Source organism: Cyanistes caeruleus, chromosome 1, assembly GCF_971803275.1.
Source record: "Cyanistes caeruleus chromosome 1, bCyaCae1.hap1.1, whole genome shotgun sequence".
NCBI lineage: Eukaryota > Metazoa > Chordata > Aves > Passeriformes > Paridae > Cyanistes > Cyanistes caeruleus.
The window spans coordinates 61,167,827-61,408,468 of NC_141701.1; the positions used below are offsets into that span (position 1 = coordinate 61,167,827).

General features: G+C 37.5%; 5 protein-coding genes across 29 annotated transcripts in view; 3 read left to right on the plus strand and 2 right to left on the minus strand.

The window, feature by feature from the left end:
- The window catches only part of AHRR (aryl hydrocarbon receptor repressor), an 82,724-nt gene extending 69,885 nt beyond the window's left edge, over positions 1-12,839 (plus strand). For 5 of the 7 annotated variants that reach the window (XM_086895436.1, XM_086895419.1, XM_086895431.1 and 2 more), the window contains 6 exons: positions 652-781; positions 2,228-2,361; positions 3,671-3,870; positions 5,550-5,668; positions 6,626-6,767; positions 9,292-11,560. In XM_086895436.1, coding sequence (XP_086751562.1) covers positions 652-781; positions 2,228-2,361; positions 3,671-3,870; positions 5,550-5,668; positions 6,626-6,767; positions 9,292-10,411 — 1,845 coding nt within the window. In that variant the 3' untranslated portion in view covers positions 10,412-11,560. Of the gene's footprint in view, positions 1-651; positions 782-2,227; positions 2,362-3,670; positions 3,871-5,549; positions 5,669-6,625; positions 6,768-8,066; positions 8,151-9,291 lie in introns of all 7 variants that reach the window. The other 2 variants (XM_086895424.1, XM_086895460.1) reach the window with 2 other exon arrangements.
- A 5,936-nt stretch (positions 12,840-18,775) lies between these two features.
- Positions 18,776-47,082, plus strand: LOC111925296 (uncharacterized). 5 transcript variants are annotated; one of them, XM_086895596.1, is made up of 16 exons: positions 18,780-18,813; positions 19,035-19,110; positions 20,087-20,155; positions 25,198-25,231; positions 32,012-32,062; positions 33,925-34,002; positions 36,828-36,964; positions 37,526-37,645; positions 38,174-38,204; positions 39,962-39,983; positions 40,518-40,542; positions 41,398-41,436; positions 42,519-42,620; positions 43,675-43,780; positions 44,188-45,048; positions 45,885-47,082. In XM_086895596.1, the coding sequence occupies exons 2-16, from the start codon at positions 19,036-19,038 to the stop codon at positions 45,938-45,940; spliced, it is 1,806 nt and encodes a 601-aa protein (XP_086751722.1). In that variant the 5' UTR covers positions 18,780-18,813; position 19,035; the 3' UTR covers positions 45,941-47,082. The 5 variants fall into 5 exon arrangements, with proteins under 5 accessions (XP_086751737.1, XP_086751742.1, XP_086751722.1 ...); XM_086895586.1 differs by having other exon boundaries at positions 18,785-18,954; XM_086895611.1 differs by lacking the exon at positions 25,198-25,231 and having other exon boundaries at positions 18,776-18,954.
- A 2,540-nt stretch (positions 47,083-49,622) lies between these two features.
- PDCD6 (programmed cell death 6) lies at positions 49,623-59,274 on the minus strand. Of its 2 annotated transcripts, none has more exons than XM_023921725.2 (6): positions 59,122-59,274; positions 56,169-56,230; positions 53,057-53,101; positions 51,899-52,051; positions 51,104-51,213; positions 49,623-50,160 (listed from the first exon to the last, which is right to left on the minus strand). In XM_023921725.2, the coding sequence occupies exons 1-6, from the start codon at positions 59,205-59,207 to the stop codon at positions 50,062-50,064; spliced, it is 555 nt and encodes a 184-aa protein (XP_023777493.2). In that variant the 5' UTR covers positions 59,208-59,274; the 3' UTR covers positions 49,623-50,061. The 2 variants fall into 2 exon arrangements, with proteins under 2 accessions (XP_023777493.2, XP_023777491.2); XM_023921723.2 differs by having other exon boundaries at positions 51,893-52,051.
- A 1,140-nt stretch (positions 59,275-60,414) lies between these two features.
- On the minus strand, positions 60,415-87,283 carry EXOC3 (exocyst complex component 3). Of its 14 annotated transcripts, none has more exons than XM_086895580.1 (16): positions 85,770-85,824; positions 85,292-85,389; positions 84,327-84,588; positions 83,693-83,751; positions 83,320-83,504; positions 79,414-79,633; positions 77,015-77,696; positions 72,470-72,587; positions 69,927-70,052; positions 68,293-68,393; positions 67,684-67,794; positions 66,428-66,578; positions 65,579-65,701; positions 63,115-63,276; positions 61,819-61,946; positions 60,415-61,382 (listed from the first exon to the last, which is right to left on the minus strand). In XM_086895580.1, the coding sequence occupies exons 5-16, from the start codon at positions 83,461-83,463 to the stop codon at positions 61,211-61,213; spliced, it is 2,238 nt and encodes a 745-aa protein (XP_086751706.1). In that variant the 5' UTR covers positions 83,464-83,504; positions 83,693-83,751; positions 84,327-84,588; positions 85,292-85,389; positions 85,770-85,824; the 3' UTR covers positions 60,415-61,210. The 14 variants fall into 14 exon arrangements, with proteins under 14 accessions (XP_086751706.1, XP_086751690.1, XP_086751682.1 ...); XM_086895564.1 differs by having other exon boundaries at positions 85,292-85,393; positions 85,733-85,799; XM_086895556.1 differs by lacking the exon at positions 84,327-84,588 and having other exon boundaries at positions 85,292-85,393; positions 85,733-85,849.
- Positions 87,284-87,295: 12 nt separating this feature from the next.
- On the plus strand, positions 87,296-239,510 carry LOC111925299 (dynein axonemal heavy chain 5-like). The gene is made up of 77 exons (XM_023921726.2): positions 87,296-87,597; positions 87,719-87,905; positions 90,637-90,737; positions 92,196-92,384; positions 92,491-92,565; positions 94,935-95,021; positions 96,156-96,227; positions 96,791-96,892; positions 97,805-97,991; positions 98,741-98,906; positions 99,022-99,115; positions 100,253-100,351; positions 101,665-101,846; positions 103,684-103,797; positions 104,469-104,670; positions 106,083-106,178; positions 106,899-107,069; positions 107,162-107,251; positions 107,724-107,879; positions 108,829-108,968; positions 110,629-110,780; positions 112,337-112,544; positions 113,227-113,314; positions 113,433-113,556; positions 113,681-113,844; positions 114,957-115,049; positions 116,187-116,390; positions 118,110-118,190; positions 118,274-118,678; positions 118,827-118,945; positions 120,605-120,741; positions 121,795-121,957; positions 124,425-124,536; positions 124,854-124,982; positions 126,386-126,585; positions 126,688-126,841; positions 129,191-129,457; positions 129,655-129,783; positions 130,184-130,399; positions 132,165-132,311; positions 134,042-134,214; positions 137,117-137,295; positions 144,393-144,580; positions 145,786-145,980; positions 151,666-151,800; positions 152,801-152,990; positions 155,419-155,636; positions 156,531-156,842; positions 161,883-161,972; positions 162,057-162,293; positions 162,800-162,967; positions 166,842-167,048; positions 168,288-168,617; positions 169,965-170,171; positions 170,259-170,501; positions 171,178-171,332; positions 173,001-173,665; positions 174,862-175,142; positions 175,512-175,727; positions 178,297-178,464; positions 185,324-185,542; positions 188,061-188,237; positions 191,597-191,791; positions 193,024-193,179; positions 193,450-193,632; positions 199,623-199,793; positions 200,224-200,602; positions 201,717-201,988; positions 203,840-204,004; positions 207,729-207,996; positions 209,917-210,038; positions 211,202-211,549; positions 216,017-216,205; positions 223,640-223,772; positions 232,157-232,365; positions 237,230-237,451; positions 238,780-239,510. Exons 2-77 carry the CDS (start codon positions 87,743-87,745, stop codon positions 238,996-238,998), a joined length of 13,962 nt encoding a protein of 4,653 aa, XP_023777494.2. The 5' UTR covers positions 87,296-87,597; positions 87,719-87,742; the 3' UTR covers positions 238,999-239,510.
- The last annotated feature ends 1,132 nt before the right edge of the window (positions 239,511-240,642 follow it).

The window sequence follows — 240,642 nt, forward strand, 5'->3', positions numbered from 1 at the left end:
TGAGAAGAGTCAGGCTTTGTCTTCTCTTTCCCTGCTCATTTAGTTGATGTAGACAGCAGTATGTTGTTTTCCCTTCTGAAGGCTGAACCCTGTCCTTCTCTCCTGGATGTACTCCAGCCCTATTAAGGGTCTTGGTAGCACTCTCCTGGGCTCATTTTGATATGCTAATCTCTTTCTTTTCATGGGGTACCCAAAAATAAGAGAGAAATTTGCCTTTGCTGAATTTCCTGAGGTTCCTGTCAGCCTATTTTTATAGCCCACCAAGAAGCTGCCTTGCCCTCCCCAGCCAGTACCTTCTGCAAACCTGCTGAGCATGCATTCTCTCCCATGATTCCTCAGTCAAGAAATTAAAGACGGTTTGTCCCAGCATAAATCCCTGGGGGATGCCACTAGTCATCACTTTCCAGTTGGATTTCTATTACTCATATTTGCATATGTACAAAAGAGTTAAGAATAGAAAGAATCATATTAGGATGTGAGAGGGAAAAAGCAGATGTTGAGAAGTAGGGGCCTCTAAAACAACTTTCCTCAGTCAAACTGCTCTGAAGGTGTCCTACACCTGCCATAATTTTAAGCAAAGTATCAATCTAAAGATAAGTGGCTGCCCCCCTACAGTCAGTAATTAACCATTCCTTGTTGTAATTATTTCAGACTGATGTAATGCACCAAAACATATATGATTACATTCATGTGGATGACCGCCAGGATTTTTGTAGACAACTGCACTGGGCCATGAATCCTCCCCAGATGTTGTCTGGACAGCAACTACAGTCAGAAACAGGTGGGATTGTGTATGTTGATTGGAAACATAGGCACCACTGTACAGAGGTAGAATTGCACTCCACCTATGCCTGTGTCAGTACTATGTCAAGTCAATTCTTCACTGAAAAGATGCATAGTGGCCATTTATTTATGTTGAGACATAAATAAAGAGATGATATTTCTTCCTGATCCTGGGCATTTATAAGTTAGGGTGTGCCACTGGTTCTGCAAAGTTGTTTCCTTTACTTTTCTCTGATGTGCATATATGAATTCTTACACACTCAGAATGAGCAGCATCAGTTCTTCATACTGCTAAACTTTTGTTGGCAACAGATCAGGACATCAGTGGTCCTCTCACTGATGCAAAAGGTTTCTGTACAGAACCACTGCGGCAGCATCACTCTCTGCCATTTGTTTTCCCATGCAAAATGATGTAGACAGGAGCCTTCTGAAGATCAAGTAGGTTTAGCAATGCATTTTTTCCTCTGGGGCTGTACTTCTTTAGGCTGGGAGTTGGATGCCTGCGCTCAAGGTTTCTCCTACACGAGGTATTAAGCTGAAATCACACCTTCAGAACTTACAATCAGATTGAGATTGTTAACCTCGTAAAGAATTACCGATTCCAGCAAAACGTATGCATTTCACCAGAAGGTGAGGTAGCAACCGAGGAAATAAATTAGGAAGTATAGTCACCGGATGAGCAGGGAGAAGCTTGCAAGAAATCCTTCAGCAACCTCTGCAAAGTCCTCAGGAACATAGTCATGAAACTTTGGTGGAATTTCTTGTATCTCCTGTAAAACATTTTCTGTGTTTTACAAGAGTCTTATAAATATATGAGGAGCTTTGCAAGATTTTGTAGGAAGTATGCAGGAAACAAGCAAAACAACGTGCACTAATATTACAAACTATGAAATTCACAAATATTTGGATTTTTTGTCCTAAAGTATATTGTGGAGAATTTCAGGTCTCGAGTTCATAGTTTTGCAAAAATACTTGTGTCCTTTGGGAAATATTTCAAAAACTGTGCCCTTATACAAAAAAATCAAGGAGATACAACAGCTGAACGTTAGCTAAGCATCTACTGTCCATTTTTTTGTTCCGATTTTTTTTTTCCCTAGGATTAGCATTTTTCCTTATTTTGTTCTCCTGTCTAATGCATTTTCTGTGACCTCTGATCTCAAACCCAGCAACATCTGTTACCCTGTTTTGCGTCATAAAAAATCACAAAAACTCAGGAAATAAAGTCCAAATTTCTGAAGAAACTCACTCAAATGCCATTGCAGAGCTTTTATTTTACTTTTAGTAGAGCATGTGCAGATGTATCCATACATGACACCGTTGAATATTCGCCCATCCATAAAGCAATTTTTAGCAATTTCCGTAACAGCTTCCTCAGCTGGCTACAGAACATTTTCATTATTTCTTAGTGTGATCTGATATATGTTGCCTCCACTGTTGTTCCTAGGAGAAGAATATATTCTCAGTAAATTGTTCAAAGCACAAGAGAATGACAGCATGACAACAGATTATTCTTCCTTTCTAACTCGCTGTTTCATCTGTCGAGTTCGCTGCTTGTTGGACAGTACTTCTGGATTCCTTGTAAGTACAACTTTGCTTAGATGTAGGTGTGTAGGTGTGACACATATGAAAAATTCTTCAATGTAAGTATTGTGGAAATCCATGGACAGGATACACTTTTATTTTGTTGTGTATTAAAAAGAAACACAGAAAGATAATTACTAATATGTGTAAAGAGTGATGGGAGAAAAGAAGGTTGTAATATCTGAAACTGAAAGATTTAAAAAATGCTTATGTCTTAAGCTCTTTTCGACAATATCTGTCCTCAATTTGTACTGGGCTAAACACAAGGGTGATGAGTCTGAATTTCAACAATTAACATTTAAGCCCAAAGTATTTGCTTTAAGAAGAAGGAAAAATCAGGATATTTTTTTTTTCTTTTGTAAAGAATCCTTTAATAATAAAACCCAGAATTGGAAAGTCTCTTGCATGCTCCATACTAGGAGTGGTTCATTTCTAGAAATCACTTCTTCTTCCTTTCCTTAGTAAAGACCAATGCTGTTTCTACTTAGGGGAAACTCCAGCACGTGCAAAGAAAATTAAATGATCAGCACAAGACTGGGAAATGCAAGATCTGTCTCAGATGCTCATTTGCTGGAAGGCTATGGGTCTTAACAGCCATCATTTCTGCATCCCTGCTTTAATCTTGTAGCTCTGGAAAATGCCTAACTCAAACGGGCTGATTTTACATTGGGCATCTTTTGGTAGTTAATTTTTTCACTGAGAGGCAGCAGCTTGCTGTTAACTCGATCCCTGCCTTCTGACTATGGAGATTTGAGGCAGGGACGGATGGCTCCTTCCAAGCTATGCACTCTGTATCCAGCTATCTTGGGCCCATCTTTTCCCTCAGCACTTGTCTTCACAGTCTTTGGGTTGTGTCAGTCGATATACTTTCTAGAGAAAGTGCAGAGTAAGAGAAAAGAAACTAAGAAACCATCTTGCTGGACAGAACAGAGCATGGAAAAAATGATGGTTCCAGCTTCAGTGGGGGTACAGAGGAAACAACCCTTTGCACCCCTGTGCACAGCCTGCTTTGGTGAACAGAAAGAGCTCCTACTTCTATGTTACACAAGAGAGAAAAAAAAACTCAACCAGCCTCAAAAGTCTCATCTTACTGTTGATAGTACCTCCACCCACCCTGTCTCTGAAATGGCATGGTTCAAATTATATGAAGAAAATGAAATTCCTAGTTTTAATTTCTGATTCGAAACTGGGTTTGGTGTTAAATAACAGAGTCCATAGATTGTATTAGAATTTTAAATGTTTATACACTAAATGCTTAAGTTGTTGGTGTTTTGTTGTTTTTGTTTTTTGTTTTTTTTTATACCAGACAATGCAGTTCCAAGGCAAACTAAAGTTCCTCTTTGGACAAAGAAAGAAGTCCTCATCAGGAACAGTATTGCCACCTCAGCTGTCCTTATTCTGCATAGTGGTACCACTTCTGCTCCCTTCTGTGACAGAGATGAAGATGAAAAGCCTGCTTGTGAAAGCAAAACACAAAGCTGATGATGCAGCAGCAGTGAACACAAAGTATTTACAAATTAGTCTTTTGGCATTTAGTGAAGATTATGAGCTATTAAGCATGTAAAAACCACAAATTATGCTAAATATCTCTGTTTTAAAACTCAGTCTTAGAAAAGTGACTAATTTATCTGGATTTAACTATTGAATACAAAATAAATATAATACAATTACTATGACATAATAGAATGCAAGATAATGCAATACATTGTACTTTATACATAATACATGTTAAGTATTATATTTCAATGTATAAAATTTTATATTAGAAATGAAACATTAGGATATTTTTCTAACCTTCAGAAGTTACCAATGCAGTAAGCCAGTCTACTTTCTGCAAAAGTGGAAGAGAAAAAGTGTTTTTACTGCGAGTTTTCTAATTACAGTATCTTCTGCTGAAACATTTATTTCCACTTTGACATTTTGGTAGCCAGCAAAGGAAAAGGAAAACTTCAGAAAGCTCAGTATGTGTGTGTGTGTGTGTGTGTGTGTGAGGAAGGGCTGTTCACAAAGAGTCTAATGAGTTGTACTCGGTGTTCGCATTTATCTTTCAACAGCAGTTTTATGAACACGTAGGTTTACAATTGCACTAAATGGCTTGGGGGTGATCATTTGGTAGCAATCACAGAAGATCAGGACAGATTGTGTTCAGACTCATCTCCTTCCTAACACCTATTTTTGTTACTCTTATATGGCAGAATTTGTTGATATTTGGGGCTAGGATCATATTTTCCCTTATTTGCTTAAATATAACCTTACAGAAATGAATTCTATTGTGAAGGGAAATGCTCGTCAGTATGATTGACAGTATCATAATTTGTCTTTTAATTAGACTATGCTTGTGTATGGGTGTATTCACTATCCAGATGTATAATGTGGTTCTAGCACATGCATCCTTTTGAGAAGAACTAAACTGCTGGAAGTCCGATATAATGGACTATGCAGGCCTTTGGAAGAGAGTTGGAAACTCAGTTCTACTTGCTAGTTTTTCCAGTGGCCCAGGTGAAATTAACCGATGATCAGAATTGAACTCCTAATAGAGATGCTTTACTACCTGACTAGACATTGGCCAAGGACTTGTCCAGAATGAAGCAACCATTTATCTTCCGTGTTTCCTTTGGTTCAGGCCTGAAGTGTGGTAGCCAAGGATGGTGGGCAGACTTACATAGTCTTTTTTTTTTTTTGGATGGTCTTAATGCCGGGAAGCATATGTTACAGAAATTCATCCTTTTAAAGCTGTGATTCAAGCATTTTCAACTAAAGATTGGAAGAAATACATTCAAATCATATGTTGCTTATTGCAAATTGAAGTCATGCTAACTCTTAAATGCAGTGCTGGTCACCGTGACGTATGTACCTCGAACGTAGCTTGAATAGGGAGAGCAGAATATACACAGCATTTGTTTCAATTCCAGATGAAATTTCTTTTTCCAGATATAGTAAATCATGAGCACAAATATTCCTAAACATAGCTATTCCTCTTAATTGAATACAGAACTCCAGTCACATACTAGTTGGAGCAAGGAAATGATGCAGGGAAAAGATAATTATTTAGCGCTAGTTACATATTTAAACTGAACGCCTTTGCTAACGGTCACCAGCTTGAAGATCATATCTTTTAGAGTTTGTGATTCTAATGTGCTGTCATTCACTGACAGGGAGTTTTTCACATTTTCTGCCCTCTGCAGCTCCAGTTCAAAAGGCAGTTCAGCATTTTGTGAAGCAACAGAATTATATGGAAGAAACAATCACCATGAAGGTGCTGCCTTCAGTAACGCATTACAGATTGCTGAAAACCAAATCAAAGGTACTGCTAAGTACTTCTGGATTATATACAGTTTGTAATAAAAGAATCTTGTATTTTATTTTCTCCTGAGAGGTTATTTAGGTTTTGGGCCCAATGCTCTTTCTTCTTCTTCTCCTCCTTAACACCTCTTCTTTTGAAAAATACAAAAAAATTGTCCACCTCAAAAGATAATTCTGAATCAGTCTGTGATTTCAGAGTGGGCAGAAATTTTACAGAGAAACAAACAATCATGGTAAATAGTAAGCAGTAAATAAATGGTAGTAAAAGAATACTCAACATATGCTTGCCTAAAAGTGGCAGCACTGAATTTAATAAGTCTATGTGAAAATCTTAATAATTCATAACAATATCTATCTCTCTTTGAGGAAAACTGGATGATATGTTACAAATGTTAGTTTTCCCCAAAGATGAGAAAACAGAGGAAAATTAGAATGCATTGTCTTCAAAACTCATGATGTGCCCACAACTTTGACTCATGATTTTCCAATGTTTGGCTGTGGAAAAATTATGACAGTCTAGGTTCTATTTCAGATTTTACAATGGATACAATTTTGATGGTAAGTTTATCCCACTGGGCGACTTCTTCTTGAGTGGACTTGCACTCTCCTTCTGTCATATCTGCTGGAAATCTTTAATGTCTCTAATATCATTCCTCTCTTATAGCTCAGTTTTTCATGAACAGTTTTTTTTTGGGTCTAGTACTACTACTATTGAGAGGAAAATATTAGAAGGAATGAGTAATACTGAAAAATCCTCGGTTGCAGTTTAAGTGCCTTACCAGGCCTCTCAAATTCTAGTTTTAAGATGTAATTCGCTTAATTTTGTGACATATTTTAGCTTTTACTTTCCTATGCTGATGCTTCTAGGGCAACAAAGAAATCTGTGAACATTCACAGTTCAAGTAACAAAAAATTATTACTGCTTGTATTAACATCTATTTTCTTTTAAATTATATAGCAAAGAATAATGGAGAAAATGGCATTTCTCTAGTCAAAGTACAAACAAATGAAGATCACTGGGTCTGGGTTCAAGCTAACACTCAACTTCTGTATCGAAGTGGTTGCTCAGAATATGTCCTTGCCCAACAGCAAATGTTAAAGTAAGTATATTTTCCAGTACCAAAAAGAAAAAAAAAAATAGGAAAAAAAATAATGTATTCTTTTTTTATTAAATCTTTCAAAGGGCTGTAGTGATCTAAGAGAAGAGCTGAATGAGAAAAATTTAGTTTACTTATGATATGGTAATCTCTTTCTGTTTTGGAACATATGAAATGGCTGTTGCAGTCCTAAACAATATTTATTTTTTGTCTTCAGCCTTTTTGTCTTCTGAAGTTGAGTATACATATACACTAACACAGAATGAAAATACTTGATCATTAATATTTTACTTTCTTGCACAAAAAATATATATTTTGTGTTTTGTTTTACATTGCAGCTGAAAATCTAGTGCCCTAGTTTTTCTGCTTATCAGCATTTGACTATGTTAAGCCTTTTTTTTCCCCTTCATGTAAGTCAGTTGAGCTCATGTTTTTAGTTGTGCATGTGCAACAAAATCTAAAGAAGGGTACTCATATTCATTGTATGCTTCTAGATAGATACATCTAATTGCTTGTAGGCTCAGTCATGGTGTGTAAACTAATCTCACAGATTTGCATTCAGAGAGGACTTCTTGGATGAATTTTACCCTTTCGTCTCAAATGGGCTTTTCATCCCTCCCCCATGGGAGTGTTTGTTCCAGTTCCTGTGGGCCTTGTTGAAGTATCTCTTCAAACTGGTCTGAGGGAAGAGAGTTGACTCAGTGAGCAAAGGCCAGGAGTTTTACATAGCCACCATCTGGCCCAGTGTTAAAAATGTGGCTGTTATCCCAGATTTTTTCCTTTAGAATGCCTTGCAGGTGGAAGATATAACTGAAATAGTCTTTGCACCTCTAGATTAGATATTCCTTGCAGGCTGTGTATCACCCAAGATCCACATGAATAGCAGGGGAGCTCCCACCTGAGGATGCTGGAACTTTTTACCTTTACTGGGATGGCACAGACATCATCTTGTGTCAAGGAATGAATTTCTATTAAGAAGCAAGTTAAAAGGGGCTTTTTCTTTCATTAGTTTCTCTGCTTCCAAATTGCTTTTGTGCAATTAAGCATGTTTATTTGGTTACATTTTTGCTTTCTGAGTGATTAAAATCCTTTATTCATGCTTGATAGTTTCCACAGACTGAAGTATTACAGAAGTTGGCCTTGGTGATTATATTCAGTTCTGTCTTAGTCTGCAATATGTTATATTTGCTACAACTTTTTTTTGTTGTTGTTGTTAAAATGTATTCTGTATTCCAGGAAACATAGATTCTTTTGCAGAATTTCCACTGGATACTATTTCACTGTAAAATTCTTCATTTGCAGGTTTAACTTGTTTTGGCTATTGCTTTTTGTCCAGTCCTGTGCTTCTCAATTTGACCATTTTCTAAGAAGCATGTTCTGCAGCAAGCTTGTATCAGACCATTTGCATCTTAATACTGTTAATAATAAGAATATTTAGCAATGGACTAAAAATATTTAATGCCTTGTAAAGAAAAAAAAAAGAGAGAAAATATTCTTCTCTCATGGTGTACATTTTTAGTGTGATGTTCTCTCTTTGTAACAACATGGACTCCCTCTACTGGAAAATCCTTTCCTTGCACATTGATTCAATACCCAAGGAAAAAGTTCTATTGTGAACTAAGAAAAAGTTCTTCTAAACCCCTTATTAGCTCTTCAGCTTCTCATATGCAGTTCCCTATTGAGGTGTCTGCTTCTTGTTTGGAGAAGGATGAGGTGGTTTCATAGCGCTTTGACCCTGCAGAGTTGGGAATCAGCACATTAGTGGATTCAAGACCTAAATCTCTGGATTTGGACCCCAGTTCTGAGAACATCTGCTTTGGGCATGGAAGTGCTCAGGCAACACTCTCTGCCAGTGTTCTTCTTTAATGTTGAGTTAAAGCTGGAGGTAATGGAAAATTAATTCACTGGCCATCTTAGAAAACAAAAGGCAACATAAATTAAGTTAGACATATAGAACAAACCTACACCAAATATGAACATCTGTGACTATTTGGTTATTTAATTTGGGCATTTTATTTCCTCTCAGCTGTGTTCTTGAAATATAAGACCCCCACAGTTCTCCCTCAAGTCATTCTGATCAGAAAGCTCTTATGTGTCCAAATAACTCCTTGCTAACAAAATATATCTCATTTAAGATATTACTTGTATTTTATCTCTAGAATTTTCTACACACAAAGATTATTTAGAAACATTTTAAGGGAAGAACAAAAGTGTAAGGGAATTACTGTATTGTATTACAATATTTAGGTTTTTATTGAACTGTGTACCTGAAATAGAAGAGCAATGCATGACAGAATTCAAATAAAGCAATGCCTCAGCAAGTTAGCTGTGCACACACATTGACACCCAAACGCAGGGACACTCTTTTGCTCTCTCAAATGCAAAGATTATGTGCATAAGAGTGCAAGAGTCCCATATTGAGGACAATTTATGACTTGTAATGCATGTTGAGCCACTCTGTATCCCAGAAAACAAGGATTTAGAAACCTCTGATTGACTGACTTCTTTTTTCTGCTGTTCTTGAAAGGGAAGAAGATGAACAGCTGAAGATACTAAATGGTTTTGCCAGTTTGAAAGGAAATCTGGAGGGGCTTTCCTATAACAGTGCCATTGAAACTCTGGGCCAGTGGAAGCATCTTAACAGGGCAGCAGTGAAGAATGAACAAGATAATGTAAAAGTGAAGTTTGAGCCTCATACTAATGGTGAGTGTTTCATGCAAGAGGAACCTCTCAGTTCCAACACATCAGTTTTAGGCATTCAAAACAACTGCACCACAAACAGTAGCTGGACTTTAAGAAACTCAAGTTCTTGTTCTATGAGCCAGAGACTGAACACGTGCCCAAACAGGAGAGCTGGATCATTCTACAACAGAGACCAAAATTTCTTAAATTTGGCATCAACTTGTCCTTCCCACTGGGGGAGTGCAGAAAATGGCCAGTCTTACTCGGGGCTCCAACAGCGCTGTGCAGAGAACTATGCAACAGACCATCTGAAGCTGCAGAGACCATTAATATCCTCAGAGTCTCTCTATGACACAGCCATTCCCTTGGAGATGCCTATCAAAACAGAATATGACTCTGATTCTGAAAACATTGCCGATAACTACCTGCTTTCGCAGAGCCGAGCCTGGCTGGATGAGAGCGGCTCGGTGAGAAAGCAGGTCTCCAGCTATCCCAACAGAATGCACCTCAAAACAGAACCGGACCTCTGCGAGCCAGCCTTGCCCTGCCAGAAGTCAAGGCACTGCCTTTATACACCCCATAATTGGCAATGCATCATAGCAAACCATCCCAACAACCTGAACTTGAACAGAGCTTGCAAGGGTTCACGGAACAAGGAGGTGGCCCCATTTTGCCCTCAGAACTCCTCCGTGTGTTTGGAAAACATGCCTGACCTGCCACACACAGCTTGCTACAGCCACTTCTACAGCCCCAGCCCAGGGGAGGAGAAAGAGCAGGTTAATGAGGGGTTCAAAATGCCATGTGAATTTAAAAATCCCTGCTTGGTTCAAGCAATCAAACGTGAGCCCCTTGATTCTCCACCATTGTCCAACAGTGGACAGAACACAGTACATGCGAGCTTCCCTGAAAATACATTAGCAGGTCCTGTGCCTCGTAAAACCACTGAATGTACATTTTTGCAATAGATTTTATAACTTTTGAAATATTTATAATTTTAAAAGCAAGAAGTTGTAGATTCTCTTCCAGCTGAGTTAAATGACTTGCTAAAATCAAAAGCCAGTGTAAAGATTTTGAGTGTGTGTGTGTGTGTGTGTGTGTGTGTGTGTGCGCGCGCACCTGTGTGTGAAAAGAAACAAGACACAGGTACACACATCCTATCCCCCGCTACTGCCCTTCTCTTAGTGATCTTTGGAAAGAAGAAAGAAATATAAAACCTCAGGCACAGAAAAATAATCATTACTTGCTGCACAGGTATACCTGATAATTTTTCTTTATCACCTTTCCTCTCTTCTGCAGTTCATTAGTAAGGTCTAGCAATTTCTGTTTCCTTTGTTCTGTTTGTTTTTCTCAAGTTGATGTGATGCCTCTGTGCAAATCAAAAATGTTTATGGTCTTCAGTGTGGCCAGTTTACCACAGGAGTTTTTGCTTTATAATTTTTTTTCTGCTCTTATAAGAAGGATCAGCTATTCCTTCATCCCAGCATTAAATTAATGGCTGTAGGAAAGAGCTTCCCAACACAACTTCTTAATTTAAAAGGACCACATTAGTAAAAACAACGACTTGCATAAATACATTAGAAATTATTTCACTTCAAACTGAAGTTACTCCTAATTTTCTTGATAATATTATTGGTTTAGAATCCGTATTTTTCATTTTCATTGCCATCAGCCTTTCACATTGCTGCTGAAAGACTGAACAATGGGATGTAATCTACTTCTATAAATAAGTTACATAATGCTGTTAAGTATATGTGAGAACAAAGTATTTCTCTGATTATTTTCTTTGCTGTTACTTGTAATATCAACAAAGGAAATGCACTTTTTTACTTGATAGTATTTCTTTGACTGATAGCAGCTTGTTAGATATTGTCACCTTACATCAAAACCAAATCCCACACTAAGATTATTTTCAAAAACATCCTAGTTTCGATCCCAAAATAAACTCTTAATCTCACTGAGAGGTGGATGTATACCTTTCAAAAGCACTTCAGTGCACTTTAGTGCTTTTGAAAACAGAGTATATACTTTTCTCTAAACCCAGACAGTTATGTGTTTCCATAACAAAAAAAAAAAATAAAAAATAAAGTTATATTTTGGGTTTTGTTATTGTTGTAGTTTGACTTCTGCACTAACTTTTGTTTTAAAATTGCACTATTTCAACTTTATATCAACTTCACCTATATAACAACCACATCATTTAAAAACAAAGCTTAGATGTATGTATATGTGCTTTTTGAAAGAAGCCCTGTAATGAATGTTTTCTTTTTCAAAATGTTATAAATAATTATAATGTATTCCTTTATCTATTAGTCACAAAGGGCATGGCTTTTGATGCCAGATGAGTGGCATAAAATTCTCCCAAATGCTTTAAATATGTGGGATAAGTGAAGTTTTCAGGTAGTGCAATGGTTCTGCACCTGGGAGGCTGCTCATCTCCAAGAAGATGGACCATCTTTTCTGACAGAATTTACTGCCTGTATTTTAGAGTTGGCAGGTGTAAAGATGCGCATTCTCTGCATGCCAGTTAAGTGCTTATGAAGTGTGGTATGAAATGCTGCACACTGGACAGTAAAGAGGAGCAACAACATCTTACTGTATCTCAGGTTAAATCTCTCATTATCCAGTTGACCATATCCAAGCCATGAGAATGTTTCATTTTCTGTGTCTGAGGTAAATCAGCTCCCTGTTGGCCATGTGCTGCCTCTTATTTGAGACAATCTTGATATCCTTACTTTAATACTCCTGCCAGTGGTTGCAATGCAATATCAGAACCCGTTCTGAAGTGAGACCGCAGTGTGGAATTCACACTGCTCTCCAGTACACCGCTGTCCACATCATATAAATTCAAGCCAAGCTGCAAAAATACTTGTGGGCAAGCAAACTTGTTCCTTGTGCAGAGTAAGGCTGCCATAAATCAGTGTTGCTGCACAACCTCTGCCTCATTGCTTCCCTATCTACATAATTACAAGCAGCAGTTCTTTAGACTCTCCCAGAGTTGCTGTCATAGTCCTTTGCTCAGCACATAGCAGTGGCTCTGCTTATGTGCTGGTGCCAGACACTCTGCCATGTGTCTCAGAGCTGCTGTTGGGTTGTGCTATGAATCCTGTAATATTCTCCAGTCCAGCTCCTTGTGCAGCTGCCCGGCAGAAATGAGGTGATGGGGAGACAGGGTAGTGTGGGCACCAATGGCTGGGGGCAAGTGGAGGACACGTCTGCATGACCTCTGAAAAGCTGCTTGTTTAATTCCACACTTGGAATCACTGCCACACCCCTCTGAATGAGAGTACCTGGGCTCTGTTTTACACTGCCTTGCACTTCGTCACATCATTTGAATTGATGAAATGTGACTGTAAAACACTGTCATCTTCATCTGGACATGCTGCTGCCATTTTGTACAAAGGGAGTGGTCGCACCATGCGCAACTGTGTAGAGGACTATGCCACCAAAAGCCTTGTTTGTGCTTAGAAATATCACCTGCTGTGACTTACAGTGGGAGAACTATACCAGCCAGGTTTCTCTCTTCAGTGCAGAAGCAATTTATACTAACAAAAGGAATTCTCTAAAGTTCTCCCTGTTACAAAATCCATTATTTTTTGTTGACGTAGCTCTATCTGCTCTCAGGCTTTCCTGGCACATATCAGTTAGAATTATTTTTCTCATGTTTCCAACAAACCCAGACATATTTTACACATCTGGATCAATATTATAGAGATAGGTGAAGCTTCTGCATGTAAGGGAATGTAATCTAAGATGTGAGATGTAATGGGCTTCTAGGTGGATGGTTGAATGTGTGACTCAAAAGTGAGATGTCACCTTCTGACTCCCTGCTGTGTAAATGCAGTCAAGTTTGTTTCCTTACTATTCCATAAAGTCTGAAGCCAAGAGAAACACACTTATCCTGCACATCACATTTGATTTTGGCCCACTTAATTCGTGGCTGAATTCTTATTTCAGTCTCACATGAAAACATGTGGTATCAGTAGAATTTCTCCTAGTCTAAATTATCACACATGCAGTAGAGCAATCTCTCAAGAACAGGGCTTACGAAGAGATCAGCAGTTTATCCTCTTTTTGGACAATTGCTAACCATTGTTGGAAGCAAACAAAGACCACTACCTTCTAAGTACTTGGAAAGAACAGAGGAAATAAATGCTTAAAATAATCCCTTGCCATTTGCGTTATAAAGCACGGATCTGCCTTCATCCTCTCCCCATGATATGTGCCCTGGATTGAGCTGGGACTGAAATCTGACAATGCATTGTACCCTGCTAAATTACCACTGATTTAATCTTATAAAACTTTTTTTGTGTGCAGACATTAATGACCCCCTGGCACTGACCAGTAAATAGGATGGAAGACAGAGCAGTTCTTTCAAATGGTTACATTTTCTTAGTGGTTGTTGCTGCTTTGGTATTATCCTAAAAGCTAGCACTGAGAAGTAGGGTTTAAGATATTTTCAATTGCTGGTGTTTGTTTAGCTTTTAGCCTTAATGAACTGGTATTTGTATCCCTTCAGCACAACCCTAAAGTCTATTTTAGAAGCCTCACAATGCATTTATTGTAGCAACAATAAAAAATTATTCTTGTAGAAGAAATGCCTAGTCAAATGGTTGCCTAATAGGAACTTGGAGCATTCAGGCTGAAAGAAATGCCTGACTGATAATAGCATTTGAACTTCCTCAGCCATAAACTCTCCAGAGGTTGAGACATGGAGAATGGACTCATGAATTCCCTGATCTTTGATGAGGGTATATTTTGGTATGGAAGATGAGCAGCTCTAAAAGCTGTGAGAAGGTGCCTCCCCCTGGGATGTCACTTGATCCACAGAGAGCAGAGACTATTATCAGAGCTAAAGCCGCTGATCAAGGTCTTTACTGAGAATGTGACCTGATTTCAGCTGCCAGTGGACAGCTGTTGAACACCATACAAATGCTAGTCCAACACTGTTGAAAGCTACTACTTTTACTGAGGAACAACATGATTTGAGCTAGGAGTAAGCTCAAACAGCAAAAAGAGTGGATTTTCCTGTACTTATGTAGTGACTGAAACTGGGGCAGACCTCCACTGTAGGTAACGTTATAAATAATTTGCATTGACTTTAAAGTCTTTGGATAACAAAGACTTCCTCTTTCAGAATTTTCTTTCAAAAATTCTGAGTGAGGGCAGCACTATGTGAGTGATAAGCTTGTTTCAGTTGTCCTCAGTTCAGAGATTTAACAAGGGAAATGAAAGATCAAGGGACTGTACCTAAATTCACTGTAGGAAAGACTAATTTTCTACTCTTTGATTGTAACATGGTAATGCAAAGTCTGTGGTTTACCCTCCCTTCATTGGAACAGTCATGTATTCTTAAAGTTCTTACATCTGAATCTGCTCTGGATGGTATAGGGAAGTCTGACATTTGAGCATCAGTCAGTTCTGTAAGACTTTAGGTGCTTATCCTCTGATCATTTGAGATCGACGGGGCATGTGCAATTCTTTCCGGAAATTCCTAGTACTTAAAATACTTAAGAGGCAACAAGCCTGAGGCAAGGAATATTATGAGGGATAAGACCAGCTTCTGCTGCCTAGAAGCTTTTCTTAACTCATGTTGAAGCCATACTGGAACTTAAATAGGACAGCCTCACTCATTGTAGTTATTTCAGGAAACCCATTATATTGTCTTGAAAAGATGTTACATTTTAATTAAATTTAATAGTTAAAAGGCATCATTCCCCCTACCCATGTACATATATTGCCTTAGGTAGTGGTAAAAAGATTAACATATTTCATTTAAGTGTCACTTAACCAAGAAAACCAACCTCAGAGTATCAGGGCTATAGATGTGTTCTATTTTTCTTGTCTTCTGTATCTGCTAATATCTTCTCTGTTTCTCTACTCCCTTAGGGTGTAAACATTGAAAACTGAAATACTTTTCTAATCATACTGAGACAAAAATCCTAAACCTAAACTAGACTGTAGAAAGTTTCTCACTAGAACAGGAGTTTCTTTCCTTGGAGTTTCTTCTTTTAGGTCTTGCCAGGTCCTGTGAGAAATTGTGTCACAACTGAAACAGGTGTCTGTAACATGTAGAGAGCAAGAGATTGTGCAGGTGGCCATGCTCGGGATGTAATCACAAGGCTTTTATCCAGCTGAAGGAGATTCATACAAGAAGGCTGCACTGGGTAGCTTACACTCTACATTTCATAGGCACTACAATCCTGACAAACAGATCTTTGTCATGGTTCAGTGACATCTGGCATGTTCTTGTCACTGTGATTACACTTCCCTACCATGGTATCAGAAATGCCTCTGAACAAAGTCATCAGTGACAGGCTGAAATATATTCTGAACACACATAGTACTTTTAAAAAAAAACAACCCAAATGTCTGGAGATGCTTGTGCCTAGGCAAAGATGTCCTTTGAGTGGAACTTGGGAAGTAAAGTAAAAAAAAATAAAAATTGTTAAGGCAAATTTTGGGGCGAGAAAAGATATATTGCCATCAAAGTGTAATTATTCTGTGACTACAGCATTAATTCTTCATCCCCTGTTAAAAATTCTGTGACCTGAAATCACCTTTTTTTTTTTTTTTTTGTAGAAATGGTTTTGTAACTTCTGGGTTAAAAATAATTTACTGAAAACAAGAATTGAGTCATTCCAATGCTAAGATACATTTCTCAATCAGACTGAAAACATCATTCTAGGAGGCATGAAGTGCTCCTGTTCCTTTCCTGGGGCTAGTTTTCCAAACTCTGGCAAATTCGGTATGTGCATTAACTCTCTTGCTGCTGGTAATTGCTCTAACTATGCAGTCCAAAGTTTTTCAAGATTTCCTTGATGCAACAGGGCTCCGGGGACAGCTCCAGTTTCATATTTGTATTGGTAGAATTATGGTAAATAAAGATGTGGCAGGAGGCAATAGAAAGAACATCAGCTGCTTGGCTGGTACTATTAATTGTATTTCAGCAATTAAAAGGCTATGTAAAAAAAAAAAAAATCAGGTGAAGTTCTGGCCTAGACCATCTAATTTTGCACCACAGGAGGGTGTGAGATCTCCCTTCTGAACCTCTTTTTTTCCCCTCCTTTTTTTTTTTTTAAAGGTTTTGGACGATGTATATTTTCCCTGTGCTAATTTAAAATATGAAATAAGGAGAGGCAAGCATCAAATATTGTATTTTTTTTTGTCTTTCTAAAAAGAGCTTAAAAAAGGCAAAAGTTATCTCAGTTCTCAATAATAGTATTCAGTTTTGTTTCTATTCTCACCATAGCTAAGAAGATTCTTCCTCTTCATGGTCAACAAACTTCCCTCTTCTGAAAGGGTTCTTCCTCACACCCTCTCCTCCTTGAGCTTAACAAAACCAAAGAACACTTTCTTCCTTAAAGGCAATTCCCTTTTCCTTCTCTAGCTTTTCCACCTTTTTGATTGCATAGGATTGTACATTTTGGTCTCCATCCTTTCTGTTTTCTCTGTCTGTAGCTTTATTTCCACTTTAGGCATACTTCAAAAGTTTTGACAAAAGAACAGTGTTAGGCAGAAGTGCAATCCCTCACATCCTCCCTCCTCTTTAATATGATGGAGGTACTCACTAATAGCAGCTGTACCCCTAAACCAGAAAAAAGGTCTGCTGGTGAAACATCCTCTTTTCAGGAGTCTGTACTGCCAAGAAACTCCCAGCTAAGTGCTGCAAAGTGTGTATACAATGCCGAATCCTTTTTTCTTTAGACAAAAATCCTTTTTCTTTAGATCTTTCTTTAGGTGTCTCTTTCAAAAAAATCAAGGAACTAATTTTCTCCTTTTTGCTTTCTTTTTTTTTTGACATGGGTTTATTCTTTCACTGTGAAATTGCAATTTAATTTGCAATTTTATTTTTTTTTTAATTAAGAAGGGTATGGAAGCATTACATGGCATGTACAGTGCAGTGTTTTCAATTAGTCCATTTCAGATTTTGAGATTAGAACCACAAATAATGATCAAGCATTTTAATGTGACTCCATGTAAAAGACTGACTGTTACAGAAATGTCCAGGTACCAATAACACCATCACCAAAGGCGTATCATCTGCCACCACACTCCACTTACAATCCTGCATTAAAAGTGCCATTTCTGCTTCTCCTGAAGAAACACAGTGGAGGACAAGACTAGCTCTTAGCAATCTGTTCTAGTGGAAGGTGTCCCTGCCCATGGCAGGGGGATTGCAACTGGATAACCTTTAAGATCCCTTCCAACCCAAACCATTCTATGGTTCTATGATAAACAAATAGGCGCACGGAGTTCTACCAACAGTTTTGGTAGAACTGGTATCTGGTAGTGTGTATTTGGTAGTATCTGGCACTCCATGATTCCCCAAAACTTTTTTTTGGGGAGGGTGTATTTCTACCGCTGTTTGAAAATGTTCTACATGATGCAGGTAATGCCTGCACTGGGGCATGTGACTGAGGCACGAAAGCTGCCCATCTGGTGAGATGAAACAACAGACAGGTGCAGCTCCAGCCCCAGGGAAAGCAACCCAGGGAATCCTGTGGGATCACCTTTGGTAATGTGTAACCCAACCAGCAGCACTGGCTGTGCTGCTGCGTGCATAGCAGTATCATAGGTGTCACGGTATATCACTAATATACCTGTAAAAGATATTGTGGCTGAATCAAACCAGGCAGTGATCTGTGGATTTGATGTTGTTTAAAACCGGCACATTTTTCTGTTGTGTTTTGTACTGTCTCCTCAGCCTGCTTTTAGAAAGAACTTTCAAGCATACTTCTTAAATTATATTTTACATTTATTACCAGGCAGAAGCATAAAGCTGAGACATTTTCAAATAAAACGTTTGCATTTAAATTAAAGCTGCTGCTGCTGCTGCTGCGTGTGTTCTTGCCCTTTCCCCGTACTGGGCCCAGCACCCCCTGGCCTCAACTGGGAGGGAGCTGAGATACAACCTCAACCAGTATCCCCTCTGGACATGTTCCAGCATCTGTCCTCCCTGTCCCCTTCCCCATATTTGCTCTGGATTGGTCCCAGTACCCATCCCCAGCCTGAGCTGCTCCCAGTATCCATCCTAAACAGGTCCAGGCACCCACCCTGGTCTGAACTGGTTACAGTATCCTCTCTTGGCCTCAACTGTTCCCAGCATGCTCTCCTTGACCTCCTCCCGGGGTTCCTCCAGACCCGGCCACTATCCATCCTGGCCCGCTCCCGGGCTCTTCCCTCGGCCCGGGGGAACCAGGCCGGGCCCGGGGGCGTGGCCTCAGCCAATGGGCGTGGCCTGCTGCCGGAAGAGCGGAGCGATTCTGGCTTCCCATTGGCCGAAGCGAGCGGCTGTCCGCCAATGGCCGCCGCCTTGGGGGCGCGGCTGTGGCAGCGCCGGAAGTGACGAATGCTGTGGGGGGGCGAGGTGGGCGCGAGCTCCCGGATGGTCTGCGGCTGCGCCGGCGGCGGAAGATGTGGATTGAGCCATAGAATAAAACAATAGCGCTTAAATAGCAAAATAATAACCCGGCTCGTCCGCCTGAGGCGTGGCCCCCGCTCCCCCCAGGTCTCTGTAAAGCACCGTGTGAGCAAGAGTTGGTTTTATTTTTGTTTTTATTTTTCAATTTTTCTTTCCCGGCCGTGCAGGATGAACGTCGCGCCTGAGGAAGTTAAGGCAGAAAATGGCAAAGCGGAGCCTGGGGAAAAACATTTTTACTGCGAAGTGAGTGTGTGTCTTCGGTGGGTTTTCAGGCGGGGCAGGCAGCGGAAGGCGTGCGGGGACTGGGGAGCTGAGCCAGGCGTGCCGGGCAGAGCTGGGAGCGAGGGGGGCTGTGATGTGGGGAGTGATGTCCCTGGAAGAGCTGCTGCTCTCCGGATTCGGTGAATTCAGGTTGTTCTCGAGCAGTCACGGGTGCGGTGAATGGTTCTTGATTGCAGCCTTTCCAGTCTCTGCTGAGTATTTCTGATCGGCGGTCGCAAAGGCTCATTTATCTCTAAAAGCTGCAACTCCGTGTCAGAAGGCGTTAAATTTGCCATTCCTGTAGTGGTTTTGTAGCACTGAATGTTTTTCTGGCTTATTCAAGTTCCTGCTACAGCGTATCTTGTTATATATATATATATAATAAGACATATATATGTCTTATATATATATATATATATTAATATTTGTACGTCTGTATTGGCTTCTGTTAATTATTGCAATGGTATCTGCGTGTCTGTGGATCTTGATGAAATGCATGTGTCTTCCTCCATTGTTTTTCTGATCCCTTTAACGCAGGTTTGAATGAACAATGAACGGAGTTGCAGATATTTTAGAGCGTAATTTTGCCTCGGTTCCTTTCTAGTCACTGCACGATCGTCCCTTTCTGCTGACTTTCCAGCTTGGAGAACTTGAGAAAACTAAGAATTCAGAAAGTGCTGGTAGCACAGAAGGGGGAGGCTCTTAAAAACTTCTTACCACCTGATTTATTTAAACATGTGTTTAAGTATTGTTTGAACAGGTCTGCATACTATTTCTGGACATTTTAGTGGTAAGCTGTTCTCCTAAAAGTCATGCAAACTGTACTGTTTGAGCCAAAGAGGACCTTGAGAATTACACGATTACACTGTAGGAACAGATGTTTTTCACATTTATGATTCACCAGCGGCAGAATATTTGTAGCATAACTGAAGATGTGCCTTCAATTTTTCTCTTTCAGGTTTGTAAAATTTCCTGTATGTGTGCTATAAGTCTTCAGTCACACTATCGTGGTTCAAAGCACAGAAAGGTAAACTTTTTCCATATTAAATGTATATGCAGATTTAATCATAAATCCGGGACTCTTGCAAATTCACTACTTGATTTCACACGGCTTCAAGTGCTTATCTGACTTATTGGTAGATTTGTAACAATAATTTGCTTGAAATATCCCAAGAAAAAGATGAGGTGAGAATCTCACAACTCTGCTTTGTGCACCATGTAACTTGAAACATCAGCTGTACCTAAAAGTAAATGTGTGCTAATTGTGAAATTAACATTTGAATTACACAGGGGCCACAGGTGGTGAAAGAATTCAGCTTTCTGTTTTTGGATACAGTTGGTAAAAGTACTGTTCTGTCTTCCAGGTCTACATAACTCACCTGTACTTTGAATAAAATGAGCTTTACTTCGATAGTAACTCCAGTTCTGATTTCCCGAAGGAGTCATGTAGACTAAACTATCAAGTCTGACACTTGATAGTTCAGTTTGAAGCATCTTAATAACAGCTCCCTGTTTTAAGCACAAAACAAGCAAAGGCATTAAATAATTAGGCACTGTTCCGTGAGGGTATATTTAGAGATGAGGCTTTTACAAATGCTGTGTGACTGATCCTTTGGCTGTTGCTTGGCTGATGATTGTTTAAAATTCCACCACATCCTCAGTCTGTAAAGGTGAGACATAACTCAGTTGTCTGTACTCCTTTGGTGCCATCAGATTGTATTGTTGTGGCACTGAAGAGCCTGCTCTGATGTTTTCTTAATGACATTTTATTCTTCCTGGAACATTAGAGATAATAACAAACTGCCTTTCTCAAGTGTTGGTGTGCCCTCTTCTTTTTTTTTTTTTTTTTGAAAATGAGGGGCATCTCCCCACCTCTTTGCTACTGAGACATTAATAGTATTGTGTTACCTGTTTGCTGATCACTTTAATAGTATTGATTCTTATTTGAGTCAGTGGCTCTACTTTCTCCAGCCCCCTTTTTTCCCCTCACAAGATTGAGTCTTCTTGTTCCCTGTTGATCGAGTAGAAGTGTACAGTTGTATTTTTCATGTCCTGCCAAACGTTCCTGCTGATGCAAAGAATTGCTTTGCTTTTGTGGTTTCTTTTTTTTGTTTTTTAGCTAACTTTCTTAGCAATCTAAGTATTGCTGGCTTTCCCTTAAAAAGTAGGAAACCCAGCATATATTTTATTAGAAAATCTACATATAGTTTTCCTTCTGTTTCATGTTTGGATGTATGCTGGGACAAGTTTAATTTTTTTTTGTCTTGGCAGATAAATCTGTCAAAGTTGCTTGTGTTAGGGAAGTCTTTGAGCTGATAGCAAGCAAGAGTAGGACAGGTTGAAGACAGGATTTTTGTTACGTGTGAAATCTGGTGTGTGGAGTTGTGGTCAGTCACACAGAAGCACTGCTGTAGGAATAACTCTCCAAGCTCACATTATCATTCTTTTCAGTAATCTTCTGTTTCTTTAAATTATGAAATCTATTGTGTGCTTTGGTGGAAAAAGATGAGAACTCATAGATTGATTTCAGGGTTTTGTACCACTAGGTTTGGAATAACTATAAAAGTCCTGAGCCTGTGTTTATTTTTAATGCAGGGTAGATGTAGATAGTGAATAGCTTTCAGTTGTTCCTTACTGGAGGAGTTTCTGTTCAAAATAATACCAAAGGATGTCCTGACAACATAACAAAATGGAGAGAAGGGAGTAGTTCTTTTCCTAAACCACAGTACTTGCCTGACCAATCTATTAGCCATTTTTTATGACTTCAGTCAGATTGCCTTTTTCCTAACAGTTGCGCATTTGTTTTTAAAATGGCATTGTTAAAGATACTCTGTGCTTGTCTGCCACTAGAAGTTATTTCAAAAATGCAGGAAGAAGTCCTTCATCAGAAGGACAGTCATTAAGAGAACTTGAAGAAACAAATGGAAACACATGCTACATATATAAAATTATTCTCATTTCATTGGCCTGTTTCCCATAGCTATTCAAAGTAAATTTTTTTTTTTTTTTTTTTTTTAATAGCTGCAGTAGTAAAGCTTGGCTGTCTGACAGATTTTTAGGAATACTTCAGTTGAATTTCAGTGTACATGGCTATTATATCTCCTTTTTTTCTGTTTTTCCACCTGGGTAGTTTGGTTCTTCTGGATTTCAAAAAGGTACATAAGATATTTATCTAGGTAGTTTCTGCATAATTATTTCTAGTGCTGTTAGTTCATAAGACCAAACCCTTGTTAAAAAGGTGCTGATGACCAAAAGATTGTGTGGCTGGGATGATCACAGTACAATGCTGTGTCTGTCTTGTGCATTGAATGCTGTGTCACCTGTGTATGGTTGCACAATGATGGGGTTTTGTGGCTTCATTGCAGAACAGGTATTAATGTGAAGGGGAGTTACAAAAAGCAAATTAGCCAAAGTATTCATAGATGTGTGTATAATTCATGGCTCTTAAAATTGGAGTTGGCTGGTATTGGGTACTCTGAAAAACAGGTGAATTTTAGTTTTAGCCATTATGATAAAATGTTTAGAAAACAACATTTATATAAGTTTACTAGTCCTTTTAATTTAAACAGGCCTGTGAGAGTAGTAGAGGATATAATGCATGAAAGATGTGTTTGTTTGGCCCTTTTGGTTTTTTTTCCACAGCTGAGGAAAAAAAAAATCTAGGTTTTTTTGGGACAATGGTCCCCAAATAAAATACACCTGCTGTGTATATACCTGAAATATGATGGTATGTGATATAATTTATTCTGGTTTTGTAAATATGTAATTCTGTAATTTTGTAAATATGTAATTTTATAGCTCAGTTTGCTAGAAAGGAAATCCTAGAGTGGCACATCTCTTTTCATATATTTTGATCAGCCTTTGCAGGTATGCTATCAGCAGAAGAGCTTTGCCTATTTTGTGAACTGTGGAACACAGATGAAGACTGTCCTGGTTCTATCAAAGATTCACTTTTCCTTGCCCTCCCTCCAAATCTGGAGTTAGATAGGTAGAAATGCCTGCCATGTCTCAAAAGGAGAAAAACTTGTTTTCAATACTCTACAGGCTCATTAGAAGCAAGAAGTGTTCAAATCTGTGAAGAGAGCTATTAGTCTTTGTCTTCACCATTTCAGTGTTCTTATTTCTTCTGCCTCTTACCCCGATTGCTGTGCATCACAACCTGTGGTTGAAATATCTGATGTGTAGACAACTTTCTGTCCTTTTTCGTGGCAGTAAAATCAGCCATTGCTGTTTAAATATTTCAGTCAGACATAATTGTGTTGATACTTGGAATCTAACATAACTAGTTACAGGAACATTACCTTGCTGTTGGATTGTTTATATTTGGTCTCAAAAAGCATGCTGTTGCGTTCTGCAGCATATCTTCATGATCCAGAGAAACTTAAATAGTGGAATTTTCCTTTTGAGGGGAAAAAACCAAACAGAAGACAAACAAAACCCCAAAACTTGATTTGCTTATTATGAGCTTGAAGAATTAAATTAAGTAGAATTTCCATGCATATCCTTGTACATCTGATATATTTCAAGATTGTGTATGCTTATGAAAAATTATGTTATGTTCTTGTAATACTTAACTATGCACTATGCACTAACTGTTCTGTTCGATAATCTGTGAACTTGAATTGTGTGGACAATTACTTTATACAGTAGTTCGTACAGATTACAATGTGCACGGAAGGTTTGAACTCTTAAAACCAGTAGTTTTTGAGTTTTGGCTTCTAAAAGTTAGACACTTTGCCAAAAGTTACTCTAACTTTTCACAGGCTTAGCTCAAAAACAGCTGTTGCAATCCCTGAACCAGAACAGAGAATAACTTTCTTACCTAATGTGTGAGAATCTTAATTCTTGATCTAGTAGCAGGGAACATAAGTAAAATGGAACTTTTAGCTTCAGGTGTGAAACTGCATTTCTAATATTAACAAAGGCAGTAACCCAGGTGCAAAGTTGATTGTCTGAATATAGTTAGGAAGAAATTCTCTTTGAGCAGCAGCTCACAGTTGCTAAGTTTTCTGCGCTTGTCTGAAGATCTTGGTATTAGCAGCTGTTTGTTGTAAGACTGGAGAACGAGTAACAAAAGCACTTGGAGCAGCATAACTGCAAGGAACACTGTGTCTGTATTTCTAAGCTTATGAAATCCTGCTGCATTTATACAAAACCATCCACAGCCAGTGGCAATACCAGGACCAAAGTAACTTCCCTTATATTGTAAATGCCATGGAAGTATAGCTACTTGGCTTCTTGACAATTAACTATTGTGTCAGTCTTGCTTCCTATTGAATTTTCACACCTATGTCCAGCATCTCTTTCATGCCACTGAATATTGAAAATACAGCACTTAACTCCATGGACTGCTCTGGACAGACAGCTGCTGTAGTGGTAGAATGATGAAACTTATTGTTCCATTCTTGTAAATGACAAGTTTGTGTTTACTTGACAGAAAATTCTCAAAATGAGTCAGGATTGCTTTGGCTATTAAGTGGGAGTTTAAGTTCTTCTTTTCTTTAGTTTCTGCCAAAAAGCCATCATCTGTTCTGAATTCAGCCAATGAAAGACACTCTTCCTGTTCTTCATGCTATGAATGACCTTTCCTGAGATTCAGCTAGACTTAAGGTTTAACCAAATCCACTCAAAATTGTGGGTGAGCTGGTTTTAGGTAGTTTTTCCCTTTGGGGTGAGATTTTTTTTCCCCTTATTTTTGTTATTTTTTCCTTATTTATTTTGTTGGAACTACACCTTCTGAAAACTTAGGAGCAGTAATCATACTTTAGGTTTTCCTTCAGATGTTTTGTTTCAAGCCATAATCATTTCTTGAAACTATATTAAATAACAGGGCTTTCTTGAAAGTAAGCTTGTGTTAACTGTAAGTACAGTTTTGTCAGTACTTCCAGCTTTTGCAGAAAATTATAAAGGCTCTAATTTTTCCTATTTGACAAAGGAAACTTTGGCCTGTAATGCAATTAATCTGCAAAGGCTTCTCTGGAAGTGCTGGGTTTTTCCTTTGAATGATGCAGCACATTAATTTCTTTTTCTTATTTTATTTTGGGATGACTTGCATCTTCATAATTAAAGCAAGAGAAAGCCCTGAGACGCAAGAATTTCTATAGTAAGTATAATACTTTTTTCTTCCAGCCTCCTAGGATAGATATTGCTTGGGGGTTTACTGTTTTGTTGCTTTTCTAATAGTTCAGGTACTTTCATTTTCTGATTTATATGTCTGTAACTGTGTTTCTCTTTATATGCTGAACATTCTTTTGAGATATCTGTCTAGTGAAATGCTGAGCAAAGAATTGTTTTAGAGTATGAAACCTTAGTTATGCCTTTTCACATACAAATATTTATATATCTGTCTAGTGGCTCGATGTATAGTCAGTGTTTTAGTTTCTCACCTTCCCAGGCTAAACTGTCTCCCACTTGTCTGTCAGCTTGATGCACTGACTGCTGAGCTTCAGGCGGAATGCTGAGAAGCTAAATCAGCAGGCTAACACAGCACTGTTGCAGATGCAGCTCTACCAGTGCTGAAGCGGCTTGGCTGCATGACAGGAATGTTCTGCCTCTCTTTATTGCAGTGGACTTGGAGGAACAAAGATGTACACAAGGTGAATTTGGTTCTTGGGGTGTCTTTTCCCCCAGAAACTGAGAATGTGAATCCAGACTGTCATATGTCAATGAAAGTAAGAGTTGTGGTGAAACATTGAAAATGTGGTGTATACCTATGTCACAGTGGAAATGAAAAGCTTGTTGTAGAGCTTCCTATGACATACAGAAAGCAGAGGCATGAGCAGATGTGGGAATACTGATAAAAATCAATGAGATTATTAAAAACCAAAATGATTATACAGTCAGTCACACAAGAAACAAGCCTTTCACTTCTACTTTATCTTCTTAGCCTGTTCTCCCAGGAAGCAAGGCTTACATCCCACCTTTATCATCTGTTCCCCAGTGTCTTTTGAACCTCTCAGCCTTTTTGAACCAAGTTGATCAAAAGTGCCTGAAAATACATATGCACAGGCAAGAGTGACAGTGTCAGTCCTGTACTGAGGGTAGTACTGCAGGCTGAGCTCACCGCTTTCTGGACCCTAAAGAATCAACACACAAGAGAGGCCTGGGAAAACACTGGTTAGAGGCCCTTTTCTACGACACTGGGCTTCATTAGCTGCTCTCAAGGTTTTCTGCTGCTCAGGGAGTTAGTGCAAGACACATTATTCAAATGTGAGAGAAGAGTTACAAGTTTTTGCCTCGGCAGCCATGACTGCTACATTGTAATGAAGCTCTGACAGAATTTGAAGAGTTGCAAAAACTTTCAAGTCTCCTCAAAGTCCAATGGATTCAAGCGCTGCAGAATTGTATTTATACCTCAGCATCAAGAACAGATTTGTGTGGCTCTGGTCAAGGGCTTTTACTGGAAGACACTTTCTACAGATTCCTTTGAATTTCATGTCAGAAATGATTGTTAAAAGTAATACTCATTCAATGAAGAGATCTTTAAATCTGGTTTTGGAGGAATAATGTATGGTATGCATGTGTGACTTGCATAAGAAGACAGAAGTTGTGGCAGCAAGACTGTGAAAAGAGTGGTGCAGTGCAGGAGCCTGTTGTGAAGACCGAAGGCTTTAGAAAACAGTGCTGTATGTACTACAGTCTTCGTGTTCCATGGAGAATAAAGACTTATTCCATAGGTTAAGAATGTATGCATGCTACAAACAATATCTTTGGAAATGTCATGACTTGGAATCTTTCAACTGGGATGTATCCTGCAGAACAAGAAGTCAAAATATCGGATTATTAAAGTGAAGAATCTAGAAGCTTTGGTAAGCAAGTTACCTGTAACTTCTGGAAGAGTGCCAACATCACAGGGTACCACATGTCAGAAGCATTGCAAGATGTGCTTTTATTCAGAAAGTTCTCTGCCTCGGCAATAATTTTGAAGCAATCAGAAACTTAGTTCCAATAAAAAATTATTAATACTATTGTTGTCTCCTTTATTCTACTCTATCTTTTGCATTCTGCTTCACTGAAGATCAAGAACCTTCACTGAAGATTCTACAAGGCACTGGTAGGGTTTACTTGTCCAAAAAGGCTGAAATTTGGCCTGATTAAATTTATTTGTATGTTTCAGTTGTGCTGCTTTGGGTTTTTTTACAAGTAGAAAAACTTTTTCTTAAGTAGCTTTTCAGAGGTTAGGAAGTGTAATGTAGAATTATGTAGTCAAAATGTACGTAGAAATTCTTGAACTCTCCGCAGGGCTTATTACCAATTATATAAATAATTCTCCTTCAAGTTCCAGCAGATCCAGTCAATTCATTGTGCTCTGTCACTGATACAAAAGAATAAATTATGAATTTGTCTAGCCTTTATTTTTTCTTTTTAAGTAGCTGATTTTGGTTTTTTACTGTTTGTAAACCTATGAAAGAAGCATGAAAAAAATCACTAAATTCAGTAGTAAAGTTTTGTGACTGAACATGGAAAGTACGTATATTCTTAAATTAGAGGCACTGTGTAAAGTATGAATCTAATTTTATTTCAGTATATAGATTGAGATGATTTTGTTATTGTTGCTGGATCTGCAAGCTTGTTCTAATGTTCATGCTATCAAATGTTCCAGTGAGATTGAAATGTGACAGTGTGTTCACAGAGCTGGAGTTCAAAGAACCAGGAAGAAAATATTGTGAAAGTGAAGGATGAGCTTTCTTGGAAATAATTTGGTAGGATACCTGACAAGTATCTGAAATGTACATTGTCTAAAAATGAACAGGTACTTCAGAGGATGAGGCTGGACATATTCAGAATGTTTTACATCAACATCTGCATTTCTTCCTTGCTGCAGAATTAAAAAAAAACTAAAGTCAGTAGGGAGAACCACCTCCCTTGTAAACCAAACACCTGCCATTTATAAACCAAAATTTAAAAAGACGCTGTTTGGGCTCTGAGTGTTTCTAATTGGGATATGCCGTGTATCCTTTCTGAACCCATCAAAAGTTAGTTGCTGATCCAGAAGTGGTGAGTGCATGTAACCTGTGTGACTGTACAATCATGTTGGCTTTGTTAAGTTAGTTAAGTGAGGAAATGCAGCTGATTGCAGATGTTTGTTTTTTGGATGAGTTCCACATCCTGTAAGAAAGGCATCTTTCTTCATCACATTACCATGTGAGTTTCCATATGGCAAAACTGTCCCCAAGCTATTTTTGTGGTAATGACAGAGTTGGATGGGTTTTTTTCCCCTCTTCAGCAGTTCAGAGGAAAGCAACATAATGGAAGATGCGGAAATAGAAGATGCCAAAATTCTAAGACTTTACTAAGAGTTTAAGTCAAAACACACCTGAGTACCTAAATTTCAGTTGTATGATTCTGTTGTACAGTGATATAATTGGACAGATGGAATACTTCTTTCAGCTCTTTTTTAAGGCAGTTGCCCACGTGTTCATAAGGAGCAGAGTGCAATGAACATTGCTTTTTTATTTTTCTTCTTGGGGTCTATTGGCCAAAATAGAAAAGTTTTGAAAGCTTTTTGCTTTGAGTGAGAGGCATTAAATGATGAGGCAATGCCAATGTGCACATAGGCAAACATTTACTCGGCAGTAGCAAAATACAGTGGTTTACTATTCTTAGTAAACTCATGCCTCAGGCAAGAGGCATAATACAGAGTATGAGCCCTATTAAAGCCCTTGATGGGCTGCCTTGCTTTATTGCTGAAATGAATATGGCAGATAGGAGTGGATTAATGCCATTTTTTTTGTACAGCCTGTGGAATTTTTCTTGCATTACAGTATGATGCAGAGGTAGCTTGTTCTGCTCTTACGGCAATACAAATGAAAAGTGTAAAAAGGGATGTATGTTCTTAGCTGCTGGATCTATCTATCTGCATCTGTATCCTTCAAATTAAACCTGTAAATGGCACAATGAGTAAAGAAAGCTTCATTATGGTTGTTCTGTAAAACATGGAGTCAAGGAGAGGAACCCAGTGTGAAAATAAACTGCAGTTATTAAACAACACTGATGACAAGTTCCTCCTCCAGTGAAGGCACAAATGTTGTGGATTCTGCCTTGTGTTCATCAATGATAACCTTACCAGTATCCTGATCAGCATTTCAGCTTAATATTTTAGGAAACTGTTATGTTTTAACATGTCCCTCTATGCTTAGTGTCCATTAAACATGGATAAGGATGTGTTTTTGGGTGCCTAACTACTGCTAAGTCTTCAAAGGAAAAGCCTGGACGTTCTATTCTGACTTACAGACTAGAAGAGAAAATTTTTCAGAAGACATAATAAGAGAAGTATAGGATGGAACACTCTTTCAACAACCTTAATGCTCTTCTCTTGGGGAGTTCTTCGACATGGTGGAATCTGGCGTCTTTGTGTTCTTCCCTTTTGTACTCAAAAGGGAATCTGTGGCATTGAGCTTGGGACATCCTTGTTGATGCTGAGTAGCTGAACTGACAGTTTTGTTTTGAAATTCCCTTTTGTTTTGAAACAGGGCTGTTACATTTCTGGCAGTCATTAGGAATGTTTGTGCATTACAAATCCATATACAGATGTTTCTTTGTTCTCTACCTTTTATATGTTCAGCACTCCGTAATTGAATATTGAAAAGAAGGGTTTTTTGGGAAGTAGTTGGGTTTTTTTATTTGTTTGTTCATGTACATAGTTAGTATTTGGAAAATAGCTCTTACTGAATAAAATAATTAGGTGGAAGAGATTTCCTGAGACTGATTTGGTGATTTCCTGATTGAAGCAGGACTACAGCCAGTGCTGGATCATCACTAGATTGCTGAATCCTTGAACATCTTCACAGACTGAGGCTGTGCTACCTGTGTTTAATTGGTCTGTAGTTGCTTCTCTGCTTGAAGAGGAATTTTTTCCTAATATCTAATCTTTGCACCTGAAGCAACTATTTCTGGCTCCTACTTTTTAATACTTTTGTCACATCCCGCAAGGCTGGATATTTTGTAGCTGCTGTTCAGGTATCCATGCTATTATATCTCCTCTTAGTCCCCTTTAGACAGTGCAGCTCCCAAACCTGTGCTCATAAGTTATTTGCCTTGGGTTGTTTGTTGTGCTAGCCATTTTGCTGGGCTCCCTCTGCTTTCTCTACATCCTCCTTGAACTGAACAAGGATGATAGTATTTTTCCTTGCAAGTCCTGGATAATGGGGGATAAGATATTCTGCAGTGAGATGCCTCAACTATCTCAGTGTTCCCAAGGTCCCGCTCAGCTGAAGCTGTGACATTGGTTGTATCCCCTAAATTACTGTTGCCTGTGAATTTTCTGAGGGTATTTTATGAATATATGAATGCCAGCATTAGTAACCTGGTTGGAGGTGCATCATTGTGGGCCCTGGAATTTGCTCTTCGGGGGATTCTGTTGCTTACTGAACACCAGGAGGCTGCTTTGTTGATTGTTTCCCTTTGAGCCTGGCAAACCAGGTGATTTTCAGCTCATTCAGTCTGGTATGTTTTAGAGAAAATCCTATTTTGGTTTGGTTTTGAGATGCTTAAGAAATATATTATTCATAACATTACAAAGCCATGTGGCTGGTAAGCGTGAATTAAATGTTAGCCTGGAAACCTGCTGTTGCTGAATGGGGGAGAGTCTTCAAGATCAAAACTGCTTTGTTCAACTTCTGTGGGCAGCAATGATCTTTACTTAATGCTTTTTCTAATAAAAAAACCCATTCAGTCTCCCTTTTCTGATAACATCAACTACAACTTGATTTTTAGCTTGACTATATTTGTAATCTCTAACCATGTTAAGGTAGAATATGCTGTGAACTGCTTCTGGTGCAATTCTCTGTAAAATCACTTTGTTCCTAGAAGTAAACTAAATAAAGCACTTTTTCTCATACACCTGTTTGTATCATATAGCATTTGGCTGTGTTGTCTGCACATGCTGGACCTGGAATCTTAACTTGAGCTTCTGACACCAATTGAACAGTTCTGAAATTAAGTAATTGTTGCAGAATGCCTGGGAATCTTCTTGCTACCAGATAATTTGAAGCTTTTAACTGAAAAAGATGCATGACTTTTTTTAAGAAATCAAGGGAGATATCCTTTCCCATACTCCTTCCTTATGTTAATATTGCAGAGTTGTTTCCAAGATGTTTGTAGACTTGATTTGATTTACAGCTCTGACACTTACCTCTTAACTCCCTGTCTTATACAGAAAGAGGAAAAAAAAATAATGCACCATATTGTGTTTGCTGTGACTCTAGAAACCTTTTTCACTTCTAAATTAGGAATTATGTGTGCAAATAATTAATAATTTAACTTTCACTTTTTCCATCAAATGAGTATTAGTATATCAGTTTATTTTAATCTTGAATGCTGTCACTTACAAAATATTGACAAGATCATTAAAGCATGGTGGTTTGTGTGTGTCTATGGATTTGAGGTAGAGAGGGGCAAGGGAGAAATTCTAGCAGGAGTGTAAGTGCACATCTTAATGTTCACTTTGAAGCTGTGAGTGATTAGGAATAGATACAGACCCCTATGTAAAAGATGATGTAGTTTAATGACTATATTAATTGTGTCTGGGATTGTGTTTAGGCTCTGAATATTTAGACCAGAAGCTTTTGTTGAGAGATTTATTGTCAAGCATGATACTGAATAATTAAAATAAGTATCCAGTATGAAAAGCACTTAAAAATCAAGTAAGAATTTAATATTCTGGGTTTCTGTAACATCTGTGTGTTTGGTATTTTGTGTTGATGGGGAAGTGAAAAGGGAGATAGTTTTTTTTTTTAACTTCATTGCTCTATCAAGATGGAAAACTTAGCCTGTATTAAACTGGAAAATGAAGATAACTGTTAAATTTTGTAATATGTTGCAATGATCTATTAATTACTAAAAGCAAATGAGAAGTAATCTGACTGTCAAACTTTTATTCTAGGTTCTTCTGCTCTTATCCAAGTTCCGATGAAGTATCGAGTGCTCAGACGAGGTATCTGAATATAAATGATACCTTTTTCAGATGTAACCTTGAAATCACTGGTTTTATTTCAGTGGTGACTGAAGCAGGTGTTTTGATTATGGTCTAGAAAGAAGCAATGCAAGCTGCCAGACATTTGAACCATTACTTTTCTTTTGTGCACTGGTTAATTTATGTAATAAAAGATCTTAGGAGGATATGAAGGTACAAGTTTTTTTACAGAAAGACTTTAAAACTTGAGATGTAGTTGCTGTCTTCATGATTATCTCTTAATATCATAGTGAACCTAGCTAGCATTTTTTTAATTGGTGAAGTTTTCAATAAAAAAAAATTGCAGCATGCTCAACACACAGTGAAAGTATGACAAACCAAAAGCATATAAACCAAGAGCAGCATGGCTTGTTTGCTATTAAGATGCTACTAAGACAAGAGTATTTAGCTGTGTGTTAGGAAACAAGAAGAAAGTGGCTCTTAACTTTTTTCTGTGTGCATCTTTCCGAAAGATTACGTGCCTTTGTCTGTCAGCTTGGAAGTAACCAGCTCACACTGAGCTGCTGCACAGGCACACAAATGCACACACTTAAGTGTTGATAAGTCTGTCTGTGGAGATGAATTACGTGGCACCAACTTGTTACCTGTTAACTCTGTCACATGCTACTGCTGCATGTCATTTCAGGCAATAAAAATCCCCAACAAAAATATAGAAGGATTTTAAGAGGACTGTGAACTTTTGGTTGGAATGGGACACGTTGTTGTGGTAGGAGGTGTCCCACGAGGTATTTTGTAGCACTGTTAAATTGCAAGAGGTTTTTCATGTAAATGGTGCAACTTAGTGAAGTTTATCCTTGTGTGCAGTTATGGAGTTCAACTTGATGGCAGCACAGGCATATTTCTAATGGAATGAATATTTAAGAATGAATAATGAATTCCCTTTTCTTGTGAAGTTGTGGTTGGGGTTTCTTTAGCCATAACCTGACATCCTAGTGTGAAAGAATACAGTAACAGTTCAGTGTTTGTAGTATTTCTACTTCTTTGCTTCAGTTTGAAGAAACTAGCAGTGTTAATTACTCTTATGTAATTAATTGGTCAGTTTTATGTAATTAGGTAGATAAATTCTAGTTCTTCACTTTTTTTTTGCAGATTAAATAAATGTATTTTAACACTTCAGCATGGTCTTTTATAATGTCCAACATTTGAATATACTTAGTGCCTCTTTGAGATTGTTTTGCAGGTATATTTATCTGAACTGTACTGGTGTTCTAAGCTGAGCAGGAATGCTTTAGAATTGTTTTAGGCAGAGCAAAAAACAGGCTATTAAAACTCAGTGAGGAGCAAGATAGAGCCCTGATTGAAACACTGCTAGTTCAGACTCAGGAATATACCGAATGTGTCTATGCAGCCTTTGGGTATTTGCTGTATTAGTGAAGATTGTGCTCTTTGTTAGCCTTAAGGCAGTATAATTTTTGAACTTCAAACAAGCAGTCCCAGAATGCTGTATGAATATTAGGGTTTTAAGGGGAGGAGAGGAGGTTGGCAGCTTTTCTTTTTTTCATGAGACCTGACACAGTCTGGGACATGAATGTGAACTTGATATCTTTCCTCAGTAAACTGAATTGTGTCAGAAGTCTTGTTTTGCTTATTTGGTTCTTTCCTTGAAGACATTAAATCCTTGTGTATAAAATTGTTATGGAAGACAAAGTGTTGGACTTTTTCTCTGGGGGACTGAGGTCTTGCCTGTTTTCCTTTTGCATATCAGAGTGGGAATGAATTTTGTCACCACTAAAGTCTCTCACTAGAAACTCCTTTTAGATCATAGACATTGTCTAAACTATGTAATGTGTAATATTTCTTTATGTGTGTATTGTTCACTTCAGTGAAGAGAAAATTCACAGGGTATGTGACCTATCTGAAGGATTTTATGAATGATCCCAGAAGAGAAGAACCTCTAATTGGTATGTTTTTTTGTCTTATAAATTGTATGCTTTTGAATTTGTTACCAAATGGCTTTCTTTTGAAATAAAAGGTGGAATTTTAGTTACTGTTTAATTTTCTGTAAATGTATTTAATAAATTACCTATCTCATACAATTTAAATTTTAGTTTATTATAAAGGGGTATTATAAATATAAATTATAAATGGGTATTATAAAGGCCTCCTTAACTGTTAACTTGTTCTGGAAGGAGCCATCTAAGTAAAGAAGCTTTTTCCAGATCACAGAATAGTTGAGGTTGGAAGGGGCCTATGCTGATTTTAATTCCTGCTCAAGTCATAGAGGAAGTTGTTTGGGACCAAGTCTAGATGGCTTTTGAATATCTCCAAGGTGAAAAACTAGTCTCTCAGGGAAATCTGTTCCAGTGCTCAGTCACCCTCTCAGCCAGAGTGTGTTTCCTATTGTTCAGTCAGTATCTTCTGCTTCAGTTGTGCCATTGCCTCTTGTCCTGCCACTAGGCACCACTGAAAACAGATCCCTCTTTGCACCCTCACCTCAAATATTTATACACAGTGATGAGATCCCCTCTGGGCCTTCTCCTCTTCAGGCTGAACAGTTCCAGCTTTCTCAGCTTTTCTCATGGGAGAGATGCTCTAGTACCTTTGTCATTTTCATGGCCATGTCTCTTGTACTGGGCATTCCAGAATTTGACACAGCACTCTAGGAATGGCCCTACTGGTGCTGACTGGAGCCTGCTGTCAGCATTCCTCCTCGTGCAGCCCAGGATACCATCAGCCTTTGATGGCCCATCTTCAGCTTGGTGTCCACTAGGTCTTTTCCTGCCAATGTGCTTCCTGGCTAGCCAGCCCCTAGCATGGTCTGGTGCCTGGGCTTGTTCTTCTCTGGATGCAGGACTTGGCACTTCCCCTTGCTGATCTGCCTGAGTTTCCTGTCAGCCCAGCTCCAGCCACTCAGGGTCTCTGTATGGCAGCACAACCCTGCAGTCTATCAGGCATCCCCTCCCAGTTATATGTCATCATCAGCCTTGCTGAGGTTATGCTCTGCATCATCATCCAGATCATTAATGAAGGTTTTGAGCAGGACAGAACCCAGTACTGACCCCTGGGGTGCACTGCTGCCTTCTGGCCTCCAACTGGACTTTATGTCACTGGTGACTTGTCATCAGCTGTGGTTCTTTGTGGCTTTCCATCTGGTGGGATATACAGATGTTTCTATTTAGTGAGATATTTTTCCTCACTGTCTTTGGCTATCCTTGAAGTAGTGAGATTAATGCTTGCTTTCTAACTGCTAGATTAGGCAACCCTTAGGAGAGAAGCAAGGCTGCTTGTCAGTGACCTTAGTATTCCAAGTGTGTCATGATGGCCTAGTTTCTCTGATGAAAGCCTAAATAGCAAGTTTCCTAGTATTAGCAGAAAATTTCTCTGTTTAGTGCATTGTCTTGTAGTTTCTCCACATAGTAAATTGCTAGGCTTTTTTTATATTAATACTTTACTATAAGCATTTGTAATAGAAAACACTTCAGTTGCAAGAACACTTACAGTTCATTTGGTGATAGTTTATTTTCAGAGTTAAGATTTAGCAGTATGATACTGTAGCAGGTCTGAGATGGAGTTGAATTTCTTCATAGCAGCCTGTATGTTTTGGAATTGTGACAAGCAGTTTTGATCACACCCTAGTGCTTTTTCCTGTTGCTGGGCAGTGCACCTGCATCCAGACTGTTTTGTTACTCTGGGTTCTCAAACCTTGAGTAAGCTGGGGGTGGGCAAGAAACTGGGAGGTGGTACATCCAGGGCAGCTGACCCAAACTGGCACAAAAGATATTCTGTACCACGTAATGTTATGCTCAGTAATCCCAGCTGTGGTAAAGAAAGAAAAAATGGGGGGAACCAGGGTTTGACTTCCAAGGTGGCTGTTCAGGGACTGTGGGTGGGCATTGGTCTGCTTGTGGGGAAGTGATCTATGGGTTTTTGCATGTTGGTTGGTTTGGGGTTTTTTTACCCCTCTTTCCTTAACTTGTTAAACTGTCTTTAAGTCCGTGAGTTTTGTTTCTTTTGTTCTTCCTGTGTTCTCCCCACCCTGCTGAGGGGTGTGCATGTGACTGAGCAAGCAGCTGTGTGGTTCTTGGCCGCTGGCTGGGATCAACCCATCACAAATACAGAGTACTGGAAATTATGACATAAGGAAAACATCTGCAGGATTTGCCCATTTGTTTTAAACTGCCTTTAAATTTATTATATTCAAACTTTTCAGAATAAAACTTTTCATGCTAGGTTAAGAAACCTCAAATTTGAAGATTTCTGAGTACTTTTAAGGGATTGTCTCAGTAATTTCTAGGAAAAATGAAGAAAAATCCAATTTTCATTCTTGTAATTCTTAAGGGTTTATGGAACATTTTCAGACTATGAAAGATTCGGTTTTGTGAAATGATTAATGTCTTTCCTTTTACTTGGATACTGTCCAAATTATGTTTGACTAAGTGTTTTAGATGCAGTTTTTAAATCTAGACATTTGTAGGCATCTCATTCTCATTTTCTTTCTTAGTTTCTTGAAAAAATATCCCAGACAGGAGTAAAGGTGCATGAAATATATTTGGTGGGCTTGGAAATCTGCCATAGATGGTGTATGTCCTTTCAGAATAAGACATTAGAAAGAGATAAATTGAGCTGATGTGAGTAGTAAGTCCAAAGAAGCATTGAAGTGATCCTGAAGGAGTGCCAAATTCTAAAAATTGATTAATTTCGAATTTAATGAGCAGCATTAGAAAGAATGCATTTGTTTTGGTAGTCTGTAGTAAAATAGAGATATTTGTAACTCTTGCTTTTACAGGTTTAGAACACGTGGTTGAAATCCGATTTGAAGGAAGAAGAGAGCCACGTTATGAGTGCAGGCTGTGTGGATGTAATACAGAAGTGGCACCTATGATAGAACATCTTAGTGGATATAAACACAGAAGAGAATACATTGTGAGTAATTTCAGTGCATTTTGATCACAGTTTCTTTATGATACTCCACTTTTATTTTTTTTCCCCTAAATAATTAGATCGTTTGAAGTTTAAACTCTTATATGATAAATTTTCAACACTTTTATATTGACTCTCCCTGGGTCAGACCAGCATGAAGAACTCTGATGCTGTGAGCTATTGAGGCAGTACAGTCCAGGGCTGCCTGTCTATTTCAGCCCCAAAGTCTGTTCCTAAGTGTTTAGATTACTTTTAGGATGAGGTTCCAGAAACAATGTGATTCTTTTTTATTCTCCAACATGTCTATAGCATTGCTGGATTTGGTACAGAGGGTGTTGTTTCCTTTTGGTAGCAAGCTTTGAATGGTATCCATTTTTTATTTTGAAGACTCCTTTAGTAATTCTAAAATTTGATTAGATATGTTGCAGAAAAGAAATTAACTGATAATATTCAAATCAATGTTTATGAGTCTTCTGGAAGCTTGTCCAGAAGGTGAAATGTGTAAATTTTCTAATATTGTGATAAACTTTGATATTAACCTTTTCAAGCTGGTTTTATTTACAGTCTAAAGAATTTCCAGATAAAATGAGGAGAAAGCCATCAGATGCAAAAGAATGCAAAGTCTCATTTCTCAAACGGATAGCAGGAGAGCTAGAGAAAAGCGAAGGATTAAAAATGTATAAGGTAATTGGAAGTAAAGTATCTGTTAATGTGTCTTTTATCAGTTCATTTATATTTGATAGAATAAATTTTAAAAGTACTGCTGTCAAACCTTGTTAAATTTATGTGCATTTCTAGGAAGTGTAGTAGTGAGTTGAACTAAGGCTTACCTTTAGATTGCCCTGAAAAATCTGGGGAAAAGAACAGTAGTATTGAAATTGATCTGAAAAAAGTCAAAGCTTTATATTTTTAAGGTTTTAGGTGTTTTAAATTGAAAATTGTTCAGTCTGAATTCAGTGATTCAGAAATTTTATTACTTTAACTTCAATAATTTTTAATTTTTGCAAGTTAAATTTTCTCAAATGTAAGCAAATTTTCTCTCAAATTTCATTTATATTTACAGGAGTTTTTATCTGTATGTGAGGAATTCAATTTAACTACATTGGCATAAATTAAAGTACTTGTTCTTTTCTTAAAGGCAGTTGCATTAGAGACTGTCATTATGAAATTTTAGTTAGAAGCATTCTGATATGAAACTTTTTCTATTTTTAGATTGAAGGTTACACAAGACCAGCTACCTCATGTAAGTCTGAATTTCTTGAATGTAGTAGATTTGATATAATTGATGTTTGGCTTAATTTGACTTAGTGAACTCAAAGGGTTTGACTGATATAAAACATTTAACTTGTAGTACCACAAAACGTTTTCAGAGATTTTTTGTGATTTTAAAGCAATGAAAGGAGGAAATTACCAGATTTCTTAGGTGTTTTTTAACTTCTTGGTTCCGGAGGTATTTATGATAACTGCAGTAATTTGCTCATCAAGGAAAGTAAAAAAGTGTGGAAAAATGGTGCTAGATGTCTTTCTCAGAATAAGCTGATAAAGTGTCCTCCAACTCATTCCTGCTATCAAAAGACTTACATGCTGAATCACTGGTGAAAGTGGAAGTTTACCAATCTTTAACAAATCCATTGGAACAAACGATGGAAACGAAACCCACAAACATAAACCCAGCATCCTCCCTTGTACAGTATGGCTGAGTTCTTTGTTACTGTAGGTGTGCTGTAGATTCTTAATGATGCCAGTCTGGAGGAATGCCTCCTTGTCAGCCTGAATCCTTGCTTCTTTTTGTTTTTTGTTTTTTTTTGTTTTTTTTTTTTTTGATTGCTCATTGGTGGCCTCTGTGGCTTGTACTTTTTTTGAATGTTGGTCTGCAAAACAAGGTGGCAGTGAATCTTTTTGATCTCAGTGTGTTTTATTAAGAAGAGGGAATGTGACCTGGTAATTAGCTCAGTAATTCTCAGTTCAGAGTAAACTGACATAAGTCAAGTCAGTAGGTTTCTGTACAAGTGGAAGACGTGGTCAAATGTCAATCTGGAACATGAAAAGGAGTGATCCCACCCAGTCCTACAGGATATGAAACTCTAGAAATATGGACAAGAGGGAAACTACCTGCAAAAGCATTGTGCCTTTCAATGTAGAGGTTTTGCTCAGGTTAGGTAATGTCAACATCAAGTGAATTCTTCCCTTCTCCCCCCTTCTCCCCCCTTCTCCCCCCTTCTCCCCCCTTCTCCCCCCTTCTCCCCCCTTCTCCCCCCTTCTCCCCCCTTCTCCCCCCTTCTCCCCCCTTCTCCCCCCTTCTCCCCCCTTCTCCCCCCTTCTCCCCCCTTCTCCCCCCTTCTCCCCCCTTCTCCCCCCTTCTCCCCCCTTCTCCCCCCTTCTCCCCCCTTCTCCCCCCTTCTCCCCCCTTCTCCCCCCTTCTCCCCCCTTCTCCCCCCTTCTCCCCCCTTCTCCCCCCTTCTCCCCCCTTCTCCCCCCTTCTCCCCCCTTCTCCCCCCTTCTCCCCCCTTCTCCCCCCTTCTCCCCCCTTCTCCCCCCTTCTCCCCCCTTCTCCTTATACACTGATAGAGATGAGATGATCAGACATTCCAACCCCCATAACTTCTTATTGGAAACTTAGCCATTGTATTTGCAGCTTTTGTGTTCACTGGTATTTACTCAGAAAAAACCCACATGCAGACCTTGAAACTTTTTTTAATGGAGGAGACAGGCCTACCTCAGTTTATTCCATACAGTCTTGTGTTGGATTCAGCTGCCTGAACACAGGTGCTGCAGGGTACCCTGCAAAGCCTTTAGGGCACAGGTCTCCCACAGACTTATCATCAAGGGTGCCTGTTGGTTTCTAAGATGGCAGTGTGTGCCATCTGCTGCTAAATCCTGCCCTTAATGGAAACGGCAGACACTTCATGGCCATTAACTGTTCTGTTTGTGTAATGTGTCTGTTGCAGTAATACAGTGCAAACCTTGTGATGTTGCTAATAAATCTTTTTTATTTTCTAGCCCCATCGAAGAAGAAAGCAAGGTGAGAGTACTACTCACACAGGAGGATCAAAATCTATTTTTCTGTTGAAAACATGACATATGAGAAAATATTTTTTATTGTCTGTCCACTGTACTTATGCCTCTTCTGTAAATTGTTCCTTTTTGTCTGTGAGGAAATAGTAGCTATGGCTTTTTAAATACTGCACTCAAAAAGTAATTGCAATTGAAATTTCAAGCTGTTTCCTTTCTATGTGGAATATCATTGGCTGAATAAGTTTTATAAAAAGGTGTTTATGTAGGAAGAAAAAACCCCAATTTATCATTATTTTAGTCATCTCCTTTAGCTAATTTGTAAATAAGTTCATCTGTACCACTGGCCTCTTTGAGAGTCAGTCAGAATAAGGACCTTTACAGCATATTTAAAACACTGTTATTTCTTAGAGAAAGATATCCAGTATTGTTAAGTGATATAAATTTGGAAACTGAATTATTTTGGTTCTAGATACTATGAGTAAACCTAATGTTCAGTAATTTTTAGAATGCATCTTAATGCTGCTAATTTCTTTTTTTTAAGGTGGGAAGATGATTATAAGCATGAGGTATGTAGAGGCAGTAACTCCACACAAGTGTTCACATACCCACAAGTGTCTCATGTAGCCGTTTCTTTATGCTCGTTTTTCATTTTTCTGGAAAATGCTTACTCTTTGGCTTCATTTACTATTTTATTAATATTGTTGCAGAAGAAATTGAGCTAATGAGTCAGAGTTTTGTGTTTGGCACAGCAGAGGGGAAAAGAATACAATACATTCACCTTAGCTCTCATAAATCCTATTCAAAGCCACTGAGAGTCTCAGAGACAGTGTATCCAGGCCGGGTCTCCCAGCCTGTGCTGCAGTCTCCTCTTCCCTGTTTTGTCCCTCTTCAGATCAAGACTATTCTATACAGAAAGTTTGGTTTAAATATTAAGATAAATCTAAAGATTCACAATCCTTTTTTTTAACTCAAAGGTGGAATTAAAAATGATCACTGAAGCATCTGTCCTGATTAGCTCTAGAGACAAACACTATGAAGTGCCTTGTTTTTATCTTAGTGGTAGAGTTGGTTGTGTAGGCCTTGGGCTGGTCAGGTACTATGCTAAATGCAGCTGAACACTTTAAACATGTTTTTAAAACATGATTTTGCTCGTGAGTGAGGAAAGGCTGGGAAAGATAGCTCCTGTAGGTGTTCTTCCTGGTATTGGCAGTAATGCAGTTGTGTTTGTGTAGCTGCTACCAAACTGATACTGAGGATCTAAGGTTATATGTTTATGGCTCTGACCTAAAATTACATCTTTTCTTCGTGTTGACTTCTTGTTGAATATAAGATTAAAATGTCTGTTCTGTACAAGATATTGCAACAACTGCTGTAAAATTCAGTCCTTTAAATTTTTTTCCCCCTATTCTACAATCCCACAGAATGATCCTATTCGGAAACAGAAAGCTCTGGAGTTCTTGGTATGTATGTAAAATAATTGTGATGAGAGTTGTGAGGTTTCACCGATATGATGCAATGATTATTGTGAAGGAGCCTCTTATTACTGATCAAGCCCATTTCACTGGAACATTAATTTCTATTTTAGTGGACTCTGCCCTGAAAAGTTAGTGCAGCTGTAGCTCAGCTCAGAACAATTGGCTGGATTAAATGTGAGCTCTCAGGAGCCACCCTGACAAGCAGTTTTAATTAGCAGCACTGATGGTGCTCAAGTACTGCTGGCTGCCCATATCTAATGGGATTGTTGATAATGCTGAGCAAGAGGAGCCAGTCTGGTCTGGCTGCTAGAGAGAGCACAGCTGCTGGCCTTGGAGTGATTGGGGAAGTTTTGTCAGTTCTGTTGCTGTTGTCAGTGGCATAGTAAGCCTCAGTTTGTCTTTTGGGTTTATGAAAATACCTGACCATTTGTGTTCACCATTTTACATAAGTCATGTTCTGTACCTAAGGCAATTAGAAAATTCCTTTTGAGTTCAAATTGTGTTTATACGCCCAGATCAGAAGTAGAATGTTTTGAGATGTGTGCTTCATGTCTTCCACACTGTAGTTACTTGTGACTTCAGAAGGAGAGAGAGAGAAAAAGCAAGTCCAAGGATAATTAGCAAGCTACAAAAAAGCTTTGTAGTTAATTGACTTTTATCTACAGGAATCACAGCTATTCCTTACAAAAGACTGCCTATATTCTTTTAACTTATTCTAATCACTTATAAATTTATTTACTTAGTAATCAGCCTGAAGCTTATTTTTATTCAATTTTCTACACAGAAAATACAAATTTTAGGACTTGTGCCCTTCTCCAAAGGGCAACAAAATGTTTATGGACTGACAGTACAGGAGAGAATTCCAGGTTTACATTTTACCTTTTATCAGGCCATAATTCTGTTCCAAATTTTATTTTTTTATATTTTTGTATACATTTATCATATATGCCATATGTTGACCAATAGTATAAATTTGGTTATACCAAAACAAAAGTATAACTTTGATCTGTTTGTGTATATGACTCTTCAGCATCCTAATAACCAATTCTAACCATGTTTTTCGACAGGAGACTTTTCGCATCACCTCAGACTCAGAAGCAACCCTTGTTGTTCACATTACACAGGAACTCATGGAGGCTTTGAGGGCCTTTTGTGAAAAGAGAGCAGCAGTAAGTAACTTGATCTTGTTCAAAGTTATTTTACCATTGGGAGGAAAGGAGTGGTTAAACTGCCAGCCTCTAACAGTTCAGGCATGGGTCAAAACCCCCAGTTAAATGTATTTCAATTTTAGTTTTTAACAATTTCTAAGTAACAAAGCTGTTAATTACTCTCTTAGTATTCCATCATCATGTGTCTGTTTTGGCTTTTCTGTGTATGTCTGTTCTGTCCTGGGCACCACTTTGCTTCTCCACGACAGGTTGTCATCCTTTTTGTGTTGGTCCCCTGCTTAATAGCTTTTGTTCCAAGAACAATGAGGCTTTAAGTGCCACCCAAATGTGCCACTTCTTCCTTTCATGGGCCTGTGGGTAGGTCTCTCTCATAATTTGTAGCTTTGCTCTCAGTTGAGCGTTTTAATCTGTTAAAACTAGGGCAAGATGTCCTTGACTATCTGTTGTTCCTTACAAACCTCCATAGCTTCTTTGCAAAGAGGTTGACTACCTGTGGAAAAAGGAGTCCAAGGAAGGACCAGAATCTGAAAAAATGAATCATTACTCTGGCAGCTGGTTCACAAAATTCAGGATGTGGATTTTTTTTCTGAGAACTGTTTCAGACTGTTTTTTTCAATTGTATATTCTATGTTAGGTGAGCTACAGTAACTCTCTGTGCAAATGCTGCCACTAACACCAGTTAAATATTGTTTCTGTAGCTTTCTCAGCTGGGCCTTCCATTCTGCATTCCCCAGATGGAGGCAGGATTTGCATATGCACCAGTTTTATATTTTAGCCAGGTAATGATAAGAGAGATGAAGCAATCAATTTGAAACAGGAGACATTTTCTTCACCAGACACCTCCTTCTATTCTCCAGACACATACCTCTTCCAAATAACACTTTGGAAAATTGTGGTATGATGTTGTAACAACACACCCCTCATATGGACTTTGCTATCACCTAATATTGTACCTTGCTAACTTTCTATGGGAAATTTGTTGCTTTTTAGAATTTGTGAAGTTCTTAAATCCTTGCATTCGCAAACAGACATTCTGACCTTTTGCTTTACCTAGGATAATTACACCAACAGCGTAGGCCCACTGATGTCAGTACCTCAAGATGAATTTCCAGAAAGGGAAAACATCTCAGAACACTATAGGCCAGATGGAGAATACAAAGGTAATTTAGAAATTTGTTCTATTAGTTTGTTTACTCTGGAGACTGCACAGATTATGAAAATTTATTTTTATGGCTAGCCATAGTGGTTCTTAGCTGGTGTACTGTGTGTCCTCTGAGTCAGTTCAGGATATCATTTTCTGAAGCTTTAATGACTTAACTGTCTGAAAACATTCCTTTCTCACCCTGAACAGTGTTATAGCAGTTAAAGTTATGGAAATTCAAGCAATAACCCTTCGTGATCCATTTACTGTTAGAATTTTTGGGTGAAAAGATGCCAAACTCAGGTAAGACATAAAGGCACTAAAGGGGAAAAGAACAGAAGGATGCATCATAAAATCTCAAAGTAGTTGTATTTGCAGTTGGTATTTTAATATTTCACTAACTTTTAATGCCCTTTATTTATTCAGGAAGTTCTGACTGGAATCAAGGTTTTTTGTCTCAGTATGAAGAGTGTTCTGAAGATTTTTCTTTTGCTCCTGCTCACTCAAACAGTTACCAAGCATATGATGGATCATACTCTTGTCATCTGAGATCCGAAGACTTTGCAATGATGCCTCCACTCAGGGACTCTCCTGCTGTTGAGCCTGATAATCCTGTCAGTGGTATCAGTGAATGGCTGAGACAGCTCAGAAACTCTGTGTCGGTTGCTGGAGCCTCTTCATACACAGCCGGCCCAGTGAAGGAGTATTCAGCAGAATACATATCCAGTGATGTGCAAGGAAGTGAGCTCCTTGATAACAGACTCTCCTTTGGCAGGGAAAATACAAAATGGAGGGATCAACAAGATTCAAGGCATTTAAGTGACCAAGAATTACCCTATCCCAATTCTTCTGCCTCATATCCTTCATCTGCAAGATACTCTACAAACTATGCTTCACAAAACTATTCCTGTTACACGAACAGTGAGTCTGTGAATACTTGTACGTCTTTGGCAAATTCTGGTGTTTCAGAAAGAGGTGGCTCCAGGTGGCACCAGGACACTAGGTGGAATGAGTGGAAGCAGGAATCTAGGTGGAAGCAGGAATCTAGGTGTCAAGAATTCAGGTATCAGAAATCAGGCTACCACAGAGACTGGAGTTCACATCAGGACTCGTTTTGTGGAAGTGGTTCGTACCAAGATCACCAGCAGTTCCGAAACTCAGAAGAGATATTTGATGGAGTTGATGCTGGTCTTGCTCCCAACACTGTGAACAGACTACTAGGAAAGGATGTACCTACAATGACCAGGATGCTCAAACAGTTGGCTCCGTATTATCCAGCACTTCAAAGTAAGATTGTGATTAGTTTGCATCATGTGAAATGAGTCACATCAGCATGGTTACTTTAACATTAGCAGAGATTGCAGATTACAGGAATAGGATGAAAGCTGTTCAGGGGAGTTGAGCTCATTTTGCTCACGTCTGTATCAGCTGAAGAAAGGCATTGTTGCCTCTCTGAGGACACTGTGCCTCCTGGCAACTAGATGGAGCAGTGAGTGGGAGGAGATTCTGATAGCGCAGAAATTTCCTGAAGTGAAAAGTTTGTCCTAGGCCATCTTTTTAACTAGCAGTTTGTATCATGAGTTGTACAGGTTTGCAATGATGGGAGGGGAATGTGTTGGCATAAATTAAAAAATTTTGGAATGCATGCAGAACCAAACCTGGATGGCATTATAAGAGATAATCCAAATGAATCAAAATCCATTGGGACAACAGGAGAAATGTTATCAAAGAGCTGGTTCATTATGTGTCAATTTCTTTTTTCCAGTTACTGTAGAAATAGTCATTAATGTTGAGAATAGTGATATAATATTCAAAATGAGAGTTTCTCCTTTGGAAGTAGATTATGAGAGGGATTTAAAGAGAAGTGGGAGTATGCTACTGCATAGCTGTCATTGGGCATGAGTTTGGACAAATGCAAACTATACATCTGGTACTAGAATTAGTTAATGAATTAGGTAGCTACTTAATAGTAAAACTTCCATTCATATTTACTTATATGAATAAAGTAAAACTTTAAAAAAACTTTTTAAAAGAAAAAGTAAAACTTTTCACATTCTGTATGCTGTATTATGGAAATAATATGAGATAGAACTAACTCTAAATATCTTTATCTCCCTTTCCAGAAATAAATATTCAGACATTCGTCAATGTGCTAATAGAGACTAGAGAGAAAGATTAAGGAGCAACAACAGCTGAACTGGAAACAGATGAAGAGATTTGAGAATTTCCATCACCTGGCTTTCAGGAAAGACACTGTATTTTACTCTCTGTTTGACTGGCTTGAGAAAGGTAAAGGGGAGGTAGGGTTTAAGTTTTTAACATGTAAAATATAGCTGGGACAGGAACTTGCACATAATGGGTGAACATACTATTTTGTTTAGGCTTTTTGTAAAGTATTTGTTATATCTTAGTATATTACAGAAAAAAAATTTTGTTATTTTTTGAAGATACATTAAAATTACTCTGTCAGCAAAAAGCTAATAATCCTTTTAATACCCTTCTCAATTCAGAAGAGAAGAGAAGGTTTACTTTTCTGTTACCTACTTAGGAAGCACATTCATTGAAAATACAGGTTTACTTTTCTTCACACAAATGTAAGGCCAGTTCCATTAATTTGAGGCTTTATAAATAGTGTATTTTTAGAAATTGATACACTATATTTCTGTTTAGACAGAGAAAGGAAAATGTCACAGCAAAGGTATTCTCTGTCTTAATGTGATGTTATATGGGGAACATGTAATCTATACTAGAGGACTGGTATGTAATGGGGCATATTAGTTTCATTTTTGTAGAGGAAGAAATGGTGTGAAATATATGCAGATTTTTTTAATCATGTTGTTCAAAATGAAATAATTATAAATTGTCTTAAAAACTCATTTGGTGGATGGACCTAAAATAAAAATTCTTGATTCTTTCTACTAGCAAAAGCATATTAAGAAATAGAATCCATAAGGCAATCAGGTAAAACAACAGAAAAAAATAAATAAACAAAATGTCATACTAACTGAGTAATACTTACCAGTTCGTGATGTGTATCAGAGCCACATGCTCATGAGCGCCTGGCTTTAGATATCTGCTTTATGTAATTAAAACCAGCTTACATGGAGCTGAAGAAAGGAAGTAAAGTGAGACAGTTTACTCCTGAGTGTCTGTTTTCCTTTTCACTGCTGCATTGTGGACTATCATTTTTCTTCTCACCCATGCCAGAACTGTGTCTCTGTGCATTAAATACTTGTGCTGAAACAGAGTTAGTCTTCATGAGCTGTCATAAAAAATTTTGGATCTTGTTATGTAAATTTTAATAAAAACTCAACAAAACAATTTATTATTGAGCTTGTAAACTCAATTCCCTAATATTTTCCTTCTGTCATTATTTTGTTTCTGCATCTGAATAGATCCACTTTCCTTTTACACTCCTGTTCACTGTATCCTTCAGTGCTCATACTTACTGAAGTGTTGGAGTGGTCTATAGTGTCACACACCTTGTAGTTGTGCCGTATACTTCTATCCTCTGAATTACATAGTCAACCTTCTTGCTTAAAAGGGAAAATTGTTTTTTCTACCACAGGTGTCTGACAGAGTTTTGATGTAAAAGTCCGTAGGCTTGATCAGTTATTATTTAAAATTTACCAGATTAATATTTAAAAAGTTATTTACACAAATGTTACTACCATAGTTTTTTCTCACAGAAAGTGTAGTGCAACTAAAATTTTGAAACTGTATAAAAAAATGTTGCTAGAAAATGTTACTGCTGCAACTCTGTCAATTCAAGCTAAAACCTTTTCATTTGAGGTTGCTGCAGAGAACTCTTTTTCCCATTTGTCACTCTCTTCTGGATTTTACTGCCATCACTGTATACCCTAGTGGCATACAGCAGCTGGATGACCTCCACCCAACTTAGATGCTCTTTCCACCTACATGTTCTGTTCTTTTTTCTTCTGAGCAAGTTATTGTCCCTCCTTTGTTGTTGTGCAGAGTCCTGCATTAGGGAAACAGTTCTTGCATTTTGAAATGGAGTTGGAGTAGTTATCCAATTAAGTAGTTATCAAATTAAGCATTGATTTACTAAAGCTTTCCGGAACTGAGTGCTGAGTACTTCTTAATCCCAAGAAAACCCTTTGCCCTATCTTGCTCCTATGTCGTATGTAATTGGAGCAGAACTCTGTCTAGACTCCAACCTTCTTCAAGAAACAACTTCACAAAGTAGGTCTTGATAGCCTACAGAGCAGCACTGGATACTTGGCACCTATCAGCACCAAAGCAGCTACATCACAGGCTTTGGCATGGAGGCAATAGTTTTCAGAATGCAACTGAGCCCTTGGAGCAAATTTCCAATTTCCTTAAAAAGCCAGTGACAAAAATCCAGACAGGAACATGTCTTGGATTCGGGATAAATGGTCTACTTTTAGCCAGTTTCTTGGTCTGTGGTGTACCTGCTTTGACAATTTAGAAGTATGTTTCCCACTGGGACAAGAGTTGTTCCAAACCAGAGCCACCTTGATGATTCTCTGCATCAGTTATGCTCCTTTAGGAAGTGCTGAAGCCAGCTGTTCTGCACCAAGGACAGTGAAATACAACAGGGCCAACTGGACATGGAGACATCCTTCAGGGGAGACAACATGGGAAGTTTCTCAGATTCCAGCTTTTTAGTTTGTACCTTGGACTTGCTAATACTCCGCAAAATGCTTCCCAGAATTACTGGATTTTATGTGGGTGTATGATCCAAAGGGACAGATTCCTCAGTGTGAAAAAAAACAGGGCAGCTCTTTTGAGCTCAGAAATTTGGGGTTCTTCTGGTTTGTTTCTGGAGAGGACATATATAGTTATTATCTCAGCCTTTTAGGGAGGGAAGGTTCAAAGAGTAACTTGTGGAAATCTTTTTCCCTTGTTTTCTTCAACGTAAGTTAACTTTCATAGCTGTTGAATGAGGTGGCTTCCGACAGTGGGTGTTATTCCTGATCTCCCTCCTCACCCAAGATCAGTTCCTTGCCTTTTGGGTGATGACACCCAAAGTGCTTTGGGAGCACTCCTTGTCTCATGCTATGGGGGCCATTGGTTTTTCCCCACGTATTTTACACCAAAAGAGCAGTCAGAGTGTTGCTGAGCTGTCACAAAGGGTCCGATTATCACTTGACAAATAGTAGCAGTTTTTCTGCATGACAGATATTCGATAACAGTCGCATAGTTGCCACTTTGCAGCCTTTACCCTGCCTTTACCCTGACACCAGACACCCTACTGTGGGTGAGATGCAGAATCACAGAACAATCTAATTTGGAAAGAGTCCACAAGGATCACCAAGTCAGCTCTTCAGAGAATGGACCATACAGGGATTGAAGGTGTGACCTTGTTGTTATTTGTACCATTCTCTGACCATCTGAGCCAATCTCAGGGTCATCTGGAAGTAACTCTTTTTTTTGGTTGCTTCAGAGTTATTGCAAGAGATGGCATGTAACAGGAATCAGTCATTGTCTTGCTTGAATTTTTCTACTCTCTCTCATTTGCTGTAAATGGTGAGATGTAAAGTTATGAGAATGTCTGACTGTCACTTCAAGGCCACTTCAAATAATTGCTCCAGCACAAAAAGGAAGACTTCCGATGTTAAATGAGACAAGTAAGCAAAGGGAGTTGTATCCAGAGTTCATTTTTGTGGGAACTTATCAAGGGAGATGCAGTAAGACCTTCTTCACAGGTGTGAAGAAGTTGTATTTGAAGCCATCCCATGGATATCCTGAAAAAAGGAGGCAGCTAGAAAATGAAATTTAAAAAGGCCACCCAACTGGAGAGATCCCTGAATCGTAGAAGAGAAGAATACAGAAATAAAATCACCATCCCCATTAAGCTGTACAAAAGTGATATAGACTGAAAGTTGACCTAGTATTTTTACTTAATTTTAAATTCTGTATTAAAAATTAATACATTAAACTCTTATAAAAGTAAGGCACATGCAAAACATGTTGTGCAACTTCTGGCTTTCAACTGATATAAACTAACAAGCATTATTTTAATTTGGCATTTCTAAAGAGTCATTTTTCCCATGCATGATATGTGTAAGAGGTAATGTTTAACATTATACCAGTTAAATCTAGATTCTGTGCTACAGTAAGCAGAGATGGTCATATCATACAATAATACAAAATAAAAACCAACTCAAGTACAGATTCTGATGGTGATTACCAACATACAAAATTTAAGAATGTGATGTTACATCCATTATAATACATCAGTTATCTTGTTCAGTAGAGGATGATTTGCCAACTCCAGTCTGTGTAATGCCAGTATGCGATTCCTGGTTATCGGTGTCATACGATGCTGAAGACCATGGAAAGATACTGCTCGTAGGACACCTGAATCCAGCCATCCTGATCAGTATCATACCTTCGGAACACATCTGTCAGCCTCTGCAGAGGAGAGAAAAAAATAATGGACATTTTTGTACTGGGGGAAGGTTCAGACTGCCACATAGTCCCCTTGGTACCTGGGCTTCTACAGCTTTATGAACCCTTTCTATTCATTCCCCCCTGTAGCCATTTTACAGTCTAATACACAAAGACAGCTCACTGCAATAATGATGCAATACCTGAGGCTACCTAGGCACTTCTTTATAGACCAGAGAGCTTTTTATAACTGTCTTTAAAGCAGGGGGAACAACAATGCAACATCCGAGTCATGTGGAAAGAGAATCCAGTGCATACCTTGTGCATATCTCATGTTCTAGGCAAATATGCTTTGTGTGGCATTGCTATCTGAGCTGTCTCTGTATAACCCAAGAGATGCCAGGCAATACAGACAAAGGACCCAGCACGGTTTCGTTAACATCAGCTGAGTGATATACTCCATTTCAAAGCCCTTTTTAGCAGAGTTCAAGACTGTAACTAATTATAATTATCTTATATCAAATACAATAAAAAAGAATACAAAGGTGACTGATGAGTCTAACAGAGATGCTACTTTTACAGGGAACTGCCTGCCATTCCATGTTCCCTCTCTCTTGCTCTCTGTGTTACTGAAAGGTTGGGAGGTTTTTTCCTGTACTTCTACCATTTTCCCTGCAGGAATAGCTCTGAAGTCTGTATTAAACTAACAGACATTGTAAAACATTGATACTATTTTACACTTTTTTATCCCTCACTCATTATATCAAATTTACTGGAGATGCAAAGGAATTACTAATGAAGACCAATACATGAAGATGTTTCTAGCACTTGTCATATATTTAGTTCAAATGACCTGTTATAAATAAAAGCAAGTTCTAGATCCACTGTTAAGGTGAGAACCAGAAAAGCTTCAGAAAAGATATTTTTTTAATTAATTTTAGACATCAAAGTACATCTCCTTTCTTACCTGTAGAACAACACAGCACTGAATAAAATCATCAAAAGCAACTTGTCCTCTTCCTTGTCTGTCAAATTTCCGAATAAGGATATCGTAGAATTGATCAGACAGTCGGTAACCTTGGAAGAAGAGAAATACTTTAAAAGGTTTCAATTACTGCAGTCCTTCTATAAAAAGAACAAGGTTGTTTAGCAGGCATGTGTAACAAAACCAGAAAACAGGAGTTACAATGATTTTTTTCCTTAAACGTCTCTATTAAACTAAAATGCATGCAGTAAAACCCATGCTTTATAATAATTATATACAGAGTCACAGTAAATATAATGACAGATTAAGGTGACTGTTTGAATGAGGGAATAGTTTAGGGCTGCAGCTCAAGTCCTTACAAGTGAAGTGACTGAATGAAAGTTCCTTAGCCATCAGAATGCTCTCACAGCACAGACAGCTGGCCTTGTTTTGAAAAGTGGCAAGTTCTATCAAGTAACCTTTAAGTTCAGACTTTGCCTGAAGCATTGGTAATGCTCTCAGAGTGTGTCACAGAGGAGACTGGAACTGGATGTGTCAGGAAATGCGTGGAATGTTTTCCTTTTTCACTGTTTAAGGAAAGAACTTTAAAAAACATGTGCCTATGACAAGGACATTGTTAAAAGGTACCTTGTACCTAAAAGGAGAGCTGCCCTTCACCTGCCTCATTTTCAGTCACATTTGTCAGAGCAGTACAGTTCTGCAACAGCACCACTACACAGCTCATTCTATGACATAACCCAGTCATAAAAACTGTAATTACTAATGAATTACCAAAACCTGTTAGTGCTTGCTTTAGTTCATTTTTGTCAATCATTCCGGAATTGTCTCTGTCATACGTTCGAAAGACATTCTGCCAGTCTGTGACGTATTTCCAAACTCCTGTGAATTCATTGAAGTTCACACCCCCTTTGTTTTCTCTGTCAAACATGCCTGAAATAAAAAGTAAGAAACACATATAAAACTCCTCAGCAAGATCTACCAGGACCTTAAGTAGATAGCAAGAGTGCTCTGTGGAAGGTACTGAAGAGAGAAAATAAACTGCTAAAATGCAAGTGGTAATTTGTAAAGTTCTTTGAAGAACTTTAAAGAAAAAGCAAGCAGTCGTCCACTGAAGGAAAAAACAATAAAGCAAGATAAAAGTACCAGAATAAATCACAGAATGTTTATTTTTAATAAATAAAATTTAATTTTCAGTTTTAATTTAAATTCGCTTTTAATTTTCAGTTCTAAAATACTGTGGGCTTGATTGATCATCCAGTGATAAATCAAAATGGACAGAGGGGTGAACTGTTCCTTTCTAAGGACACATTAAAAAGTCTTACATAATTTCCAAGAGTGCTGGGATGTTCATCTGCATTTGACTTACTGATACTGTTCTCTTTATACAATGTCACCCAGTGATGGAGCTCAGACTGCTGCTGAACACTTATTTAAAACAAAGCAAACAATGTAGTCCTTGGATTTATGAACTATGTGATAGAAAAGATTTGATTTGTGATTAAATCTTCATCCTTCTACCACCATCACCTTCCACATTACCGGCAATTAGTTTAGACACTAACAGAATTCAAGCATTGTAAAGCTTCTGTTTGGTATTTTTGGAGTAAAACATAAGCTTAAATTCAAGACAGGAAAAACTACTTCCCAAGACAATTCATGTCATATCTTTTCAGAAAATTTAAAGTAACAAATCTTCTCATACATAAGTTACATTTATTATCTAATCAATTATGCAGTAACATTTTCTTAGGCTACTTTGACAAGTGCACATGTGTATATGCAAAGGGCATTTCTCTCTTAATCAAAAGGGAAAATAATTTTACTACTGCTGAGCACTCAGAGGGAAAATAAAACCAGTGTAGCAATTGAGAGCATTCTCAATCATCTGAACAGATCACAAAACAGTATCTTAGGACTATGTCACACCACACTCACCAAGAATTGACCTGACTGTTGCTGGATTAAATGGAGTCCATGTGCCTGAAACAGAAAGAATTACTTAGCTGAGAATTAAGAATTCCTCAATGTTTTAAAAAAAGGCAACAAACCAAACAAACAAATCAGTTAAGAACATTGAATTCAGAGCTATGTGACATGGAGCTGGCATATTAAAAAATAAGGCTGCTTGGAAGTAAGGAAGTCTCACCATTCAGAGATGACTTCAAATCAGTGCTTTACAAATACTGCACAGAAACCAGCACTTTTAAGGCTGCAAAAAAACGTAACAAACCTTGGAAGATCAAAGAAGGACATTTTCATCCCAGGCTGTCAGGAAGTATTGGATAAAAGGCAAGATCTAAACTGAAGTACCTCTTTTCTACTGACAGGAGCAAAAGTGTTCTAAATTGTAACTCAATCAAGGCCTCATATCTGTTCCTCAGTAAAAAAACATCTGCTCATTTCCTTTTTACAGGACTACTCCAGGGCATTTAGCTTCAGACAGAAGTAAAAAGAAAGGGTTCCCAACATTGCATAACCATACATTGCAGTTTAGAGTTGTTTAGTACAAATCCCAACTCCACTGCTAAAACAATTAAGTGTTAGTTTGAGTTAGTATTTTTAGACCAAAAAATGTTGCTGCTTGAAAGGGCCTGAGCAGTAATTATCTGGAGAGGAGCTCTGTACTTCTCTGAGTATTCAGAGGCTTGTCATTATGAAATAGTTTTCACTTGGTTGAGAGCATTCCCAAATGCTAGGAAGGACTAAGCTTTAAACAAAGATGAATCCTGTGCCTTATCTAGAGTTTCACCATCGATTCTCCAGAGCCTGTGAAGGAACCAGGAGGACGAAGCAGCACGTAATTAACCGGCTGCGGTTGCCTGCACGGACCCAGGGAGTCAGTGAGCCGAGGGCACTGCAGAGGCGCTCCCAGGGATGTGTGTGTCAGCTGACCACAAATCCCAGCAGAAGGGCTGAGCTGGGATCTGGCACCTTGGCTTTGCAGGGTCACCGGCAGTGGTGTAACTCTACAGGGAGAGCCCTGCACTGTAGGCAGGCCCTGTGGCTATTTGCACATAAAGAGAAACGTAAGCAGAGGAAGAGGAGAGGACAAATGGCTCTGAAAATGCTGAAGCAGTATTTTAGACAGAGAATATCAGTACCTTAGAGCTGTGTGCCTCTTCAAAAAAATAGTGGATTTAATAAGGCACCAGTATTTAACACTGAACAGAACAAGAGGAAAATGCAAAAACACAGTCTTTAACTTATTTCATCTTGAAATATTCAAGTGACTCACACAGCCATCACAGAGTGAAATCTGAGCAACTCCAGAGGTGAAGAACTGCATTGACTTCAACCTATTCCAATAAACAGTGAAGACTGTCCCTGTCTCTCCTCTCCTGACTCTAGTATTAACTTCCCACAGCAGCACAGAAGAAAACAAGAAGGAAATGAAGGATTTTATTGTGCAAACAGACAAAATGATGATGAGCCCCTCCCAGGTAAGCACACTCTTTTCCGCATAAACAGGTTGAAAATGTCAAATTGTTAAAAACCACACTGAACTTCAAATGTCAATAAGCATGATGCAGACTTTTAAAATGTTTTAGAAATAAACATATAACATTATTTTAGCCCATGTTAAATTGCAGGACAGCCATGCACAATCACCCACTCAAGGATGTATTTTTAAAATAATATAGTGAATTGTTAGTGACTTTGGTGTACAAGGTCTAGAATCTCTTGGAATGCAAGGAGCTTACAGTTCTGTAAATATTTTGTCTAACACTTGGTAGGCATTCTTCATAACTGCAAAGCACTGAAACTGCTAATCTACACTGTAAATAAGGAAAGAAAGGAGCTCAGATAGTCATCACTGCCTAGTACCCTTAAATTCAATCATATGAGGAGATATTTAAAATAAGTAAAATAAAAAATGGCAGGTTCATATAAGAAATTATTTAAAATATATAAAATTTAAAACAGCAGGTACAATTTAAAATTACAGTTTCTCACAGTTCTAAACAGCACTGTAATCTAAACGAAAATGATGACTTAATTTAACTTACTTTTTGCTGAAGATTTTATTCAAAATTTTGATTATGGATCAGGTCTGGCAGCCACAACACATTGCTTTTAATTTATAAGATACATTATTAAACAAATCTTCTAGTAAATCCACTTCAGTTACAAGACTGCAGTTTTACTGAATAGAACTTTATACATTTATTTCAAATTAGGCAATTACTGACAAAAATGGGCCCTTCAGCCTGTGTGTGCTGCAGTTCACAACATCAGTTTTAGCCCTTCTCAGTCACAAAGCACAGGAGGGATAAAGGAATAAACTCTGGGACAAGGGGAACTTGGTGTGGACTCAAAGGCAGACAAACAGCCTGAATATGCCCTTTTTCAGATTTCCAAACAGAAAAAAACCCCACAGAGTACAACCCTACCCATCCTGAGTCATGGTAGAAAAGTAAAAATAGGCTATAGAAAAATGATTCATTTTTTTTTTTAAATTTTGTTTCCCTGAGTTATTTAACAATACCCTAGTTATTCTTTGAGTATTACAACAAGGAACTGACAGACTGCTAGAAAGTTTTAATACTAGATCTAGGGTGCATCCTTCTACTCTGTTAGGAAAAACCCCAAACATACTTTACTTCCTGCACCATACTGTATGAAGAATAAATGATTCACAATGAAAAGGCTGGTAAACGGATTGGCCCAGGTCATACACTGATACTGGTTAAAAAAAAAAAGGCTTCAGTAGTGATGAGCAAAGAATATATGAATCACTGGTTATGATTTCTAGGAAGCAGAGCTGGGAGAAAAATAAAGGAATGTGCACGCCCTCATTCTTCAGAATACAGACCACTAATAGTTACAATAGATACTTAGTTTAAAACAAACAAACAAAAAATCACAAAGATTGTTATTTTTTTCCTTTCCCAGCCTTTTGCTGTAGATTAAATAGAAATTAGTGAGTGGTAGGAACACTTCCCACTCCCTTCCATACAAAGAATGATGGCTCAAGTAATCACACTCTCACAACAAATTTATCATGAAGTTCACAATGAACTATCTCGCTGCTCCTTTACAGACTTACCATTGGATAATGCCTGTTGAAGTTCATTATCAGATATTATTCCACTCCTGTCTTTATCAACTCTGGGAAAAAAAGAGAAACAACAACACAAAATAAGGTAGTAAGCTTTATATGGCTGAAACTAATAGGTTCCACTTACTGAAGACTTCAACATTCTGGTTCTTACTCACCAGATGATATTACTATTTTCCTGAAAAATCTCTGGAACATGACAAAAGCTCCAAAGAAAACTGCAAGACTTGCTTATGAGTGAAGAGACACACAGAAACACACACTGACAATTGAACAGTTTTGGGTATGCTCTGCACAAGAAAGTATTTTTATTTATTTCTGTTTAAGAGAACTGCAGAGCACACATGCTGGTTATATCCCCAGAATCCCTAATGCCACAGTAGTAAGCTATTTGTTTCGCAAACTGGAGCAACAGGTTTGTCACCCAGACTCCCTCACGTGTTGTCTGTGGAGAGAAAGTCACTAATGTGACCAAAGTACCAAAAGACTCAATTGAATGTGGGGCCTTGACCCTGCAAAGGGGTTCAAAGGGGAAAAAGCACAGGCAGTTTCCAGCTTCCATTGAGCCTTCACAGTCCACTGTCTTAATGATTCAAGTTCTATACCAAAATTAATGAATTAAATAATTTCTGTACAAATAAAGAATGATCATGCCTTTAGAAGGGTGTCTGAAAGTGGTGGGGACTTCCCTCCATTTCATACAAGGACGTTTCCATTTCACTGTTTTCATTTCCCCTCATTTATTACAACTCCAAAGCAGAGTTCATCCCTGTTCACAGAAGCTGATTTCCTTTAGTTCTTGCTGCCTTTTTCTAAACACTTCCAGTTCATTCTGTTGCTTCCTTCCTCATCTCCAAGAATTATGTAACCTGCATGCAATACTAAAACTGCAGGCATAAATTGCAAAGATTTCAATTACAAATAGATATTTCCCCTTTTTAATCTCAGTTTCTTGTCTTAGTACTTGCAAATAGTACTTAGTAAATGTGAACATTTTTTACCTTTTATGAGCTGCTACCAAGTGCTAAGCTGATATTTGCAGGAAAATGCATTATGACCTACTTATCTTGCTCCTGAGCATCATCAGTCAGCACATTCCTTTTATAAACAAAATTATGCAAAATTAGAATGGGTTTTCTTCATGGACAACAGATTCCTACTCTGGATTCTACCTGACATATAGGGATCACCTGTCATACAGGGATCATGATCTGGCCATGACAAGCTGACACAGCCCAGTCATTCAGGACTGTAAGGTGCTCCTGCAAACTTTCACAGGCCTCAGTTACTGCAGGAATCAGCAAATCTCTCCTGACCATTCACCCTCTTTTCACAGAATCACAGAACCACAGGATGGTATGGGTTGAAAGGGACCTTAAAGATCATCAAGTTCCAACCCCTCAGCTGTGGGCAGGGACACCTTCAATTACACCAGATGGCTCAGAGTTTCATCCAGCCTGGCCTTAAACACTTCCAGGGATGGGGCAGCCAGAGCTTCTCTGGGCAATCTGTTCCAGTGCCTCACCACGCCCACAGTATAAAACTTCTTCCCACCATCCAATCTAAACTTACTCTCTTTTTCCCAGCTGCTTCCAAACAGATTACATAAAGATCCCAGGAGAGCTCCATCTGTCAGTGTGGCGTATGACCACACACACACACCCTTCAGTCAGTTTTCCATCCACTGAAGAAGGCTTCCATTCATTCCACATTTATGGAATTTCTTCAAGGGCCTTTTGATAGTGTCAGGAGGATTTGTGAAAAGCATATAAATTATATGAATTGCTCCAATTCTAGCCATTATATCCATATCCAATCCTTACCAAACACAGTCCAGGATTTACATAGCAGTCTGCCAGAAAAAATATTTTCAACAAAACCCATGCAACTCTCCTAACTACATTATTTAATTTATTTTTTTTTTTTCTGATTTTCCTGGTGCAGAAGTCAGCTTGTTGATCTGTTTCTTTCTGAGCCCTTTAAAAAGAGAAATGGCTTCATGCATGCCTCTGCCGAGTCCTGACGAAGTTTTTACAGTAGGCTGGGTAGGTAAGCTGCTGCATTCCTGAGTCACTCCGTAAATATCAGCCAGTTTTAGAAACTTAGTACTGTTTGTCTACTGCTTAACCTCTTCTTGCTGCTGCTTGTGTCAGAGGATCTGTCTTGACTCATCTCCCATAAAAATGGACCCAACGTAGGCACCTCCCCAGTTTCCTCAACGTGACATAATTGGGAAATCTCCTCTGGCTTCTTCACTGATAGGATCTTGCCAGTCTGTTTAGCACAAGCTTGCTAACTCCCTTGCAGGTCCCTCTGCTCCAGGTGAACTCAAGAGAATACTTCACGGAATCATTCAGATCGGAAAAGGCCTCTGAGCTCATCAGGTCCAACCTATGACCCAACACCACCGAGTCAACCAGCCCATGGCACTGAGTGCCACGTCCCGTCTTCCCTTCAACACCTCCAGGGACGCTGACTCCACCACCTCCCTGGGCAGCCCATTCCGATGTCCAATCACCCCCGCTGAGAAGAAATTCTTCCCGATATCCAACCTAAACGTCCCCTGGTGCAGCTGTGTCTCCTCGTTGTCTTTAAGAGTCTTCCTTTAACATTTATCAGTTTCCTTTTTACAAGCCTGCCCTGTAGCGCTACACTGACCCTCCAGACTTCACTGTCCTTTCCGCAGTCTCAGGTTAAAAATTACTCCAGCGCTTTCAAGGTTACCTTCTGGCTCCCATCAATCCCCTTTACCCCCTTTATAAAATACAGCCACGTTTATTCCTCCTCAACCCTTTACCACAGATTCCTCCCACGGGGAAACCACCGCGATGTTTACAGCGCTGCCCGGCGCCCCGGCAGCCAAACCCCGCGGTGCCCGGACTGCCGCGGCAGCCGACCCGCTTCCGGCACTCCCCGTTCCCGCTGCGGCCCTCGGGCTCACCTCTGGAACACGTTCCACAGGAAGGAGGGGTCGGGCAGGGGGGCGCCGCCGCCGCCGTTGGGCCGGTGCTGGTACCCCGCCGCCATGGCCCCCGCGCGCGCCTGCCCCGCGCGCCTGCCCCGCGCGCCACCGCCGCCGGCCGCCCCTGACGCAGCGCGCCCGTGACGTCACGGCCGGGCGGGGGCGCGCGCCCCGCCCCGCCCCGCCCCGCCGCGCGGAGGGGAATCCCGAGCGGAGCCGAATCCCGAGCAGAGGGGAATCCCGAGCGGAGCCGAATCCCGAGCGGAGCCGAATCCCGAGCAGAGGGGAATCCCGAGCGGAGCCGAATCCCGAGCGGAGCCGGCGCGCGGCCGCCCCGTTCCCGCGGCGCGGGGCGGGAACAACTCCGGCCGCGGCCGCCGGGGGGCACCGAGGCGGGGCTGCGGCACGGCCTTAGCGCGGCGCGCAGGGCGGGGGGATCCGCGCCCGGGGAGTGGCGGCCGCACCCCGCCACGAGCCGCCAACCTCCGACACGAAGGTTCCGGCAAGGGCAGGAGCCGTTCCCGTGACCGATACCTGCCGATCCACTCGGGAGCTGGCGTGTGCCGGAGGGGAAAGAGCCTAAGTTTAACATCCAAGAGATGCCTCTGCACCACAGCTGAGAGGAAGAAGGGATATACAAAGGGAAACAAAAGCCCTCTGAATGGATTACCTTACACAAAGTGAGGATTAAAAAACACAGGGAAAGAAAGTTAGGGACGGGATGGAATTAGAGTACAAAACAAATTAGTATCACCTCATTAATCTTTAACTGAATTCTTTACTGAGGGTTTAACACAGTCCTCTGAAAAACAATTTTCCCTCCCTGTACCCACAGGTTTTAGGCAGAGTTTACGGTTCCATGGGACCCAAGGACCTCCTGTGCTAAAATCCCTGAAGCACAGAGACAGCAAGATAATGCTCTACTGAACCATCTCGGGATACACTGTCCCTGTCACTGCAGAAAGTCTCAGATCTATGCTTTATCCAAACTGCTGACCCTGTACATACCACTTCTGGGGTACAGAGGAGCTGGGGACACGGCTGGAATGGCACAAGGCCTGGGTGGCCACAGGCATTATGTACACAAACTCCAGAATGTTAAAATTAAAACAATGTAGGCTCATGTCTTCTTTGTACCTCTGACAGCTCTGGTCAGATACTAAGAGATAATGCCTTAAATTATATCCTTCATCAAGGCATTTTGAATCCATAATTGTCTAGGAGTTATTTTATAATTAATCTGAAAATACTGTGGAAATAAAACCCAGTATCTTGTGTTCTCAGAAAACTATTAAATCCAGTTTTTATTCACACTTAAAACAACAACAAAAAAGATTTACATGCTCTGTAAATCTACAAGGATGCAAAGAATCATAGCTGAATATAGCAATGGTTTAACATTTTATTGAACTGGTGTGCTTTATGTGCTGTTTTTAGTGAATCAGTGAAAAAAAAAATGGTACCTTATGTCTTTATTTATTTATTCAACCTATAATCAAATTGCACTGTAGCAATTTCATTCAGTCCTTTAAGTCAGGAAACTGATTTCATAATTAACTTTTCTGCAATAAACTATTTTACACCAAAGTAAGTACATACACAAAATATAATGTGAAAGTGGATTGACATTAACACTGAATGCAGTGCCATATAAAGACAGTTCTAAAGCTGTCTGCTTAGGTATTGTAAGTGATGCATGTTAGTATATCCAGCACTAATACAGCTCTGCATGTTTTGGAATAAATATCTTTATATAGCATTGCAGTGCACTGTGCAAACATATTCCACAAGAAAAATGTATTTCCTGACAGCAAAACCAGCTGTGACAAACAGGTCAGTAAAAAAAACCCCATGCCATTAAAAGCTTCGTTCTTCAAACATGACCTTTGATCCTTCTTCTTTCAGAAATCTTGCACTTCCTCATGTCCAAGTCTTTAGAAAGAAATATGCCTAGCAAGTGTCAATGTATATTGAACTTCACTCAAAATAGCACTGCCAAATTTGCCCACAAATATTTCAAACCTGTTGATCCCAGAGCAGTAATGACACACAGACACAGAGTTGTCAATTATTTAAGAAGTTTTGGCACAGTGAGAGTAGGAACTGTAATTTCTTTAAAAATTGGCACATAGTTTGGATTCGGTTGGCTTGGACCTTGATCCAAAGTTTCAATGATAGTCTGCTTCATATCTCTGCTGGCATCACCTCTCACTGTCAGCAAAGCTGCAATGTGGTCATCCCTGCCAAGGGAAAAGGGTAAAACTGGCATTAGGAGGCTTTGCACAAGTAAGATTTTGTCAAAACCAGCATTTAATTGGCAATCCTTTCACTCAGTTTCAGCAGATCTCTACTCACTCAGAACCGGTTTTTCCTCCTCAATATAAAGCACTGTTTTGGCTGCTTTTAGGACTCTAAAACCTATTTTATCCTCCCAACACACAGAACTGAAGTATTTTAATTACTCTTCTGCAGTACTTAAAGTAGTTGTTACCCCCAGTCCAGCTCACACACATTGTTCATTAACATTATTTTCTACAAGAAAGTGGTTACATTCTAAAATATGAAAAATATCAAAGATCTTCACACCGTTTTAAATTTCAAAATTTCCCAAAACCCAAGGAAATTATGATGTTATCTATATATATATACATCAAATCTGAGGGCAAAGAGAAATACCTGATATCTGGGTATTTACTGACTAAAGTTGAAACTTCCAGATAGAGCAGTGAAGGATCAGTCAGCTTGATAACCTCTGCAATGGCTTCAATGATGTCACAGAGTCCTTCAGTGTCCTCTCCAGAGCCCTGCAAAAGGAAACAAAAAATATGAAAAATGCCCCTAACCAATAGCAATACCCCTCAAATCTACAAATAATCCTTTAATTAATATCTTGTCGGACAATGCCCTTGAATTTCCCAAAAGGCTGAATTTTCAGACATTAAAAAAGGTAAAATATTTGTGAATTGTCACCATAATCCTTTTCTCTCCATATTCTCCATTCAGAGACCTACTCTGAGAATATTGGTGAAGGAAGTAATGTCCTACAAATAATATTTATTTATCCACATGGTGATACATTCTTGTCTTCAACTTTGGGTAATTACAAGCATAAATATTACTAATAACTGACATGAAAGCCAGATCTCCTCTGAAACATTTCTTCAAAAGTGGCCCTCTATTAGATTCCTTCAAACCATCTGGCCAGCAAAGCAGCTTTCAGCAGCTGATTGATTGAACCGTGTCTATTTAAACTCTGGACTATTTTAGTATCAAAGTCATCTTGTCAAGGTCCTCTGGTTCTACCAATCAGGTATGGTTTGTTTCCTTTATTCCACAATCTCTTCCATCAACTTCCCCATTTTTTCAGGCTTTATCTTTCTGTGCATTCTTTTTTGAATTTTGTAATCTGTTGGCTCTAAGAGCATTCTGTTCCTTATGCAGTTAAAACTTCTAGGCCTGTCTTGTTCATTGATTTTAGCCTTTTTTAGCCTGTCTTTTCTATTTCTACTGGACTTTAAATGGAGTCAGCATACTTGTCTTATTGATTCAAATGAACACACTGCATGCTCCTTAGGTAATAAGAAATGGCATGTGTTTGATGCCAGATCAGCCTTTCTTCTTCTGTCCAGGAAAAGCAAAGACAGCTTTTTAATTTTTTTTTTTTAACTGCTTTTTTTCTTTCACTTACTACTATGAATTCAGGGTACCTATCTTTCTGAGGCCATTCAAATATTCAGCTGCAGAGAGCTGTATAAACACAAAGCAGAAGAAACTGGTGCTCAGGAATTTTAGCAGCTGGACTGTGTGTTCAGAAACTCCATCTGTGCCCTCAGCTGGCATCTTTGATATTCCCAAGTCACTCAACATCTTGGAGACATGGAGTTTTATCTCTAGCCATTTTCCCCAAGCAATAAACATGTATGGTTATTGTAAATTACCAGGTTAACAACACTACCCAAAGCAAATACTTACAGCTGCAAGCTTCTTAAACAAAAATCTGAACTGTTCTGCTTCTTTGATCATTCTTTCTGCACCCTCTTTTCTCTCTTCTGCATTCTTGAAAGATATACGTTTTAGCATGATTGCTCTGATGTATTCCACAACTACTCGCCGATGGGCCTCAAGGGTCATCGTCTGAAAGAAATGGAAAAGGTGGTGGATTATGCCAGTGATACCTGCAGATGTAGCCATTATTTTTAGGCTTTGAATAGTGTGTATTTGTACTTAAACACCAATATACAATTTTTGCTAATACAGATTGAGTGGTTTTAGATTTTCACAGTGCTAACAGAAATGAAAATCTCTCCTTCCTTAATGATGAGCCAATCACAAGATGCAACAAATCCAAGGTATCTTTAATAACTTCCCTGAGTTTTTTGAGGAGCACCAAAGAACAATCACTTTCTCAGATCTTCCTTGACTGATTTGCTGATCTGCACTTGTCTTTTTATGGGAAATATCTACTGCTACATCTGGTAATGAAGCATCTGGTATTGGTACAAAAGTAATGCTGAGGTTTGGAAATAAAGAACAAAACTAAAACCCCAAAACCTTTACATGTTTATTTTTCAACAGGAATGTGAGCAAGAGTCCTTAAATCCCGCAAGTCCTCAGGTGTTTTTTCTTGCCCTTAAGCATGGTGGCAATGTTACTTACAATTAAGAAAAAGCTGGTTTAACAGGTAGTCACAAACTTTTTATCATGTTCTATTAGTAGTATGATCGAACTTAGTTTCAAGTTGTTCTTGAAACATGTTCTTCAGTCAAAATGTGAAAGAAGGTTTCAGGAAAGAGAGAAAAGGGGGAAAAAATAAAAAAGGGAGAAACCAACAGATTGCAAATTACTGGAAATCACAACCCTCATCCCGAACATGGAAAATACCATTTCACATTCTGCTTTTAAGAGTCTGCAGAAATACCAGAGTTAGGTGGTTGCTCAGGGACAGCTTTTCTTGTGTTGGTGGAGTTGATGCCAATTACACAAAGAAAAATGAACCTCACAGAACAGGCTGTTGGGGGCTGACATGTATGACCCATCCCGCTGGAAAGGAACTGAGGAACAGCTCTACTACAGCTAAGAACACTCCACAAGAGCCAACAGTGCTACGGTAGAGCATTCAATTTACACAGGAGGAAAACAGCAAAGCAGAATGCCTTAGATTCAGATTTCCTCTGTTTCAGAACTGTGTCCTTCCCATTGGTATACAGTCTTCTTGGAGGTAGCTTTTAAAAACTGTACTTTCAAAACAGGGTTATCCAAGAATATTTTAGAACCTGAAAAAATCCCATCACAAATCAGGGAAACAAAAGCATGGTCCAGCATCTGCTTGGCATCTTTCATGAGAAATGTTTTTGTGCTGGGAAACAGTGGAAAAAAAGATATGTTGATTGCCAAAGAATCAGCTTGTAAGCTTCTTCCCCACAAGGTGGCAATAAACGCTACAGGATATGTGATTGCAGAGGTTGGTATTAACACCTCAAAACTCATGCCAAGCACTCATACCTCACCATAACAAACTAAATCTGGAAAAGTATTCCATGGATACAGACTAATTCTAGGACTGACCTAACTTATTTTGTGCACTTTTTCTGGACTGAAAATACATATACTTACATAATAAGGCCTCTAAGATCTGCAAATACTGAAGGCTAAGAGGTCATCAGAGAAACTTTGAGCAGTTCCTTTTATCACTTTGAGAATTAATGTAAGAAAGAATAAGTGTATGATTTGGAGACTATCTTTTAAGCTCTTCTAAGAGCTTCTTCAAAGACCTCACCTAAATACTGATCTTATTAGCTTCTATTAAGTTCTTAAGTGTTTGACAATCATTTAATGTTGTCTTTTTACATGAACCTGCCTTTAATGTTCCACATTATTGTACTTGTTTCTATCAATAGAGAAATCCAGATATCCTTTGACAGACCACAGGGTGAAAAAAATCTAACCTAGCACACTGACTGCTGTAAGAGCACTTTAAACATAGCTACAAATTTGTTTACCCTTATGGCACCAAGTTCGCTGTGCCTCATTGTATATATTAAAACTAGGAATTACTTGATGTGCATTTATAAAAAAAACGTAATGTCAGACCAGCAAAATTAGTTTTAGAAGAGCTAATTTTATCTGACTACAAACTTCTAGGGAGAGGTAGAAAAGTACAAACTGGTAAAAATATCTAGTAACATGCCAAGAAGTTTCCTGAACTAAATACTGCAACTTAGATCTGTCTTTGACAATATTATATGTCTGTGAACAAAAAAAATCCCGTAGATTCAGACTTCTGCAGTATGATGATAAATATTTGTTTCCTTTCCAGTAATGAATCAATTGCAATTTCTGCATTTCAGTTCTGAATTCCATATGGTGTTCAGAAATTCCAAATCAACATGATGCACAGAGTACATTAGCAAAATATCACTGAGTGTTTTGCACCTACCTTTTTGTAAGGCTTTTTAATTTTTGCAAAGTCGTTGAAATAATCCTCTACAGTGACACAGATAGTCCCCACTGCATTAGACCCCATCAGCCACTTTTTTGTCATCAGCTCATTCAGATGTGGCTGAGAAGGTAACAAACAAGAGATCAGATCAGGTTTTTGACAGTTTCATCAGATCAGTGCAGTTACTGAAAAATGGATGACAATTTTAAGTGTTGTCAATTTCTAAACTATGCTTCTCCCACATCCTTTCTCATGTGAGCCACTCAAGGTATTTATATTTGTTCAAAATTGTATTACAAATCTAACAAGTCCCAGAGCACCTCTCTTCACCATTTACCGCTGTTTCTCTAACTGCCCTGTTTCCCTCCACACTACACCCAATTTCTTTGTAATAGTAATTTTTCCCCTGAGGGATTCTGTACAAGAAGCTGGATTTCCTAAACATGGAAATCTACCAGACAGAAAGGGCCCACTGTTAGAATCAATTAAATATATTAATTACAGGTAAACTGTACCTGCAATGACAACTTAATACCAGCAGCAGTTTCACAAACAATTCTTACAACTCAACAACATAAGACTAAGTACATCTGCTAGAAAATATTCATTGTATATAAAGTACCTGTCTTAAGTCATCCCATGAAACCTAATTCAGCAACCTTCCAGTCTCCCACATGCAAACTACACCAGTGAAGAACAACACTAATGCTTACTGACACTTTGCTAGCCCATTTATAAAAAACACATGTTTTATATATTTAGCAATCAAAAGGCTCCACAACTACTTCATTCTGATTTTTTTTTCTAAGTAATACTTCTGTGTTTTTTGAGGAAAGAAGTTCCAACCTCTAAATCCATGAAGACTTCATCTAGCAGGCTAGAGCAGCCTTCTTTAGCAATGATGTCTAAAGTTGCATCCATGTTTGCATGACTGATTGACAATGTGTCTTCCATGTCATTTTTCAAGTATTTTCTCTTCAGACTGATGATAGACTCTCTGTGACAAAAAAAAAAAAAAAGGGTTCTTTCATCATCCATGAGATGTACAATTGCACAACTATTAAATTTTTGGAGTACAAACACAGAAGAAGCCTCAGCAGGCAGTTATTTTTGCAAGGGGAAACAATGCCTGCTGCTTTCTTTGTAAGCCATAATTTACTCTCCAGCATGATTGTGGAGTGGTCAGTGTAGACTACTTGTGTGTAGGTAGCAAATTGCTGATGATGTGTAGACGTGTGAATGGCAGCAGTTACGGATTAACAGGAAGTTGGATTGTTCATCACTGAAACATGAGCCAAGTTCTGATACTCTTCACAGAAAGTCTCCTGTGGATGATAACTCTGAAACAGAGAGCTTGTGAAACTGCAGGCCGTATAGCTTCTCAGTCTTGCCTGAGAAGCTGGCCTGGGAAATTCATGGGAGGATTCAAAACAATCCTCAAAGACAGAAAACAGCCTTGCAGGTGTTGTTGTCTGTCCCTTGTTTTCTTTGCAGGAGAAAGTCAGGGGGTAGTGTGCCCCACTGACCAATGATGGTGATGTAGTGGTTTGCTAACCAGTAAGAGTTTCCTTTCTGTACTTTCCACGTATCAGTCTATAAAACAGAGCTGAATTAATAAACTAAGAGACATTCTCCTAACCGACTCCATGAGAGTCTGTGTCGCTCAATCCCAGCCGTTCCTAATAGAGCAACAGTCTCCTTTTACTTTTCTCCAGTTCAGTTCACCTTGATCACATTGCTTGAAGGTGATCTGTGAGAGATCCAGTGTAAGAGAAGGCCAGACCCAGAAAAACTAATTGAAATGACCTTTTCAAATTCTGGAAGCTGAAGATTAATTTTCCTTTGGCAATGAAATTCTTGAAATAACAAGTAATTTTTCAGTGGTGAGGAGCAATGGCTTTGCTAGCCAAAGGTGAAAGCAATCACAATACCTGCCTCTTAAAACAGTGCCTTTAAACCTGTTGCCTTTGTTTAGTCAGCTAAACTATCTTAACTGAAACCCTCTTTGTATACAGAAGAGAAGTTTCTGGGAAGAGGTAGTAGTACAACTGAAATATCAATAGCTATTTTTCTCACAATACTGCAAAAACATGCACACTTACTTGAAGGTTTGACAGTTGTTGATGACTGCAATCATGTACTGAACATAGCACTGAGGATACTGACGATTTTTAAGATGATCTTCTTTATATAGTTGTGCTTCATCTTTGTACCTGTAACACATACAAGGAATGGCTTTAAACAGACACAAATCTGTGAGAACTCAAATACACCCATAGGACCAAATGCTCCATAAGGGTCTGTCAGGTATTTAGAAGTATTTTATAAAGAGTGTGTTTCTCATGTAATGTTTAGTCTTTCTGTTCTGGGCAGAATTCAGCCAAGGAGGTGTTTTCATGCTTCCTTTTGAGAAAAAGATATAGAACTTGAGATACAAAAGAAAGTGTAACTGACTCAAAAAATTAAGAGCATTTTGTAGACAGAAACTGAAAGTGCCACTCACCAGCACAGAGGAACTTCTGCAGTGAAATTGGGGAAGGAAAAAAAAGGAAGAAAAGGACAGGGGAAAAAAAAGCTTGGTTGGCATGAATGTGATAGGAGAAAAACAAAGCAATAAAGAAACATCCAAACAAAAACCCAAATACTGGAACTGTAGGAACAAAGAGAGACTGAGGTAGGATAAAGCATTTGCATTTTAAACATTATGTTACCTGGTTAGAAATGAATTCATTTGCTGAAGACATAGAATGAGTACCTTTGTTTTCAATTCTTCATTTATCTGAGCAGCCACCTGAAGATTCTGCTCAAACATCTAAGACAAAAATAGTTTAATTATAAAGAGAGGCCTTTATCAGTGGTAACACAAAGACAGAATTCCTATCTTGGAGTCTTGGAGACGGTCATTAACACCAGCTCTGCATATGCTTTTTTGTTGGCTTTGTTGGTTTTTTTTCCAGACAAGCCCAACAACTAAACCAAAAGCTACTATTTCCTTAAGTGTGATGTAGTACTGACAACCATTAATAAGCATTAATGCATGCTGCATTGTTCTCCTGATGCTGAAAACAGTTGCACTTTTCCTTCAGCAAAACAGTACTTAATCTCTTTAATTCAGTAGATCTTTGGCTTTACAGTGTACTAAAGTACTAGGGTCAGCTCCTGCAGTTATTAATGAATAACACTACAACTCAATTCCTTTGCTTCTTCCATATATGAAAGTAGTGAGCTCACATTAGTGAAATAAAGGATCCTCTAAACTTCAGAAACACAGGCAAGTACAAGATCTAGGTGACTTATGTTTCAGAGAGGGGAAGCTAGAAAGGAAGAATACAAAGTCAGGTGCAAACATGAGCTATTTCTATGCTAAGATGATTTTGAAAATTTCACTGCTACATGCATCTTAGCACTGCAGTCCTTCCCAGCACCTCACTACAGCCAATAATCAGCCACCAGTTTCTTTGACATCACACATTTCTGAAAATGATTAGATGAAGTAAACCTTGGCACAAATACAAATGTGAAAGAATGTAGCAAAAATCCTGATATAAGGTAGAAAAAAACAAAGTGGGAAACAAATGCAGGAAGAAGAGATAATCTATTTTTCATTGAAGGTACCTAACACAATATTTGTAAAGAAAAATTGGAAAGTGAGCATAATAAGCTGACATTTTTTTGGTTGATAAAGATCACTTTCAAAACTTCCCACTACCGACAACAGGGTGGTGCAGGTTTGGGCATTTTTGTGGCCTTTTAAAAATATCTTAGAAGCAGCCTTATCTTTTCTGGTTTTAATTTGGACAGGCATTCATGTCAGCTGAAGTAGTGTTCAAAACAGCAATAGTTTCAGCATTCAACAGAAGTTTTTTTATTCTAGTATTAATGTGTTTGTATAATGAATAATTTATAGTAACAAATACACGCCTGACTACCTCAGCACCATATTAACAAACATGCCTAATTCAGCACTGTATTAACAAAAAACTGTTCTATTAAGTCACAAACATCTCATCTGGCAGGCTTATACTACAGCTTTACATCAAGAGACCTAAGTAAAAGCAGCTCACTAAATACAGATATCATTAATCAGATATCAACTAAACAGGCTGGGAAAAATATGTTTCTAATCTACACATATAAAAGAACTAAGTCCTTAAACATTAAAATAAAAAAGATACAAGCCTTCAAAGAAACAACCCCTCCAACTAACAGTTCTACAGGGAAAAATCCACTATACTTCAAAAGGCATAGAAACAATTATACTGTAGGAAGTTTGGCTTCCCTCTCCATTCCCCAAATCCATGTATTGTTTCTGGAGATTTTCTGGAACAACCAAGTTGTCTTATACCTGAAAAACAATAGCTGGGAGTGTAGTCTGATAGTACCCATCTTGATCTGCTTCTGGTTCAGTTTCTTTTATCCAGTCTTTTTTATCTGTCTCCAGTGCTTTTCGCAGCCAGCCAATGATGTTAGACTTCATTAAATAAAGCAACCAAAAGAAAGAAAACATTTAATTTAACACCACGAAACCGCTTTCGACAGTATCTAGAGTAGCAGTCATTTCCATAATGAAGAGTGGCATAGTAACAGATAATGCTGACCACTCTTGCCATTCCTACAGGAATATAGGTAACAGACAAATTAAAATTTGCATTGACAAAAACAAAGGTTAGTACTGGAACACAAGAGGTGTGGTTTGAAGCTTAGGCACATTTTGGAAGGAGAGTGTTCCTAACACAAAGGGCAGGTCAGTTTGTCAGATTCAACATGTTTACTAATTTTGGATGAACCTTTTAAGGCTCAGGCTTTATGTTTCAAACTGAATTTTCCACAGCTAAAAATACTAGGGTAATACTTAATGTAGGAAAAATAGCACAAATCTGCCTGTACTTCCTTTTATACCTAGGTTTTAGGAAGCTGGTGCTCATTACTGCTGGGGACAAAACCCCAGGATTAGATTAAGTGGGGTGTGCTCCTTGGAACTCAGGTGCTGCAGAGCACAGTGATAGATACAATGGCTGGCTCTCCTCCCATCTGCCCAGCACATTGTACTGCACACAGACATTAAGAACAACTGGGTTTAGAAGAAGATTAAGCCAGTTTTCTGCACGACACATACCACAGACCTATTCACAAGAGTAAATACTAGCATGTTTGCCAAATATATAATTGGATTCCTTGATTTCTACCTCTTTTCTGCTTTGTTCACATTTCCTTAAAACCTGTAGTAATATAAATGTTCGTACCTCTTTCCAACACGTTACAGTGTATTACTGTGCCAGACCATGCAAAATTATACAACACCCGTAGGCACAAACAGAAAGGTCATAAAAGTCCATATAGCACCCTCTTCAATTGTATGAAATGAGGCTCTACCTTTCTTCCTCATAAGCATGGAATTGCTCCAATGAGATATGACTTGCATGACTTAATCTTTTAAGCCAGCAGCCCAGGGACTTTTTTCACCCTAAGATCAGCATTTATAAGGACTTTTTTTCAAGCTTAGGTGATTGGAAAAATAATTTGCTAAAAATTTGTTAAAATATATTAGCATTTTATTTCTCATGACGTTTTTGTTGATGTAAACATCAGTATTCAAGTTGATAGTCCAAATTACTTGTACTTAGCCATACAGAACTAGTTACGTTGTGTTTAAAAACACTTTTAAGCAATATCAAAAGAAATAAAGTAGAAGTGAAAAATAGCCAGTTTCAGTATTTTGCCCATTAAACGAAAAATACAGCCAAAAATTAAAACCAGCAAAAAGAAATCCACTCTGTTTAACAAAGTAGCAACTTTGCTTTATTTATATTCTATAAATAAAATAAAGCAACATTCTATATATAATATTTTTCAGAAGATAAGGAAAAAAATATTCTAGAAAACCAATATAGGTATATTTTTTCATGCTAGGTGAATTCATTAAAATTAATTCAAAGGCATTTCCTGAGTCAAGGAAAAAGTAGCTTGAGAAAACAAACCCACATGCATTTTGTCCTAAAGGTAAGTGCAGAAAAACAAAGTTGCATAAAAATCCCAATAAAACTAATGGGAAGCAGAGCCTCTTCTGATAACTTCCTTGAGTCATTACAAGATTGGTTCATATTAGTGTGATGAGTATAAAGTCCAAGTAGTTGCTGTTGCTGAAGCAACAATGTTTTAGTAGCTGACACATCCAAAGGAGCACAAAAATTTCCCTCCTCTGCTTGGCAGAGCTCCTAAAGTTAGGAGGAGTAGGAATTAATTAAAAAATTTAAGAACAGCAAGTCCAGAGTTACAACTACCCAAATATCCACTCTTGGTGACAATTAGTGGATCTTACAATCACATAATGCTTGCTTTGCCATGACGTTGACCAGTTTCTAGTGACTCTTAGGATAACAAAGAAGCAGTGCCTTTATATTTAAGATACACTTGAAATGGCATTCACAAAAGGAAATCATGTTCATGCAGTTAACAGGCATGAAAGGAAAAAGGCTGTTAAAAGAATCAAACTGGCAAACATGAACATCCTGATTACCTTGAAAAGATCACATCTGTATCAAATGTTGATGTAGTTACTATGGGGACCAAGCAGCCTATAGTGTCTTTTTAAGTGCTAACTTACTAGCACCATGGATTTAGGCATATAAAGACTGGTATTCCTTCCTTTCTAATAAATTATTATTAATAGTCTGTAAGGCAAAACTTCTCCTTGAAATGTCATGATTTACATATATAAAATCATCTGATTATGACTTTACGGAGAAACACATAGGATATGAAAATTTTTATAAAAGTGATGGTGTTGGATTCATTTTTGTGACAGCTTTCTTTGAAGGAGGAGCAGCACTGAGGTACTAATTCAGCTATAAACTTATCTGAGTGTGCCTTTGCACTGTTATTACTCACAGTGAGTGTTGACATATACTTGCTGAGAAGCTGGTCTACCACATTTTGTGAAATCAGAACATCCAGAGAATTTACATCCACTTCAGGAGACAGTTCTGAGTTTCCCATCATCTCTGTACTGAATTAAAAAAGAAAAAAAAAAAAAGGAATAAAACATTGCAGATTTAAAAAAAAAATGACATAAAAAGTTAAAAACTAAAAAATTATGCAACTTCTTCTGTATGTTCACTGTAAAGGGCAGTTTTCCAATACCTACACATTTCAAAAAGTTTTTAATAGCAACTGGAACAATAAATGCATTTACAAGAAATGCGAATAAAACTATATGAATGAAAGAACAGAATGTAAAAGCTGCAGCCCAGGATATAATAAAAAGTATTACAGATATTTAAATATACAACCTTTCCATGCATTCCTTACTTTTTTGTACAAGAATTAATGATTACCTGAAATGAAATAAAAGCCAACTGGTTCAGCCTGTGAGGTCTTTGTAGGGGACATTTTTATATAACTTTCAAATTTCAGAGGTGATGACAGACAATTTACACATTTTGAATTTTAGAACAGTAAAGATCAGTGACAAGTATGAATTACTGTCCCCAGATCATCAAAAGAGCTTCTGTTTAGGTACTTGTATCACATCCATGTAAAAATTAAAATATATTAAAAGAAAAGCTACCTATGTTTCCTGTCTTGGTAAAGAATATAGATAATCTATGAGGAAGAAGCATCTTTCAAGACAAATCAAAGGTGCACTTCATAAGTACTGTATAAGAGCAATTTCTTGCAAAAGAAAAGTTCTTGTTTTTATAGGATTTGAAAGAAATTAGAGCAAAATATTTTAACAAGGATTATATAAAATTAATACTTTACAGTGATATTTTGCATCTATGTAAGATCATACAGAGAGTGGCTTGTGTAATCAAAAAATCCCCAAAGCTATGCCAAAGCACAACACAGCAAGAACTCTTAATATTTCATGCTCAAAGAAAATCAATAAGTCAAACCCACACTCTTCAGAGAGTGCTTTATTAACAGCTGATGGAAATATATTCAATCATAGTAACATAAATTGTTTCACATTCCATTTGTAGTGTGCTTTTCAGAAGCAAACCACTAATTCTGTATTTGCAAAGGCTACTATAAAAACAAATGGCAACTTAAATTCCTAAGCAAGTGTCCAGTTCTGCAAATAGAAGTTCTTCTCTGGGTACATGCAGGGAGTCAGCACATGTTGGTTCCACTTCCTGGAAAAAATAAATCTCAAAGCACTGAAAAAAACCACTATAGCCACCAACTTAAAATACCAAAATTCTTGTATTTGAAACTATAAAATCTATTGTGACTGAACATCCTACACTAATAGCATCTTCCTGGCTTGTAAGAAAATAGATTGAAATTATTTTAAGTGGCTCAATCTACGTAGAAACCTGAATTCTATTCTGTTGCTGTTTACAGAAAGAACAGAGGTAATAGCAGGACCTGCTCTAGGTTGATTTAGAGGAAATGTGAGAAGCTGTTTATGACACTATGCCATGTTAGACAATATTTCTAGCCTCATTATACATCATCATCCCTGTTCACAAGGCCTCAGAGACATTAACCTTTTCCCAAAGCACATCACCTGATACCCCAAAACAAAGACCAAAAGCTTCTACCTCTGACTCACAACACAAAAATTCTTCCTATACACAATTTCTTTTTCCCTGATTGTCACAATCAAAGTGCCTAAGGGAAAAGAAGTGACAGACAACCCTCTTCCAAGTGGCACAAGACTCCTAACTGCAAAAAGGAGTTTATTATAAAGTTGAAATTTCAAACATAATTGTATTATTTGGAAAGCAGCATTTTAGAAAGCTTCTGTTCTGCCTCCAGTCCTGCTCTGTCTGGTAAAAAGAGATACTGGCTCCAGAGACTGCATCCAGCTATATGTATAGTATTATACCTTCTGCTCCTTAAAGTGAACATTGTTGACACCGTCCATAGCAATCCTAGTGAACTCCTAGCAGTTTTACCAACACTTGATCAGTATCTTATAAAATCATGCTATGAATATGATCATCAGGATCTTATTTATAAGACTTATAACTTTCCTAAAACACAGATTAGATTCCTGGTCCCAACCCAGCACAGATTTAATAAAAACAGTATGTTTGCAAAACTCTCATTGACAAACATGAAAGAGAAACCCACCTAGCACAGTAAACTCCCACACAAATATTAAAGGCTATTATTCCACATATAGCATCACTTTATTTCTGAGCTGTGAGCTGAGCATTATTCTAAACACAGCTTCTGTGTAGACATGCTCTGATAAAGAAATCCCCACGATTCTTTTATACTTCCTGTGTTGCAAAATACTGAAAAAAGTTGTGCATCACCTTAGCAATTCATCACATGGAAAAAAACCTCAATGATTCTTTTCAGTCATTATTCTCTCAGTTGGTTTTGAAGTGTACCTGCAATATGCAAATACAATAGGAAATGATATTTTCCCTCTATTATACACAGTTCTCATGATGCCAGGTGGTCCATTCTCCTTCCTAGTTTATAATAAACATACCCATATGGAGAATTGTTTATTGAATTGTTAAAAGATGTCCAGCAACTGTGATTTTATAAGCTCTGCAAATAACCCTGTTGAGAACTTTACTTTCTCACTCAGAAACCTGAGCTGATTTCTTCTCCCACTATGCACTACCAACACACAATGGATAATTCTTATAGAATCACAGAAGATAGTTTGGGTTGGACCTTACAGACCTCCTAGTTCCAACCTGCCTGCCACAGGCAGGGATGTCACCCCCTAGACCAGGCTGCTCAGGACCCCATCCAAGCTGGCCTTGAACACTTCCAAGGATGGGGCATCCACAACTTCTCTGGGCAAACTGTTCCAGTAATTATCATCCTATTTATAATATTTTATTGTAATATACAGGCATACAATTCCTGTACTGCCCTCTTGGGCTTTTTTTTTAGAGAAGACAGAAAGTCAAAGCCTTAATTTTTTCCTTCAAGGTACTTCCTCTAATTTCCATCCCACTTGTTATGCAGATACACAGGGAGAAGAGCATTCTCAGGTATCCTGTTTGCCTCCTCAGCCACCAGGTGTTATGAGCCACATGACTTGCTTCTGCAAGATTTGTTTGCTTTGTAAATAGAGGTAACACCGGCTATGGTCCCTCCTTTTGCCCTTCCAATGATGGAACACACAGATTTACAGCTTTAGCTCTGGATTGTCTAACTCAGTAACAATCTACTCTGCCTTCTGGGAGAAGGTAGAAGGGCAATTTTAAGACCAAGAATTGCCTTACTGGAACATATGCCCCAGGACACAAATGAAAAGCCTGGGAGCAGGGTTTCTGCCAAGCTCATGCATGAGAAGGACTCGCATATCTCTGATTTTCATTCATGTAGAATTATTCTTCTGGCCTTCAAAAGAAGAAAAGGCCAATTAACTCTGCTGCTTATTATTAGTGGCTGCATCTCTCTTATACCCTGAATGGGTATCTAAGTGTGCACAAGTGGGTGCTCCAGATTCTTCCTTGCAGGAAAGAAATACCAGGAGCACTTTGCAGTGTAGAGTAAGTCACAGACTTTGCAGTCACTGAGTGCTGAACACAACCCTTAAAGCTGTTTATGAGAATTGTCCAAAACAGTATTCTCTCCTACCTATGTTTTATGGTCCTATACTCTAATCCCACCAAGTGTCTAACCTTGTCGCATTAGTGATATTGAACAATTGAACACATCAAAAGTACACACAGCACAGAACCTGGGTCAATGCCAGCTATTCAGAACAGGATTACAGTCATGAGCCACAGAAAGGCTAGCAGCACTTTTTCCCAAACAAATCAGTTGCTCTAGTAACTACACACCAGCCAAAAACTAAACAGTTGTCATTTGATCTGTTTCTACCTGGAAGATGAAAAAAAAAAAGCAACAAACCATCCACAGTGTTTATATTATCCCAACAAATCAGAAAAGTCAAAAGAAATAAGTGAAATACTATCACAGAAAACAACCTGTAAGCAGAAATTCTTCTAAATAAACAAATCATCACACAGTTTTTGAGAGAAAACCTAAAGGAAGTTACCACATTCTTTCCATTTAACAGTAATGAGGCAACTGAAGCAGCCCCACCCCCTCTAGAACAGAACAATAGAAAGTTAATAATCATACAGATCTTCCGGGGCTGTGACCACAACAAACACTTTGTTTCGCTCACAAGCTCTCAGTCTCCCATTCTTCCCAATACTTCACCGAACTGGTACACAAATACAAGGTGACTGTAGCTTCATGCAGGTCTTTAACTCCATTACAATTTTAAGCAACTGAAAATTACATATTATAAAATGCAAGTTTTTTAAGAAGTGATTTCCAGGAAGCAAAACATGTAATGAATAGTAAAGAATTTGCTAGTTTGATATTATCCCTTTTCTGTTTTATTTTTTTTGTATGTTAATAGCCATGCAGATACTAACACAAACTGTTTTGCATGTTTCCTCTCACTCACTGCTAACAGAAAAGATAAGGGGGCCTTACCTAGTATACGTATTCAAAACCCAAGTCAGAAGGCTAACGATCTCATTTGCTTCCAGATCCTCTGCAGCAAGTTCTTGCATTCGGGTGGCCAAAGCTTGATGGTACATGTTTAGCAACCTGTTGAAAATGTCATAATGTGGGGGAAAGCATTGGTCCAGCAGGGTCTTGGCCACGAGCAGGTCATCAAGGACATATTTGCGGATGATTTCGAGATGCCGCACAAGCCACATTTTGTCAGATTCTCTGGTGTCTGCCTGAGTGCCTTCAATCCGCGTGCTCACAGTTCTCTCCAAAATATTGAACATTTTTTCTTTCCACTTCTTTGGTCTGCCAGGAGGTATGAACCCAGTCTGTTTTTTCCTGTCTAACATGCGCCTGTCAATTTTCTCCTCCCTCTCAATTATCCTCACAACAGAGACAAGCAAGGTTGGATCTCGACGGACTGTGACAAGGGATCTTTGAACCACCATCCAAAGCTGCTTTGCCAATTCCTCAGACAGTTTCTGCATATCCCCGAAGTATGTGTGGATGAGGTTCATGTCATGTGTGTTTTTGCTGTCCATGCGATACTGCTCATACATCAGGTTGTCACGAGAACACTCCAAATCCATCAGTTTCCGGTGAGCCTGCAGAAGCTCCCCTCGCTCAATCAGGTCGTGGGTCTCCCTGACTATCTCTGGAACTGAAAAGAAGGAGGAAAATCTACATAGAGTACAACACTGCTATCAAAATACAAACAATTAATACAAGACAATGAAAGTACTAAAAAAAAACCTGGAGAACGGCTGTAGGAATTTTTAAATATTTTGAAGAAAATTTACTTTGAAGTATTCAAAAATTGTTAGTAAATATTATGTATCTTTATAAATTATTAACTATAATGCTCCATTTTGATCAGTGGCTAAAGAAAGATCATAGTGCCAACACAATTTTCTCTCTCCCTCCTGATGCCAAAAAAGAGATACATGAACGCTGGAAAGTCTACTATGAAGCAACCTGCGGTGCTGGCCTTAAACATTACATAAAAGACTTTTAACTTGCCTGACTAAAAGTCACTCACTTCGTTGAATCTGAGGCTGAAAAACCAAACAAATGCCAAATTTTAAGTCCTTCTTGAGCAGTTTTTGCCTGTTAAAGGCACAAATGAAGGATAGGGATAATTACCTATGCTGCTAAAAGATTAAGAAAATTTTTTTTGTCTTTATTATTTTTCAGTATTTGAGGAATCCTACAGAAGCAGATTAGGATCCTGTGAGAGAACTGAAAAATCTCCTCAGAAAAATTTGTCGCTGCAAAAAAGACAGCTAGTGATAAAACTGTCAGCCCACAAAAAGTTCTAATGATTGTGTGTAACTGTCTTTCAATCATGATAAAAACCACTTTGTTCATAAAATATTTGATCATCTCTGAGCAAAACAACTATACTGTTTAACAGCTCCAGAGGGAGATGCTTCATGCTAAAAACCCCTCAGAAAGCCTCAAAGGTTTATTGTCTCAGTTGCATTCATCTGTGTAAAACAAAAGAACACCCCCAAAACAACTCCACACTGGAACATGCATAATATTTAATTGCTAGACACTGCATGTAAACACTTCTCTTTTTTTTTCAGTTACACACTGCAACTGATACTTTAGAGGTTAGGTACACACAGAGAGTAAATTAATCAACCTGGTATGGCTGGGAAGCAATTTTGCTTTATAGGTACACTTTGTATATTAGTATCAGAAGATAAAAGGAGAGAAAATACTGTTTAAATAAAATCAAATTAGTCTGATACCTATTACAGGGGTAAGATACTTAAAACTATAATTAGAGAAGTCCTGGCAAAGAATTCACCATGATTCAAGATGGCATGCACTGTGAATTCCATCACAGCTACACAAAATGACACAGGTAATCACATTATCTTTACAGTATCCATTTTATTACATTAATCTGATTTCATTTTGCAAACCCTCACAGATATACAGTGGTGCAAAATGGTTTTTGCCTCTTAAAATAATTTTCTACCTTTTGTACCCAACAGGCTCACTGTAGGTGTCCAGCTCAGGTGGCAACACACCAGAACTTTACAAATACTTTTTCTGTATTTGTTGCTTCCATATTTCACTCTTTTATACTAAACATATTATCCCAGCTACTGATCGCTTGCAAGAAACTTCTTTGTGAGCTGTGTGTGATGGCCAGACTAGAAGTTCCTACAGCACATTTTAGTCCTTATCTATATTAAATGGTTACCAGTTACTTCCCTGTATGTGATGTGTAGGTCATTCTTCCTTAATTCTTTGTTACCATTGAAGTTTAAAGATCTCAGCATTACTTGACAACCTTTCAGCTGTTAGTACCATATTAAAGTGTTTTCAGTATGTGATGGATTATATAAAGAACAGTAGATTACCTGAAAATATATTCTTAAGATTTTCTACAGCAGCTGCCAGTTGACTGTGTTGTACTACAGCATCCTTAACATCCTTGAGGTTTTCTATAGTGTTGATGCTCTGTCTCCAGTCCTTATTGACATCTATCAAAGACTGCTGAATGTCCTTCACATCATTCAGTGCATTGTGCAGTTGGCTTAAACCTGTTCGTACTCCATCTAACTGTGACTGTATTGCTGCCTTACAAACAAAAAGACAAAGAAAGAACCCGTATTAATCTACATTAGTTTTATATTTTCAACATTTCTCAATGTTTACTTTTCATTTCAGTATCTAACATTTTCAGCAGAAAAAAAGAGAAAAGCAAATATTACAATTTACTAGAAGTGCACAAGCCTGTGTGTGCAAAACGTTGTGTGTGCCCACATACCATTTTTTTTTGATGTTCTGAAGCTGTATCTAGTTTTGAAAGACCTAGATCCAATTAGTCCACCCACAAACTAACATAGGAGCTTAGGGAGATGGATTGTAAACTTTATAAATCTATATTAAACCAGGATCAAAGGAATGAGGCTTCTTTGCATTTCCTTCATAAAATAATTTCAAAGGGGGATATCAAAGAAAGTTGATGTTTCATCAAAATGCTTGGTATGTACAGATTTTCAAAGCATTTTACTAAAACAATTACAAACTTTTACTCACAACAGAAAATGTTCTAAAAAAGCCCAAATTTAATTCTAAAACATTCTTAAAAAAACCCCAAAAGCTCCCGAAGGCAAAAAACAAACCCCTAAAGCAATTCAGTCAAAACAAACAACAAAACCCCAAATGTAAGACAATTTTCACGCTGTGAAACATCAATATTTTCACGCTGTGAAACAATACAATTTTTTTGCAAGATTATTTTGGCATAAAGAATATCATTCAGGTGTCCAGACACCGTACAGAAAATGCATTGTAGTGCACATCTGAGTAAAAGAAATCAGATCACATCCACAGCACATTTTTTAGATACGTCGTTTTAAAAAGACACGATGAAGGTAAAATCAGGGGAGTGGAAAATGCAACTAGAAACAACAGGCTTCAAAAGACAAGCAAGTCATCAGTGAAAACTCAACTGCGACAACTAGTAAAGAAAATGAGGCACTAATCGTTTTGTTAAGCTCAGAACACATTTTTTGCCAGACTTTTAAGGCCCAAAAGCTTGGCCAGTTGTGGAACTTTTTGTTGGATACTAGAAGCCAAAGAGGAAATCCTGGTAACTGCAAATATTTACTGTGTTTTAAATGTACTGGAAAAGTCCCAGAAAATTGTAGTGATTTTTAAACTAAGATTGTCTATGTACTTTCAAATTATAACATGCTGATTTTATTGATAAAAATGTATTTTCCTGGCAAACACAGCACAATTAAGCAGTAGTAAGGCATTTTTATACTGTTTCTATGTATAGAACTGCTGCACTAACACATTTTTCCTCTACAGGAACTGAGATAATTAGGATACTCAAACACAGTCTTCTGTATGCTGACCATAAATTATTTTAAAAATCACATCTCACTAGATGTTCAATACTTCTGCTTTGATAATTTCTTCTGAGGCAGTTCTTCCAAGTATTAAATATTCAAACTTTTGCCTACTTATCTTTTGCAGAAATTTGATAGTGTTAAACTGAAACAGTCAGGGATTTCAGTGTCTTTCAGACACAAATGGACAAGGAAAATTCCAAAACCAGACATCCATCCATGTTCAGTTTGTCTTCAAATAGTTAGCTGGAGCCAGGGGATGGGGTGATCGGGCAGGGAACAAAGCATGTTCCAGCCTATCCCAGCATTGTACACTTTGCTTAGATCATCACTGTATTAAAGAAACAAAAAAAACCCTAAGCAATCCTGGGAAAAGGGCTCAAAACTTTTCTTTTCACGTCTTTTCAAGAGAGAGCTTTTAACATGAAGCCAGAATCCTGGCTTCATGGTCTCCCCATGGCTCAAATCCATGACTGCACAGCAGCTAAGAATCATAAGGTGGATGATTCATTCAAGTTTGTTTTCTGAAACACCCACAACCTAGAACCTTCCCTTTATACAGTGTTTCTTCACAAAGAAGTTCTTCCATTGATTAAGAACACAAACAAAAATGGCTGCCAATGATTATAATTTTACAGGCTTTGGAAGAGATTTCAAGCAGCTCTTCTACATTCTGGACTACAGAACTCAAAAACACGAGTCTACAATGCTGTCTGGTGCTCTTCCACATATCCTTTCAGAGTTCTGGTACCAAACCCCAAAAATACTGCAAAAATAGTGCCACCAGTCTCATACACAAAACTGATGAGTTTGATATATTTCAAAGCAGTTTTTCCCCTAAGAATTTATGTTACACAGGGAGAAATGCAGTGAGGGATATAAGAAATAAACATGACTAAATATATGTGAGAGGATTCAGAGAGGATATTTAGATTCTCCTGAAGAAAGTGATGATGGCAGCATATCCAGTCAAAAAGTAGCACCTAACATGTTCAGACTGAAAGATTTTCCATGTGTCCATTCACTCAGATGAAGCAAAAATCAATTCAGTCTGAGAAGTCAACAACTCCTCTGGCTGATGATCCTGATTGTCTCCCCATCTTCCACACCACACAGATACAGTTTAAGTCCACAGCAAAAGTACCTCCTACATCCTCTCTGTGCTCCCATCCATTAGAGTAATTCTCATGGGAAAATCAGCACTGCTATCTATCCATTGCATCACTAACCAGCCCCTTTTTCGGGAACGCATCCTCAGTGGATTAAGTGGTATTGAACTTCTTTTTGGACAGGTATTTCAGATCACCTACAGATGACTGACTTAACTTAAGGCACACAATAGGGAAAACTGCTATAAAATGGGTTTAGGCATTTACTTACAAAGTTTAGTCATGACTGTCTATAGAACCAGTCAGGCAAATGACTGTGCTCATATATTATAAATAGATCACAGTAACTAAACAGCTGATCTGTTATTAATAGGCTCTATATGCTTCCTGACTTAAATCTGAAAAGCCCAGTCCAAGTCATCAGAAAAATTTCTGTTCCTATGCTACAAAAATCAACATGCAATTTGTTATATATAAATAGCACATTATATATAAATACCAAATTTTTTCACTGTGAGAGAAAACTGGTTTTCTTCTACTGCATACAGCCTCCTACAAAGGAGGGGCCATTAAAGAGCTGTAAGATAAACTAAGTGGAACGTAAGATTAGATACAGTGTATACCAGCCATTTTGACCTGAGAAAATGTTTCCCAAAACACTTTTCTAAGATTCCACTCCACCTGCTTAATACAGTGTTCTAAAATGACCAGTGAAGGTAGAAAACACAGAACAGTAAAGTACAGACGGTAAACACAGGATGACCATACTCCTATTTCAGGCTAAGTCCTGCGTGTGAATGTGCACACACTCACATGTTCACATGCAAAGGAGGAGCAAAATCATGGGGTCACTTCCACAAGAGACACGAATATGACGTATTTTACCTATCTTCCCTAAACCCATGTAAAAGTCAGAGGGGTAACTGATCCTTTTTCAGATGCAATCATCATTTTTTTTTAACAATTTCAGTATTCAATCACTAAGACAAAGGTTTGTGGCTGACAGACTACACAGCAGGGTAGCTGTCCATGAATAAACTGCAGAAGGTACAGGATCTAAGAATACTTGACATGCTTGAATAAAACATTAGCAAGATGTCCAACATTAGTTTGCATTACTTTCAGGACACAGATTTTCTGGTTTGGACACAAAGCAAAAACTGAAGTCCCTGGTTTAAAACTATCCAACTGGCTGAAATACAGATTAAAAAAAAAAAACAAACAGAATTAAAAGAAAAGAAAGAAAGTACACTCATGCTACACCACAGACACTCAGGTTTATCCAGCTTTGTACCTTGAGTCGAGCTTCTACTGAAGCCTTCTTACGAGCTTCCCTTCTGCGATACTGTTCCACTTTATCCAGCTGATCAGGACGCTGAAGCATTCCTGCTACTCTCTGAACAGCCGTTGCGACTGCTTCCCTATCCGTTTCCTCCATGGTTGATTAGGACCTCAGAATGCCTTCATTACTTAACAGGACTGAAAAGAAATAAAACATTTTTTAAAAACAACTTTTTTCATTTGATGGCTATGAGACCTTCCAAAGTTAACAACTGGAGAATTAATTTTGGCAATAAAAGCAGTGACACTTGACAGAAGTATCATCAAACTGCACTCTGAAGAGATTCTACTGGAATTCTACAAGAACTTAATTTAAAGGCACTTACCTCAGTCGTATTTGTTCCCCTGAAATGTTTTTGGTTGCTGTTTTTGCATTTACCTTGCTCTAAGTTTGAATTAAAAACAAAATCAAAACAAAACACCACAAAAAAAATCTACCACCATAAAACCAGCAAATCTTTATTTTTTTAGGGAGGAGATTCTGTTTAATCCAAAGGTAGGCTGGCCTATCAAAAGGCTAATAAGACAAGCATAGAAAGTCCAAGCAAAAGTCCTAACTCATCCTGAACCACAATTTGGTGGAGTTGAGAGAACCATGGTCTTTCTGCAACCAAATTTGCTACCAAAATTGGGAAGAAACATAGTAGTGGAAGCACCAAACCCAGAGACTTAACTAGAGGGCACGTCCATTTAGGCTTCTGATGAATCATTTTTTTTATTTCCTACTCTTGTTTTCAGCTCTTCTCACAGTATCAGTCCAGTCCATGAGGGGTGTAGGGAAAAATTATTCACGTATTTCATCTCAGACTCCCACAGAATTTCTAGTGAAGCCAAGACATGCAGGCAAACAAGTATGGGGAAAAGGTAACATCTGCTGTCCATCAAGGCAGACCTGTTCTCTCAAACTTCATTAACTACTAATAGAAAATAGGGAGGATCCCATCACCAGAGATGCAATACCATGGTGTCCGCAGACCTCTGAGGAATGTATCTGGAGCTCCTCGTAGCTTCCAAATTATTTCCAATATTTTATGTCTTTAGTCTTGCAACCAAACAGAACATTTTGGGTTCTGCTGCCACAGCTAGAGATTATACTCTCTCATACTCATATTATTCCTTGAAATTAGGTATCTATATTCAGAGAAGTCTACATTCATAAATCCAGCATATCACTTAATCTCAGCAGAACAGCGATCTAAAGAACTGTGCCAAGTGCACAGCACTGAAAGAACAAAAGCAAGAAAACTCATGGGACAAGAGAAAATTTGATAAATGAAGGAAATAACCCACACACACACACCCAAAAAACCCTAAGAAACAGCCAAAGCAAAGAAAATTGCTCACCACCCCTCACAGGCAAACACTCCAGCCAACCTCTGAATAATCAATACCCTGGAAACAAACCCCATATATTTTATTGCTAAGTATGATGTACACTAGGCAATTTCCCTTTGGCCAGTTTGGGTCAGAGATCTCCACTCAATCTCTCAATCTCTGCCCACCTCCAGCCTAGTTAAGGGGAGTAGAGGGCAGATTAGGAAAAAGAGAAAGCCTTCACACTGTACAAACTCCCTGCAGCCATAGCCAAACACTGTGGTGTGAGCAGCACTCTTTCTGCCACAAACCTAAAACACAGACTGTACAGACTATTATAAAGGAAGTTAATTACATCCCAGCCAGATTCTGTAGTGCATAAGCGAAATTCCTAATTTTAGAACTTCTTATGGCTAAAAAATATTCCGGGCAAGGTTTGCCAGTGAGCCATTCTGTAAGAGTCTAAGTTTATGTCTCAAGTTCCGTATCTCTAGTACCTTCAAGAATTACATGCGTAAGTATGAACTTATTCCAGAGTTATTTCTACGGTGTAAACTCCTTTATTTCTTTACTACTGGCCTGGTTAACTCAAACAATGTTTGATTTCTTACTCTTCATCTAAGCATACAACATCTATTTCCATCACTTGTGTTTTAGAATGAATACTCCAGTTTTGTTTGGCTCAATCAATTTCCAAGTTATAAGGGCTCTACCTAAAATTAAAAAAAAAAAGAAAAAAAAGAAGACACTTTTAAATACGAATTTATTACAGAAAGGATATTCAGCTGCAGAGCTTTATCCTCAATTACTGCCCTTATTAAAAACTGTGAACACATCCTGCAGAATTACAACACCTTTAGCTCACACAGCCACTACCCAAGCACATCAAGCAGACCTCGTCAGCAGAATCAGAAGCCAGCACACCGTAACTAACAGGTCGAGGCAGACAGGCTCTTGTAGAACCACCCAAAAGGAACAGTAAACTTTAGGAAGCCATGTAAACTTCTAACAGAACCTGTGAACCAAAGCTACATACATACAAAACTACATACTACAGCGCAAAACAGAGGCAGAAGTGAACAAAACTACGTCCCTAGACGACTCAGGAAGGCTCCAGCTGCAATCGCACCCTTATCCTCGGGACCAACGCTCCAGAGGCGAGCCACCGCGGGCGACAGGCTCCCAGGGGAGGCCCCTGCCCCTCTGCAGAGGAGCTCCTGGGCCACAGGAACGCAGCGAGCGCTCCGAACAGAGCTCGGGGAAGCAGCAGCGGCAGCCCCGGCCAGCAGCCCCAGACTCGCCCGGCTCCTCCCTAGCAGAGGTGGCTCAGCTCGAATCATTCGCACCGACGCAGGTGCCCGTCCGTGCCGGGCAAAGGCCGGAGCCCTGCTCGCGGGCACGCTGAACTCCTTCGCCCTCCGCCACGGCCCCGGGGCAGGACGAGCCCTCAGCACCCCCTTCGGCCCCGCCATCCCGAGAGCTCCCCGGATCGCCCCGGCCCATCCCGCCCCCCACCCCCTCTGCTTCCCACTGCCAGACCGGGGCACGACAGCCCGCTACAGGGGCCGGTGCGGCGGCGCTCACCGGCGGGGACAGGGCGGGGAGCGGCGGCGAGCGCAGCCGCCACTTACCGGGGCCGCGGCCGCCCCTGCTCGGGAAGGCGCTGACAGCCCCCGGTGCGCCGGCGCACGCCCGGCCGCGCACGCGCACCACACTGCCGGCAGCGCCGCCTCCTCCCCCTCCTCTTCCTTTTTTTAAAATATATATATATATATATATATATTTTTAACAGTTTTTCCGTTAAGGGGCGCAGTGTGTGCTACCGGGGCCTGGTTCAAAGTCGCTGAAATCGGTTAAAAAAAAAAAAAAATAACTTCAAGACTCCTGTGAGATGTTAAAGCTTTAAAGCTTTGGGTGGGAGTGGTCGCCTACTGCAGTGGGTGTCGTCTGGGAAAAAAAAAAAAAAAAAAAGAAATAAAAAGGAAGCACGCGGAGTGATTTTTTCACGGGATGGGCAGTGAAGCGTTGGAACGGGCTGCCAAAGGGAGGTGGTGGAGTCACCGTCCCTGGAGGTGTTCAGGAAATGACTGGATGTGGCTCCGTGCCATGGTCTGCTTGACACGGTGGGGTTGGGTCAACCTGGTTGGACTCGATGACCTCAGAGGTCTTTTCCAGCCTAGCTGGTTCTGTAATGAAAATGGATAAGCTGGATAAGCTGCAGATCACATCATGGCTTCAGGTCCGTGTGGAAGCTGTTTCTCGCGGCAGAGGAGAAGGGAAACTCCTCACAGCCCGCGGTGTCGGCTGTCTCCTCACGCCGTGCCCAGACCCCAGGGCGCTGCCGTGCCCGCGGGGGATGTGTCGGGGGCCTGGTGTGGCCCTCGGGGTGCAGCTCTCACCACGGCCTCCCCTGGCTCAGCACCTCACAGTCGCCGAGGCTCAGGAAAGCTGCGTGCTTAGGGTTTACTTTATACGTGAAAGAAAACTACGGTGCTTTTTAAAAGACAGGTAATTAAGAAATTAGCACCGGGTTGCTGTACCCAGTGGGAAATGGGGACAGGCGAGGCGCCCCGCGGGGGCTGGGCCGCTCGCTGGGTTTGTGTAGGGGTTGCTATAGCAGCGGCCGGCCGTGCCCGGGGGAGACCGCAGGGGTGAAAACCTGCTCGGGATTCAGCAGTGCCGCAGCCGGCGCTCGGTGCCCAGCGCTTCGCAGCGGGACCTGCGCCTGCAGGAGCTTCGGAAGGAGCTTAACCTGTCCCCCTGGGCGTGAGTTCCCAACTGCGGCGGTCTGGCTGGATGGAAAGTATTGTTATGCAATTAGAAATAAAGTTTTGGTAACAGGCACCTTTAAAGAAGCTTTTATCATTTCGAAAACTGCTTAGATCTTCTATTTTAAAATCACCGACTGAAAGCACAGGTACTTTTCCCCCCTTTCCTTTCTAGTCTGTCAGACTGATGCTGTAACAGGGATAAAAATACTGAAGGTGTCTTTATTACAATATTACACTGTGTAGTCTTTTCCTGTATTGTTGATTTAGGTTGATTGCTGTGTGCTGGTGTAAATGGAGGAGACTCTGGGAGGTGAAACCGAGTTAGGGGGACCAGATGAGCCCAGTTCCTCTCATGGTCACTCTGCACAGGAGGAATCAGAGCAACTGAGAGCAACACAACTTTCTTCTAAACCTCAGATTGATCTCTCTCCACCTCTCATTGCTATAAAAAAAGGTAAGGGAAAAAAATATTAAGTACTTCATGTCAGTTTTTTATGGGAAAAAAAATACAAGAACAAAATGAGAAACCAATTATTAAGTAGAGTGTTTAAGTTTACATATACTGGGTAAGTATGTGCTATTCTGAATCTGCCAGTGTAAGAACTGTGTGTGCTGAATGTGCCGTTTTCAGCTTTATAAATAAATAGGTACACATAAATAAACACATATATGTACACACACACACACACACACACACACACACACATATATATGTATGTATTTACAGGGTCATCCACAGTACAACTCTGATACCATAGCAGATTTCCTAATGTTGAATCATAGTAGGAATTAAAATGAGTAGTGCTCCATAATATAGTATACTTTACAGTATGACACATAATATGGTATCATTTTGCTGGAATATTTTAACAGTGGTAATAGATCAAATTAGTTCAAAAGTCACTGAACATAGTCATCTCCCTCTGTGCCTGTGGGTGCATCCCTTACTGATGTCCACTTTGCTTATGCATTCACTGACCTTGTAGAAGAAGATCACTTTAGAGAGTACTGAATAAATAGATATTCATGGCAACTGGAAAGAGGGGTGTGAGGCCATGAAGAAAGCTAATGCCACTTGTACTTTCAAGAAGGGCAAAAAAGAGAACTAAAGGCTAGTTGCATCACCTTAGTCCCTCGGAAGGTGGTGGATCAGCTAATCCCAGATACCATTTCCAGACATTCGAAGGACAAGAAGATGACTGGAAGTAGTCAGCATGCATTCAGCAAGGGAAGAAATGTGTTATCAACCTAATTTCTTTTTGCAAGGAAATGATTGGTGAGATTGATTTGCAATGAAGGGTGAGGTGAGAAAAGGTGAAGCCTTTTCTTCAGTAAGGCTTTTGACATATTCCTGTTGAGAATTTTTATTGTTCCCCTTGAGGTGGGTTAAACACATATTTGTTCTGAAATATATATAAGAAAATAATGAACAATGCATTGGACAGTCTTAAAACCATAACTGATTCTACTGGAAGTCTGCAAAGATGCTTCTTGAAGCAATTCCTTATATACACTTGCACCACCACCAGTCCTGTGAGCATCAACATGGAGCACCTCAGGTCAGCCTTGGGTCCACCCCCAGCACCAGCTCTGCTGCCCAAAGGTAGATTCTGAGCCAGGCATTCCTGGATGGCTACAAGACAAGCTGTGGCTGTTTCTTACCACCAAGGGAAACTATACTTCCTTAAAAGGGATTGTTCTGCCTCTGGTATTCCTGCTTCCAGACAGCTTAACTTGTTCTGCAGTTGGACCCTCTTTCTCTCTGTGCCATATTGTTCCTGGGTTACAAAGTACCGCTGATGAGCAGTTACAATTTAAATTCTCCCTTTGCTCCTGTGAGATCCTCATAGTGGAGCTGTTGAAGTATGGGCTGTCTGAGCAGAAAGTGAGATGGATTGAAAACATTGAACAGACAAGCCCAGAGGATGGTAATCAGCAGCACAAAGTTTGGCTGGAGCCCAGAAGGTAGCAGTGTACTTCGGGGATCAGCATGGGATCCAGTCCTTTTCAACATCTTCATTAATGATCTGGATGATGGGGCAGAGGGTAGCCTTAGCAAGGTTGCTAATAACACACAAAAGGGAGGGTTAGCCAATGCACCAGAGGGTTCTGCTGCCATCCAGAGGAACCTTGAGAGGCTGGAGAAAATTCCTGCACCTTGGGATGAACAAGTTCATGCAACAAAACTAGCTGAAACAGCTGGAAAACAGATTGGCAGGAAAGAATCTGAGATTCACAGTGGACAGGAAATTGAACATGTTCCGAGAATGGCTCTTGTGGCAAAGGAGGCTGATGATACTGTGGAGTCAATAAGGAGTATTGCCAGCAGGTTAAGTGATCCATCTTCTCCGTCCAGCACTGGTGAGGCCTCACCTGAAGTAGGGTGTCCAGTTTTAGCCTTCCTACTACAAGAGAGACATGAATATACTGGAAAGAGTCCAGTGAAGGGCCATGAAAATGATGGAAGCAGTAGAGCACCTCTCCTATGAAGAAAGGATAAGAGCTATGTCTGAGTGGGTTCTTCTCTGTGCATGTGAATGCCTGAAGGGAGGGTGTAAAGAAGAAGGACTCAAGCTTTTCTCCATGGTCTCCATGGTGTCCATTGATGGGACCAGAGGCAATGGTGGAAAATGAAACACAGGAGGTTCTCTCTGAACATCAGGAAACACTGTGAAGGTGACCAAGCACTTTGCAGATTGCCCAGGGAAGTTACCAAGTCTCCATCCTTGGAAATACTCAAAAGCCATATGGAAACAGTCCTGGACAACTGGCTCTAAGTAACCCTGCTTGAGCAGTATCCCTTCCAATATCAACCATTCTATGACTCTGTATATACATATTAATCAGGCAAAAAGAGATACAATTTTATAGAAAATTTATATGGAAATCCAGGCTATTAGGATTCTAATTTTGGTCACAATCTTATTATTTATATAAAATAGATTTAACAGTAATTCATGGAAGTTTGGTTTGGAGCTGCTCATAAGCATTACTGCATGCTGCACTGGGGATCCTATTTGCTGCCAATGATGGGATGTAAATGTCATTTTTTGAGAAATAAAATGGTCTCTTTTTCCCCAGTGTGAGAAGATGTTAGCTAGCAAATATGAAGACACAGCACTGCAGGTCTTGCAAATGCATTTGATGCACTTGAATAATTAGAACTTGTAATTGCTTTTAACTAGAGACAGAAAGCAAATATCATAGACATGGAGAGAGCCTGAAGACAAGGGGCACCGAGCTAGGATCTGCTGTCACAGGATCATCTTTGACTACTGTTCTTCCGGCAAGTGTTTTTGTTCTAAAGCACGTAGTCTTTTGTTCACTAAGTATTCTTCTATACAGATTTTTCTTTAAGTCTACACTGACAAAAGCTTGTCTAATGCTGAAGCAAGCTTAATTCCTTCAGTCTCAGTTAATTGCAAGGAAAAGAACAGTGAACCACTCAAAAGTGTCTACAGTGTTAAGGCACTGACTTTCTGTGCTCACTATGGGTGTTGCTGGGATTTTGGGTTCTTTGATGTATTTTTTTTGTCATCTGGTTAATACCCATTCTTTGCCATGTTAAAAATTAATGTTGTTTAAGAACACTTGAATAAGGACATACTGTATTAGGGAAGGCCTATGCAAAATAACAGATCCAGTTGTTGACATGGAAACCAGAGATGATAAAAGACTGACATAGATGAGTTGGGAATCACAATACCTGATGAATCACAATCAGCTTTTAGAGATATCAGAAGGGTACTGACCAACAACTACAGGTATTCAGACATGGTCACTGTCTCCTGGTCTCTAAGAGGTGCAGGTAGAGACAAGAGTGGATGGAAAACATCCGTTCAGAGTCTGGGGTAAGACCAAATGGTAAGAAGCGAAGGCAGAAGTTGGCCAGCCTTTTTGTTTTTTAATCTAAGAGTGGGATTGATTAATTAAAATTCCAATTAATGTAGAGTACTGGGAAGTGATGTAAGTTACCTTTTTTTCTGTCTGGTAAAACTGTAAGGTACAGAGACACTTCAGACACTTCCAAACCCCAGACACTCATGTCAGTGGGAGCTATGTATAGAGGGAAATGATCAGTATGGTTACTTATTTACACAAATCTTTAGTTTTCCATATAGCTTCTGAAGATTTTCTGTTGACTTAAAAATATTAGTCACCATATCTATTTTCAGTCTTGCTCACACTGATAGGAAGATTTTGAAAAATACTTTTTTTTACATAAATCCTCTTTATAATTGTGCTGCTACCTTTATATGATCTGTATATTAATCATCAATTTTATATTTATTCCTGTGGTAACTGATTTAATAGTGGTTTGGTTTATTTATTTCCTTTAGGGTAATAACTTGATACTATATATTAAAATGCTGGCAGTATAGATATCAATCCTTAATCTGGAATATGGACATGCAGAATTTTGGAACCTGGATTCCCAAAGCTGAGATTTGAATTAGAGCTGTTATAGTGCTAAATTTGTATTGTGACCTTAGTATGGATCCACATTTGGTTCTGAGATCTTGGAGTTTCAGATATATAGTTTTCACAGCAGCTTTATACTGAGAAATAATTCTGGCCTAGCAAGTTAATTATTACTGTTCTTTTCCCTGTACATTCCTTACATGTAATTTTTTTATGTTCCTGCTTGAAGTAGTTTATGAAACCAGCTTAAAGATCAACAATACAAAATACAAACCTTAAGTGAGGAAAAATAATCTCTCTATAACAAACTTCTATTTTGTAGTCTGCTGTTAAGAAAAGTATAGTGCTTTCCAGTGAAAGCAGAAAAGAATTAGCCAAGCAAGCCAAAGTAACCAAAGAGGAGAGAAGAGCTCAGATTGACGGAAGGCACAGGTATTTGATATCAAGATTAGCAGATGGGATAGACTTGAGTGAGCAGCAAGTGGAGGAGACTATTATTTCTGATGACAAGGTAAATATTAATTAAATTGTTATTACAAGAAATATTTCCAAAATTTTCAGTGTTTTGAAACTATCTCAGAATTAACTACAATTGTTTTTTTGTTTATTTTTTTTAGTTTGAACTAATAGGACAATTCTTTGCCCCTAGTGGGCTTAAAAAGCTGATCTTCTTTTACCAAGATGTATTGCAGGTACGTTTCCATTACTGCTTCTGCAAAAGCAAATTTGCTTTTAAAAAATAATAAATCACATAACTGTTGCAAAATTTAAAAAATCTTAATGGATTTTTTTTTCTTTTTTTTTTTTGCTATTTATGGCCGTGTGGAAAGAACTTGGACCTCACTGTTTAAATGCTTCCATCTTGGTTTACATGAAAATTGGAGGATGCTTTGTGGCATAGTTTGATGCTGTTCTTGTTTTCACAAAAGAAAACTTAAAAATGGCCAAGTAGAGTAAAAATTCAGATTTCAAAAGTCATAGAGATAATTGAGACAAAGTGTTAATGATATTTAGACTTTAAAATACTAGATTAGCTAGCATAAGTATTATAGGAATGGGGGAGCTGTCTGTGTAAGAATCAGTTTATTTTCTTTTGGTTTGAACTGCACCAACTCCACTATGGACAAAGCACTCATTCAAGAGGGTAAAAATGGTACAATTTCTTTCTAAATTAAGGTGGCATTATATTCAGGTCTGTCCCATTCTGCAGAAAATAAGTTTTGAAAACTGTGACTAGAAATAAAGCAATTGTGGTCCCCAAGTTATATTTTTCTCCCTTTAAGTTTTGTGAAGGAAAAGCCTTTGCATAAAGAGCGAAATAATTTGTTCCGCTTCCACTGAATGTGTGATATCAGAAGGTGTCAAGTGGCCTTCACATTGTCTTACACAACTCTTGTGGGCTTCCAGAACTGCAGAAGTCCTTCATAAGTCCTTTCAAATTATGCCAGTGAGGAGCCATGGTAGGGAGAGCTAATTCACCCTGTGGTGGTATTTCGGGCTTGTTGAGGAGAAAAACTGATTGATAATTCTTGATCATCAGTTAAATGCAGAATGAATTACAGAATCATTATAGCCTAGATAAATTAAAAGAACTTTTGAGTGGTACTGGAATTGCTTAGAGACTTTGCAAAGCACAGAATGAGCTCTGCTGTCAAAACAGTTTAATCAATTTTTCATTTCAGTGAGACTAGGCATGCACATTTCTGGGATAAATGTCTTGTTCTCTGACTTAAATCAAGATGAAACAAAGAATCTTGACCTTGTTTTCCTTAACTGACAAATCAGAAATAAATGCGCAGCCTGGGCTAAATGAAACATTTCATTGCTGCATCTAATTGTGTTTTATTTTGACCCCTTTAACCGTAAAAAAATAATTTATGAAAGTTCTGTTTCAGAAGCAGCATAGCATAAAAATATTTCTGACGGAAAGTATGAATGCCATTTCTAGCATTTTCCACCACATTCTTATGAGTGAAGAGATCTCATTAATTTGACTGTTCTGCCAACAATTTGATATCAAGCACACTGGAGAATTGGAGTTTAATTAAGAGCAATATTAGATGTGCTTGCCCTGTTGCTCTTGGAGACAAAAGACTGAGCAGGGCAAACTATTGGCCTGACTAGTAGTCATGTCCATACCAGGATTTATCAAATCTGCTCCTTCTCATCCCTTCATCTCTCTTTTTCGCCGTCTTAGGTGCATGATGTTCACTTGAAACCACGTGTGGGGGTCAGCAGATGCTGATTTGGGGTGGAAGTGAGGAGCCACTCCTGTGTATCACACATCACCTATTTAGTCTAGCAAGAGCTGAACACTTGACTTTCTAGGAAGAAGGCTCTCCTCAGCTTTAAAGAGAAATGTACCTGCAAGCTTCTCCCACATTATTTTCTGTTACATTTTTCCAAGTTTCAACAGATTATTTTACAAAATACATGACACATAATTAGAGGGAAGGAGGTCTTTATTAGGTTTAAGCTTTTTTGTTGCTTCAAAGAGAAGAGGTTAAATACATCTCAGTGGAGAGGAGCCAGTGTCAGCAAAGCTTCCCACAGAGGAAGTTTTTCTGTGATGTCTGGTAAAAGCAGTGGGCAGAGAACTAAATTTCTTTGCATTGTTGGTAGGATCTAGATGATGGCATTGCTTGCGATTCCCATTCACAGTTTCATTATGACTTTGCAGACCAAGCATATGATTCTTTGTGTGAGATATTCAGTTTGTTTTAATAGAGGAAGTTTCACACGGAAACACTTCAGATTTAATTTAGTTATCTCTTCTGACTTTCACCCCTTCTTGTTTGATGTTTTTTTGTTTTCTGGCAGGGTTTTTTTACTTTTTTTTTTTACTTTATTTTTTTATTTCTGAAAGAATGGGGCTGTGAAACTGTTTACTGGGATTCGGGCAAAACTTATTCTCCAGAAAATGCAAACCTCGTGATTTCTATCTGGGAATTAAAAACTGAATCAAAATAAACTTAGGTATAATTCACATATTCAAATGGATGAAGTATTTGTATGATATAATTTTATTTTATTAACCTCTTATTTATAATTTAATTGCTAGCAAAAGTCGAGTGCATCATTGAGGCCAGATGGGTCAACAAACAATTTGCCTCAGAAGAAGTTATTTATTACCATGGGTTCTACTGAGGTATGGTTGAAAAAGTTCATTAGATGACATTTAAAAAGTAAAATATTGAAAAGACATAACAGTTCTGCAGTATCATACAATTTTTCATAGTTCTTGGATAGATATTTAAATACTTAGTCTCTGTTCTCATAATTCAGGGTCTCACAGCATTTCTTGAGCTGAGGTTGGCCTTCATCAGTAAAGAAGTAGTGATTTCACTATCTAAGGGGAGAGCAGGACAAATAAATCCTTGTTAAAAATTGCAGATCCTAACATTTTTATAATGACTGCATGTTAAGTATCTTCCAGGGCTTGTGCACTTCTAGTTTAAAAGTGCAGTTCTTCAGTGGTTTTCTATGCCCTTTCATATAGTAATAGTGCACATTACTCAAAAGAATACCTTTAATAAGTCCTTTCTTGCATTCAAACTTTTATAATAACTTCTTTCCTGTAATATCTAAGCATTAGTCAACAACATATTCAGAGTTGTCATTAGGATTTTTGATTAAATTTTGTTTTTTCAATCTCTTTTGGGGGAAATTGACTCTTCATATACAATGGTCTTTGAATAAGGCCTGGTGATGCTTTGGTTTTCCTTTTTGTCGTTATTGCTGTTGTTTCTTGTCAGGCCCAAAGAGCTTATGTTAACATTGTAATGCCAGAAATGTAATGCCAGAAAGGACATAGCAGAAGAATTCTTCCTTGCTTTCAAGGGAAGAGTGAGGTTCATTCCTCTGCCAATTGGGCCAACTAGAATGGCTTTTCAAATTTGCCGAAGTTGAGTTATTATTAGGCTTGTTATTAGGTTTAATGGATAAATAGATAAATAAGCATAGTTTACGTACAATAATAGGAAATAGCCTAGCTCACAAGCTCTCCCTGAATTGCATTTTCTTAGTAGAGGTGCAACACTGAATCAGTCTGTCCAAAAGGGCATAATTGACATTCTTGTGTCAGACAGGAAAAAAACCAGTATTTGTTTTGAGAAGGACAGGTTTTCAAATATCCTGCAAACAGTTTCGCTATCTTTTTGAGTAATTGATTTTTTACAGTTTTGTTTTCAGCACATTTTTAGGGTAGGTACATTTTAAAGTAAATTACTATTACTGTATACATGTATTCTTTTTAATTGTATGCATTTGGTCCTATTTACAGGACTTTACAGGAACTTGTGCATTTTTCCTAAGAACATCAGATGAAGTTATAACTGCATCAAATGTCTCTCAGGTCAGAGCAAAATCATGCAGTATTCACAGGTTCATATTTTTTCAGACCTTTAATCGTGCAACTGGAGTCAGAAAAAAATAGGGAATGCTTTCATGAAAATGTCTAGTTGTATGATAGACATAATTTCTTTTTCATAAGAGTAAGTATTTGTAATAAAGTAAAATTCTAATGATTTATAAATTAGCTACTGCAGTATTATTAAACCCCAAGATTTTAATTATATAAAAATCATTAATTATTCATTAAGATATAAATTTTAATGACAATAGGGAATAGAGGCCTAAACCGGAAGATTTTAAATAATGAGCCTAAATTATTGAAATGCTGCACTTAAACTGTATCTTCTAAACTTTTAAAATAAAGATAATTCTTGAAACCAACATAAGGTTTTCCAGCCTCTCATAGCTTGTTGTATTTAAAAATGTACTGTAACAGCCTTTTCTGACTTTCAGAGATATTTCTGTTACATAGTTATGGACTGTGAATGTATTTAAATTTCACTCAAATAGTGTAATGCTGCAGAAGTCAACATGCATGGAGCTAATTTTTGTTTCTTCCCAAAGGAGGTGAATTTTGGCATGTTTGATTGTACTAATGGCAATATCCTTTGGGGACTGGAATTCTTCTTGTCCCAGATCATGATACCAGCACTTAAATCCCAACAGGTAATCAAGCAATCCATCTATTTTTCTCAAGAACATGTGGAAGTAAGGCATGTTGCTGCTGCAGTTCTGTTTGTACATCTGTTGGACCTAGAACAGTGGATATAAGAAAATAAAAGTCTAATATAAGCCTTTATGAGACTCATGCAATTTGTATGTAGACAAATGTTTGAAATTCATGTAGCTGTGTTAATTTTCAAGCAATAGTGCCAGCTTTAATTAATATGACAAAGGAGAATATAACACAGCAACCATGCCAAGGTAAAGCTGTGATGACTTTATGAAAAATAGATTAAACCTGGATTCAAAGAAGTGTCAAGTCCTTATGGCAACACAAGGGGTCAGTCCATGCCTTTATTCTGGAGCATGAACAGCAAGAACAGTGTTATATCCAGAATATCCAGCTTCTTTGAGTTGTCCTTATTCTGTGGTTCTCGTAAAGCACCACAGTTTGTTCAGTTACCTCTGGAAACACACATTCAGAGGTGGCAAATAAAAAGAAGTTCACCCTCATACTCAGCAGACAGTGGTGTGTGCTGTTACCATACACTACCATACACATTTTCTGTCCCCAGGAGCAGAAATGGAGATTAGAGTCTGTTTTCTCTGTTCAGAAGGAGAAAAATAACACTAAATAAAATACAATCCAGTGTAAAATCAGCAACAGCTGACTTCAGAGTCAAGTCAGAGACTTTCATTTCTTAGAGCCTCTTGCTTGATTGTCTCTTCTTGTCTAACAGAATAATTAAATCAATGCACACTTTAAAGTATTGATGAGTATATTTTAAAGGGCATGTTGATAAATCTTTATATACTGCCATGAATTAAAAATACTTTTCTAATGAAAAATGCCTTTTGTGGTCAAAAAACAAAAGGAAGTGTGACCCTCACTTTTTTGGTTTTTGCATAAATCAGAACTGGGGAGCTGTGAAAGAAGGCTTGAAGAACAGCCAGATACAAGAGTTTTTGTATGCAGTGGATAAATTTGTGAGTACTTTGTCATCAAATAGACAGAATATAGAAGATAAAATTCAGCTCACAAAAGTGGATATTGATATTTATGTCAGAAACTTACAGAACCCATCTGATTACATAACTGCAGGTGAGTAATTCCTACACTAGAGCAAATGCAATGGTGCTGTTTATAAAAGAAACACTACTAATGTTATGTCATTAATAAATGTTGCTAATGTTATGTTGTTAGTAAAAATCTACTTTGAAGAATTAATTAATCTTCCCTGAGCTGTATACATTTTTCTGCTTACTTTTGCCAGGTTTGTGATTGTTTAATTATAAGACCATCAATCATTTGCCCATACTTTAGTTCATAGATCTTAAAGAATTAGATAGTTACTTGATATATTATGCAAGCAGCAGTCTGGATCCCTCCTAGTTTACTGGCCAAGTAGCTGCTGAGTGAATCAATATACTAGTGTGTGTACTATTCACTTCCTTTGATACTGGGAAAATTCTATCCAATGTTGTCTGACTAAGTGAATAAAAACACCTGTATTTCTAAAAAAAAAATATTCACATATGTGTTTTTATAAGAAAAAGAGTAGTTATGTCTCTTTCAACAATAGCTTTCTACCATTTCTTATGAACTTGCTGTATTTCTAAATGCTTCCATTGTAAAGGATATGCAGTAGTAACAGAGTAGGTACACACAAGAATTATATGTGTGCATCTTGCTCTTACAGCCTTAATCTTTTCCTGCTGGTCAGTGATTCAAGTATACAGAGTTTATTTACTGTCAGATTGTGCTTGGCAAGAACACTTTGCTTCTGTAGTTTAAATTTCTGTATTTTTTTCTTGGTGCTCATACGACTGTCCAATTCTATGGTTTTGAAGGCACTAACACAGAGGTCACTGAGAAACTTGAAGAAGTGGTCATGATTTGGACCAAGCAGATTAGACAGGTTTTAGTGGAGAGTGAACAAATTAGAAGAGAAGCTGATGATGTTGGTCCATCTGCAGAGCTGGAACACTGGAAGTCAAGAATGTCATCATTTAACAGGTGAAATCCCTGTATTATTTCTCACAGAATCTTAAAAAAAAAAAGATTTTTTAAAAATAAGTGTTAACTTTTATTCCAGAGAGAGAGAGTATTAAATATATTTCTTTCTTCAAAGCCTTTTAGACGAGATCAAGAGTTCAAGAGTAAAGAAAATTATAAGCATTCTTCAGGCAGCAAGATCAAAGACCTTAAAACAGTGGAAGGAACTGGTAATTACTACTTGTAATTAGAATTGTAAATTATTACAGTACTGTATTTGTAATATATACAGAACTGAACATAATGCTAAAAATAAAAATAACTTTGAGCGTTTTTGCTGGCTTTATGCTGTGGTTTGTTATCCATTTGTTGGCATGCATAGCATCAATGATTCTGAAATTAAATAGAAAACCTGAAAAGAAGTAAATGCTTTTGTAATGTGTCTTTTATTAACATTACAGGTGGATAGCTTGTATGAAAGTAAAGCAGTGCAGCAATACAACATTTTTCTGTCTCTGACAAGCTGAACCCTGTGCAGACCAACTGTAGTAGTCTGAAAGTCCATCATACTGCTTTTAGAATTGTTGAGAGAGGACTTCTGGTGGCATGACTGCTGCTTCATACAAGTGGATAGCTTATCAGGCAGAACTGTGGGCAAGCCAGAAAATAAGCTGTAGATCATATACAGTAAATGAGACCCTCACCCACCCCCACCCCAAGAATGTAGGTCTTCTATTGCTTAAAAATGTATTCTACTGCTTTAAGAATAGACCAGGAAGAGTTTTTGATTTTGTGATTACCATATTTGCAAACTTTTATGATAAATGGAATTTGGATAAAAGTGTCTGTACAGAGCCAGTACAAGCCAAGGATGATGAATTAGATTTCTTTCTTCCTATGAACTAGCCCCCTAAGTAGTGGATAGTTTTACCTGACACGAACATGAGGATATACAGATATTAGTTGTGAATTCATTGTCCCTTAGAAATGTTTGTTAAACAATGCTGGGAAGATTCCTGAAGTAACATTTCAGGGATCTTGTCTAAGTTCTGTAGAATGGGTCCAGTGCTGAAACCATTCTAAAATCTAAGTTGGAACCACAAAGAGGAAAAAGTTTTGTAGGTATAAATAAGGACTTGCTTTAAATAACATTCAAAATGTTGCTGACCTTGAAAGGTTTTATCAATTTTTGCATGTAAAAGCAGTTATTTCTTTTGTGAAAAATAAATAGCATATTTGAAAGCGCTTCTGTGGGAATGTGTTTGCCAGATTTAATCATAGCCTTGTGTGCTGTAGAAGAGAAAGAGCCTGTTCAGAGAATTTTCACAGTAATAATTCTATTCCTTTCTTTTTTCTCATCCCTTCAGGATGGTAGTATAACAATTGCTGCCAATGAAGCTAAAGACAATGTGAGGTATTTGTATGCACTGGATAAATTTTTTGGTCCACTTGCCAGTGCTTCACCTGTAAGTACTTTAAAGGCATTTAATGTGAAATTCAGAAAAGAAAGGGAGGGTTTCTGTTACTGTAAAAAAGCTATTTTTCCTTTTAATATTTAACTCTTTTACTTAATTATTAGTGGACAGCTTAACTCCTTAGGCATTAGTGAATTGAGCTTACTGATTTTGAATTAACCAGACGTAATAATACTTTTTTTTTTTAAGTAGTTATCATTTCATAAGATAATTAAGGGATATGAAAAAACTAAGCATTAGATTGTGTTTTTCTTAACTCCATAATGAGCTGAATTGCCTTTGTGAGTTTGGGTCTCAATGGCAGCTCTTCTGTCTGCATGCTTTATTTAGGAATTACTTGTGATTGTTTTATTGCAAAAGTCATAAAATGATCTTAAACCTTGGGTTGAGCTGAAATTGGTCAGCTTCCACTTATTTTATAGTTTAAAGCTGTTTCTCTTGTACATAGCACTGTCATCCTGGTTGATAAAACTTATTTTCATAACCATATGGGTCTCATTTTTTTAAGTGAGAACATGAATTTTAACTATACAGACACTAGACAAAATTGTCTAAGCTTCCATAGTTCAGAACATTTACACATAATCCAGTTGGTAACAATTTCTAAATAATATTTTCAAAGCTTGATCTCTTTTGAATACATTCTGCTGTTTTACACCGCACTTCTTTTGCAAATATTCACTGTTCTGCCATATTGGACTTGACTTTTAGATACCATACCATTTTTTACCTTTTTCTAGACCAGTCTCATGTTCTGAGTTCTCAGTGTATCTGGCTTGCATGGACTTCTCTGGAGTATTTCTGTGGGACAGAAAACTATAGGTCAGCATCCAGTAAACGTGAAATTATTGTTGCCTTGTCTCTCCCTTCTGGATTTCTCTTCTGTACAGATCAAGGCAAAATGAGCAAAGGCCAACTTTCTTGTTGTCCTTCCTACAGAAATCCAACATTTTTCCAGGAGAGTATGACCTATTTTCCTCAAGTAGTATGTTCCTCTGCAAAGCAGATTACAGCACCTTCCTATACTGGAGGCCATGGCCAAGCAGAGTAGAGTCTCTGGTTTTCCTGTGGAAGATCCCAATTTGTAAAAGATCTATTCATTTATTCATTGCCCTTTTTCCGTGCTTTTTGTCTTGGTCAAGACAATTCCCCACAAGTGAATTGGATGGTCCATTTTGTAATGACAAAACCACAAAAAGATGTTTGTCCACTGACAAACATATTCCCAGAGCTGTCACACTTTTTATTGTGTTAAACTTCAGGAAATTCAGATTTCTGTCTTTCCCATTTTTTTGTTGTTATAGGTAACAGTGATGGAACACATCCCCAGTTTAATGAACACTGTCTGTATGATCTACTGTACATCACCATACTTCAACACATCAGAGCGTATGACATCCCTGTTTCTTAAAATCACCAACCAAATTATTAAGACATGCAAGACTTATCTATGTGAAGGTGTTTCAAAAATCTGGGACCTGGACAGGTGATAGAATTTAAATAATTTTATTTTCTGTTGTTGACATTAGAAGTAAAATTACAGATTAATTGTCAAGAATATTAATAGATAAATTGAAGTAGCCCTTTGTCCTCCTGCTAATCACTGATACCTATATTTATTAATTTAATTTAATTTAATTTGATTAATTTAATTACTATTTAATTTGGTAACTACTAATTCTATATAGAATTAAGTACTCTGCAAATTTACTGTCTATTTTGAAAAATCCTGTTATTGGAAACTGTGTAATATATACTAGTATACAACACTTGATATACTGTCCACAATATTTTTTACACCAAAACACACTTAAGAAATTGGGAGGTGAAATACTTCATAGAACAGCTCCAAGGACAGACTGGCAAAGTTCCATCCAAGATTTATATTTTGCCGTTACTGGACATGAAAGTCAGTTTGAGGAAGGGAACAAGATAGATATATATATATATATATATATATATATATATTGACAAAAATCACAGCTCAATTGTATTGTGTGGCATTCCAAGGAAGGGATGAGTTAGCTGCTCTACAGCTACTTGTCCAAGTGCTACACTGAGCATAAATGGAAGCACAGAGGTGTTTGTATGAGACTTATTGTACATTGAGTGGTGAATGCTGATGTCACCAGCAGAACAAGTGTATCTGAAGGACGGCAAGTGCAGGTAACACAGGAATAACACATACTACAAGAGCAGGTCAATTATTTTCATGAAAAAAAAAGGGGGAACCACAGAGAGAAGTTAAGATGAACATGACATCTGAAGTTGTCAACTAGAAAATTAATAATTGGAATAGTCTCTTGGAATAGTGTAACTGAAGTAAGATTAAGGATATTGACATGAAAAGGAAAAGGTGTTACAAGCTTCATCAAAGCAGATAGTCAGGATGTCTCTGCTTATATTATAGCCAAGTCAAAGTGACGCTGATGTAACAGGCTACAAGACGTACATCTAACTATTTTGATTCCTCCTGTATTTTGGTGTAGATAAAGGGAATTTTTCAGAAGTTAGTACCATAGTCAATTAAGTACTGATTATGCTTATTATAAGTAATTAATGTAAATAAAAGAATACTTTTTTTTTTTTTTAAAATTCTAGCTGAATTTATTTCTGAGACATTCTTCTCATTTACTTAATCTGCTATTCCTGCAGAAATTTGTCCCAGTTAATGGTTTTGGCCTATAAATTCCACTATCATTTTAATTCCCAGTAATCTTTCGGAAGATGAAAGACATAACCAAAGTGGAGGAACAGCTCTGGGCAAATGGCTTATGGCTTGTTTCCATGCCTCATCCATGTATCTCATGTGGTACCTCAGGGTTAACGAACAACTGTGTGTAAGATGTAGCTATCTATGGCCTTAGGAACTAAATTCTTCCTGGCATATCTTTTTAAAGAAACAATAGTCTTCTCATCCTTATTTTAGTATGGAAAAATACTTCTCCAGTCTTGTCCACTTAGAAAAAATATAAAGAAACAAAGGAAAGCCTATCATCAATACTTGGTACAGAAGATGAGAAACAGCCAAGCTGTTATCATTTGGTAGTCAGCATTATCCTGGTATACATCCTTTGTGGACTGCCACGCAAGTTTCGGATTGATGACAACAAAACCCAAGATAAAAATATCCAGTCTAGATAACAGATCGAAGTAAAAAACTTTTGACTCAAGAACGTCATATTTTTAGTATTTTTCATGTGGTGCATAATTTTGTGTTCTTGTTTTGCAAAGTTGCATATTTGACAAAAATATTTTATTTTTATTTATACTCTTTTGAAGACCTTGGGATGATTCTCTGTCTTCTGTGTTTTCTTCCTCAGGCAAGAATTGCTAAAGAGGATACAACAGTGCATTTTCCTCAAAGAAAAGTACCAAGCATCCTTTCAGAAAATTAGGGAGGAGCTAAAGGAAAGTGACAGGCAGTTTGATATCAGGTAAATAATTTACTCCAATATTGAATCATAATTATGAGTACAATTTATAAATGAGATGAAATTATATCTGCTGGCTAAATATTCAATTAAAATGAAGTCTTTTTTATAACCAGGAGATGAACTTGCAGAGTGGATTTTTATTTTTATTCAGGAGTCAAACAAGTTTTTCCCAGTCACTTGTTGATTCAGCAAGTCCAGTAGGACTTCAGAGGAATTTAGGCATTTATTAACTGAATACAAATATACATGTATGGTATGAGCTCCTAAAAAATTTGAATCATGAATATAAGTGAAAACACTCTCAGGGAATTCAGTCAGCTTTTAGCTGGGTTCTCTATCACAATACCAAGGAGAGTTTTACCTGTACTGGCACTTAAATCATGAGGCATTTGTTGGTATTGTGCATTCACATTTTCTTTTCCTGCAATTATTTTATTTGAAAGAGTTACTCCTGTGAAATGTGGTAAAGGCTTTTAATTGAAACGTGTAAGGATTAAGCATATTGTGGTTCATATATGTGAGTTTAAAATTTTTTTGTTGATATGTAATCATAACAATATGATTTTTTTGGGTGTGAAACTTAATAGCAGCTCTGGTAGAATATGTGTGTTAAATAAAAATCTGTTGCAAAGAAATTTTCATAGAAATCCGTCTGTTGTTTTTATTGTTAGTGAAAACTACATATTTGGAAAATTTGAGACCTTCTGTAAACGTTTGGAGAAAATTGCAGATATGAGCAATACAATGGAAAGCCTTTTAGAGCTCCAGCGTATAAAAATAGAAGGCATTGATGAGATCACTACTCAATACCAGAGCATTGCTACAAATACAAAATCCAAACAGTATGATGTTCTGGACTACAGGAAAAAAGAGGTACTTCCATTCAGCACTTTTGTGACACTGCTAATTCTGTGCTTTTCATTGGAATTATATAAAGAATGTTGATTATAAAAATGCATATATTATTTTGCAGTAACGACACTACCAATACTCTCATATCTTTAAATACAATTTAAAGTGTTAGGGTAATTTTTTTTTTACGTCAAATGTTTTTATAACTTTTTGTAAACTGGGTTTTGTGTGATAGGTAATGCTACAAACTAATTTTCCTAAGCCTGATTGTTTTGAGATGCATATATTTTGAGCTGCAGAGTGAGAACTAATTTAGGTATGTTAACACACCAAATACAGTTTGCTTGATTATAAGTGTTACTCAGTATTATTAAAAATAATAGCAATGGCAGTATTACAGCAAAGTTAGTAAAGGCACATAATTGCACATTTTGGATTGAGAGGGGAAATGATATTGCTCTCAGTACTGAACAGAATGATAAAAGCTAAAGTGGCTTTTCAAATGCTTTTCAAATGTCATGTTTTAATCCTGTCCATGCTGGAAATGAGCTGCTTTTCCTGACCTATAGTCTGCTTGTTTTGCAGAGCTGGTGGCCTTGCAATAGAAGTCCTAGTAGTATTGACTCACTCTCCTGCCTTCCTGAACTAAAGCTTACCACTGTCATTAACTTTCCCTTAAACATTTAACTCGGGAGCACTTCTGACTTTCTTCTGACTTTGATGGCTTATGTTTCTCTAATACTTCCTGTGTGTTTCTGTAATGCCTGCTGCGTGGCTCCTTTCTGAAAGAGGGCATTTACTGGTCACTGGAATTTGGAGGGGTTAAAATTACTTTTTTATTATTTTTTATTTATTATTTTGTACTGTCTTCCCAAGCTTGTGCACTGCTCTCTGTGAGAGAAGTTGACATTGAACTCCTTTTGTCAGGCCCTCAGTATTTTGAACTCTTAAGAAAAAATTGTTACAGACAAATACCCAAATTACTTGTAGGAGCTGCCAAATTTAGTAGCAGCCTCCATTAGTCCACAAAGTGCTCTGAAGAGCCTGCCAGTTTGCTCACCTTGGATGGGTTTCATACCTGGACGGTGAGCTGAGCACTCTCCTTTGTCAGGGCTACAAGTAGCGGGTGAATATGCTTTGTTCTTCCTGATGAGGTTATGAGTTTTCCTCAGCCTGTCTGTGTTCCTTTGCACTCCCTGGTGTTCATGAAGATGAGGCTTTAAACTTTTAACCTAGCCCTGCTTGTGTTTTGTTTGCTTTGCTTAGAGTGTAAATGCCTTTGCTGCTGGAGTTGTTCCTATTCTTTTTAATGCAGTGCTGAACGCACACACCGGGTAGACAAAACAGATTCCCAAAAAGCTTCACAGAAAGGATTTTTTAAATAAAACAAAAGCAGCATTATAGATGATTTTTTTCTTTTGCTTTTATTCTAGTTTGAAAAAGATTACCTTGAATTTAAGAATCAAATTGCAGTATTGTATGAATCTATCCAGGAATTTGTGGATTCCTGGTTTGAGAAGACCCTAACTGTAAGTAAGGCTACAAATGCAAACCCCTGCTCCTGCTGCTCAGAAGGGCCGAGCACCCATAGCTCCTACTAAACTCCTTCATTGCTGCCAGTGCCTTGTGCTGTGCTGGTGGCTGCCTGAGTAATGTTGGAAGACATCAAACCTATTACAAATGTTCTAAAAGTTGCTTGCAGAAGTGCTGTAAAGGAATGTTCATTCTTACTTGGTCCCAAGTGTATGTTCCATCTTTCCATACTAATGTTACAGCTCTGTATTTTGAAGTTTATTTTCTTTCTTCATCTTGATGCTTCCTGTTGCATTTCTAAGTTATTTCTGTTTCACTGGCAGAAGTAATGAATAAACATCTGCCATCTGTTTCCTTAATGTCAATATTGTTAATGGCTCAGGCCCTGAACAGATATGAAACGTTAATGAAGTGTGAGGTAAAGGTTGTAGGTGTTCTACCACAACTGTTTACTGAAAAAAAGCAGTAAGGATTTGAGAGTCAGAAAAACCCCAAGCTGTAGTGATAACAGTTTCTTGGTTTATACAGGGGTATGTCCTGTGTGGGACAAAATATAGAAATAAAATTCACAAACTTGTTGGGATGTTTTTTTCTGTAATTTTTAGAAAATGGATAAATTTGACAAATTTGCGTATTCTAAATTAATAGAATACTTTATGGACAATGCTTTTCTGAGCTGTTATCTTCTGAAGTAAATGCTCCATCTTCCTTTTTAGACTGAACAGATGCTGGAATTTCTGATAAAGCTTGAACAAATAGGAGAAAATATTGATTTAAATGAGAAGTATACCATTGTTCTTCAACAGTACAGCCAAGACTTAGAGTTTATTCAAAAACTCTATCAGAAGGAAAAGGAAAATCCACCTTTACCACGTAATATACCACCAGTAAGAATGAAGTAAATGAGAGAAAAAAATTACTTTATTTCTTGACTGTTTTTAAGATGACAAAATATAACTTCATATCTTCTGTGTTTTAGGTAGCAGGGAAGATTATGTGGGCTCAGCAGTTATTCAGAAAAATTGACCATCCAATGGTGTTCCTTAAAAAGAAAACCACACTTTTGAAGGTTGGAAATTAGCAAAGGAGGATTTATCCTAAGCTGTTAAGGATGTTATTAACAGACAGAAAATTTACTTGTATACTTCTACACTCACTATTCTATTTATTAAATCTTTTTTATTGTATCTTGGCTTGTAGCCAAACTTATTCAACAGTGGGATCATTTGTATACCTTTCTAAGTGGGCCATTAGTGCCTTGTATATGTCATAATATAAACTGTTCTATGAACAAGAGTGAGAGGTAAAATCAGGAAAAGAGTTATGCTGCTTAGAGAAGTTGAATACTACTTAATAATTTAATTCCTAAATATATTGCTATGTTTCTGAGTCTTATCTTGTCTCTAAAACAGCATAATTTAGAGATTTCTTTAGTTTTCCTGTGGTGGAGAAGAAAAGCCTAGTGGAGAGCCTTTCTACTGTGTTAGACTCATGGAATTGTTTAAGTGGTGCTTTTTTGTGTTTTCCCCCCTAAATTGCAGACAATGGAAATGAAAAAAGTTATCAAGAACTACAATAAAATGGCTGCAGTTCTTTTGGAATTTGAGCTTATTTATTATAGAGCCTGGTGCAGGTTTGCTTACCAGGCGAGGAATGCTCTGTGTGCTTCCTTACTTGTCAGGCACCCAGAAACCAAGGTAAATATGATTCATTCTTTGTATGAATGTTACATGATTTAGTATTACACATGCTACTTTAATCACATCATGGATAGAAAAGAAAGCATAAAAGTAACCTTAACCTAAATAGGGTTAAAAAATGAGCTACTTGAGTTGAAATATTTTCCTTTTTGTGTATATTTATGATACGTCTCATAATGTTTCTTCCTCATAAGGCTTCTGTCTTATTCAGGGTATAAAAAGGACAGTATCCAGCAAATACATATCTACTACTGACTTATCTACATTCTTTAGATATTGTTTCCTAGTTCATTTTCTATGTTAACCTAAATTTTAGTCAAGGAAGAAATGTTTTCTAGGTCATGATCTTTTCTGCAGTGATCAATATCACTGTGTTGAATATATGGCAATAATTCATTAATTTGCTTTCAAAACTGATTGTTGAGGCAGAAAATTTTACCGTTCTTACTTCTCAGATTTTTTTTCTGCTGTAGTACAGAGAAATTATGTTTAACATGTGGCATTCTCTGTACTAATAAATTCCATAATGAACAACTATTAACATAGTTTTCAAATTTATGTTGCATCTTGAAAATATTTACTGCCTCCAAAAGTATAGAGATTAACCTTCACAATATCTCTCCCTAGTTACTGATGGAGAAGCTGAGATAAAAGGCAAATTAACTTCCAGAGAATGTAGCTGAAGAGCTAGAATTAAACTAGGGAAGTCATGGGAGCCAAGTGGTTAGGGCACAGTGAAGGAGTCACAGTGTAAGCTATTGGTTGATTAATACTTTGGGAAACCTATACATTTCTAGAGGAGGTTGAAGAAGAAGCATGGGTAAATATTTTAAAAATCCTTTCCAGTCCATCTACATCTCTTTAAATGATCCAGTTATATCACACTGCAGGTAAATACCAAACTAGTGACTTATTTTCTATTTCTTTTTTTCTCTGCTACCTGAAGGAATTATTTGTAAACTTAGACCCAATGGTCCTGGAAGTATTTTATGAGTCAAAATACCTGAGAAAAATGCATTTTGAAGTCCCAGATGTTGTCCTTGGCTTGTGTGCAGATGAAGAACAGATTAAAAGACATCAAAGGGAGTGAGTGAACACTTTTTGGATTTGTTTCTCATCTGCAAATGGGAATCCCTACCTTTGAGTCTGTTGCATATATTGCTTTTGATTTATTATAATTTTTCTTTCTGATGGAGTTTAATTGAATTTTAATTGCTTTCCCCTGCATTTCCATATTAACATGCAGTTGTTCCTATTTACATGCATATCTTGTTACTTGGAAATGCCTACATGTTTTTGTTTTGTTACTTCAACAGCTGCTCTCTAAGTGGAGCTCCTAGGTACTGCTATTATTATTGTTAGAGTGCATCTGTGCACTCTAATATAACAATTACATGCCAAAATATTACACTTAGCATCAGAAGATTTTTTTTTTTCTTAGAAAAATAAGCTGGAATTTATCACTTGATTACTGCACAACCCAAACATGTGTAAAGGGAATACATTGCCTAAGTTATGACTTGGTCTCTCAGGTTGAATATTTAAATTTATTTTTGTTGATTTAAAATAATTTATTTCTGTTTCTCGTAATAGTTCAAATCTTTGCTGCAAGAATTCTTTCATTTCACCAGGGATGCTGGTTGTTAATTCTAGAACTCTCCAAACAGGGATGTTCAATCTGAAAAAGCAATGCTTTGTGAGGAGCGTTCTTCATTTCTTAATTAGAATTGGACAAAAAGGGATGAAATTAAAGAGTTTAATAAATACTTCAACCCCTTCTCTCTTTTTCTGTTGTTGAAATTTTCAGTGTTTCAGTCTTACAACACAGCATTTTTCATTGATTTTGTGTGGAGTGTTTAAGGACAACTGACCTAAAATTTTTAATGTGCAAGGCAAACTCTGTGCTAAAAACCTCCAAAATACAACAGCCCCAAATTTTGCCATCCAACAGGAAAAAAAAAGTACAGAAAATACTTACATGAAAAAAAAAGAAAGTCAAACTTTCTTTCTATTCTAAAAAAACATTAATATTGACTCCCCAGGTAGAGAAGAAATATTAAGGGGGTGTAGATTTTTGATTAACAACATTTAGAAAACAGTTCTGGGTATATTGTGAATGGGTTATCTCAGTTTATTGTTTTTTAACAATGATGTATAAAGTTGTGATTTTAATCTGGTGCAGAACACAGCGATTGCTGTTTTTGCAGCATTTCTTGTAAGGAACCCATTATCTGACCTTTGAATTATATTTTCTTCTAATTCTTGTTTATGCAATTTCTTTGTGTAGCTCCATTTTCATGGAACTATACTGGTAAACCTTACTATAAGGTAAACCTTATTTCAGAATTTGGACCCTTTTTCTTTGGGATTGGGGGTTCTAAGTGGTTTGTATGTAGCTTTTCTTATAAGCACTGTAATTTCATGCCATGACTTGTGAGATGAGAAGATGGAGACAAAATCCCATGTTTTCAATTTCCTGTTTCCTTTTTTTTTTTTTTTAATTGTGAATAATTTTTCTTGCAGAAAAATTCTGTCAATTGATCACAGTCACTTTGCTGCAGGTACTTAGTTCTTCAGTCTGGTTCTGCTGCTGGAAAGGACAGAGGCCTGTCTGGAGTTAGGAAGAGCTGGGAAGGGTTCTTATTGTTAAGATGGGATCGGAACTTGCAAACGTTTTTAACAGAAAATGTGTCCAAAATTCACATAGATGAATTAAGCACATTATAAGCATAATCATATCTATCAGACTACAGAACCTGTTGATCAGCTACAAGGAACATCTGAATAGGATCCCTGTTGTGCTGAAACCGCTGATGAAGCCATTGATAGGACAAGTTGAGGATGCCCTTACCCCGGGCCTGATGCAGCTGTCGTGGACTTCTTTGAACATCAATAAATGTAGGTAATAGTAGAAGAAGTGGTGAGTACTTCATACTGTTAGATGCCTGCATTTATTTTTGCTTCTCTGTGAAAAAAATGTTTGTGGGCTGACCACTTTAGGTGGATAATTTTAGCCCAACTGCTACAAGAATGTGAGACAAGGAAAAAGCTATGGATGTCTTAATAATATCTTTTCTATTAAAAAAAAAATCTTCATAACTTGTGCTGAACATCCTAAAAGTGACATGTCTGGAATCAAAGCTGCAGATTTCTATTCAAATCCTAATTTTTTTTCCAAAACACATTTTTTATTAGACATTGAGATTTTCCACACTACCGGTAAGACACAACTGTAACCCTATCAAATGCAGCATGAAATAGATTAACTGCTGTAAAATGTCATTGAAATGGGCATATAGAAAACCATCACCAAGACTATCATGTTGCAGCTTCTTGAGAAGACAATAACTCATGCTTGTAAATAAGTTTTTCAGTTGAGATTGATTGATGTTAGGCTTTCTCTTTTCTTCTTCAAAAGAAAAAGCAGCAATATAAACAGGAACAGGTACGGTCTAAATCTGAAAGTGATATCTAAGGGAACTCCATCCAGAAATATGGGGGTCCATAGTCACCTTCTAGACTAAAACTCAGGAGACACAGCAGAAAAATAGATTTAGGACTACTGAATTTATATATAAAAAAAAAAATATATATATATATATATATATATATATATATAAGGAATTTTTTGGATAGCTTTTCTGTTTTAGACAATAAAAAGACAAGTTCCACCATTAACTTCCTAGTCGTAATAAATAACGTTTCTTACTTAAAACATCGGCACTTGGAAAGCCCTGGCACGCTGCTGTGCCTTAGATATCGTAGTGATTTCTTTCTACATACAGTAGAAATATACACATATATTTATATATATAAAAGTTGATGGTAATAATAGTGGCAAAGGACATCAGGTGCTGTATTTCTTTCTATTTTGCAATGGAAGTATGAAAGGGGAAGAATTTTTCTAGTCTATTCAGAAAGAGCAGGAACAGTAGATTTTACCTTTAGTTTAATAAACACATTTGTTAAAACAATAAGTTTATCGGTTTCCAAAGTAAATTAGGTGATATACATGAAAGAAGAAATCTAATAGTTTAACAAGGCTGTAGTCTTGGCTGGGAGAATTTGACACATTTAATTTTTAAGTTAATTACAATGGTAAAGTACTGCATTTTGCTGTGTATGTATGTAGGAGGGCATTTATATCCTTTCTGTTTTCTGTTCTATTTTGTTGATCCTTTTCATTACAATGTTATTACCAAAAAGAAGAGACATTTTGAAGGATATTGTTCTGTTTATTATGAAATGGTTTAATCTAAAGATTGAAAAGTACAGCAAGTCCATCATGTTTCAGGCCTTCCTTTCATATTTCATTGCCATTAAATCTTCATTTCATTATAAAAGCTGGGGGGAGACAGGGGTGAGAAGTGGGAAGGGGTGGAAAGAAGGGGAGATGAGACTTAAGAGATCTGTGTTTTGGATTGATTTGTTTTCATTTTGTTATCCTTCTTTAGTTATTCAGAACGTTTATAGTACTCTGAGGGAGTTGGACTATGTGGTCAAAGCAGCGTCTGACACCCTGGAATGTAGAATTGAAAGAATTCTGAAAGACATGTCAAACACTGCTCTGATAGTTTTGCCAGAAGATGAACCTACAGATGTGACTTCTTTCTTGGAACAAATAGAAAAGCTTTCTATCTCTGCTGCTTCTAAACTGTCTCAGTAGGTTTCTTAATTGCACGAAGTTGAAAGTCATTTTTGGGAGGGTTTATGTGTAGCGCCTTTACTTTTAAAATGTTATTGTAACAGAGTACTAGTCTAGAGCAAAGTGATAGTCTTAAGATGCAGGGAGAAACTCTCACAGCAGTTGTGAGATAGCATAGTATTTGGCATTTAGCATTTATTTAGCATTTCTTACATTTTTTCCTATAACATTCTTATAAGTAGCAAGAAAAATGAAGATGGATAGGACTTGAAATCTCATTCACATGTTAATTGCTTAACATTTAATTGTTAATTAAATTATTTATTAACATTTAATTGTTAATAAAAACAAACTTCTTTTGTTTTTATTTTAATCATTCTGATTTCACAGATTATCTTACTGCCCCGTCATGATCAACCTATTTTATCACCTATAGTTGGAAGAAACCCTTTTTTTAAAACAAAATTATTATGAAGTCCAGTTGAATCGGATATAATAGGATCTGAAAAATGGGTTTCTTTTTAGTCAGCATGTTTTAAAATCTCTGCATGCCCAAGGAATAGGAACAAACAGCAAAACATTGAAAGGGAATTTCCCTTCACACAAGTGCAGTGGTACAGGGGGTGTGTGTCTGGGAAATAACAAAGGGTATTCCTTATGTTTGATTACCCATGGGTGACTGTAAGGTTGTTTTTGTAGGCAGAGCCAACAAGTGGAATGCTCTGTGTATGAACTTATAGATGTTCTTAAGCACAGTCTGAAAGCAGATGCTGGAAGAACTCTGGAGGTAAGATCTCTACAATAATTACATTATGACCTTCTACAACCTAGTCAGATACTTGATATTTCATTTATATGCTGAATAATATGATTATTTTCCTAAGAATTTCCCTTTCACTCTTCAGGATTCCTTTGCCTGTACACATCTTGACATAAAGCAGAAAACACGCTGCCAAGAATGTCTGTCCTGTAGCTGCTATAACCTGATGGGACAGCTTTGTCAGAAGAATACTGACTCTTTGATCAGATGTGAGTTTGATTTTTTCAGATATATTTAATTTTTAAAATAAAACCTTAAGATTTCTGTTCCCCCCCCCTCCCAGCTTATTGTGGTAAAAAATAATATTCACGCTTAAATATTACATTTATTTAGGCATGAAGATTTCTTTAGAATCCTTAAGACATCGACTACATGTTATTGACTCCAGGTATCAGACAACTAAGTCTGTACAGGCACACAGGGTTCCTTTGTTCAGAGCTGAAATTCAACTGGCTATTCCAAATATTGTTTTGAGACCAAGTCTTAAAGATATTCAGGTAACAAAACTATTGCACATCTCAGTCATTTATGATAAAACATTTATAAATGCATTGTTTTAAATCAATTTATGCAAGTCTGGTATAAGAACTAAAAGGAAGGGGAAGAAAAGGTCATTTGAGTTCATGATGACAGTGGGTGCTAAGGATGCAAAACAGGTACAACAGGTCTGTTGCACATCCTGTTAGAAGGGATGTTTTTTCTCAAAGCTCAGTAACTCAGTAATTCACAAACCTCTACTGAGAGGCAAACATTTCAAAATGAGTGAAAAAGTAAAAATGAATGCCATCAATACAGCCTGGTTGACTTCCCAGTCTCTTTAAACTTTTTCAGAATTTAAAATCTGTTTCAAGTATAATTCATAAATTGGCATTCAGCAGTAGAGAAATGAAAAGAAAAATATTACCAGCCTGAAGCCCTAAACTGTGAAAAAATTTAAACACTCTTTTAAACTTACACTAGTTCAGCAAAATTCTTACACACATATTTGCAATATCCTGTGATGTCTGAAATTAGAGTATTAGTTGTTTATGGTGTTGATTTCTGGACTTTTCATTTAGCATGGCAACCATCAAAATCAGTAGCTGAGTTATTTCTCAAGTTTCGTGTGCAGCCTTCATGGTTTTGTCAGTGAGAAATCAGGCCACAAAGTGTGATTTTAAAATGCCATATATAGAAGAAGTAATCTGCTAATTTCTGTAGCTGCCTTATAGATTATAGAGCATATCATCACAAATTCAGACAAATGTATTCAAGCATTTTGATGTGAATGTGATAACTATTATTAATAACACATAACTATGTTTGTAACAGTTTAAAGGGAAACAGGACTGTAACTAAGTTATAATCCCCAGTGATTCATGATTACTGTTCATAAAGGTCTCTTATGTTTTTGTTTGAAAACCACATAAACTTGGAAGGACTGTGATAAGACTTGATGGAGTACTCTTTCCCCTTTCCAAATGTGTTTTGGTGATCCTATGTCACGCTTATTAGAATATTTCATTTAAAAACAGAGGTATAATTTTTCAACTTTGGTATTGTTTGGATGATCATCCGCTGCACATATAATATCTCTGTGAGCTCAAGGTGAATGTTTTGCTTTTTTCAGAGTGCTGTAAACAAAGCAGTACATATCATACTGTCAGTAGCCAAAGATATTCCCCTGTGGAAATTTGCTTACTTACATTATAAACAGCAGCAGGTGGGTATTTTATTTTGATTATTTTAAAAAAAATTGTTAACATTTCTTAAGATTATGTTCTGTACCAATACTTTGACTTGTTTCCTGGTTGATCTTCCTGTTAAGTCAATGCCTAGTTTTTAATCTCTATGGCAAGTAATAGAACATAACAGTAACAGTTCATAAATCCTATGTTTGATAGTTTCTAATATTAAAATCAAAAGTTGCTTTAAAAAAATATTTCAAATATTCTGTTCAAGTATGATGATGACAGTGTAGAACCAGCATTATCTGTAAATTCTACCAGCTGAATATAAATAATTTTCACTCTTCCCAGGCAAAAAATCTTTAAGTTAAACTGCAAGCCTTCATATGACACCTATCATACTACAGTTAATACAGCACAAATACTTTAACTGGCATCAAAATTAGCACTAAAACCTTGGGAAGGCCTGAGGTTCAGATAGAAACAGAAATTTGTTGAAGTACAAGAATGCGTAGTACTGGCAATCATATGGCCTTAATTGTCTCCTCTGGGAACAAAATATAGATGTCTGTAGATCTGTGCTGAGAAGTGTCTTTAAAAAAAATATTTTCTTTTATTGATATGACATGAAAGATAGATGAGGTCATTTTAGTAAAAAAAATCCACATTCAAGTCCTGAAAATAAATAATAATCAATATTAAAAAAAATTAAAAAAGAGCTAGGAGAGAGTGGACTGAACTCTGTTTTGTTAAGCAGAATGTTAGCTTATTTTCAAACAGACAGCCTTGCACTGCCTTCAGGACTTTCTATGGCCAAGAATGAGAATAGATTGTAATTCTACACCAAAGAAGGCAGAAGGACCTTAGCAGCTATGTTGGAGGAGAAAACAGCTATACTTGTACATGGTACACATTTGACTGTTGTAATTCCGAGAGGATTAATACAGAGCTCTGCATGGCAATCTTTTATAAAATCAGCTTTAACACTAGAACTATGTAAAAATGCAAGCTGAGAACAGGGAGTCTCCCTGTGAACATTTCTCTGCACTTTCTGTTTGTTCCTAGAAATAGTTTTGATCTGAACATCATTGCTCATTCTGTAATTCAAAAAGAAGAACAAAACCCCAAACAAACTAGTGGACATATTTTTTTTCTTGTTTAATTTATACCAGGTTGAACAAGCTCTTGCTTTAGAGTTAGGTGATGAGAGCAAACTCACCAGGATGGTGGCACTGAAACCTTTAGACAAACAGATCATCGAACATAAGGATGTAAACAAAGTGGTGATCCAACTAAATACAATTATTTTGTCTCTTAAAACTGAAGCACTGGTTCTTCTGAAGACCTTTTCTGAATTTTCGGACATCTGGAACAAGGTTAATTACATGCTTAATATAATATGTTGATGTGTTGTAAAATCTAAATATGTTAAAAAAAAAGAAATATTTGTTGTATAAGGAATCTGTGCTCAGTAGGAAGCATTGGTTTCATGGTAGAATCCATACACTCATAATTCCTCTGTCTGCTCTTGTGTTGACCAGAACTTGCAAATCTTTACCAATTAAAGCATCTAAGAAAGAAAGCAGAAGAACACAAAAAGAATTTTGGGGCATAAACAAGCTTGTGCTTTCATATGCTTATAAATCTTTCTCACAGCATCTTGTTTGCATGTGTTATGAAAAAGAATAGTTGAACAGAATCTCTTAGAAATTAGAGACAGCAAAATTATTCCTGAATATTAAATGGACTAGTTCTCAGTCAACCACTGCTGAGAGATACTTTACTTTATCTTCACAAACAAAGGAGATGACCTGTATCTAGGAAATCTTTCAGCAAAAAAGGTTTGAAAGCCGAAGTGAATCTACCCTGATGGAGTTTTCCTCATTAGGGAGTGGGTCCAGTAACATAAATGGTATAGCTCTGTGGAGTGTTTTGTCAGGAGATTCACCACAATGTAAAACCTTGAGTACATTCTGAGTAGTAAAATTCAGCTTTGGAAATGGACAACTACTGGTCTTATCTATCAAAGGTGCTTTAGTCTTCTTTAACTTCCCATTCCTAAATCAACCCTTAAGTGACTCTTCTGTCCAGGCTGAGAGCATTTTCAGCTCTTCATGGCTTCTGAGGTTCCAAAGCTTAATGCTAAGTTTGGGTGAGCCAAGCACATATTGGTAAACATGTAGTTTCACCCAGACAAGACACAGTCAGATTGGGTGAACAATGTTTCTTTCTTACTAAAATCTTCTAAAACAGTCAATTAACCTACTCCTTAAAATTCCTTAGGAGCCAGCGTTGTTCCCCCCACCTTTATAATCTCTGTTGGACCATTGGGAACCATCACTGGTAACTCATTATTGGCCAGAGAGGTGCAAATTGTCAGGGATCTCATAGTGCAGACTGCAGGGGAATGTCGCTGAGATGGGTGAAGATCATCTGTTTGTAATTGAACTGAGAACCTTGCACATTTGTTGAGCTGGTGACACTGATTTCTCACCTCTGCAGAGACAGGCTTACCTTATGAAAAGGAAGGATACTCAGTACTCTATTGCTTATAAACAACCTTCAGCAAGCTAAATGCCCTCTCTCCCTTTAGATCCATCCTCCCCTGCCAGACCATTTTATTCAAATGGCCAGGAGGCCATCTGCACCTATAAACTGCAGTCTAAAGGTGCTGTTTCAGGCAGAGTGAAGATGACTGAGTGCAATTCCTCACATTTAAATACCTGTTAGAGAATGTGAACTGCTTTTTTGGGGTTGCAGACAGAAGGAAGACTAGGATGGAAAGATTTCCATCAAAATTTTAGCAGCTACGTTGTAAATTTTGTAGTAACATTTGGATGGATAAATGATATCCTGACTCGTGTCAGTTTTTGAGTTACAGATTTCAAGTCCTTTGAAGAGTATTATACAAAAAGTAAGAGTCAGGAAAAGCAGTTGAAGTAAAAGAATTTGTACTTATAAATAATGCTTATATCATAAGTTCTTTTAGAGAGGGAACCTTTTGTGTTTCTACAATATATCAGGCAGCTGGGCAACCTTTAGGTTATTATAATACCAATGCTAAATAGCAATTAAAATAAACTTCTTTTAAGTAGGATCCAGAAGAAAAAGTAAAGGAATTTATCGATAATAAACCAACAATGGCTGAATTCCAATCTCAAATCAGATACTTTTCCGTAAGTATTTTATTTTTAATAAAAATGAACTGTTCAGAAAAAATTTAGTGACATTAAATACTAAACATATGTATTTGTCTTAGCAATTGGAAATGAAAATCAGAGAACTGCCCAATCATTGTGCACTGCAGTCAGTGGAAGTTGCAACAGAGTCACTGAAAATAGCTTTAATTCAGGAATGCCGCTCAAGACAAAGAACATTTGGATTAGCTTTAAATAAAAGGTCTGCCACAGATGTGGGTGAAATTTATTCCTTCATTGAAAATGTTAGCAAGAGGTTAAGCAGACCTATCCATGACTTAGAAGATGTACGGGAAGCAATGGAAGCACTGAAGGAGATCCGAGAGAATGAAATTAAAATTGACGTGGCAGTTGGACATATAGAAGAATCTTATTCTGTTCTTCATAAATACAATCTGCTCTTTCAAGATGAAAATACAGAAAGAGGTGATGGATTGAGCTATGTCTGGAAGAACCTAAACACACAGGTATTTTAGTTATATTATTTCTCAAATCATTAGTATCAGCTCTCTTAATGTTAATGAAATGACAGAATAAACCTATTTACCTAATTAATTTTTTGTTTCCTGCATTCATTCTTTTATGCCTGTTTTTTTTCTCTTTGTCTGCATATAGGCACGACAGGTTGAGGACTTGCTACTGAAGGTACAGCCAGAGATGAAAACAGATTTACTGAGAGGTGTTCAAAAATTCCAAATTGATACTGCAGGATTTTATAAAGAATATGCTGAAAAGTAGGTGACCTGTGATGCAATAAAATTATACTTTGTTAGTGATTGTTTGAAAATGGTGTATCTAAAGGGCATCACAAAATAAACACAGCACAGCATCGCTCTACAAATTACACCTGGAAAAACACCTAATTTCAGATTAATATAAGGTGGGTGAACAGTCTTACCATAAAAGATTCCTTCCTGTAATTTCAGTGCTGGAGTCAGTGATATTCCATAAGAATTAATTGGTTGGGGGAAAAAAAAATAAATTCTCAATCCAGATCAAGATGTAAAGTTTGTTTTTGCATCTCAACAAAGCACTTTGGGAGATATTTAACAGTAAGTGTTAAAGCAGTGTTTTGGATGTGACTGGAGATACCAGTTCTAGGTATTTCTAAATTCACCATCTTATTCAGCCTTTTAAACTTACTTTATCACTTTTGAAGATGTAAATTGTGGGATATTTGTGGTTCATTGGACACTCCTACAGCAAAAACAAGGAAAGAAAGCCAGGATTTGGCTTGCTGTGATTCATTATGGCTCTAGGACAGTACCTGACCTTTGAGGGCTTCCCTCATCCTTTGGTGACAGAGGACTCCCACACAAGCCCTGCTGGGTGACCTCAGCATGACTGACACCCCATACTGTGGGATCTGCTCTTAACTTGAGGCTTCACTGCTTGGTCCCTGACTGCAGCTCCAGCTCTGCCACAGCTGTGCCTGTGCCTGGCATGGGCCCTGCTGAGCTGAACATGGGTCCCAAGGCACAGACTCGCTCCTGAGGCTGACCTCAGAGCAGCCTGGTTCCCACTGGCCTGTGTCTCATCCTGGTTACCTTCCCTAGACCTGCCCCGAACCCAGATTTACTGGCTTACCTTCCCTGCTTGACCTTGGTCCTGTCTAATTATTGTCGACTTCTCTAAGGACCTGGGCTATCATTTGAACCTGATTGCCACCCTGAGGGCCCTGGTGTTCCTGCTCAGGTTCTGTGGGATCATGCCTTGGCTGCCTTTGTGTTCCCACTTTCATCTCCTGGTCCCGTTTCCTTTGCCAAGCAGCCAGCCTGCTGCTTTCTGCCCATCTGCCTGAATTTCTTTCTAGAAATAACCATGGCACAACAGAAGATGACAGGCTTCCCATCCCAAAATATTATGATGTGGCCAAGAAGTGGTCCCAGATGTGAGATCTGGGAATTGCACCCAGTCCTACTGCTGAGATGTGCTCATTAGGCAAAATGGTATTTTTTTCTCATATTTTTCTGACTACTTAATTATGGTTCTAGTGCCAACTAGACAGTTTTCACTCCTGATTTATGTATTTGCATCTTTCCCTTTTTAAAATATAAATGAAAATAATTATTAAAATTTGTTTTACTGAAGAAGCAGGAAATAACAAAGATAAAACATTTGCAGATCTTTACTGTTTGTAAGATGTATGGTAACACAGATGAATTTTTTTATTAGAAAAGAAATTGGGTTTTCTTTCAGGGACTATTGAATATGTAATCTTGGTACACTGAATATGTGCTACATTTTCTCTTTTAGTGTCTTGTAAAAATTTACAGAAAAAAATGTTAAAAAATATTACATAATGTTCAGTAAGTGTGGTTTGGGTTCTGTTGTGCTTCTTTGTGAGACCTGTATGGTTGGGAATTTCCCTGAATTTGTTTTGGCTTTTACAGGGGCCCCAGCGAGGACAATATTCCTCCCCATGAAGCAAGTAACAGATTACAGATCTTTCAAGCCAAATTTGATGAACTGTGGAGGAAGTATCTCTCTCTTTCTGGTGGGGAAGAATTATTTGGTCTTCCCATCACAGGTAGTTTCTCAGGGGATAAGGATACCTGCTTCTAAGCTATTAATTTTTTCTTGTGATTCCTGCTAAATGCATGTAAATTTAGAAAAATTGCAGAAAAATTCCTTGCAGAAAAATTCTTTGCAGTAAATTATTATAGTCTTTCCTATGAAAAGCAGCTGGGGGAAACTGGCTCTTGGTGTGCACATACATTAACATCAGGTGGAGAAATACTGCACTGCTCTCAGGGTCCAGATGCTCTGCTCTCCTACTTTTTCTGTTCATAGCTAAGCACATTTCCTGCCAGTGTTCTGCCCCATACAAATTTGGGAAACATGTTGCCAAAGTACTCAAATTGTCCCTGCTCCAGTTGCATAATGAATTCCCTTGGGCTGTGCAACTGATCTGTAATGTCCTTATGTCTCCTAGTCAGACACAGTTCCTTTGGAATTCTGTGGTGTGAATTACAGCAGAATGTATGATAAGCACTTTAATTTGTGCATGCTAAATTGAGTACATTTTCCTGTCTGAGGACATATGTAAATCCAAAATCTAAATATATTTTACTAGGAATTCCAAAAGATATGCAAGAATGTAAATAAAATGTTTCTGCTAAGGGTGTCCATTTAAAATGTTTTATTGTCTAATATATTCTATACATTTAATTTGAAAGCACATCCATCATCCTCAAACTCTGCTTCTTAAGTAAATAGTGTAAATTGGACATAGGGAGATATTTTAGTTCTTGTCTAAAATTATATTGTGTTTCACTGCCATTTCATCCACTTTTTCAACACTGTCTTCCTCAATTATAAGATTACACCTACTGCTACACAAGAATATTGGTTTAAAAAATCAGTGATCTAAGCAATTACTGTGCATCAAAATCTGTTGCTCTTACATAATGTAAGTGGAAAAGTTTGTCTTCCTAGACACTATCTAGAAAACAGCAAGTCAGATTTGATTAATTTATTAAATAGCATTATTAGATATGCATTGATTCTTATGTTCATAAATACATTTGATGTGAATACCTAATTAACACTCATGAATTTTCAATTTTAAAATTTGAAACAGAGTATCCTGAACTTCACAAAATTAAACGTGAACTTTCATTGCTTCAGAAACTTTACAGTCTTTATGATACAGTTACTTCTAGTATCGAGAGATACAATGAAATGCTTTGGAATGGTTTAAATATTGAAAAAATTAACAGTGAACTTCTGGACTTTCAAAGCAAGTAAGTTGGTTTTTTTTGGTGAAGTACATGCAATTTTTATTTCTAGCTCTTCATTTTAATTAGCTTGTGGAAATTGCTGCGAGGGACTGAAGGATGTTGGTCCATCTCATGCTCAGTGTTGGGCACAACTGCACTGTGGTGCAATATGCAGCTGGTTTGTGAGTCACTTGAGGCTTGTTGGTGTATATTGACATGGTAGGCTGTAGCTTATTGAATAAACAAGGTGCACAAACCTGTGTCAAGATAGTTGTAAGTATAACTAACTTTCAAAGCTGATCTTATGCGGTACCTTTTCAGTGATTTAGTTTACAGTTAATTAATTGTTAGTCCATGATATTAGATCAAATTTTGAACCTACTGTTTACTTCTGCACATTTGTCTAAATTCTAACTGGTATTTCAAGAATGGTAGATAGCCATGCTAAATTCTGAGGAGTTATTTATGAAATTTGAAGCAATAATGTTTTCCACAAGAAACTGGCTGAACTGACTTTTACTCATTAATTTGAAAAAACCTAACCCAACCTCCTTTTTAAAATTAATAAAAGTGAATATATTGAAACATATATACTTCTGCATTTGGACAACGTAAATCTTCATCTCCTTTCAGAAGAATTCTGAAATCTGCATCATAATATGTTCTGCAGTAAATTGTATTTTACAGGCTGCAGGACTTTTGCAGAAAGTCTTCCTTCTGCAGAACCCTGAAGGAAGCCATTGCACAGCAATAGTTTTCATTTATGTGTTTCTCTTTGAACTTCATGTGTGAAATTTTTGTTTTTCCTCTCAAGTGCTGAGCTATATTTGGAGCAGTGTGACTACCGATAGGCAGTATATGGGTTTTTTTGTAATAAAAGTCCAGCCCAGTACTATCCTTCTTTTGGAAGTTTCCTACCATCATTGTATCAAGCTATTCTCTCTGAAGGCAGAGAAATTGAAACAACATACAGGAGATACTCACAGAAATAGCTAAGATGGTATGCTGTGTTTTGAAAAAAGCAGGAATGCTGGAAGTACAATTACTGCTTTACACTAATTGTAAAGATATGCATAGTTCTTTAATGTAATTTTGTTTTGCTACCTTTTGAAAATAATAATATAATAGAAAACTTATAATCATGAAAAGTAAAGTAAGAAAACCCCCAATTCATCCAATTCAAAGCTGCAGGTAAAAAATTATCCAATTAGAAAGAGATAAGAAGGATAAATATTTAGAGAGCATTATAGAAGTTTATAATAACAGCTGGAGAGAAGTTTCCTTTTATATTTTACTGTAATACAATGGAAAGAGAATGTTCAGTTAATCCAGGACAGAAATGTAAACCTGATCAATGGAGTAGTTATTTAACATAATGTGCAGCTTATGGAACTTGCTTCTAGAAGATATTATTGAGATGAAGACAAAGGAAAAAGTTGCTCGAATTTTTTTAAAAAATAGCCAGTTTTCATTGCCAAGCTAAGATATCCCATTTCTAATAGCCATCCTCAGACAAGTTTATTAGATGTCACTTGCTAATCCTCAGGACAGAAGTAGCCACAAACTGCCCCTTAGAGCCTTCTTGATACAAGGCAGAGTATAAATTTTCCATTCTGCAATGCCTTTCTCCAGCATATTTAATGCTATCTACTGTTGGATTCAAGATGAAAGACTATTGCAGTTATTGTAGTGCCATGACAGTATGCATATGTTCATCTCCCTCTTTCCAGCAAGCAGTGAAGAATTTGCACATGTTCCGTCATTGTGTGACAGATCTGTCTGGTTTTGAACTGTGAAAAATGGAGAAATTTTTTGTAGGAATTTATCATTATGGACAGGTTTTATGCAGCTTTCAGTTTCTGGAATTGAGCTGTAAGAGAACTGCTTCAGTCTTTGGTCCATAGTTTTGGCAAATGAAAATTGGCATGACTGGTTTAGAAGTGAGAGGAGCTGTGACAATTCACAGTACAAGAGCTTCTTCATTTGAAATTTGATTAATCTTAAATTGTGCATAAATTTTGCTTTGAATGCCTTTCATACAAACCAGATATGACTTAAGACTGGTTTGACTGAAACAAGTACTTTTCTCTTTGCAAGCAGATTAGTTTTAGTTTAGGATATACTTTATTTTGCTGGGGAAATATATGTTGTTTAATCCTTTTGCCTCTTTACAATATCAGGTGCATTTTCAAATTTTACTAAAACAATGACACTGCAGGAACTTAATTTCAGGTATGGGTTTGAACATGAAATTAACTTCCTTTAATTCAAACTGAAATAGAAACCAAACCATTCTAGTATAATTTGTGTTTAGCACTGTTTCATGCCTGCAGTCACGAATGACCAGCTATATATAATATTGACAGCTTGCAACTGGATTTTTATTTGCAGTCTACTGGTCAGCTCATTGAAAAATGACAATATATAGTACTATTAAGTGGTGGATGGTGATTAAGAATTAAATATTTCTTCTTTTTGTGCTTTTTTAAAGAATCCGAAAATTACCGAAAGCATTGAAGGAATGGCAAGCTTTTCAAGACCTAAAAAAAAAAATTGATGACTTCACTGAGAGCTGTCCTTTGCTTGAAATGATGAAAAACAAAGTATGTTCAGCATAATAATTTGGAGATAAGAGTCACTTGAGAAACTCTATTGAAGGCCATGTTACAAGATGCTTTCCATATTTCTTTTTTATAGATAAAAGTAGCTGTATTTATAGCAAACAATCTAGTTAGGCTTAGCTATAGAAAAATAAAACAAAAGACTTTGTAATGTGATTAGAATAACTATTAATGCTTTCAGTGGAATGGAAATCAAGACTCTCCTATTTATTTAATAGGTGCATTGCAAAAGTATGTGATCATTCTAGACCTAAAATTAATACAAATTTTAAAAACCCCATTCCTATGGACTTTTCTAGGCAATGTTGTCAAGACACTGGGAAAAAATTGCACAAGTAACTGGGCATCACTTTGATGTTGACTCTGAAAATTTCACTTTAAAAAATGTAATGGATGCCCCTTTATTAAAACATAAAGAAGATATTGAGGTATATGTACTTTTCTGTTTTGTTTTGTTTGGTTGGGTTGGGTTTTTTGGGGTTTTTTGTAATTTTTAACTTGTGATCAAATGCTTTTGAAATCCTGTTTCTATTCAGATTTGTAACATTAAAAAAAAATTGGTTTAGTTTCGGTTGGAGAATTCCTTTGAAAAAGTGAAGTTTGGTAGTTCTTATTGGCACTGATGGTTAGTTTATTTCCCTTTTATTCTGGAAAAGATTTGAAAAACATAGATGTTTTCAAATAGTTTATAGAACTAATCCTTCCATAGGATGACTTCTGTTGTTTTAAGAGTAGTATGATTCTTCTGTTCTTCTGATTTAGGGTCTGCCTATTTATATTTTTTTTTTTTTCTTACCTTTAAATGTCTAATCAGAGAGAAAGAAACAGTAAGACTGATCCTGTTAAGTGTTAAAAATCCTTGGAACACAGTGGAAGTGGAGGAGGATATGGGATTTAAGAAGAGTGAAGTTTTGTATTTCAAAAGTGACCCTTCACAAGAGCACAGATAGCTGAGCAGGCATATGGAGTGTGCACAAGCTTCAAAGCCACTGTCTCCTCTGTTTGGGGGACAGAAGTTACCTAGCAAGTGTCTTCATGCTTATTGCCTTTTACAAGAACAAAGCATAGCTAAAGCTAAAGAAGTAAAACTCCAACAGTTTCTAATTTCAGTTTCATGGTCACTTAGCTAAATCTATATGATTTCCAAAGTAGTGACCTGTTTTGTTTTGTTCCAAAAATGAGCATTTTTAAGCGAAAGCCATTAAATCAAACCTCTGCTGTAGCAATTTCCTGGACAAGGAAGGTTCTCTTTCCTTGTGAAAGGTTCAGAGTTCCAGCCTGACACTTCAGGAAACACTTTATACCTGTGATAGAATCTGATGCACTGCTGAACCAGAATTTGGGATCCAGTCTGAGTGTTCTATCTTTTTATCTCTGATGAAATAACCAGCTTTATGACAGTCCTGTCCTCACCATCTTCAAGAAGTAGCACACAGTTAAGTTGTCAATCTAGAACGTTCTTGGAATATTTATTGGTTTTGATTGGCAGTGTTTATTTTCTTTAAACCCCTCTGTCAGTTTATTTGATTTCAAATATTAATACATACAGAGAGGCAAATACTTTCTGCAGATTCACTGACTCAGTGAATTTTGTGTGTGTAAGATGATAGTAGCAGTGAGGATGGTGTATAGCCCATTAAATGTACCTGCTACAAGTATTAGAATATAATCTTGTTTTAAACATGATAACTTTGAGGTGTTTCAATGAATATTTTCATTAGCCTGAGTTTACGCTGAGATCTGGATCAAGCCAATACATTTTAATAGTCTTTATAAATGTGCTTTATAATAGCCTTAGATGAATGTAATTTACTATTTTAATTTTACACAGGATATCTGCATCAGTGCTGTCAAAGAAAAGGATATTGAAGCAAAATTGAAGCATATAATCAGTGAATGGAGTACTTATGCTTTCAGTTTCAGCCAATTCAAAACTCGTGGAGAACTTCTTCTGAAAGGATCAGATATATCAGAGAAAATAGCTTTGGTGGAAGATAGCCTCATGATGCTGGGGTCACTGATGAGTAACCGGTACAAATCTTAATAAATGTACATACTGCATAAATCTAACCAACCCCCTGAGTAAACAATTATCATCTTAGGTTCTTCTTCCCTTAACTCATGTTCATGCAGGTATAATGCACCTTTTAAGTCCACTATACAACAATGGGTTCAAAAGCTGACCAATACTGCAGAGATAATTGAAAATTGGATTACTGTACAGAACCTCTGGATTTACCTTGAAGCTGTGTTTGTTGGTGGAGACATTGCAAAACAACTACCTCAGGTATATTGATGTATGATAATAATGTGTTGTACCAGGAGATTAGCCACATCATAGAGTTTATTTGCCAGTGCATATAACATATATATATATATATATAAGTTATATATATATATATATATATATATGTAAGTTATATATATATATGTAAGTTTTATATATATAAGTTATAAGATTTGTGGGCTGTGCATAGGCAGTTCAGGAGAAGCTTTGCCAAACTAGGATCTGTCTGTGTAAAAATTCCTTAGAACTTGGTGAAACCTACAGGAATACAATTGTTTGCAATTCAAGCTTGCATGCTCCTGTCAGTGTGCAGTATTAGTGAATTAGTACAGGGCTTAGAACTACTTAATGGCACAAAACTGATTTATCACTTCTGCCATATGTACAAATATCCCTTGCTTCCTGTGTGCACATGTTTATAGGCTGTAAGCTGTAATAACAGAATGACAGATTCCATATATGAATTCTGTACTTGCTAGGACTCAGATTAATGAAGTCCCACAGAGACATGCTGCCAGGCTTGGGAGCTGTACATGTGCTAATCTGTGTGGAACATTGCAACCTCTTCAAAAGGCAGATGACCTTCCAAGGCAGTAGCTGCATAAGATATAAGGAATGATCCGAACAAGAGAGAAATAGCAGGAAAAAAAATCATCCTTTTTGTTGTGTCTCCTAATGAGTGGTTTTCACACAGTTCTAACAGACCACAGTTGAATCATGCTGGATCAAATGGTGTAACTAAACAAAACTGGTATTATTGGGAAATTATTAGATATTAATTTATTTCAGAATACATATTTAATAATTAAAGGATTACAATATCCCAGATTAAGATTAATTTTTATAAGCTAAAGCAAGCTTTTTAAATTGTTGTTTAGATAAGAATTTTTCTTTTTTTTCCATGAGATATATTTAAGTTGTTAGTGCTTATCAGAGAATCAATAAGCACCTTGTGCAGATGAGCAAATGCTGCTAAAGCTACTTCTTCCAAGGATGATAGATACATGAGCCAATATTCTGAAAAAAAAACAAATGCAGTGGCTGTCTTTGATGAAGGAGGAGAAGGAACAGCTTGGTGAAGGAGTAATGAGGAGTAGGCTTAATTGCAATTTCTGGATGAACATTGCAACAAGTAACTGTTTGCATCTGGAAATTAAGGACATGAATAATGTTCAGTCAACATTAATTTATTAGAAGCAAAACATGTTGAACAAATTAAATTTATTTTTAGGGTGGGCAAGAAGTTTTGTGGGTAGAGGAAAAACAGTAGTTGCCATATATTTTGATAGGTTTTTGCCATTGTCTCTGATAGTACTACCAGAAAATGCATTTTAGCTTGCTGGTGTGCAAAATGCAGAAGAGTGGAATGCATAAACATCAATAACCAAACAATAACTAAAATATTGTATCTGGTTTTGGCCAAAGAAACACACTGACAAATTTGAGAGAGCATAGAAGAGGGTGGTAAGAATGAGGAACTATCCAGGAAGGATGAGGCACAAGAAAAGATTCAACAAACCAGACTTGTTTGACTTGAAGAACAAAGTGAAGCAAAGAAGTGATAAGTTTTTTATTTTAATGTATATTTTTATTCAAGGGCTGTTCTCAACAGGAAGGAATAAACCTTGTTATCTGATGTAGCTTAGATAAGAGAAAAGAGTCACCAGTAGCAAAAATTGCCTGGAGAGGCTTCTAAATCTCCATCATTGAGCATCACTAAACACAAGACAGATAAATATTTTTGGTATGATCCTGCCTTGTGACAGACAAATTGCTGTGGATCTTCTTTTAAGGTCTCTTCTAGCTCTCAGATAATTTATGATTTCATTTGTTGTAGGTGAAGAAAGAGTTTTTAATATCAGTATATCTAGTGTATAAAAATATTTATTTATCAGTTTCCAGTCTGAGAATTTGTCTCCCTTCACCTACGACACTTATAATGTACAGACTGTGTCTATACACAGCTTCAGACTGTGTATACTGGTTTTGTTCATGAAGTGTTGCTACTAACAGCTTACATAACATTGTGTATTGCTGTTAGGAAGGCTGTAATGTCTGAGAATGCTGCTTTTTGAGTTTTCTCATCTGTGTTGGAATCCTTTTATGTCGAAAATTTTGGTGCTCAACATGAAGTAAGACATTTCCAGAGCTGTCCCATTGTACTCTTTCTTTTGCAATTTGAACTCTGGTCAATAGTAAGCATGCCTATAAATATTCATACATTATTCCTCCAAAGAAGACTTAAACAGAAAGGGAAATATTAAACTGTTACCTTGTCTGATAGAATTGTTTAATTTTTAGAATATGACAAACATGAGGAAAATCTAATGCATTTATCATGTACTTCAGGAAGCTAGAAGATTTCAGAACATTGATAAGTCATGGCAGAGAATTATGCAGAGAGCCCATGAAACATCAGACATTGTGCAGTGTTGTGTTGGAGATGAGACTTTGGCACAGCTGCTACCACATTTGCTGGAACAGTTGGAAATCTGTCAGAAATCACTGACTGGCTATTTGGAAAAAAAGCGGTTAATATTTCCGAGATTTTTTTTTGTTTCTGATCCTGCTCTTCTGGAAATCCTTGGCCAAGCATCTGATTCCCATACTATTCAGGTACAAGCAATAAAGCAATAGTATTCTTTTAGTCAATATTACTAGTGAAGACCGTGGTGGATTTTTTTTGTTTATTTGAGAGAATTTCTTTCACTTATGGAAAGATTTACAGTGTATTCTAATACAGAACTTAAAGACGGAGTAAGAATGCTAGATCTGTTTATGAAGGTTTTTTTTTTTTCCTGATTCTGTTGTAGGCACATTTATTAAGTTTGTTTGACAATGTTAATCGAGTGGGATTTCATGAAAAAAACTACGACCAGATTTTATTGTTTGAATCTCAAGAAGGAGAACAGGTCAATATTATCGAACCAGTTTTAGCTCAGGTAATGAAAGTATATATTGCAGTTTTTCATGACTTGATTTAAAGTAGATTTATGTTTTTGAGGCAGACAGTATTGCAGCATGCTATTATTTGACTAGCTGAATGAAAACCTCCCAATGTGAACAGCAAGAGCAAAGAGTAGAAGGGACAGGACATTTGTGTCAGTTTGTAACGATTGCTTTACCTGTTTTCTCAGCAGTACTGCTGTGAAGTGCCAAATCCATCACATGTCTCTAGCAGGGCATTGGAGCAGAAAGAGGAAAGGAATATTTTAAAAATTAGAGAATAACAAATACAGAAATGGGAGTAGGAAGAACTGGGAAAAAAGTCACGTAGAGCTCTTGCTCCGTGTGAATTATTCATGAACTAATTCTCTAAAAGTACTTTCTTGTTTATTTCAGGGCAATGTGGAATTCTGGTTAGGTCAGCTGCTGAATGGGATTAGGAAAACAATCCACACCATCATTAGACAGGCATCAATGGCCATTAACGATTCAGAATTTAAGATGTATGACTTTCAGGCAATGTTTCCTGCACAAATAGGACTTCTGGGAATTCAAATTATCTGGACCAGAGATGCAGAGAAGGCACTGAACAGTACCAAAACAGACAAAAAGGTAGTATTTAATGAATCTTTGGGGATTTATTAAAAGCATTGTTTGTAACAGTACATATTGTCAAAAGTTAAAAGTAACATGTAGGAAAAAGCACAAAGTACCAGTAAATTACCCAGAATAGCAAATAAACTAACAGGAAAACAGAACAATAAAAATGTGTTAAGGAGTCACACCTCCTCATTATGCCCCAGCATGCGCTTTAGAATTGTTCCTAATCCTGCGATTTTCTGTGTTGTTTTGTTAGGGCAATCATCTTGGGAAGGGACAGTTTCTTAGTTTGGTAATATGGGGAATCTCATCTTGTTACTTTCACAAAATCAAATTTGGAAAGAAATAAAAAAACCTGAACTTTGGGGAAGTAACTGCTTTGTGGACATTGGTGTACTCTATCCAAATGTATAACATCCTTCAGTTGATGAACTATTTCTTTAGGGAAGGGGAAGAATTGAATCTGTTTCAGGAGGTGTTGGTTTACTCTCAAGCACGTAGAGAAGATGCTGTTAACAACCAAAGTGTTATTCCTAACAGTGAATCTATGAAAGAAGAAAGAGAGGATGTGAATTAAAGGGCTGCAAACTGCAAATAATCAGGAATATACATATATATATACAGGAATATATATAATATATATATAATATATATATATAAAATCAGGAATATATATATATATAATCAGGAATATACAGATAGATATATATAGATAGATATATATTCCAGATAGAACAAAGAATGTGTAACAACATCCTACTATAAAAGTAAATGCAGGACAAAGTCATGCTGTACTTTGGTACTGTATGAAAGTAAGGGCTTAGACTGTTTTAGACTTTGGAGAAAACCATGTGCCGCTACATTTTCTTCATTGTTCAAAGTTTAAAAAGGGCATAAACCTGCCTTTAAACCTAGTGGACTAAACCTAGTCCACTCTAGTTCATAGAAAAACTAGGTACAAAATTTCTTTTGCATTAACAAGAAAACAACTTTTGTGGTTTTTTGGGCTGAATTGCATGTGTGTGTCTGGGGGATGTGGAGGTTATTTAATTCTCTGTTAGTTTTAACAATGTTTTTAGCATTTCTTTCTCATCAAACTGTGTGAATTTTAGGCTCTGCATGTATTTACAGAAAGCTAGTGTGATTGTTCTGTCACACATTTGGAATAGTGGTATAAATGAGCTGTTCTTTCTTGAATCTCAATGCTTTTACTTGTGTACCAGGAGCATCACTGGCAGAGACTGATACTATTTTCCTAAGTCAGTAATGTATAGTCAGTATTTGTGGAACTTTGTAACAGATTTGGTACCACAAAATAAATTATTATTGACCATCTAAAATTATGGTATGTTTCTCCCTTCCTCTGGTTAAAGGACATGGCAGATCTTCAGGTTCCTGTTTCCCCTAAATCTAATTCAGCTTGAGTGGATATGTACTACCCAAAATTATTGACTGATGGTTCTGAATATATGCAGGGATGCAGTCAGCTGAAAATGTAATGTGTAGTAAAAGGAGCAAGAGCCTTGGAATAAAATCTTACAGTGTGACCTGCTCATCTAGATATAACCTTATTGTACTCTGTTGGGTAGGAATGTATGAATGGAAGGTAGCCTGCAAATCCAACTTTAGAATTCCAAGCCTAATAAATACAAAGCAGAATATGGATATTATAAGCCTGGATATTTAAATTTTATTTTTTTTTTAATTTTTAAATTCCAAATATTGGAGAAAAAAAATGGAGTTTGTATTAATATGATCATTCTTGCTTGTGGAAAAGGTAATGCACACAACAAATCAGAAGTTCTTGGAACTTTTAAATGAGTTGATTGACATGGCAACACAAAATCTGACAAGAATGGAGCGCACAAAATATGAAACTTTAATCACCATTCATGTGCACCAGAAGGATATCTTTGATGATTTGGTAAGTTTTGGAAAACCATCAAGGGTCTTTCTGTATGGAAGGTCTTGCACATATAAAAAAAATTGTAAGCAAACCTTGAATCTATTCTCTTTGAGTAACTCTGATATTACTGCTCTGATAGAGAATATCAGATTTAGTTTGATTTAAAATAGATGTGATGCAGTGAGAAGGGTGAGTTTTTATATAGGTTATTTAAAATTCTTTATATATATTTCGTAGATATATTTATATACTTATATATAAAATATAATATATATTTATATTATATGTATTCAATATATTATATATAATATATATTTATATATTTATATATTATTATATAAAATTAATATATAATTTTTATTATAGGTGTTATGTAGGTTTAGACTTCAGCTTTTTAAATGGTTATTATTCTCATCATGCAAAAATTCACCGTGAGCAAAAGACTTTAACTTTTAAAATTAAACTTTCCTCTCTATTAAATTTGAAAATTTAATGCATTATTTGATTGAAATGTAAATGTAAAAAACTCCCTTTAGTATTCCTGTCAATCTTGTGATTTCTGATCCAGCCTATGTGTTGATTTAAGGTAATAGTTATTCAAAGGTAAAAGCAGTGAGGCTTCATATATTTGAAGAGGATAACAGCAATGAATATAACAAATAGTTCAATGTTTTTGATAATTGAGTTGCATCAGGCTTCCTTTAGATAAGGATGTTGAATAAATGAAAGCATAGTTATCAAAATGGAAGTAAAATACTTCAAAAGGGCTTGAATGATGCAAAGGTCAATAATTTTATAATGATAGCTTAATTTATGCATATATGTTAGGAAGATAAAAATTAAGTGCATGTGTAAAGAAAATAGGCAACAATCAAGAAAAATACTGAAATCTAGAAAGAAAACTGCTGGCTTCTAAGATAAGCATGGGGTTTTGTCCTCTTCCTGTAATATTAAACTTATCTTCATAACTATTTTCTTAATCAATTTAACGTCATGTTATAATAAAATTATGGAACATTGGTTTAATTAGTAGGTTTTGTATATGAAATAAAAAGTCAGGAGGAAAGCTTGGGAAAGGGTTCTTAAATTTTATATGTAATAATAGCCTTCTTTCTTAAAACATTGTATTCTCTGCTAAGTATATCCTTTAGTGATTGAGATAAAGGAGAGGGAAGTGGCAGAGTTTCCAGAACCTCCTCTTCACCATAAACTGTGTTTGTAAGGCAAATAACCAGGGCAATATTTTCTGTAAGAGGCCAGTGTTTTTGGGATCCAGTGTCAATAATAATTAATTTATTAATACCCACAAATCTAAATATGTGTGTGGCAAGTTCATACTGAAAAATACAACCCTAATAAACAAGCACTCAGATGTCTGTACAATGTATTCAAATACTGTACACAATCTACTATTTCTGTGAGTAATGGTGCAGTTATCATGCAAGATAGCCAGTACTAGTCATTTTTTTTTGTGTTTTCCATGACTGTTTTTCAATATCTCTGTAAGACACAATTCATAATCTCTGTGCCCAAATCTGAGGAAAATCAAAGTGGACAGAAGATTCAGAGCATGTCATAGACAAAGGTTTGAAAAGATAATTCTGGGTGTCTTGGCTCCTGACAGATTCTGTGTTCGTTCTTCAAGGTCATGAATTTATATGAAGTAGACTTTTTTTTCCTGTATGGAATTTAAGATTAATTTGTTACTGATTCATTTCTGTATTAATGATTTTTCTTTTCCATAATAGGTCCGTATGAACATTAAATCTCCATCTGATTTTGAATGGCAAAAACAATCTCGATTTTATTTTCTTGAAGACTTGGATAAATGCATTATCAAAATCACTGATGTAGAGTTCACCTACTGCAATGAATACTTGGGCTGTACAGACAGGCTTGTTATAACTCCCTTAACTGACAGGTATTTTAAAAGGAATGAAGTGCATAGTATTGGACCTAAGATTTATTAATACTTCCTTTGACTTAATTATTTTAATTTTCATGTGTCAGAATTACTTAGGTTGCACTACAATGCTGCAATATCGCCCGTGAACAGGAGAGGCCAGTGCTTATATATTCAACTATTGAAAACAGGTTGAATTTGAGTGCGTTTGAGATAAATGAGCTGTGATGGGCATTGAAAAATGCACTTGTTCTCGAGATAAATATGCCTGAATGCCATACATTTCACCAGCCTAAGTAGAGTCAATCTAAACACCACTGTATTACTGCTTTCAATAAGAAGTAGTTGCTCGAGACTTTGGAATTACAGCAAGTGATTATTTTGAAGTCACCCTGTAGGAAAAAGCAGTAACTCAAGACACAGCATTGCATAACTAGTGCCGGTATGGTTTTAAGCAAGGCCTGTGGAGAATTGCAGGACTACAAACACATAAAAACTCTGAGGGCAATCATAAGGTGAAATTTTTATTGCTGGTGAGTTAGTTATACAGCACAGTATAAACTTCATCAGATGTCTGTTTTCCTAAAGTGCTTGGTGCTTCAGCGAGGCAAGAGTCAGATGTATTTGCTATGCCAGAGTTTGTTCTTTTATATGTGGATACAAATGTCAAAATATTTTGCACTTTCAGCCATTTATAGAATTATAGAATGGATTGGAAGGGGCTTTAAAGAGCATCTAGTTCCAACCCCCTTGCCTTGGACTGGGACATTTTCCACTAGACCAGTTTGCTCAAAGCCCCATCTTGAGTTAATATTGGATTTGTCTTTGCATTCTTGGTCCTACTAGATTTCATTTATTAATGAAAATATAGATTTTTTGCCTATTTCTGAACTAAAATTACTCCCTGTGAGCTATTTAAGAAAGACAAACCTCTGCATGTGGATACCTGGCTTTTAATAATTAACACACACCTCCCAAATTCTATGTTATGCACCCTACTGTTCCTATGTTAGAGGTTTGTTTGCAACAGTACACATGCAATTGATTAGTGGCTATGGCAGCACTAACACACTGAAAATATTTTTACCCACCAGGAGAGCTAGTATCAAAAAAATGTTGTCATTCAAAATTTGTTTCCAGAATTAAAATGCAGGCATAAAAGTGGTTATGGCACCAAGCCTGCCAGAGTTTAAAAGGCATTTGGAAAAGCCTTTCAGGCACATGGTGTGGTATTTTGGGTTTGCTTTGTGCAGAGCCAGGAGCTAGACTGGAACTGGACATAGAATATATTACGATTCTACAAGGTGCTGTGTCACAGAAGATTGAAAATTAGCACAGGGTAACATGATTAAGAAAACAAGCCTTTTAAATGAGTTTAAACCATAACAACAACAACAACAACAACAACAACAGAAAGAACATGCATATCTCTCTTGGAAGAGCCAAACAAAGCTGCAGGGATTGGAGACTACCCACTGTCACATGTTGAAAGGGTATTTGAAGCAGAGATGTTTCCTAGTGTTCACATGGGAAACTTATGTACCCATGTGAACAATGGTAGATAATATTAATAATAAATAAAATAATAAATAAAAAAATATTAGGCGATGCTGCATAGCAACAGACTTTATTCCCCTTATGGGTTATTTCCATTTTACTATTTATAATACTGCTGCATGGAATTGTCTGATCTTCTGCAAATTTTCAGGTAATGGTGTCTTTGTTTCATTAATCAGCTTGGAGTCAAGTGCTGTTTGGCTAATGATTTCAAGTTCAGAGAGATTCCCTAAGCACATGATAAATACACACACCTGGTAGTACATTGCATTAAGATAATGGCAGTGAAACTGAATGCTCCTACACATCATATCAGACACAGTCCATGTCATGGCATACACCAAAAATGAAGGGAAAGGTCTATACAGAACCTGTGCTCTGTAGTCGGTTTGTCCTTACCTCATTTTCAGTAGCAGAATTGTTAGGAGTGGTATTTTTCATGTGTTAAATGATGGCCTCTTAACTGATCACTGGGTAATGAGGTGATAAAGCATTCTTACTGCTATTATACTAGAATGAGTATTCTGTTGTTTCATAAGAAATCATACTAGGTGCTATCATTTGGGATTTTTTCCAGTACCCATTTTATCTCCCCACATCCATCATAAAGCTATTGAGCTTCACAGTGCTAAAATGTGTTTCCTGTGATTTTGGAGCATTGCAGGTTAGAACAACAGGCTTCCTTATACCCTTCAGTAACCTCCGCACCATCTGGGAAGGCTGAGACTTAAACTTGAGGATCTCAACCCAGGATGGAGGCTGAAGCAAAAGATGGTCATAAGTCTCATGGATTCCTCCTCTTTCTCCATTTCCCATTGCAATCTTTCCTCTCATCCATTGCTCTCCTGGAACTCAGAGGCCTCTCATGACTGGCAGCACTGCTTTGGTTTGACGTGCTGCGGTGAAAATGTCAGGAACAGGAGGTGCTTCCAGCCTCTGTGCCTTCCTACTGCCAGATCAGAGAGCCCATTATGAGTGCTCTGGGAAGACAAGAGGACGGAGCAGGCAATGGCAGAAACCCAGTGGCTCTGTGTGCTGCAGAATGAGCACACGTTGTAGTGGAAGAAGGGTGTATGATAGTCTGAGAAAATCACAATATTACAGTGTTTTGGTATTCAGCATTTACAGCTGTCCTATGGATTTCCTGGGTTGTTGCAGTCATGGCTGATGCAGATGGAGCAAAGTTGGTTCTGGTAACTCAGCTTCACAGTGTGCAAGGGGGGTGACTGAGGACTTACCATATGGAAATACATTTCTGCCCCCTTCCCCTGATCTGGAAAATGCATCTGTTGTGGTTGCATTGATGGACTTCAAATAATTAATGGTAGGAAAAGATTCACAGATCTGTTTGTTTTGTCTTTAGATGTTACATCACTCTGGCACAGGCCCTGGGCATGAGTATGGGTGGTGCACCAGCAGGACCTGCCGGGACAGGGAAAACAGAGACAACTAAAGACATGGGCAAATGCCTGGGAAAGTATGTTGTTGTTTTCAATTGTTCAGACCAAATGGACTACAGAGGGCTCGGTCGTATCTATAAAGGTAAGAAAATACCTGCTTTATTCATTTTAGAGTTGTAAGTTTTGCCCCTTCCGTAGTGAGTTAGCAATGATTTAGAGGGCATTTTTGTCTCTGTTTCCTCCTATTTTTAGGCACTCATTAACTTTACCTGATATTTGATTTTATTTGAATTTTTCCCTCCTTCTTCCCGCATGTTTTCCAGGACTTTTTGTTTGAATATTCTTCAGTGGTGTTTCCCATCTATGTCTACTTTTCTTTTTCCCTTTTAATCCTTTCTTCTGCTTGGGGTTTTTTTAATGCTTCTATCTCACCTATCCCATGTAGAGAGGATTGATATTTATTATTTGCTATTTTTGTGTCAAACAAGACAATCGGATGTGAAGCTTAACGATGTTGTGCAAGGCAGGGAATTATGCAAGGTGTTGCAGTGTCTTATTTAACTATAGGACTCTTTTGAAACCAGGAAAATGACACAGTGGTCAAATTCTGATAACTCTTCATGATTAGCAAAATTTTGAATTTAGCTTTGCAAACAATGATTAGTGATCCCAGATGTGTCGATTTCATTATAATGGTCTGTTTTATTTTTTGTAGCTGTGTTTATAAATGTATTGACAGACCACAGAATGCCACCATTTTCTGGGAGTGGTAGGCTTTTGACTATTACACAAGGTATCATAAACAAAATTTTCACTGTTGTGATGTCTCCTGAAGTATAAAACATAATCTAGGGATAATATTTAGTATCAGTTAAGAAATCAGCAAAGCTGGCCATGATTTTTTAAACAGAGGAACACTTCTGAGCTAGAAGCTGACCACCTATGCATGTGAATACCTACAGTTAAGGCCACAAGTTTCTCAAAGCACCTCTTGTAACCCTCACAGATTGGGGTTGAGTTTTACTTGCACATCTTTTATGGTGTGTTCAGACCTTTTGTGTCACAGGTTTATTTTGCTCATTGTTATTAGACAGAAGAGGCCTGGGAGTATCCTCATTTTATACTTTTACTATACAGATACCTTACCTGAGTATCCTCACAATGCCATCATCAGTCTGTAAGGGACATGTCAGCCTTTGTTTCTCCTTACAGTGGGTTTGTCTTTGATGTCACCAAGCTGTTGTCTTCTTCTGCTTTACTTCTTCTGTGAGAATGTTTGTATCTCTTTACGTAAACACCTCTTTTCCTGACTCTGTGGTGATTTCACTTCTTTGTATTAAACTGTTTGTGACTTGTGTCAGTTCAGACACCTGCTTTTGTATCCTTGCCTTTTTTCTGTCCTCTTATCCTGAGCATTCTGGTAACTTAACCTTTACCATTTCAGATTGAGGCAGTAGTGATCATTGCAGCTTGTCATTTTTTTTAATTAAAACTGGACACAATTTCTGTGTCTAAAAGTACAAATTTAGTTTTAGGGCTCAGCTTTCTTTTTCTGTTGTTTTTCTATAAGCTGATCATTTTACATGTAGTATTGTCATAATATGCTGCAGAAGCAAAGTAATACTGTGTAATGTGTCCTTCTCTGGCTGCCTCATTTAATGGCATGCTGGTGTTCAGTATGAGCTAGAAAAAATAGAGTTTATAGAACTCATCTAATTGCTGCTCAAGCAACCATGATGCCTGTGACTGCTCACTTCAGTAAATTTGCAAGTGGGATCATAGCTTGCTTCTCAGAGAATTTGCCTGGAAATTAGGTAATAGAGCCTGAATAGGGTGGGGTTTTTCAGCATTGATATGGCTGTTGTGTGTCTGGGAGCAAAAGTAAGATTCTGTTCTTACATAAGTCATTGATGCTTTCATTTGTGAAGGGACATTTGAAGTCAGTTGCTTTAGATTTAGTGTCACTACTTGGAAGGGCCTGGCTTGCAATTGCCTTTTTTATGTCTTTAGAATATCTGCAATTTCTTGAAGAGTGGATATACTGAAGTTATGGAAGGAAATGAGCTCTTTTTGATTTAATATAAAGGGCAAAGTGAGTTCGGATAAAGATTCTTTACAGCACACGAGGTCTTTAATGGAAAAGAAGGATAATTCTTCTCAGCTGAAGAAGCACTTTCATGTAGACATATAAGAAAGTTCTCATTAACATACTACGTATTTCAGTGCTCACAATGGGAAATTTTTCAGAATTCCACCTCTGTGATAGGTTTGGTGCTCCATCACCAATGTTTCCAAATGCAAACTTTTCACTTTGTCTAGTGCAGTGGGTCAAGCCATGAGACATTAGCAGGTTTAGCAGTGAGGAGAAAAGAGGCAGGGAGAGGTGGCGGTGTGCTGTCTGCAGGCATGTTTCCAGACTTCTGCTGCAAAGACAAGAAGTTTCATTTCAAGAAAAAAAAAATAGAGAAATATAAGATAACTAATATAGAATATATTGTATACTATGAAATTATGATTTGAAGTTCTTCTGGTTGGGTCAGAGCTGAGGTTTGGTCTTCCTGTTTCCCTGTTTCCATCAGTTTTATTTTTCTGTAAGATTCAAGACATTCATAAGCAGATGATCTAGTTGTTATGTTCAAGGCCTGGACTTTGATCTTTGATAGTTTTGTTTTTCAAATTTGAACCAAATTTAGATTCAGATTGTCACCTCAACTGGACCAGAGATAACCTGAGAAAGTACCAGGGATGCAAGTGGGAAGACGAATTTTCAAGTTTTCTCTTATATCAAATTTAGTGATGAAATTGCCCATGAATAGCAAACCAGGGATACTTCATCACTGTTTCTAAAAATTGTTGGTGGATACCCTTTAGGAAACCTTTTGTCTGTGGCTGCCTCTAGATGGGTATAAAAGTTGTGTTTGCTTTGGTTCTGTTTTCTATAGTTACAGTCAAACAATTCCAGTCCTACCTGAAGTAACTTTTTGTGATTTGTATTTAATGCAATATTTAACCTAAGATTTTTATGTTTATTTTAATTCAGAAGTTGAATACACAAGTCTGGCATTCTGTAAATTCTTTCAGGCCCAGTGATTACTTTTTAGTTTGCTGCTTGTGTGTTGCACTTTGTCTAGACAGAGTTTTATTTCAGTAACATTTCCATGGAATTATATCACTATAGCTCTACTCCTATGTAAAATCTGGGGAAAAAAATGTGGAAAAATACAGAGATATGGCTCTGCAGTGCAGACATTCATGTTATAGTCTGGAGGCTAATAATTATTCTGTGAGATTCTTTCATCATTTGAGAACCAGGTTTGTAGGCTATCTGTACTGATTGGGGCAGGGGTATTGCCACAATTTTCAGGTATAATTAAAGATCTCTTTAATCCTGTCCTTTATTTGCTGCTTTTACTCCATTTCTGTATTTGATAACCATCATATGTTCAGCATGGGAACATAATTTAATTCACAATATGACAAAATTATATTGACTCTGAGCTGTTTTGCAGCAGAGAATTTGCTTGCTGTGCCTTTGCTTGTGTGTGTTTCTAGCATATATGTGTATTTCCTTTTTCAACACCATCAGAATGAAACAATTTTGCCAGAATTGAGTTTATTCAAAGCTGTGGGATATTGGCTTTGTCTGAGAATGAGGTTTCCTAACTCCATGCAGCAGGTGGCATCACAGAACAAGCGAACTTTCTTTTACTTTCCCAAAGAAAAACTATTTGGTCAGAACTGAACCTCAGCATTCTATAGAGAAATTACTTTCAAAACCCTTTAAGATACAGACAATAAGTGTAAGAGACAATATTATATGGAACTAAGTTTCTTAATTAAAGAATATCCAGCTTTAGAGATTTTCCTTTTTGTATCCCCAAAAGATAGATATTTATATTTAAGAAACAAAGCAAAAAAACCTCGCTTTCTTTGGTTTCTTTTTTGAGTGGATCCTAGGAGTCATAAAACACATATTACAAAAGGGGGCAAATGAATTCCAAAAATCTCTGCAATAGGTTTTTTATCAGAGAGCAGCAAGAATGGGGCAGCTCCATGAGGGAAGATGAGGAGCCCAGGGTGATCAGCACAAAGGCAGGGGCAGGGACTTCGCTCAGCAGGGCACAGACCCACAGTGTAGGTTGTTGACAGCTTGTTCCCATCAGCAGTCCAGTGACATCAGACAACATGAAATGGCCAGCTCGATACAGGATCTGTCTAGGAAGTTTAGTCAGAAACAGCAGGAGGCAGGACTGGGTGTAACACTGTGGAGCTCTGGGCTCCTCCAAGAAGTTCATTCAGTAATTCAGGATAGGAGGAGATGGGACAGTGCACAGCCCTGCACACAATACAGTTCGGACCTGCCTGAGCCACAGTGGAACTCCTGGACTGGAAGACAGAGTCTGGATAGAAACCTCTGGAAGGGCGGTTGAGGGCATTCAGGGGACAGATATTCCTCACAAAAGGAGAGGAACATCAGTTAAAGAACTTGCTACCACACCAATGAAGTCAAGAAACATTCTTCATTTGTTTTCAAAGACGGTAGTGTAGACCTGATTTCTCTGAGCCTGAGAGAATTACAGCCTGTCAGTAGCTGATCTGTACCTGAGGGAAAGTCTCTAGAGAACCCTCTCACTCAAAGTCTGTCTCTGTAAATAAGTTCACTTTCTCAAAACAGTTCTGCAACCACTGTAGATAGTGTGTTTTTCTCTTGTCCCACCAATGGGACAGGAGGTGGTGTTTCTTTACCAATCATGTTAAACCTATAGTGTAAGACCCTATAAAAGCTAAAAAGTTCAGAGAATACAAATCCTTTCTAGCAACTTGTTCTAGTGTGCTGTGAATGAAGCCATGCTTCTACATCATGTCCAACAGTGACACAGTAGGATTATTTCATGTTTTAAATTTGGTAACTGTAGATAGAATTACTTTAATCTTTGTATTATTATGGCATTGTGGTATTTGTATATATTCTACTTGCTTTTAATTTTTTTAATTAAATCCTTTAACTTTTCATTCTCTTCAGATTCTTTTCCTTTGGAGCATCTTTTTTCCTTATAATATCACAGAAATTAATTATAAGCAGTTTAGGGGAAGGTTACATATGGAATTGAAATAAGTTTCATGAGAGATCTGCTGTATTGCCCTGACTGAATCAAGCCTTAAGAAGCTAATTTTGGTTCTACTGCCACTGTTTTTGACCTGGTTTGACTCCTCTCGTTTTGTTTTTCCGAAATTACATGAGTGAAGAAGACCAATTGATGCAACATTATTAAAAGAATTCATTAATGGGCATGAAAAAATGTAAAATATGAATGTCAGAAAAGAAACATAAAAGTGGCATTAAGGTCATTTGGAGGAAAATCTTAAAGGGCAACAGAAGATCAGACAAGGAAAAGCAGAGGGAAGGGATGTAGCATATTATGAGAAGAACATGCTGAGCAAAGGCAAGAGAAGAAAAGAAATGAAAGAGAAAATGAAAGGGAAATAGAAAAGGATTCTAGATTAACAGAAGGGAGGAGTAGAGGTGACACCAGAGATGAGGTTGAGCAAAGCTTTATATGTTTTTAATTTTTTAAATAGCTCCTTTGTGGGGAGTAATCGGGGAGCAAAAAAAATTGTGGGAAACAGAAAATGTAGAAAACTCTCAGAAGCTGTGTGAAAGCAGATCTCAGAATAGAAGAATGCAAGACTACAGATATGCAAGGACAGGAAACAATAAGGCCATGTTTTTGAACAGTGTAGAGATAGGCCTTAGAAAATATAATAAGCAAGATAATAGAAAAATACAAGTTTAATAATGAAGCTTTATCCATTGTTTTTAAACTATAACAAGCAGGCACTGTTAGAAACAAAGTGTATGTGTAGTTTTAATGATTGGCTAAAGCAAATGCTTGTAAGCTTTTAACATTATGCTCTTGGCTAGAAAGTTTTTAAAAAGGCCTTGTAACCAAGAGAATTTGGCTGTTGTTGTAATAGCACAAGGTTTCAACATCTTACATGTTTCATCTTGTACTGATGAGGCTGATGCTGAATAAAAAGCTCGAGTGCCTACCTGCAGCCCTGTCCCATTACTGATAAATAAAGATCCAACAAGAAAGCAAGACAAAGTGAAAGAGTATGTCCTCATAGTATTGATACTGATTTTTGAATACTTGCTCTTGAACTATCTCCAGTCCTTAATTAATTAACTTTTCACATAAACTGCTCATAGATTTATTTTACCAGTGCTATAGGCTTTGCCATATGAAGTATGGGGGGATTCAGGGGAGCTTTGGGTATGGTTATTCAATACTGCAAACACACAAAAGCCTTTTCTTGGACATGTGCTTTATTTCTACATTTAGTACTGCCTTCAAACTGCTTAAGCCAAGCTGAGTTCCACCAGTCAGTGGAGTGAATCAAACACTTCTGAACATTTATAAGTATGGACCCAGGCAATTGGAAATACTTGTCCAGTGAGGTCTTTGGGAAGGGAGGGATGACATACATGAAGCTCCTGCACAGACTTGCTAGCCTTTGTCTCTGGTGAAATGGGTGTGGAAAAACAGGGAATTATGTAGCTTTCCCACTACTGCTCTGGAAAGCTGCCACTGTAGAATCTCCTATTTCAATCTTATTAACATGATACAGAAGAAGGAGTACTTGACTCTCCCAAAAGCCAATTTCATTATGTTTGTGGGTACTATTGTCTGTCTAGAACTCCATGGCCTGTTCCAAGTAACAGTTCTAAGTGTAACATCAGATTCTTTCCTCTCTTTTGAGCAGTAGGATATTAATCTCCAGTAATTTTTTACCTATGAATTAATTGTTATAAAATGCTTCAATGCTTCTGTCAGAAATGCAGTGGTCTCTATTTGGTTTTGTGCTTTTAATTTAGGTAGATGTTTCCCAAGCTCACCTTTGACAACTTCATCCCCTGCATAGATGAGTTCCATGATATATGAACATTTATGCTACTATATACATTATTAATTAACACCTTCTGCCTAATGGTTGCTATAGAAGTCTAGGATTTTTTGTAAAGAAGTTTACATATCTTTCATTCAAGGAGTGATACTTTTTCTGAGGGTCATTAATGCACAACCCAACTTATTTTGAGCTTTTACTCCTCATTTTATTCTGTGTGTTCTCTGTTCTCATGTTTCACTAAGTTGTATAGAACATGCTCTGTTTTGTATATAAATTACTCTTGTTTGATCTGTTATTTTAAGAGAATATTTCTCTTTTTGCTTTTCTTAGGTTTAGCTCAGTCAGGTGCATGGGGTTGCTTTGATGAATTTAACCGCATTGAACTTCCAGTTTTATCAGTGGCTGCTCAGCAGATATATATTGTACTTCAGTGTAAGAAAAAAAAGAAACTTCAGTTTACCTTCACTGATGGTGATGTCGTTGACATGGACAGAGAATTTGGTATATTTCTGACTATGGTATGTCTGTAAATACATGTAAATGGAATCACTGTGAAAAATCTTTTCTGTTCCATTTCCTATCAAAATTTCCCCTTTGAAATATTGGAACCGTCTGTTAGAAAATAGTTAATGAAACTTGAACAATAATTTGGTAAAATAATTATAATTTTCTCTTGTCTGTATTTTTTAACTGGATCTTAGGATTTCAGGTATGTATTTATCATTAACTATGTATTTTAAGGATTTTTTTAGTAAAATATTGGAGAGATTGAGATTAAATTTAAACCCCACATATTTTCAGTCAAAGTCTGTCAAAATAAACCAGAAGCAATTGACCACTGTAGGACTATTGTAACTGGTCTGGTCAGTATTTTACCAACTGTGAAGAAGTTTTGACCTCAGTCCTAGAAGAAAGCACTTGAGGGAAACCACTCTTACTTGGGTTCACTGGCTTCCTGAAGATTTGCTTTGGTGCCTGTGGACTGCTTCTAGTAGTGCAGGAGGCAAAGCAGCAGGAAAGTATAAGAATATACCTTAAAATCATCTTTGTATCTCCCTCCTTAGCTACTTACGTACCCACAACTCAAAATAGAAGCCTTTGTCCTTATTTTAGGGGGTCCTACCTTTGAAAAAGTGTTAATGTTATCACTGTAATTTGAAAAAGAGGGCAAATAAGTGCCATACAAAGGCCAGGGGGAAGACAGGTTGGAAAGAGCTGGAAGAGATTAAGAAGTTACCACTGCACAGCTAGTGACTACAGTTGTCACAACTGAGCCATGCAGTACTCATATGAATGACTTAGACATCTTCAGTGAAAGGTCAGATCCATTAGTTTAAATTATACTTGGAAATGGCTTGCACTGCTTGACTGACTTTGTGCTGAAGTGGTCTGGGAATGCTCACAGAGGACAGTAACCTCCAGCACTGGAAAGCTATCAAGACTCTGAGGAAGTAACCATTTAAAAAAGCTCCAGCAAGATCTGTAAGTGGTTGTCCATCTATATCTGTGAGTCTTGGACATCTCCAAATAATGTGTGATATCCCATCCTTCATGAATTGCTGTATTGAGGCCACTGTGTACTGATGTCTAATTGTGGCACGCTCAAGTTATCCTTCATAATCTTGCATGTGCTCCTGTGTTTGATGACTGGTAATCAGGAAAGATAAAACTTCCTACCCTGCTGTCATCATATATTGTTTGGGTTTATAAATTTAATTTTCAGAACCCTGGCTATGCAGGACGACAGGAACTTCCTGAAAATCTGAAGATTCAGTTTCGCACGGTTGCCATGATGGTGCCTGACCGTAGCATTATTATGCGAGTCAAGCTGGCAAGTGCTGGTTTCCGAGACAACCAAGTCCTTAGTCAAAAATTCTATACACTCTACAAACTCTGTGAAGAGCAGTTATCTAAACAGGTAAAAGAAATATTTGTTCAACTGTAAGCTGTCAATGAAAGGATATGGAGATAATATACTTGCATAGAATATGTAATTGTTTTCACACTCGTGAGCCTATACATTTTTTAGGGTTTTCAGTTTCAAGTTCCAGAAACAGTGTCTGAAATGATCATGTTGTTTTTATTTTTCACAGCAAAATTGAGTAGTATAGGAAGTTTGATTTGTGATTCTTAAACAGAGTGCAGTTACTGGAGAAGTTATGAGGAGCAGTGTATATTGCTGTGCTGAACTTGAGGAGTGCACATTGATCAATGTCTTCACTTATGAAGGCCAGATCTATTTCAGAGGCAGAGTAACAATTGTAAATAAATGCAGAGCACCTACAAGGCTCTCTCTCTCTCTTGCTGAATACTACCACAAACAGAAAACTGCTGTTCTGTTGCTGGGGTATTTAGGTAGAAACAAAACTGGTTCTTGCCTTTTGAATTCCCTGTGCTGCCTGTCCACTAGAGGGTCTCAATGAGAAATCATATGAACAGCAGATAAATTGTGGCTCAAATGCCTGCCTTGACTGGGTAGTGATGAACCTGTGCTAATTGACTACAGTCTCTGTGATATAAGTTCATACCACTTACTTATTAGTGCCTGGCCTTTGTAAGACTACGTTTTCTTACTGCCTCAGTTTGTGTAGTCATTTTTTTGTCCAGGGCATGATTCTTTGCTTCAGTGTGAAAAAGGCACATAAACAGGCATCAGAAATTTGACCTTCTAACTCTGCAAAAGTGCTTTGCTTGTTTTGTGCTGTCACAGATGCTGGAACTGGTTCACCCATGGAGAGTGTACTTAAAAATTTAATGCACACACCCAAACAAAACTTAACTGTACAAAACTTATTTTAACTATCATAAGGGTATACAATGTTTTATACACAATGATTACTGCACCTTCACAATGAGTGCAGAGTTTTTCTCTGCAGTTTGGTCATTTCTTCAGCAGAGATTGCCATCTGGGGCCTCTGAGATAAGGAGATTCTCCATTTATCTTGTAAATCAGCATACTGAAGCATATAAGTAAGCTTTATCAGTTGGCCTAAGGAGGAGGATTCTGTAAAATTGTCTGAAATTCCCACTGGGAATAATACTGTGCCAGTTATTCAAATGCTTTGTTGTAAGGCAGGTAGCTCAATCACCTTGTCTCAGATCAGTCCTTTGCCTCATATATGCTGATGCTAGCAAGGGAGTTCCCTGCTATTTATGAAAACCAATGAGTAAGTGCTCTGGGTGTGCCCATAGGCACAGCCCCTACACTGAGCTACATCGCTATTTTATATCTGCACCTTATGCTTATATCTCTCTTATAACTTTAATTCCATAGTTCTTACTAAGTAAGCCATGATATCTGTGGGGAATAGTATTTCATGCAAATTTATAATTTCTACAGGACCACCTAACATTTCTATAGTATCCATCAGAAAAGCCTTCTATAGTGGTCTTTGTTGTAACCATTTATATCATGTGTCATGTCATGGATCACTTTACTCCATAGCATGAACCACAACTTTCTGCAAGCCCGGGGTAGTATGCTAGTTTGTCCTGCTTGTGCCTGTGAGCAGCCCTTTGGACAGTTCTGCTCTTGTCTAAATCCATTCTGTACAGTCATAAAATCAGAGAAAAACTGATTTTTTTCTCTGGGGCTTCTGGAGGTGAACAGGTGCTAAACCTTTTCTCAAAGCGAGATCTGCTACAGCAAGTGGCTCAGCATCTTGTCTAGATGACCTTTGAATATCTCCAAGGGTAAACACTGCACAGCCTCTTTTGTCAAGCTGTTTAAATGTCTGACCCCTTGTCTGGTCACCATTTTGTCTGTGAGGATGTTATCAGAGACTGTGTTGAAATCTACTGGAATGGCTCTGCCTTGCTGTGTTGCTCTTCCAACAGATATTGGAGTGTGTCAAGCCCCCATTGAGGATCAGGGCCTGCAAAGATGAGGCTAATTCCAGCTATTGAAAAAGATTCATCAGCTTCTTCCTTATCAGGATGTTTGCTGCAGACATCTGCCACAATGTTGTTGAGCCCTCTAATTCTAAGACAAATTCTCTCAACTGGCTCCTTAGCCATCCTAAGGGAAAGTGTTCCCACTCTTTCACTTTAAAGGGCAATTTCCCGTCTCTCCATCCTGTCTAGTACTTCCTGAAGAACCTATACCTATGCCCAGACATTTCCTAGTTTGACTGTAACCCTGCACCTGCACACCGAGCTGTAATTTTTCCCTGTTTTGTTGTCATACTGCATGCCTTAGCAAACAAATTATCACCTCCTTCTGCTGTGAGAGCTTCTGCCATGATGCTGTTCTCATCAACTGTCTGTACACATGCACTTGAAAAGGGTCACTTTCCACACTGTTCCACAATCCTTGACATCTCTCTTGTCCACCACAGACAGGATCTTCTGCTTTCAGTTGGGTCCATCACTTCCTCACTTGAATGTGTGGTGTTATTGCAGTAGTAATGAAATAATTTGAAAGTCTTGCGGAAGTTCCTTGTGAAGTTTGTTGCAGGTTGGGGAATACATCTAATGCAATATGTGATTGTATAGAGAGAGATCTAATAAGCTCATCAGATAAGGTATGGGAGTCTCATGGACTGAACATATTTCTAAGAGTACAGTGGGACATAAATTGCTTCTGTGTAGTCTGAAAACTGATAAATTATAGTCTTTCTTAGAGGCATATTTCATTAGACATTAGGAAGAAATTCTTGACTGTAAAGGGTAATGAGACACTGGGACAGGTTGCTTGGTGAGTTTTTGGACTCCCCATCTCTAGAAGTATTCCAGGCGGGGTTGGATGGGAGTCTGAGTAACTTGGTCTAATGGAAGGTGTCCCTGCCCATGGCAGGAGGGTTTGAAGTAGATGATCTTTAAGGTCACTTCTAACTCAAACCATTCTGTTCATTCTGTAACATGATGATTCTGTAATTTGTATTAATCTTTCTTTCCTAATGGAACTTATTTATTCAATTTTTAATGGTAAATTTGACATTCCAAGTTAAGTAATGCTGGGTTTTCCGGGCAGCTGACTGTAAAGATCAGGGTCACATAAAGAACCAGTGCAATAGGAATGGCAGAACACTGCCTGTTTTCAACAAATGCAGTATATCAACAGAAGGAAATAAAGCAAACAAGCATTCACCAGCTGAACTTACCTCGCAGAAAATCTAAAAGGGATCTGCCAGAAGGAATACATGAAGTCTTCCAGACATTTTACACACACAAATTCAGACTCTGTAGAAGGAGGAACTCTGACTCACAAGTAGCCAAGGGCACCCTGACTGACTGTCATCTCCTTCAGTAAAGTAAAACAGTAAACAGTAAAGTAAAAGAATAGTCCTTAGCAAATGTAGGAAGCCCAAGGTGTCCACAAGCCTGTGAAAGAGTTATTCTGACAGATCCCTAAAGGTGAATTATTTGGCTTTGTTAGCAGATTCTTCCCTAGAACCTCCTTCCACAAAGTCTCATGCAGCTTAGGGAAAAACAGAAACTGAAAAGGAAAACCTAGCAGAGCTTGAAGGTAATAATTCCTTTCTGAGAATCATCTCTTTAAGGTGTTTTAATTTGGAGCAAACCACTGATAAACCCTTTTTACTTTTCCACATGCAGCAAACCCTGCTTCTAGTACTGAGTTGTTTTTTTTTTCAGATTCTTAATTCTTCCTTTCAAGAGCATCAGCTATACCACAGCAGTCCATTTTGCTCAGGCACAGTCTTTAAAGATTGCTGTTAAAAGTTGTAGCAAAGAAATAACACATAATCCATATTTGCCAGTAAATTCTAACTGTTCTGTGCCATTCCTGAAAGGCAAAGCAGTTGTAAAACAGGTTAAGGTAAATAAATTATGGTCATCTTGGACCACCCATCATGTAGGTCAGTTGGAAGGCACTAGAAATTCTGTCTTTAAAAGTCATTTAAGCTAATTTTAAATTTTCTGTTAGGTATGAAAGCATTTCAAATTTAACAAGGAAACCACTTCTATAGAATCACAGACTTGTATAAATTTGAAGGGGCCTCCAGAGGTCACCTTGTCCTGCTTATTGCTCAGCACATCAGAACAGCTTGCTAAAACACTATTTTGAGTTTTAAATATCTCCAAGGATGGAGATATTCAGCCTCTCGGTACCTTTTCTGTGTTTGGCCACTTTTATTGTGAAGAATCTTTTCATTATGCAAACCATTGCAATTTCCCCTGTTGAAAATGTTGACATTTCCTCCTTTCCTCTCACTTAGTCGTCTTTTGCTGAACTCATTCCATCATGTCAATGATGGTCATGTAGCATGGAGAAAAAGAAATATATCAGTCCTTATCATGATTCTGGGTATTTCACTAGGACATGTCATTTACTAAATGATGATGAAGTCAGGTGGTGTCTGAGTTCATCAGTGTCACACAAAGTTGTTAATCTTTTTGTGTTAGTGTTTCCATCTGCAAATAAGATTTCCTGGCAGTTCGTGGCTATATATTCACAGCTAAATTTTTCACTGGTAACAACTTGGCACCTGACTAAATAATAGAAAATGAGGCTGGGCAGAGCCTTGAGGAATTATTCAGTTACCTTTCTGGAGAAAAAATAATTCTTAATTAAATAATTTGCTATAAATGTTTGTCACTGTTCTTAACATTCTCTATTGATGGATAGGTTGCAGTTTCCCAGGCAACCTGATCCAAAGTTTCATTTTTGTTATGGTCACAATATTTTCCTCTAAAAGTTAACTCAAATCCCACTTGCTATCGTTAGACAAATTACTTCTTTTCCTTTCTATTCCTCCTGTCTTTCTCTTTGCAGGTATCTTTTGTGTGTTGAAGACTTTTGTCATCACTCATCCTACATATTCACTCTTCCTACTTTTACAGTAGATTTTGTATTACTTTTTCCTGATACAATATGTTTTCTAGTCAACTGATTGCTTTTTTTTTTTTCCCTTTTCAAATTTCTCTTCTGTAGGGTTCATCTTCAAATGTGGAATCTAGCTTTTGGTCACGTCAACTACAATGGCAATGTATTTTCAATTGTCCTAAAAAGGACATTTGTTTTTTTATTGCCTACTAAAATTGCAGATAAGTCATTCGGGATCTCGTGGCATCAATCCAATGTCAAATATTTTTCTGCAAAGCTTTGTGCACCTGATTTGCTTCTCAGCTCAATGAAGTAGAGTTGTTACCCTATTCATGCAGTTGGTTATTGCCATCTTTAGTATTTTGCACTTGTCTTTATTTAATTGTATCACACATAGATAATGTACTGAATTTCTCTTGGTAATTTTGAACTCTAGCTGTAATCTAATTCACCAGTTTGGTATCATCTGCAAAACTAATCAGTAAAGTCAAATAATCTTCTTGCTGAAAAATCTGGGATTTACACAGTGTATTGTTCCAGTTTGTCAGCCTGGGAAATAGGGTGAATGGGATGAGCTCTGTATCACCAGAAAGTGCACTTTCTTGTATGGACATACAACACTAGAAAATATCTTTAGGATTTGATAATAACAAAATTGGAAATCTATTTGGAAAGATGAAGCACTGTGAATTTAATCATATTGAGAATTTCTATAGCATTTATTTATTTAGTGAATTTAATTTTCAGTCCTCTCTTGATTTTTGTTTTGATCTATTTGATCTTTTAATTCCAATTTTGTTTATGCTTTATTTCAAGGTTCACTATGACTTTGGGCTTAGAAATATCCTGTCTGTTTTAAGAACACTTGGAGCAGTGAAAAGATCTAATCCCCAAGAGCCAGAGAAAACTGTGGTAATGAGAGTTCTGCGAGACATGAACCTCTCCAAACTGGTACTGTAACACTGGTGACTTTCCCCAGTAGAGTCTTTTGTTTGCATTTTTAAGGGTCTTTATTATGAACTTTGAAAAGCTATTTTTCTTCACCAGTTGAATACATTATTTTGCAGTTTTTAATATGATTTATAAGTGAGTTGAGAATCAGAATACAGTTACTGTGTGAGCACAATTTATCTTTTAAATAGAGGAAAACACATCATAAGCTTTAGCTGAAAAAATCTTTGGAAATACCATGAGATCCTAGGGGATCTATCTGGTCCTCTAATTGGCTCTTGTTTTTAATTCTTTTTACCCTAAGGAGAGAAGTGAAGAATACATTGTATTAACTCTTAATAATGTCACCAAAGATCCTTCTTAATCCAGAATTTAAATTTATACATTTCTTGGGAGTCTGTTGCCTTTTCAGAGCATTGTAAGAATTGCTTTAAGTGAGGTAATTGGAAGCAGCTAATACCTACTTGTATAGTGTAACATCTTTTGATAATACTGTTTAAAGCATTCATCTTTCTTTTTATTGCTGTGTTAAAGGTTATGGCATGTCTAGACTCTGTGTATTTACCTTGGGAACCAGTTTTTGTGATGGAACCAATTACTCTGTTTCTGATGTTAATCTATTCAGCACGTTGGAACATGTGCTCAAACCTATGGCAACGCTTCAGTGATTTACAGAAGGAAAAAAATCATAAAAATTCTAAGGCAAAATATGATTGACTTATGTAACAAATGAAGAAATTTCTGTGTGTATACATTGAAGAAAACTGTATTAAGTTGTTGACATTTTTATCAGCCTGAAGTATTTAATTTAGAAATTACTTGTGATTTCATTGTATGAAACTCATTTCATATAACTAATGGAAAATTATAATATTTGCTTTGGAAGAAGTAAGATTTTTCACTGCCATCTTTTAAATGGCTTATCTTGAAGATTGTTTACAACTATAATAATAATTTTGATAAATAAATAATGTGTTTCCCCCTACTTTATCCTTGACAGGTGGATGAAGATGAACCTTTATTTATGAGTCTCATTAATGACCTATTCCCTGGAATTACTCTGGATAAATCTGGGTATCCTGAGCTACAGTCAGCCATCCAAAAACAGACAGAGGAAGCAGGGCTTATTAATCATCCACCATGGCTACTTAAACTCATTCAGCTTTATGAAACTCAACGAGTCCGACATGGTTAGCATGCTAGATGAGGCTTTGAGACTGTACTCTATTTGAGACTATGCTACACTATCTGCCACTAGAATGCAGATTAATTTCATGAAAAATGTTTAAAAAATTTAAGCAGATGTAGTTTTAAAGCCTATGTGGGTTGCTTAGGAAGCTGTTATGACCTTTTATTGTGTGCAATCCTTTGTTGTATTACATTTATATGAGGAGTATGAGTGTGGCCTTTGGTGATTGAAATTTCTACAGAACAAGTTAAAATATATTCATTCAAATCCAGAAACAGCAATTTTGTTCAGCGTTCTGCAAACAATTGTTGCCCTCAGATGGAGTTCAGTCATGATGCTTGAGTTTAATGTTACTTTCAGATTATAATGTTGAGAAGATGGCAAAAAATAATTTCTCAAACCTTTATTTTGATACATTCTACCATACATGCGATATAATTCCAAGTGTTTTCTTTGCAATTGATTCTTGCAATTTATACTGAGGAGAAAAAACCTTTCCTCCTGCTGGATCAAGGGAGTTAGACAAGGTGGACTCGAAAAGTCCCTTCCAACTTCAACCACTGTTTGATTCTATGAAAATGGACTTAAACAGTGCAGAAAAAGCCATTGAGTAAAGCTTATCCTGTCCTAGGAAGGGTATCAATGCCAGTAGTAAATTCAGGTTTAGAATTCATAGCTCAGAGGAAAAAAAGTACCCCTACTTTGAAATATCCCCCATACCCCTAACCTATAACTAATGACTTTTTAGTATGATAAGGGGAAAATATTAAGGAAATGTGACTAAAACAGCAAAGATTTATAAAGATATCATCCTTGTTATTCTCCCTTTTCTTGTCATAATAATAGTCACCTTTAATTAAATAAATGAAAGGAAATACTCATTCACATACCACAGTCTGTGTCCTTAATGTCTCAAACTTTTAATTCAGATTATTGGTTACACCAAAGAGCTGGTTAGTGCTGTGCAGACTTACTAATTTACATCCAGATTTCTGTATAGCAACCACGGAAGTTTAAATGTTTTCAGTCATGATTAAATGTGTCTTCCTTTTAAAAGAAACTGATTTCTGAGACACTACAGCTCCTCTGTTCCCCAAAAATTTTCAGGATCCACCATGACATTCTGCTTAGATGCCTCTTTTCTCCACACATCCCTACTTTTCCCAGCTATTAATGCATCTCTAATTGTCTGAACAGTTGGATGTTCAGGCCAAAAGTTTTTTGACTTTGTATGACAAAAATAACTGCACTGAGGGAAAAAGGTTTTCCTGACTTCCACTTGTCCTTCTCATGAACTTGAATTTATGGAGAGGTCACCATGGGATATCAAATAATGAGGAGAAATATGGCCATATGTGCACATGAGGTGCTTTTATAAACACACACACGGAGATTCAGTGCATGGATCCTGAAATCTGTTTGGCACAACAATTTTGGTTGAAATATCACTGAAACCAGCAGAAAAGCCATTTGGTTAACACTGAAGAGTTTGTATTAGATTTCCCTATATGTAACATATGGCATGAGTGAGTGATTTTCTGAGTCCTCGGATTGTTTTGGGGCACATACAGTTCCCTTTAGTTTTAGAGGAAACGTCACACAACCTGCATGGTACTGGATTAGGTTTATTATTTGGATTTGTGATTGTTCCATACTTTTGTTGAAGAAGTTTTCAAAACCAACTAAAGATTATGTTGTCCAGTTTGCCTTTAGGGCTAATAGGACTTAACTAAGTCCCTTAAATTACTTAAGGGACCTAGAATTACTGAATTGAGAATTACTGAATTCTCAATTTGAATGTCCCATCTGATTTTGGACAGATTCTGGGCCTATTGAGTAGGTGATTTAGAAAACATAACTAAAGAAGATAAACAGTAGGCTCAATTTATTGTTGAAGACATGATTTATTTTTTTAGTAACATATATACATTGATGAATTAAGTGTGGTTGCTCTTAACTAGTTTTATGAAAGAAAGATCTATTAAAATGCCAGTGTGGGTGGATGCAGGTACATATTTTTGTTACTTTTGCATCCGAAAGATGCACTTGATTTTGTATATACCTGGAAGATTCTCATTCTCATTAGATACATTTAGAAATTTCTGGATTTGTTTACCGCCATTCATGTCCATGTCATTGCATGCAAACATCAAAAGGCAGTTGTGTTGTCCCATTAGAAAATGGAAAAGAATTGCCTGAGGGAGGATACAGACCCGCATAGGCTTGCCTATCATAATAGAGAGACATTTATAGAGGCCTTTAAATAATAGTTTTAAATTCTGTTTCAATGAACATTAAGTGGAGTGAGAAACATCCTTTTGTATTGGCTTTTGATAAAAATAAAACAAGGATTGTTGATGCAATGAACCGTCAAATGGTAGCATGACACATTGACATTTCATTTTAAACCATGTTTATATTGTTTTAAGGTATGATGACTCTAGGTCCAACTGGTGCAGGAAAGACAAAATGCATTAATATTTTGATGAAAGCAATGACAGATTGTGGTGCTCCTCATAAAGAGATGAGAATGAACCCAAAGGCAATCACAGCTTCCCAGATGTTCGGTACCCTTGATGTTGCTACAAATGACTGGACAGATGGTATTTTCTCTACCTTATGGAGAAAAACCTTAAAGGCAAAGAAGGTAATGGATATTGTATCATGGTAGACATTTAATACGGTTTCCGTAAGGTGTCATTACCTGTCATTTTTCTGAAAGGTCTTCTGTTATAAAGTCAAATGGGAATATGCAGTGTTAATTTTGCTTCTGTCTGATGAGGTCAGTGCCCAAGAGTCAGAATTATATATATGTATACATAAATATCCCAGATAGCACTAGGCTTCCCAAGCATTTGGGGTTCCAGAATTAATTTAGAAAAGGTTTTAACTGGTTTGCTTCCTTCTGTAAGCAGTCCAAACATAAAAACAGGGTGTGTTCATGTTTTGATGTGAGGACAGAAAAGTCAATTTTCTTCTTTCTGGTTTTAAGTCATTGCCACTTTATTTCACTAGTTATATCAGAATGTAAGGCTTTGGTAAGAAACCGATGTAGGCATTTCCCAATTCTCTTATCAAACCTGCGGATCGTGTTTCAGGAATCATAATTACACTCACATCTACTGAACAGCCACCCAGTTCTGGCTTGGAAAATGGGCCACCTTACATGAAATGCTTGGGTAGCATCCCACAAGGACTGACTTTGTGTCTGTGTCTATGACTGCATTTAATGAGAAATGTTTTCATCTGTCTTGATGGATGCTGGGTTGGCTGATGTAGTTTTGAAGAAGAAAGATACAGCTTTCTGCTCAGTACAGCACAGGTTAATTTTTGTTGCTGTTTCTTAATATCTTTTTTAGTGTGATACAGGATATCAAAAGAAGAATTAAAATCACTGAGCAAATTACAAAAATTGCATGTTTATAATGCTTTTTTTTGCTGAGTACCAAATTATGACACTATTTATATCTATTAATTTTCTGATATTACGTGAATGTGTATTTTTGGTCAATGTAGGTAAAGCTGAATGTTTTTATTTTAGGGTGAGCATATCTGGATAGTTTTGGATGGACCTGTTGATGCAATATGGATTGAAAATCTGAACTCTGTTCTGGATGATAATAAGACCCTTACTTTGGCCAATGGAGATCGCATTCCGATGTCCCCCAATTGCAAAATTATTTTTGAACCTCACAACATTGACAATGCTTCCCCTGCAACAGTTTCTCGTAATGGGATGATCTTCATGAGCTCTTCAGTGTTAGACTGGAAGCCTATTTTAAGGGCTTGGCTGCGGACACTACCAGCTACATACTCCAATGTCCTATGGAATTCCTTTAATGCTGTATTTCAGGTACTCGATTAACTACTTCAGAAAAAAAAAAATCTTGCGTTTTTTTATTTGTTTTTTTAATGAAGCATTGCTTCTTCCTAAGTGCTCTTTCAATTATTTGCATTTCTTTGTTTATGTAATAAACTAAAGATCAAGGATTAAAAAAAGGAGAGAAAATTATCCCTATCATTAATAAATGACTGAAGCTATAACAGATGAATAATCTGAATGTTTTGTTTTGTCTGCATATGATAGTTGTCAATGAATTGTTACACCTGTGATTATATTATATTGCATGTTGGCAAAACATACTCTCTTTGCTTGTAATTTTAATATTGCAATTTTAATTATTGTTAGGACACACAAAGGAAGTGGGTAAACTTCTTATTTTGTTTTAAATATAAAGAAGTAAATTCAGAAAGAAATTGAGCTAGAATTACTCTGGTGCCACAGGAATGCATTTGATCCCTTAAGTTATTTCTAAAAAGACATTCTATAATTCAAATTAATTCAGGGTATTTTTGTGCTCTCTGCTGTTCTGAAGCTCAGACTATAGTTCTGAAGTTCTGACTACAGTTGTCTCTTCTGATTTTATTATCTATGTTTCTGTTCCAATGGAAATTTTTGAAACTGCATCTCTTTGATACATTTTCTGACTAAACTGTGTAGAATTGGTAGACCCAAAGCAAGGATCCTGAATGTTTTCCCCCCTCTGTTTGGTCTTGCCTTATTGAATCATTCAAAAGGTTCCAGCAATATTATAGATTGTTGTACTCAATAGTAGGTATAAAAGCATAATCTCAGTAGTATACTTCTTCGATCATATTGAAATATTTACTTCTGTTTTTGAATATTTTAAAAGAAATACTTATGTCTTTACAACCATTCAGCATTGTTATATATTCTGATTCTCTCAATATCTGTGAAATAAATGCAACTTCCAACATACCTTGGTTTTCCATCAACTTGCTCCTGCCTGTTTTCTCATGTAATTGGTGTTGGATTTCACAGGGGTTTCTCCTGTAATATTTTTCATTGCTCTTACATTTTAAAAAAGCAGTTTTTAATGAACTTTGAGTGACATTTCAGGAAGCTTTTTATAGATCATGATAAAAGCAATGATTGATATAGGTTTAGAATGCCCTGAATGTTAACAAATGTCTTCTAACATTCTACTTTTCATTTCAGTGCACATTTACTTCAAAACTAATGTTTAACAAGCTATTCATTTTGTTCTACCTCCAGAACATAATGATGTGACATAGTATTTACTGCAGCAGCAAGAGAAACAATTCTGATAATGAGTTTTAAAATATGCTTCCAAAGTAATATATATGTGGGTCAATTTACTGCTTCTTTGCCACAATTCTATTTATATTTTATGCTACGGCTTGCTCTGAAAACATAATGACAACACTTAAAATGCCCAAGCCTGAAGCAATAGCAATAAAGTCCAGAAAAATATGTATTTTATTAGATTAAAAAATGAAAATGCAGTGAAATATGAAGTTAGTTTAGTGCTGAAGGCTGCATTTAGAACTATCAAAATGTAAATGAAAGCTGTCATGCTGGCAGTTTTCTTTCACTTTTAATGTGCTGTCTTTGCTTCTCAAATAATAGAGGTAATAAAAGTGATTTTACAGATGAGAGTAACAATACTTTTGTTTCATATGGCTCTTTTTATAGCTGTTATTTTCTGCCACATTAAAAAAAAAAAAAAAGATAAAATTCAAAAAGAAAATTTTTGAAATAAGGTTCATCAACAATGGTAGTCAAAGCCCAGATATAGACCTTGGTGAATTTAATGCTAGTATTAAGAAAAATGTGAATATAAACATCTTACAAAGATCTGATTTTTCAAAGAACGTGGCGATTAGAGTATATGTAAATATACTCAGGAAATGTAGTAACCAAGGAGACTCAGTCTTAAGTAGACATATAGAGACTTTCTAAATTTAATCCAAACTCAACTAAAATAGATGTAAGACAAAAGCTATTATAATTCTAATTTGCTTCCAAAACACTCTGATTATTTATGCTAATCAAAATAATATTCGTCACTGAAAGTCTTCATGTTGGATAAAATAATTGTTAGTAAAGGTGCAGCAGGTAGCAGTAATGGAGGAGAAAAAAGCAGGGAATAATAGTTGCGAATCAGTGGAAGTAATGTGTTTATTGTTTTCATGTACATTATAAATGGCACTGTAAGTCACCATTTTTTATACATAAAAAAAAAAGCAAATTAAGATAAAAAAGACAAACAGTCTAAAATGAAAACCGAACCTCCAAACTCAACCTTATTTCAATTTTAGATGATCTTAGAGTCCTTTCTATTTCCACGGTATTTTTTTTAGACCAGTGATTGAGGGGTTTGACTTTCCCTTTCCCAATTTTTTCTTCTCAGCAACATTTCCTGCTTTGCAAAAATTTCAAATAAGCTCCCATCTCTATAAAAAGTCGCTCTTAAATTTAGAAGCTCCACTGCCAATTCCTGGTCTGTGAATATTGCAGCTACCTGTAAGCAACAGAATTGTTTAGCTGATGGAAGTAATTATCTGAGACAGTTTCAAAGAACTGAAATAATTAAAATAGTTACCTGAGTGCTGTTATTGAGATGGTATGCAAAGTGTGAAGTTCAAACCAGTGATGGATGTTATGTGAATAACATAAGTTTCAGCACGCCTATGTATTGTTTAAATGAAAAAAAAATGTAATAGCAACTTAACTTTCAGATGTGACTAATTTTCTTCCTCCATATTAAATCTCACACTAATCCAATTTGTGTAAAGGCTGCTACTGTGCCTGGAGCATAGAGCTGGATATATAATCCAAAGAGTTTCTTACCTTTAATATTTAAATGCTGATGTTAAAATTAATATTACAAGCATTAATAACTTTCTATTACTGAGTTTTTTTGCTTGTCTAAACCTTTGAATACATTACCAACTTCTTGTCCTGAAGAGTGTTCTGTAGTCCAGTGAGTTCTATAGTGATTGTATTCTGTGCAAAAGAATCTTTCTTTCATACTTTTTTTTAGCATCTGACTTCATTTTTCAGTCTTCTTGTAAGGGATAGCAAATTCCTGATCCAAATTCTTAAATTTTATTTGTATTTGTCATGACCCAACTCATTTTTCCAGTCCCCCTGTCCAAAAAAATCGTGCAAATTTCTGTGTTAATTCTGTATCCTTTTTTGAGCCATGTATTGCTTTAAAAATAGTAGTACAAATAAAATACTAGCATATATGGAACTGATATTTTTTCCCCATAAACTCAAAGAAAAAGAAAACATTAAAATACCCTTCATAAACTACAGAAATCTCACTGGAATCATAAGTACTATAAAACTAGTTCTGGTGAAAATTGGGCTCTTGGTAGTAAAAAATACTTTGACGCATGAAATATCTTTATTCCTTGTGTTTCAAATCAATTATTAAACAATTTACAGTGCCCTATGAGACATCTAGTCTATTTTACAGATGAAGAAGCTGAATCGCAGTGAGATTTAGCTCCAAATACTCTAAGTCTTTGATTTGAATTTCCCACAGTGCTTGTGGGCACTCCCCTGTGGCGCCCGTAACACCCTCAGTTACTCAGCTGAGCACCCTACCCACCACTGGGAATGAACCAGGCATTTTTGAGGGAAAGCCACAAAAAGGCAGCACACAGAGGTGGAATCGCTTTTGCTAGTCAGCAAAAAAAATAACAAAAGAAGCAACCTGATAAGTGTGTGTCATCCATGCCCATGGCGGGGTGAAGGAAGTGGATGACCTCTACGGTCCCTTGAATCCCTACCTGTTCCATCATTCTGTGTATGCCCACACTCAGATTGCCTTCTTAGACTACTTATCCATAAACCCTGCTCAAAATTAAGGTGCCTAAGTGAGTTTTTGATCACAATATATGTTTTTGTTGCGTGTGTGTTATCTGGTATTCTAGTGGGATGGAACTGAGGAGGATGGGTAAAAATAGGGATTCATTCTCTGTGACAATAAATATCAGCACTTGTAAATAATAGGGCACTTGGAGAACTCCTGTGGCAAAAATTAAACTGAAAAGTGAAACAAAGCTGGTGAGCATGTGGGTAGACAGCTCAGTGATATTTTAAAAGTATCTAAGGAAATTGTTTATGTCTTTGGGTGATTGAATGATTTCATTGTCTTAGCTTTCTCCCTGACAGAACATGACATCTATAAACAGAATTCCTCCAGAATTGCTATCTCCCACAGTATCCCTGTTATATTTTCACTTCCCAGAATGAGTGGCCAGTGTTGATTTCCAAAGATTTAGAGGGCAAATAGAACTCATAGGGAGAACATTATATTACAGGTTGTTGGATGAAGGTGGAAGTAGGTTATCATTTACATCAATCTATACTATTGGATGGAAATTGATATTTTAAAATTTTGCACTGCAAATCTCAGAGAGATTTCCATCAATTTGAAACTTTGCTCAAGATGCTGCAAAACACTTGGCAAAGGCAGATATGGTAGCCATCACTATGAAGAAACCTGAGGGAAGTTCAACTTCCATTAAAATTAATTCAAAAATTGTTTTTGGATCTTGCCAGGATTCTACAGGAAAACAAGGGTACTGATTTCAAGAGGGACTGGTACAGCATGGTGTAGTCAGAACAGATCAGACAGATAGAAATTTATAGTGGTATCTTGTGCATTATATGTGTATCATCATTGCTTTTATCTTCCTACTCCAAAATATCAGTGGTAGATTAAAATCTCCAGTGGAGAGCACAAATGGCAGCTAGATCCCTGAAGTAACTGAAAAGCATTCTTCAAATTGCTCTTCAGGAAATTACTCTGTGGAGCTTATATGAGTGGCTCTGCTGACTCTGGTACATCAAAATTATTTTTCGAATATGCTATTGTTAGAAAAAATTCATGGTCAGAATCTGAATATTTATAGGCCCAGAAATGGGGAAAATTGTTGTTTGGAAATAAAGTTTAGAATATATTTGAAAACAAGGAATTGATCTCATCTAAGAATAAATCATACCATTGAAACAGGTTAAGGGAATCTTTAAATTATGTTTTTTTCTTCCCAGGATGTGATGGATTTTGTTTTCTCTGCTGTGACACCAAAAATGTCAATTTTAGAATGTATGTACATCAAGCAAGCTATTGACCTCCTACAGGTAGATATGGCATCTATTTTTCTCTCTCTGATTCTGTGATTGGTTCAAGGAGGACAGTAGTTCTGTATTGCATCCACTTTGCAGGGTTTGCTGTCTGGCCGAGACGAGAAGCAGCTCAGTGAGGAACATATTGCTCGCTTGTTTGTTTTCTCTGTGATGTGGTCAGCTGGAGCCCTTCTGGAGCCAGATGACAAGCTGAAAATGGAGCTGTTCCTACGGAAGCACTCTGCAGTGAAAGAGCTTCCAGCTGTGAATGGAGAGGAAACCATGTTTGAATTTGGTATCAATGCCTGTGGCCAGTGGGAGCACTGGTCAAAGAAGGTTTGTATGCTGCAACATGATAAGCTTTCTTAATGGGTACACAAGATGTATTTGGGAAGAGACATTTTATTTCCAAACATACATAGTTTGGTTATGAAGATTAACCCTACCAAATTCTCAAGAGCTTCTTTTTTTGAATCATATTTTTTCTTTTCCCCATAAATATCTTCAGCAAAGAATAGAAACGTGCATTTGAAAGAGCTTTGGAAGTAAACCAGAAATGATCTTAACTCTATATCACCCTCTATCATTCTGCTCTTTAAGAAATTCCAGCAAGGAAAAGCTTTTATCCAGCACTGGAGGAATGAAAATAACCTGTTAGTTGAACACACTTTTAGAAAAGCATGACAAGATACTGATTGATTACGAAAGGATACTTGCCTTTCAGGAAGAAAAGTTTTGCTGATGTAAATTTTATGGAGTACATTTGATTTTGTGCTCTGATGCAAAGTGATTGTACGGGCAGATAGGAATTCTCAAACTTTTTGCATGTCTTTCTTATGCAGGTCCCTGAATATATTTATCCTAAAGATTCAGTACCAGAATATACTTCCATTCTAGTTCCAAACATAGACAGTGTCCGAACAGACTTTCTGATGCACACTATAATGAGGCAAGGAAAAGCTGTTTTGCTAATTGGGGAACAAGGAACAGCAAAAACTGTTACGATTAAGGTAGGTGGAACAGAAAAACATATGTAATATATTAGTACCATAACATTGCAATAATATTGGCACAAATGTTAAGTTGAAGTTAAGAGTAGTTTGATTGTTCTTCAGAGTACATACTAGCTTTCCTACTGAGGCATTTTGCCAATACTCACATGGATTACAAGCAAAAAAACCCAAATCTTTTACAGTTTGATATAAAAGTTTCTTTTAAACTTTGCTAACTGTGACCACAAGGTCAGATGATAAACCCTCTTTCATATGCTTTCGTTTCTTCTGAGTAGTCTAACAGAAGATTTTGCTAAGAAAATGTTGATTCTTGGAGGGTTTTTTATTTTCTTGTGCTTTGTCAGTGGTGCTATGTGTGAACTGAACTTTTGTACACCCTTGTTGCGCAGCCTTTCTTCAAAAGCCAAACAGAAGAGAGAAAAAGAATGTCTTCTTTAGTAAGGGTGGTTTTCAAAGGGTAAATTTACTGTTTATTATATGGTCTCTCAATTTCTTCACTGAAAATGACATGTTTTTTCTCTAGAAGGAAATAACAGGATTGCCATTAAATTAACAAATGCGTGTTTAACAAATACACTTTCTGTATTATAAAGTGGTGCAGGTTAATCATATGAGATAAAAAAATGAATTACTTAATACAGAAAAGTTAATAATTAAAATGCTGAACAAACCCAGATGTCTTATCAAACTTGGCATCCCTTTTTTTAAAAAAATGGAAGCATAATTTTTTTCAGCAGGGTTTCCGTGTTTTTCGGGGGAATGTGCGGATTCTTTGATCAATGAGAGGTAGCTAAATAAAACTGATCTACTGTTGGGACAGTTGAGTTGGTTATACAGGCATTTGTACCTCCACTGGAGGATTTGCAGAGTTCTTGAATTGGAAAATAGCTGAAAAACACCGGCCTAAATTGACCTTTGGCTTTCTTAAAATCTGGAGCCATTTTGTGTGCCCTGGCCATGTGCTCTCTGAGCCCTGATGGAGAGCGAGTTGTACCCATGCCAGCAGCCATTAATACTGTTTTTTCAGCCTAGCTGTCGATGCCAACAGGTGTAATGTCAGCTTCTGTTCCTGGCACCAGCTGGAGAACTATTTTAGCAAAGTGAAGAGGCGGGGTCTGGGTGGTGGTCTTGATATTCCGCATACTGGATTTTGTCCAAATACTGGCAACCTTGCTGAGCTGCCATTCCTGTCCCTAAAAATATTTGGAACTGATTCTTGGTAGTTGCTTACACTGAGTCTGTGCTATAGAGCAGGGTATGTGCCTTACACAGGGGAGCATAATGCCAGCAGATATTTGATCTCATGTAAGTTTAGGAGTGAGTGTTAACTGCCTTCACAACTGTTCCCCTTCTGCTTTCATCTTCTGTAGAATTTTGTTATACTACACCTTGTGGAAACTTACAGATGTAAACAGTTGAGTTAATGAAAAAGTAAAAGAGTCATAATACAGAACACTTCAGGTAGTAATCTCAATTAATCTGAATAATCTTCAGTGTTGAATAAAGAATCAGTATGAATCAAAATAAAGAACTTAAAATGGAATGTTAATTTAAGACCTTTATTCTCTGTACTATTAATTCACAGATTGCAAAAGAATTCAAAAAGTAATATTAAATTGGTAAAGGACATTTGAAAATTCTCTGACAGTTTAACTAATAAAAGTAATCCTATTCAATACCCTCTTCTTTTTCAAAGATACTTCTAATTTCTGTACTGTGTAATATTACTGTTACCATGAGAACATTCTGAAATGGCATAATGAATAAAACACAAAATGTGTTTTTTAAAAGGTTGAGAATTCATAGTTGCAGTTTTTTGTCCTCAGCCAGCTGCAAGGCCCTTACCCAGCTGATTGCCTCCCAGTTCTCAACAGCACAAGGGCTGAGGTAAAGACAGGGAGATCCTCAACTCGCCAATTACTGCCATGGGAAAAACATTGAATTGGGGAACACTTTTAAAATTTATTTCTAATTAAAAATAGAATTGGATGGTGAAAAACAAGTACTTAAAACACCCTCTTCGCAACTCTCTCTTCTCAGCTCACCTTTAGTCCTTCATCCCTGACTCCTCTACCTCCTCCCCAGCCAGCAGTGCAGGGGGATGGGAAATGGGGCTGTGGTCAGTCCATAACGCCTCCACTCTGCCTCTCTCTCCTCCCCATCATGTTGCTCCCTCCTGCCACATGGGATACAGTTCTTCATGAGCTGTTCCACCATGGGTTCTTCATGAGAACAAGTCCTGCCAGAAAACCTGCTGTAGTGTGGGCTTCTTTTTCCATGGGTCTGCAGGTCCTGCCAGGAGCTCCAGCATGGGTTTCCCATGGGGGCACACCCTCCTTTGGGCATCCATCTGCTCCAGCATGAGGTCCTCCATGGGCTGTAGGTTGATCTCTATTGCACTGTGAACCTCCATGGAATGCAGGGGACAACCTGCTTCAGCATGGTCTGCAGCACAGGCTGCAGGGGAATCTGTGCTGGAGCACCTCCTGCCCCTCTTTCTGCTCTCATTTTCGTGCCTGCAGGGCTGATTTTCTCACTTTTTTTCCACTTCTCTCTCAACTGCCAGGCAGTTTTGCCCTTTCTGACACAGGCTGAGTGTCTTCAGTGGGTCTGCTGGAGGTGGCTGGAACTGTCTGTGTCAGGGAAAGCCCTGTCCTCCTCTTGCCAGGGGCTGCCCCACAGCCCCACTGCCAGCACCTGGGCACCTGCACCTGGCACATGAGCTTTGTACAAATTGCTGGAGCCCTGAGAAGAGAACTGAGCACTGACCTGCACCAACCCCTCAGCTGTAAAGAGTACATACCATAGACGGGACTGTTGCATATACACTGCACTTGTAGGTTGTCATTTATGTGAGGTCTGAAAAAAACCTGTTTCTGAAGGGAACCTTTTCTTAAACTGATATCACTGTATCAACAAGATAAAAACATTCATCAAAATATTTTGAGGTGCCCTAGCTGTATCTTCTTTTCTGTTGTCACACAGAGTGTATGTCCCACTGGAGTTCTTAGACCTCTTCATCAGCAATGATAAAAATTTATTTTTCAGAGGTACCAAAATGGGAGCATTAATTCTACAGAATTTAAATGATATTCAACTTTGTCACCATTGAAGAAGAATCAAATATATTAAAAGAGATTATATTGGAAATATAGAATTTTTAGTGTTATTTCTAAGCTCCAGAACTTCTCCTAAACAAAATATTTTCTATACTCTCTCTCTCTACATATATCCCTTGGTGTGACTCCAGGGTTACATATTTTTATTATAAAACCTCACTAAATACAAAAAGTGGAACTTTGTTGCTTTGGGGCATCCTCAGCAGGTGTGGGAATTGTACATATTCATAAAATTCAAGGATTACTTTCTTCATTAAGAGAAGATAGCTATCATTAAGTGTGATGTAGCTGGTTTTAATTTTACACTGCCATTCCTTTACACTGCTTTTGTTTTAAGAGTTTTGGTTTTGTAGTGTACACATGAAAATGGATTTGGTTTTTCTCTTGTTTCTTGTGGTCTGCTGTAATGGATCATCACTAACAGGTTAAATTTAGAAAAATCCTGACAATTGCTAAAGCAAATTTTATTTGCATCTTGAGTTGGCATACATCTACTTGTTGTAATACTCAGTGAAGTCTATTAAGAGCTTATAAATTTTAATACTTAAAAATTTTATGCAAAACATTTACCGACAGTTTGTTTGAATTTCAAGTTGCAGATGGTGTATTTATCTTAAACAAACTGTGTTTGGAGACTTTGAATTTAATACCAGGAATGAGATTTTTGCAGGGCTGCTGAGCATCTGTGTCTCCTTTTTGTCTTAATTCACCTGGAGTTATTTATGCACTTTTAAAAGTGGTTTATCTTGCAGAATTACACAAGCAAGTATGATCCCGATGTTCACTTGACCAAATGCCTAAACTTTTCCTCTGCAACTCTGCCACATATGTTCCAAAGAAGCATAGAAAGTTACATAGGCAAAAGAATGGGTGCTACACACGGTCCCCCAGCAGGGAAGAAAATGACTGTTTTTATTGATGACATCAACATGCCCCTGATTAATGAATGGGGTGATCAGGTAAAAGGAAAATGTTAACATTTGGGAGTTGGTCGTCTTACCATTGTTGCTGATGGAAATATTGATCTTTGGGTTGAAAAAAATGGAACAGGTTAGAAAAAAGATATCATAATATGGATTAGAACAAACATGTTTACTAGAAACAATTTTCCCAAGCCAGTTTTTGACATGACTAATATGCTGTCAGTCCCAAAGGATCAAGGACAGTATCAAGCCACTTGGTGCAATCATTGTAGTATTTAAGCCTTTTGGTTTGGGTGCATACAAAGCAAGTAAGGTTTCCAAACTAGCAGTCCTGACAACCAGTCTGGGAAAGGGAGCATGCAAATCCAAGAAACAGAAATTTTTCTCTGATCTGCTCTTGACTTTACACTGCAGTTACTATTATGTGAAATCTAAGCTGGTGGTGAGTCTAAAGAAACAAGACTTATGAAAAAACTGGGGTTGTTGAGCCTTTAGTAAAGAAAGCTCAGAGGAGATCTTATTGCTCTCTGCAACTACATGAAAGGAGGCTGTAGTGAGGTCAGCATTGACAGGACAAGGGGAAATGGCTTTAACGTGTACCAGGGAAGGTTTAGATGGGATATCAGGGAAAAATTTCTTCACCAAAAGTGGTGGAACCGATTTCCCAGAGAAGTGGTGGGGGGTACCTGGAGGTATTTAAGAGAGGTGTAGATGTGGCACCTGGGGACATGGCTCAGTGGTCGATTTGGCAGTACCAGTTTAATGGTTAGACTCAATGATAAAGTGATCCTTTCCAAGCTAAACAATTCTATGATCACAGCTGATGTAAAAGATTAGCAAGCTGTCTTGAGGTATTGATGAAAGAATACTTATAGACCTATGAAATATAGGTCTGAAAATATAACTTAAATAAAAAATAAAATTCTGCTGAGAAAAAGCAATTTCCCTGCTTTCCCTGAGCTCTGTACTCATTGCCACTCAGTGCAAGTGGACGTGTGACCACACATTGTGCTAAATAACCATTCTTTGTCACTATCTGAGCACTTGTGTCAATCTGAAGGTATAGTCTGGATTGAAAATTGAATAAACTGTTTTAAATTGAAATTATGTAAATTCAGTTGAATGTCTGACTTCATGTCCACAACAATGTAGCATATGAAGGTTACAAGCAGCCAATGAACTGCATCTGAGTTCTTGGTTGCCGTGTTGCATGTTGACAACCTTGAAACACTGAACTCCTCCATTCCTTTTCTTTTTGTTTTTGGCTATATTTAGATCACCAACGAGATTGTAAGACAGCTGATGGAACAGAAAGGTTTCTACAGTTTGGAGAAGCCAGGGGAATTCACGAGTGTGGTTGACATCCAATTTGTAGCTGCTATGATTCACCCCGGGGGAGGTCGGAATGACATCCCACAACGCCTGAAACGCCAGTTCACCATCTTAAACTGCACACTGCCTTCTACTTCCTCTATTGATAAGATATTTCAAACAATAGCTGAAGGCTATTTCTGTGAACAGCGACATTTCCCTGCAGAAGTATGTAAACTGGCTTCAGCATTAGTATCTACAAGTCGAAAGGTTTGGCAAATGACAAAAGCAAAGGTAAAATTGCATCTATCAAGCCCTTGAAACATCTGATCCAGGCCTGTTGTATGTGTGCATTTGTAGTTCATATTGTGAAGATGTGACCTAAGGGTGTAACTGCTGGCTGATGCCTCTGTTCTGAATTGGTTGCCCTCAGCACCAAGTTTTTTCACCGATGAAAATCCTAATCACATGCAGTGTCTTCAGTAGCTGATATAAGCATCACATTATATACGTGTAATATAGTAAGCACTGGTGATAGGAAGGTTGAGAGATCTTCCAGTTGAGAAAATGTTGAGACCACAAGGAAGGGGAAGTTAAAAATTAGATAGGAATCTTCTGTAAAGCTGTTTGGGATTGTGAGAAACTTTAAAGATCTGAATTTTAGGAAAGAAGTCAAATTTGGCAGAGAGGGAATCAATTAAAAAACAAATAAAATCTGGTATTTAGTAATCTATAAATATTTACTTTTTCATTTCAAACAGACTGTTAAAAATATTTGATTGCAATTCCTGGGCAAATTTTGCTTTGAAAGAGACAAAAAAATATTAGGTACTGAATGAAATTTGAAAAGTACAAAACTACATCATAGAAATATGTGTCAAATTTATTCTTCTTCTGAGAAAAGTGGAGCAGAGTGGTGGAAAGACAGAGATTTGTTAAATTGCTGTCCAGAAAAGATTGGTCAGAATTTCACAAACAACTCACTGTAGACCTATATTTCATCTACACAGAGAAATAGAGGAACTTCTAGTGAAACTATTGACTATTCACTATTGACCAATATATTCAACAGAATTGGCACTTATTACTACTAATTAACTCCACTTCCTAGAGAAAATGTAGCTTTTGGTAGGTTGTAAATATTTTTCAAAGAACTGTTTTCTCAAATCCCTTGCCTTGCCTTGCCTTGCCTTGCCTTGCCTTGCCTTGCCTTGCCTTGCCTTGCCTTGCCTTGCCTTGCCTCTGGAAGAAAGGGCAGGAGCAACACCACAGGACAGGCAATACTGACAGTTTTACTGTGGTCTTCAGTGCCATCATTAAATTAACTTACCTGTCTTGGCTACCCTTCAGTGCATGTTCCTGGGACTCAAAACATTCAAAGAAACTCAAATGAAATCTGTGCGAAATTAAAGAGCTGGTTGTTGCTACTGTCATTTCTTCATTTTACAGTTGCCTCTTAAATGCCAAGCGTGTATTTCTGCTTTAACTCAGGACTGAGGTTTGTGAAAATATCCACGTTCACTTAAGTAGAATTTAGTAGAATTCAATTCAATTGAATTCAACGTTCAATTTAGTAGATTTTTTTTATTTTTATTTTAATTTAGCAGTTATTTGAATATATTTCATGACATTATTTTGTAGATGTTACCAACTCCAGCTAAATTTCATTACATCTTCAATTTACGAGACCTCAGTCGTATTTGGCAAGGAATTCTTACAGTTACTTCTGATGTCTGCCAGAGCATCAGTGTTTTGGTAGCCTTATTCCAACATGAGTGTCGACGTGTTATTGCAGACAGGTTCATCAGCCAAAGCGATAAAGACTGGTTTGAAGATATGATGAGGAAGGTAAGCAAATAGTATTTTAGTATTTGCCACAGAAAGAGGCCAATGGCACTTTTCATTACTAAAGCAATCTTTAATATGTTGTTGTAGATTATTTCTGAGCAACATGGTCAAAATCTGTTTGGAGATAAATGCACAGAATTATACTTTGTGGATTTCTTGCGTGATGTCCCGGAGGCTGCTGGAGATGAACCTGATGATGCAGAGTTGAAGGCTCCTAAAATTTATGAGCTTATCCCATCTTTGGATTACTTGGCTGAAAGATTGCAGATGTTCATGCAACAGTACAATGAAACTGTCAGAGGATCAAAGATGGATTTAGTATTTTTCAAGGTATTACTGCTTGTAATTGTATTAATACAGAAAGTGCCTGGTCTTTTGCACTTAGTGATACATAGATCTTGTGTGGTTCTATCACGTTATTTTGGAGATGGCTCAGAACAACTAGGTTGTTTATACAGTGCACACTGTGAGTATCATCTTGCTTTCCTGAAAGTCACCTCCTTGTCAAAGGTCTTGGTGCAGAATGCTTTCTTCAACCTTAGATTGGGTGGTTTGATTGAATTTCAGGGCATTTCAGATTAATTCTCTTCCCAAGATAACTACAGTAGTCAAATAAGAAATGCCTACAGTGCACTAGTATTTTATTTTTGTCAGTCTGTGTAGAGAGCTTCTAAATAGGTCAGCTAGAAGGCTAGAGGAGTTCTTTCTGCTTTTCCTTCTGTCCCCTAAGGGGCATGCCCTCAGCTCTGCTGATGACAAACTGCACATATGACAGTGCTTCATACAAGCTTGATACAAGGGCATTTCTCTTGGGCTAGCCCTGCTGTCCACTGAAGTCAGGGGGAAGTCTCCTGTTGATTTTGATGAGTACAAGACCGAGCCTTTGGCACAGGCTCCAGAGAAGCCATCTAGCTGCTGGGAAGCAGTTGCCTGGTGACATGCTTCTAGGTGATTATACAGTGCATCATTTTTGCATCTCTTCTTCCCCTTTTCTCTCAATACACAGGATGCAATCATCCATTTGATTAAAATATCACGGATTATTCGTACTCCACAAGGAAATGCACTGTTGGTGGGTGTGGGTGGATCTGGAAAACAGAGTCTGACCAGACTAGCATCATACATTGCTGGATATGAGAGCTTTCAGATTACTTTAACAAGGTAACACAATGCAGTGTAAATGGACATTTGCTCCTTAATTTGCCATAGAAATGAACTCCTCACAATCAACTTAAAGCAATGCAAACCTCTCATACATTTTATCCCCCTTTGTAAACTACATTTCTGGTCTTATGTAGCCAGACTGCACTATGACAATTTCTGTCAATGACTTTATATTTTGTAGTGCTGGAATTCTGTAATTTATAGAAATCTGAAGTGTAAGGGAGTAGCTATTGCCTTCCTTCAGTGTCTCTTTTGACATAGAGTTTACAGGGGTGAGCAATGAAGACCAGCAGTGTATTCTCCTTTGCAAACTATTTAAAATGCTGAGAAATATTCTTTAGAGAGACATATCAGGTCTATGAGTAATGTTATGAGGCTTCTGATGAAAGGAAAGATAAAGAAAAACATCACAATCTCTTTCTGTGTCACAGAAGCAGAAGAAAGGAACACTGAGAGCAAAAATAAGGAGGGAAAGAAAAAACCCAAATTGATACAACAGAATTTCTAGATTTCCAAGATTAATTAGGCAAATACTAATAATGGCAATGAATATGGATGGAGGAAGAATGAAATTAGCAGTGAAGAGTGGATGCTGGCTCATATTCTAAGTATCATTTGCCATAACTGGTGTTAGATTATTGAACCAGATACACTGCTATTCTGACTCAGTAGAGAAATTCTTATGTTCCTATCAGAATACCACAAATCTCTGTAATAACTATAGCTGACACACTCAGACTGAAGAGTTGGATTGTTTTAGTGCTTGCTTTACAGGTATTTATAGAGCAGAGATTAAATGGAGCTGAAAGACAATTGGGACACTTCCTGTGTGGCATATTTATATATGAAGAATGGTTTGTGTGTTTATTGCATGAATTATTACTACTATTTCCAATCTCTTGGAAATAAGAGATTGGTTACAGAGAAAAGAAGTTGATAATTTCAGCTTTACTTGGCTAGGGACAAAATCTGCCATTATATTAATATTGCTTCATTTTATATTGCACAATCTGAAATGTGTAGTTGAATTTGCATGGTCTTCAACTGAATCTTACTTTGTGCACCAGCTATAAGACACATAACAAAAGAACCAGGCATGATCTCCATTTGCAGAAGAGCTGATCAGCCCAAGTGATAATGTTCAAACATCATATCTGGGGCTTTCTTTTAGTTTTAAACCATGTAACACAATAAACCCCTCAGTTTAATTCTCTCATGTCTCTTAATGATTTCCTCTAACCTGCTCTCAGTATCTTCAGAAGATAATCCAGCTGTATTTGTGTAATTGTTATAGGTATCAGAACCTACTTGACAACTTAATCCAACTGTATTAGCCTATTTCCAATAAAGAATTTACGTCTACAAACCATGGGGATACAAAACAGCATCATAATTGCCTTAGATACAGTACTGCTCTCACCATACTTTTTCCCAACACATTATTTTATTTACTTCACCTCATTTCACATGATTTATGTTACTGATCATTCACTTTGTGAAAATGTTTAAGAAAAAGAAACCTAAAAAATGTAACCAGGAGCTATGGTATAAATTTCTTATCTAGAGTTTTTTTCTTGCCGTAAGGAAGCCGATCCAAATGATACATACCTCCTAAGATGATCTGTAATTCTTGTTCTCTCTTTCCTTAACCCTTTTCTGTTCCAGAACATATGCCACCAACAACCTTTTGGATGATCTGAAAACGTTGTACCTCACTGCTGGGCAAAAAGGAAAGGGTGTTGTCTTTATATTCACAGACAATGAAGTCAGAGATGAATCTTTTCTTGAGTACATGAACAATGTTTTGGCTTCAGGTGAAGTCTCAAATCTTTTTGCACGAGATGAAATAGGTGAAATCACACAAGACCTGATTCCAGCAATGAAGAAAGAGTACCCAAGGCTTAGTCTCACTGGGGAAAATCTTTATAATTATTTTCTTGCTCGAGTTCGGAATAACCTCCATGTGGTTCTTTGTTTTTCTCCTGTTGGGGAAAAATTCAGAACTCGTGCACTCAAATTTCCAGGTCTGATTTCAGGCTGTACTATGGACTGGTTCCAGCATTGGCCTAAAGATGCTCTCGTAGCAGTTGCACAGCATTTTTTAGCTTCTTACCATATTGAGTGTACAGATGAAGTGAAGCAGAGTGTTGTTAACACCATGGGAACAATTCAAGATATTGTAGCTGAAAAATGTGATGAATATTTTGAACGATATAGGAGACGAACTTTTGTGACACCAAAATCTTACCTGTCCTTCATTGGAGGCTACAAAGCTATTTACAAAGAGAAGTTTGCCAGTCTTGGGAGTTTGTCTGAACGCATGAGAACAGGTACTGTAAAAGCTTCTTGATTTTTGTTTCTTTCTTTGTTTTAAAAGGGTTAGAAGAATCTAAAGAAAATGATGTAAAATCATGGATTTAGATTGTGAGCTTGTGTTCATTTGGAAGCAGGCAAATATATTTTCATCTGTATTGTGTGTGATTAAAAAATATGCAGAGGTTTTGTTTCAATGACCTTTATGAATGTGCAGATTAAAGAGAACTTTGGGAAATGGAAATAGTATCAGTTAGCAGCTAAATGCCTGAAACTCCTGCTTTGACATGTATTTCAAAAAAACTACTGAGTTCCTACTTTTCACATGTAAGCATGCCAAGAGTAAGTCTGAGAAAAGGTAATTAAATGCTCACATGCAGTACCTCTGAAGAATTTTGTAAAGAAACAGGTATATGCCAAAGGTAAAATTTCAAAATTATTGCCCTGCACATGGTCATACATGGTAAACAATTAAGCAATCTCATAAACTGAATGCTGATTTGAAGTGAATGTGAACTTAAACTGCTTTTTCTCCCACCACTGATAATTGGAGACCTGACCTATGTACACATATGTCCAAAGGTAAAGAGTGGCTGGCTGTATGGAAGAACAAATATAGGGTTTTTTGAACTGGGAAGATATATATGATGCACTTAGATGCATGCATTTATATGTGAGGATGTTTGTACTTAAGAGATTTTTTCGTAATTTGTTCAAATTATTGGAGCATTGCAGTGCTCACGAATCTGTAGATTTTGCCCCCATCTCATCTGGACCTTCATGTAATGTTGAATTTAGAAGCTCAGCCTACTCTCCTTGTGTCTTCACTTTCATTGCCAGGTTCCTCTTCTTTGTTTTGTACAGAGTGCAGCCTAGCACTTTTTATGATCTCATGGATTTCAGGAATTTCGCACACAATTGTTGAGAGTGTAATTTGCCACATTGTTTTTTGTTGTGTGTATGTTTAATATTTAGTCTCATCTCATATATAAGAATATAAACAAGTGATCAAGTGACAGATTCTGAAGGCTTTTATGCATTAAAAAAATAATAAAAAATCCCCTGCTTAATTTTGGTGTTTAACCAATAGGATCAGTCCCCGGGGTTCCTAAGTATTAATCTGAGTGACTTATTTTAAATATCCACATTGCTTTGGTGAGGTTACTCTGTCCATAGGTCTTCCTGTTGCTAAAATGGAGTTTGTCCATCACAGGTCTTGCAAAACTGATGGAAGCTGAGGTTTCTGTAAATCTTCTCTCCAAAGAGCTGGCTATGAAGGAGAAAGATTTGGCTTTAGCTTCAACAAAAGCTGATGAAGTTTTATTGGAAGTAACTATGAAAGCCCATGCTGCAGAAAAAGTGAAAATGCAGGTGCAAATGGTAAAAGACATGGCTCAGGCTATTGTGGATGATATTGCCATTGATAAATCAGCAGCAGAAGAGAAGCTTGAAGCTGCAAGACCTGCACTGGAAGAAGCTAAGGCAGCACTGCAGGTCAGAAGCAAATACATTCTGAACATGCATGTAGTTAATGATTTTTATGTGCAGTTATATGGCTTGTACTTCTAATGTGGGGACAGAGGGGAAAGAGGATTGAAAGAACAGCACTGGCCTGTAACTCCTTGTAGAAAAAACCCTGAAAACTGAAAAGGGGAAGAGGTAAGATGGGCAGTACTCTACTGTCAGGTAATAAAGCAGTCACAGAGTAGGACTACCTTTAGGGACTTTCTGCAGTACTGCTTCTGAGTGACCTGCAAACCTGCAGCAGTTGCATTACATATACAGTCCTCCAAAGAGAACATAATTCTTTGCAATCATGTGACTGCTTAAATAAATGGACTACTTTCTTCTACAATTTTTCAGACAATAAAACCTTCTGACATTGCAACTGTTCGCAAACTGGGTAAACCTCCTCACCTGATAATGCGGATCATGGACTGCGTGCTGCTTTTATTCCAAAGGAAAGTAGACTCAGTGACACTAGATCACGACCGCCCAGGTGTGAAACCATCGTGGACTGAGGCTCAGAAACTAATGAACAATTCAGGATTTCTTAGCATGTTGCTTACTTTTCAGAAGGTAAGTAATTAGTAGGGGCACTACTGCTTCAGTGATCGTCTTCAGAGTTCCTATGAAGGTGTCTTCTACCATCAAAGGCAGTTTGAAACAGTTTTGTCTATCTATAGTTGCAGATACTTTGTGACTATACTTCTTCATTTTCATGGTCCATTATCTCAGTAATTTTTCTCCTGGGCCATACAGTGGCTTCTAGCAGATAGAAGTATCCAAAGCTCTAGAGCAAATCTTGGGGAGCTTAGTGTTATCTAATTCAAGTAGTTCCTGCTTCCAAGTAGGAATTTGCCTTAAAAGGGCCCACTCTTGATTTTTCAAATGGCTCACCTTCTCCAGTGCTACCAGGCCTGTTTGCCTGTCTGTCTCCAATTTGCTAGGAAGCTAGCAGGAAATAACAAAAAAGTGAGCAGGAAAGGTAATGAAATGATTTGGGAACTTTCGGGGTTCTTTCACTAGAAAAATAGTGAAATGAAGATTAATATTACTATCAACTGTAAGAAAAATAAAAGTGAACAGGATTTTAATTCTGTCAGGACAGAAAGATTTGCAGCAAGGTTCACTGAGCTGTGAGACAAAGGAAAATTCTCTATAGGGAAGAGAAGAAAGTTGTCACAGGTAGCTGGACCAGAAAAAGACCTAGGGAAGAATATGAAATGGCAGAATCATAGCCCAACTTTATAATTCAAGAGACCAAGCAGATTTCAGCAAAAACTGGCTTTTCTGCAATGTTGCAGAACATACTTTCATTTGTACACTGATGTTTTAATCTACTTAGCTGTGCATTTGCTGATGTCTTTTCTAAGCTACTGGAGTGTTTTAATTGTGAAGATCATTTTCACTATCCCCAGGAGCCATTTCTCCCAGAGAGCCATATTGTGGAAACTTGCACTGCCTCTGTGGACAGTTTTTTTCCTGGGGCTGTCACTCTGGTCACTTTTCCAAGCGCTATCTTCACTAAACAGAAAGAGAAAATTAGTTTTAAGATAGCAAGGACTAATTATGCACTCCTTACTCAAGCTTCTGTCTAATGAGACTTCCAGTTTTGGCACTTATTAGTAGTGTATGCATTCCTGCTGGTAGTTGGCAGCACATTTAATTTAGATGAGTCAGAACAATTTCTGTGGAGCTAAGTTCTTGCAGGAAGTGATACCAATGAATGTGGGGTTCAGAATACTGGACTACTTGACTTCTTGATGAGTCCTTCACATGCTGTCCTCCTGTCCCATTTCTTGTTTTGGGTGTACATGACAAGAAAGCTCATTGTGTCTGGAGCTCTGAGTAGACTACGCAGCTTACTTGTTTGTGAGATTTTTGTTCTTTCCTAATATTTTTTAGGCGATGAAAATCAGTGGATGAAGAAGTTCATTGAGTTCAAAATTAATTACTTAAAAGGAAAAGCATTACATTTTCCAAGCTTTTCAGCAGAGATTTAGGCCACTGCTGATTAATCTTTGCTTTACCTTTGCCAGCTTGTTAGCTCATTATTTTGAGTAGGAGAATAAAAAAGTCAAAATTTTTGTCCAGCACTATTTTATATTTTAGTAAATGATCATAATGAAAACACCACCATGGCTGATCTGGGAAGTAATATAGAGAATATCTTTTTTTTATTAGAGTAGCTAAGGATCTGATAAGTACAAGGCAGTCCTTTCTGCTGTGCAGAAAAACAAGAAAAGGGTAAATTGCTTGGCAGTATGAATGGGGGATGATTTTTAGATGCATTAAAAGAAAGGCATTAATACATTGCCAAAAAAGGGGAAGATTCGTAAGATGTCTATTGTTAAGCAGTCATTTTTAGCCTGTATAAGCTCTTCTACTTTCTGCCTTGCTCGAGGAGATGAATTCCATTTTCTTCTGACACTTACATAATTATAGATTAACCACCATCTTCAAAGATCTGGCTTTTCATGTTCTCAGCAGATTGTGAAAGGGGGGAAGTAAAACTGGGGTTAGAATAACAGCTGAAAGAAATTTCTTTTATGGTTAAGGAAAAGGGTTAGCTTCAGTGAAGACTGTGCCTTGCAGTTTCACCCTTTTCCTTCTGAAAGCTGCATGTTTGGTTCCTTCAGCTGTGTTCACACTGTCTGATGCCACGGTGAGCCTGTTTATGGAGCTAAACCAGAAGAAAATTAATCAGTAGATTTCTGACTTATATTTCTGTCAGTTTACAAATTAGGTCACTGAGCATTGGTGAGGGTATTAAAAATGGGGTGAGGACATCTGATGGAGGGGGAAAGGGAAGAAGGTGCAGTGTTTTACCAGCAATAACATAGAACAGCTTAAATTGTCATGTAGCTACGGAAATCTTATGTGTCAAATAGGGATATTAAATGCCAACTCAAGTCAATCTGTTGCAACGGAAGTAAGAGTTATTTTCAAGAGTTCACAAAAACTACTAATATAAAAAATATAAAATATAAAAACTACTTTATAAGAGTGAAAGGCAACCGTGTTGCTTTGTCGATTTATTCCATAAGAAGTGATACCCCTTGGCTTTAAAATAAAAATATTGCTGTGAAGCAGACCTTATTCAAAAACCCATTTTAAAAAATATTTTTTCCTTTCCATTGACTAGGATTCAATTACAGAAGAAACTGTGGAACTTTTAGAGCCTTATTTGGATATGGAGGATTATAATCTTGAGAATGCTAAAAAAGTGTGTGGAAATGTAGCAGGTCTTTGCTCATGGACACAAGCAATGGCTTACTTCTACGGTATTAATAAAGAAGTTCTTCCTCTTAAGGTATTTTGTATTGATAATTAGATTTTTTTTGAGAGATCAATATGGTCAAGTGGAAAAAAAATATGTCATATTATTTTGGCTAAAAAAGAGATTCTTATTTCTTCACACCTGGTTGTTAAATCAAGCACACAGAGGTTTAATATGTCCTGGAAACTTTTTCCCCTTACACACAACTACCTTGTTACTTGTGTGAAGACAGTGAGAGTCAGTCTAGCTGTACGTGGGAGGTAATGATACCTTTTCTGTCCTCAGAGTGGGTGCCAGGCACTATGGCTTCAAGAAAACTCCTCAGTCCTACTGGTCTGGGAAGGAACCTTCTCATTGTGGTCATGGTAGAATCTGGAAGAGACCAGTCTTGGCACAGAAGCATTCTTTAAGGAACTTAGCTGTAATTCATCTCCCTAAAAAAATTTTGGAGTTTCAAGCTACTACATGGAAGTGTACATACGTAATAAAGAAAGTAGTTGTGAGGTGTGGAACTCTGTTGAAACATTGGACTAAAGTAGAAAGGGATCAGCCAGCCTTGTGTGCATTCCTACAGATAGCTTTATTGTCTTGGAAATGTTCCATTTATGACCATATTGAAAAGAAGGGACTTTGCATATTTATGTAATGATTTGTAGTCATTGCTCCCACGGTGAGTTTCATGGCTCTTTTCTGAAGGAATACATCCAATCCGTTATGCTTCCACTGCACTTGTGTTTGGTTTGCTACTGAATAAGCCACTGTATCAATGGTACAGTCAAACTCTTGGCACAATCTTTCAGCATACCTAGACAGATCTGATTCAAATATGTTTGAAGCATATTTTTTTTTATTCAAGTAACTCAAGAGAATGCTATATTTTTGTGATATATAAGTAGCTATTTCCTTTTCAAATAATGGGGTGTTCACTAATGAAACCAGAATTTGAAACGTTACTGTTGAGAGCTATAAAAGGGAGCAAGACCTGGGGGAAATAGTGGCTTTATATGCAAATGCAACCCTTAAAGTTGCAAACGTGCTCTTGTAGTTTTTATTTGAATATATATGATTTAGGATTACATATAAATTTAGCTTTGTGTTAAAGTATTTGCATTCTTGTCACACTGTAGCTGATAAAAAATGAAACATACATATCTTGGCAAAGCGGTGCCTATTGTTAGGTATAGCAACAGTCACAAATATTTTAAAAACTGAAGATGACAGAGAGAGGGAGGAAGTGTTTAAAGTATGCAAGAGATATTGCAGGAAGCAGTGGAGTGATGCTAAGAAAATAATTGAAAATAAATGTACAATTAAATGGCATAAAGTGCTAACCCAGGCTAATCCATCCAGTGCTAAAAGCAGGTTTACTGAATGAATTAATCAAGCTGCTTTATCCAAACTGCTGTTTTAGGATATAAATCCCCTTCAACACCTGCAAAATGGATTCAATATATTTTAAAATTGCGTCTTAAGTGAAACTCATTGCCTCATTTATTTTAAATATGACAATCTGTGAAAACTAATTAATAGCGACTTCTATTTTAGTAAGTACAATGTGCAAAAATTACCCAGTTCCTAGGAATGGATACTGGCATTCTTTAGATAAATGACCTGCAACCCAAGGGTCTTTAGTTAGATTTTCCTGTAAACCTTCAGCACGAGGATCTGCTTGCTCCCCAGATTGCTCCCCAGTAAACTAGCCTGCTGTATTAACCTGAGAATTTTGAAACACCATCTGCTCCTTATCCATTATTTGAAGAATACGAGAGCAGAATGGAGAAGCCCTGACTTTTGCTGTGATACTATTAGCCTCCAATTAAAATACTGTGTATAGGAGTACAATTTCCCTTAAGGATGTCTCCAGTGACTTTCATTAAGTTCTCCTTAGGTTCTTATGGTGATCAAGGGAAGTTTGTTTACAGTTTATAAATTCTTCTTGATATTGAGGATTGTCCCTGCCAAACTCAGTTTTAAGTATGAGACCTTATTGTCTTTTCTACTTTCATTTGTCTCCATGCTGAACTAAAACCCATAGCAGGCAATGAAAGGAAATCTTGCACCTGAAGAAAAGGTAATAGTGAAGGAGTGTTGAAATTTGATAGTTGTCCATTTAAATAAGCATGTCCTTGACAAGGTGATGCCCACTGGGCAGGAAAACAAGCATGCATGTCTGAGTTCAAGGCCCACAATAACTGTAGAAGGAAAGCAAATACTTTGTGGGGGTGAAGGGGAGGATTAGATCACCTAAAAAAACAGAGTGAGGTCAGGACATGTAACTGAACGGAAAATATGGAAAGTCTTTCACTAGATAGTACAGACTGTGAGAAGTTGATAAGGGATATTTTTTAATCCCAAAAAATGGTCAGTGATAGCAAAGAAAGTGAGCCCAAGATTTTATTAATGTCACTCTTGCATGGATCTGTTTGCATGTGTACGTATGTATATGTGTATGCATATGTGCATGTATAAATGTATGTATTTTTTTAAAATTTGTATTGGGGAGGTAAAAACACTGTTTTTGGAAAGTCTGCAAAATCTGTGTACGTCATTGCCTTTTTTACAATCTTTCCCTAAGTAATGGGGGATACAAGTGTATCATGATATTGAGTCTCTGGGAAAGTTGATCCAAAAACAACTGAGCGTTTATAGGAAAAATCTGCAGTAATCTGGGACAGGGGCAGTTTTCAGACTACATTTCCATGAAGAGTTTTCAATCAGATGCTGTGTGCCCAGACCAGGACTGAAGCAAAAGGCAAAGATGAGCACTTAGCACATCTCCAGGTCAGCAGCGGAGTCACAGAGCCCAAGTGCAGGAAGCCTTCTGGCCTAGTCCATCATCACTGAGTGCTGTAAGAACACTGTAAGAACAATGGACTTTGAAAGCTGAAATTCCTTAAGAAGAGAAGTGCTAGGACAGTTCCAAATCATCCTTACCTGTAGTGAACTCTATAGTTTTGGAGTATTTTTTTAATGGGATTCTCCTAGTAGCATTTCCTGAATTTTCTGAGCAGCAGTTGCTCTTCAGAGTGATTTGGAGTTGATCTGGGCAATCTGTTCAAGAGCAGGAATAGCTTTAAATGTGTGGGGCTTTTCTTTTTTGTTGGAGAAGTCATTTTTATTGAACTGCTCCCTTGGATCAGGGTCAGATATACTCGTTACTTTGCAAAACTGAGTTTGCAATAATTCAGTAAGAAACTTAATGCCTATGTCAATGCTAATAAATTAAACAGTACTAGTGAATTTTTCTAGGCCCTGGAAAGTGATCATTTACACTGGTAAATTGTTAGAATTATCTCCAGTGTGGATTTGGTCTTGGCTAAACAGCATTTTTCAGTAGTCTCTGGGCACCTTTCAGGTTCTAGCCTGGTCCAAGAGCCATTTCCACAAGGCTGTCAACATGCAGTCACACTGTTTTAGAGTCTGGGAGAGTTTAATGTGAGGTTTTGCATGCTGGTTAACCTCAGTACCAGAGAAAGGTCCCGTGCATGTTACATTTAAGAGTATAGCTGTGACTGTAACTATGTATTTGTTCTGTTTTTGTGTGGAACGAAAAAATCTGAAAAGGGGCAGGAACATCTCAACACCTGCTATGTAGTCCTCTCTGAGGGCAGCTTGGAAGAAGGCAAAACAGCTGCTTAGCTCTTTAGGCTGTGGCCCTTGTTGGTGCAGGTGCTGCCTCTGTACCTGCCCCACGCAGACAGATGCAGAGAGCAGGTAGCAGCACTGGCTGGAGCTGGTGTTGAGAGGATTGTCTGTCTGGTTCCCCACAATGCCAAAGGCAAGGAAAGCTGAAGCTGCTGTTCTCACATGAGCCCAGCATAGCATCACTTCTCCAGGAGCGCAGACCTCATGTCTTAAATCCTCGCAATTCATCTGCATAAAATCCATTTATTCAGGCTTTCACTCTGCATCCATCTGGAACAAATTGTGTATCCTTGCTTTGCTGCGTAATTCAGAGGGATGAAATGAAGGGTGTGAAGCTTGTTCACAGAGCAATGCCACTAAAATTAGAAAGGCCACAGTGGTTCTTAGTGGCTGGGAAACATATTTCCTTCCTGCCTAATATTGGCTGGAGATGTTTGTTTGGAGCTGATTGCAGCTGTAATAGTCTTCTTGTGCAGAAGATTCTCTTTGGCAGCAGAACTTGCCTCCTGCCTTCATGGCAGAGCTCTATACGGGAGGCTGCCAGCCAACCTGCCAGTGATGTCAATACAAAAACCGTGTTTGTACCCATGAAATTTTGAAAACTCCAGTTTGGGGTAAAAAAACAGGGAGAAAGTGAATAGTGATGATTTCAAAGGGTCATCTGAAACAAGTAGTGTTTCTGCCTTCAGAAATCACATAGGTTGGTCATCATGGTATGTTGGCTGTCAGTTTCATGCAACCAACCTGTGCTCATCACATATGATCAAGAAGCCTGTAAATCAAACTAGTATTATAATGTCTTATATTTTGTTATGATTACCCTTAAATTGGCTGAGAATTCTGGTCAAATTGTCTGTAAAGTAGTTTCTTATTATAGGTCATCTTCCAGAAAATCTGTAGTTTTGTGTAAATAATTTTAGAGATTTTTTTCAGGTTAGAATACAATATACTTTTTTTTGTACTCATCTCTGAAATACTGCTTTGCTGTCCCTACATATTCAAAGCTGATAATCTTTTAAGAGTTTTTAAGAATGGGGAAGTCTGTTTTTGCACTTTTCTGGACAGCTTATTGCTGCACAGAGACCTACTTTTCATATTTACAAGGCATCATTTTTCATATGTATTGGGAATTCACATGCCCATCCTTTTCCATTGAAGTTCATATCCTGCTGTGATAAATGTCAAGGTGTTATATGAATCCACACAGCCAGGTGTAAGTTCTCTGTTTTTCCAGCTGTTCTGCCAAGGCTGTTCATCACAGCCCTCCAAGGATCTTGTTTCCTGTGTAACCTTAGCAATGGTCAGCTGGGACTGAAACAGTATGTCATAATATTTTTTGACTCCCATTTTAAATCCAGAGTATTTAAGGATACAAGGATGCTCTACAGTAGGGAAGGTGGTGGGGGGAGGTAGAAGAGGGCTGATGCAGGTATCCTTTTGGATCTGACAAAGGCCTGACAGCAGATGGCTAAATGAGGCATCTGCTTTAATAAGACAGAATAATAAGAGGTGTTTAAGGTAGTTTGAATGGTCGAAAGAGAAAGTTTTCTCTTCATGGGCAGGATCTGCTCTGCACAGGATGCTATAGGCAAAATTATCCTCATTCTCTCTGATGCTGCATGAATGTGGGGTGCCCAGCATTTGAAGTGGTGTAAAGTTTACTCACTGTTTGTTTTCTTCTTATGAATCTTTTTAAGGCAGTTGTCTTTTTAAGCCATCTGTTGTCAGGCCTTTCTTATTCAGGTGCACAAGGAACCCTGCAGTATCTCTGTCTCTTGTATCTTACCTTTTCGCCCGGTGCAGGGCACAGTAATACTATTCCACCTCCTAAAAACTCCTTTGCAGTTGGAACTTTGCCCAGTGGTCCAAGATTCACTAAAACACAACAGCAATTGTTCCACAATCTGCTTAGCTGGGTTTAATCAAGACTCACAGACTGAGCAGTGTTTATTTCTAGGCAATGCTCTTTAATGTTTTTTTTTATAAACAGTGAGGTAAAAATATTTCAGCATTCTTACATGATTTTTGCAGGCAGACATTTTATTGGTTCATCTGGATTCCAAAATACTTTTTTATCTCTAGGATCTATCAGCATAGCAGGTGGCTACAGTATATGAAATTTTACTGACAGTGCTATTCTCTAGCATATACTGTGTACATATACTGAGATTGCTAATATACATGACACAGATACATGGAATTTACCTGTATCCAATACACATGCATGCAACATAAATGTACATAGATATTAGTCACCTACTTTGTTGATTAATACATATGTGTTTCTCTAATTCCCTGCTTACAAACCACTTTTTTAAAATAGACCAGACCCCAACCCATGGTTATATTGTTAACTAGGAGTTACCTCTTTGGAGAGATGTTTCTACTGCTATTCTTCTGGTGTGATGTAATGCGAGCGTCAAGTTTCATATTCGTAATAAAACAGATTTTACAGATTTTTGGTTTCCATCTTCATAACTCTTATAGAAGAAAAAAACAGAAATAAGATACATGGTATTTAAACAAGCTCTTTTAAATATTCAGAGTAAATGGAAGCAACCTTTATCTGTAAGTGTGAATTTCATAAGAAATTTGTCAGGCTCTAATCCTTTGCAAATGTATATGGAAATACATTCTGAATTCACAGAATATTTTTTTCAACCCTGTTAGGAGTATAAAAGTTAAGAGGCCACATTTAAATGACTGGTAAGTCATCATGCAAATTTACAGAGATATGTCTCCAGAAAAAAAGTCTCTAGAGTTTTACTTTCCAGAGGAGGAACATTTGTTGTATTTTTGTTGTAGAAGTAATTGATGGAAAAAGAGAGCAGAAGAGTAGTTTCTATTATAATTTTTATTATTGAATAATTAATGAAGACAATATAAAATTTTTTTTGCACTGTGAATGTATTACAGGAGGCATATATATAAGGTAACCCATTGTATATGTGGCCTCATATGTCTAGTATACAGCTATTTCAAGTGTATTGCGATTTAAAATCATTGGTCATTGTGTGCTCAATAGAACATTCTGAAAATATTATTAAAACATCTTAAGATTGTCTTAAATAACTTCAATGCTATGCTTCTGTTCCAGAAGTAAAAAGAAAAGAAAAAAATTCTGTCATCTTAAAATGTATTATTTTTAAAAGTACCAAACACAGTACAGTATGTGCCACTAAATGAATGTAATTTACTTCTGCCAAAAAATAAGTATTAACTACTCTTTACTTTCAAATATCTGTAGGCAAATTTAGCTTTGCAAGAAGGAAGACTTTCAGCTGCCCAAATGGAACTGAATAGTGCACAAAATCAGCTGGATGAGAAGCAAAAGGAACTGGATGAAGTACAAGCCATGTATGATGCTGCTATGAAGGAGAAGCAGGCCTTGCTCGATGATGCTGAGGCGTGCCGAAGGAAGATGAACAATGCCACGGCTCTGATCGAAGGACTGGGGGGAGAAAAGGTATTAGCACACATGTGTAGGTTTCCAGCACAAAGTAGGTGTGCAGTTTTGAGAAAACTCCATTATGATTGTAGGAGTGCTCAGAAAATTCAAGGCATGGTGACATCTTGATATCACATGAAACTTTTTTTAGTTATATGAATGGTAGTTTTTCTTGAAGTTAATGTATCTAAAAAGTAAAGCAATTTCTTGTGTTAATTCTTCTCTATGAAGATTTATGTTATATCATATGACTCGTATTAGGATAAAGTTCATATTTAAAGCCAAGGAGCCAAATTCCCTTTAGCTTTAGTAAGAAGAGGAATTAGGCTTAACCTAAATAATTGCCCTAAAATATTTATAAGAAGGATTACTCTCTTTTCCTCACCAAGTATACAAGAATACAAATTTGAAGCTTGACTAATTTCCTGAATGATAATTGAAGCTCAGATTTCTACTGGAGCCTTTTACAGAATTATGGGTTACAGAATTTTACAGAATTATGCACCAAGCTTGAAATTTACCTTTCCTATGCAGATCTTTCTGGCTTCAGTCCGAAGGGTTTCGGAGGAAGAGGGATACTCTTTTTCCTCTCTTATTATTTGCTTTGTTAATTCCTTCATGGATTTCACACAAAGTCAGAATTAATGAGAGTTTTTACTTCTAACTTCATTGTGTCCTCTGAGACCAGGACTTCAGTACTTCTTTGCATAGTTTCCCTTCAAATTACATCAGTCAGAAATCTTAGATGCTTTATCATATTTTTTCTAAACTTAAAAGCAACACAAAAAATAGGAAATTATAATGTCTTATTGTGGGTTCTCTGAAGCCTTGTTCTATGAGGTCATGTAAGAGCTGTTATTCCACTCTACTTTTGAAAATTCAGACAAAAAATTTAAAAACTTCGTATGACACTTGGAGTATTGGGCAAAACTGACACTGGGTTAAATGTGTGTTTTCTAAACTTGAAGCATGTAAGTCCTGATCCAGATTGCATGCAGAGTGATTGTAAGGGAATCTGTAAAGGAAGGAATAAATAAAAATATTAGTTTATTATTTTTAAATTTTTAAATACATTAAAAAATAATAGTTATGAAATTTCAGAATCATAGAATAATTGAAATTGGAAGGGACCTTTGAAGATGATCTAACCCAAAATACACATCCCTCCTTCCCCTCTACTCAAGGCCCAGGGTATTTGTTGGCTGGGTTTCGAATATCTTCAAGGATTCCACAACTTCCCCTTTCAACCTATTTCAGTTTTTGACCACTGTCACTGAAATAAAATGACTTTTTGTGTATTGAATTAGAATTTCTAATTTTCCAATTTGTGTTCATTGCCCCTTGTCATTTCACAGAGTACCAGTGAAAAAAACATCTGGCATCTTCCTCTTTACACCCATCATGTAATTGTACACATAGATACATGGATACAAGTTCGCCCTGCACTCTCTGTGTTCAGGGCTAAACAGCCAAGGCTGCCCCCAGATTTTATATACCCGATCAATTCTTTATCTGCAAGTTTGACGTTAAGCAAACTGCCTTTCCCTCCTTAAATCCTCACTTGACTGTGTTGAGAATTTTGTCAATGCCTTCCTTAAAACCTCAAGATTGCTTGTGTTTCTGTGTTGCCCCATTAGATACTGGGTTGTTGAAATTCCCCATGTAGCCCAAGGCCTGTGGATGCAAGGTTTCTTCCCCTGTCTGAAAAAGCCCTCATCTTTTTCCTGTTAATCACGTTGTCTGTGATAGACAGACACATCTCCCATGTTGATCTTCCTTCTGATGCTAACTCATAAGCTCCCAAATGGAATATTGTCCATCCTCAAGGCTCCCATGCTGGACACATGCATTTCACTGCTCTCTCAGATGGATGAAAACCTCTCTTCTGACCTTCCCAACCTGCCCTTCCTAACAAGCCCATGGACAGCTGGTGCAGCTCTCCAGTTGTGGATGACTTTCCACCATGTTCCCATAATCCCCATCATATCATGACTCTACAACCACATGCAGAGTCCTCTTTTGTTCTCCATGCTGTGCACATTCATGTAGAAACACTTCAGAAAGGTGCCCAGCTGTGATAATTAATTTCTATAAGCAGTATGAAAAGCTGTCCCCACCATTCTGTCTGGTGGACACCTTTATGTGGGTATCCTTAGGGTGGTCCTCTGTTAGACCTGTTTTGCTGATTACAATGTCCCTACAGTTAATCTCATCCCACACATTTTGTTTGCCAGCCTAGTCCTCCACTTCCTCACATGACTTTTGGTCCTCCTCTGCCTGCCACTTCGTTCCTCCTTTAAAGCTCTTACCAGTTTGACCAGCTTGGTCTCAAAGATGCTTTTTCTCCACTTGGTCAGGTGGTTGCCATCACTTCCAAACTTCTACTTCTGAAAAGAATGATTTAAAGGAATCCAGGAACAGGAACTCCAGTTTTGAAGAAAAATCACTTAACATAAAGAGATAAATTTTTAAGTTAGATGTTTGTGTTAATTTTGTGTCTGCTCAAGCTAACTTCTTTTTAATATTTTACATACAGCTTCGTTGGACAGCAAGCAGCAAAAACTTTCAAAATCAAATTATTAATTTGGTGGGGAATGTTCTTCTGGCCACCGGATTTCTCTCTTACTCTGGACCTTTCAATCAGGAGTACAGGAATTTGCTACTCCAAATGTGGAAGAAAGAGATGGACAATAGCAAGATTCCATATAGTAAAGTAAGTGTTCATGTTTTGTTCTGACCTTATTCTTTGCCTTGCTGAAAAATTACATGCGGAGCATTTCATTCTAGAAAAGTACATAATTGGAAGATTATATACAGTCTGTCATATTCAATCAAATTTTTAATAAATAAAAAATATGAACAGTTGACAACTGAGCTTCTAAACCAATACATTTTAAATTCCTCTTTATACTGTCAGACATTTCACAATTGGTATGTAGGACGCTGCTTGGACAAATCTGAGAGAGAAATGCTGTCTGAAGTCAGCTGCCCTGGGAGAAATAGCATAATAAAGGAAACAAAGTAAAATTTATCAACTTAGAATACATTTACCTTTTCATAAGAGGAAACATTACCTTTGCACTTCCGTGTGTTATCAGTATATACCCTCCTGTCATGCCATCTGCTGTGTACCCACAACATTTAATTTAGTTTAATTTGAAGTGTCTTGTAGAAATTATTGATTTAAAGAAACCCTGCATTGTGCAAGGCTTGGTTTGCAGCGCTTCATCACTTCAGCTTGCTCCAGTGTTAGCTTTTAAATCCATGCACCTTTGTCACCACTGAGGCTGTTCCAGTGAGGCTGATGTTGCAGTATCTCCTCCACTGGCCTGTGTCTGTGCAGACAGGGCAATGGAGCTACGGCTCCATTGGTCAGTTTCTGTTTCTTGCCACTTCATATTCTACCTTTATTAAGGTGAGCAACCTGCATGGTGAGGCTATGACACAGGGCAGGAATCCCTTGCATTAATCTTGTCCTTTACTTTTACCATTATCTGCCTCAGGAGTGCCAGACCTGGCAGATGGCTTTGCTCATGGCCAGCAGCAGCATTGCTCCTGTTCCATGACTTTTAGGAGGTCAGTCTAATATTCTTCCTTGTACCTGGAAGACATATTCATGCTGAAGGCAGAATTTAGGCCATAGTAATTAAACTGTCTTTCTGAGTGATCTATGTTGTCTTCTATGTTGGTTTTGTGAGTACCTGTGTACATTTCCTTCAGCAGTGAAGGTTGGAGAAGTAGTTCAGGGACTCTTTCTTCCTCTCAGCACAGGAGTTAAGGCATTAAGCTCAAACAGTTCCTGTTCTCAGCTGTCAAAGATTTTGACAGAGCAGTTGCTGCTGGAAAGCACTGTGAACTACTGAACAACCTGTGTACAGCTATATCATTGTGAAACAGCTAAAGGTAGATCTGCATCTTCATTTCAGGTTTTTTGGGATTTGGCACTTAAAATCTCTACTAAGGAGACATCTTTCCATAAGGGGAAAAGTGTTCACTTCCTAGAAGTTACTCGTGAATATCTCTTTTATTATTTTTATATTAGGTTAGCATAATTCTTGTAATGCTGATTAACCTTGACCTGACAGAGTGAAACTTTCAATCCAGCCCAAAAGATGAATGACTCTGACCTGCCCAGTAAAGTTCTCTGAAAACTGCTGATGATAAGAAATATGAAAGGCCAAGATGGATTTATTAATAAAGTACCAGGAGCAGTGCAGTTTCAGGCAAGATTCTTAACCAGTGTGGCATGGGAGTTATCCTACATACAATCATCCCAGGGAGGCTCTTTCTCAAATTCAGTGTACAAAATGTTCTTAAAAGCTACTTAGCTTGGGGAATATCTGTCAAGTTTCTCACCATTTAAGGATATGAAACTGGATATATAATGTCCTAAGAAAGCAATACCTAAAGAACCAAAATTTTGCTTCCATGAAGGTGTTCTGACCACAATCCTATTTGGCTACATCCTTGAAAATTTGAGGAATACTTTATTACAGTTTTCATGTTGCTTCTCCTCCCCCCTCCCAATATGTCTTAGTTAGATGGAGAATACTATAATTGATGAGTTTCAAAACATGTTTGCCATTCTGTTTAGACAGTTCCCATTAAAAACAGAATTATGATTTCCATCATAGTGTATTAAAGAGAGTCTTGATTTTCCCCAGGGAATTAAGTACTCACAAAAGGCAGAATATGGGCTTTTCTTGATGCTTCACACAACAGGAAGGAAAGCAGCTTTGCAGTTCAAGCAAAAGGATTGATGTCTGCCTTGCTTTCTCACAAACTGACCGTGGGTGTATGAGTCATTTAGGCATAACAATTTAGAAAGATCTGTTTAAAATTAGCCACCTATCTGTTTAGTTAGGCACTTAAATTAGCTGAGTTTCAGAGTTGCAGGGTGACTGATACTTACTGCTGTAGGTAAGAAAAAGTTCAAATATCCTACTTGTCTGCTGAAGGAACTAAACATGGTTTCTAATTGCTGAAAAATTTGCCGATTAAATGTTTTTCTGTCCTTTGCACAAATGGAAACTCATTTCCTAAAATTTCTCTGTCTTCTGAGAATGGTTTGTGTTGCTTTATTGTGAGTCTTCAATAATTTTAGCAGAAAAAAAATCAAAGGGGAAAAAAAGCTTTGGCATCTTGAAGCCCCTGGTATCATTAGGTCTCATGACTGTATCACAACTCTCACAGTATTTGAAGTTTTGCTTTAGGCTTCAGATGCTGAATTATGTGATTCTTGCAAGATTTGCAGGCTTTTACTTCCTTCCTTTCTTTCTTACATGTCTTTATTTCAAACATGTTTTTAGAGAAAGCCTACAAGTAGGAATTGTTGAATGAAAAAATGTAAGGAGCAAATTAAAAAACCCTTCAATTTTATTGTTTTTTTAAATTCTCAATCCTTACTAAGTTGCTTTTCTAAATTGGAGAGTTTGGTTTGCTATTTTCAGCACTGTTTTCTTCACACACACCTTTTTGAGAGGCCACTTACTTTTCATAGTGAAGTATGTAAGGATATTCATAAAGCAAGTTAGTTGACAAGTGCAAATCCGACTTTAGGAGAGTATGTGAACTGTGAAGGGTTTTTAACTTAGCAGCAATAACCTTTCAGGATAGTTCATGGTTACTGATCCATAGCTTATCTCCACTTTCTTCTCTTAGTCTCCCACAGCCATCCTGTACCTAGAAGGCACTTTCCAGCAGGTGGAAGCTCTTGTGAGCAAGATGACACTTCCACTTGAACTGTCAGGAAAAGAATTTGCCATCAAAAATGACAAAAATCAGTTTGTCATTAGATATTAAACTGACTTCAGAGTTTTTTTTTACACTCTCTGATGGACATCAGAGCCTCAACAGAATTTACTTTCATTACTGCTCAACTGCAATTGAGCCACTGAACTTTAAAGAAAAGAAACAGTAAGCAGTAACTACCAAATATACCCTATCATGCATTCTGATCAGAATAAGAAGAAAAACCAAAGATGTTTTAGTTTAGCTCCTCTAACTGGCACTAATTTTGTATTTACATGTTTTCTACTGGTACTAATTTTGTAATTGCATATTTTCTATTAGAACTTGAACCTTACTGGTATGCTTGTTGACAATGCTACAGTGGGTGAATGGAACCTTCAGGGTCTTCCAAATGATGACCTTTCAATTCAAAATGGCATTATTGTCACAAAAGCATCTAGATATCCTTTGCTGATTGATCCACAAGGTCAAGGGAAAAGCTGGATCAAAAATAAGGAAAAGAATAATGGACTTCAGGTAAATAGATAATTTGTAATTTTTTAAAATGTGTGTGTCGTTTGTGTCATCAGACTTTGACCATGTGTCATTTGAATCTGGTGTTCATTGGTATACAGATATGCAGAAACTAAAACAAGACTGATGCAGAACCCATACTCTATATCAGGGTATCAATAACAGGGCAAAATAGCTTGGAATGATATGTTATAGCATATCTATTTTTATGATGATTTTAATTGCTTTCCATAGTGAAAAGAAAACAAAGAGGGAGGTAAAAAGTTGTTTCTCATTCTCCACCTTTCTGGAGACTTTTATCTCCTGCTCTGAATCTGAGTTCTCCCCAGTAAGTCCAATAGGAAAAGAGTTATGTCAAGTTTCTAAATACACAAGTGCACAATACAATTATGGCTTACATCTGGGATATTGCAATTTGCTATGGTCTTGTTAGTGTTATGTTGTTGGTCACCCAGACACTAGCTTTATCCCTCAGCTGAATTTGAAATAAAAATGTAGGCAATATGCTGTTTTGGTGGATACACATGTGCCTACATTATAACAAACAAAAAGTGCAGAGTGGTGGAACAGAGTATTTATTTTTAAATTATATACTGGTTAAATTCTGTGTAATGTGCCTCTGGATATTTTAATTATACCTTATTCAAAGAGCTTTGCCTGCAAGACAAGGATTTATTTTAAAAACGTGTCTATCCTAATTTTTTTTTTCCTGGTAAAAAAACCATCCAAAAACTATGACTTAAGAGATGCCTCTAAAGGCTATTCAATTATCATCTTAAAGGATTATGTTAAATATATTAAATTTAAATAAATGGAAAGGAGTCTGTGTTACTTTTAGCAATTTTAAGACTGGTGGAACTGAATTGGAAATTGAATGATCAGGCCTCCTATGTAACACTGACTCCCTTTCTGAACTCCATACATATTTCCCTACCTCACATTAGTGTTCTAAGCATAAAACTATTTATATTTAGCAGACATTAAGATATTAAAATGATTAGATAGATATGCAGATAAATAAGTAAATAAGTAACAAGAAAGAAATGTGATCTCCTATCCTCTTACATTTAAAGCAAAGCTTCCGTTCATGTCAGCAGAGGCAAGTGTTGGTCCCTAAAATGCAGCCATTTCTATAGATACCACAGGATGGTATAATTTTTTATTGCTGCCATCAGTTTTGTGCTGTTTTGTGTGTACTTTCAAATGCATGCTGCGTTGTGCCTCAATCTTCCTAGGTTACAGCTATGCACCACAAGTTCTTCAGAAGTCATATAGAAGACTGCTTGTCCCTTGGCCGACCTCTCTTAATTGAAGACATTGGGGAGGAGCTTGATCCTGCTCTAGATAACATCTTGGAAAAAAATTTCATAAAATCTGGTTCAGCACACAAAGTAAGATGGATTGTAGACATGAAATTAAAACCCAGTAGGACAGATGATGGGTATGGGGTAGTCTGAATACTGACATGATTAGTACCTTTAAAACAGAAAAAGAGTAGCGAACTCATGGGGTTGTTTGAGGGACTTTTTTACTCTTAATCAGAAAGTTTAAAAAGTGGAAACATAAAAAGAAGAATTCATAGATTTATTTTTTTTTTATCTGAAAAAATAAGTTTTTCTGAATTCAGCTGTTGAAAATTGAGAAATGTTTTTTATTTTCAGGTGAAAGTAGGTGACAAGGAGGTAGATCTGGCGAAGGGGTTTACCCTCTATATGACAACAAAGGTGGCTAATCCTGTTTATACTCCAGAAATTAGTGCAAGAACAACCGTGATTGACTTTACTGTTACCATGAAAGGGCTGGAAGATCAGCTCCTTGGCCGTGTCATCCTCACAGAAAAGCAGGTATCGAGTCTTGCAGTACTGGAATAGTACTGCAAGCATCTGCAGTATTATATAGTATTGTTCAGTGTCTGCAACAGGAGTACATACATATTCAGTGGCTTGGTTCAAATTAAATGCAAGAACAAAAATGTGAATGAAAGTTTAAAGGTTGTGCATTTGCTGAAACACAATGTGGAGCTGTTTTTTAATTGAATGGGGGAACCTAAACATTTATTCTAAGATCTGGCTTTGGAAAGAGAAGAAAGAAAATTATTTATTAAAAATACATCACAGGCATACACATGACATACATAAAACAGTTTTATTCCTTCATATATGGAGAGGGTTTCTTGTTCAGTCAGAAATCTCTTTTATTTCTGAATTCCTTTTTAAACTTAATTTAAATTACATGAAAAAAGGCTTATGAACTTGAACTACTTTTGCTAGCCAGGCTCTAGTGTGCAAGGAGATGAAAGATTCTTAAGGAGCTCTGAACACTGACCTGACTCTGTTCTTACTAAAATTTGCATTGATTATGTGTAAGTTAATATAAGGAAGAAAATCCTCTCTCAGGTGAGAGAAAAAAAATGAGATTTGCATTAGCAGAGCTGCTGCTTTCAGTAAGTAGTTCAGGTAGGCTTGCTTATGTGAGAGGAGTTGCCTACCTAAGGGAATTAATTCTTCCTTTGACTTTCCCCAAAGCATGTTCTAACCAGTGTTCTTTAGTGGTGCTGTCATTTTTTCCAGCCAACACCCTTCCACTTTGCTCAAAATGAGCCTTTACTGAAGTAAGGGCTGGAATTAAGCTGTCCTTGCTTCAGTCTGACAGTCACAGAGGCTGGAAAGTCACTGTAATGCACAAACTTCCTGTGAATTGTTCCATGAAAAACAAAAATACTGACAGCTGGTACTGGGGAATAATAGGGTGGGACAAATGCTTTCGATGCAAAACTTTTAATCTTTACTCCAGTAGATGCAGGATTCTGTAAGCAAAATTGAACAGCATCAGCAGGAGTGAATGGGAGTATTCTGACTAACCTCTGAAAGGAGAAAGAGGTCTAAATCAAGATAGAAGTGAAAGAAGTAGAATGGGTTTCTCATGACCTACATATAAAACTCCTCTTCCCTCTTGCTCTGTGATTTGTTTTTTTGGTTTTTTTGGGGGTTTTTTTTGGACAGAACTGTTAGAGATTTCAAATTGGATGTACATAGCAACACCTAGACTGCATTTTGAAATACAGTAGCTGAAAAATATTCCTTCAGTGCTGTACATCAGCCGAAGAGAGTTGCAAGGGAACCTGGTTAGTATCAGCATAACTTGCTGCACAGGGACATTGTTGCAGCGGATCAACATTTATTAAACTTATTTTGGCAGATATGAAGACATCTTGGCTGTTCTGTCTCTTCTGTCGCAGTCAGAGATGAATGTTGTGGTGTAGATAGTCAGAGCCAATGAGATTCTGAAAAATTTAGTTCAAAGAGAGGACAAAACATGAACAGAGATTCTGAGAAACAGGTTTTCTATTACAAAGAGACAACTTTATGATCGCTGAGATAAAGTAATAGATTAAAGGAACCAAGACATTCTTAAAGATTGCTCTAGTGATCAATGAAATATGATCAAAGAAGTGTTTATTCTTCTCAGCTTTATACGTTGATCCTGTAAATATAGAAAAAACCAGCATATTTTTGAACTTTGATAACGAAGTTGTTGCCACTATTTGTGTTCAGAACAACTATTTTTTATGTTACAAATATGGTTGTGAAGTTCCCTTGCAAACAAAAACTTTTACCTGGTATATTTGCTAATTTTCTGAATAATACCTTTTACAGGCTTATAAATAGTATGGGTAAAGTGTCTGATCTTAAACAAACCACATCCTAATGTGGAATTTAAGTATGCAGTTAAATGTATTTTTGAATGTTTTGTAGAAGTATTTCTTTTATGTAATCCTAATTATTTTTTTTTTTTAAATAATGGTATAGAAAGAAGAATAAATGTAGAAATATAAGTTTCTGATGCTTAAGCCATTCCCATCTTTTGGGATGCAGTTACTTGTAGCTTTCACAGAGCTATACTCTGTAGCCCTAGAACATATTTCAAACAGGTTTCCAAATGAGGAGTTTGTGAAAATAAATTTTTCACATCTTTGAAATACAGGAGAACCTCTCCTGTACTATGTAACTCTGTACATCTCCTTTTTCTCCGGCTTGACATGTTGACAAAACTGAAAATAAACTAAAACCATAGGTGTAGTTAGACTACACTATTGGAGTTGCAAAAACACTCGCTCGCGGTGAGAGACTTCTCCAGGGTCAAGCTGTTCAAGTATAAGCGATTTATTATAAGAGTAAAAGGAGGGGAGACCCGTGTCCGCCACCAGCCTTGGCGTCCACGTGGTCTGGGGGAGGGGAGAGAGAACAGGTAGAGCAGGGAAGGTGAGGTTGGAAGGGAGAGGGAGGGAGTAAGAGAGCAACAGAGGGAAAGAGCAGGGAAGGCGAGAGGGGTAGGAACAGGGAGAGGGGGCTGAGAGTTAAGAGGGGGGAGAGGGGAGAGGGGGAAAGGGAGGAGGGAAGAGAGAAGAGGCAAGAGGTAAGAGGTAAGAGTAAAGAGTAAAGAGCAAAGAGTATTGTACGGGCCTGCCCTGCCTGTCAGCTTGTTCAACCAATCCCCTCTACAGGAGCCACCAACCCACGAGGGTTGGAAAGCTTGCAAAAATGGCAAACTGATGTTACTAAATACCCCTCTTTTGGAAAACTTAAAAATCTTCATGTCTCCATTGATACATTTTCAAATGCAATTTTTGCTTCGGTACATACAGGGGAAACAACAAAAGATGTTTGCCAACATTTCTCACAAGCGTTTTCCTATTTAGGTGTCCCCAGAGAAATTAAGACAGATAATGGTCCTTCATATGTTTCACAAAAATTAGCTGCATTTCTAAATGACTGGGGTGTTCGTCACACCTTTGGCATTCCCTACTCCCCCACGAGTCAAGGAATGATAGAAAGAACACATCAAACTCTAAAACGTATTTTAGATCATCAGAAAGGGGGAGAAGCCCAGGCTACACCTCAAAGGAGGCTGAGTAAGGCCTTGTATGTTTACAATTTCTTGAATAGCTCTGCAGAAGAGCCAGACCCCCCCATTTACAGACATTTCTTAAACAACAAAAAGGCAAAACTGAAAGATCATCCCCCAGTTTTAATTAAAAATTTGGAGTCAGGACAGATAGAAGGACCGTATAACCTTGTAACATGGGGGAAAGGGTTTGCGTGTGTTTCTACAGGTGGAGGACTCAAGTGGATCCCTGCAAAAAACGTGAAGCCATACCACACATCAAAACCCACAGACACCCTCGCATCAGCTGACAACTCTGCAAACAAAAGCAAAGAAGCAAGCACCCAGACCTGAACTGCGCAGAATCACCAGGAGAAGATGATCTGCTTAAGACTGTTTCAGAAAATGAAACTTCAGTATTTGTGTAAATGCATATTGTTTTTAACCTTTTGCTATAGTTTTTGTAGTGAAGCTTTACCTGTAAATCAACCTAAGACAAATGTCTGGGTTGCCTTAGCCAAGTCTGCAGGCTCTGACACCATCTGCCTATCAGACACAAGCCCTGACAAACCCTTTTCAACCTGTCTAGTTGGAGTACCTCTCCCTAAGGGTTTTGACAATGTTACTCTTGAAAAGTATTGGCCATATGATGATCACCACATTTCTCCAACTCCCAGTGCGAGACACCAAGATTATATTGATAATTCTAAAGTGGATCAATCTGATCTTCAAGAATTAGAAATCCTGGGTTCATTAACTATGAACACCTGTTACCTGTTCCATCTCCTAGAAAAGAACAGCCCTAATTTAAATGTCACCCCGTACCACCCCGTTTATAACAATATGACCTCATGGTGCCAGCAAACTAAGCTTCTTACATATGAAGAACCTCATGCAAACCGTTTTAACAAACTTCCTATTCGATTCCCCAAAGGAATTTGGCTCATCTGTGGAGACAGGGCCTGGCAAGGTATACCCTCAAAAATAACTGGTGGCCCTTGTGCCATGGGACAACTTACGATAATTGCTCCCAGTGTCAAAGAGGTAATCAAAAAGAAAAACAGGAAAATAAGATCCTCCTGGGGGCATCACTATGACAGTAATTGTGATAGTGATTTTCACCCCTGGAGCTCTGGCCGTTCAGTTGCTACAAGTATTTTCCTACCTCAGTTAACTTCCTCAGTAGCCTTAAGACAGCTAAATGAGCTGGGATGCTGGCTCAGCAAAGAAGTAAATGCCACCTCTGCCATGATCAGTGAACTACTGACAGATGAAGGAGCAGTTAGACATGCCTCTTTACAAAATAGAGCCGCCATTGATTATCTTTTATTAGCACATGGACACGGCTGTGAAGATTTTGAAGGGCTATGCTGTATGAATTTGTCTGATCATTCTGTTTCTATCCATAAACAGCTGCAGAATTTAAGAGATCTAGCAAACCAAATCACAACGGATGACCCATCTTGGCTAGACAATTTGTTTGATGGTTTAAGCTTTGCACCCTGGCTAAAGCAACTCTGTAAAATAGGCTTAATTATTTTAATAGTAATAATTGTAGTTTTAGCAGCAGTACCATGTATACTTCAGTGTGTGCAAAAATTAACGAATAAGACAGTTTCTAGCATTTTATTAGTTCATCGAGACAGAGGAGATGTTGGGGAGGATGAAGCAGGGAAACCTGAATGTGTTTATTTAACAAAAGATTCTGAAGGTATGAGGCCTAGAATTGAGATAGAAATGAAAGCCTGCTTTGAAACATAAGATACTGAGTTACTATATGACCAAAGGAAAATAGCCTAGCCAGTTGAAGGAGAATCCCTGCTGACAAACCAATGTCCTGTTGATAGGAAAGTCCAGAGGTAAAGAAACGAGGATAGAACTTGTAAAGCTCTGTGAAGTGTAAAATGCAACACTGTATGTTAAAATAGGGAAGCTCATAGGCTGTATGTAAATTCTTTAGTGGGTGTGTCTCATGGTGATTGGTTACTAAGAATTAGAATATTCACTATAGGAAAGCATATAATCGATTGTAACAGGAGCCTCGCTCTCTTACTCCCTCCCTCTCCCTTCCAACCTCACCTTCCCTGCTCTACCTGTTCTCTCTCCCCTCCCCCAGACCACGTGGACGCCAAGGCTGGTGGCGGACACGGGTCTCCCCTCCTTTTACTCTTATAATAAATCGCTTATACTTGAACAGCTTGACCCTGGAGAAGTCTCTCACCGCGAGCGAGTGTTTTTGCAACTCCAATACTACACCTTCATATATATATATATATTTATATATATATATATATATGAAGGTTGACCTGGTTGATTAAATAAAGACAGCCAGCAATATAGATGCCTCATTTTACTTGGCGTTCTGTTGACTTCTCTGCCTTTTTTCCTTTGTCATTATCTGTCTTGTAGAAAGGGCAAAAAAATCCATATGACATAGATAATAATTGTAGCATTTCCTGCTTTATAAGCAGTAGGGGACTGTATCTTTCAAAATCACAGAATCGTAGGAATTAGAAATGGAAAACATCATCCAGTCAGTTTTGCTTACTATGTAAATCCATCCATACAAAGCATCTTTCAGGCCTTTATCTGATTTAATTTTAAGTACTTGATGTAATGTGGATTTTGTCACTTGCCATTGGAAACTATCTATAGTGGTTTGTGCATCTTACTATGAGGAAGATTTTCCTGGTAATTCTGATGTGTTTTCATTCTTCTTCATCAATCAAATAAACACAGGAGACATATCAATTATTTTAAAATATATATTCAGCATGCATCTAAAATATTTCCGTACAGAAATATTTAGTAATATTTCAGAATTTTATGTGAAAGACTACAAAGTCCCCAATCTCACATGCATGAAATCACATGTTTTCTTTGTCTTTATAAGGAATTGTCCTTTTAATTAATGTTGAATTTTCTTTGATGGCAAATTTCTTGAATATAGGAACTGGAAGCAGAAAGAATCAAACTGATGGAACAAGTGACATACCACAAGAGGAAAATGCAGGAGCTTGAAGATAATCTTCTCTGCCGTCTAACCAGTACAGAAGGCTCGTTGGTTGAAGATGAGTCTCTGATAGAAGTCTTGAGGATCACTAAAACAACAGCAGAAGAGGTGAATTTTGAATGTACTGCAGATACATTTTTTAATTGTAATTTAAAGATGTTATATATAAAGATGTATGTATATATTTTCATTCTTGTTTTATTTTTTTCCATTCAGAGCCACTATATAACATTTAACTTCTTAACAAATAAATAGTAGAAACACTAATTTTTTTGTTCATAAAAAATTGCAAAGTTAAACTGCTATCTGGATACTGTTTATATTCCAGGCATATTTTGCAGGTGTAAGTTTGAATCAGTTCCCATTGTGACAGTTGCAACACATGAAGACACAATGTCTGTGTTGAAACACTGAAGAGGGAAGCAAAGTTCAACTAAAAATATTATTGTGATATTAATCAAGACCATTTCTTTTTGCTCTTTTAGTATAAACCACATAATACAACTTAATCTTCATGGTTTTTTCCATTAATTTTAAGGTCAGTGAAAAATTGAACACAGCAATGGAGACAGAGGTGAAAATCAATACTGCACGTGAAGAGTATCGGCCTGTGGCAGGTCGTGGTAGCATCCTTTATTTCCTAATTGTGGAAATGAGCATGATTAATGTCATGTACCAAACATCTTTAGGGCAGTTCCTTGGCGTTTTTGACCTATCAGTGGAAAGATCTCAGAAATCTCAAATTGCAGCAAAAAGGGTAGTTTATATAATCGAGCATCTCACCTATGAAGTCTTCAAGTACACAGTTCGAGGGCTGTATGAAAATCACAGGTTCCTGTTCACATTGCTTCTGGCACTGAAGATTGACTTGCAGGCCAAGAAAATTTCACACAATGAGTTTGAGACACTGATCAAAGGTAATTCCTCTAAAAATGTTCCTGTTTACGTATGTCTGCAAAATTCAGGGTTTTTTTTGCAGATTTTGCAGATTTTGCAGTTCTTGCATTAACAACGTGTTATATCCTGTGGATCTATTTGTTTAACTTGTGAATGAAAGCATTTACAGTGCAAGAAAGAATTGAGGGACAAATTTTCCAAAGCAAGAGCAGTATAGATTATTTGTTACCAAAATAATGTTTAGATGGGGATTATTTTAACTGTTATACATTGCAGAATGGGGGGGGGAAAAGTCCATTACTTGTAAGAGAACTTACAGTCTCTACTGTCTGCCTCTTTTTCAAATTGCCACATCTGTGTCTGTGAGACTGTAGACAATCAGCGAAAGCTCTCTTGATGGCTGATGAGCAGGCACGTGAATGCTGTACCAGACTTATTAGCACAAAAGAAGTGGACGTCTATTAGCTGTTGTAAAACATTTTTATATTGCGTTATGTCACCACTGTATGTCACTGCTCAGAGACGATGACAAAGAAAAATTTGAGTAAGGTTTATAAAATTTAATGGGGGCTGGCCTCGCTGTCTCCAAGATAAGATAAACACAATCTGGTACAAAGACAAGTGCAGTCAGGTGCTTGGCATCCAAACACCCCAGTTTGTTTGGCAAACACTGAGTTACTGTTCAGCTGTGGCTCAGCTGTGCTGGGTGTGCAAATGGGCACGAGTCTGAGTGGTGGTTGAGCGAAGAGGCTGTTGATGTTGCACAGTCCTGGAAATGAATGCACCATGTGCTTTCTTATTCTTTAGTAAAGATGAAAGGAGTCTGACTAACCATTCTACATCTGCTTTGAAGAACTGGGTTTGAGTATCCTTTTAGGTGGTCATGTTTTATTCCAGCTCTTCAGTTAGAGTAGAAGCAGCACAAAAATTAGTGGGATATCAGCTTTGGGAGGAACTGAGACCACTTCCCAATTAGGTTTTAAGTGTTCCTTCCATGCAAATTCTAGGTCTCCATATCCTGGTTTACATAAAATGTTACACCCTGAATTATACATAAAAAATGTTTTTTTATTACTTTGTCATTTTTCTGTTTAATAATGTTTGTTTTTGTCTGTAATACTTTTCAATTTGCAGGAGGTGCCAGCTTGGATATGAATTCTGTGGAACCAAAACCAAGGAAGTGGATCCTTGACACGACATGGCTCAATCTTGTGCAGTTATCTAGCTTGTACCCTTTCAATCAACTTCTGGTACAAATTGTTAAGAATGAGAAGTCTTGGAAAGCCTGGTTTGATGAAGAAGCTCCTGAAAAATCTGTTATTCCTGATGGCTATGACAGCTTACTGGATCAATTCCATAAACTGCTCCTTGTCCGCAGTTGGTGCCCTGATCACACTGTTGCCCAAGTAAGATACATTTTTGTACAATGGTTATGCCATGTGACATCTCCTGAAGAACTGCTAGTTCCAAACTTATGTTTTCTGAATTTCTTGTTACCATAATATTTGTTGCAGAGTGAGCTATTTTGAAAAATCAGTTATTGAAATGATCATAAAAAAGATGTGTGAGAACACTCACTTATTTAATTGCAATGAACTAGGAAGCAGAACATGAAACAAATTGTGTTGAAGCTGCAAGAATACCATTTTTTCTTTGTGGTGCTTTCAAAGTCAAGTCATGAAACCTGTAAGGAAGTTGCATTCCTCTGGTGAATCAAAAGATACATCCCTGATCTTTTTCACAGAAGCAGTGAAAAAACGACAATTCACTTTTATGACAGGTGCACTAAAACAGCAGATAAACTGTTTACTTACCCTCTCTACTGAGAAAGTAATAATTAAGGCTGCCTCATGGCAAATGTCATAAAAGAAACTGCAGTAGACTAACAGTTTCTCCACAGTTTGTGATATTTTGATTTTTCTTCTCTATGTAGGTGTAAAAGAGATGTATGAGCCTCTTGTCATTTTTTTTTTTCCTTTCTGTACTGGAAAGTAGTAGTTTTTCTTTCCTGTCTATCTTAACTTTACATGCTACATGCACATGCTGTGATAGCATCTGTGTTGTATTTCGGGGACACCATATTTTCATGGGCCTCTTTTTCAAAAAGGCTCGCTCCACTCTTTTTCATTTTCTGCTCCTCAGTCAGTAAGGAGAAGTATGGGAACTCCAACTGCCATAATTTAAACAGAGAAAAATAATACACCTGCTACTGCTTATCTGTGAACTCATTTATCAATTATTTGTTATTGTCTTGCACAACCATCTCTGAAAAAGGATGTCTCTGAACAATAGTTGCAAGAAAAGGTCATTATTTTGATTTTTGAGGAGAGAGGGGATCTCTTTTGTTAATCTCTTCTTTATCTCTTCTTTTCCTACTGTGCTTTCCCAAGTATTAGAAATTTTACCTGTCTAGGATAAAATTTACACTTAATAGTGTGTGACTGAGGGTTTTTTCCCCTACAGTTGACATCTTCCTCACTCCACCTTTTTCCTCAGTGCTTCTCTTCATCATACATGCTGCAAAATCTGTGAGAGTCATTACATAGCTAGGAAATCACCTCAGTAAAAAAGAATTTCATGCACTAAGGTAGCTTTAGAAATTCTTTTAGAAAATGTCTGTGAAAAGAAAGAAAATGAGGCATAAAGAAGGTTTGACCTCTAAGGATCAAGTCTGAGCTGAGTTTTGTAGAAATAGATATTCAGCCTAAGAGACTTGAATTGGATAACCACTGGACAGGAGAATTTGTTTGAAGTTCCAATAGATATATGGGAGATTGTAACTGGGTCAGAGCTAATCCACTACGCTGTAGAGACAGTGTCAACAATACATACTTAGGGGACCTAAGAATGGAACTGGTAAAGAGAAACTCTTTTGTTTGGCTATCCACCAAATTTTGACAGGCAGTAATTTAGGGTCAATATCTGGGCTGTCCTCAGAGCTGACACTGGATCTATTCTGCATGGATTTTTTTTTTTTTTTCAGTTCTTTAAAAAACCCCATTTAGCATTTTCTAGCAACAGTGTTCACAGGATGGCTGTTGCGTGAGCAGAGTTCTTTCTCTTCTTTGTTTGAAGTTTGCTATCTGACAATTTCACTGGTTGCCCCCTGAGGACCTAAGTTGAAAAATTACAGTTTAGACAGTCATTGCTCTCCAATGTAGATATTGGTAAATCCCACATCACTAATTAATGCTGAATTTAAAAAGGTAAAGATAGATACATTTTTCTGATAACCTTTTTTTTTTTTTTTTTTCCAGGCTCGTCACTACATTGCAGAATCTCTTGGAGAGAAGTATGCAGAAGGATTTATTCTTGAAATGGAAGCAATGTGGAGAGAAAGTGGCTGTCGAACACCTTTGACATGCCTTTTATCAGTGGGGTCTGACCCCACTGAAAATATAGAACGTCTTGCAAAATCAAAGGTATCCTCCTATACTGATATTGCTAGAGCTGACAAAGACATTTTTAACTCTTCTTTGCCCTACAAGTCATATTTCCACATTTTAATGACGTTCAAATAATGGTATTTATATTCATACTAGTGTTCTCTGGAAGTTAATTTTTGACCACTAGCCAAAAGGCATTTATTTGGAAATGAAAATGTTGAAGTCTTGCTTTTTTGCTGTTCTTTGATTCCAGTGGGACCACTCTCTTTATCCAGCAGACTATGATAGTCCACTGCTTAGGAAATGTACTGAGCTATGAGAACAAAACAACATTTGTGGTTTATATTGTGTTGCATTCACTGTAGGAGCTGACAGTAATGATGATTTCAAGAAGATACAGAAAAAAAATCGTAAATATGATGACAAGAGAAACTAATTTTAACACCCTAGCATTCAATCTGTGCACTTGATGGAAGCATTCAACATTTCCTACAGAACAGCATAACTTTAAGTCACTCTGTGCTCTGTTTTATGGTTCACAATGTAGCAGCATATAAAATTTTCCCAAGAAGAAGTTATTTACTTTAGATCTCCATAAATTTTCCTCGTTAGATTGCATCTTCATTTAATGGCTCGGGATTTTAGTATATGCTGAGTGAGACATACTTGCAAAAGTGGGGAGGACTCACAAATCTCTTTAGCTTATTAATTAAAAGTGGAGATGCTCATTCAGTTTGAAAATCAGGACCTTTATTTGACTGTCTGTGTTGAAGACAGCTTAAGTTATGACCTAACTCTCAGTTAGTGTTTAAATTTAAGAATCTTAAATCTGATGTCATTAATTTGATTCTTGCCTGCTGTCAGACCAAAAGGATATTGCACTGGACAGTCTTTGTATGTTTTCGTGCTTTCAGGAAATGTGTACAGAATAAATAGAAAGTGAGGTTGTAAACGAGCTAAAGGGATTGCCTTGTTTATTCACACATGGTTTATGAACAAGGGAGCATCAGCTAGGCTGTCATAACCTGAAGTTCACCTCTAGTGTCACCTGTAAAGTCAACAGCACTTTAATTGCAAGGTCCTTTTCTAATCCCTTGATTAGGTAAAGACCTAACCACACAGCATATAGAAACATTTCAAGTTTACAAAAGCCATCCAAATGCCACCAAAAAAAAAAAAAAATTCAAACACAGATGTTTGTAAAAATAAAAATGTATATAACAATGTGGAAGCTGAACATTTCCACAGTTCTTTAGCTTTTGCAACACATATCTAGAAATAATTTAGTTTTCATAAACATTTTTAAGGGAGCTTTGTGTTTATTTTGCTAATATGTCAACAAATTGTACTTAGTTCCTGTCTTTCTTTGGGATTTCTCTGCTTTCTTTAATATGGATTAGTTGTACCTGGGACCTGATCTTGAAGGGGGGTGGTGGTGGTGCTGCTGGGATTTTTTTCCTTAATGACAAAAAAACTTGGACCTCTTTTTTCAATTATTTCCCTTTTGCAGTCATAATTTATAGTCTTAAAATTGATTTCCAGTACTGATGGTGCCTCTAAGTATGATATTAACTGTATAAATCAACTATCTGCTGTTGGTAATGTTCAAATTTGTGTCCAGAATTTATTTTTCACTCTAAAATTTAGTTGTTCAGGTGGCCTTCTCCCAGAGAAATGAGAACAATATCTGTGACTACTGAGCTATATAATCTCTTTTATAAACAAACAAGCTCTATCTTAAAACTAGTTGCATTTATGCCTCCTTTACTTTCACTTTAAGATGGTGAGAAAATTTAACTTTCAGGATTAAAATGAAGTTTCTTATGCCAGCACTTCGACTTCATTAAAATCAGATTTTTAAAAAATTGTAGAGATAGTTTCTTTTTTTAGAGAATGATGCACAGAAACTTCAACAGAACTGTCAGGGCCACTGTAGTGACTAAAATGCCAGCATTTTCATCTGGATAGCAATGTATTAAGATGACATAGATATGCTGATATGACTCACTATTGAAAGAAACGTTCTGTATGCAGACATTTGATAGAGTTCTTTCAGAAGGAGTAAAATGAGGACAATTCATGGTGAAAAAGATTTCTTTCCTTCTCTCGATATTTCTATAACCTTTAATGATTGTACATTTGAGAGGTAACATTGCTGAGAAGAGCAAATTATGAGTAGATGCTTTGTTAGGGAATAATGTACCTTCTGAATATTTATGCACTCTTATGCAGGGGTAGTCATAGTCTTTGACTTATGAGAGTGCTAGCTGTACTCAGATGCATCTTAGAAAAGATATTTTTTTGGTTCTCTGGCACACAGCCAGCTTCACTGGCTGTTTAGCTTTGCTTCTTTTAGCCACAGTTTCAGGTTTCACTGACCTGAGTGAGAGTAGGATTTAACTGCTTTCTTGTCTTTGGCGTTCTCATGTCCTTAAATCTTGCCAGGATATGGGGGATCATATACAGCAGCTGTATTTATACTCTTCTGGAAAATCAGGTCAGGGCCCATTCTCTGACCCTAAGGCCAAATGACCCAGCACAGTTTGTGTCCATATGCTTAACCTTCTTCTCCTGACAAAGTAGGGCATCCTCCTCCCTGATGTTTAGGAGTGGATGTCTTCCTTCCTTTTTGCTTCACAGTAAGAGAGGCTGAGTAGCTGTACAGGTCAAGACTAACCTTTGTAACTCTCAGCCAGCTGAAGATAAGCCCAGATTGATAATGTAGCTCATCGCTCGCTGCATTTAAGACCTCAGCTGTAGGTCTTAAATATGAAACTGCCCATGAAACAAAGACTATTAATTCTTTCACCCTCAATATGTATGCAGAGTAATATGTTTAACTGGGTTTGATAATTCTGGTTTTCCCTGGCAGGAGTCAGGCAGCCAACCTGAGCCAGACTTAAAAAGAACAGGAGTAGCAAGAACAATAAGCAAGAGAGAATCTGCCTGCTCTGCTCATTACTAACAGATTTATGTGGTCCTAATCTCAGCCTCATGTTTTTCAGATCCCTTTGTGAGAACTTGTATCCTCCTCTGGTTTTCTGAACAACTGGTTTTACTCTCCCATAGCCCCTGGAGAAGATGCCATAAAATTCCAGAATTTTATGGTTGCATTTCTCTCTACTGAATCTACATCTGCCCTAGATGTGCTGGAGCTAGCAGATTACCAAACTGGAATCCTCTGAATCTGTGGCTCCACAGCTGCCATTTAACAATACAGGATGTTTCCTGAGTAATACTTTAATGTGAACCAATCTTTCCTGTCCTACCTGCTTCATCAACAGGTCTCTTTTAAATCATATATGTTCAGACAGTAAAAGTCACCAGAATTCTTTGGTTGACACTGCGCATTAATTATTATCTGAAGCCCTAATATCTGCTCATCTCAAGATAGTACATTATAGGAAAAAGAATGGTCAGGCTGTATTCATGTCTTGCTTTATTTGAAAACATATTGAAAAAGCTGAAAAAATGTTTCAGATTGTCTTATCCCACAGAGTTTGTTAGATGAGCAAAACCATATTATTTCCAGTAGGTGTAGTTTTCTTCCAACAGGTGGAAGGTAAGGGAACCTTGAAGAGTTTTTCTTTTTTCTTTTGGTTTTGTTTTCTTTACTCTGTTTTATTATAATTAATCCCCATTGAAATTAATGGCTTTCTTTGTGGCAGAATGTTACTACACATGGATCTATGGAAGCAATGTATCACATGTATAATTCTAAGGAATTAGATATAAAATAAACTTTCTTTTTTATTTTTAGAACATTCCATGTCGTGCAATTTCAATGGGTCAGGGCCAGGAAGTCCATGCAAGGCACCTGCTAAATCAGTGCATGCAAGATGGAGGATGGCTCCTTCTACAGAACTGCCACCTTGGCTTGGAATTTCTTCATGAATTAATGGACACTATCACAACAAAAGAGTCTATGAGTGAAGATTTCAGAACCTGGATCACTACAGAGGCTCACCCAGAGTTTCCTATTAATCTTTTACAGTCCTCTATAAAATTCACCAATGAATCTCCTCAAGGTAGGAATGTCTTCCCTTCCCATTGGAGAGATTGCTGCTGGTCCAGGAAGCTCGGGCAGAAAATAAATTTGGTTTCACTGTGCAGCTACTTGAAGCTGCCGGTCTTGGGCGTGAGTGTTCCTGGGCATCCCCTGGTCGTCTGGGTCTCCATGCACTTCCTTACACCCAGGATCTTTCCCCACTTCCAGGATGTTTCCTCATATTCGGGTGTTCATCTCATGCTTTCTGAGCCTCTAAGCCTGCAGCTTTCCTAACCTAGTAGGTGCAGAAGCACAGTATGAGATCTGCATCTTAACTGGGAGTTTGGACTCATGTTTCTGTATTAATAGGGGTATAAGCAAGACATGAATGGAATCAGTCCAGTGAGAACCCACAAAGATGCTGAGGGGATTGGAGAACATGCTATGGGAGGAGAGGCCAAGATTATTGTTAAACCTTGAGGAGAGAAGGGGTATTTTATCAATGCCTACAAATAAATAAATATACCCTTTATATATTTATGTGTGTGTGTGTTGCCATTGGTTTCTGTTGATGATGTCAGTAGGAGCTGAGAATTTTTATCCAAGGTCCTATTTAAAGCTTCAGACATTTAAACCTCTTATTTCAGTATTTAGCTTCCTTTGAACATTAGTAGGATATCTGCCGAATGTTTGATGTGAAACACATGCTGTTTCAGCATTTATACTCCATCTCAAGAGAAGGTAGTCAGTCTGTTGATAAAAATTTCTTACTTCTTCCTCTTATTTTCTCCCCCTTTTCAATTCAGAGCTCAGCATCTTTTTATTGCAGTGGCCCCCTCCTGATCATTCTAATGGTAACAACCTATAGCTCCAAGAGGCTATTTTTGAAGCCAAGCTATAGCAAATTTGCAACTTACATTTAGCAGCTGAAAAAAAGCCCAGTGTAAAATTTGAAGTCAGGATGAAATATAGACAGTTTTAGTTTCTTGAGACTGTCCCGCCACATTGGTAGCACAATACAATAAGACACATTTGTTTGATTTTGGAACCCTCCTATGATAACTTTTCAATATTTTGAAAAGCTCTATGTTTCAATACTGCTCTACAGGATCTTTGTGAAGTATGAACAAAAGCAAAAGTACTTTTATTGTGTCATAGGAAGTAGGACAACTTGGACAATCTTTTTACTGAACTTAAAATCTGCCCTTCTAGACTTGTATGAAGCTGATTAGGTGGAAAGTATCATAAGAGGGGCCTGATGTCAGTAACTCATGCTTGGGTTGTCTGCCCAAGGCAAAGGATGCTTGAGTAGCACTGCCTGAAAACATCTGGGAGCAGTTGAGCTTCTGTACTCCATGGACGCTGAGAATGGATCAGTATCAACTGCCTAAAGCTGTTCCTGGGATATGAAATGTCAGTGCTCAAACAAACCTCCATAAATATTAATATTTGCACTAGGAATTTAGGGTCTCATCTCGTCACCTTGGTGCCTATGGGCCAGATGGAGAACCTGCATACAGAATTTTGAGATTTTTATAGGAATCAAATCTAAATAAAATTATTGTAAATAAAACTCAAATCTCATATTGTAAGTAGATATCAAACCAAACTCTTGGATAGCCTGTGCTGTGTTTCATATGATGTTAGGTATCTCTTTTATTGCCATATAGTTGCTAAATAGTTACTTTTCTATTTCAGTTGTTTTTGAGAACATTTAGAATAGGATTACTGGATTTTAATTCCTTTCAGACTCTTGAAATTAATTTTTTGTGTTATCTACCTAAAACAACAAATTATTGAAGTTTGCCTGCTATGACCAGCTGATTGATTCTAAGACACTATTTGAAGATATAAGATGATACTGCAAATTTGAATAGAGAATTATGCTTAAGAGGTTGGACTTATGGATTCCATAAATTTTTTTTTACTTATGTATTACATTTTTTAATTTAATTTCTAGGTGTGAAAGCTGGCTTAAAACGAACATACTCAGCTATTACTCAGGATCTGCTGGGAGTGAGCAAAATGCCACAGTGGAAACCATTGCTATATGCTGTGGCATTTCTTCACACAACTGTTCAGGTTTAAAAACATATTTCTTCTCTTCTGTCATAAAGCCAGTTTATTAATGAACATTGTTATTAAAGGAAAAACATTTATCAAGTGAGGTCCCATGTTGGCAAATTAACACAAATGAAATAAGAAAGAAAACAACCAATCTATTTCTGCAACTGTGTTAGAACTTACAATTTTGCTCGTGTTGATCCTGTACCTCCAAAATGAAATGTATTTCAGGAGAAGAAAAGGACAATCAAACAGTGGTCAATTACTCTTCTATTAAAGTCCTTGACAATGACTATGTGATCTGTCTTTCAACTAAATGGACTTTTACTAATATTTTAAATCATGAAAACATACTAAATAAAAATCTACAATTTGTGGTTTGGGAAACCATAGTCTTAAACTGCAGTGTTTACAATAAGAAGGTATAAGAGGGTGAATATATAAATCCTTTCTGCTCTGAAACCCATCGGAGGAAATGAAAGTAGATTTTGGGTCTCGACTTTCAGGACTTCCACTGAAGAAAGTGCTGTATGGATTAACCACAATTTTTCATCGTTAATTTATATTTGGAGCCTGGTTAATTTACCTCTGTGGCATCTATGCACTGATATATTGTGGTCTAGTGGAAGTCTGCGGTATGCTTTTCTTTGTATCACTTTGGAATAACTTTTTTTTTGTGAAAAATTTAGGAATTACTAGATATTGCCCTAAAAGCTATATACTGCCAGCTGAGTCTGTAAATGATTCACTAAGAAGCAGCTTTTCCTACTTAAATCTGCATCATGCAGACACAGCAGTGATAGGAATATATCTAGTCCTGAGGAAGACACAATGACCATGGCTGATGATTTTGGACACCCTTGCATCATAGAGTAGCTTAATTTTTTAAATTCTGATGCAATAGTTCTAGACTCAGAGATTTAAAAAATACTTTAAAAAGATGATTTTTTTTCTTTGTGAAAATATTGATATTCCCATTTTTTGTACAAATTTTGCTACTAGATAATTAATCAAGTGTTTGGCCTTGTCTTTGTTTAATGTTCTTTTTTAAAAGTTAGTGACAGAGAATTATAGATGGACTACTGCATTAACATATTAACATATTTCATGTTTCTGCCCTTAAGCTTTCTTCACAATTTATATCTACCAGTGTTTCACCTTTAATTCCAACTATTTTACAGGAAAGAAGAAAGTTTGGCCCATTGGGCTGGAATATTCCTTACGAATTTAATCAGGCAGACTTTGCAGCCAGTGTGCAGTTTGTTCAGAACCATTTGAATGATGTGGGTATCAAGCACGGGGTGAACTGGAGCTGTGTTCGCTACATGCTCGGAGAAGTGCAGTACGGCGGCCGCGTAACCGATGACCTCGACAAGGCACTGCTGAACACATACGCAAGAGTCTGGTTTGGAGAGCACATGTTCAGTGAAAAATTTTGTTTCTACAAAGGTTACGTTATTCCAAAAGGCAATACAGTGGAAGACTATCTCCAGCACATAGAGCAGTTGCCAGTGATTGATACACCAGAGGTAAAATATTTTAATATATTAAAGGGAGTTTTTGTCAGATGAATAACTTAATGAGATTTTTGGGGTTTTTTTTCAGAATCAAGTGTGCATAGGTCAAGATTAGCAGGCAGACCGTTATAGCGGGTATTCAGTGTAGATCTGACCAGGAAGAGGTAAATAAGGCCTTCTTCAAACAATTGGAAAAAGTCCCATATTCACAGGTCCTGGTTGTTATGGAGGACTTTTAGCAACCCTAATTATATTCTGGAGGGTTGATACAGCAAGGTTGAAGCATTCTTATCAATGCATATAAAATCCTATTGGAATGCTGTAAAGATGGTGCCAGAGCCTTTTTGATAATATCCAATGAAAGGACAAGCAGCAATGGACATGAATTAAACAGCAGGAAAACCTGTCTGAGAACAAGAGGACAATGTCTTAAGTGAATGTGGTCAAACACTGGAAGAATTTGCCCAGAGATGTTGTGGAGTCTCATCTTTGTAGGCATTGAAATCCCGACTGGACACGGTACTTCACAGCCTGCTCTGTCTGCCCCTGCTTGAGCAAGTGATTTGGATTAGATCAGAGGTCACTTCCAAACCAAACTATTTTGTGATTTCACAGTTCTCTATGGGATTGAGAAGACATGCAATCTCAGAAACAATGAAAGCAAAAAAGCCCTATGGTTTAATTTTGCAAGTTATAATAGGGATCCATTTTGACAACAGAAAGATATGGATGTTGCCATGAATTGATCGGGCAGGGTAGCTCCTGGCTGTAACCAGTTTTACATGACCCAATGTGTGCATATCACAGTGATCACAGTGATTGGAGGATGGAGACTTTCTGCTCCCTCCAGGACAGACACACATGATGGAGTTAGTTAAAACTGAAACAGAAGAGAATGCTCTGGAAAATTGAAACAGAAGCAAATGGTCTGAATTTCTGTCTCATTTCTATTAAGTTGATAAATGCCATTGGAAATATGTTCTATTAAAATTAAATAGACAGAGTGGAACAGAAAAAACTGGTTTTCACTTACTGATAATATGCTGGCTGAGAGGGTGAGAAGTTTCCAAGGTCATAAAATAAGCTTGGAAAGTTCTGAATCCCTGAAGACTGTGAAAGCAGAATGCGAAGGTATTTGTGCCAGCAATGATGCACCTTTTCCAAGTCAGTGTAAATGCAGACATGATAATGCATCTGTGGGATCCATTTGAGCCCAGCTCATGAAGTGGTTCCTATCAGTGTACGAACCTTGGCTCTATCAGGTTTCAGGTGCTGCTTTCAAGGATCTGCTTTTTTAAGCACTTGAGAACCAATCTCACAATGCTGCAATGTATTTTTAAAGTGTTTTGATTCCTGTAAAAAATCTGTATGTATGGTTTGAGGTAGGGGAATTTTACCTTTGGCTTTTATGTAAATAGAAGCAAGTCCAGGAATGCAAACATCTTTTTTGTCCTTCACATTTTCACTCGTTAGGAAGAAAGCTGTGGCTTTCTTCTGTCATTCTTAAATCTGTCAAAATTGCTCATGAAGACCTTTAACCTTTTAATCTCCCAATCTTCTTAGCTTCACAAAGGATACTGTGCTAGTCCAAGCAGTGTATCCTTGATTCACTCCTTTTCCATTTTTAGTTAAGAAAGACTGAATCAGTGTGCTTGCAGTGTCCTTGCTCCTTTGATGAAATTTCATCCTCTGAGCAGAATGAACACTGTCTTCTGAGAAGGGCAGTCAAACTCGGTGTATTGAGCTAGCATGGAGAGGTTTCAGTGGCAGGAGGCTACAGGGGTGGCTTCCGTGAGGAGCGGACAGAAGCTTCCCCCATGTGCAACAGAGCCAGTGTCAGATGGCTTCAGGGCAGACCCACTGCTGGCCAAGGCAGAATCTGTCAGTGGTGGTGGGACGCCTGGGATAATGTATTTATGAAGGATAAAAAGCTGCACATGAACCTTCAGTGAGAGAAAGATGTGAGAATATGTGAGAGGAACAGAAGAAGGAGGGGCAGGAAGTACTCCAGGTGCTGGAGCAGAGATTCCTTCCCAGCCCATGGAGGACCCCCACCCTGGAGCAGGTGGATGCCTAAAGGAGGCTGTGACCCTGTGGAAAGTCCATGCTGGAACAGGTTCCTGCAAGACCTACTCCATCATGGAGAGGAGTCTGTGATGGAGCAGATTTTCTGGCCAAAGCTATGACCGCACAGGTGACCCATGCTGAAACAGTGTTCCTGGAGGTCTGCACCCTGTGAAAGGGACCCACGCTGGAACAGTTCAGGAGGAGCCTATTGGAGAAGTTTATGGAGAACTCTCCTATGGGGGAGGGACTCCATGCTGGAGCAGGAGTAGAGTGGGAGATGTCCTGCTCCTGAGGAGGCAGGAGTTGGAGACAGTGTGTGATGAACTCATCACATATCCTGTTCCCTGCTCCCTGTCTCCCTACAGGAGCAGGAGGGAGAAAGTAGAGAATTTGGGAACGAATGAGGTTAAGTCTGAGAAGAAGAGAGGGGCTGAGGGAAGGTGTTTTAGGGATTTGGTTTTATTTCTCATAATCCTACTCTGATTTGATTGGTCATAAATTCAATTAATTTCCCAAGTCAAGTCTATTTTGTCTGTGATGATAAATGGAGATTGACCTCTCCCTGTTTTTATCTCAGACCATGGACTTTCTGTTGTAACTTCTCTCTCCTGTCCAGTTGAGGAAGGGATGATAGAGTGATTTCAGAGGAGTGTAGAGCTTTAGAAATTGATTTTGATGATTCATAAGGCTGGGAAACCCTGAAAGACAGAATTCAACATTCTCTTTTTAAAGAACATTCCCAGATATTTTGGATCAAAAAGAGTGAGATATTTGGGTCCTTAATTAGTACACAGGATATTCAGAAAACTGGTCCACCCACTGGTTTCTTTTTTCTTTCTTCTTCATGTATCACTTGCATAAAACCATAGTACCAGATCTGTCTCCCATGTCTCCCTTTCTTTGTTAATATTGCTCCAATGTTGAAGTTAGCCCTTGGACTAAGGCTCCATTCACAGATATAGTAGATATTCTTCATGGTGCTAACTTGGGCTATAGTATTGCCACAAAATCTGCTAGAGCAAAACCAAACAAATAAGCCCTCACTGTGCAGGAGAAAAATCAGAAAAGAATGTACCTTCAAATGTGTATTTCCTTCCACATAGAATATGAGTGTAATAAAGTGCATTGATATTTTCTCTTTTTACACCTCTAAATAATCAGTTTGAGTAAACCACTATTTGCAAAACATTAAATCCTATCTGGAATCTACCTTCACGCTATTATAGTTACACCCTTAAATGTGGTATTAGGTCTGTACTTTGTGCTGTTGTAAGGATAAGATTCCCAAGTGGTGTAAATCAGTACAGCTTTGCTGGCTTTGGCAATGGTGCAGCCACTTATATCCCTTGTCCCTGAGTTTCTAGATTTACAGGTGTAACAATATTAAATGGCCCTTTTAATTCCATCCTCAGAGTATATAAATACTGGTTTCTCAAAGTGTCCTCTTGCAATATACCAATTCTAATGTAATGTAAAATATGAAAACTCATTGTATGAAAAAATGTGGAAAATGAGAAACAGAAGATTGCTTGATTTTCTGTTCGGTTTGAGGGCAAGCCTTCCTCACTGTCAGATCAGTGGTTCAAAGTTTGTAAGAGATATGTAATAGCTATAATTAAATGAGGGCTGGTGAAATAAGTCACAGTACATATAATTCCTCCAGGAGAGGAGTTGCAATTGTCAATCTGACAATTACAGACTTACTGATATTTCAGTGGAAGTTTCTGAAAAAGCTATTATCATTCAGACAAAGGGCAGCTTTGCAGTAATTCTGTGCTAGCTGTATCTTAAATAAAATAATTCAATTTCAGAAGAAGTAAGGAGGGGGAAGCTTCATCCAAAATAGCTAAACGATAAAATATCCTAAATATATCACCACCTTTAGGTACTTCAGATGTGGACATTATTTTGGTCACCATGACTTTTGAGCCTAAGAGTCTGAGTAAAATAACATGTTAGGAGTGTTGACTGGTCAGATGATCAGGGGCATCCAGTTGAGCTGGTGCAACAGTGATAGACCCATAGAGACAAAAGAACTGATGCTAAGGGGTCAATTTTCATTTCCAATAGGCTCTAGTCTGAACCAAAGGAAGGGAATCTTTTCACCCCTTGATAGTATTCCACAGCATGATCCTTGTGAAGATAATGAGATCAGTTAAAAAAAACAACCCTCCACGGATATGAATGAAAACACTATTGCATATGCAGCCAATGTTAATGTTTTCATGTAATTCAGGTTAGGTCCTTGGCCATTTAAAGGGGAGAACTTCCACTGACTTGTTCATATCTATTGTTTTATGGAACTGAGAATTTTCTTCCTTGTTTATCCATTTTCATGCATTGTCTCATGTATATAATTAAGAAGAAAAATCACTTTTTTTCCCCACCAATTTTTATACCTTTTACTTTAAGGTATTTGGACTTCACCCTAACGCAGATATAACTTACCAGACCAACCTGGCTAATGAGACATTTAGTACCATAGTGAGCATCCAGCCCAAAGACAGCAGTACTAGAGGGGGAGAAACCCGGGAAGCAGTGGTGCAGCGTCTTGCTGATGAGATGCTAGAGAAGTTACCTCCAGATTATAACCCTCATGAGGTATGTGCTACTTCATAAAACAGATGTTTTATGTATGCATGTATATACATTTGTGTTTATAAGTTTTATTGTGCTTCTTAAATTTAACTGGCATGTGTTTTAAAAAGATCTTAAAATTATGCATAGGGGTTTATAAGTCTGTTTTGGTTCATTATCTAAAATATTCCTATGTCAGAAATATATATTTCAAATGCCACAGTCCACTTAATCAGTCACCTTAACTCAGAAGACCCATTAAAGGCTTCAGAAAGTTCTTGTTTTCCTTAGTAGCTTACAGAAGGAGCCTGGTGCCTCTTTTTGAAATTCTGGTGATCCTATAGTGATTACAGCATTCAATTTGCTTAGTCCCATTATAACACCACCGCAATGAAGAGTGAATTTTACCACTGACCTTTTCATGCTCCAAATTTTTTGGGGTCTGAGCCATAAGAGGTATCTTTGTCAAGCTTTTTTTGCATTTTTAGTTAACAGTCCCATTAAATGGAAAAATCCAGCATAGAGACTCTTACATCAGTTTATAAGTAGGTTCTACTGTCTTGCCGAGTGTTTCATGAACAGTAAATACTTAAAACCTCTATTTCCACTACTTTATTCTTTACAATTCTGTTTTGCATTGATAGTGCTTTTTTTCAACCCCCCAGGTCGTAGTTCAAGCTTGCAAAATGCTCACTGTGAATTACAACTTGCTATGCATGCTGTATTTTCTTCTCTGGCCAACTTAGAAAGTCCACCTTAAGTAACAACTAATAGTCTTGGGGCCCTGGCAATATTTCCTGTCTTCCCTTCTACTATTAATCTCAAATTTAATATGTCTTGTATAAATAGCCACTTTTGTACTGTCATAATTCAGCTTGGAACTTCTCTTTTCATTACCCTGTTGTCAAGCTACTTATGGTCTGCAACATTTTGAGGCGAGGTTTCCTACCATCTATCTCCATGCTGTTGTTTTTCCATCCATCCCTACCTGAGTCTTTCCTTTTTTGTCACCTTCTTATTGAGTCTTAATGACAGTATATAAATAATTTTTTTTAGAATTTGATTAAGAATGGAGTCAGTTTTCCAGTTTTCATATTATTATTTAATAGTGAATAAATATTAGAAATAGAAAATAAAATTAAATCTAGTAAGTGCAATAATAATTCATAATTTAAAAAATGTAATAATTTTCATGTTGGATTTACAGCTATCATTTACACATTAAATTTTTCTCAGTTCTCTTCCCTTGTCCTTCCAATCAGAGTAAAGCTTTTTTATGGAACCAGATTATTCTAGTTTCATTCAGCTCCTTAATTATTTTTTTTTCCATTTACAGTTGCAGTAAAATACTGAATGCCTGGATAGCATGTTTTGTATGTATGCTATTATATGTATTGCCATATTTGTAATATGTGTATTGAGCTAAGTTTTTACAATATATTTGCTAAATCCTCCAAAGGACTATTTCTTCATTCCCTTGTTAAGCTGCCAACTTTTTCCTCCTGAAGAATTTGTAATACTTGGAAAACATCAATAGTACTTACTGCACTTTACATTGTAACCAAAGGGTAGTCTTAACCTCAGGTTTTACCCCTGGGAAATCTATGCAGTACCTTTTAGTCAGGTAAAATGCACAGATACTTGTTTAATCCAAATTTTGCTTCAAAATGGTTTGATCAAATACTGGTTTTTTCTGACATTTGTTCTGTTTAATCTTAGGCTCATTCATTTTCTTTCCCTGTTGGTGTATTCACTAAGATTATGCACACAAACCACACGTAGGGAATACCTCCCCTCTTCAGTCACTTCATCAAGTCCTAGCTTTGGAGACCACCAGTTTTGAAGCCAGGGACTAGTTAAGGGCAAAGGGTGTGAAAGGGTTATTTTGGATGTTCCATCCTTCACTCTTGTCTCTCTCTATTACTGCTGTATTTGAGTATAATGCATACTGTTTCATTTGACTGTATTAAAAAAAATCACCAATTGTTTTCATCTCATCATCAAGCAGTATGACAAACTATTATCTTTTCTCATGGTCTGCCAATCATACATGAGGGGTATTATTTTCTTGTAAGCAATCATCATTACAATGATGCTCAGAATTAACATTTCTTTGCTTCAGTACTGTTTCTCTTACATCTTCTATGAGTTTCAAAGGAAACTTCTTTTATTTTAATTTGCTTGACAGCTGTCCCCTTATGATTCAACCAAGGAGATCTGAGTTTGTACAGAGGATGTGCTGTTGGATCTAGTTCTTTCTTCTGTATTTCTTGTAGATGCATTCTGAGTTCAGTAAGTGTAGATACCACCTCTTCCTGGGGATATCTAATTTTCTAAGGCTCTGTGCATCTTGATCTGTGAATTACACTTTGATTAATCATACCACACCTTTTCTTCAGTCTGCACTACTGATGGATGACACAGTACTTTTCCACAGAAACATCCAAAAATTATGCTTTGTTTCTGTAACATGGCAGTCATTCCTTTGCTCTGACCATCTAGAGAATATCCTCTGTTTGTTTTCCAAGAGTTTTTTATTGCTAATAATGTATTCCTCTGTATATCTCCTTGGCTATCTCAGCTGCACTACAACTTCTACAGATTTTACTTCTGTAATGTTATGAGATTTGGTGTTGTTTCTTCCGGACCCTGATTTTTCAATATTTCTTTCTTCAGTCTGCTTAGTGAATTTACCCTTTGTCTCTTCCTCTGCATTTTAGAATCTGTCTCATTCTCTACATCTTAGAAGTTGATTTGGTCTTTCAAAATCTTCCTTGTAGTGGAATTTCCCTTTCCTGCCATTAGTGCCCAGTTCCATATACTGTGTGTTGCTTATGCGCCAGAAGTGTGGCCACATCTACACAATAAGCAAAAAGAATCTATGTCAAATGTGTTTCTCATCTGAACTGTCACTCCATTATTCTGGAACCTCTTAGAAAGCATGGATATGGCTGGAGTGAACTGTAAAGAAAGCTAAATTTTTAAATGCAGGTTTGCATAAACTGAAAAATGTCCCAAACCCAAATGACTAAAATACAAAATAGAAAAATAATATTATGCTCACTAACATAAAACCAATAATTTAATTGATCAGAATAGAAAAGAAGGGAGAGTTTAGGTATTCTCTGAGGGAAGAAGCAACAGAGTTTGGCAGAAGCTACAATATGGCAAACAGAATTATGCTTGCAAATATAAGGAGTGAAATGGATTATGTAATTGCTTCCTGCATTGTCTGAGGAAAAAAAAAAAAGGAATGAGGTGATTTCTGTTGTTTGTGAATTTAAGTCAACATTTGGTTATTCAGGACATTGTTACATACTAATCAAGCTAATATATATGAAACAAATAAAACCAATATTCTAAATTGCAAGAGTACAGGGGAATGTGTCAGAAAAAGAGTTTATGTGCATGCCTAATTGGAAAAGATCAGAAAAAAGAGGGATATTCATTAGTCCTAGCAGCACAGCTTGCATTTGATTTTAGAATAATATCATGTTCCAGTAATGCCATGACATGTTAGTCTTTGAAAATCTAGGTATAAAGATACTATCAGTGGAGAAAAGGAACAAAAAATTTTGGAAACAATGAAGGTAATTAAAAGCAAATTCTCTTCCGGGAAAGTAGCAGGTGCCTTTGCTACCTTTGATCAGTTCTTGAGGCTCCCTCTAGAAAGCGTGGAGTGAATTTGCACAGAGCTACAACCCCAACAGACTGGGTTAGGGACAGATGGTACCAAAACCAATTATTTGCTGACATTCAGAGCTCCGGATTGTATTTTCTCTTGATACGTTGTGAATCCAGAGAAATTTCAGGCTGTCACAGAGAGGCCTTCATTTCTCAATTATTAGCCTTCGGCAATGACTTCAGTCTCAACAACTTTCAAAACAGGGCAACCATTTTGCCCCATGATATATGCCATGATATATGATATACTTCTTTTGTTGTGCTCTTGTAATGCTTCTCACCAGTCAAGTAACTTACTCAAAAGAGAAGAAGCAAAATGAGTCACCTTTGCATGCTTTCTCAGCCTGTTGTTTGACATGGGTGATGGAAAAGCAAAATAAACCTTCCTCCTGACCTAAAACTGTCCTCATTTTTCACTGAGTAAGAATTCTGCTTTCATGACACCTTTTGCTTCTGGGTCTCGCCTCGCAGGTTGCAGGAGATTAGTGGTAAAATTATTAGGTCCAGTCAGTCTGTGTGAGTGAAGACAGGTGCAAGAATAAATGTCAGCCTGTCACATAGAGAAGTTTACAATGAAAATGATCCTTGCATCTTGAAAAACAGCTTTCTAGGGAATAGCAAGTTGCAGCGGTTTTTTTCCTTAAATATTTTTTATAGTATTGATTTAGCTGTAATTTCTCTAAGGCTATGGCTACATTAGCAAGCACTGCATGGAAATAAGAATTTGTCTGAGGACCCCAGGCCTTCATTAGATATTTTTCTGGGGAAATTGCCTTGGTCTAACTCTAGTATGGGCCTGTAGGCTGAGCCCATTTGTAATTGAAGCACCTTAGAGTCCCTGAAGCACACCTTTTGGGTTAGTTTAATGTGAAGCTAAGACCTTTGTGTGCCTGGAATCTAGCTTTCAGTGCAGGTTTTTGGCTACAAAAAAATCCCCACAAAAATAAAAAATTCAGGGTCTGAACTGAAACACTGACATAGATGATTCTGTAATATGTCTCTGGTTTATTGATCAACACTATCAGATATGGTGATCATTCAGCTCTAGAGCTTCTTCTATTTTCTACGTATTTTACTGTCTGCTTCCCTATGTACTACAAGGAAGGGGTCCTTGACATCCCTCGAAAAGGGCTTTGGCTTATCCATCTACAGAGTGATGGACTTCCCATTTCTGCTGACAAAGAATGTAGCAAGTAACTAAGTCTGATTGAAAATAATAGCATTTACTGAAAACCATAGGCAGTCACTACTACAGAAACTTGATCAATGATCATGGCAGGAATTCAGCAACTGCTTTTCTACTGACAGTCCTATGAAGTATGTGCTGACAAAAAACTGGTGACCTGAGAACAGTTAAGAAATATGCATAAAGGAATCTGACACAGTAGATATATGCATTGCAAAATCATGTAGGCAAAGCTATTATGATTTTAGTAGCTCCTTTCTTAAATCACATTGTTTTATGTTAGATGATAGCTGTTTGCATAATGAAAAGGGGGTGTTCTAAGTGGGCTTTATGGAATTAGTATATTAATCTCAGAAAAGCTATTTTGGTTAATGAGTTTAGTGTTTTGAGGTTTTTTTCTGAGTCGGTATCCATATTTTTATGTCCTAATAAATAGAGCACAGGATGTAAGACATCTTATTGCTTGATAAGAAGAATCCTGATACAAAACTAGTTAATCATACTCAGTGCTTGCACTTGAAATAAATCTTAGCAACAAGATTTCCAAGAAATGCACTATGTTATACCCAGTAAATCTCACCATAGATCAGGACTGATTTGTATACAATACAGTAAGAACTATGTAATTTTTTTTTTCAGTTTTGATATCTGGCTATGCTTGGTGCTTCAGACTGAGTGCTGTGAGCATATCTAGGTTGTATTAGCAAATTTCTGCTTTATTGGTTAGCTCCATTATTCAACACATTATGGGTATTTTTGTAGGTGCCTGAAAGTAAATCAGAAGAATGTGCAAGTTCTGAGAATTCACTAGTTAAATTGTACAATTATCAGCACAGTAATATTTTAGAATCTTTATTTCATGTCCTCTTTGTAGATTCATAAATATTAATATTTTGGAAAATAGCCTCTTTAATAGCATCTCCCATACAATTTTTCCTCAAATGGGAGAATTCTTCCTCTAAATGATTCCCAGAAGGAACACATGCTTTGTATACTAGAAATAAAAGTGTGTTTCTTATTTAAAGGATAAAATGCATAGAATATATTCTGTGTAATTCCTTTCTTATTAGTGGCGTGCACTAGACTTCTAAGTATTTTGAAAAAATAAATCAAACTTTTCTACTTTTTGTCAAGAAGCAAAATTACCAATTGCTGTGAATTTTTCAGAAAGCAGAGGTTTTCCCTGGATTTTGTACGAAATAATCAGAATGCTTCATTGTGTGGATTGCCCAAAAACTTTATTGCCTCAGCTCTAGTCTTGTAATAGCTGATTTAAGTATTTTTTTTCTCTTTCACAGGCAGGACGCATTAACTCAGTCTGTAAAATGTACTGTCACACTGCAAAACATTAGCATAATTGGCTGGCACCTATTTCTTGGACATTCTGTCTGACAAATCCATGGGTCCTTGTGATTAAAATATGATGTATAACCTTGCTGATAACCGTCTCCCAAGGAGAATAGCATAGAAAGTTGAGAAAAAGTATTTTATTTGACTTGGGGTTGAAATTCAAGATTTGGAAATTGCCAAAGCATTTGCATATTTATACTAATGATTTTAACTACTCATCTGCTGTATGATATTCATCTTGCAGAAATTTGCCATTCATAGTTATAATGAAATCTTATTAATATTTATTATTTGTATAAAATGTATACATAAAAATGTATACAATGAGATATATGAACTTTTGGCTTTCTAAAAGTGGGGTACAACTCTTGTAAGTCTGAAAAATCAAGAATTCTGGTACTGTATGGGGTGTAGGCACCATGATTTTTGCAGGTGCCATTAAGCCCTCTCTCATGCACTGCAGTATACATTCATCTTTGATATACATAGAACATGCAGTGCATGTCTGAAGCACATTCCATGCACATCATATGCAAAAGCGAGACAGGGAATGCTATTGCTGCTCTTATTATGACATGTCCTTAACCAACACAGACAACTGATTCGGTTTTGAAAATATTCTCTGTTGAATTTGAGAGAAACTGTTATCCTTAAAAACTAAAAAGGCCAAAGGCTTCTACTTGCAAAATGGTGCACATAATGGTGTAACAGATTTCTGTGGCATCTGTATTATTTCTGGCAATCTTTCCTCTCTAGTAATGTATCCATGAGCATCTTGCCTTATGAACAAGTCACATGCTACCGAAAGTAGCATCTTTTACATATCATTGTGCTTGTTAAGTGGAACTCCATTTGTTGCATTATTTCAGCTCAGCAGGGCAAGAAAAAGTGAGAAAGTTCACCCAGCACAATTTGGAAATACAAAGAAGTTACCATCAAACAGTGCTTTTGTATAGCATGTGGGTTTATTTTAAGATCTAAGACCCTACAGCCTAGAAAGGACAGAAGGAACTGCTGTGTCCCTTCAAAAAGAGGGAACTTTTCCTTCTTAGAATGATGGAGGAGCTCGTTCTGGTAAGCTAATGAGTCACAGTGTGCTAAATCTTACAGTTGGCACAGGACTTGAATGGCCATCTGTTACTAAAATGTTTCTTTTCTGAAAATGTTTTTGCTTTCAAGAATTATTGCATGGGAAACAGGAGATTAGATTTTATAGTCATTGCACTATTCTTTTTTAGGTGAAAGCCCAGCTTCAAAAGATGGGAGCTTTTCAGCCCATAAACATATTTCTCCGTCAAGAAATTGATCGGATGCAACTTGTTATATCCAGAGTTCGAGCTACACTGACTGATCTCAAATTGGCCATTGATGGTAAGCTGCAATATCAAAAATTTTAATTAAGGTGCAATATTTATTACTAGCAGTTGCTTATATCATAAATAAATATTTCTCCTCATTTCCTTACTTTCTCTTCTGTTCCCTCCCTCACACAGTTGTTCTCTTTTTCTCTCTCTTTATCATGTGACCACTAATTCTAGTCCTTAAAGTCTCCTGATTGCATCTCTAAGGACACTCTACATAAATTTATTCTGCATGCATGTGCTCCAGGATAGCAGTTCGTGTCCCTCAGCACTGCTTCACTTCTGTGATTCTCTCTAGGATCCTACAGAGCTCACAGGAGCTGAATTGTGTGATTAAGTCCACGGGTCATGTACCAGAGTCATTTATGAAATTAAGCTGAGACATAATGATATAGAACAAGGTAGAAGTGTTGCTGCTAAGTAATTGAGAGACAGGGAACTCAGGAGGCAAGGTGATAAATTCTCTAATTTAAGATGAAATCTGACATTTTTGTGAAACTGGTTATACCAAATGGCTTGCCTCTAAAAGGAAGCTGAAGTGAGTGGCAGTGTCAGTCAAAAGAGAGAGAGACACACACTTCTTTTAGGCATCACAGGAGGCAGTAAGCAGCACTCTGTATCTCTCAGAGACAGGAGCATTTGGCTGAAAGTGAGCAATGGTGAATGAAGTTAAGATAAACCAAGAGTAGAGGCAACTAGTAGCAGATGGAAAATTTGATCAGAAAAGGAGTGAGGAAAAAGAAGGGATAATGATGTTGCCGTCTGCTTTTTGTTTTCACTTCCTATTTCACTCATCTGCAAGAGTTGAAATACCCAGGAAGGAAAGTGTACTGCTGCTGAGCCAAGCTTCTTGAATTAGCAAATCAAAATGAAGCAGGAATGGGGTTGATTCCACTGGCAAAGCTCTCACCCAAGTCTGCTGGTCTCTAGCAAAGAGGCAGAAATATCTGAGACAGCAAACTGTCCTCACAAGGAGCAGGTCAGAATGCCTCAGAATTAGTCCCTTCTGACATAGCTGACAGGATGACTGTAATCTGTCTTACTGGTGTTCTGACAATGTCTTTCATGAGGGGAGATTTTTTAAAATTTGTATTTTTATTATGTAAGTATCAAAAGGAATTTTTTTTTCCTATCATTTGTATGATATAGTAAGACAACAATACCTGCTTCAGAAACCCCATGCTTATAATCTGAATCTACGAAAGAGGTTCATAAATGTGTCCAAGGCTAATAATCTTTCATATCCTGTAATAACATATGCAAAGATCAAGGTGGAAGAAACAATTGTCCTCTCTTCCTAGGCTGAAAGTTCCCTTTTATATGTGCATAGAGTTCTTTTTCAAGTAACTAAAAAGAATATTTTCCATCCAAGAAAGTGTTAATCTTTCCTTGATTTTGACAGATATATTTAAATTCTCAAAATGTATAATATTCTGCAGAGGGGTGGATGAGTAACATAATTTATTTGCACTTCACATTCACTTCCAAAGCGGGTGCAGTCCTCTGCCAGATGTTTAATCAAGTTAATGCTGTAACTTTTATGCAATTCTCTAAAACATAATTTCTTATGTACAGGCGAGTTAAATATAGTGAAAAATGGCTCTGAAAACAAAATTGAATGTATAGTTAACTATAACAATTAATGGCTTCTTGCATGTTCATGCTATATCAAGTGAATATGGTAGACTGTTAACTAGGGGATAGAAAGAACATTTAGGCACTCTACCTCAGCAAAAGGGAAAACCACAAACTGTCTCATACTAGATTCTCTCCCAAAACTAGTCAACTGCAGTCTCAGGTCATCTGAGGTGCTTCATTTTCTTTACAATGAGGAAAACTGATGTGCCTGCTTTAGGAGGTTGTGTCATTTTTGGCATCTGCCCTGCTCATGTATCTGGCTCTGGCTTCACAAACTTGTTAAGGCCCCAGCACCCACTTTTAGCAGACCTAAAATTTCAAATCAATTTGGTGTTCAAGAACAAAGCGTGTCTTTAGGTTGTGAAAGGAAGCCTGAATATCTGATTCTGCAGTTTGGATGTGAATGGATGGACCTTGTTATTTTGATGTTGCTCACCAAATTACATTTGAGATGATGTAAAGCCCTCCTCAGGGAGAGCCCAGGTGCAGCTGAACATGAGGGATGTAGAAGGAATTTTCAGACACAGTTTTGTCCCTCCATCCAGAGGGCAGATTAAGCAGTTCAGCTTTTGGGAGGGGTGAGGATGCTCAGCATGTGTCCAATATGTTTGTTGGCAAATATGCCCCAGAAGCTTGCATCTCCACCAATAAGCTTTGCTGCCCAGAGGGATACTTTTTCTGGATCAAATTGTAGTAATTAGATTGTAGCTGCACTTTGTACTCTCACTTATGTCCCAGCCATTACTTCTGCTTTAATTACTTATTGATTGCCCAAGGTTTATTTCACAGTTGGCATAATACAGAGCTTCACCATAAATCAGAAAACGGCAGTGATGGTTGCCCTCTTGAGTGCCCTAAATAAAAGCCATGTTCCAAACAGAGAAAACTTTTCAGAGACAAGGAGAAGTAGGACATGGGGTTTGCACCAAAAGTGCCACATCTTAATGCATTATGAGCAGCAGATCTTGAGCCCCTGTCAGAAGATGACCATTCTTTGTAGGGCATTATCCAAGATGTAGAGCTCCAGCGTGCTTACCTCCTGCCTCTGGCAGTGTAGAGGCCTCTGGCACAGAATGCTAATCCCCCACTCTTTATTGTAAAGTGGGTACTTGAAATCCCCTCTCCCACTAGTGAAGATAGCATCTCTAAATGCAATAAAATCTAATGACCCATCCAGTTATTCCTAGCCTTTTAGTTTGTTTGTTTGTTTGAATGTGGCCTGTCTGCAAGATTTTGTGGGGTTGTCTTTATATCTCCATACACTGAATAAGAGTGGTAAGCATTTTGATGCCTTTTCTTGGTGAAGTAAGTGAGAAGAGAGATTCTGTGGGAGTGTTTTCCATGAATGAAGTGGAACATACTTTTAGTAGCACTGAAAGTGGGTATTGAATCCTTGGCAGTGGAAATAAGCTCAGCTTTTAGTTTGATTTTAATCCTTATTCTTTTTAACCCACTTATTTAAGGGCTTCTTGTGAAAGAAAAAATGGTTGACTCATTTACTTATATCTAGGTTCTACTTGGATCATAAAACTCCATTCACTTGGTTCTGATTTCTGGTACCTTACAGCTTTGTGTTTTCAAACCAATCCTGGGGAATTGCCTAAATTGCCTACTTGAACATCTGAGAAGCCTTGGATTTTTTTATCTTTGCATATTATATATATATATGCCACATGGTCACAGAACTCCCACTGCTATTTGTACATATTTGCAGAGTTAGGAGAGAGAAGTCCTGTCCTGATAACACATTTCCTGAAAATACAGTTCTTCTATGGCAATGTAGTTCTACATATGTTACAGGGGTTACGTGGGGTTTTTATGTCATCTACACAAGCTCGTGTGTGAAGCCCAAGGTAAAGATTCACTGCTTTTTTACAACTCAGAACACCATGACGTTGAAAGTAGCATTTGTATCATGATGCTGCAAGGAATTTCTGTTAATTTTATGTAGCACCTTATAAGAGGGATATAAATGAAGATCAAAAGAGTCAAAAGTGGTAACTTTCTTTTAACCTACATGGTGAAAAAGTGAAGCTTAGGAAGCTAGTCTTGCCAGAGTGCACAGGAAAGGTAATTTCCCATGAAAGGAAGAAGTATGGACTCATTCCCCCTGTTTGGCTAAGTTCTGTTTTGACTCATAATGGTATAAGACTGCTAACACTAACAGTTTTAGTTTGCTGACAGTGGTAATAGAATTCTGAACTAAAAGATCTTGAGCTCTTGCCTACTAAGTTCTACTGTGTGTGTGTGTGTGTGTGTGTGTGTGTGTGTGTGTGTGTGTGTGTGTTTGTGTGTGTGTGTATGAGGGATTCATCACTTTTGGGTGAGGATTTTATTTGAAAATGATTAAGAGCACTCAGTAAAGACATTAATGGAATGTAACAATGGGGAGATCATTTGAGAAATGAAGGGGATGAGTCTAGTGTGTCTTGTGGTAGTTACTCTTGGCTCAGCAGCTATCATCCATTATTTACTTCTCATCCTGATAAGAATGCCAAAATGACTCCTGTTGTCTTTCACAGTGTGGCACATCATTTCTGAACTTCTTAATAGGTGTTACATATGCTTGCCGTGATGCTGGCCAGGACAACTGTTTAGTGAAACACATTGCATATTAAGGACAAACTACAGAAGAGAGTTTATTTGCCTGTTGTGTTGCTCTAGTTCATGGCAGTGATTTGTATGACTTTTTTCCTAGAGTTGTGTGTGGATTTTCATCTTCAAATTACAGCTTTAAACTTTTTATTTTCAGTCTTTTGATGGAAAGGACTCTTCAGCCAAGAGCATTTAGTACTGGAGATGGTAAACTTTCATAACAATTTACTTTCAAATTGCCATCTTTCTGACTGAAGGATTTAGCTATTGAAGAGAATCTAGGATTTTTGTGTTCTTCTATATGAAATATTGCACACTACTCAAGTTTCTTAGTCCCTCTCATCTCTCCTGACTTGAAGAATTAAATCAGAAGATTCTGCACCAGAAAAAATAGGTGGGAAACAAAGAGAAAACAAAGCAGGGGCAAAGGTTAGATGCAGCTGGAGAGAATACCAGTCTACAAGTAAAACATGGAGAGAGTGTTGTGCATTGCAGCTCTCAGCTGCCTGTTTTCCTGTTCTAGAGATGGAACAAAAGAAAGTGACAAGATGTTGAGGGGCCTTGGGATTAAAACAGTGTGGTGGAGTTAAATGAGCTTTTGAGAACTTCCTGGGAATTACCTCTAAATACTTAAGTGCCCAAGTACTGCAAGTGAAGAAAAAGAAAAATACCCAAAGAACTGCCTGAAGCAAAGCAGGTGACTTCTACCAGCACTGCAGTGATGGTCACAGAGCCAGCAGAACCATACTAAATCTGGCGGGGAAAAAAAAATAGTTTTATGTATGGGAAAGCATACATTAACTTTTATACCTTGTGCCTTTGGGTGGAATAATTAAAAAACCTTTGGAGAAAACACAGGCAAGTGTTAGCTGCTGCCACATGGCAGAAAGAGAGGAAAACTTAGGAAGTTATAAACAAGTTGGTATTTTCCTTTCAATATGTTTGTTCAGCATAGAAGATGGAGTTGGAGCCTGGTGGTGGAGGCAAGGTGTGACTGCTTCAAGAACAAAGTGAGCTGTTTGGGAGGCAAACTTGGGTGGGGATTAAAGGCTGAAAAGGTCAGCTTCTGGGGCTGCAGCTGGGACAGTCAATAATGGATTGATGCTTTCACTGAGCTTTTTCCTCTGCACTGTTCAGGCTAGCTTAACAGATGCAGTGTCTAGCAAGTATTGTCCTCCAGGGCTAGTCTCCAATTTTATTGTAATGATATCAGCTATTGGCAAACTGTACTTGATGGGGAAAGTAGCTTTTTCTCATCTCATTTGTATCCTACATAATTATTCTTGATACTTGTGATTTACATTCTGTGCCTGTGGGAAAAGAATCAGTCAGTGGACCAAGGCTTTCTTTGGTTTATGCTGGAATATGAAGTCCTTCCTTTGTTCTTAACTTTAGCTACTCATTTAAATGAGATATGCAAGTTTCTTAGTCCAGATAGACACTTTCATAAATGTGAAATTCAAAACAGATCAAAATTTTGTAAATTCCAGTTTTCAGATTTAGTTTGTGGGAGGCATGATAGTGAAAAGGGTCAACTCCAAGAAATAATGCAAGCTCCTGATGTAGTCTATTCAAAGCATTGTATCTGTTGAATGGATCACCCTAAAACCAAATCCCTTTAAAAGAACAGACTATTTACTTTAATTACCAATAAAAATGAATTATCCTCAGAACTGAGAAGATTTATTTGGGTTATTCCCTGCTCAGCAATAGGATAGATTTAGATGCGGTTTTGAAGTGAGATGGTATAAATTTAAGGCAACCAAAAAGGGGAATCCTCATTTCCAAACTGTGTATACTGTGCAAGCAGTGTGGATATAGTAGATATTATTTTTGAAGTATGGAAAAGCCCTCTTTTCTTTAACTGACCTGACCATCAGTCATTTTCCGATGGGCTTTATTCCATTCAAGAAAAGTAATGTCATGGAGTGACCCCCCAAAATAACCAAGTTATAAACAGTTGGCCTGTCTGATTCATAGAGCATTTGAGCCTGTCATGTTAAGTTCATAGGACGTTCAGTCTCTTCATATAGTACAGTACTCTGAGGTTCTTGGAAGTTAAATATGAGAAGCCTATGGCATTGTACTACTTATTCAATTTAACAAAAATAGTTTTTCAAATACCCGTACCACTTTTGCCCAGAAAGATAGCATGATTTTTCTCCAGTGGTACTGGTTTTATTTCTGACGATTATTTTATTTTGTGAATTATTTTTATTTTGATCAGAGTATTCTGGCTGCAGGAATGCATCCCAACGCCCACAGATGCCATTTAGTGCTGAAATTCAAGCACTGGATGCCTACTGCCAGAGAGGACACCCCCTCACTAGGAATATTTGTGCAGATATATGGGCATGGCCTGAGCTGTGAACATACCTCATCCTCAAGAACACTCTGGCTTAAGGTTCCCAACAGCTGCTCTGAGTCATAGCAGGCAGACATCCTAAGGGATTTCACAACGCTTCAGGGCAGGGACTGGTTGTATCTCACTATTAGAAAAGCTCCAGCCTGCACAGAAGAACAGAGAAAGAAAGGAGAAAGTTGAATGTATCAGCCTGAAAACAAGGAATAACCAGAGCTGAAAGAGTTCTTTCTTTCTCAATTCAATAGTAGTGATCCCCAGGGCTAAACCAAGAAGTTCCTCACTTGTTTTGTGTCCTCAGTATGGTTGCTCTGAAGTTGGAGATTTCAAGACTTTTCCCCTCACTTCTTGTGTCTCTATAAGGTGAATAAAGCATTTGTAATAACTACATTTTTCTAAGCAAAGTGGAGAAGACATGAAGTGGCTTCTTTCTTAAATGTTGGTTCTCTTGGTTATATATTAGAGAAGATTAATACCCAAAGAGAAGGTTCATTAACTTTGTTATAGAAGTCTCTTAGCTACCCCAGAATGTGATTCTGAGCCTGACTACAAAGAAGGATAGATGGTATTTTTTAATATTTACAGTTTTGTAAAAGTTAATGATTTTCTCAAAGAATTTGAGACGTGCATATAAATGGAAAGAGATCACTCATTATCTGCTGGAAGTAATCAAGGCCTATTTGCCATTTATATATTGTAGAAAGCACTAAATTTGCACACAGTGCTATAGGAATGTTAAGGTTGTAACACTGTATTCTTCAAAATTAAGCTGGTGCTTGGTTTCCAAATACTCTTTCCTCCCCCTCAACTGAAGCCCTGTCAACCTCAGTGGAAGGAAGGGGTTTGAAATGCCTTCTTTTTACAGGCCACATTTCCTTATGGGTATGTTTACATGGACCAATGCATTTTTGTTTGGTGGAAGCCACTTAATTCTGTTTGGTATCTCATGTTGTCCTTGTGGCAACTACAGCAGCTGTGTATGTGAGGATACATTGAACTTTAGTTTTATATGAATATTTAATCAAAGTTGGGGTACCAGGCCAGTTTGTATAAGAGAATAACAGCACCAGTTTCTGGAACAGAGAAGTCATCTTGAGGCATGGCCCTGTGCCAGATCCCAGTACTGTTGAGAGTACATAAGATGTAGGAACTTCTAGCACGTGGAATTGAATGAGTGCCATTGCAAAATCACTGTCTTAGTAAACGCCAACATTCTAGTGGAGAGAACAGCACTATGCATGGAAGACGTGAGTATGCATTGCCAAAAAAATAAATCTTGCCTCTAGCTTTTTTCTACCTACTACTTTCCCACTGAGAATCTTGATAATGGAAATGTACAAAGTTTTCATTAATAACAGTGAATTTCATGAATATAATCACTGCCAGTACATGCTTAGGCTATAGATGAGTTACACAGTGTATCTCTATCATTGATCATGCATGTAGGATCCATTAGAATTTATAAAAAAGTTTTCAATGATTAATCACTTTCCAGACACGCTGTGAATATAATGAATATAAATAATGTGTATAAGGGAGAAGAAGTTGTTTAAGAAACATATCTTTGTTTCTGATCAAAACAACAGAAGAAACATCATTTATCTTATCGCCTTTAGCTTTGAATCAAGGCTTATAATTTTGAACAAATTAACTGCAAACAGATAAGACTGCAGTGCTACAGGTGTGCAATTAAGGCACAACAAAAGAGGTTTTATTAGACTCGGAATATCATTTGGAAGTTTTAATTGCCTTTGCAAGCTAGGGGAAAGTTCATTCTGAACATTTTACATATCTTCCAGGAACCATGATTATGTCAGAAGAATTGCAAGATGCTTTAGATAATATTTATGATGCTAGAATTCCAAAACTGTGGTTTAGGATTTCCTGGGAGTCAACTACCTTAGGATTTTGGTTTACTGAGCTTCTTGAGCGAAACCAGCAGTTCAGCAGCTGGCTGCAGGATGGCCGTCCAAACCAGTTCTGGATGACAGGATTCTTTAATCCACAGGTAAGATTGCCACGTTGGGCTTTATAACTTTTGAGTTGCAGTTAAATTGGACCCTTGGAGAACTTCAAGTTGATTTAATATTTACTATGTGAAGTCACAATTAATAATTTATATTAATTTTTTAGCATAAATATAAGATAAAACATCTTCACTATCTACTGAAGAAATTTTTGCTAGAACAAAATAATGCTCCTGAAATAATGAAATACATATTTTGGCTGCTTTAATTATAGTGAGGAAATTAGGTAAGTACATGCTTTCACATTTCAACTTAATCTTCCTTTTATTGCCTCTTCTGTTACACTAATTGGTTTTTTATTTATTGCATGAAACACCTTCTGAGTACAAAACGAGATAAGTTCCAGAACTGTGATATAGGAAGAAGAGATTTGGACTTGGTTCTCTATCCTTGCAAATCAGTTCCTTGAAATGGAAGGGTTGTTATTCATACCACTCCAGAATTGTGCCAGACATGGTCTGCAGAGACATATAAAAAATACAGCCTCTTGTCTGCACCATCTAAAATAAAAAACCTGGCATGAAATGAAACACAAAAAAGGGAACAGCTGAGAGCAGAGTTAAAAGAAGTAAAGTATACATACCTAGATGATGTGTAGTTTCTTTGCAGAGCTATCCACATTCATTAAAGCTTTTTATGATTCACAGATGTTTGTGGGAAGTGTGAGTTGTGGAAATGAGTCATTGTGAGAGTATCCAGCCAACAGGTTTCTATGAAGCCTTAGGAAAGAGCTATTTTAAAGATCTATTTTAATCTCAGTACTTGTTAGCAATGCAAAAGCTAGCTTAAACAGCTGCCTAGAATAGAGAAAGCAACAGTGGCAGATATTCTTCAGGACTACTGCTGGGAAATATCCATCTATCATATGTCCTGTGCATGTCAGCTGTCTGCTGGTTACAACTTTATAGCATGGAAGGGGGCTCACTGAGTCCCTGAGCAAAGGGTTCTCAAGAATGAGGGAGAGGAGTAGGATTCTAATAAAATAATTATGCTTCCACATTTGGTTTGCTAACAACATGCTGATAGCAGCATTCTAAAATACTTCAAAGTAACTTTTGCAGTGATCAGGCTGGATGCAACCCTAACAAACAGGCTTTTGGCTGTGCTGGTGTTTGCTTTTGCACTAGAGATGAACAAGAGCTGATAGAGATTTTGTACTGGACATTTCAGCTGGCTTTTTTTGTGCTCTGGGGTTGTGTCAGTTCTGAAATTTTGCCAGCCCAGATAGGGCATCCTACATTTTTTTGGATCAAAATAGCTGGATTTCTGAAAAGAGCTGCCAAATAATCAGTGTAAAATGTCCCCAAACAAATTGTGATTTAATAGACTGTAGTAAATGAGAAAGCCTCTAGAAATACAAAAATTACACACTTCATAACCCCTAGTTCTTAAAGTCCCTAAATACATGGTGTGCAGAGATTAAAAAAATTATTTGTGCTGACAATCACAAGCTTAAGAATCAGATGGTTATTGTGGTCACCATTTTCTTTAACCAAGGCTGTGGGAGTGGCTCCTTCTAAAAGCAATTCACCTGAGCAAAGGCTAATTTTCTACTTAATTAACTATTATTTTGTTAATAGTCATACTGCCATGTTTAAAATCAGTATTTCATGTGTTAAGAAAATTGATTTTTGACTTCTCAAACAAGCTGAGGTGATGAGGTGTTAGTGCTGCAGTTCTAATGGCTTGTTTGTAATGCCTGAGAAGTTGTCAGAAAAATCCTTTCATTTGTGAGATAAAATGCAGTTCCTAAGTCATTTGCCTGCTTGCATATATCTCACTGTTTGCTTCACAGTCAATGGATAAATGCCACTGATAACACAAGGCAATAAAGTAGATTTATAGCACTGGGAAAACGAGGCATTCTGGCAATAAAAAATAATATAGGGCCAGACTCTGCCTTCTCTTGGACTGTTTATACACTCGGATAAATTCAGTAATTTCACAGAAGTTAATCTTTATTTTTAGTGATACAAATGAGGGCTGGCTCAGACTTCTATGTAGATGAAACCTGATTTCCCGTGTGTATCTGCATTGGGCCAAGATAACTGGGGTGGACAATACAAGAAATGCCATGAATTTTCTTCCCTCCTGCAAGTTAATATGATGTTACTGGATTTTTTTCATCAAAAACTTGACATTAGGCATTTCTCATTACTACCTCCCAATTTCCATTTAGTGGCTGGCACTGTTTTATTGTTTCCTTGTTTGCATCTCTGTATCCACTTGTTGTCACTTGTCCTAAATAGAGATTTTAAGCACTGTGAGGCAAAATTGTCTTTCTGATTGTGTAGTACTCAGCATAATCAACCCTCAACCTACTTCTACGACCCTTAGATGTAAGGTAAATGTGAATACTGCCAAAGTAATGTGAATACTAATCAGACTATGAAGTACAATACCCCCATTCCTCAGTGTCCACTTAATTAGTTCACAAATAATTATTAACCTGCTATAATTTGCTCAGAATTTGTGAAGTAAGTGAGGAACAAGGAACCTCTAAAGTAAGATAAAGGAGAGAACATGATTCTGAGAGCAAGATTATTTTCATGGTTTTTGTCATAACTTCCATGTGTGCCTGCTTTTCCCTCACTAGAAGGTTCAGAGTTAGTTCACATGAGTTGTTAAAAGGCAAAGGGACAAAGCTTTAGCAGGCTTCAGTGAGCTGGACAGGGAGAAATTCAGGAAAAGGCAAACACACATATACAAGAAAAAATACCAAAACCCTAACCAATCAACCAACCAAAACCAACCAAACCAAACCAAAAAAAAAAAAAAAAAAAGAAAAAAAAAAAGAGGCAAGGATGACCAGAAATTGAAACAGATGTCACGGCAAGTGGTTTATTTTGTCCCTGACAGAGGATTTTGGGAAGAGTCAAAGCCTCAGCTGTACAGTGGCACCTCAAGCCACTTGAATCTGTCTTGCTCTTTGTTGTGCCATTCACCCACTCTGGGACACCCAGCTGGGCCTCCAGCTCACAGCTGCAGTCTTCAAACGCTGTCTAGGATTCATTCAAATGAGCAGATAAGCATGAAAAGTCCCACTGTAGAAAGTGTATAGGTCCTGCCATCTCTGTAGAAATAATCTTCTATCTAAACCTTATCCCTGAAGACAACTCACAGCTTGGAGCTTACTTTTATTCCAGTGTTTCCATGGTGCCTTTGAACTGATTCCCTTAATACAGTCATGTCTCTGTCCTCTTCATGCTCTTCTTTCTTTAATATTTCAGTTTATCTGGGATCCAGTAGCCCTCTGGGGCCTCTGTGGCAGTGAACACTTCATGTATTTTAAACTAGTAGTTCTAGCATGTTTCTACAAATTAAAATTCCACAAATTACTGCAAGGACTCTGCTTTCATTTAATGGTATTTCTGATAGAAGAATTTGGCCTTTAATCCTGTCTCCCTCAGCTATACACTGGAGCTCTCAACTACTTCAAATGCAATTACCACTATCTGTGCTATCACAAAACCTCTTTAAAATACTTGTCCTGGGGTCTCTGGTATTATATTAATGAGAAGCAACCAGTGTAAGTTAGCAGAAACATCTGAGTTAGTGAAAGTCACCTCATTGTCTCATAACTTAAAGGGTATTGCATGGATACCAAGTGCTTGGAGCACTCCAGTCCTATCAGCCAGAGACTGGTCCCTGTGTTCAGTAGAAAATTTGCTGATTTTCCCACATCTGACTTCTTTCCACTAATTTGGCCCTAATGGTAGCTCAACAGAGCATTCTGCTCTGTGAATATTGAAAAAAACAAAAATCTTTTTCAATTCCCTCGTTCAATTCCCTCATTCCCATCCTGATTTCTTCCTAGTTGTGCTGTTGACTCACTGATTCCCACCTTTGTGTGTTCCTCATGTGGCTCTCTACCCCCACTTCTCTGTCTCCAGGTGCTTTAGTTCCTTGTTCTGAAATATGTCAGGAAACTTACTCTTTCCTAGGTGTCCTTTTTGTTGCTCTTGCATATTCAATTTTGTGTTTTATTCGTCCACCTCCTTGATACACAAATGGTTTCCACAAGGTAAAATAACATGCACATCTACAGCATGACCTCTGGAACAGCAAAGGAGTCTCTCCTCCCATCTCTATGGACTAAGGCACTTCCTAGGTACTGAATTGTGCTTTCCTGTGGACAGCTGTATCAGGGAAGCTGACCAGCATCTTCAGCCTGGCTTGTCTTTTGATAGTTTATACCAACATCATATGAGATTGTGGCTCTCTAGAACAAAGAGTTAGTTTTATTCTGTGCTGCTGGATTGTTCTGTGTTTAACTTGCTGTTGTCTAAAGCACTGCAGTATATAAAGACTACACTGAGCAAAGTGTCAGAGGTATTTCAGTATTTAATGGTATGATTCCAGCTGGTACTTCCTTTGTGTTCTGTAAAATGCTTATTTGTTGACTGAAAAGCATTTCTTACAATGTTAGTATAATAAAAGATGAATAATATAGCCAGTGTTAGAAAAATTAGAAATTACCTGTGTTTGGAATCTCTCAAAACACATTAATCTGGCAGCCTTATAAACCTCTCTCCATCTGGTTGGCTGTAAAAAAAGGCATGAGAGGTGAGTTATACAGGCACTTCTGATATGTTAAATAGGCCAACTTGGGGGCTGCTTAACACCAACATGTGCACACCAATTATGTATGGATGCATGGTACTGAGAAAGTGTAGAAAACCAGTGGATTTACATTACCAAGTTTAGTTTATATGCACATGAAATTTTTAATACAGCTGGTGTCACTTACATGGGAAAAAAAAAAAAAAAAAAGAAGTTGTAAATGGTTTAAATTCAAGGCTTTTAAAAAAATCCACTATGTTATATTCCTGTGTGGCTCCTTAGGGATTCCTGACAGCCATGAGGCAAGAGACAACTCGCATGAATTTAGCCAAAGGGTGGGAACTGGACAGCGTTGTTCTATGCAGTGAGGTGACCAAGATGATGAAAGAAGATGTTGTTAGCCCTCCTCCTGCTGACATTGGTGGGGTTTACATACATGGCCTGTTCCTCGAAGGGGCAGGCTGGGACCGCAGGAACAGCAAGCTGGTGGAGTCAGCACCAAAGGTAAGGATCAAGTGGGTGTAGCAGGCTGTGGCATAATGCATGTGCTCTGGGAAAACCAGGAAGTATGCTGAGTGCCTGCAGCAGTGTTTTCAGAACAGGTTTTAAGAGGGTAACCAACACTAGTGGTGCTGGGAAGAGGACAGACTTTTTACCTACCAGAAGTGAACAAAAAGGCTCCTGTCAGAAAATGAATTTAGGATGCATAGCACTAGAGCAGACCAGATGCTGGGCTTCTTGGCTTCAGGGGCCCTAGCAGCACAGTTAGGTTTGAATAAAATAGTGCACCCCCACAGTCAGTCTTCTTTTGACTGACCAAGGGGGACCTTATCAAAGCTTCCAAAGCCCTGGGCTACGTTTGATATGGAGGTCATTGTTTGGTTGACTGGAAATCCCTAGTGTTTGTTTTTTAATATGAGGAAAAGTATTAGTTCTGGGTCATGCTCAGTTATCCATGCATTGAGTTACATTTCACTGATGTGACTAAGCAGATTTAAAATCTAGCTATGGAGTAATGATTAGATACTGTAGTCACGGTCCAGGGAAAATTGTCATTGTCTGCTCTTGTACACTTTTTCCACGCCAGTGCTAACTGTCCTGGAATTGGAATTGAGGTAATTCCTGTCCATAGGACAGGAACACTTCTGTGTCTGACTGAGAGAAAATTTTCCAAACTAAACTTTGCCAGCTCTAACTTCTGTTGCCTGGTTTGTCAAAAGACCCCCATTAAACATGGAACTTCCTCAAGTGTTCTGGAATGTTCAGCAGGATCTGAGTCTATTTTATCCCCCGACAATGAATACTTTATCTTGGTGGGAGACCTGAGAGGATCTAGTTTGGATAAACACCCAATAAGCACCTTGGATGTTAGAAGCTCCACTGTCAGCAGTGCAGAGGTAACAAGGAGGGTTGCTAGTTGCAGCTTGGTTTTTGTAGCTCCAGTCCTGCCATCCAGGAAAAAGGAGGTGGGGAAAGAATGGGAAACATCATTGAAAGGGGAAAAGGAAGGGAAAAAAAAAATGGTTGCTGTCCCTCCTAGAACCACCCTGACATTTTTCCATCTACCTCCACAGCATGCTGTTTTCCAGGTCTCTGCTTTTCTGCTTTCCTTTCCTTCCAACAGGCTTCCTGATGGCTCTTGTCCGTGAGCTGCCATGGGCTTGAAGTCAGTGTCAACACAGTAGTGAGTGTAGGACTTGTATTCTCACGTATACCTCTGCTGAGGTGCTTTTGCTGAAGGCCATCACTGATTCTAGTTCTAGTGTTTAGAATTCAGATGCCCTATCCTGCTTCCCTAGTGCTGACCCCTGTGCATCTTTTAACATTCTCAGGTGCTGTTCACGAGCCTTCCTGTTGTCCACGTGTACGCTGTTAGCACGACAGCGCTGAACGACCCAAGGAAGCAACACGGAAATGTCTACTCCTGCCCCGTCTACAAAAAGCCTCGGAGAACAGACCTGACGTACATCTTCTCTTTGTATCTGAAAACAGTGCAGAATCCTGATCACTGGACTTTGAGGGGGGTAGCACTGCTCTGCAGTTCGAAGTAAGGACAGACAGCTGTGAAAGAAAGAAAGAAAGAACCACCAAGTAGGATTAAGCTGCAGCCAGTGTTGCACTGTTATTGTCAAAGTGGTGTCTACCTTCTCACAGGGGGATGGGGATTGGCAGGTGATACATAGAGATTATGTTAGCTGCACATAGATCAGTTTACTCTGTTCACAGCAAAAATACTGAATTTATTTATCCTGGGAATATCAGAGGGAAAACAGCTGCAGACGTAAATTCAGCAACTCTTATAAAGCAAGTGAGAATATAATCAACTAATTTGCTCATAATGGAAACACTACATAAAAAAGTGCTTCTGATAGTGACAACTGCTCTGACATCTTATGGTGGTTCTTTTGTAGATGTTATCTTTCATCTTAACACAAGAATTTTTCATAATATAATATAATATAATATAATAATTTTTAAATTCAACTTTGTAGTTAAAATCTCATCATCCATAACATTATTAAAGCTGTAATGACAAGATAATTAAATGCATAGTGAAGTTTTATGTTTATCTGCATATATTTCAATGCACAGTTCCTATGATATTGCTTTTCTAAGCTTGCTGGGTGGTTTTACTAATGGCTGTGACCATTTTCTTGAACAGTCATTTTTTAATGGAAACAATCATAGAAACAGGAATGTTTATCTTTGCACAAGAAATGCTTTTTGCACTTATTAACTAATTTCTAAACCTATATCCACTTATAAGGAAGGTTTTCACATCCCCCATTATTAGCAGGAAGGAAGGTTTTAAAGTTTTCTCAGAGTAAACACATATGAACACCATTTTGGCTTTATTAGTACTCCTTCCATTTGCATTTGTGCCTGAAGCCTGAAAACTCAAACCTCTTAAGTGCTTCTTGTTCTGTATTTTGCATCAGTTTAGTTTTAAAAAAGGAAGACGACACACAGGCCATACTTCACCTGAATGGTTGAACTATTTTTGTGTTAACCACCACAGCTATCTACCCTGTAAGTGAAGGATGACTGATACTTGTCTTTTAATAGACAGATGGGTATTGGCAGAAAATGTGTTTGGCTTCTTTCACTAGTACAAATTCGAAGCAAAAGAAATTGTTGTTGTATGTTATGAAAGAAGGCTTGCAGTCAGGACTTTGTTAATATTTTTTTTTCCCCTTGTAAACACTTTTAATTTTTGTATAGCAAGTGTCTAAGAAAGTAGTTCATTTCTTTCATAGCCAGTTTTACTCTGCAGTTAGCAATTGCAGGGCTCATTCCATGAGGAAGTTTGATATTCACACTCACACCCACAATGCAGTACAGAGTGCCAGATTTCTTCTTGGAAAACAGAGAAGACAGGGACAGGGTCCCTTTTTTCCACTAAGCTAGGAGCAACAGTGCTGGCAAGATTATCTTTTCAAGTGAAACCAACTGTTCAAAAAATATACACCAGACCTCCCTGCAGTGCAGCTGTACATCAACCAATTTCATTGAGAATTTTGTTTCTGAGAAGGCTGAAGGATTCGGCTTAGTGATCATTGATCTTGGAAATGATGAAAAATATGAGGGAGACTTCAAGTAGCAAAGGTCTGTGCTGTTCCACAGAAACTGAGGCTGCAAACCATAGAGTTTTCCCCATCCCTTACCTTTATGAGGGGATATGGAGTAATTTAACT

Coding starts and splice junctions, on each gene's coding strand:
- PDCD6 (XM_023921723.2), bottom strand. CDS start 59,207: ATGGCGGCGGGGTACCAGCACCGGCCCAACGGCGGCGGCGGCGCCCCC. Junction 53,102..56,168: donor TCAACAGGCATTATCCAATG/GTAAGTCTGTAA, acceptor TTTCTGTTTCAG/GCACATGGACTCCATTTAAT. Junction 52,052..53,056: donor AACAGTCAGGTCAATTCTTG/GTGAGTGTGGTG, acceptor TTTTTATTTCAG/GCATGTTTGACAGAGAAAAC.
- LOC111925299 (XM_023921726.2), top strand. CDS start 87,743: ATGGAGGAGACTCTGGGAGGTGAAACCGAGTTAGGGGGACCAGATGAG. Junction 171,333..173,000: donor TTTCAGATTACTTTAACAAG/GTAACACAATGC, acceptor TTTCTGTTCCAG/AACATATGCCACCAACAACC. Junction 201,989..203,839: donor CTGATCACACTGTTGCCCAA/GTAAGATACATT, acceptor TTTTTTTTCCAG/GCTCGTCACTACATTGCAGA.
- EXOC3 (XM_086895510.1), bottom strand. CDS start 83,463: ATGGAGGAAACGGATAGGGAAGCAGTCGCAACGGCTGTTCAGAGAGTA. Junction 77,697..79,413: donor TCTTAAGAATATATTTTCAG/GTAATCTACTGT, acceptor CCTTCTTTTCAG/TTCCAGAGATAGTCAGGGAG. Junction 61,383..61,818: donor AGTAAATACCCAGATATCAG/GTATTTCTCTTT, acceptor TTCCCTTGGCAG/GGATGACCACATTGCAGCTT.
- LOC111925296 (XM_086895596.1), top strand. CDS start 19,036: ATGAACGTCGCGCCTGAGGAAGTTAAGGCAGAAAATGGCAAAGCGGAG. Junction 36,965..37,525: donor AACACAGAAGAGAATACATT/GTGAGTAATTTC, acceptor TTTTATTTACAG/TCTAAAGAATTTCCAGATAA. Junction 42,621..43,674: donor TTTGTGAAAAGAGAGCAGCA/GTAAGTAACTTG, acceptor TGCTTTACCTAG/GATAATTACACCAACAGCGT.